We start from the raw sequence: 288,358 nt of genomic DNA on the forward strand, positions 1-288,358 counted from the left end.
AAAAGAACCATTTAAATTGTTAAAGTGTGGTGTTTATTTTTGCAGTTTGAAAAATGTTAGATGAAAGATGAATGTTAGATGAAAAATTCATAAACTTCTTTCCTTATTACAATTCGCCGACCATCATTTTTAAAGATATTTCTTGTTTCCAAGTACTCTGGTCTTATGGAACAACCTCCTATCTGAAGTTGTTCTCCTGCCTACACTCGAATCTTTCAAGCAGGTAGTATACCAACATACAATGATACATGCAATTAGTTGCAGCAAATTGCGTTGTTATTTTATATGAAATTTAGAACAATCGGATTTAGTGGTTTTCAGCCTATCCCACCAATATTTAGTAGTATTAAACCAAATATTTTCAGTCGCCTCCCCTGGAGGAGATACTCTTCAAATTGGAGGTACGTCATCAGGAAGAAAGTCGGACGTGTATGGGAAAAACATCATTCTTGGAAATAAACTGTTGTTCTTGCTCAGCGTCAACGTCGTAATAAGTCATGAAAACAACTTCATATTTATTACGTATTATTAATTGAACTCTTTATTAAATTTGTAAACATAAATATGACTTTATTTCGGATAAGCAGTTCCTGGTTTGGGAGTTTTATTTTTTTGTGCATATTTACTTTTATTCAGTGTGATCATTTCTTAAACAAATTTGCCGTACATATACCAGGTGGAGAAAGAGTAGCAAGAAACGTGGCAGAGCTGCATGGATACAGAAATCTAGGACAGGTAACAATGATTTTTTTGAAGAGTAAATTTTAAAAGGCAGTGGCTAGGGGTCTGGTAACAGGTCCAGTTACCAGACATTTTGACAACCCGTACAGGGCTGTCTAGAGGTACGGTAAACAATAATATGAAAGTAGGTGCTACCTAAAAGGCAGAGCTCCCATGAAAAATCACCAGTGCCCGTTAAAAATTAAAGGAGTGGTGCTGGAATTATGGATTCGTTTAGGAAGTTTATGTTCCTTAGATCTATTAAAATTATTAATGATAATTCATGATTTCTGAATGCATGTTTTAGACTGCATCAAGATTAATTCTCGACATGTGAAAACTCTACAAATATTCTGTATATAATCAAAAGAAAGTTTGGTATAGATTAACATCTGCACCAAGATGAAGAAAAAAATAACGTATTTGAATAATTTCTTTTATTCTTATTAAAACGCACTGCATCAACAATTTTACATAACTTATTATCATACTGGAAACCAGTCACAACATGATAACTGCTTCAAATTGAAAAGCTTTAACTTTGAAAATTTCAAACCTAACAGAATCTCATTAGGCCAATAGCTAAAGGAATTCTGTGTCTTTGCGTGTGAATGTTGGGCAATGACGACTTAATGTAAAAAGTTAATGTTCCAATTCCAATTTAATTACAATAGACTTTAGTTATACAATCTTTTCAAAACTCATAATAATACAAAAAAAAAATGAAATAAAAAATAAAAATTAAAAAAAAAATCTGGTTCAGGTGAGGTTTGAACTCACGACCTCTGGATTACAACGCGAACTAGCTAACCACTACACAATTATGGTGTTATGACGTCATGAGACAAACATAATTATATATAATAAAGTTCAGTAATGGCAGCGTGACAAAAGTCGTTTCAAACTGAAAATATTGTGTTTTATTTCTTTTTCTTCGTAGAAAATGTATTTAGCATTAATTTCTTATTATCAAACGCTCATTTGCATTTTTATTCAATATTCAAAGCAGTAAGCGAGAAGCTTTTGTCAACCGTAAACAATAAGCGTCTACTGACATCTTTACTGATTAATTACTATGTGCATAGTGTACTTGAAAAAATCCGAACAACACCGATTCCAAAAAGTACCATGAATTTTCAACTGGATAATATACACAGTTAAATCTCTCTATTCATTTTATTTTTCATATGTTTAACTGTAATGCGACAGCGGCGCCTGTAGCTCTGCTATGAATACTGGGAATGGTATTAACAAAGAGAAGACTATATTTTATTTTTTTAAAAACGGGAGATGATTCAAGTTGCAATTTAATAGCTGTAATCGGGAGCTTTTATCAAATTCTTGTCTTTTCTCAAGAATGATGAATTCAAATTATAATAAAATTCTTAATTTTTCTTTAGTATTTAAGACATGTTTTTAATTTTTCTTTAGTATTTAAGACATGGATTGTTCTCATGAATTGTTGGATTTGTTTTACTGCTTGAGTAAATAAATATTCTAACACTATCCGATTCATTTTCCTATTAAACAAAGAAGGCAGAAATCTGTGAATTATTATTTATAAAACAAATCACTGTTCTGACATCACAGTTATTACGTCATGGCCTCAAACGGCATAGCGGCGCGCTGGAAAAAGAAACCGATTGAAAACAGGCAAATTTTTAATGAATGTTTTCAAGGATGTACTTAAAAATCCTTGGTAACGTGTTAGAATCGAAATAATATATCTCATTTAGTGATTTGCTCTTGAATAAATCATTGTTTGTCGTTCAGATGCGTATTATTATATCACTCGGGCTGCGCCCTCGTGATATAATTCCTTCACATCTGAATTCCAAACAATGATTTATTCAACGACAAATCACTAAATGAGATATATTATTTCTTAAACGATGACTACCGGAAATCACTGTTAAAATTTCATATTCAATATGCCTCGAAACCGAGTGAAAGCTAATTATAAATGAAATGAAATATTTACCAAAAAAAATATGTAATAATAGCAACTTTATGACGGCTTATCATAACTTTTACGATCAAATACCTTTTACACTTGTAATACAGTACATAATAATACATGAACATTGATTACCAGACCTCAAGACTCCGGGTCTAGAGTGTTAGTTACCAGACATTTTAAAAAGGCAGTGGCTAGGAGTTCGGTAACTGGACCTATAAACCCAGAGTCTATGGATCAGCTTACCGCACCTCTAGACAACCAGTTTAGGGCTGTCTAGAGGTCTGGTTATCAATATGAATACCGATTATGATATTTTATGAGAGGATGCTATAATTTATCTCTAGAAAAACAGGAGATAACAGGGATTGAATTTAACTTTTTTTCCCACTAGCAAATTTTTGCTAGTGCCATTTTTTTCCACTAGCAAAATGGTGGGTTCCACTAGCAATTATTTAAAAGCTGTTCACATGCTAAATTATCAAGTTGTTTTGTTGTTTGGTTTCATATAAAAGTTCACGGTCCAGACAGGCCGGGACTTTCTGGTTTCATACCGAAGTATTCAATGATTCTTTGGACTTTTGGCTGGATTCAGAAGTTTAAGGGTTTTTTTCAGGTCACTGCCCCTAGTGTTGCTAGCGTTTTCGGTCTCCACGGTTCTTTTTTGCCCAAAGAAACTTGTTAGTTTCCTCTCCATTACCGCAGAACTTTGCAAATCACCAACCAAAACGAAAATAAATATTGTCTAGACGTTTACTTAGATATCCGATAATTACATTTGTATAAAGCGACAAGCATCTACAAGCGGTCACGTGATTATCTGTAAATTAACTACTGTACTGCAAATGAGTTTTTAAAGAGAAAAGGACAGTTTGAGCGAATTCCACGATTTTCGAATGTCGCGAAAATACTTGAGTGCCATGATTTTCTTCTCGCATTTTCTTATTCTTATTCGAATTTCGTGAGTTGGCGACTGCTAAATTCGATCCCAGGGTAATTAAAAATTTTGCTTATATTTTTTCATGGTTTTGAATTTATTGTAAGTGAAAGGAGACAGAAGTATTTATCTTTACTCCCTAAAAAGACACTTAGCGACTTTGATAAATAATAGTAATTAGCACTTTGTTTGCCCTAATGGAAGCTTTTATCAGATTTGTGTTTTTCTAGGTATTGAAGAACTTATGACATTGTTTTTCTTTTAGACTTGGAGCATTTAGTAGCGTTTAGTATTTTAGACTTGGAGCGTTTAGTATTTTAGACTTGGAGCTTGCTCATAAATTGTTAAATTTGTTTAAATGCTTGAATGAATAAAGGTGACTAATGGAATTTGCTGTTAAACTTTCATATTCAATATGCCTCCAACCTGAGTGATAGCTGTTTCTAAATAATTTACAAAAAAATACACATAATGGCAACTTTTTGACAGTAATCCTAACTTTTCCCCAGCAATTACTGTATACACTGGTAATAGGTACAGTATCTTGTACATATTGATTAGCTGATTACCGGATACACTACATATTAGTGAAAATACATGTATACAAACTTGTAAAATGAACAGTGAAATTTATGATGAGGTATACTCAAAATACACTGTTTAAATTGCAATTAACCGCACCCCACTCCCCACCCTAAATGCAGTCCTCATCAAATTTGATTCATGAGAGTTCTCTGCAGCACGATGCTTGGTTTTTTAAAATCACACAGACCATAAGGTGCTATACTGCCACCTACAGTAGAAAGGAATACTCAGTCATGCTATACTGCCACCTGCAGTAGTTCTGTAAGGTGCTATACTGCCACCTGCAGAAGTAAGGAGTACTCGGTCAAATTTGGAGGGTAAATAATGAACAGACATATTCGTTGGGTCATGATCTTAATATTCATTAGAAAATCAGTCAGTTTTTGAAGAAATCAGCATAAATGCTAAGCTAAACTGACTTACTTAAGGACATTTTACCTGTACATATCACTTTGAACAAACCTCATTGTCATGTCTCCCTACAGAGCTAGCCTATTTGTCAAATTTCTTATTAGAATTTTTAATTTGGGATTGTTTTAAAATTGTTTTTTTAGCTCATCTGATTTTTTGAAAAAAAATGATGAGTTATTGTCATCACTTGAGCGGTTGTCGGCGTCGGCGCTGCCTGGTTGAGTTTTATGTTTAGGTCAGCTTTTCTCCTAAACTATCAAAGCTATTGCTTTGAAACTTGGAATACTTGTTCACCATCATAAGCTGACCCTGTATAGCAAGAAACATAACTCCATCTTGCTTTTTGCAAGATTTATGGCCCCTTTTGTACTTAGAAAATATCAGATTTCTTGGTTAAGTTTTATGTTTAGGTCAGCTTTTATCCTAAACTATCAAAGCTATTGCTTTAAAACTTGCAACACTTGTTCACCATCATAAGTTGACCTTGTACAGCAAGAAACATAACTCCATCCTGCTTTTTGCAAGATTTATGGCCCCTTTTGGACTTAGAAAATAACAATTTCTTGGTTAAGTTTTATGTTTAGGTCAGCTTTTCTCCTAAACTGTCAAAGCTATTGCTTTGAAACTTGGAATACTTGTTCACCATCATAAGCTGACCCTGTATAGCAAGAAACATAACTCCATCTTGCTTTTTGCAAGATTTATGGCCCCTTTTGTACTTAGAAAATATCAGATTTCTTGGTTAAGTTTTATGTTTAGGTCAACTTTTCTCCTAAACTATCAAAGCTATTGCTTTGAAACTTGGAATACTTGTTCACCATCATAAGCAGACCCTGTACATCAAGAAACATAACTCCATATTGCTTTTTGCAAGATTTATTGCCCCTTTTGGACTTAGAAAATCAGTTTTCTTGGTTAAGTTTTATGTTTAGGTCAGCTTTTATCCTAAACTATCAAAGCTATTGCTTTGAAACTTGCAACACTTGTTGACCATCATAAGCTGACCCTGTACAGAAAGCAACATAACTCCATCCTGCTTTTTGCAATAATTATTGCCCCTTTTGGACTTAGAAAATCATTTTCTTGGTTGAGTATTATGTTTAAGTCAACTTTTCTCATAAACTATCAAAGCTATTGCTTAAAAACTTGCAACAGTTTTTCACCATCATAAGTGGACACTGAACATCAAGAAACATAACTCTATCCTGCTTTTTGCAAGAATGATGGCCCTTTTTAGACTTAGAAAATCATGGGTAGGACAATATTTCTATTACACAAAAAAAATCAGATGAGCGTCAGCACCCGCAAGGCGGTGCTCTTGTTTTTTATCTATTTCTTTAATTGTTTACAATAATTGCTAAAATTAAAACCTGAATACTGACCACGATGTTACAGCAAATACATGTGTTCCATTTATTAAACCAATGCAGTACTGGTATTTTCTACTCTAAATTAGTTTGCATTTGCTTGCAAAGGCATGAGGTTTGGATTTACTCATAAAATCTTGTCAGTGTATAAATGAAAATAAATATCCAATGAAAAAAAATGTGTTTCCTTAATTTGCATAATTTATTATGAGATGTCATGCTTGATGGCATGTGCCTTTGAAGTTTGTTTTCAAAACATACATCATAACGTGATATTGTGCATAGCACACAGTAAAATAGGCAATAGCTGTCACGATGATGGGAAAATGTTGCAACAATGTTCTTTGAGCATGGTTATAGTTTCAGTATTTTAAGGAGTATGGAGATGTTCAATACAATGTACCTGAATCTCACCAAGTATAATCTATTTTCATTCTAGATTAAACATGATTGTGAATTCATAATGATGTATTCTTGTTTTTTTTTCCTAAGTCATGATTTGTAATGATGCAAAAATATTTGAAAACATATATTACACTTACTACAATAGTGAAAGGCCTCTGTTTATTTATTTCAAATTTCGAGGTAAGTCGTGGTTCAGTTTGTGGATAATTGACCCAGAGTCACCCATTGGATTGGCTCATGGCTGACAGTCCATAGCCCTAACCTGTGCTGAGTTAAATTATCTCTTGGTTGTAATTAAATTTTTTTACAGTCACATGTCCAGTTGGTCAAAAACTTACAGATTTATAATTAAGACATATTGATTTACTCCTGTCTGTGTGTGTGACTGTCTGTCTGCCTGTCACAAAGCTTGTCTGCACTCTTAAGTCGAACATTTCTCATCCGATCTTCACCAAACTTGAACAAAGTGTGTTTGCCAATAAGTCCTCGGCCAAGTTTGATAACTAGCCAAATCGGCAAAGGCACTTCGGAATTATGGCCCTTGAAACTTGTTTTTAGCTTGACTATTCGAAGAATAGGGGAGCTATCCTACTCGCGTCGGCGTGAGTGTGAGTGTCACACAAATGTTAAAGTTTGCGTACCACCCTAAATATTTTCAAAGTCAATTGAGATATTGCTTTGATATTTTGCATACTTGTTTGCCATCATGAACCCAGTCTGTAAAAAGGAGGAGGCAACTCTTTCAAGCATTTTGACTGAATTATAGCCCCATTTTGACTTAGAATAAATGTTAAAGTATGTGTACCACCCCAAATAGTTCCAAAGTCCATTGAGACATTGCTTTCATATTTTGCATACTTGTTTACCATCATGACCCCAGTCTGTAAAAAGGAGGAAGCAACTCTATCAAGCATTTTGACTGAATTATGGCCCCTTTTCGACTTAGAATATGCTTATTGTAATGTTAAAGTTTTACTCACAGCTTATATTATACTATCAAGCACTGAGAATTGTCGAGCATGCTGTCAACTGACAGCTCGTGTTGATAATCAAAGCACGCAAAGTCTGATAAGGCAGTTGAGGTCTTGTGCATAGTTGACTCAATGACATATACTACTATTCAGATGATTAGGCAGTTGTGGGAGACATGTGCTTTTCTCAAAAGCAGCTGTAGTATTTATTGATTTCACTGTTTCTTTTATTCTGAACACATGCTTTAAAGCATACTTTGCATTATTACACCAGTAAAAGATTTTAAAAGCAGTTATAATCATAGATTTTCAGACATACACATTCCAACCCAAACATTTTGCATTATCCTAGTATTATTGTATTTACATCAGACCCCAAGGTCATGCTGAAGTTCTTGGTTAAGGACTCTGTATATTGTGTGGCAGTACTTCATTTGCTTGTTTTACTTGTCATTTACAAATAGTTTAATATCATATTTGTTAAATAAATTATAATCATAATTTGAATTAGCAATGATTTCTGAATACGGTACATAATAATTTCATCCTTTAAATGTCAAAATCCCATAGTGTGAAATCATAAACAAATGATGACATAGCACACAGTTTTTTATATGAATATATGCAGAAACTTTCATATGGACAGAAACGGAAATATGTCTTAAAAATCATAGGTACCGGGACTTGGTCTTGGTCTTGAATATCAAGGCAAGGAAACTGTGCATTTCAATTTATATTTCTGTTTCGGACTTCACTTGCAGTCAGTGTAGAAAGTTTAAAGAAATTTGGTCTATGGGAAAAACCAGGACTTCGCAGTATCATTTTGTCATGTTCATAGTTAAGGACATTTGCTACAGTGTCTATATATTGACATGGGGCAAGATTTTCTTACGGACAGAATTTCTTCTTTATAAACTGTGTTTACTGACAGAGAATCAAATCAAAAACAAATCATAGGTACCCAGCTTTGGTCATGAATGATCTCCCCTTTAAAGTCGGAAAATACTGAAAAATCTATTTTCAAGGGCAGATAATTCAAGATCAAGCCCTGGTACCTATGCTTTTTAATACATATTTCCGTTTTAAACTTGATTCTCTGTCAATACACAAAGTTTAAAGAAATTCTGTCCGTAGGAAATTTTTTGCCTATATACATGTAGAAAACTTTGCGATATGTCTTTAAGCTGAAGTTTCTTCAAGGGGCTGGTTTGTATTGATGCATTGTGTTTTTAACTACTTTTTCGAAGAATAGGTAGAGCTTTTGGACTCACTTGTGCGTCGAAGTCCGCATCCTGATTTGGTTAAGTTTTTTTATGTAACGAGTTGAAGCTGGTATCTCAGTAACAACTCGTGGGAATGGATTGAAACTTCACACACTTATTCATTGTGATAAACTAACATATTGCACAGGTTCCATTACTTTTTAACAAAATTATGCCCCTTCTTTATTTTTGTATGTAAGCTGGCATCTCATTATCCACTTGTAGGAATGGATTGAATCTTGTCCACTTAGATTAACTGACATGCATTGTGTAGGTTACATAACACTGTTTGTATTTTTACAAAATTTTGCCCCTTTTCCCACTTATATGTCGTCAGTCAGCTCTTGTTTTTATTAAACCTAGCTTCTTTCGAAAGCCTTCCCTGCAGTGTACATTTACATTGTGAAATAATTTTGAAAAACTTGCAGAACAAGTTCAGTTCTGATTGTATATCTGTCTTTCAGTCAAAGTGTTACTCTGGGGATAAGAAGTAATTTGGCGAAGAAAAGCTGAGCTTTTATTATCAGAATCTCGTCTGGTTTCTGAAAACATTTACAACAGTCATGTTGGAGCCATGCATATGTTATTAACACCAATTCTCATGATTTTAGGAAAAGTGTTGTAAGGCAGTGACCCTGATAAAATGCATAAATAAATATATTTTGAGATAATTTAACTTTTATCTGATGTTACATTGAGCCAGTCTCTGTAAAGTTGACGGAATCTTTGTACTTTTGCTTCTATGACTTGTTTTGAAATGCTTTGGCTTTTAGAACAACAATATTAAAGATTCAGTATTTGAAGAGAATACTTAAGAATATTTCTCTTCTATTCTCATAATTCTTGTTTAAGGAAATGACTTAGTTATCTTAACAAAAAATGCAGTTAAATGAAGAAAATAGCAGAAAATTAAAGGTATGTTAGACCTAAATTTCGTATCCAAAATCATGAACTCAACATATATGTAAATACAGAATTAACAATGTCTATTAACAACACTATGCATTAAAGGTGGTCAATCACATTTAAGCAAACTTTAGTGACATTTTTTACTTTTTGTATATTCTGTTAGAGATTTATTTAAGAAACAAAAATACCCATTACTTAGAGTTAGATCCCTGTTAGAAATGTATACTTTATTGATTTTCATAAAAATTTGTAATTACTCCCTTTTAATATGAAAATATTTAAAATGCTTGGTATTTCTTTTTATTTCCATATAATTCCGAGTTTTACATTCGCATTGGATAGATATACCAAATTATGAATATTTAACAATCTGAATCAAAAGGTGGGTTTTAAATGCATGTAGCTTCTGAATTTCATTTTTTTCCATTCTATCTTGGTTGCGCAACCAAGATAGGCAAAGGGAGGTAATAATAATTTTTCAAACTTGCATTTCTAATGAATTCAATCTATATATGTAATTGTTAATGCAATTATTTTACGAATATAATACAATATATCGGTTAGTTATACATTTTCTTAGGTAAAGTATGTTTATCACATTTATACTTATGATAAAATAACTCGATCTTGGTTGGGCAACTGCAATAGGAAAACCAATTATCAAAAATATCTCCAGTGAAAACCTAACTTGTATTAAGCGCTAACTGAACATAAATGAGTGTAAATGATCAGATGTTAAAGTTTAAAACAAATCCAGGGGTCACACGGGAAATTTTTTTCTCTGAGCCACTGCTTTTTCCGAAGATAAAATTATTAGGCCAACAACGGTGAAGCGCATAGCATTGACGTTCTTGTAGGACTACATTATATGTACCAACGTACTCATACTACTCAAGAAATTAATGTAGTTATTACATATTTCTTAGTAACCCTTTAAAAAGCTATTTAGAAAATCAAATTTGTATTAATTTCTAAAATTATCATTTTTATAAACATCTGCCATTTAATAAAAAAATTCTGAAAATCACATTTAAAATAAAAATGTTTAAAAAGAACAGTGTCTTATTTTGCACATTGCCTAGAAGTGGGTGGGGTTCGATGCCTTCGCATGTTTTATTCTCGAAAAATACTTCAAAATAAGAGCTCCTTTTGCAACAGTTGTCATATTTTTCTTAAATGTAGACTTTTTATTGGCTTTTTATTAAGATTGCACTAAAAAATCTCGTCAGAAATGACAGAAATATCCGAAAATCACGGTCGCGAAAACAGGTGACAAATTCGGAAAACGTAAGTTAGAATTAAATATTTGATAAAATACCTATGTTTTATTGCTTTTCTATCATCATAGCTATTCAATACTTACAATTTCTGCTTGTCTAAAGCATTTTTTATTTGTTTTTGCCCAAACTAACCCTCGGCAATCATAGAAAATTTGTCTAACAGCTGACTGCTCATAAAATCGTATCAAGTGCACAAAATGATTATAATTACCCAGTTTGTTATTCAATAATCTAATTATCCCCAATTAACTGCCTGATCAAATAAAAAATTTGCAAATTGGCTCCCTCCCTTTCAATAACGGATGTTGTGTCTACACAGATTATCGATTTTTCACACCTTTTGTTTGTAAAACTGGCAATATTCATAGTTTTGCAGACAGACATAGCTTCGGGCCATTTTCGCCAGTTAGAAAATTTCGGAGCCACATTTAATTTTTTGTCGCAAATGGCTCAAGTGGGGATCGACAGGTTGACCCCTGCAAATCCGTTACTTAGCCAAAATCTGATTATCCACCTTTAAGTTTAAAATGGTACACATTGTAGCCATGTATAGCTAAACACACTATAAATGTGTACAGTTGTTAAAAAGCTGGAAGTTTTTTGGGTTTTCTTAACTATTGACTGTTACTGTTTGACATTTAATTATAAATGAATGTAGCTTAACACTCACAATTAATATATATAGTTAATAAGTTAAATACATTTGAAGAGGATTTTCTACATCTGTTTAAAGTATTTTAGCAAACAATATCCATTGAATATCTTTAAAGAAAATGGCAAAACAGCATGAAAATGTGTAAAATTTATGCGACTCTTGAAGTGTAATGGATTTCTCATATTTCATTTCCTTTTTGTTTTCCTGAAATTACAACTAAGGGTTTTTTTTCTTTAATATGAAAACTAGAATTGACAATTTATATCTTGTATTTGTGGGACTTGTCTTTGCCTGTACCGGTCGCAGATTAAGGTCTAATAATTTTCAACATCAATTATTCAAACATTTCTTCTTTTAAAGGTGGTTAATCAGATATTGGTGAAATAATGGATTTGTTTGAAACTTTGAAGAATATTTCTCTTCTATTCTCATAATTCTTGTTTAAGGAAATGACTTAGTTATCTTAACAAAAAATGCAGTTAAATGAAGAAAATAGCAGAAAATTAAAGGTATGTTAGACCTAAATTTCGTATCCAAAATCATGAACTCAACATATATGTAAATACAGAATTAACAATGTCTATTAACAACACTATGCATTAAAGGTGGTCAATCACATTTAAGCAAACTTTAGTGACATTTTTTACTTTTTGTATATTCTGTTAGAGATTTATTTAAGAAACAAAAATACCCATTACTTAGAGTTAGATCCCTGTTAGAAATGTATACTTTATTGATTTTCATAAAAATTTGTAATTACTCCCTTTTAATATGAAAATATTTAAAATGCTTGGTATTTCTTTTTATTTCCATATAATTCCGAGTTTTACATTCGCATTGGATAGATATACCAAATTATGAATATTTAACAATCTGAATCAAAAGGTGGGTTTTAAAATGCATGTAGCTTCTGAATTTCATTTTTTTCCATTCTATCTTGGTTGCGCAACCAAGATAGGCAAAGGGAGGTAATAATAATTTTTCAAACTTGCATTTCTAATGAATTCAATCTATATATGTAATTGTTAATGCAATTATTTTACGAATATAATACAATATATCGGTTAGTTATACATTTTCTTAGGTAAAGTATGTTTATCACATTTATACTTATGATAAAATAACTCGATCTTGGTTGGGCAACTGCAATAGGAAAACCATTATCAAAAATATCTCCAGTGAAAACCTAACTTGTATTAAGCGCTAACTGAACATAAATGAGTGTAAATGATCAGATGTTAAAGTTTAAAACAAATCCAGGGGTCACACGGGAAATTTTTTTCTCTGAGCCACTGCTTTTTCCGAAGATAAAATTATTAGGCCAACAACGGTGAAGCGCATAGCATTGACGTTCTTGTAGGACTACATTATATGTACCAACGTACTCATACTACTCAAGAAATTAATGTAGTTATTACATATTTCTTAGTAACCCTTTAAAAAGCTATTTAGAAAATCAAATTTGTATTAATTTCTAAAATTATCATTTTTATAAACATCTGCCATTTAATAAAAAAATTCTGAAAATCACATTTAAAATAAAAATGTTTAAAAAGAACAGTGTCTTATTTTGCACATTGCCTAGAAGTGGGTGGGGTTCGATGCCTTCGCATGTTTTATTCTCGAAAAATACTTCAAAATAAGAGCTCCTTTTGCAACAGTTGTCATATTTTTCTTAAATGTAGACTTTTTATTGGCTCTTTATTAAGATTGCACTAAAAAATCTCGTCAGAAATGACAGAAATATCCGAAAATCACGGTCGCGAAAACAGGTGACAAATTCGGAAAACGTAAGTTAGAATTAAATATTTGATAAAATACCTATGTTTTATTGCTTTTCTATCATCATAGCTATTCAATACTTACAATTTCTGCTTGTCTAAAGCATTTTTTATTTGTTTTTGCCCAAACTAACCCTCGGCAATCATAGAAAATTTGTCTAACAGCTGACTGCTCATAAAATCGTATCAAGTGCACAAAATGATTATAATTACCCAGTTTGTTATTCAATAATCTAATTATCCCCAATTAACTGCCTGATCAAATAAAAAATTTGCAAATTGGCTCCCTCCCTTTCAATAACGGATGTTGTGTCTACACAGATTATCGATTTTTCACACCTTTTGTTTGTAAAACTGGCAATATTCATAGTTTTGCAGACAGACATAGCTTCGGGCCATTTTCGCCAGTTAGAAAATTTCGGAGCCACATTTAATTTTTTGTCGCAAATGGCTCAAGTGGGGATCGACAGGTTGACCCCTGCAAATCCGTTACTTAGCCAAAATCTGATTATCCACCTTTAAGTTTAAAATGGTACACATTGTAGCCATGTATAGCTAAACACACTATAAATGTGTACAGTTGTTAAAAAGCTGGAAGTTTTTTGGGTTTTCTTAACTATTGACTGTTACTGTTTGACATTTAATTATAAATGAATGTAGCTTAACACTCACAATTAATATATATAGTTAATAAGTTAAATACATTTGAAGAGGATTTTCTACATCTGTTTAAAGTATTTTAGCAAACAATATCCATTGAATATCTTTAAAGAAAATGGCAAAACAGCATGAAAATGTGTAAAATTTATGCGACTCTTGAAGTGTAATGGATTTCTCATATTTCATTTCCTTTTTGTTTTCCTGAAATTACAACTAAGGGTTTTTTTTCTTTAATATGAAAACTAGAATTGACAATTTATATCTTGTATTTGTGGGACTTGTCTTTGCCTGTACCGGTCGCAGATTAAGGTCTAATAATTTTCAACATCAATTATTCAAACATTTCTTCTTTTAAAGGTGGTTAATCAGATATTGGTGAAATAATGGATTTGTTTGAAACTTTGAGAGCTGATCATTTACACTGAAAAGTTCATTGAGTGTTTAATAAAAACACATTTTAAAATTTGATTTTCTTTTTTTGGTTACCAAGTTGAGATTACAAAAAAATGTAGGTTGTTTTAGCATATATTAAAGTTTGTAAAACATAGTAACCCTAAAGAATGATGTGAATATAAAAACTATAGTAGTGTATTTGTCAAAGATCTGCATTGACATTTAATATATACTCAAATTAATTAGAAATGCAAGTTTGTAAAATTATTATTACCGCCCACTGCTATCTTGGTAGCAAAATCAAGATAGATTGGAACTTGTTGTTGAATTATCCCAATATCTGTCAAATGCAATTAAAGGCACTCACTACAGTTTTTCTGGACGGGTCGATATTTACCCCAACACCATGCCAATTTGGTTTCGATGTAGCTCACTGCAGACTTGGTGCGGTCTTCTGCGCATGCCCGGAAGTGATTATCTAATGTTGCGTACGGCAAAAATTCGCAAATTACAGTATGTTCGCATGCATTTAATGTACAGAATGTATAATATACTGACTAAAGGTAAGGGTAAGTATCACCATGGTTACAAAATATATACATTTAGTTCAAATTGCGTCAATCCGACATATACTGGAGTCTGTTATTTATACCAGCGCTCAGACTCTGCATTGAGTCACAGCTGTTTCTAATCCCATACCGTACCCGTACCGTAGATTCGTAAACTATAGGTTTTGTTAAAAAATAAAGAACGGAAACTTTCATCGTTCTATGCCATCAAAATGCTTCAGAAACGCCTTAAAATCCGCTTATTAAGAAATCTGCCGCTTGATAATTTTATATATATATTTCTAAGTCATTTGCTCAAACACTGAATGAGTATTTCGTACCAACCTGCGTTGTATAAATGCCCGCCACACCCCACCTCGTTTTAATTTGATTTAAGCGAAATCTAATACGGTGACCTATCAATTTTCTTTTTGTTTTAGATTAGGTAGACATAACCAAAGGTATGTGCAGAGTTTGATTAAATTCTATTATGTGAAACTCGATAAAATAGCAGAAGTACCAACTTAAAATTGACAAAAATATGCAAAAATAGCCCTTGAGTCTGCCGAACAAGTATTCCTTTCTTTACAAAATCATGTTCGTTTGATTCCTCTGAGCATGTTTTAAATAGATATATTGTTTTTCGTTATAAAAATGCTTAGATAATCAAATTTATGCTGATTATTGTATTTTAAGGAAATATATTTTAGGATTACAGAAATTTTGAAAAATGTTTAAAATAGCACCATATCTAGGGGCAAATTAAATTGAAACAAAGTTGGTGACCTAGTATTTTTATTTCATTTTTCAGTACATCATAACAAGATTTTTTAATATAAAACATTTCATCAAAATCTATTATTGAGAAAAAAAATATGAAACTGTAGCGAGCGTCTTTAAAAGAAATACTCAAAAATCAGTTGCTCATGAGAGTCAGTGTGCAGATGTTGCGGTAATGCGCTGGTTAGGTAAAAAAAAAAATGGGTTCACGTATTTGCCATAAATGATAACTCAATTGAAGGGACAGTCAGAAAATAAATATAGTGTCTGTGAGTTGCATTATGATTGTCATATCTGGGTCCAGGTAAATAATTTAGTTCTTTAAGCTGTCAGAAGGGCATTTTAATGTTGTTGTGGCTACTTGCCCAAAAAAAAAAATCCGAACTATTAAAATCATTGGAAGGAAATCTTCAACAGACTTTATTATAAGTAGAACAATGTAACTAATAAAATAGGAAGAGCGTTAAATTGTTGAAGTAGTATTGATATGCACACATGTAGCATGAAAATAAAAAAAGTTCAAGACTGTCCTAAATCTGTATGGACATACTTTTGTTACTTTTGTTTTGTTGTTTGTGAACAAGAGAAACATTGCATAGATTTGCACACTATGAATGTACCAACTTATTCTTGGCTGTTATGTTTGAGTGTTCCTGGCTGTTTATATTTGAATTGTCTTCATTTTATGGCCTTGGACAAATTTATGATTTTTTGTGTTGATAGTGTGTGTTCATGGCTGTTAATATTAAAGTCTAGTTTGGATCTTTATGACTGGTATAGGCATTCCTGTCCATAAAATACAAAAATATCTCCAAGAAAACGCATGCTCAAGGCAAGAACAGGAAAAAGTATGACAGTGCTTCTTTGAGGCTGGTAGAATAAAATGTAACTGAAACATAGCAGCATGCAGTTCAATGTATTGATTTGGCAGTATCATTGTCAGTCAGTAATCATTTCTGAAAAGACATACAAATTGTTCAGCTGTCATAATGGCATTGCCTTAAACAGACTCTGCAATAGAAAGGACATTGTGTAGACAAATAATAGGATGTTTAGAGACAGTGTGATAACTTTCGATTGTTGCTGTCCTGTCCCGATAGAAGGATGACAACTATAAAATGTCATAAAACATGCCATCCTGATAAGCCGAATCTGTAAGGCAAAGCATTGTGATGAAGTAGTTGTCTGTAGTTTCAAGAATGACACCTGTCCAGTAGTCCATGCAGTATACTGTTATTGTTGACATAAAGTTTGGGGTCACAGTTTTTGAATTGAGAAAAGTATACTCTTCATTGTTTTACTAAATCTTCTCTCATCATCCCTACATAGTAATGATATACTAGCAGATCATTTAATTTTCACAGCATTTTTTATGGATTCGGGACTTTCTTATTGGGATTTATTTCATGGATTACTGCAACTATGAAACAATGTCCATGACAATGAACCCTCACTATTAATAATAATTTCACTGTTTAATATTATTTTGTATCTGTTCTATTTTTAGATTGGGTCATTAGAGGATCACTATTTATTTGAGCACCCACATGTTCATCGTAGGTCTGCTTCAAGGAATGAAGAACATCATGTGAAACTGTCATCACATCCACAGGTAAGACTATACTAAATATTCTGAATATGCACTGGATTTGAATTTTGTAATCAGCTGTGAGAAACAGAAAAAGACATTGTAAATTAACAACCAAATGTTTCATAAAGTTTAACTGAATTTTTGAAATATCTGGCTCATACTCAGTTTAGAGTCAAAGCACTTCTCAACTTCAGTGTACATGTGGGGACATGCTAGGATTATGTAAGTTATGACTGGCTTGGTTGTTGGGTAAAGAGATATGAAAGAGGTTTTAGAAACCTGTTTTCTGTGACTGTAATACTCTACATTTAATGGAATTAAAATAATTGTTCAGAATCAGATACAGATAAATCATAACACTAGGCTTTTTATTTTAGAGAATTTTGTCCGCTTGTGTCTTTTATAGTCATATGTCTTTTATATTTAAAGTCATATTTCACATTGTTGCTGGTAGCAGTGCCATGGAAAATTCCAGTTGTGATAGGGTCAGTCAGGGATTGTTGCTTTTCTCTTTGTCTAGGGAAAAAAAGTATCTCAAAATTTAGCATGATGTAATGTAATGTGACATTTATTAGTGTGTTTAATATCGGAGTTTGGTTTCCTTTTAATACTATATAATAGACATCATCTTAAGCAGTATATGGAACAAAGATTTTAGTTTTAGACTTCTTCTTTTCTGAGAGGATTTTAGCATATTTGACACACCGTAATAGCTTTATTTTATTTGTTGCCTCCCCAAGGAAGCACTGGGAACCAGTATTGAAAACTGATTTAAAAGCTCTTGTATTGCGAGTTTACAAATATATAAGTATATGTATTTCTTCTGACAGGAAGAGCAGATATTTAAATGGGTAGATTTGTGTTTTAAAATAGTTATTGGCTGTCACTGTAGTAGGTCAGTTAGCTAAATAAAGATCAAACCAAATTACTGCATGATAAAATGCTAAATGTGTACAGTGTGACGTAAACAAGTGTTTTCAGAGTGGTTCAATACTTCCTTGTTTATCACTGTCAAGTTAATTAATTATTAATTGATGTTATTGTCTAATATGTTCAAGGGTATATAACCTTTATGAAATATTCATAGAAGTATTTCACAATAGCTCCTCTCTTTGTGTTTTATTGCCAAGCTGTAATAGCCTTGGTGTTAGACAGATTGCAGTTTCACCCAGCTATATTTATTTTTTAGGGAAATTAAGGTCAAATATGTGACAAAACTTATCCAAACAAATCATTAATATATTTTCATGAAAGCTTTATTTCAGACATTTCAACCTTTGTAGTACAGTTGTTTGGTAATGGGCTGCTATCTATATTTGCATTGGTATCGACTATCAAGTAAAATTTAATGTAAACCATGGACTTTTTGTCTAGGAATGAATAAATGATTTTAGTCATTATAAATACTGATTAACAGTGAATACTAATGAACTTGCCTGATGCAGGGAGGTATTTAGTTTTTAGCTCACCTGTCACAAAGTGACAAGGTGAGCATTAGTGATCGCACGGCGTCCGGCGTCAGTGCGTCCGTGCGTAAACTTTTGCTTGTGACCACTCTAGAGGTTACATTTTTCATGGGATCTTTATGAAAGTTGGTCAGAATGTTCATCTTGATGATATCTGGGTTAAGTTCGAAACTGGGTCATGTGGGGTCCAAAACTAGGTCAGTAGGTCTAAAAATAGAAAATCCTTGTGACCTACTTGATGGTTTTCAATGAAACTTAGCCACAATGAACTGGGTTGCGTGTGGACAGGTGAGCGATTCAGGACACAGTTCTATAAATAGCGCACATACAAACTTCACTTAATTCCATTTTAATATTGATAAACATTGAAAATTTCGTTCAATAACAAAACAACAAACAAAAAGGTAGAGGTGTATAATAAAACTTTCATACAGTAGCTAGATCTGGGATTTTGTATTTGGCTCTCGTGGATTTTGTAAGGTCGGATCACACTTGGCGTTTGCGTGCCTCGTGAGATCTGATCTGGCAAAATCCACTAGAGTCAAATACAGCATCACAGATCGAGCTACTGTTATAACAACCCTATTATACCTATAATTTTCTAACCAGAAAATTGAAATTTGGACAAAGCTCGATGTCTTTGATCATCATTTGGCAGCTGCTAAAATGGCAAATATAAAGGATTTGGTGAGGATGTATTTCTCTTGTACTGCTAGTTTGTAAGTTCAGATTCTAAAAAACATGTAAGAGAAATTTGGGCAGTTTTGACCAAATTAAAGTGCTGAGAAAACTAAGTTACCGTAGATACCCATTTATAATGTGCAGTTTTTTTACCCCCGGGACCGCCCCGAATCGTGGGTGCGCATAATACACAGGTATAGACAATTTTCCAACTTCAAAACAAGTTTGTTACCGATGTGCGCCATTTTGTTAGCTCGACTATTCGAAGAATAGTCTAGCTATTCTACTCACCCTGGCGTCGGCGTCGGTGTCAGCGTCACACCTTGGTTAAGTTTTTGCATGCAAGTACATACAGCCATCAATTAAAGGCATATAGCTTTGAAACTTATTTTTTCTTTTTCTAGGTCAATTACCAACCTCTCTGGGTCAAGTCCCATAACTCTGACATGTATTTTGAGCAAACTATGCCCCCTTTTGGACTTTGAAAATTCTGGTTAAAGTTTTACATGCGAGTTTCTATCTCCAAAACTAATGCAGATATTGAATTGAAACTTCACATGTGCCTTAGGGGTTATAAAACTAGTTGATAGCAGCAAGTCCCATAACTGATATGCATTTTGGTCAAATTATTCCCCCTTTTGAACTTAAAACTCTTTTGATATTTAACCTTTTTTAGGTAATATTTTCCTGCCTCTGGGACAATATTTCGAATAGTCAAGCTTGGCTGTCTTATGGACAGCTCTTGTTAAAGGGATGCTACTCCCCGCGCTTACTTCAGCGCTAAAATCTAAGATTGCCGTTACGTTCCATAATAGATCGAATGGTTTATTTTTCTTTCAAACAAAATTAATTTCATATAAATTTAATAGTATTTTGATGAAAGAAATGTTAATAAATCACAAAAATTATGATACTAATTAAAGATCGAGAATTATCTTTAACCGAGATCAAACTGTGAACAACATAATTGACACAAGGTGACACGTTAATTGCCGGTAATTACTGGCTATTTGATCGTGACAAAAAGACTATCACACCTTTTGTTATTGGTTTGAATTAAGAAGCTCATGTCATTTTGAAAGATACCATTCCAAAATATTGAATCAGCTGCTGTTTATTTATTCAAAATTGTTAATTAAAAAGGTAAAACAACAAATAAAACAATATTTTACTGGTTTTATTTTCGAGAAAACAAAAATCGATAGTACCGTGAGACCGATGCTGCTCTCTGCCGCGGAGATAAAATTTATAACCGGTGTCAATGTAAACTCTACTTTCGTTTTCCATCCACCTCAAAATTGACCAAAAATGTTTTTTTCCCAGGATTTTGGGCCCAAATCAGGGGTGCGCATTATACACGGGTGCGCATTATACATGGGTATCTACAGTATAAAGTTTGTTAACACAAAATTGGCATTTTGATAAATAATGAATAAATCTATGATCTGGATTACTCTGCACATATAACTGTCACAAAATGGTTCCATAAGTGAGTACCTACACTGCCATGCCATAAAAGCTTTTGTTATAGCACAGTGTAGAGTGTCCGTATTACCTGTGTGTATCAGGTCATCATGGTTCAGTGGTATAAATATTTGATATCTGTTACATCATATTATTAACACAATTTTTTCATCATTATACCCTGACAAAATGAAGTTTGGGGGTATATAGGAGAGCTTGCCTGTCTGTCCATCAGTCTGTTGGTTTTCATGGTTTCCGGACAATAAGTCATGAAAGGCTTGACAGATTTGAATAATTTTTGTTACACAGGTGTAACATCATAAAATACAGGTCAAAATCGACTTTCAGGTCAGTTGTTCAAAGGTCAAGGTCACAATGACCCGGAACAGTTAAATGGTTTCCGGATGATAACTTGAGAATGCTTAGGCCTAGGATCATAAATTTTGGTACACATGTGTAACATCATAAAATACAGGTCAAGTTCGATTCTGAGGTCAGTAGGTCAAAGATCAAGGTTACAAGGACCTGGAACAGTTTAATGGTTTCCTGATGATAACTTCAGAACGCTTTGGCCTAGGATCATGAAAGTTGATAGGGAGGTTGATCATGACCAGCAGATGAGCCCTATTGATTTTGACATCAGTAGGTCAAAGGTCAAGTTCACAGTGACCCGGAACAGTTACTAGTAAACCGTTTATGGACGATAACTTGAGAACGCTTGGGTCTAGGATCATGAAAGTTGATAGAAAGGTTGGTCATGACCAGTAGATGACCCCTATTGATTTGGAGGGCAGTAGATCAAAGGTCTTTCATGTGAAAATTTCGAATGCTTATCTGAACACGGAGTGCTCATGATGAGCTATTGTGATCATGCTGTGGAATGGTGTGAAAAACAGCGAATTTAGCTTTGTCCTCTCTCTAAGTCGAACAATTTTCATCCGATCTTCACCAAACTTGCTGACAATGTTTGTGGGCATAATATCTCGGCTAAGCTCGATAACCAACCAAATCGCCCCAGGCACTCTTAGATTATGGCCCTTGAATGACTCGAAAAACTGCAAATTTAGCTTTGTCCGCTCTCTAAGTCGAACAGTTTTCATCCGATCTTCACCAAACTTGCTGACAATGTTTGCGGGCATAGTAATGTCTCGGCCAAGTTTGATAACCACCCAAATTGCCCCATGCACTTTTGGATTATGGCCCTTGAATTAGGCCAATTTCGATGATGGGCGTATTTTGTGACAGTCTGGCACTCTTGTTCACCTTGGAAAAATAAGGTAATTTTGTATAATATATCAATTACAGACTTTTGCCAACTTGACATTGGTTAGAGTCTCAATATTAGTGAAAATGGATATTCTAAAAAATAATATACCTTGGCATCCTTTTTTTAAAAACTATAAATTGATTCCTCCATCAACAAAAATAACTCATTTCTTGTATTAATCATCTTTTACATTCTTTAAATATTGAGATGACAATGTAACTAAGTGGTTTCCTAGTTATATCAGCAAAGTTACTTGTCTAAAGTCTGCCATATTAATTGGCAAAGAGAAGGCAGTTGTCAGTATATCAGAGTCCTACTGTTTTAAATAGAAAGAAAGTCAAGCATGATTGTACTGTCACTGATATATTCCAAACTTGATGGAAGGTTTAATTGCAATTAAAAGTACGTTACATTAGGCCTAAAAAAAATTCTTTGTTTCTGGTAACATGCTAAAAAAAATTAGGGTAGCTAGGTAGGTTGGCAATTTGTTGTTTTGGGGAATTTTTTTTTATTAGGTGAGACTTTTCGGAAATTATTTTTGTGTCAAAAAATGAAAACAATTCAAAGAAGGAGATAATGCCTTTAGAACATCAGTAAGTTGATTTCTGACATCACTGACCATGTTTAAAGCATAAAAAGGTCAGTTTTGCAACTTTTTGTTAAAAAAATATTCTCCAAGGCCATAAAAACATTTAGGGTCGGGCCAGTAATTTAGGGTAAGTCAGAATACCGGAAACAAACAACTTTTTTATACGCCTTACGCAAAATGATCAGGATATACTGAAGCATTAATACCAGGTGTAATATCTAATTTAGCCTGCTAAATTTCTAAAATGGACTGGTCTGTCATTCAATTTGGGCAGTACGACGGTGTTCACTGAAAATTTACTCAATACTGACTGAATAGCGAACAGTGCAGACCATGATCAGCAGGCTGATCTCGGTCTGCACAGCCGCTGGTCGCAAAGGCAGAGTTGCTGCGAGCAGGCTGATCTTGGTCTGCACAGCCACTGGTCGCAAAGACAGAGTTGCCGCCAGCAGGCTAAAGGTTAAACAACATCTTCACATGAACTATAACTATTTCCTAAAACATGACTCCTCTTTAGTTTGTTACAAGGGAGTGACTGATGGCTATATCAAAGTAAAATGCCCTCCACTTTATGGCACTGTAATTAAACACCACTTTAACAGTTTTGATTACAAAAAAGACTTTAATATTACTGTAACAGATAATAATTAAAATGGAATATTATGTGCATGCTTAACATGCTTAACATGTAATTTGTAAAAAACAATTAATAAAACAGGTGAGAGATGTTGTGTAAATTTTATTTAACAGCTGCTGTCTGTGATGTGGCAATGAATATGTCATTTTACTTAAAGATGTAAGTCATTTATTTCTGCTGACAAGAAAAATATTAGACAATATGTGGCATCAGCTGTCTTTAAATATATCTTTGCTAGACATTTATTTGTTTCTGAGTGAAAATGTCTCCTCCCAGTTATTCTGCTAAATGAGATAATATTGATGTGTCCTTGTTGGTTAAGCTGCGGAACATTTATTTTCACTGGAAGGAAAGTAATAAATTTTATGTCAATATAAATATCACTTTATCTACTGACTATATTATTGATGCACCCTTAAGCGTTAGTAATTCATGGTTAAACTTTGTTGATTTTTGCATCTGCATACAAATAAAAAAGGTTGGTGCAATACTCTTGTAAGTAACCATATTAAAACTTAGAAAAAGTAATGATATTGGGCAATATTTTTGCTTCCAAATCAGTGAATAATTATAAGCACTTACATTAAACACAGTGCAGTCATGCAGAAGTGTTATTTCTTGAAATTGCAGATCTGTGTGTTACAGTCTTAAAAAATATTAAGAAAATTGATTGGTTAATTTGAAATTTCAGGATGCATGCTCGGTAATTGATGTTCTAATTATATTTGCTCATTACAACTATTTAAACCATTCATAGAACAGTTTAAAGATTGATTTGTTCATAATTAATGATAAAATAAAACCATATTTTTATCTAGTCTTTACAAAGCTGTCAAAGAGCCTTGGTTAAAGTTTTGAAGCATCTCACTTTTATCTCAGTTATTACTAAAACTGGGAAATAATAAAAGTGACAAACACGTCAAACACTGAGTCAAGTTTAACTAAATTTAATCAGTTATTACTAGATAGATTTGCTTCCAACTTGAAATACATCATTACCTACATCTTATAATGACACAAGGGCCATAAATCATGCACATATTGATTCGTGTTTAAGATATGCCCCCTTTTTATGTTGAATTTTTTCAGGGATGGATGAAAAAATGGACACTTTCACCCCCCTCCCCCACCTCCTATCCACACCACCACCAGTTTTCTTTATATTGTTCATTTAGAAACCACAAACATGGAATTTGTTGTTTCCACTGACAAAGCAGTATTACAAGGGTATTAATCTTTCCAGTGATAGCTCTAGTTACCTCAGATTCACTGTCCAGCATCAGAATAATTGAGCATGTTGTCTTCTCAGACAGCTCTTGTATCTCTAGATTTAATTTTTCAAGAACAATTGAGAGAAACAGAAGTTGACTGATAAGTTTAATGTCATATATACATGGATCCATTCTGAACACTTTATTTGCATCAACAAAATAAGTATCGTATTGCAGCAGATGTTGACAGTTATTGTAATCATGTTTGAAGAAAAACACAAGCTTTTTTATATTAATGAACTTTAAGCATATGGCTATCAGTACAAAAATCATTTAGCCCATTATAACTTAAGAAAGGAAAAAAATAGCAGACAAGTTTCAAAAAAAATTATTATGATTAGAATGAAGTATGTTGTTTTGTCGGATGGGGGAGTGGGGGTGGGGGGTGGGAGTGCAGGTGTCGAACAGATTTCTACTGGAGAACTTTTTATGGACCTGTTGTAATTTAATTGGTGTGTAGGTAATTTTGATTGAGACAAAGTTGGGATTGCATTAAAATTGGGGTCACTCTGATCAAGGTCAAGGTCACCATCACTTAAAATAGAATACAGTTTCAGCTGAGTAACTTTATAGTTTGGAATGATATATAGTGGTGAAACTAAAGGTTAATAAGACTAAATAAACAGCTTAGGTGTACGTGAGAGTTGGGATTGCAATTGGGGATACTTGGGTCAAGGACACTAAAAAAAAAAAAGGTTGTTTCTGCTTAATATCTCTAGTTTGATCCAAAAACTTGATATGCATATTGCTCGTAGGCATTACATAACCCCTATCAATTTTGAGACTGCAGGGGACAAAGGTCAAGGTTACAGTGACTGTTAGTACATAAACTAGTTCTGCCAGCCTTAAGATGTACTTTCCTCAAACTTGGTTGTCACATGAGCCATGCATGGAAGTGCATTAATCCTATTGATGTTGTGGGCTTACGGTCAAAGATCAAGGTCACACAGACTGTTAAGATAAAAACTGTTTCCTTTCATATTTCTTAAAGCAATTTGATGTATGACTAGTAAACTTTGTAGTGTTAATTATTGCCAGTTGGCAGTAAAGAACTGTATTGATTTTGGTGCCAGTAGGTGAAAGGTTTTGAGCTGAACAATTCGACGCCCCAGAATAACAAGGGTATAAGTGTTAGTTACGCCCTTTTATGAATTATATATTTTTTGAAACTACATATACATACAAGGGGCATGATCCTATTAGAAATTCTTTTTTGTTACAAACTGCTGTGATGACCAAATTCACCAATAATAAAAGAGAGTAAATAAAAAGTTTTTCAGAATCATAGTAATAGAAGGGAGTATCTGCACTTAAATTTTGTACCCGAAGGGTCCACTTACGCCCTTCTGTTAATTCTATAGAATTAGAAGGGTGTATCTGTCATAGACAGTTTTTTTCATTTTGCCGAAAACTATGATTTTCCACTTACGCCCTTCTAATTCTTAGTCAGAGGTGTCAAATTCACTCTTTCGTGGCATTAAATTGCCTACCAGGCAAGCTGCAATATATTTAGAATTCTAACTAAATGTTTTGTATGAGATATAGTCAACCAATTAAAATACTGATAAATACGGTACTCAGTCCAATCAGCATACTTGACTCTAAATAACATCTAATGCCTGCACCCAGATAAAGAGTCTGGTGTGGATTGTTAATTAGTTGTAGAGTTTTGATGGAATGCAAAGTTTTGCATATCTTTTAGTCTGATCGCTGTGGTGAACAACAATATTCATGAAAAATCAAAATTGCAACATAATATTATAGGACTTTCCTTGAAAAATGGACAATTGTCATTAATGAGTAGTCCGTCTTAGGCGTTGTGTGCACATATCAGAATTGGCTACATGCATAACACAGCCTCAGTTAAATATTGATATTCCAATCAGTTAACATTTCCATAAAATTGATGTTTATCAAGCATAATGGTGATGATGATTGTGTTTGATGATATAAAAGGTTCATCAATAAAAAAATACTAATTTCAGTAACAATGGTGACAATTATTGGCACTGTAAAACAATTAAATATGTATAATAGGCCAATTTTTAAGTGTAATATATTTTATCAAATAGTTACGCCACCACATTTTAGATTGGGCTCCTAAATATTGGCAGTTCCGAGTCAAGCTGACTGTTAATTTATATCGCTGTGGTCACAGTGACTGGTAATGTAAAAATCTTTTCTGCTCAGTGTTGACCTTCAAACTTTGCAGGCACATCGCTTATGGGCAGTGAATGACCCCTACTAATTTTTAGTACTGTAGGTCAAAGGTTCTAGTTACAGTGACAGTTAGTTAAATAGAACATACCGTACACCATAGACAGCTCAGTTGATCTTGAGCTTTTTGTTAATAAGTGAGAGGTCATGGTCACTTATTATGTGAAGTGAATCAGATGGACATTTTATATGATGGTGCTGTCTATTTACAATTTACTTTCCTCCTAGTCTCCTAATAATTTCAGAATAATAATGCTTTGACCTTATGATCCTCAGAACTGACAGGCACATTTGCCTCAGCCAGTGGTTCTCACCTTGTTGACATTTGAGGATAAACACCATATTAGAAGTTGTAGCTTTTCATATTGGCTTCAGGCAAATAACCAATAATTTACAGAAGAAAAGGTGATTTGTATTACCAAACCTAGCAAAGACTAATCTTTGTTAAGATCTTTCCATTAGTGAGCAACAGTATTAAACCTACTTAACTATATTTACATAATGAAAGTCTCCAGGGTTTGACTTCTACTGTCACTGTTATCTAAAACTTCATTCATCAGTACATCACCAGGTTGCATCGGTTTTATGTACCGTTAACACTACAATTTTAAAGCAAAAGCGAAAATATGACAAATGAAAAGTGGTTGACTCTTGGCAGTAGATTTTATACAGCCACTGCAATGTGTCCTTAAAAGCTTTCAATAGACTAGAGCCCCTAATAGTATTTTCTTTGCTATAATTTTCATCTTTAATACAGAGTTATGTGAATTCATATATTCTTATGAGAGATAAAATGAAAATTTCTTGCTTATTGTAAAATTTTTCTTCAAAAGTTAGTAAAATATATAATAGAATACACAATCAATGTGTTTTATGCACATGCAAATATTATAAGTAATAATAAATGTATCTAATGCTGTGGTTTGACAGAGTAACAGGGGACTCTGTATGAAGGAATCTGCTGACAAAGCTGGCAAACCTGCAGATGAAGCATTTAATATAATTGAAGTGAAATTGACTTGTACATGGCATCAAAATGAAAAAGATACAATGAAAATGATATCAAAAAAACATTAAATGAATTAAAAATAAGATATCTCAACATTTTTCAATAGGAAAACATAACATCACTGTGTGGTATAACTATTGAGCCATAAAATTAATGCTGATTTTGTAATCAACAGACAAGTCAATAAATTTAACTCTGAAGTGACTAAATCAAATTGTACTTTTGTAGAAAACTTACAAAATTCTTCGTTAAAATATATGGGGGCTATATGGAATTCACGCATGTCCATCCCTTCGACAGTCCATCTGTAGGTCCATCCTTCAATGGTTTCGCTCCTGTCTGTTCTTAGCTAGTTTCATAAAACTAGCATCAAATGTTAACCTGATCTGAACTAATAGCTGAGTGTACAACACATGTCACTAGGTCCAAGGTCAGGGTCACACTTGATGGTCCAAGGTCAGGGTCACACTTGATGGTCCAAGGTCAGGGTCACACTTGATGATCAAAGGTCTTGATCACTACATTGTACTTTCCCTGTATCAAAGGGTAATCTGAGGGTATTAATCGCCTCTTGTTTTGATCTGTTTTGAAGGATGCTATAATGGTTTTCATTCTTTAAAATGATTTATCTCATAGCTATTAACTGAAATGAATTGTATGAGTATTCTGCCATTGGCTGCTATAAGGTGTATCCGGCTGTGATTCCTGAGAGCCCAGCTGTGACAAAATCGTGGAGAGAATTAACGCAGTATTTCTGGAACTGGCATATTCTTAGATCTAAACCTAATTTTAATCATGGGATGAAAACATGCATCCCAGTGAAACTGTATACAAACAAAATTGAAACTTCAGCATCTTTCATTAAAAACTGAAATAAGCTAGAAAACCAGAGAAAAATGCAGTCTTTTCTTACAAACTTTACGTCATTTCTAGAAAATCTTATTTGCTTCCCCTTTTTTAGGTTTGGTGTTTAAATATCATGCAGTTAATTCACCTGTAAATCCGTAGAAATTTAAGTAGAGAATCCATGTAGCAGACAGTACATTGCATGCTTCATGGTTAATTTAATGTTGGAACCTGTTTTAACTTTACTTTTGAAACAAGTCTGTTATCTTCTATGGTAATTTACTTTAGAATTTTAGTTATTTTTCAATTTAAGAATGAAACGAGGATTAAGCAATCCTTATGGTTACTATAGCAATATTTCTGTTTTATATGCCCTCACATCCAGCCAGACAGTCCAGGGTGTCTTGCAGGACAAGGTGTATCTAATTAGTACATGTACAGTGAAACATCCTTCACTCAAGGTCAAAAAGGGATTAGCAAAATGCTCCAGTTATCTTTAAGGATTTTAGCAACTCAACTGTGGAAAGCATAATGAAATCTGCTGTAGATCATATGAACTATAGGAGTTTGAGTCACTAATGATAGAGTGACTATTGCCTAAGATGGGAGCCGCACGGACTGGTTGTTTCTGAGAGCAAGGAAGCATTCTGATGCCAATCACCTGTTTTAAACAAAGCTTAATCATTCTTGGAGGCAGTCTGTCCTCAAACTCCCACTAGTAAGGCCGCAGTATTAGATCATTCTAAAGATAAGAACCACAAGCTTTTTGAAACAAATTAATATAAACAAAAACTAAGGTTAAGAATCTTTTACACACAGTTTTATGAACACATCCTGTTGTAACACTGACATGGCCAGTCTGATATCACAGACAATGTTGTTACCTGCCGTGTTACCTTTGTGGTTAACAAGCAATGGGGATGTTTGATAATAACAAACAAGTGACTAAACACGGATATGTAACAGTCTATTCTAAAGAGATAGCTTAAGTTAAAGTCTTTCATGTGCATGTACTAGAAATGTTACATTTCTCGATACCTTTTGTTTTCAGACTGCAGTGTTAATATTGTACAAGATAGTAGCTTGGTGATTACATAATCAATGCAACTTGCCCTGTTGAACGTTTGATAGTATCATATTTATGAAAAATGAGCCTTATGATACAATTTTGCCGTAACTGTTTAAAAGAATTATTATTTATAAATATTGTAAAGGAAAAACTTTTCTAAAAGCATTTACAAGATAAATTTAATTTGGGCTGTGTACCATATTTATCTGTAGGGAATTAAAATTGTGACTATAGTGTTTAAGGATTTGAGACTGAATGCTGACACTGATAAATGTTAAGTACTTCCTTAACCCTTATCATGCTGGATACGACTGGTTCTGCCTTTACGACCAGTGTAGATCATGATCAGACTGCACAGATCTGCACTGTTCGCTATTCAGCCAGTATCCTTTTGGTAAGCCCCCCTTTTAACAGTTAATGGTACTGTCCAAATTGAAAGATGGACAAGTTCATTATAGAAATTCAGCAGGGTAAGGGTTAAACTTAATATAATGAGCATTTGAGGAAAAAGACTGTTCTAAAGCAGTGTTTGACAAAATTTAATATCTTATATTTACAGGTGCAGTGGTTTGAACAACAGCAGATATTGACACGAAAGAAGAGAGATTTTGTTCCAGTTGAAGTAGATACAGCGCAACTCCTGAAATCCAACAGTATTTATAAGCGAGAATTATTGAATCACAAGCGAGAATTAATGAATCGGAAAAAAGATCTCCACTTCAATGATGAGCTGTTCAGCAAAATGTGGTATTATGTGAGTATACATTGTTACACTCACAACTTGTTGGCCACTGTCTTATAGCTGTATAACTTGTTGGCCACTGTCTTATAGCTGTTGGCCACTGTCTTATAGCTGTACAACTTGTTGGCCACTGTCTCATAGCTGTACAACTTGTTGGCCACTGTCTTATAGCTGTACAACTTGCTGGCCACTGTCTCATAGCTGTATAACTTGTTGGCCACTGTCTCATAGCTGTACAACTTGTTGGCCACTGTCTTATAGCTGTACAACTTGTTGGCCACTGTCTCATAGCTGTACAACTTGTTGGCCACTGTCTTATAGCTGTACAACTTGTTGGCCACTGTCTCATAGCTGTATAACTTGCTGGCCACTGTCTCATAGCTGTATAACTTGTTGGCCACTGTCTCATAGCTGTACAACTTGCTGGCCACTGTCTCATAGCTGTATAGCTGTACAACTTGTTGGCCACTGTCTCATAGCTGTATAACTTGCTGGCCACTGTCTTATAGCTGTATAACTTGTTGGCCACTGTCTCATAGCTGTACAACTTGCTGGCCACTGTCTCATAGCTGTATAACTTGCTGGCCACTATCTCATAGCTGTATAACTTGCTGGCCACTGTCTCATAGCTGTATAACTTGTTGGCCACTGTCTCATAGCTGTACAACTTGTTGGCCACTGTCTCATAGCTGTATAACTTGCTGGCCACTGTCTCATAGCTGTATAACTTGCTGGCCACTGTCTCATAGCTGTACAACTTGTTGGCCACTGTCTTATAGCTGTACAAGTTGCTGGCCACTGTCTCATAGCTGTATAACTTGCTGGCCACTGTCTCATAGCTGTATAACTTGCTGGCCACTGTCTCATAGCTGTATAACTTGCTGGCCACTGTCTCATAGCTGTATAACTTGTTGGCCACTGTCTTATAGCTGTACAAGTTGCTGGCCACTGTCTCATAGCTGTATAACTTGCTGGCCACTGTCTCATAGCTGTATAACTTGCTGGCCACTGTCTTATAGCTGTACAACTTGCTGGCCACTGTCTCATAGATGTACAACTTGCTGACCACTGTCTCATAGCTGTACAACTTGCTGGCCACAGTCTCATAGCTGTACAACTTGCTGGCCACTGTCTCATAGCTGTACAACTTGCTGGCCGCTGTCTTATAGCTGTACAACTTGCTGGCCACTGTCTCATAGATGTACAACTTGCTGGCCGCACTGTCTCATAGCTGTATAACTTGCTGGCGGCTGTCTCATAGCTGTACAACTTGCTGGCCATTGTCTCATAGCTGTATAACTTGCTGGCCGCTGTCTCATAGCTGTATAACTTGCTGGCCACTGTCTCATAGCTGTACAACTTGCTGGCCACTGTCTCATAGCTGTACAACTTGCTGGCCGCTGTCTCATAGCTGTACAACTTGCTGGCCACTGTCTCATAGATGTACAACTTGCTGGCCGCACTGTCTCATAGCTGTATAACTTGCTGGCCACTGTCTCATAGCTGTACAACTTGCTGGCCACTGTCTCATAGATGTATAACTTGCTGGCCACTGTCTTATAGCTGTACAACTTGCTGGCCACTGTCTTACAGCTGTACAACTTGCTGGCCGCTGTCTCATAGCTGTACAACTTGCTGGCCACTGTCTCATAGATGTACAACTTGCTGGCCGCACTGTCTCATAGCTGTACAACTTGCTGGCCACTGTCTCATAGCTGTACAACTTGTTGGCCACTGTCTTATAGCTGTACAACTTGCTGGCCACTGTCTTATAGCTGTACAACGTGCTGGCCACTGTCTCATAGCTGTATAACTTGCTGGCCACTGTCTCATAGCTGTATAACTTGCTGGCCACTGTGTCCCGTAGCTGAACTTGATTTTCATAGTGACCTTTGTCCAGTATATAAGTAAAAGAGCTGTAAATCTAATTGTAGCTTATTACTTAAAATAAAGTTTTAATATGATCAGAAATAAAATATCAGCAAAATGTGATTTAATACAATATTGGTGTTTGGATGGAATTTTATTGAAAACACAATAAAGATGCTGGGGGAAATACAATTTCAGTTGTTTTTAATGAGTTATTGATAAAATGCTTGGTAAACACAGGTCCTTATTGCCACTGGTAAATTGGTATAATAATTATTTTGTAACCTCAGCCAAAAAATATTGTAAATGTATATAAATGAAGAAACAGGTTACCATATCTTTGTGCAGAGGCATACATCATTTATGATTTAAATTTTATGATATTTCTTTATCATTTTATTATCTGATGCGTTGTCAGAAAGTAAAAAATTATAAAAAGTAATGAACACAGTAAATGATTATAATTTAGGTTGATATTTTTTGGTATAAGGCGAAAAGTAAAGCTTTACGGTTTTTCTTTAAGAGCATTCCCCATGAGTAATGGTGTATTCGCCTTTCCTAGATATTTCACTAAGTACACATTAGTGGCTTATGTACAAAAAACAAATGCTTGCATGCTGAGAAGTCAGAGAAATAAATTTGCTTGCAATTTCTAACATAGGAACTGGTTTCGCTATTGAGAAGAAAGAACATAAATCTAGAATTATGTCACTTTAAATTGAGAGTGCAAGAACTATGGGAGCTGTTTGTAGTTTCTGTTTCAGTACATCAGTTTTTTGCCCAGTCTTGTTGTACTTATAATGTACAGTCAGACCTGTTCAAAAGTGCACCTGATTGTACATACTGCTAGTGTCATTTATCATTTAAGCATTGGAAGTGCATTTTATTAACTTGTATGTTCAGAGTTATAAAACTGAATAAATACAGGTGGCTGACTTCGATTCACTTGCTCTTCACCAATGTGGGTTCAAGCTTCACTCTGGGCATTGAATTCTTTATGTAAGAAAGCCATCCCGCTGGCTTATAGATGGTTGGTGGTTCTATACAGGTGCCCACTTGAGATGAAATAGTTGACAGAGGGGCACTTGGTGTCTTCTGCTACCATCAAAGCTGAAAAGTCGCCATGTGACTTCAAATTGTGTCGGTGCAATGTTAAACACAACAAAATATTAAAACAAAAACAAACAAATACCATTGGCAGGTAAGGGCCACATTTTGGCTGTCCCAAACATGGTCCTTTTATGCAGGTCTGATACTAAGTTATTGTCCTTTCTCAGTGAAATGCCATTATGTTTTTTTTTCTTTTTAGAATGCAGGAGGGCTCAACCATACAGACATGAATGTAAAAGGGGCATGGGCTAAAGGTGTCACAGGCAAGGATGTTGTGATCACAATATTGGATGATGGGATAGAAAGGACTCATGATGACCTCAAAGATAATTACGTAAGATAACATTTAAATAGTGCTTCGAGAATGATTATATTTACATCTTGTTATAACCCCAAAAACAAAGTTTGAGTGGGTATATAGAAGTGAGCTTGTCGGTCAGTCGTAATTAAGTCCGTCAGTCAGTTGGCTTTCATAGTTTTCGGACAATAACTGATGAAAGGCTTGACAGATTTAAATAAATTTTGGTCCACAAGTGTAACATCATTAAATACAGGTCAAATTCGACTTTGAGGTCAGTATATCAAAGGTCAAGGTCAAGGTTAAACGGTTTCCTGATGACAACTTGAGAACACTTGGGCCTAGGATCACGAAAGTTGATAGGGAGGTTGGTCATGACCAGCAGATGACCCCTATTGGTTTTTGAGATCAGTAGTTCAGAGGTCATGGTCACGGTGACCCAGAACAGTTAAACTGTTTCCGGATGATAACTTGAGAAAGCTTGGGTCTAGGATCATGAATGTTGATAGGAAGGTTGGTCATGAGCAGCAGATGACCTCTATTGATTTTGAGGGTGTATTTGACATTGGCTTACTTCTGTGACAAGGCTGTATTATAGGGGGAATAATTTGTCACTCGTGTGACAGCTCTAGTTCTATTTGTATAGAACATTTTCAGACAACATGATATGATTATTGACACCTAAAATGAAGCCCTGGGGCCAGGGTTACTATACTGAATTTTCAGTCAAGTTTACTATTAAATCTTCGTTTCAGAAGCAAGCAGTCTGATGCAGTCATAGTTTTTAGGGCTTACCTATACTCTAATTTTGTCTCAAGCTATGTCAAGCACAAAACTAAAAAATTTTTATTCTTTTGAAAAATAATTTGACATAATTAAAGAGTCACTTAACTCGTAGCAGATGTTGTAGGTTGCACATTACAGGGTCAGCCATTTCAGTCATTTTGAACTTTAGTTGAATTATTTTTATTAAAAGTTTGTTTTTTGAAAAATCAAGACATCACTAATTCTTTTCTGTGATATTTGGATTACAATGTGCTGTACAATTGCAGTGATTCACCTACCTATTTTACTCACTTAACCCTTATCATGCTGGACATGATTGATTCTGCCTTTGTGACCAGTGTAGACCAAGATCAGCCTGTACATCCATGCAGTCTGATCATGGTCTGCACTGTTCGCTATTCAGTCAGTAAATTTTCAGTAAACACCCCTTCAAATGATAAATGGTACTGCCAAAATTGGAAGATGGACCAGTCCATTATAGAAATTTAGCATGGTAAGGGTTATTAGTCAGACTAACAGTTCCTGCTTTTAGTGGCATAAAACTGTAGTAGTATATTAGAAGAAAGATACTGCTTTAATGATTAACCCTTACCCTGCTAAATTTCTATAATGAACTTGGCCATCTTTCAGTTTAGACAGTACCATTATATGTTAAAAGGGGTGCTTACCAAAACGATAATGATTGAATGGCAAAACAGTGTAGATCATGATCAGACTGCTCGGATGTACAGGCTGATCATGATCTACACTGGTCACAAAGGCAGAATCAGTCATGTCCAGCGTGATAAGGGTTAATGATTAAAGTTCTCTTTAGTGTAGGGGCATACAGTGAACGCTTTAATCAGCCAGATAAGGGTATGAGCAACAGAGGTATTTACCAAATCACAGTCAAAAAGATCTACCTGCATTTGAATTCTGACAGTTTTTACAAACTTCATTGAATTTATATACAGATAAAGGGTGAAAAATTTTCTTTTGAGTTTTTCAGTAATTTGAGTGAGTAGTTTATACACCTAGAAACATTGTTTTGTTGTTATGATACATGCAACAGAAGCACCAAAATGATCTTCCCTTCATGTTATTATATTGCTTTATAATGGGAACAAATAAAAACAATTTATTTAACTCCCACTCCACCTTTCAGTTCTTAAACATACTGTAAGATTTTTTTTATAAATCTGATTACGGCCAAGCATTTGGGGTTGCCTTTTTAAAATTGTAGAATGTGAAAGTTTCAGACCGATAGTGAATATGATTTAAAGGGGTAAAGTGTTTGATGTTTTGATTTTGAAGTGTGGATGTAACCTGTGTGACAGTGTTACCTTGCCATTCAATATAATTGTATTTTCTGTGTAAATTTTGAAATCCATGAATTTGAGTCCCTGTGAATAGCTGTTTATATGGTCAAAACCACAGATCGCCCATAAAAAATGGTTTCTTTCTAGCAGAAACTTTAGTGAAATTATTTTTAATAATTAAGTAGATGTGATTTGAATGTAAAGTCTGCCATTTTGCTTAAATGATTTAGATATTCATAAATTTCTTATGTTCTGAAAGACTGAACATTGTCCTGATCTTTCCCAAACTTTTAAAGAAGACCATGGATTATATTACAAGGTTCAGCAGGCCCCAGTTCTCCTTAAATTCATGTGACAGCATTGGAGAAAAAAATGCCATAAAATAATTATACTGTCTTGTTAGATTAGAGCATTTTGATGCTGCTGAAATAGCTCTATGTATTGATGTAAAAAAAGTAAATCTACCATGCCCTTGACTTGTGTATAAGGAAGTCCCAACTGAGGTTGAGATTTCGTCCCCCAAAAAGAAAGGTTCTGCTGAGTTATATAAAGAACATATTATAGAGATGTATTCTGTTTTTGTGTCTGTCTTGAGCCATTTTTTTTAGACATGATTTGAAATATTTTAACAGAACATATAATAGCAATCTTCACTGCAGCCCTACAAGTTTCAGTGAGGTTACTTGAGGAAGACAAGATTTATGGCCTTTTGTACTCGTGTACATGTATAGTGTTTTTTTCCATGCCATGAGTTAGACATGATTTGAAGTATTTCAATAAAGCATGGTATTAATTCATTTTGAAAAGTATGAGACTTTGTCCAATTCATTGGGAGATAACAATTAATTTAAGTTACTTTTTTGTACCCATAAACAACCAAACAGATGCTGGAGACACTACCGGTAGTCTGATTCTCAGACTTAGATACATAACCTTGATGCCAAATTCCTAGATAACTTTAGTACCAACAGAATTTGCTATACCGGTAACCTCTGTCGACAAAGGATGACATCAGTTGAATAGTTATAGTGCCATATGCATATAAAGAAGTAAAGCTTGCTGTTTTAGACCTCAGTTACAGTAACTGTGAAATCATTAATATTCATCGGGGGCTAATTTTCATTGATTTTGTGGTTGAGTCAATCCACGAAATTTAATCCCATTTGTGACGAACAAGTAAAATTCCCATCCATTTTAAGTTCTGAAGTTGAAATCCACGAATTCATATCCCCACGAAATTGCCCATTGACCGAAACCACGAAATTTCATGCCCACGAAATTAAATTATTTTACCGTATTTCTCACTGCGTATTTTATTCCGCATGGCAGTCACAAAGTCTTTTCGGGGCAGCTCTAAAATATAATACAAAATGAAGATTTTGAATATTGTTATGTCTCCCACCACACAGTGGTGTGGTAGACATTGATTTACTCCTGTCTGTGTGTGTGTCTGTCTCTCTGTGTGTCTGTCACAAATCTTGTCCGCACTCTAATTTGCAGAAAAAAATAGCTGAATGCTTCTGTTTGCCAAGAAATTGCAGAAAAGCTTTGATCTAAGAAATAGTTTTAAATAGTGTTTAAGGTCAGTATCTTGTTTATTACAGAAAAGGTCTTGCTGTTGTATTATGCAAGGCATGCTGTGTATGTGGGCTTGTAATTGCAGTGTTTCAGGAATTTCTGGTAATGCAATGTCTGGGGATATAAGACTGTAATATTGGCTGTTTCCTGCACTTCCTCTACAATTATAGTATTTCCTTCAGCTTTGATTACAGCAGTGAGCTGCCTCTAGATTTATATACCCTAATGTGCTTAGCTAAATATATCACAATAGCTACAGAAGTCGCAATAAAAAGATTTTAAGCTATTTCTTTTTATTTGTTTTTGGTTTATTATTTTCATTGCCAGTTTTAATAGTTTGGTTTGTAGCACTTTATAAATTTTAAGTACCTTTTTCTTTAATCATCAATTTCAGAGGTATTGCCTTTTGTTTGTTTTTATTCAACAAAAACATATTTTATAGAGAATGACTAGATGATAGTTCTAGTTCTATGTGGTACTCTGATTGTATTGCAGAGCAGCAAGCTATGTAGTCTGGCTATAGACTAGATAATATTTTTAAATATTTAAAATAATTTCTCTTATATATTCTGACCAGTCTTTCTTGGCTCTGATTATCATAAAGTAGCCGCAGACCTGTATATAAGTTGAGGACATTTTGCTCAGAGTGGGGGAAAACTGGTAGTTTGTTGAATTTTTACACATTTCTAATTTACTAATAGATTTTAAGAAAGATTTGGTTTATATTTTTGCAAAGTTAATGTGTTAATTATACAGACAGCCCAGGGGTAATGTTTTATCTTTGATCAGTTTTAAAAATGTTTTTGTCAGCTGAACTTTAATTGTTAGTTTAGATGAAAAATGCCTGTATTGTTTAAATTTTCATTATCACATATTTGACAGTAAAGCCATAACATGAATTTGGTATTTAACTTACCTAGTAACATTTCATGTTGACATTGTTTTATGTAAGTTGACTTTGTCTATAATAATGTAAGGAAAGAAGAAATTTTGACAAGTCCAGCCAAAAAAACTAACATACGATCAAAAGATAATTATTACATTTGTGTCGTAAAATTCTATATTGAAGTTATTGTTTTATTATTTTATTAAACTTTATTAATAAGTTCAGTATGAAAGAGATATACTTACTTATCTTAATGGATAGTGGATTAAAGCCTCACTGTTTCAAAACTATTTCTAGGGTATTTAAGAGAAATTGAGACAACCCTATCAGGATTTTTTATATGCCGAAAAGTAAATAAAAATCTGGAAACATTATGTTAAAATGTTTTTGAACTGTCAGAATGTTAATGTATTTTGTGGGTTTGTTACTTTGTTTTTGTTCCTTTGCATTTGAACAACATAAAGGTGTCACTTTTTCAGCATTTTGTCACAGCTGAAACTTACTGTCCACCCAATTATGCTAATTAACCATTTATATCTTACAATGAGAGCAGCATTTCTTCCTGAAACCCTGAAAGGATCTTTGTGTATTATATTGTTTGTGCACAAAAACTAGGGAGTGGGGAATAAACTAATTAGAGGGAGAAAAAAAAGGTTGATTTTTTCCCCGGGGAAAGAATTAACTAGTGTTTTTTTCCCCCGGGAAGAAATCAGCCGGTTGGATTTTTCTCCACTGGGGACTCTTACACCAGTACCTTAAAAGCAGTCATTGTGTCAAATCTGCTCAAGAAGCCACCTCGGTTATTTAAATAGTCAAATTTCAAGATAAGCAATCACTTTCAGTATGAATCTTATGTTTCTTTATGCACTTTAAGTGGCTGCATTAGTGACACTGCGGTATTCTGTAATTGAAAGCTTAAAGGTCCATTACTAAGGGAAAGTGAGTTGGCAATTTTTTTCATAGCCAGTGCATAGACTTCTGCAAGACACTAAATAATGAAGATTGGCAGGTCAAAATTTACAGAAGGTCTTTAGAACTCAAAGAAATGTATGTGTATTATGTTGAAATTTCAATGAATCGACAGAATGACCCCCCAGGTCTTTTTAACTTTCTTCATACTTCATAGAAAAATAATTGTACATATACTGCGATTTATTTCGAATTTCTACATACCAACTTTCATTTTCCAATAAAATGAAATAGTTTCTGTGCTTTTTAAAAGAAATTAAAATGTTCACTTTCCTTAGTATTGGACCTTTAACAATAACAGCACAACATGTTATACAGTCATTTCCTTGACAGACCAGAAAAACTGAAAGTTCCATTGGTGTAAATGTTTCAGATGACATATATGATAATATTGTATTTCTACCAGAGTGTCGATGACCTACATGAACAGGAAAAAGTTATAGAGAAATATCACTTGTAAAACACTTGTCCAAGATTCATTCTAACAAGCTCCTTTAATAAGTTTGGCACTTTAAGTGACTGCATTAGTGACACTGTGATATTCTGTAATTGTAAGTTTTAACAATAACAGCCCAACATGTTATACAGTCATTTCCTTGACAGACCAGAAAAACTGAAAGTTCCATTGGTGTAAATGTTTCAGATGACATATATGATAATATTGTATTTCTACCAGAGTGTCGATGACCTACATGAACAGGAAATAGTTATAGAGAAATATCACTTGTAAAACACTTGTCCAAGATTTCGTTCTAACAAGCTCCTTTAATAAGTTCGGCTAATTTAGATCCATTGTCTTTATAATGCTGAGCAGAGTTAGTTTTACATGCATGAGAAACATAGTAATAAAACTATAAATGCTTTATGAGATAAGATATAACACTTTAATGGATTGTAACGTAAGGAGTTCCCTCTTAAAATGTTTTTGTTCTAGCAAAACACAGCATGTATAACAAGAATTATCAAACAACAAGATCTTTTATTTTTACATTTCAAAGTCATGTATATTGCTTCAGCATTTTTGGCAGTAGATCCAGTTTTATTGCGAAAGAAGAAAATGTTTTTGTGCTAAGATCAAGGACTGCTATGAAGTAATTAATGGAAACCTTAAAATATAACTGTATATCTCCGAAGTAGGTTATTGTTACCATTTTGTAACATTAGCAATTTGTCAGTCTCACAAATATGCCTCAAACAGATATTTTACATATGGGATAGTATGAGGAAATATTGTTAAGCTGTTGTCCCTGATTATAAGGATCTAAGATGCCTGTTTATGTAGAACAGGGTTTTCACAGCCTGCGCTAGACAGCAGGAACAAGAAACCTAGCATTAACAAGTCCCCTTTCTGTGCTGTCTGCAGGATTAGGAAAAGACTTGCATGGCGTAGGCATACATGTAAGATCATTTATAACTTAAATATTTGAAATTTTTCAAATAGAAGAGATTTTGTTGCAACCCTTCCATTGGTGTCTGGATCATTGATGTCCACTTCACAAATTTTTGAGTATAAGCCAGTTTCTCTGAAACATTATGTCTTAGGCCAAACATCATGTCTAGGCCAAATGCTCATATATTTTGCATCATGAAATGATCTCACAGGACAAGTTATATAACTCTAACTGTTATTTTGTCAAAGTTATGCCAATTCTTAACTTAGAAATTATGGTTAAAATTTGCATAATTGAAGCAGGTTTCTCAAAAACTATTTGGCCAAATGCTTTAAAATTTTACATCTTTGGCATCATGAGATGACCCTTGGGGCAAGTCACATAACTCTAGCTGTTTTTTTGTTTAAATTATGACTTCTTTTTTTTAACTTTGTAGAAGGTGGTAGAAAGTGTATACAAAATATTTCTATTTCAGGTTTAGTTCTTACAGTGACAGCAGAATTGAACAAAGTTAAGACACTGGTCATTTTTATGGCCCCCTTCGAAGAAGGAGGGGTATATTGTTTTGCAGGTGTCGGTCGGTCTGTAGACCAGTCCGCTTCCGGATGATAACTAAAGAACGTTTGGGCCTAGGATCATGAAAGTTGATAGGGAGGTTGGTCATAACCAGCAGATGACCCCTATTGATTTTGAGATCAGTAGGTCAGAGGTCAAGGTCATAGTGACCTGGAACAGTTTAATCGTTTTTGGACGATAACTTGAGAATGCTTGGGCCTAGGATCACGAAACTTTATTGATTTTGAGGTCAATAGGTCAAAGGTCAAGGTCACATTTGACCCAGAACAGTAGAACTTTTGTGCAAGTGACCAAATAATTTCTGTTCCTTGTGCAATTACTGAATGCATCAAGGGGGCATTTCGTGTTCTACAAGCTCTTGTTACATTTACAAGGTTATTGCTAGTAGTTTACATTTTAATCTATATTGAAATGTTTGATCTAATTTCAGGATCCTTATGCAAGTTATGATGTAAATGGGCATGACCCAGACCCTATGCCAAGATATGACTACACAAACGAGAATAGGTAAGAATTTCTAAATTCAGTCTTTATCAGCAATGATAATTCAATGATAATTCACAGATTCTGAAGTATAATTTAAAACTGTGAATACATTTAGCACCATGAAAAGGTGGTGAAGAAATGTACATACTTATTTGCTCATATATGAAAAAGAAACCAATATAGTCTCTATTCTAGTTTCAGTTTCACTCAAAGACAAGATGTTTGTGTACAATGTTTGCAAATTATATAATAAAATCTGTATTTTCTGATTATTGTTAATATTCACCAAAAGAGTAACAGTTAAATGCATTGACTTTTGTGTAGCTGTAACATGATATTTTGTTACATGTTGTCATTGCAACATATCTGTCACAAGTGCTTGAAGCCCAAAATTCTGATAGTTTAAATATTTGGATTATTTATGTATTAAATATTTATCACTTACATATAACATAATTGCTTCAAACAACAGATGTTTTTGTTGCTGTCATCATGAACAGCTATATATAAATCCCGCACGATAACTCAAACGATAACATGTTTGATAATTATGATTTTTCTTCATTAAAATGTTTCAATACAGAAAATATTTTTGTATAACATTACAGTATGCACCTAACTTCTATCATTGACAACCTTTTTGAGTTCAAAGATGCATGTGAACCATAACAATCAAACAATAATATAAACATGCTATGTTCATTTTATCATGCTGGAGTAGTACTGATGCAATGGAATATGTGTTAATTTGATATACTGTTACATGCAGTAAGCTAGAGGGAAATAAATATATTAAATGAATTATTAATCAGAGCCATGTTTCTATGACTCTAATTTCCTATTGTTGTTGGATGTTATACATTTATATAGAGAATATTTAGTGGAAAACTGATAGCAAAAACTATCCAGAAGTGCCTCATGAAAAATATACATGCTGAAAGTGGTTCAAATAGGTCAAGTGTTGACACTGTTTTTAGTTTCTTTTTTATGTTTGTTACATATCTGTTATGTCTAAAGTAGGTCACCATCGCTAAGACTTTAATTCTGAAAGTAAGGTCTCAGATAAAATCTAAAATTTTCTATAAAGATGCAAGAGTTTTTTGTAATTAGAAGTCACTGTAAATATGAAGCCTTCAGACTAAATTTTTATTATGTTGAATGACTGTGTTGCCTCTTTAAATAAAGTCTTTATTATTATTATTATTATTATTATTAATGAGCTTTTTGACTGTACTTACATTATGTTTAATATTGAAGATGATAACCTATTTTATCCGATTAAAGTGTATATTCTTGATGCCATCCTGAATTTAAGTACACAGGCTTTTTCTCCTCACAATGGAGGTGGTAGCTGTGTTCTGATCATACCATATATTGGCTCAGAGGTACTTTCTCATGTGACATGTATATGGCTCAATGGTACCATTGCATGTGATACATGGCTCAGAGGTACCTTCTCATGTGACACATGGCTCAGAGGTACCTCTGTGTGTTGACTCAAGGCTCAGAGGTACCTTCGCATACATGTGACATATGACTCAGAGGTACCTATGCATACATGTGACACATGACTAAAAGATACCTCCCCATGTGACACATGGCTCAGAAGTACCTCCTCATGTAACACATGACTCAGAGGTACCACCCCATGTGACACATGACTCAAACATTACCTCCCCATGTGACACATGACTCAGAAGTACCACCCCATATGACACAGGACTCAAAGGTATCGCCCGATTTGACACATGACTCAGAAGAACCTCCCCTTGTAACACATGACTCGGACTTTAACTCCCCATGTAACACGTGATTCAGACATTACCACCCCATGTGACTCATGGCTCAGAAGTACATCCCCATGTAACACATGACTCATAAGTACCTCCCTATGTAACACATGACTCAGAAGTACCTCCCTATGTGACACATGACTCATAAGTACCTCTCTATGTAACACATGACTTGGAAGTACCTCCCCATGTAACACATGACTCATAAGTACCTCCCCTTGTGACACATGACTCATAAGTACCTCCCTATGTAACACATGACTCAGAAGTACCTCCCCATGTAACACATGACTCATAAGTACCTCCCTATGTGACACATGACTCATAAGTACCTCCCTATGTAACACATGACTCAGAAGTGCCTCCCTATGTGACACATGACTCATAAGTACCTCCCTATGTAACACATGACTCAGAAGTGCCTCCCTATGTGACACATGACTAAGAAGTACCTTCTCAAAACTTGATCTGATTTGCTATCAAAATGAGGTTCAAACTTTCTTCACAAACAGTGTAAACTAGATCAGCATAAAGTTGGCAAATATGTTTTTCAGAGCGATATAGAATATTAATGCAATAGATATAATAAGTTTATTTTTTGTATTACAGACACGGGACCAGATGTGCTGGTGAGGTCTCTGCCAAAGCAAACAATACCAAATGTGTAGTGGGAGTGGCTTACAACTCTAAAATAGGAGGTAATTATATCATCATACTCAAAATATCTCTTTGAATACACCCTCTTCTACCCGCCCGCTTAGCTCAGTAGGTAAGAGCGATGGTCTATGGATCGCTGGGTCGTGACTTCGATCCTCGGGCGGGGCATATGTTTTCCGTGACTATTTGATAAACGACACTGTGTCGGAAATCATTAGTCCTCCACCTCTGATTCATGTGGGGAAGTTGGCAGTTACTTGCGGAGAACAGGTTTATACTGGTACAGAATCCAGGAACACTGGTTAGGTTAACTGCCCGCCGTTACATGACTGAAATACTGTTGAAAAACAGCGTTAAACCCAAAACAAACAAACAAACAAACACCCTCTTCTCCCTCTCCCTCGTGTTTAAATTGACCAGGATTTTATCCTGCATTTAGGAAAGTGCTATGTAATGTTACTGGCAGAAAGTATAAGGAAAACAATCTCAGTAGCAAATAGTTTCCTAATAGTTTGCAAATTAGAAGGAAGGTTCAAGTTTAGTATAACACCTTGATTTTTTTGTATTTTCAAAGTTGTTTCAGACTTGGAATATTTTGCTTCACTATAACATGAAGTCTGTATTCTGGTTACAACTGTTTCTCTTACTACTTGATAATGTAAAATAGAAGAAATTACTAGACATGGTATTTAAAGATTCAAATTTTATTCAACATGGTTTTCTGTTGGAAACTTGGTAGCAGACAACCTCAGTTTTATAATCTTTATTTGGATATGTTTTTATGCTGAAGGGCAATATTTACTCTGAAATTTTGGTGCTGAAGTCGGTGAAAGGTAACTCTTCTGTGACGTAAATAGTTCTAAACTGTATGAATTTTACATTATCAGATCCCACAACACTTGATAAAATTTGCCTTCGAAGAAAAACATCTGGGCTCAAAATGCTTGAGAATAGTCATGACAATATAGAAGATTTTTTTCTATTAGATTATAAGTCACCATAAATCATACCAGATATTATGCTGAAACAAGTTTTATTCCTCTTTTTATGGCACACACCTCGTGTTTGTCTCGTGTACCTAATTTAATACAATATTATTGACAGAGGCTTGTAAGTTCATTTACATTGCAGAAATGTAATTATAGAAACATCTTTTTTTCTAGTAGTATGAATAAAGTGTTAATTAGAAAGAACTACCATTGCCTTGCTTTACTAAATCAACATAATTTTCTGCACTTGATTTGTTGTTGTTTAAAATATAGCATTTAGTACCATAATTATGTAAAACACTAAAACTTTCATAGTTTTGCATTATTGTAATAGCATGTACTCTTATTTGAGATGCATTTAATGACAAAGGGAAATGAGGTTTTTCTCAATTTCTAAGCTCTTGTGCTTTAACAGTATATTCTGTCATAACACAATGGAATTATTGTTTTGTGAACAGTTGTGGAAACTATAGAATTATATTGTTGGTAAATGATGATATCCTTATTAAAACTGGGGAGTATATTGAGTATTCTATTGTGGTTTTGCAGAACAAGTTTATCATAGAGATTAAACTATGAAATTTTGCCTGAAGTTGTCAGTATTATTGACAAAATGGAGAGAAAAAATTTGTTATGCTTTATTATGTGGATGTAAAAACTGATAATACTGTAATACAGTTATACTTCCTTACGTGACAGTATAGTTTGCCTGTTTGCAGGCCAGTAATGAAAGATAACTGATTCAGCTTTTTAGTCTTGATCTTTTTTTGTCACAATTTCTCAAGAGCTTCCTTATATCACTTAAAGTTTTTATATATTTTTTTTTTTCACTTTTTCATTTTATTTTTTTGGTATGATTAAGTATGGTTTGGTTTATAGTTTTTTCAAGTATTTTCAGTTTTGTAACAGAGTTTAGAAAATTTAATGGAGTTCTTGATTTCTTACAAGTGCACTTCTTTTATTGTAACTGATAACTGCATGACATTTTCCTTACAAGAAACAGTGACAGCAGGAAAACCATGTGAAATGTAATTTCTTTTCAAAAAATTATTATTGAAATCAACCACTGCTTAGAGCAGGTAATAAGGTTGAAAAACTGAGTATCAGACCAACCTAAGATTTTGATGTTACCATTGGTCAATTTCAGAGTTGAGCATAGAGGCAGCCAATCAGATTGGTTAAGTTTCAAATTGATTTTAAAGCTGCTAAACGTAGACTTGGGACAGCATCATGTTATTGAATGCCTGAAGTAGTTTAAAGAAGTATTATGCTCAAATTTCACATTTGAAAATACAAACTGTATATATGTAAACAAAAAATTACCATGTTTGTTGGCACAACACAATACTGTGTGTTAGGCCTAAAACACTTCACTCTAAAATGTGTAACAAAACATAGTATGAGTATGTAATGCCAACTAAATTTTTTACTAGAAAACATACAATTGTGATGCACCTCTGTGTACACAGTGCTTTCATATATTAAGTCAAGCCTAATACATTAAATTAAGGATTCTAATACATTAAATTAAGGATTTTAATACATTAAATTAAGGATTCTGATACATTAAATTATTATAACATGATGAAATGTATTATATTGTGGATGAACATAGTACATTTTTAAACATTTTCTTCACAATCCTTTTAAGATTTAGCAAAAACTAAATAGACAGTTGATAAAACACTGTGTAATACAATTACATATTGCCTATTAGATTATACTATTATACTTATTATGAAGCACTATTTAAGGTAGTTCTGCACTTTTGATAAACCGGAAGTGATGGCCTAACGTCACTTATCCGGAAAACGTAGAATAAAGCCTGGATTTGGCGTACGAAAATAAAAATCATTTTATGAATAAATGGCAACATGTCAGTAAATTTATTACATTGGTACTGCTACTGTATTTCTAAAGTTAAAATATGATTTTAAAACATCTGACACGCTCAATAATTCAAAATAATGTCTTGATTTTAGCATGAAATGTGCAATTCCCTTTAATCATGGTCAAATATCTCGACAATAAGCACACGGACCTATACATTTTATTTCACCAATTCATAGGCTAATATGTTTACATCTGTGAGAAGTTTCATTAAAATCTACATGGTAGAAAAAATTCTATTCGTGAAAACGCTATGAAAGTTATGATTTTCCCATAGACTCCCATAGTGGCATTATGAAAAATTGCGTGAGGTCCAACTTTTTCAAATCAGTCTAGCAAAAAATCAAGCACACGACCCTTATATTCTTTTTTATTGCTGAATTTTTTAAGTACATTCTGAAGTTTTGAAAAATTAAGGTTTAATCAAATTCTACATTGTAGAAAAATATTTGATCCAAACGTGCAGAACTACCTTAACTGTAATTCTTTATTTACCTCAGTGGAAAGTAAACAAGGAAGTGAATGAATTGTACAAACAAGGAAAAAATGTCAGATCTGTATGATAGAGATAGAGAGAGATTTTCCAGATTGTAAATGATTGGATAATCTTTGTAATTTGTGTGTGATTTTTTTTTTGTATTAATGCGGAAGACCGAGAATATATTTTATCATCATTTTTGCATCAAATTTTGAAACAACATATATTTTGTAATTGTTACACCAAAGTAAATACAGGACTGTAACTCGACATAGGGGGCTGGGGTCAGTGGATTTTGGGTAGAGGAAGGTCGCATTTATTGAAAGGGGAATTTTATGTAATATATCTCCTACTCAACATTAATACAAATAATTACTTTTATTAGCTACTATTAGCAATGAGCAGGATTGTTGTTTTTTTTGTCCACCGGTCTGCTTGGCACGTCAGAACAGAAGATTTCTTGTACTTAACATACTTTCACATGTCCAAATGGTTAAATTTAGGTTGACATCATGTACTGTGACATTTGACATGACTGAGATTGTTACATATACAATAACAAAATATGTTAACATTGAGGGGAAAACATACCTTTTCTAAATTGTCACTGAAATGAGGGCATCGAAGTATTCCAAGTATCTGTTGCCTCTACTCACACAAAATTAAACCTTAAAGCAGCATGACCAAAAAGACAGAGAGTAACTGCCTATAAATTATCAAAAATCATAAGTTAAATTGATATGTTTGTTTGAACTAGAAAGTAAGCTTATATCCTTCTGTTTTATATGATGACAACACTGCTTGATTAACAGCTATATATTACAGAATACCAAACATTGTTTTTAAAGAATATACATGCAAATCAGGTATTTCAGTCAGAGTATTGCACTTTATAACTGCATTAACTAAGACATTATGAAAGTACTGTTTCAGTTTCAAAATAATTGAATAATTATGTCACCTATTAAGTTAGTCTGTAGTGCAGGAAAACAGCAAACTTCCAGACAGTAATTTATTATTTAACTGTATTTCAGGTGTGCGTATGTTAGATGGTGACGTTTACGATGCTGTTGAAGCCACATCTCTTAGTCACAATCGTAGTCATATAGATATCTACTCGGCAAGCTGGGGACCAGACGATGATGGTCGAGTTGTTGATGGTCCTGGTCAGCTCGCTAAGAAGGCTTTTCTAGACGGTGTCAGATTGGTATAAATATTTAAATGTTTTGGTCCCATCTTTGATTAATAAGGAAGTCAAGTTTTTCTTATTTGCATAAACAAAGAAAATCTTTACATATGCGAGATTTCTCTTCATTATTTGGCAACAAAATTTGCACTGTAAGGAGTACAAGGCTGTTTGTACAGTATATGGCACAAAATATACATGACAACCAGAGATAATATATCTGAAGTCATTCAACATCCAGTTCTGTTATATGTGGGGACAAATTTGGTTACTTCCAAACACAAATGAATTTACCCGTTTTCATGCTGGACATGATTGATTTTGCTTTTGCGACCAGTGCAGATCATGATCAGCCTGCACATCCGTCCAGTCTGATCATGACCTGCACTGTTCGCCATTTTGATATGCACCCCTTTTAACAGTTAATGGTACTGCCCAAATTGAAAGATGGACAAGTTCATTATATAAATTTAGCAGGGTAATGGTTAATAATATGATTGTAATAATATTATGATGCTTTGAGTGTACAAAAATTTTAGGGACGCAATGGCAAGGGATCAATATTTGTGTGGGCGTCGGGGAATGGTGGTAACCAGAAAGATAGTTGTAACTGTGATGGTTACACAAATAGCATATTTACCCTGTCAATTAGTAGTATTTCCCAGCATGGCAAGAAGCCTTGGTACCTGGAGGAGTGCTCGTCAACGCTCGCCACCACGTACAGTAGTGGAACCTACAGCGAGAAACAGATTGTAAGTGTAGAGGCGGCATGCTATAAGTGTTTTAATTTCATGCTTACTGACTTACTGGTGATTGGCAATTTAGAAATCACAGTATCTGATGGTCCTTGGAAGAAAGGATAAAAATCTTCTGAAAGACATTCACTATAATATAGTGTGTCTGCTGATTTTGATACATTTTTCTCTTTCTTCCAAAAAAAAAAAAGTTGGCATATTGCAATTGTTTGCTTTGCCAAAGAATAAAATTGGAAAAAAAACTGTGAATTCTTAAATGCTAAACCTCAGTAAGTCAGTAACTGTATTGTCTGAAAAGTATACTTGTCATAAATCATTGTACTCCTGTTTCATATCCAACAGGGTCGTAATGGCAAAGGTGCAATATTTGTTTGGGCAAGCGGCAATGGTGGGCGGCAACATGATAGCTGTAGTTGCGATGGTTATACAAATAGCATTTACACGCTGAGTATAAGCGGTGTCTCTCAGCGTATAACTAAACCATTTTATCTCGAAGAATGTGCCTCAACTCTCGCCACCACATTTTCAAGTGGTGGGGGTGCAGAAAAGAAGATCGTAAGTTGGAAACCCTGCACTATCGGCAGGTTGTGGGTCTCACAGTTGCTATAAATCTGCTCTCTAAACTGTTTCCTTTTGCTGTTTTATAATCTTTTATACAACGTAACATTCTCACAACAGTTACCTAACCTTTTCAAATCACTTTCCTAACACAAACCAAACTATTTTCACCTAACTCACAAAGCAGCAATTTACCTACCTTATCCAGTGGTATACGTTATAGAAAATAGCATATATTAATTTTGTTTTATAATTAGTGATTATGTAGAAATTTTTTTTCAGTTAGTTTAAATAGTAGAATTTAGTGCTTACATAATAGTGCAATGTCATCGAGTGTTGATTTTTTTTGTTTGAAAAGTAGTGTTTCGAATTTTTGTAAAAAAAAAATCAAATTTCAGGAAGCTTTGAGGTTAGTTGCAAAGTTCACTGAAATTCTGTTAGGAAAGAAACTTAAAGCGTATTAATGTAAATAAATGAATTTTCCAAATGTAAAGTTGCATTTTGATTTCTTAGCTATAAAACTTTCTGTGTTTCTTGACATGTAATCAGACATGATATCTGCTTGATGCATAATACTTGATATAATCAGTTTATAAACATTTCTAAAAACTGTAATCAAATTCTGCAGTTCATATACTTAATCTTTTAACAACACCTTTCAAATTGATGAGAAAATATCTGCTAACAAAGTCAGGTAAATATTAGGTTTGTGATTATTTAATTTCCCCTGAGAGCAACAGTGTTACAGTGATTTAGTGTTATATCAACAGGGCTAACTGTCTACTGCTTGACAACATTTTCTGAATACTGTATCCATCTCTACCAGGATTCTCAGTGCTGACAGATCTCTGTATCTTTCTGCCATCTGCATTGTAAATATGAATGTTTGATTGTTTTCTTGAAGTATGAGATATTATACTTCCAGGTTAGTTAAGGTGTAGATTCGCGATCTCTCATACAAAATTGTTGTTCTGCTTTAGAAGCTCTAAAGCAGTTACATCACATTTATAATAGACTTTTACAGTGTCTTAACCCGACTAAATTGTTCAAGAACCTTAAAAAGATAGCATTTGAAAGACGTGGTTGAGTAGGATACTTACCCAGTAATTAAGAAATTGACTCAGTATAATTGACATGAAAATAAACTCATTTTCTATTTGAAAAATTACTATTTAAAGTATGAAACTTTTTACACGATACAGACATAGTACTGCCTGTATATGGACAATGAGGTTAGAAATGACATGCCTGTCTATCTCTTAGCTCAGCAAGGTGAGCTCGAGAGCACCGCTACAAAGATTGCAAGTTTGTTGGCACAGTTCGCAGTGACCAATATGACTTAAGACATTCGGTGTCCTACGATAAATCGGGAGTGAAAGTTGTCAGGTACTTGTCCTGATGAAGAATTGATTCTGATACAAAATTCTGACAAACCTGATTATATATTAAACGAAATATTGTTAGAAAAAAAGAACATTACAGTTATATGAGACAAACAGAATATTGTAACATCTAAGTAACTGTTGTTTCATTTTCAACCTAATGAACAAGTTTAGCAGTCACTTACCTTTCACTACTGCTGATTTGACAGCACTTTCATGTTAGAATTTTATTTAGATTGCAAATTAATGATTAGCAGAGTAATTCCACTTGAGTGACTACCCTTTGCTTTATCTATAAGTAAATGAAAATAAAAAGGTTTTAATTCACTTTTGGAGAAAGTATAATATTATGCTAGAAACAGAGTCTTTGTTTACAAGTGCTGCAAGCTAGACAGTATTCACAAGTGCATTAACATAACATTGTGTCTTTTGACATGCCTGTATACATATTGACCAGTTACAACCTCCAGTTTCAGCAGCCAGTAAAGCTTTCAATAATTCTAAAAGATTTTCTTCTCTCTTTTTTTCTTACATTTTATGGTGGTTTGGTTTGAAACTGCTGATATTTGAAATTCTAGTGTGTGTGTTTTTCCCTTTTGTTTGGTATAAGCAAAGGTGTGAGACAGGGATAAGCACTCTGCTGCATGTTATTTATTCCATTTGAATGGAAAGTACGGACTTTTTCTCGAATAAGGGTGACTGTGTGTTTGCTGTGTTTGGCATTCTGAAGTGGAAAGGTGAAAGGAAATCTTAGTCTGTGTGTTATAAAGTATATAGGAAGAGTGGAATGGTTGTTTTTATTCTCTGATAATGGATTCAGTTTTATATGATAAATTGTGTTGTTGCTTTTTATCTTTAATTCAGAATGAAATAAAGCATGCAACTGATAACTGTTGAGGCATATTTTCCAAATATAGACTTCAGTTTCAAAAAAATTCAATGAACCGTGTAATTTTTAGCAAAGAATTAGTCAGTTATATATAAATTAGTACATAACTATTGTGTTTGTTGTAGTGCTGTTTAATTTGAAGAACTTTTCTGATTGTAGTGGTATTAATCGTTTTGTTTTACAGGTGATCCAATACCAGTTTAGTTCTTTGTTTAGTATCATTTAAATGTTTTAAGATAAAGCCTTTTCTGGAAAAATACCAGGTAGAGTGGTAAAGAGGACCAGATATATATGCAGTTTAAATCCACTGAAGCCAAATATATCCAAGATCAAATTACTGTTATGATAACCTCTTTATCATATAGCTGCATGTATATTTTTGTTTCTATCTGAACTAAATTGACAATAAACTCTTTTGAAACAAAGAACTATTTATGTGCTGGGTCATGAATATTAATGAAAGTAGTCCACACACAGGCTTGATACAGAATCAGATTTCCAACTAGTGCAATACAGATTTTGTTTTCTGTCAGTTCATATATATTTCTGATATAAAAGTTGTATTGTTTACACAATATTTATAGGACTAGTACATTTATAGGTATACAGTAATATTGCTTATTATTGTAATGCTATCATTTATAGCTAACTTAAAATATGCAGAAACTTATCCAGTTTGGACAGTAAGCAAAGAAACTGAGCTATCTAATTAAAGTCTTGCTTTAATATGCAACAGTCTTTAATTAGATTCTCATATATTGTAGTATATTTTATTGTATTTAGTGTGTAAGATTATATCAAAAGCATTGCTTTTCTTGTACCTGCAAATCAGAAATCTAGCTTTAGATGTAACAGCAAATCAGAAATACTGCAAAAAGCTATATGTATATAACCATAAGATTATTATTCCCCACCACGAAAGCAAGAGGGGGATACAGTAATGCTGTCTTTCTGTCTGTCTGTCCCCCTGTCTATCACACATTTTTGTCAGGACAATAACTTTAAAACTTCTGCAATGAAACTTGACATTACTGTAAAACCAATGAACACCTGATATAAATTTATATACCGCAATAAGACATAGTGCAAGAAACACACTTCTGTCCTGAATATTTTTTAATACTCTCCCTTTCTAGATGTAATTTTCTTTTGTCCAGATGATAACTTGAAGGTATACGATCCGCAAATAGGTAACATATTGATGCCTGGTGACCCCATGGTGTTTTGGTATCATTTGAAAGAGTTGTGTCTGCTGCACAAGAAATAGCAAATAAGATGACTATAAATAATATGCAAGAATTATTACAGTTGTGTTTTTATGCCCCCGAAGGGAGGCATATTAGTTTTCAACTGTCTGTCTGTTAGTTCATTCGTTCGTTACAACGTTAACTTCTTGCATGAAGGCACTTTACTCGCGAACCACTGCACCCAGGACCTTCAAACTTCACATGCTGATAGTACTTATTGAGTACACGACCCCTACTGACTTTGGGGTCACCAGGTCAAAGGTCAAGGCACTGCGGGGGCATTTGTCACCATTAGTGACAGCTCTTGTTTGACTGTGAAATGATAAACCTTACACTGTAATAACTGGATTTCTGTTAAAAGTATCACTGAAGACTATAAAGTAAAAAAATAAAAATTCTAGAGACATATTTTGTCATGTAATTTATATTTTCTTTTTCAGTAGTCAATACACTTACAAATGATACCAAAATAATATAAGCTTACCAGGCATCAATATTTGATATATTTTAATAGCACTGTTATATTATAGAACTTGCTTATTTGTGGAGCAGATACCTTAATAAAACTCGTAAAGGAAATGCAATGAAACTTGATAGCTGTACTGAAGGGAGTTGAGTTGACTGTTTTATTAATAGATGGTACCGATAATGACTTGATGTTCCTTATTTACTGATTTAACCCACGTTCCACTATAAAACACAGCAGTGATAGATATGGCTGTCTCTCCAACTGCTCTTGTTGCTTTATGAAATAAAGTTTGTAATTTGCAAAGCTAAGTCAGAAATTAATGCTTTAAAAATGGCTTCGTTCAGTTTGTTTGAACTTTCCATGATAATGTATAGAATCTGATCAAACTTCTGAGTGAAGTAGAATTTATTGTTGTTTGCCTTCAGCGTTTTGCAAATTTTCAGTATACTGAAGAAACTACATGTTAATAGCATATTATTGTTAGCAAAGAGTTTAAGGAGACAGCCTATAGCTATGACATTGTTGGAATAAATTTGAATCTAATTACTGCAAGGAAAGGTGATTTTTTTCTTAATCTAAAGTTGCTTAAGTGTGCAAATGTTCACGGTAATACAAACTTAAAGTATTACATGACTCCAGACTTATCAACAACAGTTGTATATACAAGTAATTGATTATGAAAATAATTTGACTTTGTGAGCCTCTACATAGTGTTTATTTTTTGAAAAGCCCCACTCTTATAGCTTGTTAAATATGTAGGACTCTCCATATTTCGTGATAGAAATAGTAAGACTTAGCTGTAATTTACAGTTTACATAAACTTTATAAAGTTTAGTAATAATTGATAAAAAGTAATTCATCCCTCAGTATAAAAAGTGGTTAACTGCTGTTTTATGTCAATGTAGTTAACTGGTTAACTGCTTCCTTATGGCAGTACAGTTAACTGCTTTCTTTTGTTAATACATTTAACCAATGTTCTGCTTCCTTATGTCAATGCAGTTAAGTAGATAACTACTTCCATGATGTAAATGCAATTAACCAGTTAACTGCTTCTGTATGTCAATGCAGTTAACTAGTAAACTGCTTCCATGATGTCAATGCAATTAACTAGTAAACTACTTCCATGATAACAATGCAATTAACTAGTAAACTGCTTCCATGATGTCAATGCAATTAACTAGTAAACTGCTTACATGATGTCAATGCAATTAACTAGTAAACTACTTCCATGATGTCAATACAATTAACTAGTAAACTACTTCCATGATGTCAATGCAATTAACTAGTAAACTGCTTCCATGATGTCAATGCAATTAACCAGTTAACTGCTTCCATGATAGTAAACTGCTTCCATGATGTCAATGCAATTAACTAGTAAACTGCTTCCATGATGTCAATGCAATTAACTAGTTAACTGCTTCCATGATGTCAATGCAATTAACTAGTAAACTGCTTCCATGATAGTAAACTGCTTCCATGATGTCAATGCAATTAACTAGTAAACTGCTTCCATGATGTCAATGCAATTAACTAGTAAACTGCTTCCATGATGTCAATGCAATTAACCAGTTAACTGCTTCCTTATGTTATTGTAGTTAACCACTTTTTACATTGAGATGACAATTAATATGTTATTTTATGAATTTTAATATCTACCTATTTCAGACATTTAATAATTTGATGTACAGGTCACCTGCTTAAAGTTGGCTAAAATTGTTGAATGAATATTATATTTTATTGTTGGTAAATGTGCTTTTGTTAAAACTTCAGATATTAACCAGGGCTAATGGGCTTAAAGATATATAGATTTTGAGGTGGACATTAACTTACTGCTGGGCTTAAGTGGCTACAAATGACAATTTTCAGTTAACAGGAAGTGAGTATATATGACTAACAGGTTTACCCTGTTTACAAGTTACGCATACTAAAAAAATTAATGTTTTTGAAATCATTTTTGAACAGGTGACTGTGGACCTTCACAATAAGTGTACAGAAACACACACGGGAACTTCTGCATCGGCTCCTCTAGCTGCTGGAATCGTGGCACTCATACTGGAAGTCAAGTAAGTCCTGAAAAGCAGCTAAGATTTAATTAAGTATTAATTCTGAAGGTGATGGTTGCGATGGAGTACAGCTCCCATACAGTATGATATAACATACATAATAGATTCATCACACAGGCACTGATATATAACTGTGGTACAATGTAGTTGATTTCTATCTCACCTGGTCATACGGACTAGAGATATGTATAGTCGTTGTGCATGGTGTTTTATACACCTGAAGGGATGTATTATGTTATACCCACCGGTGTCCGTCTGTCTGTCAGTTAGCAATATCAGTGTCCGCTCTGTAACTCTTGAACCTCTTGAAGGATTTCAGAGAAACTTGACACAAATGTTCACCACATCTAATCGATGTGCAGAGTGCATGTTCTGGATGGCTCGCTTTAAGGTCAAGGTCACACTTAGGGGTCAATAGTCATATGAGTGTGTTTCGTTTTCGCTCTGTAACTTGAACTGCTTGAAGGATTGTAAAGAAACTTGGCATAAATGTTTACCACATCAAGACGACGTGCAGAGTGCATGTTCTTTATGTCTCACTTCATGGTCAAGGTCACACTTAGGGGTCAAAGGTTATACCTTAGGTGTATATTGCAGTGCTGCTGTTATGTTTATGTATTAACAACACTTGAGATATAAGATTATTTTAGCCAAACTTTATTTAAACCATTTCCCAGTTGTTAATAAAAACATTTCTGGAACGTTGAAGTGAATGAGGTCATGGGCTGAGGCTAGAATTGACCAAAAATAAGTCTTAATTCGTAATATGTACATAGAAATAGTAAATTTTTAGCTCACCTGTCACAAAGTCCGTCGTCTGTCGTGCGTCCGTGCGTGCTTAAACTTTTGCTTGTGACCACTCTAGAGGTCACATTTTTCATGGGATCTTTATGAAAGTTGGTCAGAATGTTCATCTTGATGATATCTAGGTCAAGTTCGAAACTGGGTCACATGCGGTCAAAAACTAGGTCAGTAGGTCTAAAAATAGAAAAAAACCATTATGACCTCTCTAGAGGCCATATTTCTCATGAGATCTTCATGAAAATTGGTCAGAATGTTCACCTTGATGATATCTAGTTTAAGTTCAAAACTGGGTTACATGGGTTCAAAAACTAGGTCAGTAGATCTAAAAATAGAAAAACCTTGTGACCTCTCTAGAGGCCATATTTCTCAATGGATCTTCATGAAAATTGGTGAGATTGTTCAACTTGATGATATCTAGGTCAAGTTCGAAACTGGGTCACGTGCGATCTAAAACTAGGTCAGTAGGTCAAAAAATAGAAAAACCTTGTGACCTCTCTAGAGGCCATATTTTTCAAGAGATCTTCATGAACATTAGTCAGAATGTTCATCTTGATGATATCTAGGTCAGATTAGAAACTGGTTTACGTGCGGTCAAAAACTAGGTCAGTAGGTCTAAAAATAGAAAAACCTTGTGACCTCTCTAGAGGCCATATTTTTCAAGAGATCTTCATGAAAATTGGTGAGAGTGTTCAGCTTGATGATATCTAGGTCAGATTTGAAACTGGGTCACGTGCCTTCAAAAACTAGGTCATTAGGTCAAATAATAGAAAAACCTTGTGACCTCGCTAGAGGTCATATTTTTCAATGGATCTTCATGAAAATTGGTCAGAATTTTTTATCTTGATGATATCTAGGTCACATGTGCTCAAAAACTAGGTCACTGTGTCAAATAATAGAAATAACAACGTCATACTCAGTTCAAAACTGGGTCATGAGGGGATAGGTGAGCGATTCAGGACCATCATGGTCCTCTTGTTATGTTTTCAGTCCGTCATTAACCTGGAGGGATGTCCAGTATATCACACTGATGACTGCCAGACCATTACCAGATGGTCAGTGGGTGACCAATGGAGTCGGAAGACAAGGTTAGCTTAATTTTCATTATATTCTCAAATACACCTGAATATATCAGTTTATTTCTGTTGAGTAGGCATTTTGCAAAGCCAGGTCAGTTGTCTCTAAGGAAAGATCACACTGATCCAGGTGTTGTGAGTTTGATTCTGTTGTAGATTAGGTGTTACCCCCAATGATTTTGAGAGATGTCTAACCTCATAAAATTTTACTGTCCATCTATGAGTAATATGTGAATTTTATCAGTTAGTTTAAGCAAGTTAATGCCAATACAAGTCCAGAGGAACACATGGGTGTTCCCTATCTGACACATACACTCAGTTGAAATACTTGTACTCCTTGTATACTCTATGAACTAACAGAAAAATACCACAAAATATATGTAATGTAAGGTTTTTCATGAGATTTTCTTTCAAGGTCTAAGTGAGCTCATTATGAGAACAGGTATTTGTAGAAAGTGTCTTCTGAAAATTGGCAATAATTTTAATAAATGTCTCCCTTTAAATTTTCATAAAAGGTAATACAGTAATTTGAAACGTAATTTTTCAGTGAGTCTACGGTATGGCTATGGTTTAATGGATGCCACAGCTATGGTAGAACTGGCAGAGAAATGGACAAATGTACCAACTCAGCATATCTGTGAAGTACATTCGGAAAGGGTCAGTGTAAAGAAAGACAAACTGTAAGATTTTATCCTCTTTTTCCTGACTGCTTCATTATGTCTCCCACCACACAGTGGTGTGGGAGACATTTTGCTTTACTCCTCTGTGTGTGTGTGTGTACTTGCATACGTGTCTGTCTGTGTGTCCGTCTGTCACAAATCTTGTCTGCACTCAAAAGTGGAACATTTCTCATCCGATCTTCACCAAACTAGAACAAAATGTGTTTGCCAATAAGTCCTCGGCCAAGTTCAATAACTAGCCAAATCGCCCCAGGCACTTCGGAATGATGGCCCTTGAAACTTGTTTTGGATAATCAAAGCACTGAAAGTCTGATAAGGCAGTTGAGGTCTTTGTGCATGGTTGACTCGTATACTACTATTCAGGTGATTAGGCAGTTGTGGGAGACATGCGCTTTTCTCAAAAGCAGCTCTACTTTTTGAATTTTCCTCTATTGTTTGATGTTAATGAAGAATGATGTTTATCTATTTAAACAAACAGACAGAATTCAGTACAGTTAACAATAGTAACTTTTGCTTTCTTTTTTCGTGAGTCTGAAAATATATAAAAATACCAAGAATAGGAGCACTTGATAAAATCAGTTCAACTGCTTGTTCACAGGCAAGTTTAGCTGGCGATCTCTATACATGTGTTGAGCCTAAAAAAAAAAGTAATGCTGGTAAAATAAACAAATTCATTTTAGAATATTCTACAAAGACAGTGCCACATTATCAAAGGGCATGAATTATTTCTATGGAGGTAAATAAAAATGAAGATAATTAGTGGTTGTTAATCAGATAGCTAACCTTCTTACAAACAATTTACAGACAGATACCAGATTCCGGCTATGAGGAGATGTTAGATACAGATGCATGTGCTGGTAACACCAACGCTATAAACTTTCTGGAGCATGTGCAGGCCAAGATTACGTTGAAGAGTAAACGCCGTGGTGACCTTGTCATTCATCTGACATCACCTTCTGGTACCAGATCAACCATCTTGCCACAGAGACCGAATGATAGTGACAGGTCAGTGTATAGGAAACATTTCCTTACAGGGAATGGGGTTATACAATTATGTATTTATACTCACTGGAGATGGATATATATGTATTAATGAAACTGATATGATTATAATTTATTTTATAACACATTAGAGAAAAAATATTTTATTATACCCTCAGGTAAAAAGAATATATATTCCAATCAGACATGTCAATCAGTCCATGCTTTGGTTCGACCATTCCTAATTTGTGTCTTCTCCAGATCTACTTAACAGCTGGGTTGATCTTTATTAAACAGGCATCATTTATTTACCACTGGATTTAGGGTCAAGGTTACACTTTGTAGTCAAGTATTATAACTTCCGTGTCATCTCCTTAATGGTCTAAACCACTTGGAAGACTCATAAAACTGGCATCCATTGTTTACACCTTCCAGACAACAAGCAGAGCGCACAACCAAGGTCACTATGTCCAACGTCAATGATCAGATAGCTTAATTTTTGTCCACTCCATATCTCCTTCACCAATGAAAGGATTTTCAGACAGCTTTTCATAAGAGTTGGTTCATAGATAGATGACAATATGCAGAATTTGCTTGTCCTTTTATTTTCTTGTTATGGCAACAGATGTGGTTACTACAAATAGTCCAAAAATGTGACAAAAAGTGGATTCAGTGATATCCTAAAAAAGTTCAAGAAATTTTCAAGACATTTGCTAAATAGATAGAAGACAGTGTGGAGTACATACACATGATTTTATTTTTATGATGTGGTAATCCAGTTAAAAAACAAGATATTTTTACTTGAAATTATGGACATAGAAAGCGATATGTAAAATATACATAAAATTTTGTTTTGTCCCTTTATCTGTACATTTGTCCATACATCTGTTCATCTGTCAGTAACAGAAGATACATCCTTTATTAACTTTGAAAGCACAAAAATTTTTTTATGTAATCTGACTTACAGGTGGTAGGTTCTTTGGAGAATATGCCTTCCAGGTTATCTTGGCATAGAAATGTTGTTCCTGTGGCATCAGGTATGACAGATGCCTCTTCTGGTAGGGGACTTTGATTGCTGAAAAGTCTTGTTTTATTTGTGTGACCCCTAGTAAGCATGGATAAAAAAACCTCCCAAGCACTCAATTTTCTTTTCTGTGCTGGGCCTCGGGTTTGGGAAAATGCTGTCTGATAGGTAGGCATGTAAGATCCTTATAGTTGCTGTTCATTTTGATGGAAAGGAGTTGTAAGTGATTGATTTTGTCACTTCAGAATGTGATTTTTTTTCTGTTTACAGGGTGAAAGGATTCAATAACTGGCAGTTCTTATCTGTGCATTTCTGGGGTGAAAATCCAGTTGGTCGATGGAAACTTGAAATAGAGGTGCAGAAAAACAACCGTGGATATATTGGCGGCAGTAGCTATTCTGGTATGTATGAGAAATATAGGGTGTAAAACTGTAATTAATTTCTAACAGTAAATAGAGTAGTAGATTAAAAAGTGAGAGTACATTGATAACTTCTTTTCTATGTTTGAAAAATATAAGGTGATCAAACTTTAATATAGGTGGACAGTATTGTGTGTTTGATATCTGTAGGTGAAGGTGCTGAAAACAAACCAAGAACATTCTCCTGGCATTAGGTAGTAAGGTTTGGCATGCATTAGGTAGTAGGGTTTGGCATTAGGTAGTAAGGTTTGGCATGCATTAGGTAGTAAGTTTTGGCATTAGGTAGTAAGGTTTGGCATTAGGTAGTAGGGTTTGGCATGCATTAGGTAATAAGGTTTGGCATTAGGTGGTAAGGTTTGGCATTAGGTAGTAAGATTTGTATTATGAGAATCAGAATTACGATGGTCACATGAAGGAGGTACTTGAAACGAACTGCAGATAAATTAAAGGAAGTAGCTGTAAAATGTGTCAGTAAAATTAAATAGCAAACCTCGGGAAAGCCTCACAGGCACTCGGTTTTCTTTTCTACACTGTCCCTCCAGTTTGAGAAAATCCTGTCTCAAAGGCAGGCATTTAAGATCCTTATAATCGCTATTAATTTTGATGGAAAAGAGTAGTTAGAACTTAGAGAACCTAATCTGTCATCACAGGTTAGGATTATGGTTTTAATGTTAAAACAAATCATTAAAATGTCTTATATCTGCCAGAGTTATTGCTGCTATGAGTTGATTTATTACTGTTTAATTGTTACACATTATAAAACAAATCATAAACGTGTTTTATACCCATGTGTTGGTGCTCCTATAAAGTACATATTATACACATATTGTTGTCTAAATAAACATGAAATACAAAACTGAAATGCATTTATTATATTTTATGATTTTCCTTCAGAGGAAAGATTATGTTCATGATATGTCACTGAATCAAATGAATATATATTCTTTATTATATCTGATATGTCTTTATGTTAGACATGTTTTGTGAATAGATTGTATGAATAGACTTTATTCAAATTTATTTATTATTTAAATAGTTTGTCTAGACTGTTCATCTTTTGTTTACAAAATGAAAAAAGTTTAATTAACTTTCACTAAACCTTATTACAAAAAGAAGAGTAAAAGGGTAGAATCCCTTGAAGCAAGTGGAAAAGTTAACAGAACGCCTTAGTTTGTGACCATGACAATGTCAGTCATTTCTTAGATACAAATGTAAGCTCTCCAGCAGCTGGCTTTCTATAAAGTTAGCACACCCAGTTAGCTAGGAAGAGAAACTAAAGCTTGCATTTCAAGGGTTGAGTGTTTGTTCTTTGGGCAAGGTGATGGCTCTGTGATATTTTAACTGGAGGCATTAAATCTGAAGTAATTTTATTCTTTGTGTTTGATTTATGGTGAATATGAAGTCCATACACCACTGTTACATAGCTGGAAATGTTTCTAAAAGGTGACATAATAATCATATCAAACAACCAATTTGTCATTTTTTAAGAGAATAATTTCTTGTAATTAGAGACTGAGAGTAAAAGACTGAACTATTTGATACAGGTATGCAATCTACCAATGATCTGATAGACTGGAGTTTGAGCCTGTATGGTACTGAGGAGAACCCAGTGAACCTCGTAAACCCGACTCGTCCAGCTGGTCCATCCAAACCACCTCGGCCTTCTACAACCAAGGGGGTAAGTTCTTGTTTTACATAAAAATATTTCATAAATTATTTTCTCCTTTCTCTTAGAAAAAGCTTAAGGAGTAAAGGACTAGGTGGGTATTTGAGAGACACTGATACAAGTAAATATGCATTCTTACTCGTTCATTATGTAAATAGCACATATTCAAAAAGAAGTGTATGTGAAGCATAAATGTTTGTTTGGAACAATAGAGACAACTGTACAAAGGTGCAGTACAACATTTTACTTAAAATTTTGATGTCATAAAAATATAGTCCTTAGTTTTTTTCAACATCACAACTCTTCCATGTGTCAAATTAACAATGTTAATAGATTCCAATGGTTGAAGTGTAAACAGTAGCCAGGAGCTGAGTAGGTTTTTAAGTTATTGTAGGGAATAATGTAAAAATATGAATTGACGCTTTATGTGCTTCATAAATTTGTTAAGCTTCATAAAAGCAATATAGAAACTTTTTTTCAGACACAGAGCATATTACAATTTTTCAGACCTTGAAAGGGAATAAAAGAAATATTTCTGAGTTCCTTTGATAAGAACATAGTAAAAAAAAACATGCCCTGAAAGAGCATAAGAGAAGCATTTAAGAACTTATGATAGTATACTAAATGCATACAGGCCCTGTAAGGTTATGTAGGAAATAATTTATTGCCCTATGCCTGAAAGGGCTTATCCTTAACATTTCAGATACATTTGGACCTTATTATACACATTAAGATATAGAAAACATTTCACATTGTATGCAGCATATTTAAAACTCACAGGTCTTAAAAGAGCATTATAGGAAATATTTCTTAAGATCTTTTATGAGCATTTTTAAAACTTTCAGGCCCTTGAAGAACATACAGGAAGTATTTCTCAGAGCATTTTCAGATTGGAGTTTTATAAAATATATTTAGTCAGTCCTAAGTATTTTAACTTTTTCTTTCTTCAGGAGCCACTGGATGAACTTAACAAGGACAATACATACCTGGATAATATTTTTGATTTTTTTGTCCCAAAACTGTTTGGTAGACCAAAGAAGTAGGCTCTCTTGTGAAAAAAAAGCCTTGAAGCAAAAACTTTATAAAATACAGCTCATTTTTGAACAAACGCCCATAAATGATTGTGGTATAAAGGACATCACCCCGCCAGTATTCTAATATACATACCACCAAATTTGTGATTATCGGTGCATTTTTGTACTGTTTGTTACTTGAATATAAGAAAAGATTTTATGCAGTCAGTATTACATAAGTACCACCAAAGTTAAACAAGGAACATCTTTTTGTTTATGTCCATGGTTAATATTTATATGTGAGGCTTGTAATAAATTATCAGTGAGTCAATGTTTGTCAGTTTTATTGTCATGTGATATCAGCCAAGAAAAAATATTTATGATAGGGTATGATATCAGTCATGGGAAAAAGGGATTTAAGATAGTGTGTGATATCAGTCATGGGGACAAGTGATTTAAAATAGTGTGTGATATCAGTCATGGGGAAAAGGGATTTAAAATAGTGTGTGATATCAGTCATGGGGAAAAGGGATTTTAAATAGTGTGTGATATCAGTCGTGGGGAAAAGGGATTTAAAATAGTGTGTGATATCAGTCATGGGGAAAAGGGATTTAAAATAGTGTGTGATATCAGTCATGGGGAAAAGGGATTTAAAATAGTATGTGATATCTGTCATGGGAAAAAAGGGATTTAAAATAGTGTGTGATATCAGTCTTGGGAAAGGGATTTAATAGTATGTGATATCTGTCATGGGAAAAAAGGGATTTAAAATAGTGTGTGATATCAGTCTTGGGAAAGGGATATAATAGTATGTGATATCTGTCATGGGAAAAAAGGGATTTAAAATAGTGTGTGATATCAGTCTTGGGAAAGGGATATAATAGTATGTGATATCTGTCATGGGAAAAAAGGGATTTAAAATAGTGTGTGATATCAGTCTTGGGAAAGGGATATAATAGTATGTGATATCTGTCATGGGAAAAAAGGGATTTAAAATAGTGTGTGATATCAGTCTTGGGAAAGGGATATAATAGTATGCGACATCATTCATGAAAAATCAAAAAAGAAATGATAATAGTTTATGATATGAGGCATGGAAAACGGGAAATTTTGAATTTATGAGAAATGTTTAGTGAATAATTTAACAGGAAAATGCATCTATGGCAGCATATTACTGCATTATACAGTCAATTTAAATAGATATGATTATTTGATATATAAGTCGATAAGTCGTTGCCCAATGGAGATGTTTTGGATAAACAGGTAACAAGCTTATCCTAATATCCTGCATGAAGACCTAACACACACTTCAGTCTGTCAGTTCTTGAGGCAAGAATATCTTTGTATTGGGAGAGAGGGACTGTGATACTTTAATCCTCCAGTGGGCTTATATTGTGCATATTGCTTAAAATGTCATTGCTAGATAATAATTCTTCTATTTTTAATACTGCAGGTATGATTTCTTTAGTAACTGCTGTTATGGACTTTATAGCTTGTTTTACAGATTTCAGTTTTGTGTCCATATTCAATAACATTCACTGAAAGCAAGAAAAAGGCACAAACAAAACAAACCAAAATACATTAACTGCTAGTTTTCTTTCCTTTCTCATTAGAAACTCCTGTAAATCCTGTGAAATATGTTTGCTAGTTTAAGGCATTAGCCATAGGAAACCTTTCTGGTCGTGCATTGGAGGTTAGGAAACATATTTGCAGTTTTTTTTCTGTCATTGTTAAAAATGACTATTACAAGAACAGCTTTCCTAGTATTATTAAATAGACAGTGTAATTAACTTCACATGTCTGTTTAAAGATTGTCTTGACTTGGTAAAATAAAATTATAATACTTAATATGAACCCTGATTTCATATATAATATGCATATGTATATGTGATGCATTTTAATAAGGTGTGTCATTATCGGTATGGGACTATAGCTGTGGTATACATATAGTTATTTGACCGGTCAAAAGTGTTGCATGTGTGGTTTGGCAAAGAATAATAATAAACTGAAAAATTGAAATTGACTGCCCAGCTGTAATTGTCACAATATTCACCATCACCTTTTCATGTTGCATTAACTGCTATATAAAATAACAATTGAAGACATGTTTCAGTCAATATTACTTTCAGGCAGGTTAGCTGAACTACATATTGACCTCAACCTAAGACTGTAGTTGTATAGTATAATATCTTAATAAGATTAATATTTTTATGCCCCCGAAGGGAGGCATATTAGTTTTCAACTGTCTGTCCGTTAGTTCATTCGTCGCAACGTTAACTTTTTGCATGAAGGCACTTTACTCGCGAACCACTGCACCCAGGACCTTCAAACTTCACATGCTGATAGTACTTATTGAGTACACGACCCCTACTGACTTTGGGGTCACCAGGTCAAAGGTCAAGGCGCTGCGGGGGCATTTGTCACCATTAGTGACAGCTCAATCTGACTAAAGTACTTGATCTTCTAAACGAAGATCTGAGAACGACCCATTCACATTCGTCTTCTGTATATTTTGGATTTCCATTATTGCTATTTTATGTTATCCAATCAGGCGACTTGTTCGATTGTCAAAGAGTAAGAAAAATATGCAATTATTCCAGGACTCGAACCTGGGACCCCTCGCTTACAAAGCAAGTGGCCTACCGACTGAGCTAACCGGCTATCTGATACATTACGACATAAGAATTGTAAATATCAAAAGTCAATGCTAGAGGTAGATTTGCAAGATGTTGTAAGCTAGGCTCTGATTGGCTAGTGAAAGGGCCGTCAGAACGAGGCAATGAATAGGTCGTTTTCAGATCCTATGCGTAGCGTAATAGGAGATGTACTTTAGTCAGATTGAGTGACAGCTCTTGTTTATAAACATGTTGTATTTGTCATGAAAATTGTGTTACAAAAAATGTATACAGGAAGAAATCTAGGTATAATAAGACATCTTAAGAATTAAAACTACGGGTGCAACATGCCTACAAATGTCTAATTTTTGTTATTTTTTAAGCAAAGTATCAAAACCATAAAAACATCAGATCGTCATCATACTATCTTGATTCACGTAGTGTTTTCACTTATTTGTTTAGAATAAGTAAGCACAGGTTTGAAATGCAGGATCTCTAGGGAGACTAGCTTGCTACAATAACAGAATGGAGTGTTTATATTACTTTCTTGTGTATCTGTTTCAGCCATGTCACAGTCAGTGCTTGAATGGATGCTCAGGTCCAGGTGCTGAACAATGTACTGTTTGCAAAAACTACCAGATTCAGGACACTGGGTAAGTCCTTGCTTTTAGTCCCCTACCAGTTAAAAACCAGAGGGATGGGGGAGGGGGGACGGCTTATGTTCATCTGATGGATGTCCACAAAGTCATGATCCTGCATGTTTTTTTCCATTAAACAAGACATATTGTTACTTTATTTTGTTGTTTTCCAGCCTTTGCTTGTCTGTCTATCCATAAGTCACAAAAGGTGGATTCTGTCATTATGTTTAAAGTGCAAGAGATTTTTTCATGAAACCTTGGTTAGATTAAAAGAAAATATGCACAACTTTTTTGTATGTTTTTGAAGGAAATATGGAAAATATGTATGATTTGTTTGTCCATCTGTCTGTCAGTCAAAAATTTGGGTAAAGAAATAACAAAAATGAAAGAAAAAAGTATAAAAGCTTTTTTCCTGAAACCTGTTACATACTATTTACATTATACATACATACATACATACATACATAGAAGGAATTATAGAGAATATGCATTTTAATTCATTTTGTCCATTTGCCTGCTGGTCATCGTCGTCTGGCTGTCCTTAATTCACAAAAGTTTTATTCTGCTATAACTATAAAGTACAAGATATTTATTCATGAAACCTGGTTTATAGACAATGGGCATTTTTGAGAATATGCATGTCCATTTATTTGGGGCAGTGATTAAAATAGTGTGTTATATCAGTCATGGGGAAAAAAAGGGCAGTATCGAGAATCTGCACACTGTTTTATTTACTTGTCTTGTATTGTTGGTGCTATAGCAAGTTGTTTCATTAGAAAAAATATCACATTGTAAATGCTTTATTTGGCAATATGTTATAACAATTGTTGTCCAGTTAAACTTGCCACTGTAATTTGAGTTAGTGAGTTGTAAATATAAGGAAAGTCCAAAATAAAAAGAAGATTGGAAACAGTGTTATGAAAAATCCTGACCTGAGATATGCAAAATCATGTAAATAAAAGTGCCCTTATTATCTGAGTAAAATATTAGGGGGTTTCTAAAATATGCATTATCAGTAAAATATGAAAACAATAAGAGTTCTCTGATGATGCTAGTTGAAGGATATAAACCAGTCTCAGATTACAGCCTTTCCATTGGTCAATTTCAAGTTTGTGCCATGGAACAACCAATCAGATTCTGGACTTTCGAGACTGATCTTCATATTCAGTTTTATAACCATTGACACAGAAAGGATTCATATTTTATATGTTTGACAAATTTTTCATTAAGATCTACTATCATATACTCTAGGGAATGTGTTGAGTCCTGCCCAAATGAGTACTATGCAGATGTGTACCAGTGCAAGCACTGTAGTGAGACATGTGAGACATGCACATATGTGTCGACCAAGCAGGTCATGTGTCTGAAATGCAAACCTGGATATCTACTTGTGGAGGGCAAGGGGACATGTGAGAGAGCCTGTGATAAAGGATACTATAAAGGTTTTTTGTTTGTATTTCTGTGTTATTAATGGACTGGGTTGTAAGAATGATTACCAGTATATGATGGAATCGAGGATTGTTCTTTGATATTTAAAAAAAGGTAACAGAGTAAGGAAGTGATGTTTCTTAATGTAACATGTGGTTTGGGAAAGAAGATCATGCCTGAAAGTGTAGCATCATACCATCTTACTAGCAAGTTCTGTTGATTAATTGGTAGATTTCTAAGGAGTGAACAGAATAGAACAGGTTATTAACAGAGTTTTTCTTATGAAAAGGGTTATAAATTTGACATCCTGTTTTAATGATTGCTGTTATCACAAGATCAAGATATGAGCCGTGCCATGGGAAAACCAACATAGTGGGTGTGCGACCAGCATGGATCCAGACCAGCCTGCGCATCCGCGCAGTCTGGTCAGGATCCATGCTGTTCGCTAACAGTTTCTCCGATTCCAATAGGCTTTAAAAGCGAACAGCATGAGCCTGACCAACTGCGCGGATGCGCAGGCTGGTCTGAATCCATGCTGGTCACACACCCACTATGTTGGTTTTCCCATGGCATGGCTCATATGTGTTACTGTGTTCAAGCATTTCTGGTCAGATGTCATCAAATAATTGGATTGTGTTAGTTTTTTCTGCTTTACCTGTGAAATGTTTTGCTATTATGTATGCTTTTTCTATCACCTATGATTGGCCTTTTTAATTTTAATTTGTATAAATCGTATATTTTGTGAGATTTCTATAGTTCTTGTTTTGCCTGGCTGGGATATTCAGCTTAAATGCTATACCAAGTCCTGTTTTGCGGTTATTTTTGAAATGGTGAAAACAAACTGTCAAGGGAGGTATGAATTTAGGTTTTTCCCATATAATATCCATATTTCCGGCATGTAAAAATAGTTTTTGACCCGAAAAATTGAATATGTATGAAGGTGTCTGTTTTCCTTTTGTAAGTTGCTTAAAATGAAAACTGTAATATACTTTTTGTATCCCTCTAAAATCTTGCTCTTAAAACTTACTTTACCTCTTTCCTGTTTCACATTAACCTTTACCCAGCTATATTTCTGAAATGGACCAGTCTATCTTTCAATATGGGCAGTACCATTTATTATTCGAAGGGGTGTTCACTGAAAATTTACTGACTGAATCTTTGTCTACACTGGCCGCAAAGGCAGAATCACTTGCCCGCAGCTAAAGGTTAACAATTCTTGCATCACTTCTGGATTCTGTGTGATCCATGACACCAATTCAGAATTCATTTTAATGTATTTTTGATACTTTTGGAATATCAATTATAAGATATAATGAAAGAAGAGCACACATCAGTTTGTGTATTAACTCCCTTGATAGTTCCATCTCAAATTGCATGGGTCCTAAATTGATTTAATTGCTGGCTTCCAGTCACTTGACTGCTGCATATTTGGCATCTCCCAAGTGTCCAAGGTTATAAAGCTGTGTTTTAGAGAAAAGGTTCTAAACACTTACGTTTAATTGGTTTAAAAGTGACCAATGACAATCCGAGGGTTCAACGCAATAAGGGCATATCTTCATGTAGATACGCCCTTATTGCGTTGAACCCTTGAATCCTGCTTTCTAAGACAGATTTTTAAACTTTGTTTGGTAATTTTTACATGTGTACTGTTTCAGAGAAACAGCATCTATGTTTAAGGAAATGCTTTGAATACCATTTTCAAGTTGAAGCATGTATTTTATTTCTTGCTTTCCAAGTCTGCTTGCCTATGTGTATGTCTTCGCCTCTTGTAATAAGTTATATATTTTCCTCATACTCCATTGTGTAAGGTTAAAAAATACACATCCTTGTAACATTCTTCCAGTATTCAAACCAGAAGTCAAGTCACAAGTATACTGTATTGCCAAGTATATAGCAGCAGTATATTTCATTAATTACTTAATTCAAATTTTAAAAAAATGCAGAATTGTGCATACATTGTTTTTTAAAATGTGGTATTTCCTTTTGGATAGGAATGTATGGGTGAGCAATTCAATAGTAAATATAAAGTGTTGGGAATCAGTCAAAATATGCATGTTGATAAATTTGTACAAAAATACCGTGATATAAGAAAGAATGACCATTATGATCATTAAGTCCAGAACCAGTCAGTTTTTTACAGTTCCAATTTACATGCCAACTAATAGAGTGACCATTTTGCCAGTCTTAGATTTAGCTGACATTAGATTTGGAATGTACTGGAATGTTAGAACTCTTCAAAGATGAAAAGCTTTGTAAACAATCATGTCATAGACCATCAGCTCATGATTTGTTGATGTCCTTATTAAATATTTCTATGATTTAGTAGTCAGATTTATTTGAAAGCTCAATGCCATGTACATTTAGTAGCTTGACGAGATATCTATGGTAAGTAAAAAGTATTTACAGAAAAAGTGCTTTCTGCAACGTTAAGGACTTGTTAAAAGTATGAATTGCTTATTAAGTTTCAGAATTAGCAAACTTTTACTCAGAAGCAGATTAATATGTATATGAGTTTAGACATACTTTAATTTTCTGTTTGACAAAAATAGTAAATTATTTTTCAGATGATAATTTACATCATTGCCGTGTATGTAGTGGAGTCTGTGCAGAGTGTGTGGAGAACCAGAATAGGTGTACTGCTTGTAGAAGTGGACAGATGTTGGAGAAAGAGACGTGTGTTCCTGAGAGGGAGCCTTGTCCAGCAGGTAAACTCAAATACCATAGATTGGATAACAGTACCCTCACTTGGGGCATTGAATTCTTCATGTGAGGAAGCCATCCAGCTGGCTTACGGAAGGTCGGTGGTTCTACCCAGGTGCCCGCTCGTGATGAAATAATGCACGGAGAGGCATCTGGGGTCTTCCTCCACCATTAAAGCTGGAAAGTCGCCATATGACCTATCATGTGTCGGTGCAACGTTAAATCCAACAAAAAAAAAAAAAAAAAAAAAAAAAATTGGATAACAGTACAGTAGCTGTTACAGCAAGGCCTGAATTTAATTATTTTATTAGTACATGTACTTGAAGGATTTATATTACATATCATAAAAATCATCTGGGGTGTCAAACTTTATTGTAATTTTAGCAGAATATAGATTTATGTTAAAATTATTTGTAAAAGCTACATCTGAGGGGCCTCCGTGGCCGAGTGGTTAAGGTCGCCGACTTCAAATCACTTGCCCCTCATCGATGTGGGTTCGAGCCTCACTCGGGGCATTGAATTCTTCATGTGAGGAAGCGATCCAGCTGGCTTACGGAAGGTTGGTGGTTCTACCCAGGTGCCCGCTCGTGATGAAATAATGCACGGAGGGGCACCTGGGGTCTTCCTCCACCATTAAAAGCTGGAAAGTCGCCATATGACCTATCGTGTCGGTGCGACGTTAAATCAAAAAAAAAAAAAAAAAAAAAAGCTACATTTGAAGTTTAAAATCAGTAAATGTGCATGTATCAAGAAACTGGCTTTATGTGTAGGGTCAGTATATAGCACACCAATTAACTATATAACCGTAGATGGATTTTCTACTTACACATTATGAAAAGCAGAAAGCCTTTCAAACTTAATAATTTTCATGATCCTTCTATTGAAAAAAAAACAATGTTAAACTAAAGTTGCTTTAAGTTTGCTAAATCGGACATTGTGGTGTAATATCATTTATCCGAATAACTTAGATCATTTGGACCTCATGCAAGTTTTCATATTGGGAGTCATTGGGTTATCATATGTAAAGAAAAATCATCCTGTGTATAAATATCATCCCAAGTGTGCATTAATAAAAATGGAAACATTACTGTCTTTCTAAAGATAAGAAAGTGATAACAAAAATGTATAAATGTGAAATCATTCCAAAAGTTGTCTTCAGGTCCATTTTAATGTCTCCAGGTCCACTTGAAATTGATTACTTAAATCATGGGCAAACATCTCAAAAATAAGAGCACAGACCTATACATTTTATTTGACCATATGTTGGACAGTAATTAGTTATACAACTGTGAAAAATTGCATTAAAGTTTACACTGTAGAACAGTTTTGTGTTCGTGAAAATGTCATCAAAATTATGCTTTTCGCATGGACTCCCAATATGAAAACTTGCATGAGGTCCAAATTTTTCAGTACAGTCCATTGAAAAATCTAGAACGACCCCTATCTTTTTTATTTACCTGATTTTCTAAGTATATTCAGAACTTAGCAAAAATCGGGTCATAATCAAACTCTGTAGTGTACGATTTTTTATCTGAAAATGTAGAACTACCTGAAAACTGGTCGGTTTCTTTATGTCCTGATACTGTTCCTTTTACATGTGTTCACACTGTACACATAATGTTTCTGTATTATTCAGGAACATACCAGTCTTCAGGTGGATGTAAGTCATGTCCACAGGGGTGCTTCAGTTGTACTAGTGATACTAATTGTACCTGCTGTAATAAAGGGAGGTAAGTTGATACTAATTGTCAGATTCCAGCAGAGATTATCCCCCTAAACCCTATAAATTCTAGAATCCCAGTACTTTATCTCACATGACACTTAAAAGAATTAAGCTCAATGTCAATCAAGATTACAAAATCTATGTATAATATTTCAACGTAAATGTACAGGCTGTGATATAGGGAGGTAAGTAATTATTGTGTTATATTGGAGACACACCTTTCAACAATTGTCTACACCTGTGAAAAACAAAAAGTTTGTAATAAAAGATGATTTTTAAGTCACATACATTTGAATGGAAAAGAAAATGCAACATTGAGTTCAAAAGTTTTATTAGACTGTAAAATTATAAAATTGAGTTTTGAAAACCGCTCTCTGGATGTAGCATTTTCATTGATGCATCCAAATACAGTTTGTCAGATCCTTGAGGTTTGAGACTGGCCTCTTACTGTCATTTGAATTAACATTTGGTTTTATAATTGGATTTATATTTGAATTTATATGTAATTAGATCAGTAAGAAGATCCTTTGAAAGCATAGAACAAAACTATAAGGAAAATAATAGCAGACTTGATGGAGTCTGTTCATTAGAGGTAATGAAATATGCAACGCTCATCACACCACCTTGCACTGGCTTAAGCAAAATTGTATTAAATTAAAATTGAATTGACTGCATGATCCAGAAAGGACCAGAAAATAACACTGAGTCCAAGTACTAGGAGACGTCTGGAAACACCACCTCTTTCTTACGGTACACACAAGAATATTAACGTTACTTTAGGTTTTTATTTCTAATACTAATTTCTTGTTATATTACAGCTATTTGCAGAATGGGAGTTGTGTCAACAGCTGTGGTAGTGGTTTTCAACCTTTACATGTAAACTACAGCTCAAAATTTGTATTCCAACAGTGCCAGCAGTGTGGTAATGGTAAGTTACTTTTTTCAAACTAAAGCTGGTTTGACAGCAAAACTACATTGGCATATGACCAGGGTGATGGTGGGAATAGCCCACTTCAAGAATGGGCCTCCCCCTCCCTTAACATTTGGCCTCGAAGTCATTTAGTTTTTCCTGTATCAAGAGTGAATTAAGATATACACTGTTCTGTGGGACTTGAGCATACACGTATTTTAGTTTGCATGGCATTTCTGTGTGAATTTAGGTTATTTCAAAAGCGTGTATGTGACTTTAGAATGTCAAGCATGTCCAAATGAATTTAGGCCTATGAAGAATGTCCAAACCATTTCCATGAGTTTAGGTCAATCAACAATGTAAATATTTCAGATTTCAGTTGAAGAAATACATGATAAGATTTTTTTCCCGAAATTGTGATATTGCTCAATTTTACCTTGGGAAAAATACACTTTACACCATAAAGTTAACATTCTCAAAAATATTTGAAAAATTTAACAAGATCCAAGTAGCAATTTGCAAAAAAAAAAATATTATTATGTGATTATGTGCGTCATATTGAAGGTATAAGTAATAACAAAACATGTTTATATTTCAGAATGCAATGTATGTCCAGATGGGTTTAAGTATATCGCAGGTGTTTGTATACAGCAAAATAATTGCCGAGATGGAACATATTTCCAGTGGAACTCTATGGTAAGTCTTTTATATTGCTTTATTTCTCTGAATCTGGCTGCCGCTTATCCTTGTTTCACAAAATAAAGCAACATTTGCATAGAAATTTAACAAGTGTTTATTTAAGTTGCATATATAAAGAGTAACTGTATCTCAGATAATGAAGAAATTGTGCTATAAAGAAGAACCTGTGTTTAACCTCTCCAAATCTCAGTTAGCATTGGCTTAGCTTCAGCGGTGAGTGGACAGTGGTCCAGTGATAAAATACTTGGACTGTCAATCTAGAGGACACAGGGCTGATTCCTGGCCTGGTCACTGGAAATTCTGAAATTCCGTAAGAGCACTAGTTGCATTATACATAAAACCATTCAACTAATGTTTAGTATGTTTAAGTAAAAAAGAATTTATAACATTGTGTGTAATTATTGCACATTCTATATTTCAGTCATGTAAGAAATGTAATACAAGTTGTCGTGCATGTATAGGACCGAGTAACACGGATTGTTTATCATGCTACCCACCATCGGGATACAATAATTTATTACGTAAATGTATGAGATGCTGTGCTGAGGATGAGGCTCACGCTAAGGACTGCTGTCATTGTATTGAAGATGGTAAGGGGAAAAAAAGTTCTGTTCTTATCTGAACCAAAGGTTATAGGTGATCTGTTAGTATAGGTGGATGGTTCGGCATCAATCACCTGTCTTCAGGTGTACTGCATCAACATTTTTACTTAAACATTTATTTTCACCTCTGAAACTGCTGGTCAGAGTTACACCAAGTTTGTTCTGTATCATCTTGGCAAGGACCTCTGTCAAGTTTGTTCATGTGGTTCTTCTCAAGTCCATCCTCTCAGGAGGCTAAAAATAGAAAAATCTTTATACAACAACTCATCAACCACTTGAAGAATCTTCACCAAACTTTGTTTTTAGCATCCTTGTATAGATGTCTCCCAAGGTCATTCTTACGGTTTAACTTGACCACTTTTAGTGGCTGCCACACAGCTAAAAATAATAATACCTTTAAATGACTTTATTTAAAACAGCTTGAAGGATATGATTAAATTTGGTCCAAAGGTGTAGGTCAGGTGATCTACTAATGATCTAATGGCACTCTTGTTCTGCTTTCCACTAGTGGAATGCTAACTAATAACTTTGAGTAAACAGTACATATGTCAGAAGTTTTCCATGTGGAGGGGATGGGAAATCTTCAGTATGTTGTTTTTACACATGACATTTCAAAGAATGGTGGTTTTCCCCATATCAATCCTATTTAAAGATTTTATTTATGTAGGAAACATATTTCAAGGGTGTATGAGACTGGGTGACAGCTGTTTAAAACTAAAACATCCTTATATAATGTATTGCATTGTATTGACAGTTTGACCTGGGAATTTCACAAAAATCTTCCATTTCTCTAGTCACTATTGTGCAGGAAAACATACACTTTAGTAAAAAGAAGTGGAGAGGGGGAAAAAGCTGATTATTTATGTTAAACCTCTTATGTATCTTTACATTTGCCTTATACATTTCTACTCTATTTTTCACATGTTCTGATTTTCAGGTAAATGCGAGATCAAGGCACCTCCACCGACTCAGGCAGAACAACTATACAGTGTAGCTACAATAATCATTGTCCTATTAGTGATCGTTATATGTGCTCTAGCTACATTTGCAGTTGTAGCAATAGTAATAAGTTGTCGCAAACAAAACGACCACCCTGATGTTCAATATAAACAGTTAGTTGACAATGAGAGGGAGTTTGAAGACGATACTGAGGAAGCATGATCAATATCTTCTCTAGTTGAGCCGCGCCATGGGAAAATCAACATAGTGGCTTTGCGACCAGCATAGATCCAGACCAGCCTGCGCATCTGCGCAGTCTGGTCAGGATCCATGCTGTTCGCTTTCAAAGCCTATTGCTATTAGAGAAACTGTTAGCGAACAGCATGGATCCTGACCAGACTGCGCGGATGCGCAGGCTGGTCTGGATCCATGCTGGTCGCAAAGCCACTATGTTGGTTTTCCCATGGCACAGCTCAGGTTATAACCACACACCTTCAAGTCCTGAGATTTTAAAAATCTAAGACTTTAATCAAATTCATCGGCACTGATTGTCAGAAATTAAAGCCATTTTTTTTGTGTACTCTCAGTATATTTCTGTACAAAAACTTCTCATTTTACTGAAAATTTGTGAAAAAACATAGATGTAATCACTGTTACATTATCTTTTAAAGCCTAGTGGAGTTACTGAACTATATTCTTGGAACGAGAAATTTTGTGATTTTGAAGTTTTCAGTATAAATTTCTGACTTAGAGCATAAGCTAGAATTACCTGTCCTGTTGTTTGTATGACTGGGTCCAAGATTATGAAATGGGTTTGGAGACCAGTCACAACTCTTTAACGTCTGATTGGTGGTTTCTGACCTTAATTGGAAATTGACCAAATCTGCACTGTTAGACTGGTCTCCGGTCCCATTTCTGCAACCTTTGACCCTGGGCTTATAAAGCTGAGACTGAGTTTGAAATGGCAAAGTTTTCAAATGTCATTTTGACAGAATGGTTTAGTCCAGATTTTTGACTGAAATGAACCAAAGAACTGTCTCTCCTCATAATGATTCAGGAGCAAGAATTCAACTTAGATTTTAACAATTCTGCAGAAACTTGGCTGAAACAATAATCTTAAAGTTTATAACACCTGTATAAAGTTTCAGCATAATAGATGACTTTGAATAAAAGTATTGTAATCGAAGAAAAAAAAAGACACAGCTTTAAATCTAAAATCGCTAATTGGGAACAATTATGAAGATGGTACAGGGTTCATTTCAGATTCTTGTCCAAGCTAGTCTGGGATAAAAGTGTAGGATCATTTTTCTTATTCTCTACAGAAATATGTATGATGTGCGCTAATAAATACATATTGCTCAATACAAGATGAACATATTTTTGAGAGATGACAATTTCCTCTATTGTTTGATCTAGGCAGACAGGTTTTGCCAAGTTATTGTGATAATGATGATGATGATGATATGTCATGCATATGTTTTTGTTGTTGTTTTTTTTTTTTTTGCTGAAATTAAAGAAACATGCCTCCATATTTATGTCAAGTTTTTTTTTAGAGATTTGGTAAAGATGTCTTTTGTTTAAAAATGTGGATAAATAGTAAAATTCATGTGATCCAGTTAGACTGAAATAGAATCACATAAAATGTGATCTTGAACATTACTGATTTATATTTTTTTCAAATACTGTAAAGAATTTAGCTATACTGAAAAAACAAATATTTTGTATCAGATTGGCTGTTCTGAAAATAAAGTATTTAGCAGTACTAGTAAAAATGTCATCTTGAATATTCTGATTTATGATTTCTAATGCTAGAAAATAAGAAAATTATGTGTACTTTATACTGGAAAACAATGACATACTAATCTGGATCAGGGTTTCTTTAACTTTATAAAGTGCTGGTCATGTGTGTGCAAATATGTTAAGGTTAAGAAGTATTGCAGGTAAGCCTGCAGTTTCAAAAGTTTTCCTCGAGTAAATGTTGTCTGTACTCAATAATGCCACCATAGTTCTCTGTTATGTTAATATGCTGTCAAAGAAATTTAGCCATATATGTTATATAGAAGCTTTAGAAAATCATTTACTTACTGAGAATGCCTGTGTTAAAATCATGTCAAGTATAGAAATTGAGGATTTCTTGTCTTGTGTCTTCCTGACATGAAAACTTATTGTTACATTTTGTTGTCTGTCCTATCAATATACACACTGTATGAATATGATGTCATTTGTATCAAGCAATAAGTAATTTATAAGCATTATATGGAGCTTTGGTTTGCAGTTTTAATGAAGGAAGGCTTTTTGATGAACATGTGATGAAAATTTCTTTATCTTCCTTTTAGATTAAAAATATAATTGTTTGACATGAAATAAGATCTGTGAAATGAATCTTTATGGAAAATATACATTTGAATTAAGTTAAAGAGTTCTATTTTATGCTAACTAATGAAATACTGTATTCTATCAGTTAAATATTTTTATATCTCATCACTCACACTGAAAATATGAAATCTATATTTTCACACTGTGAGAGATATAGCTCTGCCCCCTCATACATTGTGTATGAGTTTTAAATTATTTGCTTAAAACAGGATGAAAATTGTAGTCGCACTTTGTTCTTTATAGTATATTTCTCGATTCAAATTATTTTACTTAATGAGAATTTCATAACGTCATGCAGCAAAAAATAAAATGAAACTTTTATGTTGTGTGCGTCATTCTAACATCACAACATGTCTGACATCATGTCTGTTTATGCGCGTCTGTTTCCCGTGCTGAGATTAAAAATTGTTGCAAAATGCACATCTCAACGTAATTGAGCATAATATAAAAAGAAAATTTGTTTGTTTTTTGTAAATATTGAATATATCTCACCTCGAAGTGAGAAAATGTTCACATTTTCACTCGCGCTACGTGCTCGTGAAAGTATTTGAAATGTTCTCACTTCTCAGTGAGATGTATTCCATATTCACTCAAAACAAACAAATATCCTCTTTGTATTTTTAGCTCACCTGAGCAATGCTTAGGCGAGTTTTTGTGATCGTTGGAAGTCCGGCGTCTGTCTGTCTGTCTGTCGTCTGTCAACATTTAGCTTGTGTATGCGATAGAGGCTGTATTTTTCACTTGATCTTCATGAAATTTGGTCAGAATGATTACCTTGATGAAATCTAGGCCAAGTTGGAAAATGGGTCATCTGGGATCAAAAACTAGGTCACTAGGTCAAATGAAAGAAAAACCTTGTGTATGCAATAAAGGCTGTATTTTTCATTTGATCTTCATGAATTTTAGTCAGAATGATTACCGTGATGAAATTTATAGGCCAAGTTCAAAAATGGGTCATCTGGGTTCAAAAACTAGGTCACAAGGTTAAATCAAAGAAAAACCTTGTGTATGCAATAGGGGCTGCATTTTATACTGGATCTTCATGAAATTTGATCAGAATGTTTGTCTTGATGAAATCTAGGTTGAGTTTGAATATGGGTCATCTAGGATCAAAAACTAGGTCACTCGGTCAAATTAAAGAACAACCTTGTGTACGCAATAGGGGATGCATTTTACACTGGATATTCATAAAATTTAGTCAGAATGATAGCCTTGATGAAATTAAGGTCAAGTTCGAATATTGGTCATCTGAGGTCAAAAACTAGGTCGCTAGAACAAATCAAAGAAAAATGTTTTGTATGTGATAGAGGCTGTATTTTTCAATTGAGGTTCATGAATTTTGGTCAGAATGATTGCCTTGATCAAATCTAGGTCAGGTTCGAATGTAGGTCATCTTGGCTCAAAAACTAGGTCAATAGGTCAAATGGAAGAAAATACTTGTTTACACTTAAGAGACCACATTTTTGGTCCGATCTAAATGAAAATTGGTCAGAATATTTGTTTCTATGAAATCACTAGGTGAAACATGTTTACACTGTTATGGTATGTTTCTCAGGTGAGCGACCTAGGGCCATCTTGGCCCTCTTGTTTTAATAAAGAAATGTCATGTTTTTCAGTATTAAAAGAATTGCTGTAGTTGTTACCAAACAAGTTGATTGATAAATGAGATTTGTATGTTTTTTTCTACTTCTGTAGTCCTCTGTATGTGAAGAGACAGGTCTTTATGTAAATGAAATAAGCAATTAAGGAACAAGTCTTATTGTATATACCTGTTAAACAAACTGTGATCTCATCTTGAACAAACCTTTATCATACTTTCGTTATAGCAGATTACATACTACTGGTGTTTCTCTGATTTGAAAAAAAGTTTAAGTTGAATCAGGACTTAGTGGGCATTCCCATTTGGTTGATGTGTACACACTACAAAGTGTAAACAGATAATCATAAAAATCCATTTTAGATGTTTTTTGAAAATGTTATTTAAGTGTTTTCCCCATGCTATTATATAAATATTCATTACATTGATACGCACGGGGGACTTCTTTAGGTGGGTGGTTAAGGTTGCTGACTTTGAAGCACCTACCCGTCACCTCTGTGTTTGAGCCCTTTATTGGTCATCGTGTTAGAAAGTCATCAAGCTAGCTTGCAGTGGTTCTAAATCATGTGTTGATGTGAGTTAAAACTCAACAAAACAACAAACATATAATTATGCAGACTATTATTAAAATGAAACTAGATTTTTGGAATAATGTCAGATATGATGCTGCATTAGTTGAGGAATAGATAAAGTTGTTATATACTACTTATTGCAGTTTAAAAAAAAAGGCATGCTTGTACACACATAATGTAGGAAGTGTGCATGGGAACATTAAACACTATACTTTGTTAGGGCAATACTTGAAAGCTTTATGCACAGTTCTTTGTTATATAAAAACGTGATACTGTGTTAAAACTGTAGCAATATGCAGAGGTATATCTCAGGCTGGTCTTAATAAGAATTAAACTCTCTCCATTCTGTTTCCATTCTGTATAAGGTATGTTACAATCAAATATTTGAAAGCAACATCAAAGCGGCTAAATCTCTATTTTTCTGTCTATATTATGATAGAAGATACATTTAAACTTTATCATTTTTTTTTTTCAAATAATTGTTTAGTGTAGTTTGAAGCTCTAATTTTTTTTATACTATTTATTACCTGTTTGTAATTTCCTAAGTTGTGTACAAGATTATGGTTGTGTATTTCAGTGTAGAAAACTGTCTATACACTTAATAAGGACTTTAAAAACGTCTCATCTATGCATGGCAATTACTTCTTTTTTTGCAACTTGTGTTAAAGTAATAAGATATTCATGTACATATATTATTATTATTCTTCAAACCTGATCCAGTTTGTGGTTTCTTATGTAATACTTGAAGGTGGTCATTGTCACCTGTGCCTGTGTAGCTTTTGCCTGTTTCGGATTTTGTTTGCTATGTGAAAATATATTTACTTAATGCCAAGGACAATAGAAAGGAAACACTATTATTGCAATGGAATGATACTAATTTTACTGGAACAATGTCTGTCCCTCATTTTTTTTCTGCAGTTGCAAGATTTTGTATAAAGCTAAGAAAGTTTATTTTTCATTTCAAGGTGTAAGAAATATTTCTGTTAAGTTAACCTGTACGTATTACAAAAATTGCAGCATTTTTCTAATATTTTGTTTTAATTGAGGGGCTTCTATGTTAGGATAGCAGACTTCGAACCACTTAAAACTTATAAAAGCCCATATTCAACCTTTAAGATAGGATTGTCATATGATCATAATTGTGTAGTTGTGACTTAAAATTAACAGCAAGAAGTCTGTTTTATTGGAGAAAGGTTAACGGTGTTTTTGTCTGGTACATATACATACACATAATTATGTTGAAGTCCTTCCGGTTTGTTCAGGTGATAAGACTATGATTGAGGAGATGATGGATTTGATTCCAGGTGAATGAATGTTCTCCATGGCAATTTGAGGCCTTTTCATCTGTCACCAGTTATCATGTTGGGGAAAATTTGATTTAATTGGAATCAAACACAATTACTGTAAATTGAGCAGTAGAAAATCAAAAGTCATTTTGTTAACAAAATCATTTGCAGTACATTGTTGTTGATATTTTGTAACCTAGAATCTATAGGAGAGATCGCCGTGACGTCACGCATTAACACCTGTTTATCTGGTGGTTGGCAAAACAAATGTTTTCACATCGTTTATGTATGGGATCGGAATTTTTAATTTTTAATAACTTTTTCGCTCATTTATGGATTTTAAAAATTCAAAAAGTTTTGAAATGCTTATGATTTTCATATTTTCTCATTTAAATATCTTTTTAAAATGAATAACCATTTGAAATGACATATGATTTTAGTAGCGGCGTAGCGATGCTCCAAACTTTTAGAAAAAACACTAAGTTAAGCATTCATAATAAATCAATTTTATTTCGAAATGATAATTAAAAGTAATCAATAAATTGCTTGTTTTGTATCCTTTCCATTGATCAAAAACTTATTGATATCATTTGTGTTTTAAGAAAGTTTAAGCTGTTAGAAAAACATCACTGTTTACAAAAAAACATGGACGCTCGGCGTCTGCCCACCCGATATTTGTCTTATCAGTTCTAAAAATAGTAAATACAAGGGATTTGTATACAAACACGATCTCTCCTATAGAGATTAGTTTTAATATTATAAATTGGCAGACTTCTTCTAATGTTTGTTTTCTCATTTGAAAGACAAGTCAGATTTTCTATTTATTTAGGGTGCTAAGGAACAAAATTTTTTAATATAGATCACTTTATAAAAACCAAAATTAACCAAATTAAGTAATATAAATAATTTCTCATAAACAATAATTGTGCACAGAGAGAAGCTATACCAAATTTCATTTTATCAAGTTATGAAGCTAAAAATAAAGATTTCTCTTACTCTTGAAAGTTGGTCACCTTATCCAGTTCAGGAAAAACATGATGTAAGAAGATGAAGTTGTGTCAAAGAAATTTTGATTCTAGAGATAGGAGGCATTCCAGTGTTAGTGATCACAGAATCTCTCACATTGAATCTGTATACTAGTATTTAATCGTTTATATCTGACCACACTAGCTACCCAAATTATACATAATTTTGATTTTCATTTTCTCTTAAGTTTTGACATTTGTCTTCATGTGCATGAACCAAACAACGCTGTCAGATATTGGTACAGATGTTCATCATTTATGTAGGATGCAAAATGGTTTGTTCGTCCACATGTTTTTAACCATTTGTTAAAAAATTATCTGTAAAATATTCACCAGCCAGTATTGCTTTGTGCATTTATTGACTCTTTTAGAATAGTAAAAGAATTTAGTTTTGATACATTTTCACAACAGTACAGAATTATTGAAGCAGAAATTTTATTTGCACAGATGCAGTAATGTAATATGAGAGAGAAATGGAAAACCGTCATAACTCATTGAATTTTAAGTTAACCATCATTGTAAAGGCACATGCTTCAAGTGCTGGAGGTAATGAGTTTGCTAATCCAGCAGGGTGTACCAAAGATATGAAAAATTGTACCAGTTGCTTCCTTGCTTAGCACTCTACATTGAAAAATAGAAATTGTCCTTTCTTATTTCATACCCTGATGATGTAGAATACCAAGAAGGTCTGATACAGGTTACAGAACTTATTTCACAGTTGATCTAAAATGAATTATTATTAACCTAAGAACAAAGTAGAAAGCTTTCTATTAAGCCATTGAGTAGTATGTAAGCAGTTTTGATAATAACTGTATCTATACCTTCATTTTATTTTCTTTACTTTACTCATTAGCTGGCTTTACACATTCAATATGTTTAATGCATTATTTGCCTATTTGATATTGTATACATATGTGTGATGTCAGTGTGAATATACATATTTGCTTACCTTGGCATGCATGTATGGTTTTTTATATATATATCTATATTTGTACAATTTTCAGGTTACATACACAATTATTGTGTTTGATAGGTTATGTTTTGGTTATGTATATATTGTTATTTTTCTGTTGAGAGATTGAACAGTTGATGTGCCATGGTATGGTAATATTATATATTAGAAGATATTGAAGGCATAGAGCAATAGGGTGTTATCTGTATATATAGGAAGATGGCAGATAGCACCTTTATACTGTACACCTTCAGTATGTGAGTAAGTGGAGTTTTTATGCCCCGGAAGGGAGGCATATCAGTTTTCAACTGTCCATCTGTTAGTTCGTTCGTACGTTTGTCACAACGTTAACTTTTTGCATGAAGGCACTTTACTTGCGAACCACTGCACCCAGGACCTTCAAACTAAACATGCTGATAGTACTTATTGAGTACATGACCCCTACTGACTTTGGGGTCACCAGGTCAAAGGTCAGGGTCACCAGGTCAAAGGTAAAGGCGCTGCTGGGGCATTTGTCACCATTAGTGACAGCTCTTGTTGTTTCTACAATATACTTGAGGGACCAGAATATCAACTGGTCAGGTTAAAGCTTAGTTTTCCATTGATGTGTAGATTGTGGCATGTGTTTTGATTTTCATAGTCTGTTTGCACTAAATAGCTTAATACACAGCACATTAAAGTATTGAGTTCCATAGCAACAGTTGTAGAATGCCTAAGCTTTTAAAAAAAATCTTGACGAAAGGTTGTTTTGTAATCTGTTGATACATTTATGCTATTTTTTGCAAGTGCAATGTTCTAGTCAAGTACTTACTATTTAAGTAATAATGGTGAAATTTCAGTTTTATATGCAGAATAGTTCTTGTTCATGCAAGGTGTTTTGATGCAGTTTCCAATTTTTCATAACTGAGGAAGTCTGTTTGAGTTGAAATTATACTTGTTTCTAACATAGTAAGTTTTATCTCTTGAGATAGTAATACTATGTGATTTTGTGATATACTGAACTTCTTGAAAACGCATTTGAAAAAATGTTAGTATATTGAACAGGTTGAATACCTATATCAGAATGTAATGATAAAAAATTCTGTTGATAGATTTTGATTGAAATTTGGAGCAGAATGTACTCAATGTTTTGTTGAAGATTTGAAATGCTATACTGCTCATCTTTTGTTTGCGGTATTTGCAGGTTTCAGAAATTTTAATGAGAACAAATATCATTGTTATCCATATCATTTCAGTGTGTTGCTTTGTTTCTTACTAGTTGTTGTACCCCCCGACAACAAAGTTGTTAGGGGGGGTATACTGGTTTCAGGTTGTCTGTCTGTCTGTCCGTCTGTCTGGTTGTCTGTCCGTAGACGCAATCTTGTGCGCTCCATCTCTCCTTATCCCCTTGACAGAATTTAATGAAACTTCACACAAGTGATCAGTACCAACAGTAGTTGTGCATGGGACATGTAAGGTTCTTTTAGAAAAAAAAATTGCAGAGTTATGGGACTTGTTTTTTTGTTACTATACTATATACATAGACACAATGTTGTGCGCACCATCTCTCCTCATCCCCTTGACACAATTTAATGAAACTTCACACAAGTGATCAGTACCAACAGTAGTTGTGCATGGGGCATGTTAGGTTCTTTTAGAAAAAAAATTTGCAGAGTTATGGGACTTTGTTTTTTTGTTACTGTACTATATACATAGACACAATGTTGTGCGCACCATCTCTCCTCATCCCCTTGACACAATTTAATGAAACTTCACACAAGTGATCAGTATCAACAGTAGTTGTGCATGGGGCATGTTAGGTTCTTTCAGCGACAAAAATTGCAGAGTTATGGGACTTTGTTTCTTGTTAACATACTATGTACATACAGTCTGCATCTTGTGCATGCCTAATCTACCAAACCCTTACACACAATTTAATGAAACTTCACACAAGTGATCAGTACCAACCCTAGTTGTGCATGGTGCATGTTACATTCTTTTAGATAAATATCCTGCATAGTTATGGGACTTTGTTTTCTGTTACTTTACTGTATACATACAGTCAATATACATACAGTCCACGTAATTATGCAATCTTGTGTGCGTCAAATTGCAATGTACTGTGTCAGTGCATGCAGGGGGTACATTCATCACCTTTAGTGATAGCTCTAGTTATGCCTGATTTCACATAATTTGTTACATCATTAACATTATGTCACAAGAAATCCACCTGCATTTAATCTTGTTTTATTAGCTCACCTGTCACATAGTGACAAGGTGAGCTTTTGTGATCACGCAGCGTCCGTCGTCCGTGCGTGCGTCTGTAAACTTTTGCTTGTGACCACTCTAGAGGTCACATTTTTTGTGGGATCTTTATGAAAGTTGGTCAGAATGTTCATCTTGATGATATCTAGGTCAAGTTCGAAACTTGATCACGTACCATCAAAAACTAGGTCAGTAGGTCTAAAAATAGAAAAAACTTGTGACCTCTCTAGAGGCCATATATTTCATAAGATCTTCATGAAAATTGGTCAGAATGTTCACCTTGATGATATCTAGGTCAAGTTTGAAACTGGGTCACGTGCCCTCAAAAACTAGGTCAGTAGGTCTAAAAATAGAAAAACCTTGTGACCTCTTTAGAGGCCATATATTTCACAAGACCTTCATGAAAATTGGTCAGAACGTTTACCTTGATGATATCTAGGTCAAGTTCGAAACTATGTCACGTGCCGTCAAAAACTAGGTCAGTAGGTCAAATAATAGAAAAACCTTGTGACCTCTCTAAAGGCCATATTTTTCATGGGATCTGTATGAAAGTTGGTCTGAATGTTCATCTTGATGATATCTAGGTCAACTTTGAAACTGTGTCACGTGCAGTCAAAAACTAGGTCAGTAGGTTTAAGAATAGAAAAACCTTGTGACCTCTCTAGAGGCCATATATTTCATGAGATCTTCATGAAAATTGGTCAGAATGTTCATCTTGATGATATCTAGGTCAGTTCGAAGTGGTCACGTGCCTCAAAACTAGGTCAGTAGGTAAATATAGAAAAACCTTGTGACCTCTCTAGGGCCATAATTTTTCATGGGATCTGTATGAAAGTTGGTTGAATGTTCATTTGATGATATCTAGGTCAAGTTCGAAAGTGGGTCACATGCCGTTAAAAACTAGGTCAGTAGGTCAAATAATAGAAAAACCTTGTGACCTCTCTAAAGGCCATATTTTTCATGGGATCTGTATGAAAGTTGGTCTGAATGTTCATCTTAATGATATCTAGGTCAAGTTTGAAAGTGGGTCACATGCCTTCAAAAACTAGGTCAGTAGGTCAAATAATAGAAAAACCTTGTGACCTCTCTAAAGGCCAATATTTTCATGGGATCTGTATGAATGTGGTCTGAATGTTCATCTTGATGATATCTAGGTCAAGTTCAAAACTGGGTCATGTGCGGTCAAAAACTAGGTCAGTAGGTCAAATAATAGAAAAACCTTGTGACCTCTTAGAGGCCATATATGTGAAAGATCTCCATAAAAATTGCTCAGAAGTTCATCTTGATGATATCTAGGTCAAGTTCGAAACTGGTCAGTGCCTCAAAAAGTAGGTCAGTAGGTCAAATAATGAAAAAACGTTGTGACCTCCCTAGAGGCCATATTTTTCATGGGATCTGTATGAAAGTTGGTCTGAATGTTTAACTTGATGATATATAGGTCAAGTTTAAAAGTGGTCAACTGCGATCAAAAACTAGGTCAGTAGGTCTTGAATAGAAAAACCTTGTGACCTCTCTAGAGGCCATACCTTATGGATCTTCATGAAAATTGGTCAGAATGTTCACCTTGATGATATCTAGGTCAAGTTTGAAACTGGGTCACGTCCCTTATAAAACTAGGTCAGTAGGTCTAAAATTATTAAAATGTTTTGACCTCTCTAGAGGCCATATTTTTCAATGGATCTTCATGAAAATTGATCTGAATGTTCACTTGATGATATCTAGGTCAGTTGGGAAATGGGTCACGTGCGGTCAAAAACTAGGCCAGTAGATAAAAAATAGAAAAACCTTGTGACCTCTTTAGAGGCCATATTTTTCATGAGATTTCATGAAAATTAGGTGAGAATGTTCACTTGATGATATCTAGGTAAGTTAAAAAGGGTCACGTACCTTCGAAAACTAGGTCAATAGGTCAAATAATAGAAAAACCTTGTGACCTCTCTAAAGGCCATATTTTTCATGGGATCTGTATGAATGTTGGTCTGAATGTTCATCTTGATGATATCTAGGTCAAGTTCAAAACTGGGTCATGTGCGGTCAAAAACTAGGTCAGTAGGTCAAATAATAGAAAAACCTTGTGACCTCTCTAGAGGCCATACTTGTGAATGGATCTCCATAAAAATTGCTCAGAATGTTCATCTTGATGATATCTAGGTCAAGTTCGAAACTGGGTCAAGTGCCCTCAAAAAGTAGGTCAGTAGGTCAAATAATGAAAAAACGTTGTGACCTCCCTAGAGGCCATATTTTTCATGGGATCTGTATGAAAGTTGGTCTGAATGTTTAACTTGATGATATATAGGTCAAGTTTAAAAGTGGGTCAACTGCGATCAAAAACTAGGTCAGTAGGTCTTGAAATAGAAAAACCTTGTGACCTCTCTAGAGGCCATACCCTTGAATGGATCTTCATGAAAATTGGTCAGAATGTTCACCTTGATGATATCTAGGTCAAGTTTGAAACTGGGTCACGTGCGGTCATAAACTAGGTCAGTAGGTCTAAAATTATTAAAATGTTTTGACCTCTCTAGAGGCCATATTTTTCAATGGATCTTCATGAAAATTGATCTGAATGTTCACCTTGATGATATCTAGGTCAGTTAGGAAACTGGGTCACGTGCGGTCAAAAACTAGGCCAGTAGATATAAAAATAGAAAAACCTTGTGACCTCTTTAGAGGCCATATTTTTCATGAGATTTTCATGAAAATTAGTGAGAATGTTCACCTTGATGATATCTAGGTAAAGTTCAAAACAGGGTCACGTACCTTCGAAAACTAGGTCAATAGGTCAAATAATAGAAAAACCTTGTGACCTCTCTAGAGACAATACTTTTCAATGGATCTTCATGAAAATTGGTCAGAATTTTTATCTTGATAATATCTAGGTCAAGTTCTAAACTGGGTCACATGAGCTCAAAAACTAGGTCACTATGTCAAATAATAGAAAAAACGACGTCATACTCAAAAATGGGTCATGTGGAAAGAGGTGAGCGATTCAGGACCATCTTGGTCCTCTTGTATGTATTTAACTTGTGTGTGTGTGTGTGTTTGTGTGTGTGTGTGTGTGGTTTAAGTGAAAAATGCATGTTAAATGCATTATCTTTCTAGTAAAAGATTAAAGTTTCAGATCTATTATGCAACTACATTAATATGTATAATATGTGACTAGGTCCTACTGTAAGCATACACTAGGACTTACATGAAAGCATTCAGTCTTGGATTAGGATATAGAACTCTAGGAAGGAGCCATCCAGATAGTATATGGAAGGTCATTGGTTCTACCCAGTGCTTGCCAGTGCCGGATATAGTACTTGGAGGAACACCTGGTGCCTTCATACATACAAAAAAGTTAGATAAATTGCAGAATGATTTTAACTGTTTCTTGTGTATCTTTAAACACAACAAAATAAGTATCCGTGGTTATGCTGGAGATCAGGGTTGTGGTCATATCTTACCATGATATGGTTAATTTAGAGAAACAGACCATGGAACTTTGTGTATGGCTGAAAGCATTGTTAATCCTTGCAGCTATGTGCATGTGATTTCTATAAGATAGTTAGTTATTTGTACATCAGGGTTGTATGATTGTAAAGTTATCACTTATTATATTTATATGAATATTGCTTACTCACCTGGACATTTAACATACAAGCTACTTAAAGCTGCACATGTTGAATATTTGGAACTTATGTGCACAGTAGTTGTTAACCAGGGTTTCATATTGACTGATCAGTGGATGTATATGATAAAGTCCTCCCAGAGTCATGGTATCTGATCTCTTTACATTCTATGTATTTCGGTTATGCTATAGCAGATTGAACCATGAAATATAAGAAATGATTAAGTATTTACTAAGTGATTAGAGTCAACATGGCCTATTTTGTTTATAGCAAGGTGAAATATTGAATATACTGAAACTGTTACTAAAAATAGAAAAACGATTTAGGCAAACATGCTTCAAAATTGACAAAAATAACTATTAGGTGACTTGTTCTCAGTTGGGATAAACCTGATGAGCTTGTATAAATTCCACAAATGTTTTACCATTATTGGTTGTTCTGTTGTTTCTTTGATCAGTAGATACTGTCTGTTTTTGTTTTTCCTTGTTTTGTTTTTGGTTTCCGCCATCTATCACAGTGAAGCTGTAAATAGTAAACACACAAACTATGCATGAGAACGTGATTTCTATGTGAAGTACAAAGGTTTTTTAGAAACTGTCTGGAATGGTCATGTGACATTTCCTCTGTTTCCTGGCTCAGTCAGAAGGAGAGGTACCAGGTGGGGTTTGAAAATAATACCAACCATGATACTCTACAAAACTTGTTTTCTGTTGTTTTCTCATTGTTTAATACATGCAAAAAAAAACAATAAATGATGTCTATTTCTGTAATTTTTATCTGAATGATATTTGTGGTTAATTATCCGCTTTGAAAAAAGAGCTATAAATTAAATAGAGGGAAATCTCAACCGGCAATAAAAATTATATATAGCCGAACCATGATTGTAAAAAAGGTGTTCCCATATCTAGTTTGACAATCTCACGTAGATACTATGATTATAGATACAGTGATTAATAAGATCCAAACAATACTGGCCATTCCATTAAGGTCTTGCATTAATGACTTTTAAGACTCCGACCTCATTCTAGTAGTGACTATAGGGGGAGCTATCCTACTCGCCCCGGCGTCGGCGTTAGCGTGAGCATCACACAAATGTTGAAGTTTGCGTACCACCCCAAATATTTTCAATGTTCATTGAGATATTGCTTTGATATTTTGCATACTTGTTTACCATCATGACCCCAGTCTGTAAAAAGGAGGAGGCAACTCTATCAAGCATTTTGACTGAATTACGGCCCCTTTTCAATTTTGAATAAATGTTAAAGTTTGTGTACCACCCCAAATATTTTCAAAGTTCATTGAGATATTGCTTTGATATTTTGCATACTTGTTTACCATCATGACCCCAGTCTGTAAAAAGGAGAAGGCAACTCTATCAAGCATTTTGACTGAATTATGGCCCCTTTTCGACTAAGAATAAATGTTAAAGTTTGCATACCTCCCCAAATATTTTCAAAGTCCATTGAGATATTTATGACCCTATCTTCATCAGACTTGGTCAGAATGTTTGTCTTGATGACCTTTAGACCAAGTTCGAATCTGGGTCATGTGGAATCGAAAACTAGGTCACTAGGCCAGATCAAAAGAAAATCTTGCTAACACTCTAGAGACCACATTTTAAGTTTGAATCATATGTGAATTGGTCAGAATGTTTGTCTTGATGAAATTTAGGTCAAGTTTGAATATGAGTCATCTGGGGTCAAAAGCTAGGTCACCCAGTCAAATCAAAGAAAAACTCTGTGTGTGTGGAATAGGGGCTGCATTTTTTTTTACTCGATATTCGTGAAATTTGATCAGAATGATCTTCTTGATAAAATCTAGGTCAAGTTCGAATATTGGTTATCTTGGGTCAAAAAACGAGGTCAACTGGACAAATCAAAGAAAAACCCTGTGTATGCAATAGGGAGTGCATCTTCATTTGATGTGCATGAAACTTGGTCAGAATGTTTGTCTCCATGAAATCTCGGATGAGTTTTTATCAATGTCACGTGGGGGTCAAATACTCAGGTGAGCGATCTGGGGCCATCTTGGACCTCTTGTTTTGTTATAAAGACTGTGTTTACGTATACCTCCGTACGGAAAGTTATTGTTTTGCATTAATTTTTGATAATTGTAGAATGTTCCTTAAAGTTGAAGATTTAATGAAATATTTTAAATGTTGTCTAAACATACAGGAAGTTCTCATATATGTATCTTTCATCCCCGTCGGAACAAGCTCCGATACATTATCATAGTTTTGCGAAAATACCCTAAATTAGTTATGTATCTGCATGTTTGAAAATAAAAAAAGGAATAGCCACTTCGTATTTCATAATCTGATACCAGATTTTGAAAAATGATCATCGTATTGTATTTTTGCGAGTTCCATACTAGTATCCAAAAATGTGTGCCGTACAGTAGCATTTTAGCGTCGCAAGTGCAATTATACGAAACTACAGTGACTCCACGTTTCCATATACACAACATACATTCTTTGATATCAAATATTCAATCAAGAAATAACTTGTAACATTATGTTGTTGCGATCCCCTACACATAGGGGTCTCCTTATCTAATATAGGTGAACCTCTTGCGTCGCAGGGGAAGAGTGTCTGTCTCCTCACCGGAAGGTCATTGGTTCATTTCCTGGATTATAGGGTATTTTGATCCATTTTCACTGCTAGCGAATACTGGCTAGAACCTCGCGGAATTTACAGGAAGCGTATAAATAAGTTGCAGCAAATCAAATAAAAAAAAGTACAAGTTAAATACAGTAGTCGAAATATTTGAATAGATACATTAACAAAAAGGCATTCTTACATGTTGATCGTCTACGAACAAGCTTCCTATCCACAACATCATAAGGTGCTGTCTGTACATACTGCTTACGGCTGGTGTATGTACAGCCGTGTGTCTGAGTTTTTGCCAACTCAAAGTTTGTGAAGTGTTATACGAATGTATAGGCTTGGAAGGTATCGGAAGTATGCTGTCTTCTAGAAAAAATAGTTCTCTCTTTCACTCACCATACATTCTACTGAACATTTTTAGCTCGACTATTCAAAGAATAGTCTAGCTATTCTACTCACCCTGGCGTCGGCGTCGGCGTCAAACCTTGGTTAAGTTTTTGCGTGCAAGTACATACAGCAATCATTTAAAGGCATATAGCTTTGAAACTTATTTATTCTTTTTCTAGGTCAATTACCAACCTCACTGGGTCAAGTTCCATAACTCTAACATGTATTTTGGGCAGATTATGCCCCCTTTTGGACTTAGAAAATTCTGGTTAAAGTTTTATATGCAAGTTACTATCTCCAAAACTAATGTAGATATTGAATTGAAACTTCACATGTGTCTTTGGGGTTATAAAACTAGTTGATAGCACCAAGTCCCATAACTCTGACCTTCATTTTGGCCAAATTATGCCCCCTTTTGGACTTAGAAAATTCTGGTTAAAGTTTTGCGTGCAAGTACATACAGCTATTACTAAAAGGCATATAGATTTGAAACTTATTTTTTCTTTTTCTAGATCAATTACCTACCTCACTGGGTCAAGTCCCATAACTCTGACATGTATTTTGGGCAAATTATGCCCCCTTTTGGACTTAGAAAATCCTGGTTAAAGTTTTACATGCAAGTTACTATCTTCAAAACTACTACAGATATTTAATTGAAACTTCACATGTGTCTTTGGGGTTATAAAACTAGTTGATAGAATCAAGTCCCATAACTCTGACATGTATTTTGGGCAAATTATGCCCCCTTTTGGACTTAGAAAATCCTGGTTAAAGTTTTGCGTGCAAGTACATACAGCTATTACCAAAAGGCATATAGCTTTGAAACTTATTTATTCTTTTTCTAGGTCAATTACCAACCTCACTGGGTCAAGTTCCATAACTCTTAACATGTATTTTGAGCAAATTATGCCCCCTTTCAGACTTAGAAAATTCTGGTTTAAGTTTTACATGCAAGTTACTATCCCCAGAACTAATGCAGATATTGAATTGAAACTTAACATGTTATTTATGCAGAACAGGTTGTGAGCAACAATCCCATAAATGTTTTATGTCAACTTTAAGATATCAACGAAGGTCCTGTTTACTTTACAATTCAGCTCTCTAAAAGTAGTAAAGTTGCGATCATTTTCGTGGACAATCCAGCAAAGATTCATGTCCATATTCCTGTGTTCTACCGGTTATGTTAGTTAACTGGGCAATGTCAACTTCTTTCATTAAATCATATATGTGCTAGGAATAGATTATTCTTGCAGACAGCGGTACAGTCCTACAAAAATGCATTGTAAATAAGTAGCGATAGAGATAGGAGCCACGAGTAAAAAGGCTTAGCAGCAAATGCGCATTGACAGTAAATTCGAATGATATTTTGTTGAGAAATGCTGTAAGCTGTTTCTGGGCCGAACAGATATAGTAACAAAACGTCACACGAACTCTGAATATCATAGTATTTCCACAAGAGGAAGAAACCACAGGCACTCACAAAGTGAAATTCGTTTTTTTTCTCAGAGTCCGTCTTCTTAGTAACATTAGTAACAAAAGGTAACATCCCTATATAACTCTTGTAACAAAAAAGGCACACACAGTCACAAATTCAAATGCATGAAGTTTTGACAGAACCTCTGATTTTATTTTCTTAGTAATATAAGTAACAAAAGGTAACATTCCTACATAACTCTAGTAACAAAAATGTCACAGACAGTCACAAAGTGAAATGGATTAATTTTTAGCCCACCATCTGATGATGGTGGGCTATTCAAATCACTCTGCGTCCGTGGTCCGTCGTCCTTCCGTCCGTCCGTCCGTCCGTCCTTCCGTCCGTTAACAATTTCTCGTTATCGCATCTCCTCAGAAACTACCTGGGGGATTTTGACCAAACTTTGTCAGAATGATGTATTGGTACCCTAGTTGTGTCCCCCTGAAAATCAGACTGGTTCAACAATTTTTAGTAAGTTATGGCCCTTTGTTTATTTCTATAATTTACATAGATTTATATAGGGAAAAACTTTGAAAATCTTCTTGTCCAAAACCACAGAGCCTAGGGCTTTGATATTTGGTATGAAGCATCATCTAGTGGTCCTCTACCAAGATGATTCAAAATATTTCCTTGGGGTCTAATATGGCCTCGCCCCGGGGGTCACATGGTTTATATAGACTTATATAGGGAAAAACTTTGAAAAACCTCTTGTTCAAAACCACAGGGCCTAGGGCTTTGATATTTTGTATATGACATCATCTAGTGGTCTTCTACTAAGATTGTTCAAATTATCCCCCCTAGGGTCAAATATGGCTCCGCCCCGGGGGTCACATGGTTAACATAGACTTACATAGGGAAAAACGTTGAAAATCTTCTTGTCCAAACCACAAAGCCTAGGGCTTCGGCATTTGTAATGTAGCATCATCTAGTGGTTCTCTACCAAGTTTGTTCAAATTATCCCCCTAGGGTCAAATATGGCCCCGCCCTGGGGGGTCACATGGTTCATATAGACTTATATAGGGAAAACATTTTAAAATCTTCTTGTCAATAACCTACAACATTCAAATTTGGACCACATGTATGGTTTTGAGTGGCAAGATGAACCTTGACATGAGTTGACCTTGATTTTGACCTAGTGACCTACTTTCACATTTCTGTAGCTACAGCCTTCAAATTTGGACCACTTGAATAGTTTTGTGCACTGAAAAAAACTTTGACCTTAACTTTGACCTAGTGACCTACTTTCACATTTTTGAAGGTACAGGCTTCATATTTGGACCACATGCATAGTTTTGTGTTCTGAATTGGAATTTGACCTTGATTTTGACCTACTGACCTACTTTCATATTTCTCAAACTACAGCCTTCAAATTTGGACCACATGCATAGTTTTGTGTATGGAAACAAACTTTGACCTTTACATTGACCTAGTGACCTACTTTCACACTTTTGAAGGTACAGGCTTCAAATTTGGAACACATGCATAGTTCTGTGTTCCGAAATAAAATTTGACCTTGATTTTGACCTAGTGACCTACTTTCACATTTCTCAAGCTACAGCCTTCAAATTTGGACCACATGCATAGTTTTGTGTACCGAAATGAACTTTGACCTTAAGATTGACCTAGTGACCTACTTTCACATTTCTGTAGCTACAGGCTTCAAATTTAGACCACATGCATAGGATTGTGTACCGAAACAAACTTTGACCTTGATTTTGACCTAGTGACCTACTTCCACATTTTTGAAGGTACAGGCTTTAAATTTGGACCACATGCATAAATTTGTGTTCTGAAGTGTAATTTGACCTTGATTTTGACCTAGTGACCTACTTTCACATTTCTCAAGCTACAGCTTTCGAATTTGGACCACATGCAAAGTGTTGTGTACGGAAATGAAATTTGACCTTGAGCTAGTCAGTAAGTCTTGAAATTTGGAACACTCAAAAATGGCACATTGGTGGGCGCCAAGATCACTCTGTGATCTCTTGTTTAAAGAATCTCAGAGTCCGTCTTCTTAGTAACATAAGTAACAAAGGTAACATTCCTATATAACTCTAGTAACAAAAATGTCACAGACAGTCACAAAGTGAAATGGATTAATTTTTTAAAGAATCTCAGAGTCCGTCTTCTTAGTAACATAAGTAACAATGGTAACATTCCTATATAACTCTAGTAACAAAAATGTCACAGACAGTCACAAAGTGAAATGGATTAATTTTAAAGAATCTCAGAGTCCGTCTTCTTAGTAACATAAGTAACAAAGGTAACATCCCTACAAACCCTAGTAACAAAAATGTCATAGACAGTAACAACGTGAAATGCATTAATTTTTTACAGAATCTCAGAGTCCGTCTTCTTAGTAACATAAGTAACAAAGGTAACATCCCTACATAACTCTAGTAACAAAAATGTCACAGACAGTAACAACGTGAAATGCATTAATTTTTTACAGAATCTCAGAGTCTGTCTTCTTAGTAACATAAGTAACAAAGGTAACATCCCTACATAACTCTAGTAACAAAAATGTCATAGACAGTCACAATTTGAAATTCATTAAGTTTTCACAGAACCTCTGTTTTTTTTTCTTAGTAATATAAGTAACAAAAGGTAACATTCCTATATAACTCTAGTAACAAAAATGTCACAGACAGTCACAATGTGAAATGCATTATTTTTTTACAGAATCTCAGAGTCCGTCTTCTTAGTAACATATGTAACAAAAGGTAACACCCCTATATAACTTTAGTAACAAAAATGTCACAGACAGTCACAATGTGAAATGCATTTATTTTTAAGAATCTCAAAGTCCGTCTTCTTAGTAACATAAGTAACAAAGGTAACATCCCTATATAACTCTAGTAACAAAAATGTCACAGATAGTCACAATGTGAAATGCATTTATTTTTAAGAATCTCAGAGTCCGTCTTCTTAGTAACATAAGTAACAAAGGTAACATCCCTACATAACTCTAGTAACAAAAATGTCACAGACAGTCACAAAGTGAAATGGATTAATTTTTAAGAATCTCAGAGTCCGTCTTCTTAGTAACATAAGTAACAAAGGTAACATTCCTACATAACTCTAGTAACAAAAATGTCATAGACAGTCACAATTTGAAATTCATTAAGTTTTCACAGAACCTTTGTTTTTTTTTCTTAGTAATATAAGTAACAAAAGGTAACATTCCTATATAACTCTAGTAACAAAAATGTCACAGACAGTCACAATGTGAAATGCATTGTTTTTTTACAGAATCTCAGAGTCCGTCTTCTTAGTAATATACAATGTAAGTAACAAAAGGTAACATTCCTACATAACTCTAGTAACAAAAATGTCATAGACAGTCACAAAGTGAAATGCATTATTTTTTTTACAGAATCTCGGATTCCTTCTTCTTAGTAGAGATTTTATCTCGATCGCATGACATCTTATATCGAGTGCAGGTCATCTTATTTCTAGAGCATGACATCTTATCTCTGGTGCACAGCATCTTACCTGAAGTGCACGACTTCTTACCTCGGGCAAACATCATCGTACATCTTACCTCGAGCGCACGACGTCTTATCTCGAGCAATCGAGACCTTATCTCGATTCTACGACATTTTATCTTTGGAGCACGACATATTATGTCCAGTATTCGAGATAATTTAATGTAAAAAATAAGTTCGTGTTTTAAATATATGCCACCGCAGAGGAAAGCGTTGACGCAGCTAGACAGATTACATCAATTCCTCTGGACAGTGTCATATAGATGAATACATATATACATGAAGCTAAATAACATATACACAGAAATATATCAAAAAGTTATCAAAATGTCAAGAACTGCAATGTAATAGCTGCAAAATAAATGAGTAAGAAATATATTGTTAAATGCAATACACAAAATAATTCAAAGCTTTTAAGCCTTGACATTATCAACCCTGCAAAATACACCGCAGAGAGTCACGAGTTGGGTCAGTCATCAAAGATTTATTACTCTCTGTCTAGTGTTTCGAGACAGATTAAAGACTGCTGTTTTCTGTAACAGCGGACTTGGACCATTTAGAATCGCCACTAGCCGTTACAGACTTCAGACTTTTGCGCAGGTATCTGATATTCCGAACGTTTACAACCGAACAAATTAATAAACTTAAGCCCTGCAGCCCATTGAGAACCAAATGCAAAATCCATAGCCACTCCTGTTTCACAAAAGCACCAATGAGACCTACAATCCACGTCAAGCCAAGAACCAGAGTCAGCTTCAGATAGACAACAAAGTATGATCTGTTCCTTGCAAATTTAGTTTGGTTTGCTTTAGAATATATTGCTTTTACAGTGAAGGCGAAAAAGCTGAAATTCAATAACAGGGATATAACAACCGGACCAATGACAAACAGGATTATACTTTTACCGTTGGACAGCCAGCAGACGTCATTATCGCCGTAATTAGGTTTGAATGTTGAATCTGTGAAGTCTAATGAAGCAGCAACAGAGACTATCAAGACTGGAAATACAAGTGATAAGAAACAGTATCCGAGATATCTTTTAAAGGGTGAGGACTGGGAAACAATCATGTCGCCTATGAATATACGTGTCATGTCGTAACCGATAATGCTCATCCAAGAAAAGATATTTAGAAGAACAAAATGGAGAAGAATAGAATATATTAAACAAGAAATCTTGCCAGTTATTGATGATTGGACAATCAGAAGAAGATGCATGAGCATTGTTAACAACGAAAGGGCTGACAAATTTAGACCGTGGATATTTTTAAGGCGTTTCAAACAACCATGCGCCACCACGACAACGGCGGCGGAGACCGCAGATACCAAAGACGTCACGAGGGATAGTACTCTATGATGAGCTGAAAATGCGAAAACATTTACAAAACCTTCTACTCTTGTTACTTTGTCTGCACAAATAAAAACCTGATTCTGAAAAATGATGAAGTCACCTTCGTCAAATGTCAAACTTGTGTTAATTATTTTCATAGATGTTTCAGAAATTGTTACTTCATTAAATCCGTAAGCTATCATTGAGCAATTCAAATTTGGTCTGTCATCATATATGGAGCAAGTTGCAGCCAGACTTGCTAACACTCCAGTTTTTTTGTCATATCCAATTTCCCAGCTGCAATTTTGTTCATACACTGTCATTGCTGACGAAGGAAGTGCAAAAGCTAAACTTGAAGTAACTGCAGACATTACACTTGAATTAGCCTTAATTATAGATGGGTTTTTTTCGACGACTAATTTCCCCGAAGAACATTCCAAAGAATTCAGTCGGTGGAAATTTCTGATTTTAATAAACACTGGAATAAGTGAATATCCACGTTTTTCTATTTCTTCCAATTTGTCAAAGATGATAACTAATTTCTGAAACAGTTCAGTAAAAATGTCAACTTCTCCTGCCGAAATTCTTATTTTCAGACAAAAGCATTCTATCATTTTGTATATTTTCATTTTCGGAAATCGTTCAAGTGCATCATATATGTGTTTTACAATAGTTTCCGGGGTTGTATGTAATGCGTAAAACACTAGGTTTGCATCGTCATTAGACTGCAATTCCAAAATAAAGGTATCTCCTCTATTCGTTAAATTATCAAATTTATCTACTGGTCTCACTGTTTCTATTATGGCATACCCACCAACAACTTGAGATGTCTCCGTGCATTCTCCTTCAAACGGCGTTTCACCTTTTTGGCAATAAAGTTGCCTGCATCGTTTTGAAGCACAGTCGTAAATTTCATAAGTTTTGCAAACTTCTTGCGGAACACAATAAACTTTTGACATGATTCCTTTGTCAAGAGAAAAGTCGAAAATAACTTGCAAATTTACAGGTCCGACGATATTCTCTGGTTTACTTGGTTTATACAGAGCATACAGTTGGTGGCAACGAAAATCACTTATGTTTAATGTATCATTTTTACAGGCAGCGCAGTGAGGATTTTTGTATATCTGTGATGGTTGAGAATTTCTGAAATTAACAAACGAGGGATTATGTGAATGTTCTGTATCGGGTACTTCAGCTAGTGGATACATGTATGCGTTACAGAGGTCTGCTATTTCAGCATTATCTGCTTTACCGCATATTTCCGGAGACCTGTCCCCTTTCATGCACTTTCTAAGAGAATTTGTAAACATTGAGTACGGTCGTAATACACATTCTTCCATCAATGCAATTTCATCTAATTCCATTTGGGCAATTCTTTCCACGTTTTCTATTTGACATGATATATTGATATTCCAAAATACTGTCTCATTTTGAGGAACAGCATTACATAGAGCACAGTATATGTTTTTGAAAGTTGCTAATACTTTACCATTAATGACGTGATCAACAGGGATATTCTGAAAACTGTACCACTCTGCTGATAATTCGCATTTCTCATAAATATCTTCAGAAGTCTTAATCATTTTATCACATCCGTTGATCATAATAAAGGCAGATTTATTGTTAACATCTCCAACGCATGCCGTGAGATCCTTTCTAAGCATTATTGTTTTGTTTTCTACTTCTCGAGTCTTTTCATGTAGTAAGTAAGCTAGTTGAGGTGTTCCGGCGTCTGCTGTCTGTACAAGTTTTTCTATCATTGGATAGCAGCAATCGGTATAGAAATAACACAAATCATCGCAAAAGCAATTCATTATTGAATCAACAAATTCGTCACAAAAACTTTTCTGACAGTATGGTGCAGTAACATTGAATAAAAGACTGACTGAGTCACTTTTCGGCACTGCTGTTTCCATTGGTTCTTCCCCGGGAGGTAACATTGAAGTTGGAACAATTGGCGACGTTTTCATAAATGTTTTATCTGTTGGTGAAGTAACTTTTGTGTCTGTTTCTATTCCTGCTGTTGGGGTAGTTGTTGATTGTTTAATAGTGTCTGCTAAAACTGTGTTGTCACCATAGCTGACGTTATTCGGGACTGAAATTGCAGGACCAGATTCCTTTTTATTACTTGCCTCAGTGGAAGATTTTGTATCAGCTGTTGTTTGAAGCAGGTTTGATGTCGTTATTTCTTTAGTTTGATGAAACGACTCCGCAGTTTTACTTTGCATTGACGTATAAGGTGAACTTTGTTCTTGTTCAGACACTGACATAGTTCGGCTTTGTTTGTTAGCTGATGTAGAAGGACTAGACACTTCTGATGTAGAAGGACTAGATACTCCTGATGTAGAAGGACTAGACACTTCTGATGTAGAAGGAGGACTAGACACTCCTGATGTAGAAGGACTAGACACTTCTGATGCAGAAGGACTAGACACTCCTGATGTAGAAGGACTAGACACTTCTGATGTAGAAGGACTAGACACTTCTGATGAAGTAATGCGGCTCTTTGAAGTTGATACAAAACTTTTGTCTACGCACGACTCTAGGGTGGTCCCTTGTGTATTTTCCGACTCTGTAGCACATGACGGTTTTGTTCTTGAAGTACCAGGAACGTCTGTTGTCGATGTATCGGCAGACGGCAGACAATAAGCCCGGTTCAATGCCAAAACAAACAGCAAAATTGCTAAAATAATAAAGGAGTAACTGTAATGTATGGCTATCTAAATAGAAATTACATAGAAACATTAATGTGTATAATGGTTTTTTTTCTAAATTCTTGACTGAATGAATAAACAAGTCGAGTTTTAGGGCGATTTGACACAAAAAGGTCATACTATCGCTGAGGAGAAATAAATTTAAAACATCGCTAAAAGTCTATTCATACGTGTACAGTGTTAAAATATCAGTTGACAGTTGATAAACATCGATCTCTTTTGATTTATGGTCAAAATAAATTTTGGTTATAATTCCTAAAATGTCTATAAACGTTTGGAAATGTAAACGAATAAGTTCACATGAGATATCTCTATTGTTAATGAAATGTTAGAACGTTGTAAAAGTCCAACTAAATATAATGCAAAGAAACGTTTCAATCTTGTTTTAAAATATTTACCAAAATATGTCCTCATCTTACTCGTGTCTCGGCACTCCGGACAACTAAGAAGTTATGATATAGATTTATACGCTGATTTAGATGTAACCAAACATGGTGGAGAAGGGTTGTTCCATTTGATATCAACTGTATGAAATTAGATACATGCGTCACACTAAAGTTATATAAATGAAAGTGCCGCCAATTCGATATTTGAGCCGCACCATGAGAAAACCAACATAGTGCGTTTGCGACCAGCATGGATCCAGACCAGCCTGCGCATCCGCGCATTCTGGTCGGGATCCATGCTGTTCGCTAACAGTTTCTCTAATTGTAATAGGCTTTGAAAGCGAACAGCATGGATCCTGACCAGACTGCGCGGATGCGCAAGCTGGTCTGGATCCATGCTGGTCGCAAACGCACTATGTTGGTTTTCTCATGGTACGGCTCATTTAAAATTTCACCTTAACCGCCTAAATGGTGTAAAATATAAATATACTTGTTTTTTTAAGTTTGAAAAAAAAACTCCATGTGATAGCAAGAGGATTTTTTTTCTTATTTAATAAGTTTCTACTTTCCGCGGCCGCGGTATTTACACACACTTGAATAGTATATGACTATTACAGATAACAAAATCTATAACAAACTCCTTTTGAAACAGGTGTTCGCGAACAGCTGATACTGTACATTATAACTTTAACCTTTCGTCCGTTTTCGTTTTGTTCAAACCAGTGTGAAGTTATTAACATGTTATTTAACACTGTAAAATGTTATTTATTAAAATATAATACAATATTTCAAGTTAAAAAGTACGTTTGTAATACTGTGTATATTATCTTGTAAATGTGATGTAGCCGTTTTCCATTATGCATTTTGTTTACTACTGCTATTGCGGGACTTATGCATTTATTGTAAATAAAATCTTGAAAATATTGAAGTATTTTTGCGTCGCATGGCTTTAAGCAAAGAACTGATTGGTCTTAATACATATTTGTTAATTCTTAGTTTGAAGTATATTTTAAGTTCTTGCAAACTGCAGATTTTTGGCAGATGTGGTAGAAAACATACTGAAAACCCAGAATGGTGTTGAACAACCCTCATTACTGATAAAAAATATCGATACTATAATTTCTGGATAAGTCACGTAACAACGATATAACAAAAGTTGTTTTAATTAAAGTAAACTCCTTTGGGACAGAAAAAATAACAGTACACTATAAATTCCAAATAAAACCGTAAATGAGACCCATTAAATCTACTAAGTGGTTCATCTTCCATTACCACAAACGAAAACGATAAAGTAATGATTAAATAATTGATAACGGACCAATATTTGAACATGTTGAGTGTATTTTACATTTAATAAAGCAATGTTTTCCCTTCTGACTGTACCGATATTACATGCTTTCAGATGGAGATCGAAAAAAGGAAATAGCAAATAAAATCTGTAAAAAGATCCTTTGGAAGCAAAGAATGCAACCAGGAAGAATAACAGCAGACTCGGTTTGATTGAGTCTGTCCACGAGAGGTAACCTCTAATGCCCCCCCTAGCTAGCACCGGCTTAAGCGGAACTTTGTTACAAACACATACGTTGAATGGACAAGGACCAGAAAATATAACAACACCGTACTTTAACAAATTTCTCCCTTCAATTGATACTTATAAACAGTTATATTTGTGATATTAATAACAGAATGACTATGTTTTAATAGGTTCTATTGCAAGGGGGGTATTCGATCTACTCCTTACCACCGAAACAAAATGGCGGTCAAAACTGAAAATGTGAGTTTTTCTTACTTTTTATCTTTTTCAAAGATTTCTAGACCATGACACATGGCTATCAACCTGCTCCACTGTTTTTTTCTATCTATCGGTACCTTTAACTTTAGAAACAGTGCTGTAATTTGTCTGGAATGCTGGTCATGGGATTTGAATCGATAGAAAATCCTCCTGAAAACACGGGATAAGGAACAGTGCGATTAGCAAAAATGGTATTTTTTTCCTAATATTCAAATAATTGTGAGCTATTTGTCTGATAAGAAGTAAAGTTTCAATATATATTTCTATCATGATTTGTCTGGAGCCGATTAAAAGTCGTAATTTTAAATTACACAGTTTTTTTTGTCTGATGGTAAGGAACAGTGTACGAAAATAAGAGGATAAGGTGCAGTTCACTTCTTCAAGCGACTTTTTTCTTCGCTCTTTTCAGAGACAATCAGGTAAAATTCTGTAACAATAATATTATGGTGATCATTTATAACTATCTCTTGCTCAATGTAGGAAGATTTAAAAGGTATCCGCCTGTCTATCAGACACGTGATGTACTGAAAGCCTAAAGTTTAGCAAGTACTTAATATAGTATCCCTCGCCAAAATTTAAGTATCCATAAATTTCAATTTAGTATAGCGCCCAAAGTCGTTAATAACAAGCAATTGCCTTACAAAAATGTTGAAATATTTTTGTCTTAAAAGGTTATACCTACTTAAAATACAATGTGTTCTACTAAAGATAGTGAAAAATCAGCAACACCACTTAACTTGTTTAGGCGTTATGCATTGTTGAAATATACCGCTCTTTGTAATTTTGCTTTTAGGTAAACATAGTTTGCTTTAGTCGTACTTAACATTTAGCGCACTAATTTACGATTTTATGGATACATACAGACAAGAAATTATTCGTGTTGAAGCTTTAACTATGTTAATACGACTTTTCATAATTATGGTTAATCTTACATTATAAGTTAACGTTGGCTTTGAGTTATTAAGGGAAATATACCCGCAAGCAGAGTAGTTTTTTCACGCCGAAATAGTGCATGCATTTTCAGTAAATCTATTTTGAAACAGAGGTCCATCTTAATTTAAATGGCATAAGAAATGACAAAATGATACATGATCGATACAAGCGTTACCAGTCTTATTTAAAATAACATAAACAAGAAAGTGTCACTCAGTTTTAATTGACAGTGTCATCAGTTTGTATAGTCTACGTCATAAGATGCAGATTTCACACATGTAAAGTCGCACATTTGACCTTGAAAACGTGTTTTCTTTTTCTGAAAATGTTCAACGGGCTCCGCTGGTAATGTTCGGTTTATATAGGAAGCTAATTTAATATTCCTTAAAGTAAAAACTATTTGTGATTATATTTTTTTTGTTTCAGTTAAATTTATGTTGTTATACATATTGAGTACGCCATAAATACAGTACAAACCATTGATACATACGTTACGTATGGTAACGTATGTATCCTTATATACTTGATATCTTACTGACAAACCATTTTATACAACATGAGGCTTCTTTTATATTTTAAGTTAAGGTTCCAAGATAAAACGCTCGGGCGTTTTAATTTGCTGAAAAGTTTTGTTTTTATCACTATTTTTGTTCAAAACGTCACGCGAATTCTATTTTTAAAATCTGATAATATATGCTTTAATATTAATTTCTTGTTAAAAAGGTTTTGTTTACAGAATTGGTCGTATGTCATGGCATTTTTATCATAAAGATAGATATTTGACATTTTTTTTAATACAAAATGAATGGAAACAGCATACCCGTGGTACCCATAGCACAGTGATCGGAAACGTATGTATCAATACATAGGTCACATAGGTTATTGGCGTATGTGTGCGTGTATCAGTAATAATAACTCATTGTTGACTTGGGGTTACTGTTAAGGTAAAATTCCTACAGTAAAAGTGCATGAAATTCTGTTCCAACCGTGATATGGCTTGAAATATTTTTTACAAGATTGTAAATATATTTGAAAAAGTCTTTACAGTAAAGACAGACTTAATAGAACTGTTAATTCTGAATGATTTTATATGTAGAATTGTCGGTTTGTGTTGATGCTTGGTTCATGAATGTGGTTGTACTCAAATAAAATGATCTTTTCTTCATTCTTTGGAAAAGTCCTGACATGGTGACTTTTGATTACATTTAATTTTTAATATTTGAATATAGTTCTTATATACAGTAAATGTTGTGTGATTCATGATTCAATGGCAAAAAGCACTTGTTATAAGGGCTGACCACCTTACAAATATACAATAGAACGAGATTATCAGCGCCGCCTTTGAAATTACGAATAATTAATTTGACAATCGTAAGAAATAATTATTTGAATTAATTAAGTATTTGTGCTTTTGATTTACAATGGTCGGTTCAGTTTGATGGCAATCTTGAACAGGAATTTTGGTGCCCGAAAATGAATTGATTCGTTATTCTTAATTTGGGATACATACGTTACCATAAGCATATTTCTGATCAGATGGTTACCAAGATTGTACAGTCATATTGTGCATAAGATTATGCTGCTTATATGTCAACGGTTTTACTACAAAGGAATAACCACAATATTTGTTGTTTAAAAGTACTATTGTAAAGTTGCATGTTTTATGTTTTGACAAGTTTATACATGTTTATATTGATTGACATAAATGTTTACAAGAAAAGCTTGATAATTAAATGAACTTAATTCGTGGTATAAGATGCATAATGTTGGTAAATAACAATCATATTTGCCACATATTAAGCCTTACTTGAATGTATTTTTTCTCATACCCATGTAATTCAGTGCACTTTGGTAGTGCAGCTTCAGATACAAGCAGGGCACAAACAATATTCAAATTGCTCTTCCAAATGTATACGTTAATGGCATCATAAGAGTATATAATGAATTTTATGAGCTAATTATGTTTGCGATTTGCCTTTGTCAATGTTTTTAAATATGTATTGTAACTGTTAAATGTTCGTTCAATAATCTACTAGTGAAACTTCCGAGGTATATTTCCCTTAATAACTCTAAGCCAACGTTAACTTATAATGTAAGAGTTAACCATAATTATGAAAAGTCGTATACATAGTTAAAGCTTCAACCACGAATAATTTCTTGTCTGTATGTATCCAGAAAACGTGAATTAGTGCGCCTAAATGTCGCATAACGTATGTATTTAAAGCAAAATACAAAGAAGAGCGGTATTTTCAACAATGCATAACGCCTAAACAAGTTAAGTGGTGCTGCTGATTTTCATTATCTTTAGTAAAACAATTGTATTTTAATTTGGTTAAACTTTTAAGACAAAAATATTTCAACATTTTTATAAGGCAATTGCTTGTTATTAACGACTTTGGGCGCTATATCAAATTGAAATTTAATAGATACTTAAATGTTGGCGAGGGATACTATATAAGTACTTGCTAAACTTTGGGCTTTCAGTACATCACGTGTCTGATAAAAGGGCGGATACCTTTTAAATCTTCCTACATTAGCAAGAGATAGTTATAAATGAGCCCCAAAATATTATTGTAAGAGAATTTTACTTGATTGACTCTGAAAAGAGCGAAGAAAAAGTCGCTTGAAGAAGTGAACTGCACCTTATCCTCTTATTTTCGTACACGGTTCCTTACCATCAGACAAAAAACTGTGTAATTTAAATTACGATTTTTAAACGGCTCCAGACTAGCCATGATGGAAATATATGAAATTTTACTTCTTATCAGAAAAAATAGCTCACAACTATTTGAATAATTAGGGAAAAAAGAGCATTTTTGCTAATCGCACTATTCCTTATCCCGTGTTTTCAGGAGGATTTCTATCGATTCAAATCCCATGACCACATTCCAGACAATTACAGCACTGTTTCCAAAGTTAAAGGTACCGATAGATAGAAAAAAACAGTGGAGCAGGTTGATAGCCATGTGTCATGGTCTAGAAATCTTTGAAAAAGATAAAAAGTAAGAAAAACTCACATTTTTCAGTTTTGGCCGCCATTTTGTTTCGGTGGTAAGGAGTAGATCGAATACCCCCCCCCCCCCCCCCCCTTGATTGGTTAGTTATCAAACAAACCATATTTTGATAGCGTATTTCCTTTGCATCTTGTCACTCAAAGTTTTGAATCATAGGAAGTTTTTATCAGATTGTCTTCAAATTATCTTTCTTAGTAGAAAAATAAAACAACAACAGAGTAATTGGACCCCACAGCCCACCTCTGAATCATGTGGGGAAATTGGCAGTTAGTTGTGGAGAAAAGGCTTGTACTGGTATAGAATCCAAGAACATTGTTAAGGTTAACTCCGCCGTACTGTTGAAAACGGCGTTAAACCCGATACAAACAAACAATTTCGTTTCAAAAATTCATCATATAAATTTTAATGTCACCAAAAATTTACAGTTCCCATTAAAATAATATATATACTGCAGAAGTATTGGAGACGAGAATAATGATGGCCCTAGGTCGCTCACATGACTTCCAAGGCATGCTCAGGAGGTTGAAATTTTGGTAAGTATTGCAAGGAAAACTAGTCCAGATTCACTTAACAAGGTGGCTTGAAAAAAGTTGTAAGAGGGTCACAGTTTAAAATTATAAAACAGTTTCTGACAGTTTCTTCTGTAAACGAAATTATAGTGACAAAAGATGTTTAAAAGCTCCCATTATTTATGTGTTACTTGCTTGTTGCTAGACTTATATAGGGATGTTACCGTTTGTTACTAATGTAACTAAAGAAATGAAACCTGAGAGAGTCTTTCATAAATTTATAATTTTGCCCTTTTTGTTACTAGAGATATACAGGACTGTTACCTTTCCCTAGAGTATTTACAACCATTCATCAACTGCAAGCTTGTTTGCCTGCATACAAGCTTGACATAATCAATTATTACACAAAATTCAATGATTTGTTACTTTCAAACGAGTATTATAAAAATTTGATATTAAGGCCCGCCGTCGGCGGAAAAGAATTTTTTTATCAGAAAGTCCATTCTTTTGTATTTTTACTGGCTATAAAACCAATGATTAAAGTTTCTTAAAGACGCGCCACAGAATAACAGTATCCTATTGCATTTCGATGATGGTAATTATACATGATTTGCATGAAAAAAAAGAGAGAAAAATAAAACCCAAACAAGTATCTAGTTACAAATATTATGCCAAGACAATGTGTTTAATATCTAAATATATTATTAAATGAATGTGGCAGTATGCACAGTACTTGATGTATTAAGCTGAATTTAAACCACACTTTGTTTCTACAGTGTATTTATCTGTGACGTAAAACTTTATTGAAAAGGGATTGAGTGAATAAGTTTGCAATCACATTATTTCAGGAGAGCTGAAATTGTCCGCCTGTCATCTTGTGGAATAGCTCTATTATTTCCGTATTATCAGAATGATTTTCACGAAGTTCATGTGGGAGGGAAAAGTAGCTCACTTAGGTTGCGGTGAGTCTTTAATTGAAACACGCACAACACACATTTCTCATACTTATAGATGGATTTACATCTGGCGCGATCCTTAGCAACAGAAGTCGAATTTCGCACATGCGCACTCTACGTAGGGCAGAAAGACATGACAGCACAATACAAACTACGTTAAAGTTATATCACATTTCAGTCTATTCGATCAACAGCAATCTGTATTATAATGAATTACCACTGCAGGACAAAGGAAAATATATCGAGGGCTGAACGCAATACTGTAGTAACTCCTGTTAAATAAAGAAGGACTTACGACAGTATTGCATTCAACCCTCGATATGTAAACCTTTGCACATCCACAACTAAGTTTAGTTTAATCATATTTTATTGTAATCATCACACAAGACATTATGGTAATGTACATCAAGACAATATTGTACAGATACATATGTAAATATATATATACAACACAAACTTACCATTATACAAGACATATATATTACTACTGTACATTTGGAAGTATTCAGTAACTTTGCGAATGTGTGATAATACAAAAGGGTTGGGCCACAATTTGCCAACATTTGAAATCGTTCCGTCCCCGGCTGTCAAATTAATTTTTAGATTAAACTAAATGGCGGATTTTTGTTTGGTCTAGAATGGAAAAAATATATATGCTTAACAAAATATAATTTTAAGATATCCACAACTGCCTTGCTCAAAATGAGATACTTCGACTATTGCGCATTATCGAACTGATAATGAACAGCAATAAACTATTTTCCAGCAATATTTATCTTTCATCTCGACAAATTTAGGTTAAAGAAAAATGAAAAATCGATATTTTGTATCAATCTAAAAACCTTATGTTTGTATGAACATTTTTAACATGATCTGACAGGACTTACAACCTGTCGCAATTAGCTTACATGATAATATGATTAAAAGTCGAACTTAAAAATTAAAGTTTGATTACGGGTAGTTGATATATGGATTTTAAAAATGTAAACAAGAGGGCCATGATGGCCCTATATCGCTCACCTGTTATCACTGCACTTAAGGACAAGTCTTCAAGGTCAAAAGATCATAACAGAAACCAATCAAAAGAATTATGAGAAAATATAGTTGAAATTTTCTTTAAGTAACTTTAAAAACAAGATTTGAAAACTTTTGTAGAGGTCCACTAGGCAATGCTACATGTCAAATACCTAAGCTCTTCTGGTTTATTTTTAGAAAATTTTGAAGATATTTCTATGTACAATCAAGTAACCCCATGGGGCAGGGTCAATTTGACCCCAGGGGTCATGATTTGAATAATTTTGTAAAAGTCTAATAGGCAATGCTTCATGTCAAATATCTAAGATCTAGGCCTTCTGGTTTATTTTTAGAATTTTTTTAAAGATTTTCCTATGTAAAATCAAGTGACCCCTAGGGCGGAGTCAATTTTGACCCCGGGGGACAAGATTTGAACAAATTTTGTAGAGATCCACTAGGCAATGCCACATGTCAAATATCTAGTCTCTAGGCCTTCTAGTTTATTTTTAGAAAATTTTTGAAGATTTTCCTATGTAAAGTCAAGTGACCCCTAGGGCGGGGTCAATTTTGACCCCCGGGTCATAATTTGAACAACTTTAGTAGAGGTCCACTAGGCAATGCTACATTCAAATATCTAAACTCTAGGGGTTCTGGTTTTGAGAAGAAGATTTTTAAATATTTTCCTATGTAAAATCAAGTGACCCCTGGGGCGGGGTCAATTTTGACCCCGGGGGCCATGATTTGAACAAATTTTGTAGAGGTTCACTAGGCAATGCTACATGTGAAATATCTAAGCTCTAGGCCTTCTGGTTTATTTTTAGAAATTTTTTGAAGATTTTCCTATGTAAAATCAAGTGACCCCTGGGGCGGGGTCAATTTTGACCCCGGGGTCATGATTTGAACAATTTTAGTAGAGGTCCACTAGGCAATGCTACATGTCAAATATCTATGCTCTAAGGCTTCTGGTTTTTGAGAAGAAGATTTTATAATATTTTCTTATGTAAAATCAAGTGACCCCTGGGGCGGGGTCAATTTTGATCCCGGGGTCATGATTTGAACAAACTTGGTAGAGGTCCAATAGGCAATGCTTCACATCAAATATCTAAGCTCTAGGCTTCTGGTTTTTGAGAAGAAGTTTTTCCTTTCGGTTGCCATGGCAACCAGTGTTCTGCATGGAATTCAATTCTTTGAACAATTTTGAAAGGGGGCCATCCTAGGAACATCCCTGTGAAGTTTCGTCAAAATTGGCCTGTTGGTTTAGGAGGAGATGTTGTTTAAAGGAAAGTGTGGACGGACGGACGGACGGACGGACACCGGACGGTGAGCGATCACAATACCTCACCCTGAGCACTTTGTGCTCAGATGAGCTAAAAACTAAAGATTTTCGACGGGGTTACAGATTTATTTCAACTGATGTACCACTCCCCTACCCCAACACCCACACCTATAAAGTCCTCCATACTAAATTTAGGCTAACAAAGACGGACACAATCCCTCCCAATTATACCGGTAGTATCAGGTCTGGATAAGAAGCATGCAATATATATAAGGCCTGCCCCTCATTACATCTTACACAGCACGGGTGGATTTGACATTCCGTTATTCCCCTCTGCAACGACTAAGTGAGTCGTGTATACTCTAACTCTTTAAGTAAATACAAAAATAATTACAAATCTGATATGTTCTTCCAAATATTACAACATTTTTGTTTCTGGTTCCCTGCCCTGTCATAAAGTAAGATGTAAACATAGAAAAGCATTACGGTACACCTTTTTTAAAACTGAATTTCAGTTAGATGACACTTTTGTGCATGAGTCACCGACAATGCTTGCAGCAGCTCGTAGTATTTAAAATTTAAAGTACTTCTCATCAATCAGAGGTGCGTTCAACCAGGAAACCATTTGGTATGCGAGAATGGGTAAATTTCTCTTAAGCGAGAATGACGAAACCCTGCGAACGACAAAAACATTTATTGTACTGACTAGATTGTTGTTTCTTGCTCAAACATCATTCAGCCAGTTATGCAGATGTCCAATAAATGATTTTGGTGTGCAAAAGAGATGTACCTACGTATTTTCTACCATTTTAAATGACCATTATGATGCTGAGTCTGTAATTGTTAGACTATAGGCTGTCGCGTATTTTCTGTTACTAGTATTATTTTGGGACTAAAACGTGTGTAGAGTTAATGATTTTATTCGTAATTAATTCTTTCGATTTTCTAAATCGCTAATTCACGGGTATGAAACGTTGCCTGCGGCACAAATGTGCCACACTGAAATGAAGGCATCGCGCTTCCGACGGCGCAGGCATTGCGCAGGAATTTACAGAAATAACGAGCAAGGTGAGTAAAATTGAATGTTTTTGGTTATTGTCTTTTTACAGTAAAAACTTTTTAGAAATCGGGGAATGCAGCGGGATGTAGTTGTGTCTTGCCAACAAATCCGTGCCCAGTTTGTGAAGAAATATGTAATATTGTTATTTTGCGCGTGTTTTTCATCGGATACAGTAACATGAAAATTACAAAAGCAGTGAATATTCCGAGTCATTTCATATCCTACTGAAAAAGGAATGATGTATTTCTGTAGTATATTATATAAAGACATGACATCTGATCGATTGAGATAAAATACATGTCATGGAAGAGATATAACCCCACGTTCTGCCGACTATTCAGTCCAGTGCCGCAGGCATCTCGATGGTGCCGCAGACATCGTGAGAGGCGCAGTCATCTTGAATACTATTGTAGTCGGTAGTACGTGTAATTTCGACCTTCTAACATGTATTGAAGTACAAAAATATCAATAACAATGTTGTTCCTCCAGTTATTGTGTAAGACTAATCTTCTCAATCCGAACTTTGTAATATTAATAGCTATTTTAAGAATTTCACAATATTTTTTCTTGCTCCTTTGGGGGATGGGACCAGGTGCTTCCCAGTTGAGAAAATCACGTCATTTTGTATCGAATTTGGATTATTTTCTCTTTAAAAAAACAATATTCAATTACCAAACATTCTTATTTTTAACAATTATTGATGCTTAGTTCAAAGCAAGGTATGAAAAGCAGCATTGGAGCACAAAAACTGTCATAACTTTTGTCATTTTTTAACCAATTTTGATGTTTTTGTTTCAGCATCAAGTTTTTTTTCTTTACAGTTCGGGCGTACTAGATCTATTTTGATAAATTTTTGAATTTCGTCCCCCTCCCCCAACCCCCGAAAAAAAAAAAATGGCGAAAAATCACTGTTTTGGCTTTCCGAAGAAAAGGAACGCAAAAAGACACACACAAAACCGTACAAACATGAAACTTCCCTTAAAACGATACCGTTCCCAAGTTTTGTGTGGAAAAGAAGCAATGAAGTTATCGGTAGTTAAATATCTTGTTTATATTATATTTTCAGATGGATGTACATGCATTCAGTGTATATTAAAAGGAAAAAGAAAATCATTTCTCTTTATGATCAGACGAAAACTTTATGTGTACAGTCAGTGCACACACGTAAATCATAGTTGAACGACAAAGAGTGAGTAAAATACGTTAATATTTTTGTAGAATTTCAGAAATAATTAGAACAAGTTAAGCCCCATTTTGGACAATTTTTTCAATGGTTCTTTTCTGCACAAAACTAGGGAACAGTATCGTTTTAAATATTCTTCGTTCGTATCTAAATATCTTGACTTAACAGTGAAATTTGTGCTGATATACTGTTAAGGAAAAACATGGCGCGAGATGAGCAAGAGAAATTTCATGTTTTTATGTGTGTGTGTGTGTTTTTTTTTGTGTGTGTTTTTTTTTATTTGTCTTCTTGCGTTCCTTTTTTTCGGAACGCCAAAACTGCGAATCTCACCATTTATTTATTTTTTTTTTATTTTTGGAGGGGGAGGGGGTGAAATTCAGCTCGCCGCTAATAAAAAAGTACGCTCAAACTGTAAAGAAATAACTCGATGCTGAAACAAAAACATTAAAATTGGTTGAAAAATGACAAAAGTTATGACAGTTTTTGTGCTCCGATGCTGGTTTTCATACCTTGCTTTGAACTATAAGCATCAATAATTGTTACAAATGGGATGTTTAGTATTTGAATATTGCTATTTTACGGGAAAAAATGAATCCCAAATCGATACAAAATGACGTGATTTTCCCTGGCCCCATTCCCCTAAACAGCGAGAAAAATAATGCAAACTTCTTGATATTGCTATTTATATTACAAAGTTCGGACTGAGAAGATTTGTCTTACTACTACAATAACTGGAGGAACAACATTGTTATTGATATTTTTGTACTTCAATGCATGTTAGAAGGTCGAAATTACACGTACTACCGACTACAATAGTATTCAAGATGACTGCGCCTCTCACGATGTCTGCGGCACCATCGAGATGCCTGCGGCACTGGACTGAAAAGTCGGCAGAACGAGGGGATATGCCTTTTCCTAGGCATGTATTTTATCTCAATCGATCAGATATCATGTCTTTATATGATATACTACAGAAATTTATCATTCCTTTTTCAGCAGGAGGTGAAATGACTCGGAATATTCACTGCTTTTGTAATTTTCACGTTACTGTATCCGATGAAAAACACGCGCAAAATAACAATATTACATATTTCTTCACAAACTGGGCATGGATTTGTTGGCAAGACACAACTACATCCCGCTGCATTCCCCGATTTCTAAAAAGTTTTTACTGTAAAAAGACAATAACCAAAAACATTCAATTTTACTCACCTTGCTCGTTATTTTTGTAAACATCCTGCGCAATGCCTGCGCCGTCGGATGCGCGATGCCTTCATTTCAGTGCGGCACATTTTGTGCCGCAGGCAACGTTTCATACCCGTTTAATTATACATTATATAGCTATCTCACTTCAAAATCACCTTTTCACTTATGTAAGTGTACATTCAATGCTTTATTACATAACGCAGTAGATATCTCGGCATTTCAACACATTGTGGGTGGTATTCGTCTCCACACAAATCGCAGTACACATATATAGTGCGCGTATGTGGCATAATGTACATACACGGAACAGAGGTACAGCAATATTTTTTTTTCATTGACGGTCATATTCGCTTGCTTTCAGGCATTAGAATTAGTATTGATCAGATGCTCCCTCGTCAATCTTGGAAAGTATATTTGTGTTGGAGGGTTTCTTTCGTAGGCCAGGACAGTAGAATTGGCTTCAGTCAAAACCACTGGTTTGCATAGCTAAATTTGAAAACTACATCAAATTTGTTCACATTTGTTTCAGCTAGAACTCTTTAGTATAACGCAAGTCGCTGTAAACCTAATCATAAACAGTTTATATAGTGCTGATAATAAGCCAGTGTAACCCTCCGCCGTTAGGACTCCTGTTTATTATTTGAATGAACAATTTCTTGTGTTGTTCGAAAATAAGCTGATGAGCTAAGGTGCATGACCGAAACCTTTGTCAGTCGAAGTAATTGAAATAAATTGTCGTTAAAATGTTTCTTTAAAACACTGTAGATCCATAGATTTCGAAGTTTTCTTTCATTGATATTTTAGTTGTTAAATAACCACACATTATTTCCCTGTATCGATACCTCTAAACTACACCATACATCTTTTTGGTGTTGATGAAGGACGTTTTCAAAAAGATATCATTATTCTGTTTCTAATATTTGGATAAAACGATTCTTTCTGTCTATATTAATTCAAGTATGTCGGATCACTGAGGATTTTTTCTTCTTCTCATCGGATGTAAAGATATATGAAGGTTAATAGCTCTAACAACAAGTCGGTATGTTGCCATTAGTTTATACAAAAAATTTATTTGAGAAATAATTTACAGCAAAAGAGTGTTTTAACACTGACTTTTATGCACGATAGGCGGTTATACGTCGGGCGTGAAAATTTCAAGAGGGCGCAGCCCGAGTACGACGTAATACCGTCCGAGTGTATACATAGTGTTAAAACACGGCTTTGCTATAAATTATTTCGATTCTAATATGCCCTTAATCTAAAACAGTAGATGAACTGATATAGTAGCTCTAGCGCTCTTTCTTGGTTATTGACGTCACCGCACGTTAACCTGACGTCATTGTAGCGTAAGAGTGTTTAACAGAGAAAAGCATATTAGAATTATTTTATAGCTCTTTGGTTCATACGGACTCAAGATAATTACGACGAGTTATTTTTTGGCCAAAATTTAGTAGTTTTAGGCCTCTGTGACAAATCATGTACATACATGACGAAACACAGTTTTCTCCCCTCCCCTAATTACTTTCCGGTAAATCCCGGAAATTTTGTCTGAAATTTTAAAAGAAAAATTGTATGACTTAACGATTAAATAAATCCCCAAACTCAAAGGAGTGTCTTTATCTGTAAGTAAAAATGGTTCTGTAATATATATTTAACATCTTTATAATGTAATAATTTAGTTTGTTGGGGAAATCCCTGAAGTGACGTCATCTTCGTTAGATGTTTAATATGGCGGCGCGAACCGTCCGTAAATCACGTGACCATTCAGCTATTGTAAGCGCAATATCCAGGTATGAATGTTTGTCGCAGAAAAACATAAATTTCTGGTTTGTTTTTCCGGAATCGTGATTTCATAATAAGCCACTAATGAAAATGATATTTTCGCCTTACAAAAAAACTGGGTAGATGGTATTATGCTGTCGCTTTCAGTTGAAAATTTGGTTTTTCCTTGAAGCAAAATCCAGCATGGCGTCACATGGGAACTGTAACAGGAATGTTATTGTTTTCAATAACGTGTAAATTACGTAGTGAAAATGTTGTAATATAGGTGACATTTTATACATTTCCACTTCCTTGGTTTACTGATTTATGGTTTGGCTTGACGGTGTTCCACGCAACCTTCTGTGTACTTTGAATAATTTAATATTACCCCACCCACAAAAACCGGTAGAAACAGAAACAAAAAATTCTAATTTTATATTAATTATTATAACACTAGGAATAACTGCTGCTTGAATCTATGATAACCATAAAAGTTACTGGTAATTTTGATAGAAGTGCACATTAAACGTTGATTAGTACAGGAGTGGTAAACCAGGATTCCAGATATATGTTTTGTTGCATTTGTAGCAGTGTGTAAATAATGTATATAATTAGTCTATCGTATCGATTGTCCGATTAGCTCAGTTGGTAGAGCATCTGGACTTGCAAGCAGAAGGTCGCAGGTTCGAGTCCTGTATCGGGCTGCACATTTTTCCGCTCCTATTACATTGGTGCCGTGAGTGTGGTGACTAGCCTTGGAATCCTAGAGCTAGGGTGAAGCAATGGCTGGGTTAGTCAAAAAGAATCTGAGTTTGTCTTTAAAAAAAAGGAGGGAGGAATGTAGCAGTGTGTATATAATGTATATAATTAGTCTATCGTATCGATTGTCCGATTAGCTCAGTTGGTAGAGCATCTGACTTGCAAGCAGAAGGTCGCAGGTTCGAGTCCTGTATCGGGCTGCACATTTTTCCGCTCCTATTACACATTTATACATACACAGTATAAGCTGTAACTTGAAGTTGTATGCTTTCTACATAATATGTTTGAAGTTAAACAGAATTTTTGAAAAACCTTTGCTTGTCTGTTGGTAAAATACCTGCTCTTCTAGTACACCAAACGGATTGTATGACTGCCAGTCTGATTTGTAGCACGATGTTCAGGTTTTCCTTGTGCACTTTCCATCATATGCACAGTTCACTTTAATGACTAGACTTACACTCCATTTAACCATTCATTTGAATGGCCAATATTTCTTGAAAATAAATAGAGTGGTAATACTCAGCAATGTTTTGCGGTGCTCTGCAAATCACTACCAAAATAGTAAAAAAAATATCTTCCTTGATATCTTTGTCAGTATCGATCCAGGCATCCCCTGTTACCACGTCTGTACTAAAGCAACAAAACCTTATTTTTGACATTGGGATTCCTTATTTCATAAAACACATTTTTTTTTTTAAAAAAGCAATGCAGGTGGATAACTACTGCAATACACTTTGGATTCAGAACCAGAAACAATTACATTGATAGATTTTAACCTTTAAAAACTCACTACTGAATTACTAATATAGTGGAGGTCTTTGTAGTTCACTTGTCTTCTGTTTTTCATAGGATAGAAATGTTATTTTTCACATTATTCTGGTCTGTCTTAACGGGAATGTATTATGATGGTATTTGTGTTTGAAAAGAAGGCAAAGGCTGAAGTTTTCAAATGCAGTGATTGGGAAAGGAGGACATGATGCACAATTTCGTACATTTAGTTTTAAAAAGACCCATTGAAATTCCCCTAAAATGCGCAAAAAATCTGGCAGAAAAAGCTTGAGGATGTGAAAATCAGTAAAAAAAATACCATTGAATTGAGACAGAGTAAATGACGTGCCGTTGTGGTACTTTCCGGGGATAGCTAAATAAATTGCTTTCCGCGGAATTTCCATTTACGATTGGATGCAGCTCCAATCAAGATGTTCGTTAGAAAAAATCTCTTTACGTCACAGGTCTGTAGGATTTTCTGCATTCCGTAGTTGCTGAGAAGTTATAAAAATAAGAAATGTATTGGCGATTTCAACCAGTAAAAATGTGAATTTTATTTTCGGCCTGGTATTGTTAGAAAGGTATTTCTATTAGTATTAGCCACAAGTAGCTTTTGTTTGATTCACATTTGAAATAAATAGCGCAAAGCATGGTGAAAAAGGCCACTGTCGAGACCACTTCCGATGTGTCTTCAACTAATGACAAAAATGGCTGATGTCTCCACAGTTTTTATGTTTGACATTTTATTTATCGTAACAGTACCAACGGAATGAATTAGATTTCGAATGTAATTCAGTAAATAAAAAAAGATTTGCATTGCATTACATTTTCATTCCTGTATTTCTTATAGAAAAGTACGGTAAGTTGAAATGTAACTATTTTGAAAGTGAAAGTGAAACTAGAGATGGAAAGAGTACGCGTTTTGGATGCATCAAATGCACTTTTTGTTGATATTTTTCATTAAAATTAAAAAGCCCCATTGAATTTGAAAATCCCCAATTAATTTCAGGGTCAAGGGGGGATGTTTCACATTGCAAAAATTTCTTTCCCCAACAACTGCAGTGAGATCATATTTAACTGATGAGAAGTAAACATTGTTAGTGTGACATATTTAATACTGTAAACCCAAAGTTTTGACATGTATAAATGGTTGAAAGATGGTTGTTCGACAGGACGGGTTACCTCTAAAAAATAAATAGCCCTATTTTGAATGAATTCATTGGTCAGTAATTTTATGCAGCCATTAGCTGGTAACCACTACAAAATGGCAATATGATATTTATGTGAGAAACAATTAAATTTGTTCTACCAGGGCTCCAGATCAGATGCGCATTAGAGTAAATTACACTTGGAAATAATGCATACAGGCATGTCTGATAATTTTTAAGCATATAAAAACGTAATATGAAATTACAGAAACGCACGCAATGACTTTTTACCAGCGTAAACAAAACCTGAATCGTTTGGATGCTTAACATAACAGAGCACGGTCAGCATTAATTCTCCCACATTGAACGTTTGTTATCCCCCGACGATAGTCGGAGGGATAAAGTTTTGGCGTTGTCCGTCCGTCTTTGCATCCGTCTGTCCGTCCGGAGCCATGTCTGGGAAATGGTTGGGAATATTTATTTAAAACTTCATATACATGTTCACCACTATGAGTTCTTGCGGCCCGTCAAGTTTTAGTCAGAATGCCCAAGTATCACCAGAGTTATGGCCCTTAAAAGTTTCTAGTGTTAACTATATAAGGTACTATAAATATGGCAATTTCTGCATCATAACTTTTGATATGTTTGACCTAGAACTATGAAACTTAAACAGAATTTAGATCACAATAATGTGGTTGTGTATACACAATTTCGTTTGGATTTATTTGTAAATTAAGAGTTATTGCCCTTTAATTGTATAAAAATCCACATATTTGTACATAACAAACTTACCATTTGGTAGAATTTCATTAAAATTCTTTCATTCTTTTCCATAAACATTTATTGTAAACATGTGAAGTTGTGCACCCACACCTGGTCACCCCCTTACCTTGATCACACCCCTCCCCCGACCCCCCCCCCCCACCCCCCCTCATTATTTTACATTTTTTTCAGACAAACTTCATAAACATGTTCACCACTATGAGGTTATGGGGCCCATCAAGTTTCGGACAGATTGCTCAAGTAACACCAGAGTTATGGCTCTTAGAAGTTTCTAGTGTTAACTATATAGGGTACTATAGATATGGCAATTTCTGCATTATAACTTTTGATATATTTGACCTTGAACTATGAAACTTTTACAGAATTTGGAGATTTAGAGCACTATAATGCGGTTGTGCACACAATTTTATACGGATTTCTTTTGTAACTTCAGAGTTATTGCCCTTTAATTGTCTAAAAATCCACATATTTGTACATAACAAACTTACCATTTGGCAGAATTTCATTAAATTTCTTTCATTCTTTTCTGTGAACATTTATTATAAACATGTGAAGTTACACACCCACACCTGGTCACCCACTTGCCTTGGTAACCTCCCCCCCCCCCCAAAAAAAAAATTTTTTTTTTTTTTCATTTATTTTAGTTTTTTTTTCAAACCTTCCATGATTATTTATGCAAGTTGTACCATTCCCCCACCTCACTCCTCCATACAGGCATGCCCACCACTGATCATGCATCCTCTGCCCCCCACCCCCCAAAAAAACAAAAATCCACATATTTGTACATAACAAACTTACCATTTGGCAGAATTTCATTAAATTTCTTTCTTTCTTTTCTGTGAACATTTATTATACACATGTAAAGTTGCGCACTCACACCTGGTCACCCACTTGCCTTGGTCACACCCCCTCCCAACCCCCATTCCCCCCAAAAAAAACAAATAATAATTTTTTTTTTCATTTCTTATTTTAGATTTTTTTTTCAAACCTTCCATGATTATTTATCAACATGCAAGTACCCCAACTTCACTCCTCCATACAGTCATGCCCACAACTGATCATTCATCCTCTGCCCACCCCAGGGTTTCCTCTGCGTCAATTTCACTTTGCACCAACAAATTCGCCAATCAGGAAAAGTTTGCGCCAGTGGCTCTCAAGTTGGAGCCAATAGTCTGTTGTGGGCAACATACCATTTTCTTTTTCAATCTCTTTTTACATTTGATTCTTTACAGTAACCATGCAATTTGCTCTTGAACCAGTCTATCCTAATATCACATTAAATCAAAAATAGTTTTGAATCTTCTCAACCATTTTCAAGAACATTTTCTAAACAAAAGTAATTACTCAATCTATAAAATTATCCCTTTATATAGTTTGCCATTTTTAATTATCTCCCTTTAAGGGTCATTTTCACTAAATAGATGTTTTTAAAACATGAATATTTATCCTAATATCACATAGAATCAAAAAAAAGATTTTAATCTTCTCAACCATTTTCAAGAACATTTTCTAAACAAAAGTAACTGCTCAATCTATAAAATTATCCCTTTATATAGTTTGCCATTTTTAATTATCTCCCTTTAATGGTCATTTTCACTAAATAGATGTTTTTAAAACATGAATATTTATCTCTTTATTCTTTTAACTTTTATTTCAAAATTAATTTAGGTCATTTATCAAAAAAACAGTGTTGTTTTATATTATTTTATAACTTTTGAAAAGCTTTTTAAAATGCTTAAGTTTCATTATATATATAACTAAATTTTCTATTTCCTTTCATACTAATGTATAGTGAAAATACCACCTACAGGTATTATTAGCACTTTGTTTTGAAGCTCTGGGGTTGAGCTTTTAAAAATTATCCCCGGTGTATCAATGCTTTACGTGGGGCACGTTATAGAACTGCTTTAGTTCATTTGTATCTCAAGATTTCTCCGACTGAAATTATATAACCGCGACTGAAATTTACGAACGCGTAGATTTATTTAACAACCCTTGTGCAAAATTTATCTATTTACGATCGGAGAATATGTGTATCTTTTGACCGCACTTTGACGTGTCATTATTTCCGGCATTTTCTCGGTCTCAATTACTTAGGCGAATCGGATCGTTATTAAAATAACCTGTAAATTTATCTCGCGTTTTTTTGCATCATAAAAAGGTGGTGCATTAGACGAAGCACGCAGCTAATATTTCGTTTCATTTGCTTTCGTGTAAGTAGGCGGGGCTAAATTTGGCGAATCAGATTGACTGATAATCGTTCTTGCGTGGAGGAACACACTAGTGACTCGGCGAAGTTTTAAGTTATGCCCCGAGGTGTAAATCGATATCGACACGTTGTTTATTGTCTTCGTGTAGTGTTAAATCTCGGATAATCCTTTATTGCTTCATTGAGAAAGATCAGAAGATCAGATCGACGATTATCTTGTAACTTTTAATTTTCCATCAATATTTATAATCAACATGTGAAATTTTGTTTCCTCTCCCGTTCCCCCGCACCCCCACCCCCTAAAAAAAATAAATATATACATATACCGTATTTTCCCAAATTAAGGCCCCCCCTCTAATTAACGCCCCCCCCCCCATTTTGGAGGGAAAAAAGTCAACAAGAACGGGAAAAAATCACCTACCTCATTTTTATTAGCTCACCTGTCACAAAGTGACAAGGTGAGCTTTTGTGATCGCGCGGTGTCCGTCGTCCGTGCGTGCGTGCGTGCGTGCGTGCGTCCGTAAACTTTTGCTTGTGACCACTCTAGAGGTCACATTTTTCATGGGATCTTTATGGAAGTTGGTCAGAATGTTCATCTTGATGATATCTAGGTCAAGTTCGAAACTGGGTCACGTGCCATCAAAAACTAGGTCAGTAGGTCTAAAAATAGAAAAACCTTGTGACCTCTCTAGAGGCCATATATTTCACAAGATCTTCATGAAACTTGGTCAGAATGTTCACCTTGGTGATATCTAGGTCAAGTTCGAAACTGGGTCACGTGCCTTCAAAAACTAGGTCAGTAGGTCTAAAAATAGAAAAACCTTGTGACCTCTCTAGAGGCCATATATTTCACAAGATCTTCATGAAAATTGGTCAGATTGTTCACCTTGATAATATCTAGGTCAAGTTCGAAACTGGGTCACGTGCCTTCAAAAACTAGGTCAGTAGGTCAAATAATAGGAAAACCTTGTGACCTCTCTAGAGGCCATATTTTTCATGGATCTGTATGAAAGTTGCTCTGAATGTTCATCTGATGATATCTAGGTCAAGTTCGAAACTGGGTCATGTGCGGTCAAAAACTAGGTCAGTAGGTCTAAAAATAGAAAAACCTGTGACCTCTCTAGAGGCCATATATTTCATGAGATCTTCATGAAAATTGGTCAGAATGTTCACCTTGATGATATCTAGGTCAAGTTCGAAAGTGGTCACACGCGTCAAAAACTAGGTCAGTAGGTCAAATAATAGAAAAACCTTGTGACCTCTCTAGAGGCCATATTTTTCAAGGGATCTGTATGAAAATTGGTCTGAATGATCATCTTGATGATATCTAGGTCAGATTTGAAAGTGGGTCAGGTGCCATCAAAAACTAGGTCAGTAGGTCAAATAAGAAAAAACCTTGTGACCTCTCTATAGGCCATATTTTTCATGGGATCTGTATGAAAATTGGTCTGAATGTTCATCTTGATGATATCTAGTCAAGTTCGAAACAGGTCATATGCGGTCAAAACTAGGTCATTAGGTCTAAAAATAGGAAAACCTGTGACCTCTCTAGAGACCATACTTGTGAATGGATCTCCATAAAAATTGGGTCAGAATGTTCACCTTGATGATTCTAGGTCAAGATTGAAACTGGGTCACGTGTCATAAAAAACTAGGTCAGTAGGTCAAATAATAAAAAAACCTTGTGACCTCTCTAGAGGCCATACTTTTCATGGGATCTGTATGAAAGTTGGTCTGAATGTTCATCTTGATGATATCTAGATCAAGTTTGAAACTGGGTCAACTGCGGTCAAAAACTAGGTCATTAGGTCTAAAATTATTAAAATCTTTTGACCTCTCTAGAGACCATATTTTTCAATGGATCTTCATGAAAATTGGTCAGAATTTTTATCTTGATAATATCTAGGTCAAGTTCAAAACTGGGTCACATGAGCTCAAAAACTAGGTCACTATGTCAAATAATAGAAAAAACAACATCATACTCAAAACTGGGTCATGTGGAAAGAGGTGAGCGATTCAGGACCATCATGGTCCTCTTGTTATAAGTCCACATAATAAGTAATTTACAGTACTAAAGTCCAATGTATTAAAAATTAAACACACTTTTAAACAGTCCATGTACCGTAAAGCCAAAACATTTGTACTAAGTACGGTACGTAACAGAAAATTAAACAGTAAATACATTTTTGATTTGTTTTTACACCACTCGCACACACGCTTCCTGCCGACTTTAAACAAACTTGCAGCAATGTGTTTACGATATACCCTTTTCTTCGGCAGTTTTAAGAACTTTTAATTTAAAAGCAGGCACAGCAGCGTGTCAAACCATTGACATTGTGTATTGCGCTATTAGCTACCCGCATGTACTAAGGAAAATGTTATCGGAGTACACAGCTGTTTGGGTCATGACGTAATGTGTAGTGTCGCGAGCGTGTCAAAAAGCCAGACATGGAATACACTAGGTACCGTATTAAAATGCATAAAAGACACACTGCATTAAATTGGATGCCAAATAATTACGTTTTAGGGGGATTAAACAACACAGAAACACTTTATAGCTAGTTTGAACGATGTTTTTAAGTTTTGTAAAAATTTTCATTTTTATTGTTTTACCTCAAATAAACGCCCCCTCTTTGGAAAATGTAACGCCCCTGGGGGCGTAATTACGGGAAAATACGGTATATATTTTCATTCCTTTTTTTTTTTTTTTATGCCCCCAAAGGGAGGCATATAGTTTTTGAACCGTCTGTCGGTCTGTCAGTCTGTCAGTCTGTCCGCAATTTTCGTGTCCGGTCCATATCTTTGTCATCGATGGATGGATTTTCAAATAACTTGGCATAAATGTGTACCACAGTAAGACGACGTGTCGCGCACAAGACCCAGGTCCGTAGCTCAAAGGTCAAGGTCACACTTAGACATTAAAGGACAGTGCATTGATGGGTGTGTCCGGTCCATATCTTTGTCAACCATGGATGGATTTTCAAATAACTTGGCATGAATGTGTACCACAGTAAGACGACGTGTCGCGCGCAAGACCCAGGTCTGTAGCTCAAAGGTCAAGGTCACACTTAGACGTTAAAGGTCATTTTTCATGATAGTGCATTGATAGGCGTGTCCGGTCCATATCTTTGTCATTCATGCATGGATTTTAAAATAACTACGCATGAATGAGTGGCACAGTAAGACGATGTGTCGCGCGCAAGACCCAGCTCCATAGGTCAAAGGTCCTAAACTCTAACATCGGCCATAACTACTCATTCAAAGTGCCATCGGGGGCATATGTCATCCTATGGAGACAGCTCTTGTTTAAAGTTCAAATCTTCAACATGTTAAGTTGTGACTGCACAAACCTTGCCCTCAGCCATGTTCAAGATATCTTACCTGTGTTCTCTTAAGGATATCAGATCTGTTCTTTTAAGTTCAAATGTACATGTTAATCAGCAACACCTGGTGCCAAACCACTCAAAGACAATATTTCGTTCCAGTTAAACTTCAAGCTCACATTTCAGTTAACTGCATTTAATTTTAAAAGCTAAGCTTATTACAGTAAGCATATCCCATTCAAAATAAATTCTTTAGTCAGGATCAAAGTATCATACATTTATTATGTACTCTTTAATTAAACATTTGTTTTCTGTTAAATTGATTTTGACTACTGAAATTATTTGCTTCTTATTAACATCCTTAACTTTTTGACGGATATATTTTTTTGCCATTCCTCACCACAAACCCTTTCGGCGGGGGATACCAATTCATCGAATTTGCTTGTTTGTTTTTGGTTTAACGCCGTATTTCAGTCATGTAACAGCGGGCAGTTAACCTAACCAGCGTTCCTGGATTCTGTACCAGTGCAGACCTGTTCTCCGCAAGTAACTGCCAACTTTCCCACATGAATCAGAGGTGGAGGACTTATAATTTCAGACACAATGTCGTTTATCAAATAGTCACAAAGAACATACGTCCCACCCAAGGATCGAACTAACAACCAGGGGTCTAGCTAGGTCCAAATTTTTGGGAGAAGTCACTTCTTCCTCAAGCTGTTTTAGGGAGAAGTGGGGAGACTTTAGGGAGAAGTGGGAAGACTCTACCGCAATGATGTTGAGTGATTCGAAAGGTGGCTGTAATTTTCTTGTTTCTTGATAAAAAACATTGATGTGACCGTTCATTTTCTTAGTTAGATCATTTCCCATACAATGGTTATCGTTTTCTTACAAAATTCCGAAAAAAGTCGTTTTCAAAATTCAAGTCGATGCTATAAATGTAACACGCTGAATTTTGGTTATATCTTGTACATGTATGAAGTGTTTATTATTAACATCGAGCAAAGAAGTAGAAGTGTATTTATTTTTTATAGCTCTTTGCACCGAGTCATTCACCAAAGAATGTCAGTATCTCACTCGAAATATAAAACTGAAAGTAAAATGTGTACAGTAATCTAGAAATCTTCAAATAAATTCATCGATGGAAGTCAATTTAATGTAGTTAATACATTACATGTCGTTCTTTTATCATAGATAACAACAGTGTACGAAATTCAGATTTGAATCCAATAGCCCGTTCGGGCTACCAGATTAAAAATTTTCCAAGCCCGACACCAATTTCACTAGCCCAAACTTTAACACCTTAAAATACATAATTTTTGCACCATATAACATTTTGTTTTACAGACATCTCTATGCATGTTTGAAGTAATAAAAAAGACATACAGTACATGTTTGCCATGTTTTTAAAAAAATCTAACTCGAAATACTCCAGTCCAGATCAGCATCGTCAGAGTCCAAAAGCATCGGACATGACACTCCTTGCCAAAACGAAATCTAAACTGTTATGCCCGATTTTTAGCTCACCTGAGCACGAAGTGCTCAAAGGTGAGCTTTAGTGATCACCCTGTGTCCGGCGTCCGTCGTCGTCCGTCGTCCGTCCGTCCGTCCGTCCGTCCGTCGTCAACAATTTGACTGTTAACACTCTAGAGGTCACATTTTTGACCCAATCTTAATGAAACTTGGTCAGAATGTTACCCTCAATAAAATCTTGGACGAGTTCGATATTGGGTCATCTGGGATCAAAAACTAGGTCATCAGGTCAAATCAAAGGAAAAGCTTGTTAACACTCTAGAGGTCACATTTTTGGCCCAATCTTAATGAAACTTGGTCAGAATGTTACCCTCAATAAAATCTTGGACGAGTTCGATATTGGGTCATCTGGGGTCAAAAACTAGGTCATCAGGTCAAATCAAAGGAAAAGCTTGTTAACACTCTAGAGGTCACAATTTTGGCCCAATCTTAATGAAACTTGGTCAGGATGTTACCCGCAATAAAATCTTGGACGAGTTCGATATTGGGTCATCTGGGGTCAAAAACTAGGTCACCAGGTCAAATCAAAGAAAAAGCTTGTTAACACTCTAGAGGTCACATTTTTGGCCCAATCTTAATGAAACTTGGTCAGAATGTTAATCTTGATGATCTTTAGGTCAAGTTTAAATCTGGGTCAGATGGAGTCAATAACTAGGTCACTAATTCATACCAAAGGAAAAGCTTGTTAACACTCTAGAGGCCACATTTATGACTATATCTTCATGAAACTTAGTCAGAATGTTAAACTTGATGGTCTTTAGGTCAAATTCGAATCTGGGTCATGTCAGGTCAAAAACTAGGTCACCGGGTCAAATCAAAGGAAAAGCTAATTAACACTGTAGAGGCCACGTTTATGACCATATCTTAATGAAACTTGGTCAGAATGTTAATCTTGATGATCTTTAGGTCAAGTTTAAATCTGGGTCAGATGGAGTCAAAAACTAGGTCACTAGGTCATACCAAAGGAAAAGCTTGTTAACACTCTAGAGGCCACATTTATGACTATATCTTCATGAAACTTAGTCAGAATGTTAAACTTGATGGTCTTTAGGTCAAGTTTGAATCTGGGTCATGTCGGGTCAAAAACTAGGTCACGGGGGTCAAATAAAAGGAATAGTTAGTTAACACTTCAGAGGCCACATTTATGACCATATCTTAATGAAACTTGGTCAGAATGTTAATCTTGATGATCTATAGGTCAAGTTTAAATCTGGGTCAGGTGTGTTAAAAAACTAGATCACTAGGTCAAATCAAAGGAAAAGCTTGTTAAGACTCTAGAGGCCAGATTTATGACTGTATCTTCATGAAACTTAATCAGAATGTTAATCTTGATGATCTTTAGGTCAAGTTCGAATCTGGGTCATGTGGGGGCAAAAACTAGGTCACCGGGTCAAATCAAAGGAAAAGCTAGTTAACACTTTAGAGGCTACATTTATGACCATATCTTAATGAAACTTGGTCAGAATGTTGATCTTGATGATCTTTAGGTCAATAGGTCAGGTGAGCGATACAGGGCCTTCATGGCCCTCTTGTTTAGGATCCGCACTCGCCAATTACTGCAACTCGGACTGTTGACAATTTGTAAGATGTAATACCGAGTGCTGAATACACATTACACACACGCTGATAGCATAATTTAAGCTCCACCTACTGCAGGTACTTGTGAGATTTTCGCGAGAAGTGTGAAAGCTAATCAAATTATCCATTACGCTAGAGGTGATTGTATTCAGCCAATAAGAGCTGCGGTTACGTCTTTGACACTGTGTTTGATTGTCAACACGTAAGAGTGCAAAAGCCAATAATTCCATAAGCGTTTCTCAGTCTGGAAAATCACGATGCAGTACTCGTTTAATTAGCATGTTTTTTTTAGCCCACCATCATCAGATGGTGGGCTGTTCAAATCACTCTGCGTTCGTGGTCTGTCGTCCTTCCGTCCGTCCATCCGTCCGTCCGTCATTCCATCCGTCCTTCCGTTAACAATTTCTCGTTATCGCATCTCCTCAGAAACTACCAAGGGGATTTTGACCAAACTTTGTCAGAATGATGTATTGGTACCCTAGTTGTGTCCCCCTGAAAATCAGACTGGTTCAACAATTTTTGAATGAGTTATGGCCCTTTGTTTATTTCTATAATTTACATAAATTTATATAGGGAAAAACTTTGGAAATATTCTTGTCCAAAACCACAGAGCCTAGGGCTTTGATATTTGGTATGAAGCATCATCTAGTGGTCCTCTACCAAGATGATTCAAATTTTTTCCCTTGGGTCTAATATGGCCCCGCCCTGGGGGTCACATGGTTTATAAAGACTTGTATAGGGAAAAACTTTGAAAAACCTCTTGTTCAAAACCACAGGGCCTAGGGCTTTGATATTTTGTTTGTGACATCATTTCGTGGTCTTCTGCTAAGATTGTTCAAATTATCCCCCTAGGGTCAAATATGACCCCGCCCCGGGGGTCACATGGTTTACATAGACTTATATAGGGAAAAACTTTGAAAATTTTCTGGTCCAAACCACAAAGACTAGGGCTTTGGCATTTTTAGCCCACCATCATCAGATGGTGGGCTATTAAAATCACTCTGCGTCCGTGGTCCGTCCGTCCGTCATTCAGTCCGTCCGTCCGTTAACAATTTCTCGTTATCGCATCTCCTCAGAAACTACTGGGGGGATTTTGACCAAACTTTGTCAGAATGATGTATTGGTACCCTAGTTGTGTCCCTCTGAAAATCAGACTGGTTCAACAATTTATGAGTGAGTTATGGCCCTTTGTTTATTTCTATATTTTACATAGATTTAAGGAAAAGCTTTGAAAACCTTCTTGTCCAAAACCACAGAGCCTAGGGCTTTGATATTAGGGTTTGAAGCATTATCTAGTGGTCCTCTACCAAGCTGATTCAAATTATTTCTCTAGGGTCAAATATGGCCCCGCCCTGGGGGTCACATGGTTTATATAGACTTATATAGGGAAAAACTTTGAATAACCTCTTGTCCAAATCCACAGGGCCTAGGGCTTTGATATTTTGTATGTGACATCATCTAGTGGTCTTCAACTAAGATTGTTCAAATTATACCCCTAGGGTCAAATATGGCCCCGCCCTGGGGGTCATATGGTTTACATAGACTTATATAAGGAAAAACTTCTTGTCCAAACCACAAAGCCTAGGGCTTTGATACTTGTAATGTAGCATCATCTAGTGGTTGTCTACCAAGTTTGTTATAATTATCCCCCTAGGGTCAAAAATAGCCCCGCCCCGGTGGTCACATGGTTCATATAGACTTATATAGGGAAAAGCTTTTAAAATGTTCTTGTCAATAACTACAACATTCAAATTTGGACCACATGTATATTTTTGAGTGGCAAGATGAACCTTGACATGAGTTGACCTTGATTTTGACATAGTGACCTACTTTCACATTTCTGTAGCTACAGCCTTCAAATTTGGACCACATGTATATTTTTGAGTGGCAAGGTGAACCTTGACATGAGTTGACCTTGATTTTGACCTAGTGACCTACTTTCACATTTCTCAAGCTACAGCCTTCAAATTTGGACCACATGCATAGTTTTGTGTACCGAAAAAAACTTTGACCTTCACATTGACCTAGTGACCTACTTTTACATTTCTCAAGCTACAGCCTTCAAATTTGGACCACATGCATAGTTTTGTGTACCGAAATGAACTTTGACCTTTACATTGACCTAGTGACCTACTTTCACATTTTTAAGGTACAGGCTTCAAATTTGGACCACATGCATAGTTTTGTATTCTGAAATAAAATTTGACCTTGATTTGACCTAGTGACCTACTTTTACATTTCTCAAGCTATAGCCTTCAAATTTGGACCACATGCATAGTTTTGTGTACCGAAATGAACTTTGACCTTTACATTGACCTAGTGACCTATTTTCACATTTTTGAAGGTACAGGCTTCAAATTTAGACCACATGCTTAGTTTTGTATTCCGAAATAGAATTTGACGTTGATTTTGACCAAGTGACCTACTTTTACATTTCTCAAGCTACAGCCTTCAAATTTGGACCACTTGCATGGTTTTGTGTACCGAAATTAACCTTGACCTTAAGATTGACCTAGTGACCTACTTTCACATTTCTCAAGCTACAGCTTTCGAATCTGGACCAAATGCACAGTGTTGTGTATGGAAATGAAATTTGACCTTGAGCTAGTCAGTAAGTCTTGAAATTTGGAACACTCAAAAATGGCACATTGGTGGGCGCCAAGATCACTCTGTGATCTCTTGTTTAAACAAATGAGGAAAATTCGGTAGCCCAGACGGGCTTGTACCTGTGGAAAATCGGTAGCCCGAGCTGAAATTTGGTAGCCACGGGCTGTCGGACTACCGTGAATTTCGAACACTGTAACAAATAATTGTGAACCATATTCCAATTAATCGCATGGTTAATCAGCAGTTTCTTTAATAAAACATTGTTTGTTTTGCACTCGAACATGTTGACAATTAACTTGAAGTGTCAAAGACGTAAACGCGGCGCTGATTGGCTTAACACAATAGACTCTGGTGTATCGGATAATTTGATTTGCTTTCACACTTCTCGGCATAATCTCGCAAGTACCTGAGGTAGGCGGAGCTTAAATTATGCTGCCGGCGTGTGTTTGTGTATTCGACACTCATTATGACACGGTGCAAATTGTCAATAGTCTGGGTAGCAGTAATTAGCGAGTGCGGAAATCAGTACTTAGCGAGTGCGGAAATCAAAGAAAATCGGGCGACTTGCATTTCGCTTTGAGGTGAAATTTGAGCGAAGTTTGAAGTTCAAGAGCGTCTATTTCGCTCAAGTCGCGAGAGCCCTGACAACCCTGGGATCCGTAGACTGACGCTCTACCTACTGAGCTAAGCGGGCAGGCTCACATTGAATGTACACATGCATTGAATGGTACTCTATAAACCTCAGGGTTTACTTTTGGCCGCGATTTCGCGATATTTTCACATTATTTTGGTGAAAATCGCATAAATTTTGCTCAAATGTGCTTAAAAATCACATCTGCGCGGTCATAGATCTTTTGCCGAAATTGCAACTTTTCGAGCAATGCGGTTTTGCCTTTACTTACTTTTTGTATGACGTTCATTTAGACGCTTGAATTTCGCTTTTATCTCCATAGAGCGTCCGATGATTATGACTACCAGACAAAAATAATCTGTTTTCGCGATGTTTCAAAATACCACTGAAACAGAAATTTAAGCATTTGGAAGGCAAAACTTTCTACCTCCATTCGCGCGGATGAATAGCGGTGAGAATAACAAGATGATGGAGAAACCCCCGGTGAAGTCCCTTCATAAAAATCGCTGAATGCCCAAATTTCCAAACGAAATGGTTGAGGGTAGGGTTATAAATAAGTTTGATTTAGAATTGTTTTGGCCTAATAGAAGTGTTTCAAGTCCAGACAGATTAAAACATAACTGAACTTCAACTTTGACAAAGCAGCTTTGAAGTAAAATCACTAGGGGAAAAATGCATGTGGACCCAAGACTTGGTTATAACTTTCATCTACCTATTCAGCAATTCCTGGCACTGAATTTTAGAGTTGTAAAAGGTGTCTCTGAAAGGAACTGTTTTGTTTATTTACAAGATAATAGTTCTTACAAATGAACAGATGTTTGCTTTTCTGTGTAATAAAAGCTGTCTGCCAATGTGTAATCTCATTATAAAAAGAAAAATTCCCTTTCATTTTGTCAAAAATCTCATTGATTCAAGGCAAATGGGAATTAATCTCATAATAGTATCTGCCAAAAGTGATCCCTGAAACTATAATATTATACACTCAGTGCATGCGTAAATGAAACAGTTGGGAATTAATAATGATGGTACAGTAGTGTATTTTAAAGCGGTGTCCATTTAAAATATCCACTTCTGGTGCGGAGTAAACAACAAAAATGTTTCTTTCGTAGAATGTAAAAAGTGAACAAACACTTTACACATTCTTTAAACCAACAAAAATTATCCCCAAAACAAAGGTATATTGAATATATTCTTTTGGATTTGGTAGTGAATGTGAAGCCAAAGCAAGCCAAGGGAGAAAAAGAATCAAAAACTTGAATACTTGAAATTGAACTGCAAACAAACCCATGGGTGTTACACCCGAGAAATATGTTATAAAACTGTTTTTTTTTATGCCCCCGAAGGGAGGCATATAGTTTTTGAACTGTCTGTCAGTCTGTCTGCAATTTTCGTGTCCGGTCCATATCTTTGTCATCGATGGATGGATTTTCAAATAACTTGGCATGAATGTGTACCGCAGTAAGACAACGTGTTGCGCGCAAGACCAAGGTCCGTAGCTCAAAGATCAAGGTCACACTTAGACGTTAAAGGTCATTTTTCATGATAGTACATTCGTGTCCGGTCCATATCTTTGTCATCCATGGATGGATTTTCAAATAACTTGGCATGAATGTGTACCACAGTAAGACGACGTGTCGCGCGCAAGACCCAGGTCCGTAGCTCAAAGGTCAAGGTCACACTTAGATGTTAAAGGTCATTTTTCATGATAGTGCATTCGTTTCCGGTCCATATCTTTGTCATCCATGGATGGATTTTCAAATAACTTGGCATGAATGTGAACCACAGTAAGACGACGTGTCGCACGCAAGACCCAGGTCCGTAGCTCAAAGGTCAAGGTCACACTTAGACATTAAAGGTCATATTTCATGATAGTGCATTGATTGGCGTGTCCGGTCCATATCTTTGTCATTCATGCATGGATTTTAAAATTATTGGGCATGAATGTGTATCACAGTAAGATGACGTGTCGCGCGCAAGACCCAGGTCCGTAGGTCAAAGGTCCTAAACTCTAACATAGGCCATAACTATTCATTCAAAGTGCCATGGGGGGCATGTGTCATCCTATGGAGACAGCTCTTGTTTTTTTTTAGCTCACATGTCACAAAGTGACAGTGTGAGCTTTTGTGATCACGCAACGTCCGTCGTCTGTGCGTCCGTGCGTAAACTTTTGCTTGTGACCACTCTAGAGGTCACATTTTTCATGGGATCTTTATGAAAGTTGGTCAGAATGTTCATCTTGATGATATCTAGGTCAAGTTTGAAACTGGGTCAACTGCAGTCAAAAACTAGGTCAGTAGGTCTAAAAATAGAAAAACCTTGTGACCTCTCTAGAGGCCATATTTTTCCATGGATCTTCATGAAAGTTGGTCTGAATGTTCACTTTGATGATATCTAGGTCAAGTTCGAAAGTGGGTCACGTGCGGTAAAAAACTTTTGCTTGTGACCACTCTAGAGGCCTTACTTTTCAATGGATCTTCATGAAAATTAGTCAGAATGTTCACCTTGATGATATCTAGGTCAAGTTCGAAACTGGGTCACGTGCCATCAAAAACTAGGTCGGTAGGTCAAATAATAGAAAAACCTTGTGACCTCTCTAGAGGCCATATTTTTCATGGGATCTGTATGAAAGTTGGTCTGAATGTTCATCTTGATGGTATCTAGGTCAGGTTTGAAACTGGGTCACGTGCTATCCAAAACTAGGTCAGTAGGTCTAAAAATAGAAAAACTTTGTGACCTCTCTAGAGGCCATATTTTTCAATGGATCTTCATAAAAATTGGTCAGAATGTTCATCTTGATGATATCTAGGCCGTGTTCGAAAGTGGATCACGTGCGGTAAAAAACTAGGTCAGTAGGTCTAAAAATAGAAAAAACCTTGTGACCTCCCTAGAGGCCATATTTTTCAATGGATCTTCATGAAAATTGGTCAGAGTGTTCGTCTTGATGATATCTAGGCCTTGTTCGAAAGTGGGTCACGTGCGGTCAAAAACTAGGTCATTAGGTCTAAAAATAGAAAAACCTTGTGACCTCCCTAGAGGCCATATTTTTCAATGGATCTTCATAAAAATTGGTCAGAATGTTCATCTTGATGATATCTAGGCCATGTTCGAAAGTGGGTCACGTGCAGTAAAAAACTAGGTCAGTAGGTCTAAAAATAGAAAAACCTTGTGACCTCCCTAGAGGCCATATTTTTCAATGGATCTTCATGAAAATTGGTCAGAGTGTTCGTCTTGATGATATCTAGGCCTTGTTCGAAAGTGGGTCACGTGAGGTCAAAAACTAGGTCAGTAGGTCTAAAAATAGAAAAACCTTGTGACCTCCCTAGAGGCCATATTTTTAAATGGATCTTCATAAAAATTGGTCAGAATGTTCATCTTGATGATATCTAGGCCATGTTCGAAAGTGGGTCACGTGCAGTAAAAAACTAGGTCAGTAGGTCTAAAAAAAGAAAAACCTTGTGACCTCCCTAGAGGCCATATTTTTCAATGGATCTTCATGAAAATTGTTCAGAGTGTTCGTCTTGATGATATCTAGGCCTTGTTCGAAAGTGGGTCACGTGCGGTCAAAAACTAGGTCAGTAGGTCTAAAAATAGAAAAACCTTGTGACCTCCCTAGAGGCCATATTTTTAAATGGATATTCATGAAAATTAGAATGTTAATCTTGATGATATCTAGGTCAAGTTCGAAACTGGGTCACATGCTTTAAAAAAATAGGTCAGTAGGTCTAAAAGTAGAAAAACCTTGTGACCTCTCTAGAGGCCATATTTTCAATGGATCTTCATGAAAATTGGTCAGAATGTTCACCTTGATGATATCTAGGTCAGGTTCGAAACTGGGTCATGTGCGATCAAAAACTAGGTCATTAGGTCTAAAAATAGAAAATCCTTGCAGGGCTTTTTCAGGGGGTTATGGGAAAAAGGCCCCTGGTCATATTGGGAATTTTTAACGCGGAAAATTGTCAAATTTGGGAAGATTTTGATAAATTACGTGAGTTTTTAATAAATATATATTAGTTTAAATCTTCAGTTTCAAATTTTACTGGTAGACAGTATCCCCTTGTAAATTTTGAGAATTTTTTTTTCAGGATTGTGTTCCAGTATTGCCTAAAAATACAGTAACTCTTTATTTGTCATGCTAAAATTTTCGTTTACAGTTTGTTTTCACCAAAGTTATAACTGAAATTATCCAAAAAGTAGAATGGCAAAGTGCCTGTATTTTCGAGCATAAAAACTGGGTCGCGAAAATGTGACAATTGATTTTAATGGTATAAGAACTACATGTAAACATGTTTTGGGTACTTTATTCAATTAATATTTGTGTTTTTATGCATTTTGAGAGGTTTTTGCATACAAATCATACATTTCTTCAGCAAAATCTTGTAATTATTTTTGCAGAGGTTGCAGACGGTCATGTTACTAAAAATAGAAATGTGTTGGTTTTTCCAACATTTTGTTTGATTTACTTCAAGGGGGTTATTCGATCTACTCCTTACCATGGAAAAAAAATGGCGGCCAAAACTGAAAATGTGAGTTTTTCTTACTTTTTTGCTTTTTCAAGGATATCTAGACAATAACACATGTCTATCAACCTGCTCCACTGTTTTCTCCATCTACCGGTACCTTTCACTTTGGAAACAGCACTTTAATTTGTCTGGAATGCTAGTCATGAAATTCGAATCGATGGAAAATTCTCCGGTAAACACGGGATAAGGAATAGTGCGACTTGCAAAAAATGGTCTTTTTACGTAATATACCGCAGGTTGTAACCTATTTTTCTGATTTGAAGGAATATTTCCACATAATTATCTAATACTGTTGGTTTTGAGCAGATCACAGTTCGTATTTTCAAAAAAACACAATTTTTGTCCGATGGTAAGGAACAGTGTGCGAAAATTAGAGGATAAGGTACAGTGCAATTTTTTCAAACGGATTTTACAGTTTTCTCTCATCGTTTCTGAGATAACCAATTGACATTTCTCTACCATGTAATAATTAAAGAGGTCTGAATCGTGACCCTGGCTGTTAAACTACACTAATATTGTAGCAGTACCATAGTGTAAACCCTCCTATCGTTAAAAGTCGTAAATGACGAACAATCGAGTGTTCCTTATCGTGATTGTTTAAAAGTAGGCTCCGGAAGCAAATTAAACATACAATAATTCCAGTGAATATGTGTTTATACTTGTTACCTAATGTCAATTGGATTTATCATATCCATAATCCAAAAAATGTACAAAAGACAATTTAAAATGATACATACGTTACTGGCGCCATGCGCAAGTTTTATACAAAAATTCACAACGCTTGACCGCTTTTATAGTTAATGACGAATTTTTTAGTAAATGCAAAGAATACGTGTTCCCTAATTATTAATAACTGCATCATAATATGTATGTTTGTGTTATTACGATTCCTAAACAATAAAACAGATATGACGCCGATGAAGGAATACTTTGGTTATGGATCTATCCTACTATGAATATATGAGCTTGACATATAAAGAATAGCGTTTCTATGTCTTTAAAGGTTATCTATAGTTTTGTTTCAACTACATGTTATAACATTTGATACAAGATATACTTAGTAGTGATATATTTTTCACTTAAACTTTCCTTATGTAAAGATTCCACTTTCTATGATACAAACGTTACTTTTATTCTAAGACACTGAAAATCACAGCAGTTCATGTTGAACTAAGAGTAGTTTTTTCATGCCAAAACAGTGTATGCATTTTCAATACATCTATCATTTGTCTATTATGAAGCAGAGGTCCTTCTTAATTTAAATGGCATAAGAAATGGCAAAATGATACGTGATCGATACAAACGTTACCAATCTTATTTAAAATAACATAAACATGACAGTGTCATCAGTTTGTATCGTCTACGTCGTAAGATGCAGATTTCACACAGGTTAAGTCGCACATTTGTCCTTGAAGACGTGTTTTCTTTTTCTGAAAATGTTCAATGGGCTCCGCTGGTAATGTTCGGTTTAGATAGGAAGCTTAAAGTAAAACCTATTTGTGATTATATGTCAATTATATTTTTTTGTTTCAATTAAATTTATGTTGTTGTACATATTGAGTACGCCATAAACACAGTACAAATTATTGATACATACGTTACGTATGGTAACGTATGTATCTGTATCCTTTCATGCCTGATATATTACTGACAGTCCTTTTTATACAACATGAGGCTTCTTCTATTTTTTGAAGTCAAGGTTCCAAGATAATACGCTCAGGCGTTTTAATTTGCTACAAAAGTTTTGTTTTTATCACTATTTTTGTTTAAAACACGTCATGCAAATTCTATTTTTAAAATCTGATAATATATGCTTTAATATTAATTTCTTGATAAAAAGGTTTTGTTTACAGAATTGGTCGTATGTCATAGTGTTTTTATCATAAAGATACATGTTTAACTTTTTTTTTGAATACAAAATGAATGGAAACAGCATACCCGTCGTACCCATAGCACAGTGATCGGTAACGTATGTATCAATACATAGGTTATTGGTGTGTGTGCGTATATCAGTAATAATAACTCACTGTTGCCTTGTGGTGGGTTGCACATCAGGTTAACATTATTGTAACATCAAGGTCTAAAATCTGAAAGGTGTATCGAGAATGTGAGAAGGCTAAAGACAGTGCGCTACTTTAAAAAGAGAGAATCAGACAGTGAAACTATTATCTCCCTGCTAATTAAATCCTTTGGCAAACAGAAAAGGGAGGAGAGAAAATAAGAAAAACAAAACGAGAAACGGACTTCGAGACTTCGAAAAAAAAAACAGTACTTTTTCACAAGAAATGTATAATATGACATTATACATTCCCTGTGAAAATGTACCGTGTTTCTTTCGGAGTATCGAGAGTCTGTTTCTTAGTTTGTTGAATAGGCTTTGGTTGTTCGGGCGCAGGCTTAACCGAAAAGATAGTGTTTGTAGTTTTTACTAAGAACGTATGCGACCTTATATTACTTTATTTTCGTTTCTATTAAAATCGATACCTTAAAACGAATCGCTGCCGTAGAACTGGTAGCTAAAAGGTAAAAGAGCTAGCTTTAATTACTGTTAAGGTAAAAATCTGCAAGTAAAAGGGCATAAAGTTTTGTTCCAACCGTGATATATCTTGAAATATTTTTGGGATACATACGTTACCATCAGCATATTTCTGATCAGTTTTGACAAGTTTAATATGTGTTATTGTTGATTGACATGAATGTTTCCAAGAAAAGCTTGATAATTAAATGTTCTTAAATTCGTGGTATAAGATACATAATGTTGGTAAATAACAATCATATTTGCCACGTTTTAAGCCTTACTTGAATGTATTTTTTTCTCATACCTATGTGCAATGATGCTTACATTACTTTTGTAATGCAGCTTAAGATACAAGCAGGACACATAAAATATTCAAATTGCTCTTCCAAATATATATGTTAATGGCATCGTAAGAGTATATCTATGATTTTATGAGCTTACTATGTTTGCGATTTGCGATTTGCCTTTTGTCAATGTTTTAAATATGTTTTGTTACAGTTAAATGTTCGTTCAATAATCTACTAGCGAACCCGCGAGGTAATATTCCTTAATAACTCTAAGCCAACGTTAACTTATAATGTAAGAGTTAACCATAATTATGAAAAGTCGTATACATAGTTATAGCTTCAACCACGAATAATTTCTGGTCTTTGTATCCATAAAATAGTGAATTAGTGCGCCTAAATGTCGCATAACGTATGTATTTTAACGCAAAATTACAAAGAATGCATAACACCTAAACAAGTTAAGTGGTGTTGCTGAGTTTTCACTATCTTTAGTAAAACACATTGTATTTTAAGTAGGTTTAACTTTTAATGGGTTTTTTAAGACAAAAAAAATAATATTTCAACATTTTTGTAAGGCAATTGTTTGTTATTAATGACTTTGGGCGCTATACCAAATAGAAAGTTATAAATACTTAAATGTTGGCGAGGGATTCTATATTAAATACTTGCTAAACTTTTGGCTTACAGTACATCACGTGTCTGATAGACAGGCGGATACCTTTTAAATCTTACTACATTTAGCAAGAGATAGTTATAAATGATCACCAAAATATTATTGTAACAGAATTTTACTTGATTGTCTCTGAAAAGAGCGAAGTAAAAAGTTGCTTGAAGAAGTGAACTGTTCATTATCCTCTTATTTTCGTACACTGTTCCTTACCATCAGACAAAAAACTATGTAATTTAAAATTACGACTTTTAATCGGCTCCAGACTAACCATGATGGAAATATATATTGATTCTTTTCTTCTAATCAGAAAAATAGCTCACAACTGTTTGAATTATAAGGAAAAAAGACCATTTTTGCTAATCGCACTATTCCTTATCCCGTGTTTACCGGAGGATTTTCCATCGATTCAAATCCCATGACCAACATTCCAGACAAACTACAGCACTGTTTCCAATGTTAAAGGTACCGATAGATAGAAAAAACAGTGGAGCAGGTTGATAGCCATGTGCCATGGTCTAGAAATCCTTAAAAAAGATAAAAAGTTAGAAAAACTCACATTTTCAGTTTTGGCCGCCATTTTGTTTTGGTGGTAAGGAGTAGATCGAATACCCCCCTTGTACTTGGCAAACAAAACTAATTGTGCAAGAATTATTATTGAAAAACAGAAAGTAACTGATTTCAGTTGGGAAATTTTTCATTGGATTGGGAATTTTTTACTCCAGATTGGGAAAAATAGAGCATATTTGGCATTGGGAATGGGGCCGAATATCGGCCCCGTGAGATAGGGTGAAAAAGCCCTGGAAACGTGTTGGTTTTTCCAAGATTTTGTTTGATTTACTTGGCAAACAAAACTAATTGTGCAAGAATTATTATTGAAAAACAGAAAGTAACTGATTTCAGTTGGGAAAGTTTCATTGGATTGGGAATTTTTTGCTCCAGATTGGGAAAAATAGAGCATATTTTAGCATTGGGAATGGGGCCGAATATCGGCCCCGTGAGATAGGGTGAAAAAGCCCTGCCTTGTGACCTCTCTAGAGGCCATATTTTTCCATGGATCTTCATGAAAGTTGGTCTGAATGTTCACTTTGATGATATCTAGGTCAAGTTCGAAAGTGGGTCACGTGCGGTAAAAAACTAGGTCATTAGGTCTAAAAATAGAAAAACCTTGTGACCTCTCTAGAGGCCTTACTTTTCAATGGATCTTCATGAAAATTAGTCAGAATGTTCACCTTGATGATATCTTGGTCAAGTTCGAAAGCGGATGACGTGTGCTCAAAAACTAGGTCATTAGGTCTAAAAATAGAAAAACCTTGTGACCTCTCTAGAGGCCATACTTTCCACGAGATCTTCATGAAAATTGGTAAGAATGTTCACCTTGATGATATCTAGGTCAAGTTCGAAACTGGGTCACGTGCCTTTAAAAACTAGGGCCTTAGGTCAATTAATAGAAAAACCTTGTGACCTCTCTAGAGGCCGTACTTTTTATGAGATCTTCATGAAAATTGGTGAGAATGTTCACCTTGATGGTATCTAGGTCAAGTTGGAAACTGGGTCAAGTGCCTTCAAAAACTAGTTCATTAGGTCAGATAATAGAAAAACCTTGTGACCTCTCTAGAGGCCATATTTTTCAATGGATCTTCATGAAACTTGGTCAGAATTTTTATCTCAGTATCTAGGTCAAGTTCAAAACTTGGTCACACGAGCTCAAATACTAGGTCACTATGTCAAATAATAGAAGAAAACGACGTCATACTTGGTTCAAAACTGGGTCATGTGGGGACAGGTGAGCGATTCAGGACCATCATGGTCCTCTTGTTTTTTTTTCGCATTTACAAATTTTCAGGAGTAAAATTACTCCTATTCAATTTCAGATTTTACCATTTTACTCTTTCACAAAAATGATGAGTAAATACTCGTAGGCCAAAAAAATTATCTGGAGCCCTGTTCTACTGGGCAGAAAATAAATGAATTGTATGGAAGAGAGAATGAAGAAATTATACTATGTTTAATTTTCAGATTGTTTGTATATAGAGTATTGTAAATACTGTAAAGAATGAAGAACACAGGTGGCTCCGGCCGGAGCAAGTCCGCTAAGGACAAAGGAAGCAGTAAATCCGCACAGACACAGATACAAAACACAGCAAAGTCAGAGGGACCTCCAGTGAAGACAGTGCAGGTATGTCGTTTGTGCTGGAGCTTCTTAAATGAAATGCGATCTACTCAGAGCTGCAGTTTTTAGCTCACCTGAGCACAGAGTGAATTAGTGATCGGGGTGTGTGCTAATGTGATCACTCACCGTCAGTCTGACCTTCCACACTTCAAAGGCCATCTCATCTCTCTGTAACAGTTAGGTGGAAGTTGATGAATTTTAGCCTGTATGTTCCTTGGGTGGTCTTCCAACTTGTTTAAACTGTTCTTGTACCTTCTACCATTTAGGATTTTACAGAATGCTCTTGGACTTGAAGATTTCTTGAAATGAGCATGAATAGATGCAGGCCTTATTTTCATCATTTTGGGAATGCCACCAACACCCGTGGAATTGGGAAAATGCTCTCGGAAATTGTCTTAATTGGGAAAACTTGCAAAATACCATAATCTGTGTAAAGATACTTTTTGTGTATAAAATTGATGGATTGCATTTCAGTAAATGTTCAACATTATAACTGTTGTTTTATTAGCCAAAATATACATACAAATTAGCAAAACTATTTTAAAACAGCAAAAACGCTAAAAGGTTACACTCATTTGGGAATTTAAAATTCAGAACTGGGAAAAAAACATTACATTACCTTCTTTTACCGGAGGTAGGTTTTAGGGCTGTAACGAGTATCCGAGTACTGGGATATCCACGAGTTTGACCAAAAGTTCGAGTACATATATTCGTCATTGTGAAGATCGTTGGATCGCGATCTTTTTCATTAATACATGCAAATATGTAAAATTCTATCAATAAAACAAAGCCACATTAAACGTCTTTAATGAATTTTCTTGCTCATCTAAGATGATTACGCGTTGTCAGATTCTAAACCTGATGTAAACAAATGTCTTAGGTAGAGTTAGCATCGGTCTTATATTCGAACTAAAATTAATGTGAAATCTGTCAAAACAGTGAATAAACATTTATCGTTTAAGTTATTAAATTCAATAAAAAGTTAGATACAAAATTTCTGTCCAACAAATAAAATTTTCTTATCAAAAAATACGGAACTGTTACTATTAATAACTTACTAAATATTGTGAAATTAATGACCAGCGTCATATTGTTCATCTGCAAGAATGGCCGAACTACCCGCGAAACCTGACTTTTTATTAATGGAAGTGTTTAGGGGTATGGATCCGTACCTCTAGAATCTGATTCTAGAGGTACGGATCCGTACCTCTAGAAAAGCCTGTTAGGGGTTTTCTAGGGGTACAGACCTCCTTTTTCTAGATATGTAGGGTTATATGTATCTTAAATTTTGTTGAAAATGAAATAAAAAATAAAGACTTAACCAGTATTCACTTAACACTTGGATCTAAATGGTTTACAGATACCAGCGTTCACCCGATTGTATACCTTCTCTTTCAAAACCTAAATAACCGAGGAACTCCAAATGAATACACTGTTTCGTGCCGATAAGTTTGTTGTAAAATGAACTGTTGATAACAGATAAATGAGTGCTTGTAACCCTTAAATGAATTCTATTTGAAATTCAGCAGAAAAAAATAGATTAAGCATAATAATATGCACCTATTTATTTTGTTATTTAACAAGATATAATGATAATCGGCGCGGAACTGATTGTTTAATAATCGATTAACCGACATTAAGTAAAAAAAAACTGTTTGTGAAAACGTCCCGTATATCTCGTAACGGCTACCAAATGTGTGGAAAACATAAATAACCTAAGGGTTAATTATCTTTAAAAATAGTTTTTTTCCCCAAGATATTTAACATTTTTTGGTTTAATCTTTATATCTTTTTTCTGCCAGTTCGAATCATCATGATTTATTCGGTGTTCCTCGGTTATTTACGTTTCGAAAGAAAATGTAACAAATCGGGTGAACGTTGTTATCTGTAAACCATTTAGACCCAAGTTTAAGGTGAATTCTGGTGAATTCTTATTTGTTATTTCATTTTCAACAAAATTTGAAATGTAAATGACCTTTAATCTCTAGAAAATCGGAGGTCCGTACTCCTAGAAAACCCCTAACAGGCTCGTCTAGAGGTACGGTTCCGTACCTCTAGAATCAGATTCTAGATGTACGGATCCGTACCCCTAGACACTTCATTAATTAATGAGCAAAACATTAAACATAGGTCAAAACTGTTAAACTGAGCACTATGAGAACTGCAAAGCTTAGATTCCATAAAGAAAAAAGTACAAAAATAACAGGCTTTCATTTTTGTATCATAATAAGTTGTTGCTGGTGAACCGTGGTTCGATCTGTGAATCGTCAGCCCCGACTCGCGGATCGGATCGGATCGCCACTTGTCTGACGATCCACAGCCCTAGTAGGTTTGTAGCGGAAGAAAGTCCTAAGATGTTTTCTCTAGACAGTTTGCAAGTTTTTTTTAGCAGAATAGATAAACTGACTGTATGATGTGCCAGTCTGTTGAAGCTTATTCATCAACATATACCCACTTCTTGTCAGTACTTAACAGTTGGAATATTGATAAAATACCAAATTTGCAGTCAGTGACTGACAGTCCTGGTGGAAAGAATTCATAAAATGATATCACACTCAAGAATTGTCAAAAATAATTAAGTCATAAATATTTCAGAAAAGAAATGTTCTTAACTATAGATAAAAAAAAGTGAAAGACTCACATTGTGTTAATCAATTTGTTTTCTCTTGAAAGAAACTCTGAACACCCATTTATTTTACTATCATTTTTAGCCCACAGCAGAACAGTTAGCATTGAACAATTTGATTCACAGCAAAGACTCTGTCGCTGAGGATGCAGATCTCAAGGACAAAATCAAACAGGTAGGTGTATTTGCTAGGAAAAGGTCTTTTTACATTATCTCTACTGTTCAAAGAGTAAAGAGGCCTTGAAGTCCTCGTTGCCTTCAGGTTTAAATTTTATGGCAAGCTTTTCAATTTCTTTTATAGCTACAGCTTCTATTATCATCATTTCCTTTAAAATTGGTGTTTGTAATGGGTAAATATCTATCAGAATTTTTATTCACTAACAAAGATTTACTGTGAAGTCACATATCAGGGGTGTGGAAATCCCAGTATTTTTCACTTGTCCACAGACAATAGGCTATTTGATTGGTATGATTTTTCATGGTTTCAGCCAGAATAACTGCTTCATTTGGATATGAATTCAGTGATTTCAACTTCTGAAGTTAAATGTCAGAATTGGAATTTTACTGTTCCTTGAAATTTAATTTTGTTGATTGAGGCAACTGCGAAAAGTAGTCTCCCAAAATAGTAACAATTTCACATTATTTAAGAAATTAATCTCTGATTTTGCAGATTATGGAATTGACAGGCTGTTCCCAAGACAAGGCAGAGATTGTTCTGTATGACTGTAAAAATGACATGGATAAAGCTGTCAACACAGTACTAGAGGGGGCAACAGACGAGGTATGTTCTTATAGTGACATCTGATCTACAGAAGACCCACTTACATTTGCTTTAGTCCGTGTGTGTTCTGAATGCAACATGTTGTGAAATCATTTAATTAACCTTCACCATTCTATATTTCTAAAATGGACTGGTCCATCATTCAATTTGGGCAGTATTATTCAATTTCAAAGGGTGTTCACTGAAAATATACTGACTGAATAGCGAATAGTGTAGACCATGATCAGCCTGCATAGATGCAGGTTGATCTTGGTCTGCACTGGTCTGGAAGGCAAAATCACTTTGTCAGCAGGCTAAAGGTCAATATCTAGGGCACACAATTTCTTGTTTATGGCAAACAACGATTTTGTGTGGGACATAAATGGAAAGTTTGCTTATTTGTTGAGTTTTGATTTTGTGGATTGTCGCTGTTTTGATTTTGCAGTAATTATGTTTTTGTATAAAAGCCACAAAATTAATAAGTCACTAGTCTGTGTTTTATCCAAATGGTGGATTCTGCTGTAACTTCAAAAGTGCAAGAAATGTTTTCATGAAACATTAGGCTGGTTCTGGAAAGTTGTTGGTCTTGACCAGAAAATTTTGATGTGGTCGGCCGTTTCTTAATCCTTGGGACTGGAGCTCGGTGAAAATTAAACTCGAAAGATCTCTACATAAATGACAGGGTAATTTTTCATGCTATTAAATTTAAATGATTTTTTGCCGAGTTAGAATATAACTATTTCATCATGATCAGAATTCTTGATTTGTTATAACCAGAGTGAATGGCGGGAGTCTGGAAAGAAGAAAAAGAAACAAAAGCCGGAACCAGCTCCTGCACCAGTGGAGAATAACACTGACAGTAAACCTGATAGACGAGACAACCGAGACCGAAATGATAGAGATAATAGAGACAGAAATAAAGAGGAGAAAGAAAATGGCGACAGAAGCTATCGTGAACAATCAGACAACTACCGGCAACGAGCACGGCGAAACGACAACAGACCACCAAGATTGTCACGGGGTCGTGGCCGACCAGACAGAGCTGGAGACAGACCTGAACGAGAAGATGATACTGAAAAAGATGATAATCGCGACAGGGGATTTGAGCGCGGCAGGGGCCGAGGGCGAGGGTTTGGACCTCGACGTGGTAGGGGTGGTGGTGGAGGGTAAGTGATAAAATGTCTGTGTTATAGTTGGATATAGGTTCTTAGTTCTGTTTAATTAATAAGATGTCAGTACATGACTTAAAGGTATGAATGAGCTCTAACAAACTTTTCATTTCAACCATTGATCCAGCAAATTTATATATGAAAGTCAGCATTAATTTTTTTAGCCTCAGTTCTGGAGCATCTCCTTTAAAGTAGTGTCACTTACATAAAATCTTATGTTCCCACTATACCATGTATTAGACAGTGCTGATGCAAATTGTCTGTAAAAATTATTAGATTGATTTAAGAAAACATCTTTTTGAATGTTGTCTAGGAATTTTGATTTATACCGTATAACCCCGTATTAACGCCCCCCCCCCCCCCCCCCCCCACGTTTTTTGGGGAAAATAAAAAAAATCTTTCCTTCAAAAATTGGTCCTAGATCCAACACAATAATATCCAGATAATAACAATTCCATAACAATACAAATGAATTTCAAAAAAAACCCCCACATTTTATTAACACAAACTTTTAAACACGTCAACAGGCATGGCACAAATAAATCTACTGTGTGTAAGTACTGAATATGCTACGTGCAGGTAAATCCACATAAACATCTGGGTTCATAAAAGCTATAGTATTGATCGAATTTAACTCGGATCACGTCACTCAGTGCGCGACTTTACACAGTTTCCCAGTACGATGACGTGTCGGGTTAATATGTCAGTGCATGAATTGGGATGAATAGGGGGGCGTTTATACGAGTTACTGACATTGTTTGGATCAAATTTTTCGTAAAATGCATCGCCCCCGGGGGCGTTTAAACGGGGTTATACAGTATATTTTCATATTTTAATGTCCAACGAAAGGTAAGAGAGAATTGTAAACTGATGCAGTATATTTTGCTTGCAGGTCTTTCCGAACAAATCGTGGAGGGTTTGAAAATAAGAATTCCCAGTTTGACAATGGTCCTCAGATTGACACTTGGACAAACGAAACAGCTGTGATAGGAGAAAAGGAACCAAAAAGTGAGTTTTTAAGTAGACATATTAAATTTCTAGTTTAAATATTTCCTTGAAAGTTCTTTCAGCCTGTACTTTAAGCGATTCTCCCTCATAAGAAGGGACAATTTTGAACACGGTCAAGTTCAGCTCTCTCATATTTGAACCTGCCACCTGTTCATTGAAAATAAAATCTGTTGATCCTTAGAAGGAGAATAGAACACAACCAACAAAAAAATAGACTCACTTTGTTGAAAGATCTTCATGATACTTGGTCAGAATGTTGGACTGTTTGAAGATACGGTACCTTGGTCACTTTGGGTGAAAAGAAGTAGGTCAAATTATTGAAAAACACTTGTTAATGATCTGCCTAATTCATATAAAACATGGGCATAAGGTTTGTCTATGAAATTTAAATAATATCCCAGAAATGTTTCTTTGGTGACGCTATACGAAAGTTCAAATTATTTCAGTTTATTGAAAACAAAGCCACCTGAGGCGGTAGTCACTTTCTCATATATGTATACAGAATTTCCTATATGCATCAGGGCTCTCGCGAGTGGGCGACTTGAGCGAAATAGGCGCTCTAGAACTTCAAACTTCGCTCAAATCTAACCTCAAAGGGAAATGCAAGTCGCCTGATTTTCTTTGATTTCTGCACTCGCTAATTACTGCTACCTGGACTGTTGACAATTTGCACGGTGTCATAAATGAGTGTCGAATACACAAACACACGCCGGTAGCATAATTTAAGCTCCGCCTACCTCAGGTACTTGTGAGATTTTCCCGAGAAGTGTGAAAGCAAATCAGATTATCCGGTACACCAGAGTCTGTTGTGTTAAGCCAATCAGTGCCGCGTTTATCTTTGACACTTTGGGTTAATTGTCAACATGTTCGAGTGCAAAAAAAACAAACAACACAATGTTTTATTAAAGAAACTGCTGATTAACCATGCGATTAATTGGAATATGGTACACAAATATTTGTTATCTATGATAAAAGAACGACATGTACAGGGTGTTCGGTAGGTTCTGAAACTCAAGAGTCATTGACTCTTCAGCCTAAATTTTCAAGGGTCAAAATCAGATTTTCAAGAGTCAAGATCAGCTTTTCAGCGGTCAAGATATACTGTTATTAATGAAACTCCCACATACTTTATCTAAAACAAGTACAATAGTCATTACAGATTGTCTTAAGCAATTCATATTTTAGTTGTCTTATTTTGCACATTGCCTTAAGTGGGTGGGGTTTGGTGCCTTTGCATGACTTTATTCTCGGCAAATTCTTCGAAATAAGAGTTGCTTTTGCAACAGTGATCATATTTTTCTTAAATACAGACTTTTATTGGCTTTTTATTTAGATTGTACCAGAAAAATCTTGTAAGAAATGATAAAAATGTCCGAAAATGCGCGTCCCGAAAACGAGGGACAAATATGGAAAACGGAAGTACAAATTTAAAATTCTTAATAAAACACCGTTTTAAATTTCATTTTTTCACCATACCACTTATAATTTCTGCTTTTATTAAATATTTATTTGTTTTGGCCCAAACAAAGCCTCGGCAATGATAATAATTTTGCTATAGACCGTAACGGCCGGTCAGCTCATGCAATCGTATCAAGCACACAAAATAATTAACAAGTGGTACAAACACGATAATCTAAGGCTGCATTGTTTATCAATTAACTTTTACACATTGATCACAACAAACACCTTTGATAATGACATGGCATTATTGTTCTAAATACACACCGCGTGATGACCACGTGTCAGTCGGCGCGTGGCGTGATTGACATCTGTCTATAGCTAATTAACATACGACGCTCCGCCTACTGCCATACTTCCGCTTGTGCTGGCGAACAATATTGAAATTCGCTAGGATTTTGATTGACAAGGGGCGGGACTTTCGAACTCGAGACGCATCGAGGTAAATTTCCGCGAGTCAAGCCGACGCACGGGGGATATTCTGTGCGGGTCAAATATGAGTTTTGCTCGATTTTCGCGGGTCAAAACCCGGGACCTCCGGTCAACCGAACGCCCTGATGTAATGTATTAACTACGTTAAATTGACTTCCATTGATGAATTTATTTGAATATGTATTTCTAGTTTACACATTTTACTTTCAGTTTTATAATTCGAGTGAGATACTGACATTCCTTGGTGAATGACTCGGTGCAATGAGCTATGAAAATAAATACACTTCTACTTCTTTGTTGGTGTTAATAATAAACACTTCATATAAGATATAACCAAAATTCGGCAGGTTACATTTACAGCATCAGCTTGAATTTTGAAAACTACTTTTTTCAGAATTTTGTAACGAAAGGATTACCATTGTATGGGAAATGATCTAACTAAGAAAATGAATGATCACATCAATGTTTTTTATCAAGAAACAAGAAAATTTACAGCCACCTTTCAAATCACTCAACATCATATTGCGGTAGAAAAAGTCTTCCCACTTCTCCCTAAAGTCTCCCCACTTCTCCCTAAATCAGCTTGAGGGAGAAGTGACTTCTCCCAAAAATTTGGACCTAGCTAGACCCCTGTGCATATAATGGATACTTAAAAAACTTTCTTGTCAGAAAACACTGGCCCAATTTCAAAATAATTTCACATATATTTTCCATGCCAAAATTGTTCAATCAGGTGAGTGATCTTAGGCCATGATGACTCTCTTGTTTATCCGAACAGTATCATGCATAGTTTATATTTTAAACTAATCAATAATTCTGTGTTTTGTGTTTTTGTTGAATCAGTAGTTCATTTCATGAAAGAGTATTTTATAAGAAATTCAATAGAACAGTTGGAGTTTGAATATATGTTGTATGAAATCCAATACAGTTTCAGGTAATACTTTTGCTGCTTTTCACTAAAAAGCAGTTGTATTTCAGCAAGCATTGTGAGTATTTTTATTGAAATAGCCCACTGTTAGCAGGAGACTAAAAATGGTTCCAGCAATAAGTAAAGAACATTTTAGCTGTTAGCCTTCTTTGGATGGTTGCCTGTAGTCGGTAAATGACCGGTGGTCATTTTGATTATCTGATATGTAGTATTTGAATGGATTGTGGTTTACATTTCAGTATCTAATTGGGGTGATTCAAAAGAAGATTGGAACGAGGACATTGACAGCTGGACTGGAAGTGTATGTTATTTATAGCAGTAAACTTTAATATACGGCAGTGTATGGGTCAAAGTGGTAAAAGTATCCTCTAATAGGAACTCGATAAAAACAAAATTCAACATTATGTAAAGCATTAAAATTTGTGTTAGCAGCATAATAAGAAATATCTTCAGGATTTAACATAAATCAGGTGATGTGTCATCAACAAACTTGTTTAGCATTAGAAAATTCTGAAACAAGACAGCAGTTTAGGGCCAGAGTTCAGCATCAATCCCTTTATGTAAGGATCCCAAAAGAATAAATAAGCTGGCTTATGGAAGGTCGGTGGTTCTACCCAGGTGCCCGCTTGTGATGAAGTAATGCACGGAGGGGCACCTGGGGTCTTCTTCTACCATCAAAGCTGGAAAGTCACCATATGACCTGAATTGTGTCGGAGTGACGTAAACCCAACTAAATCAATCAAAAGAATAAAAGCTCTATACTTAATTTTTCATCCAAGATTGTTACTTTCAATGACTTTGAAACGCTTGCCAATTTGCTAACTTAAAATATTTATTAACCAATTTCTTAACCAAAGTTTTGATAAGAAATACCACTCTTAGCGATTTTGGAGTTTTACAATACATTTTTCCAAATTTTGAACAATGTTAACAACTCTAAAATCAGATACAATACCACATTGTGATATGTACTGCATTGTGATAAAGTACCAGTTTCTGTGGACATTATAAAGTAGAGACTGTTCATAAATGTCTCTGGAAATATGTCACACTGTGATGTAAGAAATGCAGGCTGAAGGGTACTAGGGTTATTTAGTGGATTGCAGGATAGATACAAATTGTTGCAGGATGTGTGACATTACAAATCAGCGCATGACAGGAGTACTTGCTTATAAGAATTCAAGCCCTTATGTTAAGTAAAAAAAGAAAAGAAAAATTTGGATATTTTTAGATGTTAAACGTTTTAGAAAGGAAAATTCTGATATTTTCTTGTTTTAATGTTTCAGTTAGCAGAGACCAAAGTTTTTACAGCCAGTGGTTCAACAGCACCTGAACCAACAAATCAAGTGCAGATTGAGACGAACACACTTGCAAACACGAACACGCTTGCAAACACGAACACACTTGCAAACACGAACACACTTGCAAACACGTAAGTTCATTACTCTTTCTGATATAACATGTGAAGAAATACTTTTATGGTATTCACACTGCAGTCACGGTTGTGTTTTTCCAGTTTTGTTGGTGGAAAACTAGCTGACCTTGTGGAGTATATGGGTAGAACCTGAAACTGGTTGTGTTTTCTTCACATTCATCAGTTTTTCTGTACCAAAGAGAATTCGCTAGTGACTGTCTTAATGCTACAGTTTTTATGGACTGTTTTAACATAGTCGTTATGCAAATTCTTTGTTGGCAGAAAACTTGGTATTTTTTACAGGAGTACAAAATTGTGTATTTAGATGATTTAAATTTAAATTTGAAAATGTAAGAAACATTTGAGACAGATATACTGTCAAAAATAAACTTCTTAACACACACACACACACACACCAGAGCTCCAGATAAGCTTTTGGTGCAATTGGGTATTTACCCATCACTTATTGTCTGAATTGGGTATTGGAAATTTGAATTGGGTAAAAATGATATCATTATCCAGCCTTTTCAGAAGTAATTGGGTATTTGCTAAAACCAATTGGGCATTTTACCAGTCTCGCACTAACAATTGAGTATTTTTTGCTTACAGTATACATGGTGTATATCATTAAACAGGACTGACTAAGTATTTTAATGGCGCCCTTCAATGTTTAATACAAAAATGTATTTAAAATTGTAATGAATGTTTTATACTGTTGTTTTCTTTTTCAATTTTAATGCAGTCTGAGATCAGTTCGTCCACAACATCCCGAACGATGTGGTCACCGCAATATGCATTCTCCCAAAAGATGTCATCCAGTATTGGTGACACTACATCGTCACAGACAGATAACTGTCTTTGTTGAACAGCAAAATATTCCACTAATTGTTTGTTTGTGCTGCAACAATGTTTTTTCTTGCAACCTCTTTACATTTTATCAGCGTAAAATTGTTTACAAAGCGTCCAAATAACACCGATCAGCCGACTGAATGGTCCTGTGATTTTTCCGATAAATTGCAACCTGTTCTGCGGTAACGTATAACGAGTCAGTCAAATCTAGCGTTAAAGTCTCGTACCCGTTCTAGTTATAAGGAAAATGCGATACGCAAGCTATTTTTTACGAATTGGGTATTAGGAATTTTACTTGCGTTTCAGTACGCACACTGTATGAATTCAATTGGGTTTTCTGCAATTTTAATTGCGTAAATACACAAATACACAGCTTATCTGGAGCTCTGACACACACACACACACACAGTCTACCTAGCAATTTTTAAGTGTCGCAAAATATTATATTTAAGGTCATAAACGAGTTTAAAGGTGCAGATGTATACATAAATTTAGTTGTGATGCAAGTACAAATTTCAGTACTTTCAGCAAAAATAGAAGAATATAATTTACAAGGATGTAAATTAGCAGGGGCCCAGTAGCCCATGGCCCCTAGATTTTGGGCTGGGCCCCTAAATTGTTGGAGAAAATACCCATATACCTAATGTTAAACATTTATTTTTGATAGTCTGGGCCCCTAAATAAAAGTTGCTAGATTATATCCCTACATGAAGTATATTGATGTAATTGCAGGTTTGATCTCGGAGGCTTGTACCCAAAACACCTACAGAATGACATGAGTGCGGAGGCAAGTTATATCAGCCAGTTCAATCAGCAGGCGACAGAGTCAATCAAGAATTCTATAGGGGTTTGATACATTTTCATATTTGTTACTACCTTACTCTTGCATGTGAATAGGGAATTAACTCAAGCAGATATGATAAAAGATTTACTTATTTCCAAGTGCTTTAAAGTTTGTGTTTGATATGTCTTAAGATATTTCACCTAGTCATGAAACTTCGTACAGTGACCAGAGTGGGGGACACCTGTGTCCTAAGGACAAAATCTAGTTCCCCTTCATATACAAACTTACACAGTTTATTACACTGTGAAATCATCAATTTTCGTGGGGGATATTTCGTGCCCAAAGAAATCAAATTCACTAAAAGTTATCAGCTTGTTAAACAATGGTACTAGAACATCATTGTTACTGCAAGAGAACTTTTGGAAATAAGTAAATCTTGTATCATATATGTTTGAGTTTCTTCCCTATTCACATGCAGAAGTGCTAGTTATTATAATTCATGTCATAGTACAATTTAAATCAAGGTTTTTGAATTTACTGATTGGTAAAATCCACATAGTGGAAATAAAAGCTCTGTGATTAAAAACCCGTGTACAATAGTTGAACCTAAATAAAAGTTTTTCTTTTCCTTTCAGATTGGGTCTGGTCAGAGTTCCTCTCTTCAGAATTCTATGACTTCACAGACTGCTTCCAATGTTAGTGCTCTTGTATCACTTCAACAGAATGCCTTGCATGAAAATTTGGGATCCAGTCTAACAGAATTGACTGGTAATAACTTGACAGGTTCAGGACTGGCTGGAAATAGTTTAGTGGGAACCAGTCTTGGAAATTCACTATCTACCAGTCTACCTGTGAATAGTCTGACTGGAAGTGCTTTACATAGCTCCAGTCTGAGTGGCAATGATTTAACAGGGAACAGTCTCACTAGTCTTTCAGGAACCAGTTTAGCTGGTAATAGTTTAACAGGAACAAGTGTCACAGGAAGTGGTTTGTCATCTTTGACTGGAAATAGTTTATCAGCAGGATCACAGTCTGTTGCAGGTCCCTCAAATGTCATTCCAGCATCAACTGTATCACAGAATGCAATGTTACAACAGAGACAGAAGCCACAAAGATCGAAGTTGCCACCACCATCAAAGGTAACGTAATCATTTATAATCTGTACTAAAAGAAAAAATTATTGGATGTCTTATCTGCAGGGGTGTGGAATTCTTATGTCCGACTCAGGACTTTTTGCTGGCAGACAAGTGCATTTTATCCTTCCGCTTTTAGCTCACCTGTCACGTAGTGACAAGGGTGAGCTTTTGTGATCGCATTTTGTCCGTCGTCCGTCAGTCCACAATTTCTTGTGGACACGATAGAGACCCCATTTTGTAATCAATTTTAATCAAACTTGCACACAACTTGTATAGGCATAATATCTCGGTTCCTTTCGAAAACTGGCCAGATCCCATCATGGGTTCCAGAGTTATGGCCCCTTAAAGGGCCAAAATTTGCTATTTTTGGCTTGTGAACATGATAGAGACCACATTTTGCAATCAGCTTTTATCAAACTTGCAGAAAACCTGTATTGGCATAATACCTCGGTTCCTTTTGAAAACTGGCCAGATCACATCATGGGTTCCAGAGTTATGGTCCCTTAAAGGGTCAGAATTTGCTATTTTTGGCTTGTGAACACCATAAGAGACTACATTTTGCAACCAACTTTTATCAGACTTGCACACAACTTGTATTGGCATAATTATAGTACTTAATTGAATCTATAAAAAAATCAAATATATCTTAGTTGCTTTATTTATCAGCTGAAAAACATGCATCGGCAATTCAGGTTCTAGTAAGGTTTAATAAAATTCCCTGACTACCATAGGTGTCAGTGTTTTACAAAAATTTAAAAGTTTAAAAGCCTCTAAGAAAGAAATAACCTGTTTTGAAAGCAGCATGTTTCACAGTAACCCAAGGGCCCTTGTGTCAAATGTGGGACCATAATAGGGGTATTGTACATAGAGATACATTTTATAAGGAAGATTTTAAATACCTTATTCTCAGAATGTTAAATATTTTGCCACAACCTTAAATGTATTTGCATGTAGCTCTGGGTACTGCTGTACTAGCACCCTGATCTTAAGACTTAACTTTAGGCCACCAAAACTATGTCCTGCTACCAAAACTTGTCAAAGCCAGGTCATTTCTGAGAATGTCGCATGCAAGAAAACTTGTAGAAATATTTGACGGGTTTCATCACATAACCTTTTCCATCCCTTCTCAGTGTAACAGAAGGCCAGTTAGGGTGTCTTTTCAAAATTGTAACCCCAAAATTGGTCCTAAAAATCTTAATTTCGGTTCTAGTCAGCGACCATTGGAAAGCCTGGTAAATTAAAACAGGGTTCCCACGCTATCAGGGAAAACAGGAAAAGTCCGTGAATTTCAAAAATTGACTCCCGGCCGTGAAAATACCGGGAATTTGGCGAAAGAACGGTAAAGGTACGGGAAAATACCGGGAATTATCCCAATTTGCTAAGGGAAGTGACTCATGATTCAAAATGGCGGACATGGATGTCATTTCAATTTACTTTTTCGAAAATAACGATGTTTTTGTGGTTGAGCCTATATAGGTAGCTATGCTTGAATTTTTAAACAGTAATTTTAGGCTATTGGTCATTTTTGTGTTGATTTTTAAGAAGCCCTGTGAAATTCCGATTATTTTTCGAGAACAATTGTGAAAATCGTGATTAGTGACACGCTTGAATTCAGTGATCAAACATCAACTTGACTGAAAATAATTTAATTGCTAGAAGTGTATCAAAAATTATATAAATAATGTAGGTGGCACCAGAGGTGTAGTTATTATGAAGGAGTTGATTAATTCTTCACAACACGCTAGACAAGTAAATGATTCATAGTTTCCTTGAGAAACAAAAGTTTGAGGACAGTAAGGAAACAAAATGAAAAAAAAAAAAAGAAAATTTGCAGAGCCTGTATTTATTTAGTAGAAATTTTTAAGCAATATCGGGCCATCATGGCCCTCTTTTTAGCCCACCATCATGATGATGGTGGGCTATTAAAATCACTCTGCGTCCGTGGTCCGTCCGTCCGTCCGTTAACAATTTCTCGTTATCGCATCTCCTCAGAAACTACTGGGGGGATTTTGACCAAACTTTGTCAGAATGATGTATTGGTACCCTAGTTGTGTCCCCCTGAAAATCAGACTGGTTCAACAATTTTTGAATGAGTTATGGCCCTTTGTTTATTTCTATAATTTATATAGATTTATATAGGGAAAAACTTTGAAAACCTTCTTGTCCAAAACCACAGAGCCTAGGGCTTTGATATTTGGTATGAAGCATCATCTAGTGGACCTCTACCAAGATGATTCAAATTATTTCTCTGGGGTCAAATATGGCCCTGCCCTGGGGGTCACATGGTTTATATAGACTTATATAGGGAAAAACTTTGAATAACCTCTTGTCCAAAACCACAGGGCCTAGGGCTTTGATATTTTGTATGTGACATCATCTAGTGGTCTTCAACTTAGATTGTTCAAATTATACCCCTAGGGTCAAATATGGCCCCGCCCTGGGGGTCATATGGTTTACATAGACTTATATAGGGAAAAACTTTGAAAATCTTCTTGTCCAAACCACAAAGCCTAGGGCTTTGATACTTGTAATGTAGCATCATCTAGTGGTTCTCTACCAAGTTTGTTCAAATTATCCTCCTAGGGTTAAATATGGCCCCGCCCCGGGAGTCACATGGTTCATATAGACTTATATAGGGAAAAGCTTTTAAAATGTTCTTGTCAGTAACTACAACATTCAAACTTGGACCACATGTATATTTTTGAGTGGCAAGATGAACCTTGACATGAGTTGACCTTGATTTTGACCTAGTGACCTACTTTCACATTTCTGTAGCTACAGCCTTCAAATTTGGACCACATGCATAATTTTGTGCACTGGAAAAAACTTTGACCTTTATTTTGACCTAGTGACCTACTTTCACATTTTTGAAGGTACAGGCATCAAATTTGGACCATATGCATAGTTCCGTGTTTCAAAATGAAATTTGACATTGATTTTGACCTAGTGACCTACTTTCACATTTCTCAAGCTACAGCCTTCAAATTTGGACTACATGCATAGTTTTGTGTACCGAAAAAAACTTTGACCTTGACATTGACCTAGTGACCTACCCTCACATTTTTGAAGGTACAGGTTCAAATTTGGACCACATGCATAGTTTCGTATTCTGAAATAAAATTTGACCTTGATTTTGACCTAGTGACCTACTTTTACATTTCTCAAGCTACAGCCTTCAAATTTGGACCACTTGCATAGTTTTGTGTACTGAAATGACCTTTGACCTTTACATTGACCTAGTGACCTACTTTCACATTTTTAAGGTACAGGCTTCAAATTTGGACCACATGCATAGTTTTGTATTCCGAAATAAAATTTGACCTTGATTTTGACCTAGTGACCTACTTTTACATTTCTCAAGCTACAGCCTTCAGATTTGGACCACATGCATAGTTTTGTGTACCGAAACAAACTTTGACCTTTACATTGACCTAGTGACCTACTTTCACATTTTTGAAGGTACAGGCTTCAAATTTGGACCACATGCATAGTTTTGTATTCCGAAGTAAAATTTGACCTGGATTTTGACCTAGTGACCTACTTTTACATTTCTCAAGCTACAGCCTTCAAATTTGGACCACTTGCATAGATTTGTGTTGTGTACGGAAATGAAATTTGACCTTGAGCTAGTCAGTAAGTCTTGAAATTTGGAACACTCAAAAATGGCACATTGGTGGGCGCTAGAAAAATTGACGGGAACGTACAACCCGATATGTCGTACAGAGGTCCTTGAAAATCACAACAAGGTCCTGGAAAAGTCCTTAAATTTCATAGACGAAAAAGTGTGGGAACCCTGTTAAAAACAACAACAATTAATTAATGCCGTCATTTGATGAAATGATGTTTTAAACATAGTAGTACTAAAAAGGAAACGAAGACGAAATGAGAATAAATAATCTCCAAGCTTTAAATAAGTAAATATAACTGAATGACTTTAATTGTATTCAGGGTCCGTACAGATATTGAAAAGGCTTATAGTACTGATCAATTTTAAAACAACTCAAACCTTTAAATTAAAAAACCTGAAAATTTTGAAAAAGCTGCTTAAATTTTACCCTAAAACTCCTGAAAAACATTTGTTGGCACCTTGCTTTTGGAAAAGAATAAATTTAAAAATAAATTAGAAAAAAACAAAACAAAGTTAAGTTGAAAAAACAAATGTTTTTATTGAGCACCAGTAGCAGTTATCAGTAGTAGTTTATGACCACATTTTATTGCAGTTTACACCAACAGCAGTTTCCACTATAACACTGTTTATGGATGTAGCTGATGGAAGTTGTCTGTAAAAATTAAAAAGGTACTTCAGTCTTATAAGTACTTGAATTTTATCTGTCATGTATTAACCATGTAATGTTTTACAGATCCCAGCATCTGCTGTAGAGATGCCAGGCAATATGATGACCACCCTTGATGTGCAGTTTGGCAACCTCGAGTTTGGTTCAGACAGCGCAGCATTCTCATTTGGAGGAAATGAATCTGTAACAAGTTCTTTCACTAGTGCTGAATCCAACAGGTAAGTTTCACATGGTTTCAGATTTCGTACTGGTAATATAAGGGCTATTCTAGTTCATGTATTGAAATATATTTGAGATACTGCCTGTATTTGTTTGACTTACCTTCGTTTATTTTTATGTTCCCAGAGTAAGAAAGATTATGATGTCAGTAAGTACATTTACAGTTCAAAAGCTGTTCATAGCTTATGTTCGTAATATTCTATGATTACGGACAATAAATATTGATGTGATTCGAGTTTATTAATCCAGCAGAAACATTGCATGAGGGATAAAATCATAACTTTGATTGTTACTTGCAGCACATCAACAATCAACGACCATGTTGGTGCTACAGTGGGCCAGGTGCAAGTACAGAATCATAATAAAACGAGCGAAACTTTGATATCAGGAGGACTGGAACAGAATTCTCCGAGAAGCAGTTCGCTGTATCAACAATCGCCGTACACAACACCAACTAAACAAAACCCTGTAGATAGTGCAAATACGGTAAGTGGCATTTAACATAGTGTGAATGTAGGCATGGTAAATAACTGGTATTCAACACCGAGAAATGCTAGAAAGAAACTGAGCCAGTTGATAAAATAGGGTTATTATAGCAGTAGCTGGATCTGGGATGCTGTATTCGGCTTGAGTGGATTTTGCCAGATCGGATCTCACGAGGCGCACATGCGCCAAGTGTGATCTGTCCTTGCAAAATCCATGAGAGCCGAAGATAAAATCCCAGATCTAGCTAATGTTGTAATGACCCTTTTATATGCCTCCACCTTTTTGTTTTTTTTTTTTTGTAATTGAACGAAATCTTAAATGTTTGTTGATGTTAAAATGAAATGAGTGATGTTTTTGTGTACGCTATTTATTAGCTCACCTGTCACATAGTGACAAGGTGAGCTTTTGTGATCACCCGTCGTCCGTCGTCAGTCCGTGCGTCCGTCAACAATTTCTTGTCTGCACGATAGTGGTTTCATTAATGATTTTATTTTAACCAAACTTGCACACAACTTGTATCACCATAAGATCTCGGTTCCTTTCTTGAACTGGCCAGATCCCATTATGGGTTCCAGAGTTATGGCCCCTGCAAGGGCCAGAATTAGCTATTTTGACCTTGTCTGCACAATAGCAGCTTTATTATGTCTCCCCCAGGAGACATATTGTTTTTGCCCTGTCCGTCCGTCCGTCCGTACGTCACACTTCATTTCCGAGCAATAACTGGAGAACCATTTGACCTAGAACCTTTAAACTTCATAGGGTTGTAGGGCTGCTGGAGTAGACGACCCCTATTGTTTTTGGGGTCACTCTGTCAAAGGTCAAGGTCACAGGGGCCTGAACATTGAAAACCATTTCCGATCTATAACTAGAGAACCACTTGACCCAGAATGTTGAAACTTCATAGGATGATTGGTCATGAAGAGTAGATGACCCCTATTGATTTTGGGGTCACTCCATCAAAGGTCAAGGTCACAGGGGCCTGAACATTGAAAACCATTTCCGATCAATAACTAGAGAACCACTTGACCCAGAATGTTGAAACTTCATAGGATGATTGGTCATGAAGAGTAGATGACCCCTATTGATTTTGGGGTCACTCTGTCAAAGGTCAAGGTCACAGGGGCCTGAACATGGAAAACCATTTCCGATCAATAACTAGAGAACCACTTGACCCAGAAAGTTGAAACTTCTTAGGATGATTGGTCATGAAAAGTAGATGACCCCTATTGATTTTGGGGTCACTCCGTCAAAGGTCAAGGTCACAGGGGCCTGAACATTGAAAACCATTTCCGATCAATAACTAGAGAACCACTTGACCCAGAATGTTGAAACTTCATAGGATGATTGGTCATGAAGAGTAGATGACCCCTATTGATTTTGGGGTCACTCTGTCAAAGGTCAAGGTCACAGGGGCCTGAACATGGAAAACCATTTCCGATCAATAACTAGAGAACCACTTGACCCAGAATGTTGAAACTTCATAGGATGATTGATCATGAAGAGTAGATGACCCCTATTGATTTTGGGGTCACTCCGTCAAAGGTCAAGGTCACAGGGGCCTGAACATGGAAAACCATTTCCGATCAATAACTAGAGAACCACTTGACCCAGAATGTTGAAACTTCATAGGATGATTGTACATACAAAGTAGATGACCCCTATCGATTTTGGGGTCACTCCATTAAAGGTCAAGGTCACAGGGGCCTGAACATTGAAAACCATTTCCGGTCATTAACTTGAGAATCACTTGACCCAGAGACCCAGAATGTTGAAACATAATAGGATGATTGTTCATGCAGAGTAGATGACCCCTAACGATTAGCGGGTCACTCTGTGAAAGGTCAAGGTCACAGGGGCCCGAACATTGAAAACCATTTCCGGTCAATAACTTTAGAACAACTTGACCCAGAATGATGAAACTTCATAGGATGATTGGTCTTGCAGAGTAGATGACCCCTAACGATTTTAGGGTCACTCTGTTAAAGGTCAAGGCCACAGGGGCCTGAACATGGAAAACCATTTCCAATCAGTAACTTGAGAACCTCTCGACCCAGAATGTTGAATTTTCATAGGATGATTGTTCATGCAGAGTAAATGACCCCTATTGTTTTTGGGGCCACTCCGTTCAAGGTCAAGGTCACAGGGGCCTGAACATTGATAACCAGTTCTGATCAATAACTTGAGAACCACTTGACCCAGAATGTTGAAACTTCATATGATGATTGAACATGCAGAGTAGATGACCCCTATTGATTTTGGGGTCAGTCTGTTAAAGGTCAAGGTCACAGCGGCCTGTTCATGTAAAATCATCTTTTGGAAATAACTTGAGAACCACTTGACCTACAATGTTGAAACTTAATAGGATGATTGGACATGCGGAGTAGATGACCCCTATTTATTTTGAGGTCACTTGATCAAAGGTCAAGGTCACAGGAGCCTGAACAGTGACTGGAGAACCACTAGGCCAAGAGTGTTGAAATTTAGCGGGATGACTGGACATGCCAAGTAGATGATCCCTATTGCAGCCAACCATCAGTGTCTCTTTGATTTTTGCTCCTGACCCCTATTGACTTCTTGCCTATAGGACTTTGCATTGGGGGAGACATGCGCTTTTTTACAAAAGCATTTTCTAGTTTATGATTTGATTTTTTACCAAACTGGCACACAACTTGTATCACCATAAGATCTTGGTTCCTTTCTTGAACTGGCCAGATTCCATTATAGGTTCCAGAGTTATGGCCCCTGAAAGGGCCAGAATCAGCTATTTTGACCTTGTCTGCACAATAGCAGCTTCATTTATGATTTTATTTTAACCAAACTTGCACACAACTTGTATCACTATAAGATCTTGGTTCCATTCTTGAATTGGCGAGATTCCGTTATGGATTCCAGAGTTATGGCCCCTGAAAGGGCCAGAATCAGCTATTTTGACCTTGTCTGCACAATAGCAGCTTCATTTATGATTTTGTTTTAACCAAACTTGCACACAACTTGTATTACTATAAGATCTTGGTTCCTTTCTTAAACTGGCGAGATTCCATTATGGGTTCCAGAGTTATGGCCCCTTAAAGGGCCAGAATTAACTATTTTGACCTTGTCTGCACAATAGCAGCTTCATTTATGATTTGAATTTAATCAAACTTGCACAAAACTTGTGTCGCCATAAGATCTCATTTCCTTTGTTGAACTGGCCAGACCCCTTAATGGGTTCCAGAGTTATGGCCCCTGAAAGGGCCAGAATCAGCTATTTTGACCTTGTCTGCACAATAGCAGCTTCATTTATGATTTTGTTTTAACCAAACTTGCACATAACTTGTATCACTATAAGATCTTGGTTCCTTTCTTCAACTGGCGAGATTCCATTATGGGTTCCAGAGTTATGGCCCCTTAAAGGTCCAAAATTGGGTATTTTGGCTTTTGCAGCCATATAGAGACTTCATTTATGGTTTTATTTGATACAAACTTCCAAAATACAAAAATGTATCTTCAACAACAATAAATCTTGGATTCCATGACAAATCAGAGCCAATCGAAGGTTATTTTATATCTGATTACCTCCCCTGATTGTAATCAAACTGGATTTATATCAGTAAGTCCTTATAGGACTTATTTGAAATTTCATTATTGTCATTAGTTAGACTGAGCCAATCAGGGTAGATAACTATGGACTGATTTTGTGTCAAATTACCTCCCTTTATTTAAAATTAAAATTGGTATATCTTCGTAACTAATGAAGATACTGATCTGAAATTTCATTTATGTCAACAGATTCCTTCTTTTGTTCACTTACAATAATTTTCTTTTTAATTACTTCCCTTTTACGTTACTATAAATAGCTTATTTTTAGGAACTTTTTTATTATTGGCTAAAACCGAGACCACTTTTCTGTGGTACCTCCAATTTTTAGGTGTATTTTGACATATCTGTACCTTTTAAGAATTTTTTTTTCTTTTTGGTTAACTTTCTTCCCTTTGATGTTCCTATCCTTTGGACTTAGATATTTTTTCTGAGGACAAGAAGTGCAATGATAACAGGTGAGTGATATAGGGCCATCATGGCCCTCTTGTATAATTGTGTCAGCTCTTGCATATTTATGAAAGTAGTCCGGCAACATACAATATGGGAGGTACAATACGGGACTTTTTTCAGCCTGTTTGTGTTTCCTTGTGAAATGCAAGCTGTATTTTTAACAAAATTTATATAGGTATATAATAAAACTTACTCTGTAAACTCTGTGCATAAGATTAAGACTTGAAAACATTTTAAATGTTAACAATAAAATGATGTTTTATTACAGTAGTACTTAACTATAAGTTATGAATAAAATATAATTTACTATAAAATTATACGTTGGGAATAGGGTTGGATATCGTTAAGGACGAAGCGGTCCGATACCGATACCGATATCAACGAAACGATACGGTATTTTTAACGATACCGATACCGATACCAAGCTTTGAAGTGATCACATAAGCAATGATTTGGTTAGTATTAAATACACCGTTTTAAGTAGTTATACAGGAAAATTTGCTTTGATATATAAACATTTTAAGTCTGTTAATTTGATGTTGTACTAAAATTATGAAAGAGTAAATAAAATAAACATATTTTACAAACTAGAGTTTTCCAAAATAAAAAAAGAGTAGATACGTCGCTCACTGTGCAATTTAAATCTAGGACTCACTGACTGTGTTAATGCTTGCTCTGCACTGACGAGAACTGTGAAATTCAATACTTACTAGCTTTCAAATTAACCCATTTTACAAGTCAGACTCGTTGTCACTCATGATAAATCTTCAACCAGGTTAACTAGTAATGTACTTAAATTGCAACATTTTTTCCAACACAATTTTCATTGAAAAATAACCCTCAAAACGCTTGAAACAACCAGCAATAACGTATTTCTATTAGTTCGCGAAAACCGATGACTTGTTTACGTAGGTTACAGCTTAGTTTCGTAACTTTTTATTAAAATAGTTTTTTTTTCATTTGTTTTGATAGAATATGACAAAGAGCAAAAAAATGTCGTATATTTTGCAATTAAGTATGATTCACGTAGTTTAAAACGACGGGAAAAGAAGTTTTTTATAATAATATTTAGCATACGAAATTATTCGCAAGGCCAGCTCTCCATGTTACTCGGAGCGGTGTCACAGTAAACAATGTCGATCGCGTTATAACTGTGTTTCAAATACTATTTGCTTATTTTCTGCTTTCTTTTGCCGCGGATTTGGTAATTATTTTGTTTATTTACTTTTATGGAAATACCGGAATCGGAACCGGTTCTTTACGAAACGGTATATACCGGTACTTTACGAAGTGATTATTCGGTACGGTACCGATACCGGGAACCGGTATCCAACCCTAGTTGGGAAAAATAATAATAAAGTCCTGTAATTGAATTGGAAATGTAATGCAATGATGAGAGTGCAGGGGTCCAGAATTTAGCCAAGCTATGTGGGCTATTGTTGGTTACATGTAACTGCTGTATCGTACATGTGGTACGTCAGTGGTGTATGTTCCTAACAGAATCTGACTGCAAATCTGAAGCATAACAAAATCGTACAAAATATAAAGGAATGATCTGATGAAAGGTATGGTCGGCATTATATAAACAGAAATTTTATTACCCAACTTTGCCAGATAATGTGATTTTACCATGTCAGTTGATATGAAAGTTTGGTGACTGTCGCATAATAAGCACTTCCCTAAGTTGAATAAGCACCTCCCTAAGTTGCTGCTGCAAATGTCAAGTCATGGGCAAAATTGGTGTATAAAATAATATTTACAATTTCCCGGAAAGTCTTTCTGTTAGAATGTAATTATACAGGTCAGACTATGTTAGACTGTCAGAATGTCTTCTAGTTGCCTAACTTTGTAATGATTTTGTCATAGACAGATTTTGATAAAAGTATTGTATGATCAGATTCTAACACCAGTTAATTATATTTGAATTCTAGATAAATTCTCCCAGTGAGCCTCTACAATTGCAGGGAACTACATCTGATCTGAAATCCAATCAGCTCATAGCTGGACAAACACAGCCAGGTACCAGTGTAACTTGTTCATTAAGTTTGACTGTAAAATAACTTCAAAAAGTAAAAAGGGATCTAATTGGCTGAGCGATTAAGGATGCTGACTTCAGATCGCTTGCCCCAGACAGATGCAGGTTGAAAACCTTGCTTAGGGGATGTATAATTCTTCATATGATGAAAGTGAATGAGCTGCCTTATGGAAGCTTGATGGTTCTATCCTTGTGTCTGCTTGTGATGAAACAATGCTGGGAGAGACACCTGGGGTCTTCTGCTACCATCAAAAGCTGGAAAAGTTGATATACTACCTTTATTGTAGCAGTTTGACTCGAAATGCAGTACTCTTGCTGCTGCTGCAAAGTGGCAAAATTTTGTTGTGGTATAAATTTATCTTGTTCTTTTGTCAAAACTAAATTAGATTTGCAATCATTGATGATTAAATATGATTATTTGAAAATACCTTTTTTCGTAGTTTTTTGTTTGTAATGAAAATTGGATGTAAGAGATGCTCTGGTATTCATTGAAATTTTCACACTATTTCAGTGTCACTGCCATCCACAAAGATAGATTCTAATCTTGGTTCTTACTCGTCTGGTTCTTCGTACCAATCCACTGGGTATCAATCACAAAAATCTTCAGCTGGGTACCAGTCTTCAAGTAAACCTGGATCTTACTCTGGAACTCAGTACCAGTCTACTCCAAGTCAGAACCAATCAAATTCAAGCCAATTTTCTAGTCAATACAGACAGTCTAATCAGAATCAGTACCAGTCTGGTAGTAGCCAGTTCCCGTCTGGTTCTCAGTATCAGTCTCCTCCAAGTGGGTACCAGCCATCACAGTCTGGGTTCCAGTCAGCCCAGTCTGGCTTCCAGTCAAATCAGCAACAGTACCAGTCTGGGCAAGGTCAATTCCAGAACTTCCAGTCTGGTTCGACATTCCAGAATCAGTCTAATTATTCCTCAAACCAATCGAATCCAAGTGTTTTGTATCCAAATACTACATCGTCGTCATATTCAAGTCAGTCTCCGCAAAATTCTCTGTATTCTCAAAGTTCGCGACCAAGCTCTTACTCAAACCAGTCTTATTTAAATGAGCATGCCACAGGTGCAGGTTCATCATTTCAGACATCAGTGACACAGTCTAGCTCTGGGTTTAAGGAAAACCAATCAGGTGCAAGTTCGTTCAGAGACAATGTCCCTTCATCAAGTAAAACGAGAGACAGTCAGTCGGATAGTTCGACATATAACAGGGATACTCAATCAGCATCAAGCTTTAGTGATAGCCAGACTATGGCATATAATCGTGACAGTCAGTCAGTGGGTAGTTCGTATAACAGAGACCCTAGTAATTCGTTTAAACGTGACTCAAAGTCTGCTAGCGGATCTTATCCTAGGGACACTCCCGCAACTGACAGTGGTGCATATAGTCGCGATTCCCAATCAGCCAGTGCCTCTTATTCTGGTCGGGATAGTCAGTCGTCCTCGACTGGTTTTCGTGATACTCAAACTGGTGCCTCTGGGTATGGAAGCCAGGCAGGCTCATATCCTAGAGATGCCAGTCAGTCTCAGTCCCAAGCTGGATATAGTGCTAAAAACTATCGTAACTCAACGGAGGTAACCTTACAGTCATCCTTTACAGGAAGTAAATTAGCGGATAATTTTTCAAAAATTGGAGTTAAAGATGGACCATTGGATACAATCCAGTCATCAAGTTCACAGGTAAAGTTGTTACAATATTTACTGGATATCTCATTCATTAGAAAACCTGATCATGATTTATGTAGCTCCAAGACTGCAGCCATGTCAATGCTGAAGTGCATATTTAGATGCTTGGTTAGATGCTTGGGTCTTTAGACATCCTTGATATAAAAATACCAATAGAAATTTGCAAATTTTTATCTTTGACACCTGAACTATTAGGATCATTCAGTGTATGTTATCAACATCTGTTCAGTGGAACTTGATGAAACTTAGTTTGGATATTCCTTGGATGGTCCTTTTCCAAGGCTGTTTAAGCGAAAGAAACTGCGAGTGAAACATGAAAAATGGGGGTGACAAAATTAAAGTGGTCAAATAAAAGAACTGAACTATTTTCTAAGTATATTATTTGTTGTTTATTCCAATAATATGTAATAAGAAGTGTTTGACATCACTGACAGATTTCAGTTGAAAGAGAGGTCATTTCAAGTGTTTCAAACTTTGTTAGCAGACATGCTCTTGCAATGACCTCTTTCATTGGAGTTATGTCTGTTGGCTTGTCCAACTAATCCTAGGAAACATTGAGTTATTTTTATTATCCATGGGTAGTATATCTTAACGCGCGTCGAAAGACCAAAATGGTTGAGGAAATTTCCGATGAATTTGTCATCTTTGCCGATTTGGGTTTAAATGCTGATTTTGTTGCGAATACGAGATAGATTTAAATAAAACTTACATGTATCAAAAGGGGATTCAATTCCTCATTGATTTACTTAAAAAATATTGAATTATTTCCAAAATTATGAATTTTCTGGTGATTTAAACCTGTTTGTACTGTAGATGATTAGAATGTTTACCGAGCATAACCTTTACAAGCGATAAAACCAGTAACTTTACATGACTGTGTATTATAATTCAGGGCTCCAGATAAGATGCGTATTAGCGTAAATTCAATCTGACTTAAGTACTTGATCTTCTAAACGAAGATCTGAGAACGACCCATTCACATTCGTCTTCTGTATATTTTGGATTTCAAGTATTGCTATTTTTATTTTATCCAATCAGACGACTTGTTCGAATGTCAAAGAGTAAGAAAAATGTGCAGTCATTCCAGGGCTCGAACCCTGGACCCCTCGCTTACAAAGCAAGTGACCTACCGACTGAGCTAATCGGCTATCTGATACATTACGACATAAGGATTGTAAATATCAAAAGTCAAGGCTACAGGTAGATTTGCAAGATGTTGTAAGTTAGGCTCTGATTGGCTAGCGAAAGGGTCGTCAGAACGAGGCAATGAATAGGTCGTTCTCAGATCCTATGCATAGCGTAATAGGAGATGTACTTTAGTCAGATTAGCATAAATTACGCTTTGAAATAATGCATATACGCATGTATGATAATTTTTAAGCATATAAAAATGTTATGAAATTACAGAAACGCATACAATCACTTTTTACTAGCGTAAACAAAATCTGAATCGTCTGGATGCTTTATCATTTTATGTAACAATGCATGGTCGGCATTAATTCTCCCACATTGAACGTACACACGCATTGAATGGTACTCTGCAAACCTAGGTTAAACTATATTATACATTCAATCAATGCATGCGTAAATCAAATAGTTGGGAATTAATATTGATGGTACGGTAGTGTATTTTAAAATTACTCCTACAGGCTAGTCAATTTCAGATTTTACCATTTCACTTATTCGCAAAAAATATGATAAGTAAATACTCATAGGCCAAAAAAATTATCTGGAGCTCTGATAATTTATCCTCCATTATTTTGATCCTTTGAAGTTTTGATGGTTTGATTGCCTGTCAAAAATATAAAACAATCTGACCATCAAATTAAGTCTGTTAGCATGTCAGAAATTTTTCGGTTCTCCATTTTGTTGCAGACAAACATGTGACGTTGGAATTGCGTGGTTGACTGTGAACTGCACAAGTGAATAATTTCTGTACATTACCAATACTGCATTATCGAATATTAGTACAAGTCCACGGGTTTCCAAAATGAATAGAAAAAGAAAGTAAACAACTTGCGTCAGAATTGAATAAATATTTTAATTAGTGCCCACAACAAAGGTATACGACGGCGATATTATTGGATTCCATGATGAATCCTTTAGATCCAATGATTGACCCTGAAAGTCAAAATTTGTTAATTTTTACCTTGTGAACATGATAGAAGTGACATTTTACATTCAGTTTTAACCACACTTACACACAACTTAAGTCACAATAAGATCTTGGTTCCTTTCGAAAATTGGCTAGATTTCATCATTCGTTCTAGAGTTACTGCCCTTGAATGGGGCAGAACTTTCTATTTTGGCCCTTTCAGCCATATAGAGGTTTCATTTATGCTTTGATTTGATACAAACTTGTGTACAGAATGTTTATCTTGATGATCTCTAAGCCAATTTTGAAATGGGGTCATGTGGGGTAAAAAACTAGGGTCACCCACTCAAATAAGGAAAAGCTTGTTAAAACTCTATGGGCCTTATTTATGATGCTATCTTATGAAACTTGTTAAGAATGTTTTTCTTGATGATTCCCATGTGAAGTTCGGAACTGGATCATGTGGGGTCAAAAACTAGGTCACTGCTCAAATCGGAGGAAAAGCTTGTTTACACCTTAGAGGCCACATTTCTGACTCTATCTTCATGAAATTTGGTCAGAATGTTTATCTTGACGATTCAAAGGCTAAGTTTAACAGCGATATAATGACCCTCTTGTTATGATTAGCACCAGTAGTGACTGTTGTAGTCGGGGGTGGGGAGGTGAAGGAAGCATATCCAACACATCCTATTTGCTAATTTCAAGGAGCTGCCAGGATGTTGCCCTGGCCCCCAGTAAAACTTTCATAGTTTTCGACTTCCTCCAATATATCTGGGATCTGATTATTTTAATATTTATATAATATTAAAGTGCAGGGCTTTTTTCCCCTATAAATCTACCTCCGGTAAAAGGAGGTAATCCCAATGCAAAAAAGTATGTTTTTTTCCCATAGTTGAATTTAAAATTCCCAAATGATTATACCTTTTAGGGTTTTTGCTGTTTTAAGGTAGTTTTGCTAATTTGTATGTATATTTAGGTAAATTATAATACTGTATAACAATTACTGAAATGCAATTCATTAATATTTCACACAAAAACACATTTATGTAGATTTTGGTAATTTGCAAATTGTCCCTATTAAGACAGTTTCCAAGAGCATTTTCCCAATTCCACGGGTGTCGATGGCATTCCCAAATTGATGAAAAATAGGCCAGAAGTGAATGATGAAATGTTTTATTTTCATAATAATAGTAAGATAAGATTTAAGATTCATGGAAAGTAATCCTCATGCCTTTATTTCTTAACCAGTTTGATAGTGTATCGAGTTCATCAAAAGCGACTACGAACACGACATCATTGACGTCAAGTACAACCTCATCCACAATATCATCCACTGGAACTACTGTGATAAGCAGCACGACAACTAAAATCTCAACGTTGCCGTCTGCGTCAGCTACTTGTAAGTCTCTCTTTTGATTTAATATTTATAATCATACGGATTTGGTATAATCAAGATATTTAGAAGTTTGCTGTAGATGTTATATCTTGGGGTATAATTAAAAATTGATAAACTTATACATACATGGGGCCTCCGTGGCCGAGTGGTTAAGGTCGCTGACTTCAAATCACTTGCCCCTCATCGATGTGGGTTCAAGCCTCACTCGGGGCGTTGAATTCTTCATGTGAGGAAGCCATCCAGATGGCTTACGGAAGGTCGGTGGTTCTACCCAGGTGCCCACTCGTGACGAAATAATGCACGGAGGGACACCTGGGGTCTTCCTCCACCATTAAAGCTGGAAAGTCGCCATATGACCTATCATGTGTCGGTGCGACGTTAAATCCAACCAAAAAGAAAAAGAAAAGATGTACATACATGATAGCTTTGAGGAAATACTTTTTGTTCACTGACAACAGTGAGAACAGTTTACCGGATTCTGAGCTATAATTTTGTAAAGTATTTACTATAGTTTTATAGTTATCCACTGATTTGTAATGAGTACAGTGTTCATCAGGCTGCTCATCTCAGATGCACGCGAGAAATCATTATATGTAATTAGTAGTGTACCGAATGATTGAAGAATCCTCTGTAAACAGTTAATGCAAGTAGAAGTTAGAACCTTAAAAGTTACACTACTTGTATGCTCACATAACATAGAAATTTTACTGTCAGTGCTTAAATACTTTTGCAGAATAAAAGATTGTTGAATAACTGTGCCTTGTGTATTTTCAGCTTCGAAAGCGCCGCCCAACTTGCCACCAGGTGTACCATTGATGGCACAACAGTACATTATGGGACAAGCTGGAACTTTGCCTTTCTACGTAAGCTTACATTTGACATCTATACTAGGGCTGTCCTGGAACTTAATTATTGGTGTCCTAACTGTGAATTGATTTTCCGTCTTCATAGGTGATAACAGTTTTTTTTGTTATCAGAAATACTCCCAGTAACCCATTAATTCCTACATTTTTTTAGCCAAAGGTAAATTCCCGATACATTTGATGATATACAAGTATATTTCTGTCAGGAGAATGCGAAATGTAGAGCAATTAGTGGTTTAGTATGTATTTTCTGTTGCAACGAGCACTTACGCTTCTCAAAATGATTTTTATCCATTTAGATATTGTCATAAAATTTAAGTATTCTAAAATAACTGATGTCAGTTATTGCAGATCTGCTGTTCAGATATATTACAAAATAATGAAATTGTCAAGTAGATACATCCAGTATTTGTATCATTATTTTTTAGTAAGCCAGTGTAGGCAGTTTCGGTACTGGAATTGATTAGATAAATGGAGATTAATACTGTTTCTGTCAGTAATGGCCCAAGGTTATTTTAATTCACAGATCTACATGTATACTTAAGTAGTAATGGCATTCAGCAGAAGGGACCTTCATAAAGAGCGTTTAAGTCCAGCCATATGTCTCTCAACGATGCAGGTTTGAAACTGCACTTTGGATGTAAAATTCTTCATGTGTCTTAGAAAGCCATGCAACTTCCATTTGGTTCTTACCAGGTCCCGGCCCATTCCAGAAATAATGCCCTGTGTGCCCGAAGAGGCTCCAGGAATCTTCCTTCACCATCACCAGCTGGCTTAAATTAAGTTGGTGTGGCACTGAATGAACAAGCACAAAACAGAATTGTTTGAGTATGGTGATATTATCTGACTGTTTATTCTTGCAGGGTTTACAGGGTCTGCAGGGATTACAGCAGCCCCAGCTTTATGCTAACTTGGAAGAATTCCAGTATCTTCAACAGAGAATGCCACCTCTTGTAAGTACTTGCTTGTGTTGTCACTTTTATACTCTCAGTTGTTTATAGGTTTTAGAAAGCTTAAGTTTTAAAATTGATGATGTTGTTGAACACTTTCTAGCTCAACTACCCCTCCTTCACTTCTACTTTATGCAGGGGACTTGAAATAGGTATATTGCACGCTTATGGAAAATTTTGGCTTGTTTTGAGGTGGCAATGAGGAAAATCTTTCATTCACTGACACAGAGTGATTACATTTACCGGATTCTGAGCCATTTGTTGACTATTTTCAGAACATATGCAATAAGTGACATTACTATTGGAAAATGAGTACTCATTTTCTATATTTGGCAATGAGAAAGTCTTTAATTTACTGATGTCTTTTGAAGACATTTTACCGGATTCTGAGCCAAAACATTTTGTGACCTTCACTGTTAGTTAGAAATACCATTTACGTTATCAATATTCAACAGTAAGATTTGTCAGTTAGGAAATACTGAATGTATCTGTGTTTGTATTAAAGATATTCAACCAGGTTTGGAGTGATGTTTTACCTTCCTTATTTTGTTTATACTTTCACATTACTGTTGTTGTTACTTATATTAACTGAACACATGTATATTTTTGGCAATGAGGAAAACTTGATTTGACTGACACTTGTATTGAAGACATTTTACCGGATTCTGAGCCAAATTTTTTTCAGTAGTTTAAGAAATAATATATCCCAAATAGTGATTTGTCATTGAATAAAATCATTGTTTGGAGTTTAGATGCGAAGGTATTATATGTGCCCTCGTGATATAATAATACGCATCTAAAGGACAAACAACGATTTTATTCATGAGATATATTATTTCGATTCTAACACAATATCAAGGATTATTCTGTACGTCCTTGACGATATCCATCAAATATGTGCCTGATTTCTTGACCAGCGCACCATTATGCCGTCTAACGCTATGACGTAATAATTGTGACGTCAGAAAAATGAATTGTTGAATAATAACACACAGCTTTCAGCCTTCTCTGTTTAATAGGAAAACAAATCTGGTCGTGTTAGAATTAAACATAAGGTAAGGAGGCTGTTTCTTGATAAATATAGTACACTCCACTTGCCCCTCACCGATGTCGGTTCGAGCCTCCCTGGGGGCGTTCAATTCTTCATGTGAGGAATCCATCCAGCTGGCTTATGGAAGGTTGGTGGTTCTACCCAGGTGCCCTCCTGTGATGAAATATTGCATAGAGGGTCACCTGGGGTCTTCTTCCACCAGCAAAGCTGGAAAGTTGCCATATAGCCTATAATTGTCGGTGCAACATTTAATCCAAGAAAAAAACACAGTGTTAATTGCGTACATTCTGTTGTCTACCAGTTGTATTTTCAAATTGCCTGATAATGACAGTAATGCCTTTAGGGGCACATGGAGTTTTCCAAAACGTTTGAAAACTGGAGAAATGGTAATCAAAAACATTTGCATACAGGGGAAGTAAAAGAAAAAAGAGGCATATTAGTGTTTATTTAACACGTGACAAATTTTGAACCACTTACAGGGTAATATGATGCTAGCGGAGCATGAGGTGAGATAAGTACTGATGTGTAATTTAGGAGTTGAATTATGTATTGTATATTTCAGGCTACAAGTAATATGTATGATTTACAAGCTACGGCAGCTGCAGCAGGGCTACAAATCCCTCCAACAACGCTGAACTCAAACAGCACACAACAGACAATTCCCACTGTGCCATACTCTGGTATATACCTGTTATGTTCTTTCTTTTATGCATGTTGAGAAGTCAAAATACTTGCCAAAATAGTTATTTGGTAGTAGTGAGAGATTTCAAATTATGTAACATTTGTATCAAACTCACACACTGCATGTTGATACAACACTAGATAAAGCCAACCCTGATGAAATCCATACTTTATGCAGGGAACTTATATGTATATGTTGAAAAACACATTGCACACTTATGGAATATTTCGGCTTGTTTTGAGGTGGCAATGAGGAAAATCTTTCATTCACTGACACAGAGTGATTACATTTACCGGATTCTGAGCCATTTCTTGACTATTTTCTGAACATATGCAATAAGTGACATTACTATTGGTACTCATTTTCTGTATTTGGCAATGAGGAAATCTTTAATTTACTGATGTCTTTTGAAGACATTTTACCGGATTCCGAGCCATAACATTTTGTGACCTTCACTCTTAGCTAGAAATACTGTTTAATTTAGGAATAAAATGGTATATAATTTATTGATTACAGTCATCATTACACAATTTTAAGCAAACAATATTGAAATCTTAATTTCAGATATTTGGTGAAAAAAAAAGATATATTTGATTTGTATTTTTTTTCTGCTTTAATATGGGAGTCAAAAACATTGCAAATTACAGGTTCTAATGACAGCAGTAAGTTGCCTAGAGTAGATGCGCAATCACCTACAGGGTCAGTCCCGGCAAACTCTCAGCCCTCTGGTACAGGCCAGTCGGCGGCACACCAGCAGCCATACATACATCTCAACTACAGTTACTACTATCCACCATCACTGATTCCGGGAGCTGGCTTCCAGTATCCAATGATTCCAGTATGTCTGTTTTCTTTCTGCTAGATAAATGTATTCCTGTACAATAGAGAGAATACAAAGTAGCATTTGAGCTTATAGTTATTGAACAATTTGCAAGGTCAAAGGTCACATGTAAGAGCCCTAACCTAACTTTAAACCCTTACCAAAAGGCAAGGGCACTGCACTTTCAGGGCATTTGACACTTACTATTGTATGTTTCAGTATATTGTATTTATCAGCTTCCTTTTAAACTCTTTGAGCCTTCAATAAATATTTCACCTGGTCATGTAATTTTAGAAAATTGATGTGAATGTTTTAAATTGGAATGATACTATATGAATAATGCAATGATCTTGTTATAGATGCCCCAGGTAACAAACGCTGCCCATGCTGGCACTCCAGCTAACACACAGTACCAACAGAAAAATTACGGCTCACATGTACAATATGGAACAAATAAAAGTAAGTGCTTTAAATATTACCAGCAGAAATTAGTTTATCTTTGTCTCAATTTCGATTGAAGAATATTGCAACTTGTGAAATAGGATAAGTTTGTTTTGCCTAAATTTCCTGGATGTCATTTCTGTGTATATGTTATGTTGTTCAAATTTTTGCCTCTTTGGTCTTCTTTTAAGTGCTAAATATTCATGCCACAGTTGTTGAAATATTGCATGGCAGGTCTTAAAGTGGAATTATGTGCATTTTTCAAGTAAAAATCCAGCTGAAATAGATGTGTGTTTAAAAAGGGTGGATGAATTTATAGCTTTTAACACAATATACCAATCTCTTCCTGTTACCATTACAAAATAATAAGTTTCCAAATATGACTTTTCTTATTTTGACTGGGGCAGTCCTTTTAGCTCACCTGAGCCAAAGGCTCATGGTGAGGTTTTGTGACCGCTCAATGTCCGTCGTGTGTCCGTCAACATTTTCTTCTTGAAAACCACTGGGCAGAATTACACCAAACTTCACAGGAATGATCCTTGGGTGGCCCCCTTCCAAATTGTTCAAAGAATTGAATTCTATGGAGAACTCTGGTTACCATGGTAACCGAAAAGAAAAACTTCAAAAATCTTCTTGTGCAAAACCACAGTGCTTAGGGCTTTGACATCTGTTATGTAGCATCATCTAGTGGTGCTCTACCAAGATTGTTCAAATTATCCCCCAAGGGTTAAATATGGCCCTGCCCTGGGGGTCATATGGTTTATGTAGACTTATAAAGGGAAAACTTTGAAAATCTTCTTGTACAAAACCACATGGCCTAGGGCTTTGATATTTGGTATGTAGCATCATCTAGTGGTCCTCTACCAAGGTTGTTCAGATTATCCCCCGAGGGTCAAATATGGCCCGGCCCCAGGGTCCCAAGTTTTACATAAACTTATGTAGGAAAAGACTTTAAAGATCTTCTTGTCTGTAACCACAAGACCTAGGCCTTTGATATTTGGTTTGTAGCATTGTCTTATGGTCTTTTGCCAAAACTGTTCAAATTATACCCCTGGGGTGAAAAGAGGCCCTGCCCAGGGGTCCCAAGTTTTACATAAACTGATACAGGAAAAAACTTTAAAAATCCTCTTGTCTGAAACCACAAGACCTAGGCCTTGATATTTAGTATGTAGCATTACCTTGTGGTCCTCTACCAAGATTGTTCAAATTAACCCTGGGATGAAAAGAGGCCCTGCCCTGGGGTCACTTAGTTATTATATGGGTTATATAGGAAAAATACTTAAAAATCTTCTTGCCTGAAACTGCAAAGCCTAGGCTTTTGATATTTGGTATGGTGCATTGCCTAGTAGTTATATATATGAGTTATATAGGAAAAAATACTTTAAAAATTATCTGATCCTATTTCCTAGACAGTTTAATTATAATTACCTGATGACCCCAAGTAATATGATGTCACTTTACTGTGATCTTGACCTGCTAACCTACTTTCTTGTTTTTTAAGATACAGCCTTGAAATTTGGATGACATGCACAGTTTTGCACACGGATCTTAAAACTGACTTTCATTGACCATGAATATGACCTACTGACTAACATTTGAAACATTTAGCTGATATTACTCAGGTGAGCGGTCCAGGGTCATCATGACCCTCTTGTTAAGAAAAGTAAAACTGCATGCAGGAGTTGCTTCCCTTAATCTTCAGAAATCTCTACCTATAGGTAAGGGAGATCACTGCGTAGAAGATTGAAGAAAAGAAATATTTTATTAGTCCGATTTCTTTATTTCTAAAGCATCATTGTCAAGTACTTATGCGGCATTATCATTAATCTTAACACATTTAAATGCACAGCATCTGAAAATTACTTTTATAAAATATTTACCAAAAACACACTATATGCAGTAAGATAATGTCACTTCAACAAAAGGTAACTGACAAAAAGGTTTAAAAAAAAATTTTTTAAGACATTTTTGAACACTGTTAAAGGGAAAGAACTTTTACATTAATATTTCAGTGTATGATGATCTGACAGCTCAAACAGGTGGTGATTTCTCCAAGAGTCCTTACGTAACCTCCCAGACACAGCCCAAGGCTAATATCAATTGTAAGTAAAATATTTTCCCACTAGCTACTTTTTCTTTGCATCTACATATCACAGTAAAATTAATGCAAGTACCTTTTGACAGGAAAGTTTTAAAGACAAAATAGTGCATGTAAATAAAAACACTGCTGGTATTGTAAAATTGTGAAAAAGCTTTTAGCGATAGTCACAAATAATAACTAAGGCAATGTTTGAACTGAAGTCTTGATGACAAGACGTTTACTAGACAACACTTTATCCTGGCTCCCAAAAGTTCCTAGCATGTCACACAACTTTCAAGCACGTGTTGTAACTTCGTAAATGATTTGACTGGATGTAGGACAGTTACAGTAACTACCATGCATTATGAATTTGGTGAAGAACAGTTTCCATTAACAAAAAATGTAACAGATATTTTGATATGTGTCAGTTACTGTTCAGCATCCAGTCTGAAGCTGTGTTTATCTGCCTGTTATGGAAAAATGCGGATGTATTTTTTTCACGCCGTATGGGCAGGAAAGCAGAAGAAATAAGTACCAGCTTGATTACTACAGTCAGAACTTAATTATACCCCCACCAAACATGTTTGAGGGGGGTATATAGGAGTCAGTTTTGTCGCGTCCCGTCCCGTCGCGTCCCGAAATCTATTATCTCAGTTATTACCAAATGGATTTGATTCAAACTTTTTTTTTTTTTTTTTTTTTGACTTTTATTTTATTTTATTTACAACAACAGGTAACATAACATGACATGCAAATTATGAAGGGTTTTACGTTCAGCAATGCATCATATATCATATATAGATTACAATGAAATGTCTTACTACCCGTACATATGGATAACATTATATTGTGTATTGTTTTTGAAAAACACACAAAAAAATCAACAACAAAAAATCCTTTCCCTAACATAGAGTTCAAACAAGTTCGAAACAGATCTCTGTGTTTAGGATAGTTTTAAAAAAGTATATTGACCTGGTGCGTTTTAAAGTACCGATCTTACAAATACATATACTCGAAAGAATGCAAGATCAACATAAAATACGGATCTTACAAGATAGATACATGTGTATATATACCCGAAAGAATGCAAGATCAACATAGCACGCACTCGTCAAGCTGTTTGGGTTGTTCCCCTTTAATCATATCAACTTGATTCTACTGAGAACTTTTATATCTTCTTTGTTTAAAGTCTGAAATTTAAATAAATCTTTTACATTTGATATGATTTTTTTTTCCATCACAGCACTTCCATGCTTAACATTTGAAAATTTTAATTCGTTTCTGTGTTTCCAGATAGTAAATTTCGTTTCAAAAATGAAAGTATTTAAAACGTTAGAGTTTTTCGAATAAATTGTACTTATACCTAGTGCTATCTTGGAATAATCGAGAGTAATGTGCTCCTCGGGCAGAATTAAATGGAATATTTCGTTTACAAAAATCCATAATCGTTTAATATCACAGCATTCCCAAAAAAGATGTTTTAATGTTTCCATCTTCGTTTTACATATGTTGCATAACCCGTTAGATGTGTTCATTAAGAATAATCTGTGTTCCGTGAAAATAACATTGTGAACAAATCTCCATTGAAAATATTTCGTGCTCGAAGGGCAATATGATTTGTAAATGTTCATCCAAATTTTGTCCCAACTGTGAGAGGAAAGACTTAAATTTTGTTCCCATTTCAATTCAACTTTTGATGGTGATTTATTATCACAGTATACTAACTGTTTCATTATATCACGTACATGCAAGTTCGAGTAATGTACCAATTTACACCCATTTGTCAAAAGTTCAAGATTTTTAAACTTAAAAAAGGGCTTATTTGCTGTTTTTGAGTCTTCATTTGACTTTAAAATAGATAAATACTTTGCTGGAATACTACTTCTTACAACTGACCATTCAGATATCCAATTTACCCTTCTTTTTAGCTTTTGAAAAATCTGATTACTTGATATAAATTGCTTTTTTTCCAGATCCCATATATGTCTAATGCTTGTAATACCGCTTTCTAAAAAGGATTTAATGAGAATAGGATTCATATGAAAAGTATATCTCTATTATTAAACAAGGAAGTATCTAAAATATCTTCTACTGTCACTGGTGTTATTTTTTTGAAGTAGTTTACTCCAGTGCTTTATTGCCAGTGCATAATACGAAGACATTCTTCTTTCATAATCGATATTACTTAAATATGAACATCTGCAAAGAAAGAATGTCTGTGAATAGATGTTATCTAACGACTGTAAATAATATTTGCCAATTGAGTTCCAGTTATCTAACTTTGAGTGTATGATTTTATAAATCATTTTAATGTTAAGTGATTCTCGTATATCTGAAATATTATATAAATTTATTCCCCCTTGCCATTTCTCTTTTTTCAACGTCAGTTTAGCAACAAGCGACTTTTTTCCGTTCCATAAAAAATTCGAAATCAAATCTTCAAGTTCTTTTTCATATTTTTCCGGAATACCTCTACTTTCAATTTCAAAATTCAATACAGAAAAAACATACGTTTTTATCAATAAAGATTTACCCTGTATGGTCAGATTTCTTGATTTCCAGACTTGTAAAGAGCTCTTTATTTTATTTATTTTAGCCCGCCATATTGCATCATTGTCGAAATTGTAACCGTGGTGAACGCCAAGTGTTTTTACATACGATTTCGTCCATTTGATTTCCTTGAAAGACAGCGTTTATCCTTTTAGTTTGCCAATAAAAAGTCAAAACGTTTTATCTTTATTGAGTTTAGCACCGGATGCTTTTTCGTAATATGTCAAATCTTTGAATATGTATTTCAGCGACGTTTCATTTTTAGCAAAAAATTGTGTATCATCAACAAACTGATTTATTTTCGCCGTTAATATAAGATCTGTTGACGGTAGCGCTATGCCTTGAATATTTTCATTTTGTCTTATGCAGCATGCCATTGGCTCTGCTTGAATAATATATAAAATTGGGGCGCACGGACAGCCCTGCTTTATAGACCTTGAAATAGGGAAGAACCCAGACAAAAAACCGTTTGTAATAATTGCTGTTTTTGAGAATTTAAGTAGTGTTGTTATCCAGTTCCGAAATTTTAAACCAAAACCAAATTGTTTAAGGCACATGTCGATCCACTGCCATTCACATCTATCAAAAGCTTTAGTTTGATCTAGAAATACGATAAGCCCCTCCTGATTTTCACGATCTGTATATTCTATCAAATCTTGTATAAATCTGTTTGCTTCATTAATGTTTCTTCCTTCAACGTAACCTTTTTGATCAGAATTTATTATAGTCGGAAGCAATGGTTTTATTCTATCCGATAGGCATTTAGCAATTATTTTATAGTCGACGTTTAAAAGGGTGATTGGCCTCCAGTTTTTTAATGTTTCGCGTTCTCCGTTTTTATACATGAGTGACAAAATACCTTTATATTGCGAATTCGTCAGAGTGTTATTATCTTGGATCAGTTTTGAAAGCGCGTGAAATTCATGTTTGACTAAGTACCAAAATTGTTTATACCATTCCGCAGGTAGACCATCTTCTCCGGGAGATTTTGATTGTTTAAATTTGAAAACAGAGTTTTCTAGTTCTGAGAGTGAAATATACTCATCGAGTTTATCTGCATCTACCTGTGAAATTTTTGTTGAGACCTTCGACAGTAAATAGTTTGCAGCTTGTTCATTCACCCCTTCCGACGTAAATAACTTTTTATAGAATTGACATTGTTCTTTTAATATATTATCTATTCCATATTTTATTTGACCGGAATCTGATCGAATTTTCGACCATAATTTTTGTTTTCCCCGTTTCTTTTCTAAATTGAAAAAGTAGGATGTTGATTTTTCATTTTCTTGTATATACTTCTCTTTTGAACGAATTTTTGCGGCTTCTGCTTGCTTTTCGTAATATTCACTTATTTCCGTTTTCAAAGAATCTATTTCAGCTTCATCTGAAGTCGAATTGTCTTGAAGTTTTTGAAGTTTATTTTCTAAAACACCTATATTTATTTGCGAATTTCTTTTTGTTTTACAATAATCAATTGTTATGTTTTTTTACATTATGTTTGAACATATCCCACCAGTCCTGTATTGAATTAAATGTTTCCTTCCTTATTAGCCAAATATCCCAAAACTGTTCTATTAGTTCTATATAATCATTATCATTAAGTATACTGACATTTAATTTCCATATCCCCGGGCCCCTTTGAACATTCTCTGTATTTATTTTCATCGAGATAGAGTCATGGTCTGAGAACGGGAAATATGTAATACCGGTGTATTCTATTTCATTATCTATGCTTTTTGAAGTTAAAAAATAATCAATTCTCGACTTGGAATTGTTGCGTGAAAATGTGAATTCTTTTTTGGTCGGATTTCGTCTGCGCCAGACATCTTCTAAATCCAACAGTGATTGAAAGTCAAGGAGCTCACGTGTGGTGTAATCTTCATGTATCACGTGATTTTTTGCCGCGCGGTCATATTTATTATGTTGTGTACAGTTAAAATCGCCTCCCACAACTTGGTATGTAGACTGTGACTCGCATAAATATTCGCTTACTTTTTGAAAGAAAGACTTCCTATCAGAGCTATTATTAGGTGCATACAAACTAGATATTCTATACAACTTTTCATGATTCAAAACAAGATCTACCGTTATTAACCTGCCCTCCGTATTAAATTTACGTGATGGTTTATTCGCTGTTATGTCTAGATTTGGTTTAATTAGAATAGCGACCCCTTTCGTCGCGCTGTTGCTACTTTCCCAAAAACTTGTCCCGCCCCATTGATTGCCCCATTGAATTTCTTCCGTATTATTTTTGCAGTGTGTTTCTTGTAACAGTGCTATGTCAAATTTCTTTTCCTTTAACCATAAAAAAACCTTATTTCTTTTCCTATTATCTCGAATGCCATTTACATTTAGAGAACATATGTGAAACATACAAAGAATATAAACAGAAGTACAGTAAAAATCTAAAGCATAACAAAATTACACTTCATTTCTACCTTGTTTGGATTTGATTCAAACTTAAAATACATGTTCCACCTTATCACCCACATCATGTGACACAAGGTGCATAACTCTTGACACCAAGTTTTCATGAATTATGTCCCCTTTTACTTAGAATTTAAGGTTAATTTTGTTGTATTTTCACTATATCTCAGTTATTACTAAATGGATTTAATTCAAACTTAAAATAGATGTTCCACCTCATCACCCACATCATGTGACATAAGGTGCATAACTCTGACACCATTTTTTTTATGAATTATGCCCCTTTTTACTTTGAATTTAAGGTTGATTTTGATGTATTTTCACTTTATCTCAGTTACTACTGAATGGATTTGATTCAAACTTAAAATAGATGTTCCACCTCATCACCCACATCATGTGCCCAAGTCATGTGACACAAGGTGCATAACTCTTACACCAAGTTTTCATGAATTATGTCCCCTTTTACTTAGAATTTAAGGTTAATTTTGTTGTATTTTCACTATATCTCAGTTATTACTAAATGGATTTGATTCAAACTTAAAATAGTTGTTCCACCTCATCACCCAGATGATGTGACATAAGGTGCTTAACTCTGACATAAATTTTTTATGAATTATGTCCCCTTATACTTTAAATTTAAGGTTGATTTTGATGTATTTTCACTATATCTCAATTATTACAAAATGGATTTGATTCAAACTTAAAATAGATGTTCCACCTCATCACCCACATCATGTGACACAAGGTGCATAACTCTGACACCAATTTTTCATGAATTATGCCCCTTTTTACTTAGAATTTAAGGTAAATTTTGATGTATTTTCACTATATCTCAATTACTACTGAATGGATTTGATGCAGACTTAAAATAGATGTTCCACCTCATCACCAACATCATGTGACACAAGGTGCATAACTCTGACACTATTTTTCTTGAATTGTGTCCCCTTTTACCTAGAATTTAAGGTTAATTTTGATGTATTTTTACTATATCTCATTCTGATTGGCTTAGAGCCAAAGGGAAGTAACCTTTTTTTAACCTTTGTACTGAGTTTCTTCCCCTTAAATTCCAGGAATTAGTCTATTTTTAGAAATCCTATTTTTAGATTTTCAATATTTTAGGTATTTTTCTAACTTTTTTATTATAAGTCCTATGTAAAAAATAAAAACATTTTTCCGTGGTAACATGGGTCGGTAAGACACTTTTTTGTATTCACTTTTAGTGTATCTCTAATATTAGAGATTTAATATATTTACTAGTATTACTATACTAGTATTATACTAGTATTACTTATATGTGGTAAGCCCAGGATGAAGTACTCCAAAGTATTTTTAAGATTCCGTATGGTTGCCATTCTTCTGTGACAAGACCGTATGGTGGGGGTATGAGTCACTCCTGGGACAGTTCTAGTTAAACTTGCACAATATATGTATCTCTGTAAAATCTAGGCCAGGTGAGAAAGCCAGTTAATTAGGACCAGTATCTCCAGAGTTATGGCCCTTGAATCTGTAAAAATTGCAAACTTGACCGTGTCTGCTTAATAACTAGTTATTTTTCTTTTATGTTAGCCATATTTACACAAGATATGTATTACTGTAAAATCTAGGTCAGGTTTGATAACCCAGTCGGTATTAGAATATTATCCCAAAAATTATGGCCCTTGAATTGAATAAAATTAGGCAACTACTGATGCAGTGCCAACATTATATTTTCTCAGAACCAAACCAAGATTATGTAGAGTGCATATCTTAGCTGAATAGATAAAATCTAAGGTGAAGATAAATAACCAATCAGATCAGATTAGTACAGTTGAAGGTGTCTGCTCAGTTACCATGGTTACTGTAGTCTTATTATTTGAGGTCAGCCATACCTATGCAGAAGATGTATTACTATTAAGTCTAGATCAGTTTTGATAACAAGCCAGTTTGTAATATCTTCAGGTTATAATCCTTGAATTCGTCAAAATTGGGAAAATTTACATAGTCACTCGAGAAGTAGAGTATTTTAAAATGAAAATTTATTTGCTGTAAAAGGCATATATTGTGACAGGTTGGCACTCCTGTTTATATAACAGTTGGGATACCTTTCTTGAATTTTGAAAATGTCAGTCAGATGCTTTTTGAAATTTTCAAATTGGACAATAATTATAAGTTTCTCTGACTGAATATTAAGCAATCTGTTAAGCAGTTTTGCGGAGCCTGTGTGTCTTTTTAATGGATCTTTTTACAGATTTTATTATTAAACACCTGTTCAGTCAACAGGACTACCACTTTGAGAACATAAGAGTTACTATTTTTATGCCCCCAGCATCTACTGATGTGGGAGGCATATAGTGATTGTCCTGTCCGTCCGTACGAGGTTAACCAAATGGGACCGTTTCGTCTAGCATCAATACCACTTACTAGAATGACTTGATACTAATGCAGATGTAACCTGTGACCATTCCTCATCTTCAGACATCACCTGACCTCAGTTTGACCTTGAACTTGACCTCATTTTGGACTTTGGTTTCTTTGTATTGACAAGGATTATCGGGGGCATCAAGCGTTTATTTAACGCAGCTTCTTGTTTTTGTTTGGAAATGAAATGTTTGGCACAGAATTTACTTTGTTGAATTTGGATTTCAGCATCAGCGACTGTAGGTTCTGGATCCAGTGACATACAGATTCCCGGATATGGAGGAAAAACACATGCTCAGGTATATACAAATAATGATGTAGCATTTCTCGTTACAAAGATCAGGATAATGTGTAATATTAAGCTACATGTTTGTCGTAATTTTTTCATATCAGAATGTTACTGATAGATTCAAAATGTCCATTTTGTAAGCTAAGTAGAGAGAGCTCGCTTCTTCTTTTGAATTTTTGTTTGTGATGCGATGACAGAAAGTTCTGAGTCATCCACTTCCAATTTATATGGAACAGTTGTCTCCCATTTGATGGAATGAAGGAATGATAGGATAACGGAATGTTCACTGTTTACAGTAATGTGTTGAAAACATGAAATCCTTAAAATATTTACTTGTGATAAAAGTTCAGTCGAACCTCTTAAGCTGCCAGTCAAGGGAGTAACACATTCTGGCTGCAAAATGCAGGTGGTTGCTCAAGACAGGTTTAAATTAGAAGTTTGGGAGTTAGGTGAATGGCTGTTTGATGCAAGTGGCAGATCAATACAGATGCTTGCTAAGGCAGATTCAATTGTTTATTGAAAAGATATGAATTAAAGAGAAGATAAATGTTTGTAGGCATTTGACAAGCAGGGATTTCATGCTGGTACTCCTCCTCCCTTCAATCTACAGATGGCAGCTGGTCAACTTGCTACTGGTACCCAGGCTGGACCCCTTGGAGCCCCTACAGCAGCGTATGGTGCACCATTTGTCCCGATGATGACTCACCAGCCACACTCTCAGATGCTACACCATCCTTTACAGGTATCTATTGTTTACTGATTCTAGCTTCTCTGTTATAATACATCCTTTCTGCTTGAAAGCTGTAATCATTGCAGTCATAAGAATTGAATTTATAATGAATTGAGGTAAAATATCTCTATTACATAAGTCTTGCCAAGTTATGGCCCATGTTGGACTTGAAAGTTGTTGAATCATCAAGCATGCTGTCTGTGGACAGCTTGCTTTTTTCTGGGATGGCTAAAGGTTGGGGGTGCCAGTAGGTGAGACACCTACCAAGTTGGTGGTGTTGAGCTACTACCACAGTTTTAATCGGACCACAGCGGATCTTAATATATTTTTACATGTACTTTGTTGGGCAGATGTTGGAGTTAATAATCACATTTAATGATAGCTATAACTTTTTTTTAGCTCCACTGTTAGTCTATTCGGAGAATAGGGGGGGCTATTCTACTCGCCCCGGCGTCAGCATGAGCTTTCTTGGTTAAAGTTTTTCGGCAACCTTTGGTTTTCTGTAATATCTTTGTTACTATTGCTTATATCTTACTGTAAGTTCACATAAACATTGTCCAGCATACAAACAAAGTATGTGCAGGGGCTGGGCCCATTATACCCAAGGTCAAGGTCATCAAGGTGTTACACTTGGGTTATTTTTAGCTCGCCTGTCACAAAGTGACAAGGTGAGCTTTTGTGATCGCGCAGTGTCCGTTCGTGCGTGCGTAAACTTTTGCTTGTGACCACTCTAGAGGTCACATTTTTTATGGGATCTTTTTGAAAGTTGGTCAGAATGTTCATCTTGATGTTATCTAGGTTAAATTCGAAACTGGGTCACGTGCGGTCCAAAACTAGGTCAGTAGGTCTAAAAATAGAAAAACCTTGTGACCTCTTTGGAGGCCATATGTTTGTATGGATCTTCATTAAAATTGGTCAGAATGTTCACCTTGATGATATCTAGGTCAAGTTCGAAACTGGACACGTGCCATCAAAAACTAGGTCAGTAGGTCAAATAATGAAAAAACCTTGAGGCCATATTTTTCATGGGATCTGTATGACAGTTAGTCTGAATGTTCATCTTGATGATATCTAGGTCCATTTTGAAACTGGGTCAACTGCGGTCAAAAACTAGGTCAGTAGGTCTAATAATAGAAAAACCTTGTGACCTCTCTAGAGGCCATACTTTTGAATGGATCTTCATGAAAATTGGTCAGAATATTCACCTTGATGATATCTAGGTCAAGTTCGAAACTGGGTCACATGCCTTCAAAAACTAAGTCAGTATGTCAAATAATAAAAAAACCTTGTGACCTCTCTAGAGGCCATATTTTTCATGAGATCTTCATGAAAATTAGTAAGAATGTTCACCTTGATGATATCTAGGTCAAGTTCAAAACTGGATCACGTACCTTCAAAAACTAGGTCAATAGGTCAATAAATAGAAAAACCTTGTGACCTCTAGAGGCCATATTTTTCAATGGATCTTCATGAGAATTGGTCAGAATTTTTATCTTGATGATATCTAGGTCAAGTTCAAAACTGGGTCACATGAGCCCAAAAACTAGGTCACTATGTTAAATAATAGAAAAAACGACATACTCAAAACTGGATCATGTGGGAACAGGTGAGCGATTCAGGACCATCATGGTCCTCTTGTTAAGGTTAAAGTTTTTCAGCAACCTTTGTTTTTCTGTCATATTTTTAGCTCACCTGTCACAAAGTGACAAGGTGAGCTTTTGTGATCGCGCGGTGTCCGTCGTCCGTCGTCCGTCCGTGCGTCCGTAAACTTTTGCTTGTGACCACTCTAGAGGTCACATTTTTCATTGGATCTTTATGAAAGTTGGTCAGAATGTTCATCTTGATGATATCTAGGTCAAGTTCGAAACTGGGTCACGTGCCTTCAAAAACTAGGTCAGTAGGTCTAAAAATAGAAAAACCTTGTGACCTCTCTAGAGGCCATATATTTCACAAGATCTTCATGAAAATTGGTCAGAATGTTCACCTTGATGATATCTAGATCAAGTTCGAAACTGGGTCACGTGCCGTCAAAAACTAGGTCAGTAGGTCTAAAAATAGAAAAACCTTGTGACCTCTCTAGAGGCTATATATTTCAAAAGATCTTCATGAAAATTAATCAGAACGTTCACCTTGATGATATCTAGGTCAAGTTCGAAAGTGGGTCACGTGCCGTCAAAAACTAGGTCAGTAGGTCAAATAATAGAAAAACCTTGTGACCTCTCTAAAGGCCATATTTTTCATGGGATCTGTATGAAAGTTGGTCTGAATGTTCATCTTGATGATATCTAGGTCAAGTTCAAAACTGGGTCACGTGCGGTCAAAAACTAGGTCATAGGTCTAAAAATAGAAAAACCTTGTGACCTCTCTAGAGGCCATATATTTCACAAGATCTTCATGAAAATTGGTCAGAACGTTCACCTTGATGATATCTAGGTCAAGTTCGAAACTGGGTCATGTGCCATCAAAAACTAGGTCAGTAGTTCAAATAATAGAAAGACCTTGTGACCTCTCTAGAGGCCATATTTTTCATGGGATCTGTATGAAAGTTGGTCAGAATGTTTATCTTGATGATATCTATGTCAAGTTCGAAACTGGGTCACGTGCCATCAAAAACTAGGTCAGTAGGTCTAAAAATAGAAAAACCTTGTGACCTCTCTAGAGGCCATATATTTCAAGAGATCTTCATGAAAATTTGCCAGAATGTTCACCTTGATGATATCTAGGTCAAGTTCGAAAGTGGGTCACGTGTCTTCAAAAACTAGGTCAGTAGGTCAAATAATAGAAAAACGTTGTGACCTCTCTAGAGGCCATATTTTTCATGGGATCTGTATGAAAGTTGGTCTGAATGTTCATCTTTATTATATCTAGGTCAAGTTCGAAAGTGGATCACGTGTCTTCAAAAACTAGGTCAGTAGGTCAAATAATAGAAAAACGTTGTGACCTCTCTAGAGGCCATATTTTTCATGGGATCTGTATGAAAGTTGGTCTGAATGTTCATCTTGATGATATCTAGGTCCATTTTGAAACTGGGTCAACTGCGGTCAAAAACTAGGTCAGTAGGTCTAATAATAGAAAAACCTTGTGACCTCTCTAGAGGCCATACTTTTGAATGGATCTTCATGAAAATTGGTCAGAATATTCACCTTGATGATATCTAGGTCAAGTTCGAAACTGGGTCACATGCCTTCAAAAACTAAGTCAGTATGTCAAATAATAAAAAAACCTTGTGACCTCTCTAGAGGCCATATTTTTCATGAGATCTTCATGAAAATTAGTAAGAATGTTCACCTTGATGATATCTAGGTCAAGTTCAAAACTGGATCACGTACCTTCAAAAACTAGGTCAATAGGTCAATAAATAGAAAAACCTTGTGACCTCTAGAGGCCATATTTTTCAATGGATCTTCATGAGAATTGGTCAGAATTTTTATCTTGATGATATCTAGGTCAAGTTCAAAACTGGGTCACATGAGCCCAAAAACTAGGTCACTATGTTAAATAATAGAAAAAACGACATACTCAAAACTGGATCATGTGGGAACAGGTGAGCGATTCAGACCATCATGGTCCTCTTGTTAAGGTTAAAGTTTTTCAGCAACCTTTGTTTTTCTGTCATATTTTTAGCTCACCTGTCCAAAGTGACAAGGTGAGCTTTTGTGATCGCGCGGTGTCCGTCGTCCGTCGTCCGTCCGTGCGTCCGTAAACTTTTGCTTGTGACCACTCTAGAGGTCACATTTTTTCATTGGATCTTTATGAAAGTTGGTCAGAATGTTCATCTTGATGATATCTAGGTCAAGTTCGAAACTGGGTCACGTGCCTTCAAAAACTAGGTCAGTAGGTCTAAAAATAGAAAAACCTTGTGACCTCTCTAGAGGCCATATATTTCACAAGATCTTCATGAAAATTGGTCAGAATGTTCACCTTGATGATATCTAGATCAAGTTCGAAACTGGGTCACGTGCCGTCAAAAACTAGGTCAGTAGGTCTAAAAATAGAAAAACCTTGTGACCTCTCTAGAGGCCATATATTTCAAAAGATCTTCATGAAAATTAATCAGAACGTTCACCTTGATGATATCTAGGTCAAGTTCGAAAGTGGGTCACGTGCCGTCAAAAACTAGGTCAGTAGGTCAAATAATAGAAAAACCTTGTGACCTCTCTAAAGGCCATATTTTTCATGGGATCTGTATGAAAGTTGGTCTGAATGTTCATCTTGATGATATCTAGGTCAAGTTCAAAACTGGGTCACGTGCGGTCAAAAACTAGGTCATAGGTCTAAAAATAGAAAAACCTTGTGACCTCTCTAGAGGCCATATATTTCACAAGATCTTCATGAAAATTGGTCAGAACGTTCACCTTGATGATATCTAGGTCAAGTTCGAAACTGGGTCATGTGCCATCAAAAACTAGGTCAGTAGTTCAAATAATAGAAAGACCTTGTGACCTCTCTAGAGGCCATATTTTTCATGGGATCTGTATGAAAGTTGGTCAGAATGTTTATCTTGATGATATCTATGTCAAGTTCGAAACTGGGTCACGTGCCATCAAAAACTAGGTCAGTAGGTCTAAAAAATAGAAAAACCTTGTGACCTCTCTAGAGGCCATATATTTCAAGAGATCTTCATGAAAATTTGCCAGAATGTTCACCTTGATGATATCTAGGTCAAGTTCGAAAGTGGGTCACGTGTCTTCAAAAACTAGGTCAGTAGGTCAAATAATAGAAAAACGTTGTGACCTCTCTAGAGGCCATATTTTTCATGGGATCTGTATGAAAGTTGGTCTGAATGTTCATCTTTATTATATCTAGGTCAAGTTCGAAAGTGGATCACGTGTCTTCAAAAACTAGGTCAGTAGGTCAAATAATAGAAAAACGTTGTGACCTCTCTAGAGGCCATATTTTTCATGGGATTTGTATGAAAGTTGGTCTGAATATTCATCTTGATGATATCTAGGTCAAGTTTGAAACAGGGTCATGTGCGGACAAAAACTAGGTCAGCAGGTCTAAAAATAGGAAAACCTTGTGACCTCTCTAGAGGCCATACTTGTGAATGGATCTCCATTAAAATTGGTCAGAATGTTCACCTTGATGATATCTAGGTCAAGTTTGAAACTGGGTCACGTGCCTTAAAAAACTAGGTCACTAGGTCAAATAATAAAAAAACCTTGTGACCTCTCTAGAGGCCATACTTTTCATGGGATCTGTATGAAAGTTGGTCTGAATGTTCATCTTGATGATATCTAGGTCAAGTTCAAAACTGGGTCAACTGCGGTCAAAAACTAGGTCAGTAGGTCTAAAATTATTAATATCTTTTGACCTCTCTAGAGGCCATATTTTTCAATGGATCTTCATGAAAATTGATCTGAATGTTCACCTTGATGATATCTAGGTCAGTTTCGAAACTGGGTCACATGCGGTCAAAAACTGGGCCAGTAGGTATAAAAATAGAAAAACCTTGTGACCTCTCTAGAGGCTATGTTTTTGATGAGATCTTCATGAAAATTAGTGAGAATGTTCACCTTGATGATATCTAGGTAAAGTTCAAAACAGGGTCACGTACCTTCGAAAACTAGGTCAATAGGTCAAATAATAGAAAACCTTGTGACCTCTGTAGAGATCATATTTTTCAATGGATCTTTATGAAAATTGGTCAGAATTTTTATCTTGATAATATCTAGGTCAAGTTCAAAACTGGGTCACATGAGCTCAAAAACTAGGTCACTATGTCAAATAATGACGTCATACTCAAAACCGGGTCATGTGGGAAGAGGTGAGCGATTCAGGACCATTAGGTCCTCTTGTTGTTACTATTGCTTATATCTTACTGTAACTTCACATAAACATTGTCCAGCATACAAACAAAGAATGTGCAGGGGCTGGGCCCATTATACCCAAGGTCAAGGTCACAAAGTTGTTATACTTGGAACTATTTTCATGTTAATATTTTTGGAAAGCTTTGTTTATAGACATATCTTTGGTTCTTTAAAAGATAATGACTTGAAATTAAAAATATCTCTTTATAATGTGTGTTACAATCCCCATAACTCTGATTGTATTTTTGACAGAATTATACCCCTTTCATAATTAAATTTTTTTGGCAATCTTCGCTTTCTTGATATTACTTTAGTACAATATAAGATAAGGACTTGAAACCTGAAATGTATCTTTATCCTCATCATCTGCATGAGTGGTAACAATCCCAATAACTCTGATTTGTATTTTTGACCAAATTATGCCCCTTTCATACTTCGATTTTTTGACAATCTTTTTTCTGGACATAACTTTGATACTATATAAGGTTATGACTTTAAAAGTTAAAATATATTTTTACCGTCATGTGTGAAAACAATCCCAATAACTCTTGTTTGTGTTCTTGACAGAATTATGCCCCTTGATGTATCTTCCTTTTAATGTAGAGGTCTCTTATTGAGACATACTGGTATATTCATTTTACTGTCCAATCGTCGAATAGTGGAGCGTGCTGTCTTACGGACAGCTCTTGTTTGTTATAAAACCACATCGGTAGATTCATTATGTTTTAGTCATCTCTTGAGGAAAATTTGCTTTTTGGGTTGAAAGTTAACATACATGTTTCTTGCAGGACACATCTTCATCCAGTCGTGGGAGTCAACAGACTGGTAGCCACACACAGTCGAAAACTGCCAGCAAGACATACACTGGCGGCTCAAACTGGGGTTCCTACTAAATCCACCGAACACCAAGGCATATAGAGACGGACGTTAACATGACAGTTCAGTTGTGAATACTCTTGGCTAAATTTTATTGCACTGATGATCAAGAATTTCTCATAGGTGTTATATTAACACGAAGATTTTACTGCTATCTTGTAGTTAATTTGTTGAATATTGCAGTGTCTGAAATTTAGCAAAAAGTATTAGCAAGTTGATGTTTGTTTTCATTCAAGATCAGAGAAAGTGTATGTGTCTGTTGATGGTTTACTGCTTAAAGAAGACGTTAATGCTGAATAAATCTGGATACTTCATGTAACAGTAGCTGAATGGTGATAACACATGGTTGTTATTATAGATAATATATTTTTTTCAAGGTTAATGGAAATTGTTCATTAGAAGTATATAGGATATCTGTCATCACCAAAAAAAAAAAATTGAACAAAATATCAGAATGCTTTAAACATCCAACTAGGTTTATATTTTTAAAAATTATGTTTGTGACTATATTGTGTGTAAATATTTCTCTTTCTTTCTTTCTTTTGATGCTTAATAAATTCCCTACCAGCTTTGTTTTTTATTTGCAGAGTATTTGAAGTAAGTCAAAATTTAAGTTCACTTGAACAGTGGAAGCAGCATACCTAGGACTTGCTGCAAAACTGTTTTACCTCCTGTCTTTATGAGTTATGACAATTTTGCGCTGATTCTGGGAAATTGAAGTTAGTTATTTTGTTTGCTATATATGTTTTCTCCCTCCCCTTCTCCCCTCGGTTTCTCCCTCCCCTTCTCCCCTCGGTTTCTCCCTCCCCTTCTCCCCTCGGTTTTTGTTGATGTAGTATTGCGCTTACAATAACTGTTATGTGTACTTCATATTGTTACAATTTACTGTAAAAGAGAATTAATTATTGCTCTTTGATTGGGCTTTTTTCATTCTTAATTTAAGCTTTGAGAAGTTTTCCCTTTCGATGTTTCCAGTAACTGAAGGTAAAATGACGGTTTCTACAGCACACAGGCTTTTGATTGATGAACTTCTATTTGTTTGGAATGTTTGTCTATCTTTGTTAGTCACAGATTGTTTAAAAGGCCTGGACTAAACGATACAATGAAAATATGCATTGAAATCACACAATCACTACCGCGCATCCTTTGAACGCAGTTAATATGCTACAGCCGTAAAAATTTCATTACAAAAAAATTGTAAAGTAAAAGTAAAGTAAACTAGATGTTTTTTATATAGAATAAATATTGATCTTTTATTAAGTTGGATTGCTTTCAAGAGATCTTTCAAGATTTTTTTTTACATGTTGATATGACAAGAAACCAGATGATTAAGCAAAAAAAAAATTGAACTTTTAGACTGAATAGAACTTACCATGTGCATTGCAGCAAGATTTTGTATAGTCATATTACCTTCAGTATACTGGAGTTTTTCTCTGATTTACTCTATTTCATCCAATTTAATAGTATTATACCCAAGTGTAAATAGTATTGTATAGCTATATAGAGTATATTATAAATATATATATATATTTGATGCGATGTCAGTGTTTTCTCTGGTTATAGTACATTTATTATGGTGTGATCATTGTGTATTTACTTAGTGAAGTTTTTGCTGATTTTATCTTTTTTCTGCTGTATATTTGTGGACCAAGTTGTTTCTCATATAATATCACTGTGTGTTTTCTGAGGTTATTCAACTACCATTTTTACTGAATGCTTCACGGTATTTTGATAGTTAGATCGCACATGGATATCTAATAAATAAGAAAGACTTGATGTGATGGTGAATTATTTGCTAACATCCTTTTTATTTTGACAGTGTAGAGATTTTACTTTGTTGTAAACAAAAATCATAACATTGAAAAATATTTTGTTTTGTTTTTTAGACGAGCCAGATGTAGAAGTTAATGATCATTTTACCTTGGAGCGGTCAGTAAAATCATGAGGTTTCTTTTTTGTACTAGAAAAGCGCAGTTTGTCACAAACTAGAACAAAATCTGTCTGATTACTTATTGGTGCATAGATCTTTTTATGTTTCTCTTATGTGATATAGTATATGTAGAATATGTGTTGTTAACTGATAGGTACAGATGTTCAATACAAGGACTGAGTAATATTTACTAAATGTTAAGTGTTAAAGCAACACCACACTTTTTAATGTAAAATTGAAATCCTCTAAATTAAAGTTGTTAGAATTTGGATTTTGTAGAAGTGGTCTTTTGTTAAAATTATTGTCTTGGCTTTTTTGCAGTTTCACTTTTCATTTAAAAAAACAATATTCAGAATACTGAGAAATTACCAACAAAGTCAACACTTTACAGTTGGTTTACAAATAGTTAATGGTGGTTTTCTTTTACTTCCGTATTTCTTAATTTATGTATACATGTTGTTCATGTCAGACCCTATTTAAATGTTTTTTCCAAATTTTGAGCAACTAGCTTTAAAATGAGTGATACTCTAGCATTCTGTGAAGTCTGTCGTGGAGTTAGAGACAGCAAACATGTAGATTTCCTTCTGCATAAAACAATTTGTTTACCTGGGAAAACTTACTGAAATATTGAAAATGTGCTTGTGTTTTTCCAACAAGTAATAGGGCAGACTACTGGTGTGTAGATACAGAATATTTGTTTCTTTGTTACCTCCCTTCCACTGTATAACCAGAACCGGATGTTTCGATGGAGTTTTTTTAACATTTTCTTCTGTGTTTCTCCCAACCAATTACAGCATTATTATAAATATAAGGAACACTCGAGTATGATGATGTATTTATATATTAAAACATAGAAACTTAATTGGCTTTTTCGATGTAAATGAGATGTGAAACCAAAACTGGTAGTCCTGTTTGGCGCCATATAACCTATACTGTGTTGGTGCGCCGTAAAACCCAAATAAATAAAGAAATTCCCCAAGCTACCTGCATAACAATGTTTTGGTATCAATTAAGCTGCTATCACATACAAGGCATTAGCAATTTTATAGTTCGACACATACTGTGGGAAAAAAATCCCATGATCACACTGTACACAAGATCTGAGTAGGATTCACTGGTTAATAGCATTGACTGAATATGTGTCATGTATTATTTAAATCATTATATAAGTAGTCCTATTTGTTACATTTTAGGATTGAATGGAATCAGAAACATGTTTTCACAGTTGTAAATTCATTGTCTCTTGTATATCATTATTTTTATGTATTTGAAACATATATTTAGTGCATGTGAATACTGCATTACAACTTAGGACAAGTTATAAATGAGGCTGACAAAATTGTATATTTGTCTTGTATTATAGTCTTTGTTAACAGAATTTTTTTCTTTGCTTTTTAAATGAATGCTAAAATTAATACAAAAAAATGAACATTGTGTCTGTAATAAATTTCTAATGTGGAACTGAGTTGTATTCTTATGTTTAAACACAGTCCATTTACCTTTTACAGCTTTTAGAATGTGAGCCCCTTACCCCTCGCTACTGTGCATCTTGGTCCCCTCACCACACTCACTGTGCTTCTTAGGCTCGAATCACTTCCAGCTGGCTTACGGAAGGCTGGTGGTTCTACCCAAGTGCTCGCTCGTGATGAAATAATGCCCGCGCGGGCACCTGAGGTCTTCATCATCAAAGCTGGAAAGTCGCCATATGACATAATTGTGTTGGTGCGACGTTAATCCCAACAAAAAGAACCCTTTCCCCTCACCACTTACTGTGCATCGTAGCCTCGAATCAATTTCCACTTGCTGTGCATCATAGTCTCGAATTACTTGGCACTCACCACTTACTGTGCATCGTAGCCTCGAATCAATTTCCCCTCGTAACACATTGTGCATCGTAGCCTCGAATCAATTTCCCCTCGTAACACATTGTGCATCGTAGCCTCGAATCAATTTCCACTTGCTGTGCATCATAGTCTCGAATTACTTGGCCCTCGCCGCTTACTGTGCATCGTAGGGTCGAATCGCTTCCCCTCAACACTTTCTGTGCGTTGTAGGCTCGAATCAATTTCCCCTCGCCACTTGCTGTGCATCGTAGGCTCGAATCGATTTCCCTTCACCACTTGCTTTGCATCGTAGCCTCTAATCAATTTCCCCTCGCCACTTCTGTGCATCGTAGCCTCAAATCAATTTCCCCTCGCCACTTCTGTGCATCGTAGCCTCGAATCAATTTCCCCTCGCCACTTCTGTGCATCGTAGCCTCGAATCACTTGGCCCTCACCATTTACTATGCATCGTAGCCTCGAATCAATTTCCCCTCACCACTTACTGTGCATCGTAGCCTCGAATCAATTTCCACTCACTGCAACGTAGCCTCGAATCAATTTCCCCTCGCCACTTACTGTGCATCGTAGCCTCGAATCACATGGCACTCGCTGTGCATCGTAGCTTCAAATCAATTTCCCCTTGCCACTTAGAGTGCATCGTAGCCTCGAATCACATGGCTCTCACCACTCACTGTGCATCCTAGCCTCAAATCAATTTCCCCTTGCCACATACTGTGCATCGTAGCCTCGAATCACTTGGCCCTCATCACTCGCGGTGCATCGTAGCCTCGAATCACTTGGCCCTAATTACTTACTGTGCATCGTAGGCTCGAATCAATTTCCCCTAACAACTTACTGTGTATCGTAGGCTCGAATCAATTTCCTCTCACCACTTACTGTGCATCGTAGGCTCGAATCAATTTCCACTCGTTGTGCATCATAGCTTCGAGTCAATTTCCCCTCGCCACTTACTGTGCTTCGTAGCCTCGAATCACTTGGCCCTCACCACTCGGATCAATTTCCCCTCACCACTTAATTGTGCATCATAGCCTCGAATCAATTTCCCCTCACTAGCTGCATCGTAGCCTCGAATCACATGGCCCTCGCCACTCAATGTGCATCGTAGCCTCAAATCAATTTCCCCTTACCACTTACTGTGCATCGTAGCCTCTTGGCCCTAATTACTTACTGTGCATCGTAGGATCGAATCAATTTCCCCTCGCCACTAACTGCATCGTAGCCTCGAATCACATGGCCCTCACCACTCTCTGTGCATCATAGCCTCGAATCAATTTCCCCTCACTAGCTGCATCGTAGCCTCGAATCACATGGCCCTCGCCACTCAATGTGCATCGTAGCCTCAAATCATTTCCCCTTACCACTTACTGTGCATCGTACCTCTTGCCCAATTACTTACTGTGCATCGTAGGCTCGAATCAATTTCCCTCGCCACTAACTGCATCGTAGCCTCGAATCACATGGCCCTCACCACTCTCTGTGCATCTAGCCTCGAATCAATTTCCCCTCACTAGCTGCATCGTAGCCTCGAATCACATGGCCCTCACCACTCAATGTGCATCGTAGCCTCAAATCAATTTCCCCTTACCACTTACTGTGCATCGTAGCCTCTTGGCCCTAATTACTTACTGTGCATCGTAGGATCGAATCAATTTCCACTCGTTGTGCATCATAGCTTCGAGTCAATTTCCCTCGCCACTACGTGCATCGTAGCCTCGATCACTTGCCCTCACCCATCGATCAATTTCCCCTCACCACTTAATTGTGCATCGTAGCCTCGAATCAATTTCCCCTCACCACTTAACTGTGCATCGTAGCCTCGAATCACATGGCCCTCACCACTCACTGTGCATCGTAGCCTCAAAACAATTTCCCCTTACCACTTATTGTGCATCGTAGCCTCGAATCACTTGGCCGTCACCACTCGCTGTGCGTCGTAGCCTCGAATCACTTGGCCCTAATTACTTACTGTGCATCGTAGGCTCGAATCAATTTCCCCTCACCACAGGGTTTTAAGAGTCTAATAACTTTCCTCTCACCACTAATAACTTGCTTCTCACCACTGGGCCATAGTCAAGAATCATTTCCCTCGTCGCTGAGTCGTAGAATGGGATCACACTTTGCTCGCTGCTGGGTCGTAGCCTCGAATCGAATGCACCTCACTACTTGATCGTCGTCTCGAATTACTTGTAAATCTCCGCTGCATCGTAGTCTCTAATCACTTGCTTCTTACCCCTGTTGGTCGTAGCTCCAAAGTACTTGCCGTCGCCGCGGTGGGTCGTAGCCTTGAACCACTCCCCCTTCGGCTCGACAGACACTTGACGAAATTTGTATGCATCCTATTGACGGCATATAATAATCACTCTGCCCTAATGTCCCTTCTTGCCCTGAGTAGTTCTGAGAAACTACGCAAGGTACTACCTTCAGAATTGGAGTATTGGTAGGTGGCGATGAAGAAAAAAGCGGTGCAAAAACCCATAACTTACTTTTGAGTTACTCCCATTTTCATTTTGAATTGTTTCTTGTCCAGAGCAAGGTTATGCAAGAGATAGGCTTGAAACTTTGAATAAAGAGGAAGATTACTTCTGTAATTGTTATTTGACCGTTGACGTTTTTCGCCCTTCGCGGGCAGATAGATGAAACCTATGTTCGCTTAATAATTGTAGTATCTTTTTCTTTGATCTCAACTATACTTATACAGAAGATGTTTCACTATAAAAGCTAGATCATGTTAGATAATCAGTTCGGATAATTGCATCCGATATTATGTCCCTTGAATAAGTTAGAATTAGAAAAAATATTGTCTCTCCAGTAACCTGGAACTAAACCAAACTTACATAAAGTTTATCTGTAAAATGAAGGCCGATTTCTATAACCAGCCAGTCAGTTATGGCCCTTGGATCAATCAAAATTGACCGTATCCGCTCGATAACCAGAGTATTTTTTGTTTGATCTTAACTGTATGATGTGTCTCTATACGATCTAAGTCAAACTTATTTACAAAACTTGTGTATCTTCTAGATAACTGACTAATATGTACTTGCAAGTCTACGGAAAGCTGATGCGCCATACCAATTTGCAAATGCTAAATGCCAAATACTTAAAGCTAAGTGCAAAATATTTGTATCAAATGTATGTATGGGGACTGCGCTGCTAAAATGTTAAACATAAGAAATAGTAAAAGCAGAATAAGAACTATTACATCTAATCAGTGGTTAAGCTTTGGTACTTAGTGTAAGGCAGTATTACAATAGCATGGGGTAACCTATTCAACAGGACTGCTGTAGTGATGTGAAGGGAGTAAATGAAGTAGTCTCAATTGACATGGATTTAATGGAGACTAAATGCGTGCATATGGCAAGTGGCTACTATATATTCTGGAAAAAGATCTTACAAAACATGAGAAAGTTTGCAATTTAGACATCACTTTTACAATGTTGTGACCCTTTGATACTCATATTTAAAGCGTACATATATATTCTTGTCTGAGCGGCATCTCAGTAACCCCTGTTTAAATTTCAATGAAAGTAAACAGGGGTTCTTTTTGCATGATATTTTTGAAGGTATTGCCATTTAATGACATAACACCCTGTGATATTGATATTTACTGCTCAGGGATTCAGAAATAACCTTCTAGTTATTCAAGATATAGTTATGTTTCTTGCACTCTATAGTGTCTCACATTGCCACTTATCATGTTTACAAATTCGCGTTATAGGTAGTTGCGGACAAAATTGCAAAAAAGAATGTGATCACATTAGACAATTAGTCAAATAAAATTGTAGTACTTGTGCTTTGTACTCTCTCCTTAATAAGAACAAGTTTTTCTAAATTTCCTCTGGTAATGGCTAAGTTATTGTCCGGACAAAGATTAGGAAATCAGGAGCCAAAAGGGAGATAATTAAACACATTTAAGTCAGAGCTATGTTTCTGTTCCTCTACACTTTCCCTTACTGCTTACCTATCACAATGACAAATGTCTTTGAATTCCCTTCAGTAGTTGTCTGAGTAAAATTGTATGAATACTTGATTACAAAAGGGGAAATATCTCAACAAGTATTCTAGACAGAGTAATGGTTCTTGCGCCATGCACTTCCTCGCACTACCAACTAATTATCCCTCTTTCAAGTTTTCCATCAGACGGACGGAATTTACTGCAATATGTCTTCCATTTTTGAAGCAAGTGATACAAAATGAAAGTAATTGCATAAGCTAGACGAAAAGATTCATTTAGAAAAATAAAATGTTCAATGTTCTTATTTGTACGTTTTTACCAAGTATGCAGGGATCAGAATATTCATAAGAATGAACTTACAAATTAAAAAAAAATGGTAATTTTATTTCTATTATTTTAATTCCTCAAATATTCGAATAGTACTTTACAAATAAGAAGGCTAATCAAGGTAGATTTCTTGTTCATTTAATGGATAACTGTTCTCAGTTAAAGAATAAAAAATCCTGAGATGCCTCTTTCGTCACATTTTTCTTTTAATTGCAAATCATGTATTCTTTCTTTTGCAAAAATATCAATGTACAAAAAGATCTAACCAACAACAAAACTTATGAGATGACCTATCCCAACAGTCTTCAAGAAGATTCAGTGGAAAAATCAAAATCATTCTGGCTATAAAAACGCTATTTGTTCACCTTCTATAGGCATGAACATATTTTATTTCCAACTAAACTGAAGTGCGCATGCGTAATTTGCATGCTTTGACAATTTAGTAAACGTTTGCCAGGAAAGAACATTACCAAACTAGTAAAGAATCAAATATACCACTTTTAAATGATTTTGCCAACAATAACCTGAGAATTGTCAGATTTTATGTTGTTAACTTGTCACTTAAAAATCATATAAAATGTAATGACTTCACTGGACAATGTCAAGATGTTATGGGTAGTTGACAGACGTTTCTTGAATATTATACCCTAAAGTAAAAGGAAAACTTGATGGAAATATTTGTTGGGACACAATATGTGCACCTGAATATTTAGAGTCCGCCTGTAAGAGTAAAGTTATAGGGAAAAGAGATGTCAATTTCCCTTTAAAGCAAGGGAGCTACCTACTACCATTTTTCACGTCTTTGGTATGACGAGGCAGTGGATCGAACCTGCGACTTCCCGAACTCGAAGCGGGCACTACCACTAGGCTGTCGAGGCGGTAGTCACCTTTACAGATGTTAAAAATACAAAAAACGCTTGTTCTAAATTGAAACCTTCATAAAGACAAAATTATCAAACATAGTGTGAACATGAATACATTTAAATGAATTTCATCACCCGAATAAGCAACGAACTTGAAAATAGTCACGCTGAACATGCAAAGTGTACTGATCTTTACTATATAAAGAGAATATTTAGGAATTTGCTTGGGATACACCCATACCATTCCAGTTGTGAAAAGGTAGAATCAAAAAAAGCTTTGAGAGTTTAAAAGCAGAAATGAAATTAGTGATAAACTGTTATATCATAACACTGCCAGTATACTGAATTTATTGTGAACTAGTGCGCTAAAAGGAAAACTAACTTTAAATTGCTGAACGCGCACTTACTAATTTCGAGTACAATTTATGTTTAGACATATTTCTTTAAGCTATCTTTGCCATTGATCGCCTACTAAGAATACAGTAAAAAGAGAAAAAATAACCAGAATGAAAGAATTGCGTTTAGACATAGTACTTGCGAAATCGGGTGTAGACTATGTAAAGCATCCAAGACTTTCATGTGATGTAACTGACACTTGTTAAGATTTATCATTAGAATGCATGTCTAAAGAGGACGACTTTTGTAGAACAGCAAGAATTTCTAAGTGTAAACAAGATGAGGTACATGTTTCATATATAGGGAACATACGTGAAGACAGTTTCGAACAAATGGACACAGAGCCTGTAGTTACCACTGCCCAGACAGCCACAGAAGGCAACACTGACAGCGTACTAAAAGACGATGATAAACTAAAGGGGAAAGCAAATGAAAGTTTTTTGCTTGACGAAGATGATGTAGCTGCACAAACAATTAAGCCAAAGGCAAGTATCCTACATCATTTGCATTCTGTCTTTATCACGAAAACACTATTGTACTATGTACATGCTTCACTCTTTCTTTGTAGTTGATAAATGCCAATATTATGAGGATACATGTTTTGCTTAAATACAGGAACGATTTTGAAAAGATTCTTTAGATATTCCTTTGTACGCGATGACATCCAGTTAGTCCGTTCATTTCCTACATGTTTTACTGCCTAACTTACAGTGGTGCATATACCGAATTATAGTACAGCGGTGCATTTATCGAATTATAGTATAGCGATGTATATACCGAATAACAGTATAGCGGTACATATACCGAACAACAGTACATTAGTGCATTTACATAATAATAGTACAGTGGTGCATATACAGAATAATAGTACAGAAGTGCGTTTACAGAATAATAGTACAGTAGTGCGTATACAGAATAATTTTTCGGTAGTACATATAAAGAATTTTAGTACAGTAGTGCATAGAACGCATTCTAGTATACCGAATAATAGAACAGCGGTGCATATATCGAATAAGAGTATAGTGATGCATATACCGAATTAATACAGTATTGTTTATACCATATCACAGTAAAGCAGTACCTGTACAGAATAATAGTACACCAGCGCATATAAAATATAACAGTACAGTAGTGCATATACCGAATAATAGTACAGCCGTGCATATACCGAATGATAGTGCAGTAGGGCATATACCGAATAATAGTACAGTAGTGCATGTACCGAATGATAGTGCAGTGGTGCATATACAGAATGCAGTAGTGCATATACCGAATGATAGTGCAGTAGTGCATTATACCGTACCGAATGATAGTACAGTAGTGCATTTACCGAATGATAGTACAGTAGGGCATATACCGAATGTTAGTACAGCAGTACATAAACCGAATGATAGTGCAGTAGCGCATATACCGAATGATAGTGTTTTAGTGCGTATACCGAATGATAGTGCAGTAGTGCATATAACGAATGATAGTGCAGTAGTGCATATAACGAATGATAGTGCAGTAGTGCACATACCGAATGATAGTGCAGTAGTGCATACACCGAATGATAGTGCAGTAGTGCATATACCGAATGATAGTGCAGTAGTGCATATAACGAATGATAGTGCAGCAGTGCATGTACCGAATGATAGTGCAGTAGGGCATATAACGAATGATAGTGCAGCAGTGCATATACCGAATGATAGTGCAGTAGTGCATATAACGAATGATAGTGCAGTAGTGCATGTACCGAATGATAGTGCAGTAGTGCATATAACGAATGATAGTGCAGTAGTGCGAATGATAGTGCAGTAGTGCATACACCGAATGATAGTGCAGTAGTGCATACACCGAATGATAGTGCAGTAGTGCATATACCGAATGATAGTGCAGTAGTGCATATAACGAATGATAGTGCAGTAGTGCACATACCGCATATTAGTAAAAATGTTGATATACCGAATAAGAGTTCAGCGGTGCATTTATCGAATAAGTGTAAAGTGGTGCATATATCCAATAACAGTATATGGTGCATATAACGAATAAGATTAAAAAAAACAGTGATGCATATACCGAATAATAATAGTGGTGCATAAACCGAATATTAATACAGTTGTGCATATACCGAGGTTATATAGCAGTAATTCGGCCAAAAATATGCTTCCGTGGTGTAAAAAGAAGTTTCTAATAAATAGATCCTAATTTTTCCTTTTTTCGCGCATTTGCGCGTAAACCGGTGGCCAAATGGGCATTATTTCACTCGTGGAATGAATTTTATATAAAATAAGACACTTTTCATGCTAATATTCGAGTAAACAACTCGAAAACGAAAGTAGGGTGTTTATTCTGCGGACCGCTTTCTGAAATGCGGCAATATGAGGGTACCTGGCTTCAGTTGACTTGCATTTCACTGCATACTATTCAACAGCCCGTTTTCTTTTCGTTTTCTTGAAGCAAATGAATGGATATCTTGTGGAAAATAGGTCTACGACGGAGTGAAAATCTAGAAACTGTATCAAAATTGTTCTGAAGTAGCTGAATTTTATATGAAACAAAGAACAATTTCTTTTATTGGTATATAGCCTTTACCGAATAAGAGGTCAGCGGTGCATATACCGAATCATAGTGTAGACTAGTGGTGTATACTGAATAATATTACAGCCTGGTGCGTATAACAGTGCCAGGATTTTCAGTTTATTGATATAACTACAATACCAGATATGTTAATTTAAGATAGATCGAAATCTGCCATTTTTAATTAAAATGACTGAATATGCGAAGCTCTTTAGAGACAGCCGAACCTAAAATACTAACAACAGGAACTGTCAGTTTTCCATTAAGATTCAGTTAACCTACCGAAACATAAACGTATATCAGATAATTTTCTTACATCTAACTTCATGCTATAAAATATACTTCGAATTAAAGACTTTTTACAGTTAAATAATTGGACAATTTAGGTCCTGTTTATCCCAAAATGTAGAATTTAATTCGTTTGCAACGAATTAGCGACTGAAATTGAAAATTTGAAATGTCAGCGATAAAGTGATATATGTATGTAAAATACTTTCATCCTATTCTTAATTAGTTTCTTTTTATTTTTTCTCGCACTGATTTCAACGCTTTTTATGGACATTTCAATTTTGGGTTCCCTATCCACCATAAGCATTTCTTCCTTATGAAACTACTAAATTTGTTTAAGATATGGCAACCCTAATTATTAGACCATCAACTTTTTTTTAAAGCATCATTCATTCAATTATTTTAGGTGTAAGGACGCTATTTTGTAAGATAAAAGATAATTAATTTTGTCGTAGGTATAAGTTGACGAAAGTTTCTCAGGTATGAGGCATCAAATGTTTTAAGTTTGTTCATCATGCTGTGTGTATTAAGTAACATCGACAGAATTTGAGCGCATTTAAATTTACACCCCAAGGTGCAAAAGAGCTAAATATGATGTGCAGGCCACTTAAATTTGACTCTGATTTACGAGATCAGCAGGTACTGTCAGCACATCCTACTGCTGTTTGTTAAAGGAATGAGAGTCTATCTAGATGTCAGGAACTTTTCAAATTGTTTTGGAAAAGATGTTATTAGGTTATTTAACATTGTTCTGTACAATACGAAGATATATTTGGACTCGTACCCAGCTGAGAAAACCATATTGGACGAGCCGCTAGGCGAGTTCAATATGGTTTTCTCAGCTGGGTACGAGTCCAAATATATCTCATATTGTACAGTACAATGTTAAATAACCTTTTTATTCTATATCAATTTTATCTTACTATAATAATAGTTGAAATTAAAACTGGTTCACTGAATATTGTATTCCTGCCTTTTCTAGTTTTTCCCAGCTTGGTATGAGTGCAAATATATATTATATAGAACAATGTTAGACCTTAAATAACCCTTTTATCCTATATTTATTTCACTTCATACGTAATATACGTAATTCATTGAATGTTGTTTTTTTTCTGCGTATCATCATTAAAAAAAGTATATGGTGCAACCTCCCTACAACAACCATTTGGTGATTTTGGTGGTAATAATACTTGGCTGAGATATTATGCCCACAAACATTGTCAACAAGTTTGGTGAAGATCAGATGAAAACTGTTCGACTTAAAAGAGTGGACAACGCTAAATTCCCCGTTTTTCGAGTAATTCAAGGACTATAATCAAAGAGTGCCTGGTACAATTTGGCTGGTTATCTAAATTGGCCAAGATGTAATGCCCACAAACATTGTCAGGAAGTTTGGTGAAGATCCGAAGAAAACTGAATTATAGAGCAGACATGTTTTGGATGCGACTTTTCAAATATTATAACATCTGATGATCCTTTTTACTGTATTTTAAAGTTTTTGATTATTAACGAACGTTTTAATATCTAAATCAGATAGCATTGTTATCTACGGAATCCTGTTCGTGCCACTTAAATTGTCGCCTCGCCAACACGCGACAACGCGATAATTATCGCGTTGTCGCCTTTTCATATTTCTGGACAAATATAAATCTTCTTGGGTATTATTTATCAATACACCGAAACAAATTTCTAATGACAGTCTCTGCTGGCTGAACACCACTAAATCCGACTGTACTTCATTTCACATAAAATAAAGTTTTCGACATTTTCTAGCATATCAGATTTTCAGAGACTTATCGCTATTATAATATCTGAACGTTTGTGACAAAAAAGACAACATCTGTTCGTCCGTATGTACGTAATTTAGGGTAAAAGCTGTATTTCTGTACTTTCCATACGGAAAAAGTTCGTGTTTTTCATTAACTTCAAATAATTGTAGAATGTTCCAAGCACAAGATATTTTAATGAATATCTTTTATAAAATAAATCTAAACATGGTCTAAATAGATATGTAATTTATAGTTTTTTTACCGCCAAAGGTTTCGTCGGTGGACCATCTAAAAGTGTACCATTTTTGGTGAAAATATGCATATTTCTTCATATACTAAATAGAGGGGTGGGCCTTGTCAGAGAAGCTATATCTTCATAACTTGATGTCTGATTTTAATAAATGCAAAGAGCAAGCCAGTACCTCGAGGAAACAGGTCAAGTCAGGTTCGAACCCGGTCGGCTAGGGGTCAAAGTCATAGTCAAAGTTCGGTAATATTCTCAAAATATGAAGTTTAAGGCCCACTGACAGCGTACTAAAAGACGATGATAAACTAAAGGGGAAAGTAAATGAAAGTTTCATGCTTGACCAAGATGATGTAGCTGCACAAGCAATTAAGCCACAGGTAAATATCATACAACAATTGCATTATGTCCTTTTACATTAAAACTCTCACGAAAACACTACTGTAAATGTACATGCTTCATTCTTTCTTTGTCGTTGATAAATACTATGCCAATATTATGAAGATGCACATTTTTTGCTTGTACAGAAACGATTTTGAAAAGATTCTTTAGATATTCCTTTGTCGCCGATAACCTTCAGTTGGTCCGCTCATTTCCTACATGTTTTACTGCCTAACTTTCAGTGGTACATATACCGAATTATTGTACAGCGGTGCATTTATCGGATTATAGTATTTATAGCGAGGTATATACATTAGTGCATATACCAAATAACAGTACAGTAGCGCATATAACTAATAATAGTACAGTAGTGCATATACAGAATAATTTTTCGGTAGTGCATTTACAGAATTTTAGTACAGTAGTGCATAGAACGCATAATAGTAAAACAGTACATAAACCGAATAATAGAACAGTGGTGCATATACCGAATTATAGTACAGTATTGCATATACCATATCATAGTAAAGCAGTGCCTATACAGAATAACAGTACACAGCGCATATACAAAATAAAAGTACAGCAGCAAATATACCAAATAAAAGTACAGCAGCGCATATACCGAATAAAAATACAGCAGCGCATATACCGAATAATAATACAGCAGCGCATATACCAAATGATAGTACATCAGCGCATATACCAAATAATAGTAGAGCAGCATATACATGTATACCGAATAATAGTACAGTATGGCATATACCAAATAATAGTACAGCAGCATATACATGTATACCGAATACTAGTACAGTAGGACATACACCGAATAATAGTACAGTAGTGCATATACCGAATGAAAGTGCAGTGGTGCATATACAGAATGCAGTAGTGCATATACCGAATGATAGTGCAGTAGTGCATATACAGAATGCGGAAGTGCATATTCCGAACAATAGTACAGTAGGACATATACCGGATAATAGTACAGCAGTGCATATACCAAAAATAGTCAGCAGCGCATAAACCGAATAATAGTACAATAGGACATGTACCGAATAATAGCACAGTAGGGCACATACCGAATAATAGTACAGTAGTGCATATACCGAATAACAGTACAGTAGTGCATATACCGAATGATAGTGCAGTAGTGCATATACCGAATGATAGTGCAATAGGATATATAACGAATGATAGTGCAATAGTGCATAAACCGAATGATAGTACAGTAGTGCATATACCGAATAATAATACGGTAGTGCATACACCGAAAAATAGTACAGTGGTGCATATACCGAATAATAGTACAGTAGTGCATACACTAAATAATAGTAGAGTGGTGCATATACCAAATAATAGTACAGTAGTGCATACACCGAATAATAATATAGTTTTGCATATACCGAATAATAGTACAGTAGTGCATACACCGAATAGTAGTACAGTAGTGCATATACCGAATAATAGTACAGTAGTGCATACACCGAATAATAGTACAAAGGTACATATACCGAATAATAGTACAGTAGTGCATATACGGAATAATAGTACAGTAGGGCATACACCGCATAATAATAATAAAAAATATATACCGAATAAGAATTTAGCGTTGCATTTATCGAATAAACTTACGGTGATGCATAAATCAAATAATAGTACAGTGGTGCATATAAGGAATAGTAGTACATGGTGCATGTAACGAATAAAAATAAAACAAACAGTGACGCATATACCGAATAATGATACTGGCGCATAAACCAAATATTAATACAGTTTTGCATATACCAAATAATAGTGTATAGTACAGCGGTGCGTATAACGGTGCTAGGATTTTCAGTTTATTAATACAACTACAATACTAGATTTAAATTAAAATTACTGAATATGCGAATCGATTTTCCTAGCTCTTTAGAGACAACCGAATCTGAATTCTAACAAAATTTGGTCAAAAACAGGAACTGTCAGGTTTTCATCAAGATTCAATTAAAATTCCCAAAAAATAAACGTATTACAGATAATTGTCTTACATCTAACTTCATGCTATGAAATATATTTCGAATTAAAGACTTTTTATAGTTAAATAGTTGGATAATTTAGGTCCTGTTTATCCAAATATGTAGAATCCTGAAACAGGTATTTAATCCGTTTAATACGTATTAGCCTCTGAAATTGCATATTCGAAATGCGAGCGATAAAATGATATATGTATTTATTATATACCTATATAAATTATGTTAAAACATCGGCTTGTACTTCACAATTAAATATTAATAGGCAGAAACAAATTCCGTATTGTACCTTTTAAATTCTGTATAGTACCTTCCGTATTGCATGCTGCCGGACTACTTTCATTGATATGCATGACCTGACACAGTTCTATATATAGGATCGGGTTACCCGAAACAAACATTTTGTTGGCCTTATTTACGATGATCCACGCTTTAAACAAATGAATACGTTGTGTATATGCCAATCACTTAATAAGAACTTAAAGCTTCCATTAAAACTAACCGAATATTCGAATATATTCGAATATGGCAAACCGAATATTCGAATATTGATTTCAGTATTCGTTCCCATCCCTAATAATAATCAATATTAAAATGGAACTAAGTGAAGTTGAACATATTTAACTAATTCAGTGTGTTAGCTTCAAAATGATACAAAAAATCAAAACGATTATAATTTAGACCGTCGCAATTGTATCTAAAAATAGCAGGTCGTTCCATTTAAACACGTGACGCGCTGTTGTATTACCGCTGCCATTTTGAAATTTCAATCGGCGTGTAAAAAGCAAGTAAGGCAGACTTAAACCTCCTTCAACATGAACTTATGCATCAATCATATGTTTTTCTTATTTTATTATAAACTACTTCAAAATTTAATTCGAATACGGCCGATTGCGGATGAAAACCGATTCTGCGGATGGTCTGAAACGTCGTACAAAATATTGTGAAAAGATCGACAATATCTACAAGTTTGGTATTGTTTTCGAAAAAAAAATCTACAACTTGTTACATAGAACATGCGCCAATTAAAATGAACAAAAGATAAAAAGATATCACAGTTACGCCTAATACAAACTGTTAATCCGTAGCGATGACCCCAGGTAATTATGCATTGCAATTTTCTTGTTAATTGGACATCTTTTGACATGCATCTGACACATTGACACCTGTTGCAAACTGTTAAACCGTTACGATGGCCCCTGCCAATTATGCATTGCTATTTTCTTGTTAATTGGACATATTTTGATACGCGATAAACTAACATGGGGATCTGGACATTTGCCCCCCAGGACATTTGCCCCCCAATGAAAAAGTGGACTGCTGGACATTTGCCCCCCAGTTGAAATGGTAGATAGGACATTTGCCCCCCAGTGCATATTTCTGAAACGGACATTTGCCCCCCAATATTTTTGTCCCCCAGTGATTTTTTAGGAACTTGGTACAAGATATTCATCATATTTTAGTCGACAATGTCTTTGTTTTACACAATCTGGTAGTAGATAGTAGCCAAATAAACAAGTTTGAGTGTTAAAAACATTGCACTAATTAAGAAATTATAACACTGTTATGAGCACTTTTATTACTCAATAATATGCTATTATTTACCTTAACACCTGAAAGTAATTAACATATTTATCAAATTATTATCAATGAAACAGGTTTCTTTTTACTGAAAATTGCCGTTTAGAGTAATTTTGATAAGAAAACAACAAAAAACACTGTAATATATACTGGCATACAGGACAAATATATTGGGGGGGGGGGGGGGGGGGGGGGGGGGCAAATGTCTATTCCAAAAATAAGCAATGGGGGGCAAATGTCCTATCTGCCATTTCAACTGGGGGGCAAATGTCCAGCAGTTCATTTTTTCATTGGGGGGCAAATGTCCTGGGGGGCAAATGTCCTACAACCACTAACATGACATGGTTTTATTCTGCAGAATTAGCATACTCATATTGCCAAAAATCAATGATACTTATTTTGAAAAAAAATATAATTTACGAATATTCGAATTTGATTTTCATATTAGAATATTCGACCGATTTTCGAATATTCGTTCCCATCCCTAAAACTTATTATTATTATTATTATTATTATTATTATACCAGATTTATATAGCGCCCTTTTCATGATCAATTTCACGTTCAAAGGCGCTTTACATAGTTCAAATGCAGCCACACAGGGCGCATAATTCATCCACTACTAGTATAGACACAGAGCGATCTGACCAGAGGGACAGAGTGAGACAAAGCCCCCACGACAGAGAGGCCAGATATCAGATACAGGCTTGTCCGGCTAACTTAGCCTAGCTCGTTGCGAATAGACAGCCTGGTTCTTTAACGTGCCCAGTGTATAGCACTGATACACGCAAGCATTGCCTGGGTTCCTGACCAGTACACCTCTAGTTGGGTGGGAAACACTGAAAAGCGTTTATGAAAATTCCCGAGTAGCTGCCAGGGATCGAACCCCCGACCTCAGGATTGGAAGGCCAGTGTGATAAACAACGAAGATCTCGTCCAATAACAAAACAACAAACAAAAAGGTAGAGGTATATAATAAAAGGGTCATTATAACAGTAGCTAGATCTGGGATTTTTTATTCGGCTCGAGTGGATTTTTGCCAGATCGGATCTCACGAGGCGCGCAAGCTGCTGTTATAATAACCCTATTGTATAATTCTGTCGCCTATTCTTAATTAGTTTGTTTTTATTTTTTCTCGCACAGATTTCAACGCTTTTGAGGACATTTCAATTTTGGGTTCCCTATCCACCATAAACAGTTCTTCTTTATGAGACTACTCAATTTGTTTAAGGCATGGCAGCACTAATTATTAGACCATCAACTAAGGCACCAAGTTCTAAGTTTGTTCACTATGCTGTGTTTTAAGTAACATCAACAGAATCTGAACGCACTTAAATTTACATCCCATGGTGCAAAAGAGCTAAATATCATGTGCAGGCCACTTAAATATTTGGTTCTGATTTACGAAATCAGCAGGTACTCTCAGCACATCCTTCTGCTGTTTGTTAAAGGAATGAGAGTCTATCTAGATGCCTGTCCGAAAAAGGAACTTTTCAAATTGTTTTGGAAAAGATGTTTAATGATATGATATACATGCAAAACGTACATATAGATATTCCATTTATCACATTTATGGACAGTTATGTTTCTTCGTTTTCAGAGTGGTGATTCTGATCCCAAAATTGAGGTTGAAGATCAGCGTTCAGTCAGTCTAAATGGTGCCGCGACCAGGAGAAACGATTCAGTCAAATCATCCGGTAGCAGCAAGAAGACAAGGACAATACCATGTAGTGACCCTGTTTTCAGAATCAAATTGTTAAAGACTGCGTTTTTGCTTTGGAATATGACCATTTTGGTGACTGTTTTTTAATTTTATTATTTGTATTGATAATTCTGGTTTCGGATAGAATGCCAAAAACACGTTTTTAACTGAGAAATTTTTACTTTGATTTCTGCATTCTGATAAAACAATTATATTCAATTAGATATTCAATAATAATTGCCTTACCCTTAAAGTTGTTATTTGAACCTTACACAACTTATATACATGTCTTTAAACTGTTCAACATGGAATCTGATGTACAATATAAACATTAACGGAATTTTTGATGTGTAAATACCTCTCTATTAAGGCAAGTACCTTATTGAACAACGGACATATGTCGTGAGAATGATATATATTTACTGGGTTCCTCCTGCCAACTATTGTTTGAGTGAACTGATCCCCAAAGAGCAATATCGAAAATCAAGCTTCATAAGGTTGTTTGCTTGAACAGTGGTCTATCTTAGTTGGTTCCAAAAATAATATATAATGTAGAATTAATTTTTTTGACAGGGCTGGGAATATGGTCAGATGGGACCAGTATTTCCTGATCTACGAGACATAGCGGGGGTATCACTGAAACAAGGATCTTGGTTGTTTACAGGATTTGCTGTAGGATACCTTGCTGGCTGTTTAATCGCCGGATTTAGTAAGACATAGTACCGTTGTTGTCCAGACATAGTACCGCTACTGTCCAGCCGTACCTACTTGCTTTTAATTTATTATTTTACTAACGTTGATAATATATCTAGATAGCATGGAAGCCATCAAAGAGATTACAAAACATAGGAATAAATCAAACAGTTGAGCAGACAAATCGCAAATTGTCATACGAAACATAAAACATTGCCCTGCTCTATTAACTATTTAACAGACTGTCAGAACTACGTGTAAACACTGTAAGATAATAAAACAATTAACGCTGGTCTATTCTATTGCTGTTGTTAATTTTATTCAGCCCAGACAAGGTTCAGTTCCAATCTACTGTTGTTTTTCTACACTATTGTTTCGGCTGGTGCATATACCGTTACACCGTGGATACCGGTATTTGAAGTTATGGTGTTTCTACTTGCCCTGAGTGGTTTAGGTATTGGAGGACAGGACACATGTATGATATATATTTTTGTGCTGTTTATTCATTTGTAGATATGCAAAATAAGCGAACACTGAATATGCATTATGTTGGAGGGATTTAAGTTCCGAATAAGCCCTGAGGTACCTACGTTAGAAATAACACAAGGTCAGGTAGAAAGTTTTCTTATTTATAACGTGTGTAACAGAACTTCTATAGTGACTTTCAACTTGCAGTTTTCTGGCTTTAAGCCATACCGGCTAAGTAGAAGAGGACTCCAGATGAACCTCCGGTCATTTTGTTCGTTCAAGTAAACGGGCTTTAAATTTTGTACTGCAATCATTAGAGTAGTAGCTTTGTTTGTTTGTTTTGGATTTAAATCCATTTTATCACCAGTATTTCAGTTATGTAACGGCGGGCAGTAAACGTAACCAGTGTTCCTGGATTCTGTACCAATACAAACATGTTCTCCGCAAGTAACTGAATCAGAGGTGGAGGACGAAAGATTTCAGACAGAATCGTTACGGAGAACATACGCCCCGCCCAGTGATCGAACTCTCGACCCCGCGATCCGCAGATTTGCGCACCCCCCATTGAGCTAAGCAGGCGGGCTTAGAGTGGTGGTGATTTCAATACGTGTACACATACGAGTAGTAGATCAAATTTGAAATATATGGAGTTTCGTGCAAATGCGCAGTTTGGCGGCCATCTTGGATTTCTCGGATTTCTTGGATCTTATTTTCTCTTCTGACATTTACGTGTTAGGGTCAGGTCTAGTAGTTTTTGTCAGACGCTTATTATCTTAAGGGATTTACTAAACCGTACGCACATGCTAACACGCTTAGTATTGAATCGCAACGTCAATTATCTAATGAATCACCGTTGTTTATTTCAGGTGTCCATACAATGCTTTTTGAAACGTGGGATTCTAAAGTTGGACCGTACTTTCAGATGTTGCATGTACTCTACGCTGTTGGAGGAATTATTTCACCGTTAGCCACGAAACCTTTCCTTCGGAAAAGTAAGATGCTATTTTCCGACAATGTCTTTCTTTTTCTTTTTGTTAAATATTATTATCATTTTCAGAATATGTTTGAAACACGACAGACTCTTCGAAACGCACTACTGTTTGTATATAATGTATCAGTAATGTTATTACAAATGTATGTATAAATATGACATATCAATATTGGACGCTATATTTTCAGCAGCTTAGGAAGGACTGTTAGAGCTATCCATACTAACCACTTCGGTACCATTCACCACCCCTACTGTTGTTTAAAAAAATAAAATGTGTGAATATCAACGAACATATTTTTGCACGCATCCATCGTTTTGGTAATGAACAAAAGTTTTATAATTGCTATACATGTATATCAAATATTTCATGTTTGTTTGAAACAATGTTTATTAACGGAAATTTGCTGCGATAATAGCACATTCTGCGATAACTCTTTTTTTCTGTTCTTAGATATCCAGGAGGGACATCCAGATATTGTAAATTCCACACAGGCGATTTCCATACAGAACGCAACCCAGTCATCTGTTTCTATAGTCAGCACAAACAGGAGTAACAGCCTGGATGACGTCATCATGACGGATACCGACGTGCACTACGCTCTTCTTGTTTCCGGTTTATTGTCAGTCTCAGCTGCAGTTCCCTTCCTTGCTATTTTCTTTAAGGACCAACGTGCAAAGAAATCACAACATCAAAATAACGCTGTGAAAGTGATCACGGCAGATAAACAGACACGTTTGCCTTCACGTATAGAAAGAATTGTCCTGTGCATCTTTTTGTTAAATTCTTTCGTAGCTACAGCATTTCTCGACCTTTTTCCTAGTTTTTTGACCACATTTGTAATAAAACAAGCAGGCATGACACAGCAAGTCGGGTCAAACCTTACTTCGGCATACTTCGCCATGTACGCTGTTGGAAATTTTTTAAATATTTTTGCTTCAGTTTACATTAAGATTACAAAAATTATAATATTTTCCTACATCAGTACAGTGGCAATGTTAACTGGTGTTTTATTGAGCGTTGTATTCCCAAATGAAGTGTTGCTCTCGGTTTTTGTTTCTTTAAGCGGACTCAGTTCTGCGACTATAATAGCCACGATATACACGTGGATACAGGAACACGTGACACCTGTCACAGGAAAGCTGGCTTCCGGTCTGCTTATTAGCGGTTCATTAGGAATATCTCTGAATCCTTTGTTAACAGGATATTTGATGGATGTGTACTCGCCACTGTGGTTTATATATTTGAGTTTAGGAAACACTCTCTTTTGCGCAGTTTTGTTCATAACTGCGATGCTTCTTACAAAAACATATTCAAATGATATGAATGTGACGGAAGAAACTATTAGAGCAAATCAAACCACGGCAGACGAAATAAAAGACGGGAATACAGATATACATGTAAATGGAAAATTACAAAATGTCTATGAGATTACCCATTTTTAAAGTATCCAGCTCAATTTGCAGTGTATGCTCAATTACTAACATTCATAATATTTGAATCCAATTTGATGTTAATAACAAGATATTAACGAAGCAGAAGTATTAATTGATTGATATGACCTTTAACTACATGTACTGGCTTTGTTTTCTGTTTCTCGACAGATATATTACGACTTAATGCTATGAGTACACTTATTAAATGGCTTGCCGGTCAATAGTCAAACCTATTTGCCCGTTGTCCAAAGGACCGATTGCTAAGAGTTTTTTTTTCAAACCGGTGGCAAATAGTTTTGACTATGACCGACAAGCCATTCAATAAGAGTTTTATAACATGCCATCATCAATAAATTTCAAATTTTTTTTATTAAGGTTTGACTTTAGCATAGCAAATCTGTGACCGAGCAATAGCGAAAACACTGGACCATATGGGAAAATAAGACCCATCGATTTTTCGCATGAGTGAAAATATTTTATATAGCGCAAAGAAGGAGCCCTTTACTTTATTTAAATTTATGGAAAAAGTAGTATAGGTATTTTAGCTTTGCAAACGATGTGATAATATTCAATGCATTGTCTTTCTAATGAATATTTTATTTTTAAAATGAATTTAAAAGAAAATGGTCTTTTTTGCGTATACTTTATATCTGTCTATCTACAATTAGACACATAGTAAAATATGGATAATTTGCTGAAATTTCTTCTGTTTAACAAGGAATAAATAGATTCTTATTTGTGCTTGAAGACCATTGCAAACGACTAAGTAACCTGTATTCATTTAGCTATTGTTTCATATTAACTTCAGTTTTCTAGGTGAAGAAGAAAATGGTCTTTTTTAAGCATTTTGAAGATGAGTATAGGTTTTTTATTCGTTATCGGAAAGACTCGAACATTTTCGTATGCTTCGGTCAATTGTTACGGAATTTAAGCTCCTTAACGTTAAAGACTGATTTCTTCTCACCCGCTAAACTGCACACATGTACGGATTTATAAATTACGGGACGCTCCATGATATGATTTTGTTTACAGTAATAGTCAATTTTAAATAGCTTTAGTAACGATTTATATAAAATTGAATTGTTGCTTAGATCCTCAAACGACGTCACTCTATCCCGCTTATCAAGTGTGTAATCGACGTTTTTTTAATTTTTGCAAATTAATTAAGTTTAGAAAAAAACAACAGTTCTGGGGTTGTTTTTCGGAAATTCATTATTTATTTCAACAAGACGCGATTTTTTCCATGTTAAAGACGCTCGTGGAAGTTTCGTCATTTTTTTTCACAATAATAGATTTTGATGAAATGTTCTGTATTAGAAGATCATGTTATGATGTATTGAAAAGTAAAATAAAAATACTAGGTCACCAGCACTGTTTCAGTTTTATTTGTCCTCAGATATGATGCTATTTTGAACATTTTTCAAAATTTCCATACTCCTACCATGTATTTCAGTAAAGTACAATAACTAGTATAACTTTGAAATCTAAGCAATTTTTATAACAGAAAACTATATTTCTAGTGGAGACATGCTCAGAAAAATCAAAAGAAATTAATTTGGTAAAAACAGAACAATAGTTGTTCAGCAGACCGATGGTTAATTTTTCATATTTTTGTCAAGCTTATGATAGTAACTCTGCTATTTTATCGAGTTTCACATAAAAGAACTAAATCAAACTCTGTACATGTATTTGCTTATGTCTATCTAATCTTAAACAAAAAGAAAATTTGTAGGTCACTATATTAGATTTGGTTTAAATTAAATTACAACGAGGTAGGGTGTGGCGGGCATTTATAGAACGCAGGTTGGTACGAAATACGCAATCAATTTTTGTTTCAAACAAGTGCATATATTCAGCCCAAATCTTTGACAGTATTCTGTTTTTGTCCACAGCTTCAGGCAAAGATAGTTAACAAGAGGATCAAATCGCCCTATGTCGCTCACCTGAGGAACATCTGGACTAAACTCGCTGAAAGTGTGGCTGAAGAAACTGGTTTTTCTGTATTTTTAAAGGAAGAAACAGAGAGGAATCAAACCGGCTGCTGCATCCTTAACCTTTAACATATTGATCTTAAAAGCAATAGGGGTTATCTACTCCATTTGGCCAATCACCCCACTAAGTTTGGAGGGTGCAGGTTAATGCTACGGAAACTCTTTTCAGTGTTTAGACGTCAAGGATTTGAACATGTGACATAGAAGTTCTTGAGGCGTGAGACTGTATCATAGTTAGAAAATCTGAAGGCTTGAGACTGTATCATAGAAGTTCTTGAGGCGTGAGACTGTATCATAGTTAGAAAATCTGAAGGCTTCAGACTGTATCATAGAAATTCTTGGGGCGTGAGACTGTATCATAGTTAGAAGTTCTTGAGGCGTGAGACTGTATCATAGTTTGAAGATCTGAAGGCTTGAGACTGTATCATAGAAGTTCTTGAGGCGTGAGACTGTATCATAGTTAGAAAATCTGAAGGCTTCAGACTGTATCACAGAAGTTCTTGGGGCGTGAGACTGTATCATAGTTAGAAGTTCTTGAGGCGTGAGACTGTATCATAGTTAGAAGTTCTTGAGGCGTGAGACTGTATCATAGTTTGAAGATCTGAAGGCTTCAGACTGTATCATAGAAGTTCTTGAGGCGTGAGACTGTATCATAGTTAGAAAATCTGAAGGCTTCAGACTGTATCATAGAAGTTCTTGGGGCGTGAGACTGTATCATAGTTAGAAGTTCTTGAGGCGTGAGACTGTATCATTCTTAGAAGTTCTTGAGGCGGCGTGAGACTGTATCATAGTTAGAAGTTCGTTCCATTTTTATAAATAGATAATGATACCTTTGTATTTGATCACTATCATAAAACTCATTAATTTCAAACACATAGTACTTTTTGTCGCTGTGATGTTATCGCTTATAGAAAATGGTCATAATGTACAATTTATTTTGAAATATTACAGGGGTCTATTAATAATTTAACCTAGTTATATATCTTTGTGTAAATGCTGAAACACAAAAGCCTTAGAATTTATATTTAAATGAACCACTTGATACATGTTCACTAAAATTAGAATTAGTCAGAAGCAATTTTGCAGTGATTTCTCTCGTGTTATAAAAACCGCGTTGCTTCACTGCACTTAGGTGTGGGAAGCGGGGGTGTGGGGTAGGTGGCAGAGCTAAATCAGAAATAAAATTTTCAAGTACGTCTTTCTCGTTAATCGCTCAAAAGATCTTCACTAAACGTAGTCAGAAATTTCATAGACATCAGTTTTATTCAAAATGGTTCTTGGGGCAGCTAGAGCTTATAATAGGACAGTCTTTGATTATACAAATATTATCGCGAATCGTTTGATCGATTTTATCACACTTGGTCAAAAGTGCAAATTCTTTTTCTTGACTGTTCAGATTATTTTGCTTGACTTTATTAAAATGTTTTTTTGACTGCTCCTAAGAGGCAATACAGAGCTAATACAGAACCATCTTTAAATGTTTTGTTTTTGCACCCCCACTAAATAGAGGATACATGTACGAAAATAAGTAAATCTTTGGGACAAACGTCTTTAAAAAATGTTGTAATTCTTAAGTAAACTTGGTTTAATTTCAATCATCTGTCTCCATATGAGTTCGATAGAAAGATTTTTGGCTGGGTTGTCGAAGAAAAATCTGGCTTGTAGATTAGGTCTGTCCGGGCGGATGGGCGGACGGATGGATGGATGGAATAATGAGTCTTATGTAAACCTTTCTGTTCATTCATTTTTCTCAAAAACTAGTTATCCAAACTTCAAGAAACTTGGTCAGAATGATCCCCTATTATCCTAGTTGGTCCAAAGTAAGAATGGGGTTACTGAGTCAAAGGTCAAGGTCACAGGGACCTGAACATTGAAAATGGTCTCCGCTCAATATATGGACAAGTATTTCACCTAGGACCTTGAAACTTCATGCGTATGTTGGTCTTGATGTGTACATGACCCCTATTGATTTCGGGGTCAAAAGTCGAAGTCACATGGATATAAACATTGAAAACGGTGTTTTTCTTACTTTGGTTTTATACACCAATTTATTTCTTTAATTTCATTTTCTACCTGTCCATTTCTTTTTTCCCTTTTTCCTTCAATAGTGCTTATTAATTTTGGGTTTATTTAGGCCTATTGTATGCCTTTATTAGAATATTAACTCATTATCACCTAATTCGGAAAACCCGGTCAAAATGCCGTCAGGCGTTAGCTGCTTGTACTATCTCTTGACCAGCACATTTCCTGACACTGTTATAGCACATTGAAGGTCAGATTGCTTCTGGTATTGATATATACATGTAACATATACACTGTTTTAAAATTATATAATACATATTAGTACTCGAATATGTAATTTGTTAACAAAAAATATCCTGTAAATTATACCCCATTGTGCAACGTTATACTCTTTACATGGGACTGATACTCGGATTGTTTTCATGCTACATGTAATTGATATATCTCATTAGTCCGGATCTCATGTCAAATGGATGCTTAAAATCAAAAAGTTCTTGTTCTACATTTAGACCACAACTACAAACGATATTAAAAACAGTGTGACATGAACGCATTTGGAGTTATTTTATCTTTCATATAGACAGATGATATGAATATTTGAATGTTTTTATGTTTTAAATGATGAATTATAAAATGGATTAATGAAAATGGGATAAACTGCGTCATTACATCACTACAAGTTTACTTAAGTTCTAGTGATATATTCCCCCGCTGACGAGAGTTCAGTGCGGTACTTACTCGTTGCTTGTATAATCTATATTTTTGGATTATTTTCGTTTAACATTGATCAAAACCTACTGAAAACAGTTTAATTCTCCAAAATGCAAACAATCAGAATGAAAACTTTTATTTAGACATAGTTTTCGAAACTTAAAGCGACCAAGTCTTTCAGGTGATATAACTACCATTAATAGTTATATTTCATTAGAATTCAATTTCGAAATAGGACAGTGTTGTTGAATCAGTAGAATAGGTGTATGTAAACAAGATGCAGTACTCATACTTAGGGAATACCGTTCAAACAGCTTTAAACAATTGGACTCAAAGCTCGGAGTTAGTATTGCCCAGTTAGGTAAAGAAGGGAAATCTGACAGCGTTTTTAAAGACGATGATAAACATAGGTTAAAGATTTCTGCAAGAAAGGGTAAATAATGTTGTATTTATTTTATGCTATATTACTAAAATACTGGAATATATCATTGAAAAAAAAAAAATATTTTCACAGTCTCAAAAAATGAAAATGTAATTTTTATTTTTCATTGGCTTGAATGCGAAACAATATGAATTATAAACAATCGACATTTCTTTCGAAAATATACCTAACAAAGTATGTATACAAGAATATAAAGATGCTCAGCCGTATTAAAATGTAGGCCGAAAAGAAACCTGGAAACTGCATAGAACTATTAAGGTCAGGGTCCATCAGTTGAAGAAAGTACGAAATATGATTACCGTATACCTGGGTTTAAGGTACACGCCATAATGTAATAAAGGAAGTGTATGGGAATCAGTTGGTGTTCTCTAACATTCAGCTAAAATATGGCTTTAAGTTGGAGGATATCACAGCTAGTGTTCATGGTAACAAATTATTGCAAATTATGTAACAAGACGTTTTCGTGCTAAAATAATAGAAATTTTAATATTTTTAAGGTAATATGCGCCACCTAACGATTTTCAACGGACTGTTATGAAATTTTGCCAAATTAAAGTTGACGATATTTCCGATTGACTAGTATTTTTTCCAGTTTTCTGTTATCCTACATTTTGCAGCTGTAAATCTTCAAACATGACCACTAATGTCGTTTTTTTAGCAGAGCGCAAAATGACGTACTTGACAGTTTTTTTAAGTTGCGTTTTCATATACAACAAAAATACGGCAAAAATTCTTTATCCTCAAGTTTGTATTAAAATTATCTCTCCAATGATATATAACTTGTCAAGTTTATTTCGACGTCACATCGGAGGCAAACGATTTATGAACACAAAACACGTAAAACAGACGTCGAGCTTCATCCAAAATTGTGCATAAAGAAGCCAATATTTAAGAAACTGCCAGATAGTTTTTTTGAATAAATTTGAACAAGCGTGTAAAATTTCAATCGCTATCGATTCCATAAAAGAAAAATGGGGTTCACTGTTTTAGATTTCGCTCTATTTACCGTGGCGCTTCCCCTATCCCAAGTAAAAACAACGACGTTTTCATACTTATTTCGTAAATTTCCATTAGATTAAATTCAATTTCTGTTTCTGTTGGTGGATATAATGAAATAATATCACAATAATGATAAAATGAAGACGTTATTTCATGATACTCTTCAAACAGATGAATGTTTTCGAAAAATATTCTATACATGACAAACAGACAAATTTTATTATAGAGAGCAACTTTGCCTAAGTGTCTGTGCAAAGTGTATTAACAGTTCTTTCTGAAATGAAAGAATGTTACGTTGTTTTTTGGAGTACTTAATAAACACCAGTTTTGCCTATTTTGTTTATTCGCCGTGTTAATTTTTGAAATGCATGTGTATAAAATTCAATGGAACACCAGCGCGTGAATACAAAACTACAATAATAAAAAAAAATGGTGAGTTCGGACTCTAGTATTTTGAAGAGTGCGCAGTTACTGATTCCATCCTTACATAGAAACAGTAAACAGTAATTCATATTACGCATACAGTAAGCTAATGATGAGAGAAAGGGGTTTGTCCCATAAGTTTATTTAACACGTTTAACGTGTTATGAATCAAATGTACCCCCAGCACGTTCACACTGCATGGTTTCACTCGTGGTACTTGACGCGAAGATATATTGATCCCAATCTGACTAAAGTACATCTCCAATTAACGCTACGCTTTGGATCTGAAGACGTGCTATTGATAGACTCATTCTGACGACCATTCTGCTAGCCAGTCAGAGCCTTGCTTTCAATATTTTGAAAGTGAAAGTAGAAGTTTAAAAAATCTATATTAAGTCTGGGTTTTTCATGTTTATAATAATAATTATGACGACCACATCATGACTGCACCCTTGTGTTTTGACAGGTATGTGTCATGGTACGGACTTGGTCATGTAAGGGGAGAACATGTGTCAGGCAGCCGGTTAGCTCAGTCGGTAGAGCACTCACCCTGTAAGCGAGGGGTCCCGGGTTTTCTCACGGTGACATTCTATGCTATTTTGATGGTTCAGCCAAATGCTTGTTGAGACGAGTCGTCTGATTGGGTCAAATAAAAATAGATTTGCGAAAATAAAAATAGTAATATGGGAAATCCAAATATACAGAAAGATGAATGTGGATAGGTCATTCTCAGATCTATGTTTAGAAGATCAAGTACTTTAGTCAGAATGCATTGATCCGTGACTATCAGCGGAAGTGTCAACAGTACAGTTTGCAAGACGTTTAAAAATGCATGTTAGAAGAAAATAAAAAGGTTTTTAAACTTTTGATTAATACTGAGTACTTTAACCAAATACTTCTTTTGCTTATATATCCCGACAAAATAAATGTTACAAACTACACCGAGAAGAGTTTGCGCCTGATATCAGAAGACGTAGGTTCGTACATGTGCTATATATCCCGACAAAAATGATAAACGTCTGCTGGAACTTATGCAGTAAATTAATAAATTACTCACAAAACGTGAGCACGGCTTTATATATAAATAAATTTATTAATTTAATTTTATACTACAGTCATGTTTTACAAAGTCTCCATTCTATTTTCCGGCCACATTTGCTTAATTAAACTATTTACTGTGCACATGCATTCAATACCTTTAAAAACTGTGGTACTTGTATGGTTTGAACCTACGTCTCCTGATATCAGACGCAAACTTCCATCGGTGTAGTCTGTAACTATTTAGAAGACGATCTTAACTTTTATGGTTTGACAGGTTTAAGTGACAGATATTGAACTGTAGAAGTATGAATGACATAAGGAAATAATATATATAAAAAAAAAGAATAGAAAATTAATGTGTGTAAGAAAAAAGAATCAGTCTTTATATTTACAAACTGCACTTTTAGCCCCGATAATCTATTGTTTTAATAGGACCTATATACAAACTGTACTCATTTATCGAAATAACTGCATTTTTTATTAAGAACACACCGTCTTCCGCGTTTTCTTATATACAATTGCATCTGGTCTTCGTCACACGAACTGGCCAACTGCACTTCCGGCGAGGAAGTTCGAACTTTTGCCTTTTTCCTCTCCAGCTACCGGCTTGTGCACATAAATCACGTGCAGTATTATTTTCTATAACGGTTCCTTTTGTTCCTATCATGCGTTCGACATAATACCAAAGGAAGATATAAATACATTGACCTGGGAATATCCAATACCGGAAGTCTCAGATGAATACCAAAATACCGGTATCAAGTAATAGAATCACTTAAAGATTGACTATAAACATTTTGTATAGAACTATAACATTTGATTTGTGTATTAAATGGTGCTTGTTTGTTAGCCTTTCTCATTTGGCTTATCGAGATGACTTATTTTATGATCTGATATTTAATAGTTATAATCCCTCTAAGCCTTACCCGTATCTGCATTTTACTGTTAGGAAAACGAAGACTTTAAAAAATCCAAAAATGTCATAATATACTGGTCAGACTTACTTGCTTTAATAAATTAAACATTAATATTCCTGTAGAAACTTCTTATGGGTTGAATTTAATCCATAATTTTAAATAAGAGAGTTAAATCTTCGAAAATATGATGTGACAGGTGCGAGGAGATATCTACCCTGACACCGGTTTCAATAACATTACAGAAATAAAACACAAAATATACATTCATAAAATGTCAACGAGGCAAATTTATGTTTTAATGTCAGCATTAATTCATTATCAGAGATGTAATCATTACAAATACTTTGTACATGTACCAGTAAACGTTCCCAACGGATTTTAATTGGGGATTTCCTAACAGAAATATGCAGAATAAGTTTGGACGTGACCGAGACAGCGACAGTCAAAAGTTATCACGCTGTCCCGAAACGTCCTATTTTTTCGACTACTTGTTTGTAACATTATATTAACTTTTCTGCTAATGTTTTAGCATTTCGACAAATATTGTTAATGTTCTCAAATTTAGATAAAGTTTGTTTAAGAATTGAAGCTGTAACTACAAATGAAAAATCAGCGTAAGCCCGGTGAATACGACTTTTGGCTAGAACGCACTTGACCGATTCACATTTCCTGTTTCAAGAAAAGAACTGTTTGTATTTCTGTGTCATGTATAGGAGAGCATTTTCTCGAAATCATTCATCTATTTCAAGAATTTCATGAAATAATATCTTCGTTTTATCATTATTTGAATTTAATATTATTATATCCACCAATATAAACAGAAACTGAATTTAAATTAATGGAAATTTACGAAATAAGTATAAAAACGTCTTTATTTTTACTGGGGGTAGGGGAAGCGCCACGGTAAATATTAGTAGAGCGAAATCTAAAACGGTGAACCCCATTTATCTTTTACGGAATTGATAGCGATTGAAATTTTGCACACTTGTTCAAATCTATTCAAAAAACCATCTGGCAGTTTCTTAAATATGGGCGTCTTTACGCAAAATTTTGGATGAAACTCGACGTCAGTTTTGCGTGTTTTGCATTGCATAAATCGTTTGCCTCCGAGGTGACGTCGAAATAAACTTCACAAATTATATATCATTGCAGAGATGATTTTAATACAAACTTGAAAACAAACAATTCCCCCAAGTTGCTTCCTACCGCTTTCTTCTACATGTACTAAACCTATATCTACTGAACATTATTACTTCTCCAATTCTTTAGTCTCCATTTCCATTACTTTACATTTAAAGTTATACATAAGATAAAATAGCTTCATCATACAGTCTTATTTTGTCCAATTATCTTTTTTAGATCGCCATATCTTATACCAAAATTAAGTATGCAGTGGAGAGAATTTCTATAAGCTTAAGCTTTCAATTCAATCCACTTGTCTATACTATGTGTAAAACTGTATAATTGTTATTTGCTATGCGATACAATATAGATGAATAAATATGTATAAATAAGTCGGTTGAAAATCGTTAGGTGGCGCATATTACCTTAAAATGTTGGTTTATTTTTTAACAGGTGTGTCTATTTTTGGTTGTGTTTTTGACCGAAACGGCTCATTCTATCTCTTTTATGTCGGAAAATATAAAAACAAGACTTTGTTTTAATTTGTTAAGGAATGAGTAATATTTCAGCGTCTAAGCAAACCCAGTGCAAACGACGATAGGGTCTGAATCTAGGCATGTCATTGATGGGGTCTACATGAGTAAAATCTTTGTAAAGACTGTATATTTCTTTATGAAACTTTGTAATCTGATTGGTATCGGATCATGCTGGACAATATAAATGTAATCAAAGTACTGATAGCACAGTATTGATGGGAGGTGATTTATGTTAGTACTTGTTTGAAAAGAATCCATTCCAAAAAATAACAGCTCTTTGATAGTTAGAAACCCAATACATATAGGATTTGATTCGGCTAACCAAATCATCAATATGATAATGCGCTTTGGTGATATATACAGTTATACCTTCAAACCCCATGTAAAGTAAAAAGATGTGACATAAAGGCATGTAGCTGATAGTTATTCGTAGTAAATTACTGCGCCATTCGTATATATTCAAAGTGTGTTGAACTATTTTTTTTACTGGACATGAGTATTTGTAAGTTTGTGAAAAAGTCCAGGGCTGCTTAAAAGGTGGTGATAGAGTAGGCCAAATTTTCCAGTCTGTACGATAATGACGTCAGAGGTGGTAAATTGTTCCACATTGAACTACATTGTACAGCGGATAGATACAAAATAGTTGTGAGACAGTATATTCCTGATTAAATTCTGCGCAGTTACAGAGAGAAGTCACCTTCCAAAAAATAAATATATGATGAGAAAATTTTTATAGGTCGGAGACCACCTAATAAAACATTGCAGTGAACTTACTGTGAATAACGTAATAGTATGCCTGGTAATAAGGTAATATTTAGTCCGTTCTGACTGGTCAGTGATGTAAAAAAACAACAAGAAATGTTTTTCGTAATTGTACCGTTTTAGTGCACATAGAGAATTTTTATTATACATGTTGACAATATTTTCCACATTTAGTGTTTACTGAAAACGGTTTCATGAATCGTTTTTCTCCCGCCATGCCAACGATGCAAACTGAGTGTCATGTCATTCATTAAATACTGAAATAAAGTATCACTATTCATATGTTTTCGTTGGTTATACTGGTGGAACTAAGCTAGCTCATGAAAAAAAAAACCTAATTGTATATACAAATTTCGATTTATGGACGGTGGCAATGCCATAATATTGGGAACATTGGTGTTCTCTAACTTTTTAACAAAGAATGTCGTGAGGTCAAGGCATTGTGACGTCATGACGAAATTCACCTGACGTTGCGCGGGTAAATGGGTAAAAGTTGGATTAAAACAATTGAAGGTACATTAAATAATAACAAATCTGTTTATTTTACATACATAAAAAAAAAACAAACAAAAACAAATCTGTTTATTTTACATGTAACATGTCTTGTACTTGCAAACAAAGGAATTTACATTTTCACTCGTGGCTGGGAGTGTACATCCGGTGAAATATATTTCGATTTACTATGAAGCAAAGACCTATCCTCTTTGTATGATTGCTGATTTAGGACATTTTATTATTTTCCATTGGGATGCGCGCGCTCTTGTAGCACATTTCATTGTGTCATCCTGGCGCGTGCACCATCGTGCGATTACTACATTTTTCTGTTTGTGTGTGCACGAAAGGGTGAAGAAATGGAACTACTTCGCGAGAATGAAACATAAAATGCGGCAGAATGAAACATTTTATTTCGCGTTAGCATGCATGCCATTAACAAAGATTTCGTTTTGGCATATTGACGTGCCCACCAATACGAAATAAGAAGTTTCGTTATGTTGCGTTGGCGTGCGTACGGCTATGAAGCAGATTTCGTTGTGTCGTTCTTGCACGCGAATGCCAGCGTAAAACAAAGAAATATTTCATTTAGTCTTGGCGTCCGTGCCAACGCACCAACACAATATTTTTATTGATGACACGCGCGACTGCACGAAATAAAATATTACGTTCTGTGCGTTATATGTTTCGATTTGCCGCGTTGTTAGTTTCGTTTTGCCGTATTAATGCGCGCTCCAAAACGGCACCACACAAATGTTGTAGTCAGTGGATTTAGATGCTTATTTGCCTACGTATGTTTAGGCATCAACAGGAATGCTGTCAAAATCAGCGGGTTTCTGAGCTTTGGGAGTTGGCCATATACTATTTGATGAGAGGAATTTTCTGTTGTAGAATAGATTGATTGGTTGGATGAAAATGTCACACTGTATAAGACATCAATTCAGATGTTGCAATTCTTGTTAATATATGGCGTCAGTCTTTCAGCTTATGTTTTGTGTGTTCGTTCCCCTAAACAGTTATGAATGAAACTTGGTGTAAATTCCTGTGAAATACATAGCTGTTGACAGATCTCAGACATGAAGTTTGAAGTAAATTCTGTTCCCAAGTCCGATATAAGAGAGTTTGAGATTTCAAACTTCGCATTCCCCTTCAACGTCTCTCATATATATTTTGGGTAAAACGTCACCGACATGCGTGCATTTTATTTATATCACACGTTGCTACTAAAGTTTTCCATGTAATATCACGTAAGCCTAAGACTTCTCTTTATTACTATGCGAAATAAAAAGCTTAGTTTCAGGATTTCTGCTTATTAAGTTAGTTGATTATCCATATATATAATTAGACTAAATTTGATGCGAAACACTATCAATAGGTATAAGAATAATGAAGTTTTGTATGGCTAATGATTTTAACTAAATACATTGAATTGAACCTGGAAGTATGAAGTTATCAACTGATTTTGAGAAACTTTGAGATTTTGTTCAAACTTTAACTTCTACGGCATATTTGTGTCCCCAGGCGGTATCGATTATACCAGATGGGCCTTTTTGTCGTATGAAGTGAAGTTTTGAACGTCCGAAGATGTGATATCACGAAAGTCGAAACTTCATTCTTTTTACATCTACTCTTTCCACATACTCGGCATCAAAGACTGAAATCTGGATGGAGGCACATGGCATGACAGTCATTTTACTTGAAAAATAAATAATTACGCGCGATTATCATTTGGTGGAACATTTTATTTTCACATCCAAATAAAATCAATCTGTTTCTGTCGGACACTTAATACGACAATTCGTTTTAATTATAAACATAAAATGGTACTAGTAAGACGGAAAATTCTTTTGAAGTATCAGACAATTTTAGATTTATGATATCATGATTAGAGACGTTTCCTGTTAGCCGTATGGGAACCAGAGCCTGGCAGAGAGACATTGTGGGTTAATTCCCTCTTTGATTCTTACATTTTACAAAGAAAGTCGGTCTTGAAACTCGGTGTGACCCTACCCTACCCCCCCCCTACCCCCTGAAATTGAGGGCCCCCTCTTTAATGTTGGTGTCCCTCTAACAAAAAGTCCTGGATCCGTAGATGCTTTACTTATAAAATAGTATATTAATTTAAATTCATATTGTACTGTCTGAGAGTTTGGCATTATACAGAGTCATACAGAGTGTCATTATCACTTTGATATGATCATAATAGGTTATTAACTTTGTATGTGGATATATGCACGAATTCTGCAGCGGTAATATTGCGCGACTTTAGGAGCGCAATACTGTCCGCGAAAGAATGAGTGCGTATATCCATATACAAAGTTGATAACCTTTTTATTACATACCCACTATCAAATGATTAATTTATATCTAAATTATCGTTCTGTCACGAAAGACAGGAAAAAATACGGAAAAAAATCTCGGAATAAATAAATCAAACTGACGCGCATTAATATTTTCCGCGAAAATGACGTCAACTTGTTGTCGCAACGTGCGCGTTGACGCCATGGACGTCACGCGATTCTTTCCATTACAACGTTAAGAAAACATTCCACGTCCTATATTAGTCCAACTCATGACGCAATTATAAAAACAAAGAAAAATATCAAACAGGGAATGCCACGCACCAAAAGCGCAGCCTCCTCAAAACGAACCTCCCAGCACGCAAACGCGTTCACCACACACACACACACACACACACACACACACACACACACACACACACACACTCAAAGCTTACACATCAGGACAAAACGAACAACACACACACACACACTCAAAGCCAACACATAAGGACAAGACGAACCATAAGCATACACACACGCGCGCACACAAAGTCAACACACAAAGACAAAACGAACAAACAAAGGAACACAGTGGGGCACCGCCTTGGAACGGTCAGTGGCAAAAACACCACTGGGGAGCTTAAACCGGTTTATGGTGGGCACCCAACCTCACTCTTACCCCCACCATGTTCCAAAGACATGGGACAGTGTAAATAAAAGTAATCCCCTCCAGGTGAATCTCTAACACACGTAATGGAAACAAAAAGGCATGGCATGTAAAACACAAAAATGCTCGTGTATAAATATATAAAAAGCAAACCTTAAGAACCAAAACGTATGTACTCAATGCCTCTTCAGAAGACAGAGCAACAAGAGAAACACACTTAAGGGCCCGACGAAACAGGCCAGAAGACAAATATCAAAATAGTTCAGTCCTGGTAGGATTTAAAAACTGCTCATCATAGAGTCCTCCCCCTCTTCCGTCATATAACTTTCATTTAATTTCAGTCTGATAAATTACTACGTGCCAGTATCTAATAGGTCAGATTAATCAAAGTGTAAAAGTAAACAAAATGTTGCATAAATTACAAATTGAACAAATACACAATAGCAGCAAAAATCTAAAGAAACGAGATTCACAATGGACGGACCGTCAGGGGAGGTAACTAGAGTCACGGATTGGGACTTGTCCGATATGAAAGCGTTCAACGTCATGATATGGAAAAATATTGCACGATCGCGGTCCATTGAACCCCAATGGAAAATAATTTTAGGTATGTAATAATCATTTTTATTTCCTCTCGTGTATGATTTACAATCGTGCATTGTATACTGACTATATTGACATAATCTTATATAAAACCTAAATGTTTGGAGCAACACTAACGAGTTTTTACATTGTTCACATTGTTTTATCGTTTTTTTTTTTAGGTAATCGCTCTAATATCCATGCGATGATTATATTAATTGAAATGTTTATTTATTTAATTTTCATTTTTTTTCATTTTTAAAACCTCTTGTAAAATTCCTGCCCTTTCGGAAAATTGGTATCAAAATGCACGAAAAAAATGGGCGGATTAAAAGAAGTAAGGTTCATTCTAATGTTTGAAATCTCAAGGAATTTTAATCGAACTTCAACTTCATACGTTAACTTCGCAAGAGACGTTGAAGGGGAAGGCGAAGGTTGAAATCTCAAACTCTCTATTATTGTGTCACAGACTCCATATGTGGTAAACATCTTCATCATACCAAACGCAACAGATAATGTGTCCTTGTTAGCTATCAGAACTGTGACGACATACTTACTGAACATATCCAAAGCTGTCAAGACATAGGTAAAACCCTGTGGTGTAACAGGTAGTGGCCCATAGAGGTCAATCTTCTTGACTTGGAATGGTGAGCTCGGTGTTCCATATACAGTTACACTCGATTTTGTTTTGTCTTGAGTTTGTTTTCGTTTCTGACAGGCTGAGCAAGTTCTCACATAATTTGTTATTATTGGTCCCATTCTATGAAAGTAGTAATGTTCATTGACTCTGTCAAGTGTGTCTTGAATACCAGCATGTCCGCTCATAGCTGAATCATGGTAGAGAGAATGACTGTTTTGATCATTGTATAAGGTAGTACAAGTTGATAACGATTAAGCTGAAATAAAACTTTAAAAACAGCTCAACTTTTTTAACCTCGTCTTCAGAAAAACACAACTCTGACGTGTAATGGATTCTGTTGATAAAGCTGAGGAATTCGACTCACTGTGGCTAGTTTCTGAATGCCCTTGATGCCTTATCTAGTCAGTATTTTCCTTATGTCTTTTAGTCCTACTGACCTGTCGTGGGAACCTGTCTATCTCAGTGTCTGCATCATACTCTGAGCGGGTATCATCTTTCACAACAGTCTCAGGCTGGTCACATGCTAATGAAATATGATTGATGGTTTGAGCTTTGGATTCCTTGCATAACAGCTTTGGATTCCTTACATAACACTTCCTGAAGTGTATTTCCATTAGGTAAATTAATTTGACCTGCGGCTTTCTCCGGAACATATGGGAAAAGGGATTACTTTCATCTGTACTAGAATATTGAGTTTCAAAGGTGGGATTGAGAAAACACCTTGATAATGCATCCGGTACTACCATTTGATTTGTAATGGATTTCAAAGTACAATTCCTATAATATAGCTAACCAACGCTCATAAAGTGCTTCTGAAATATCGGCTTTAAAGCTTGATGATCACATTCGACAAAAAAGTGTCAACCTCGTAGATATAATGCACAATACAGGATGCTAGGAACCATACCAAGAAAATCAAGCTTTATGGGACCATATGATTGTTGCCATTTAGGAAGTTATTTTGAACCAAATTTAACCACTCGTATTGAATCTGTACCATCTCGATTGATATGTTTTTGTTGTAGCATACAGGCAATTACCCTCCTACAACTATCCACTGATAACACAAATGGCAAATAATACCTTGGGAAAGCCAAAGCTTCGGAATTTAGCAAGGATTTCGAAGGGTCTCATATTCAGCCTGGTGTTCATTGTGCCAAACAAACTTGACACCTTTACGTAATAGTTTATACAGACAATTTGCTACTGCACTATAATTTCGAATGAACTTTTTGAACCATTTCATCATTCCCAAGTACCTCTTTAAAGCTTTGCTTTTGTGTTTGTAGGCGGAAGGTATTTTGCTACTGCTTTTAGTCTTTCAGATTTTTATATACCTTCTTTTGAAATTTCGTGTCCTAAAAATACACATTTTCTTTGTGTAAATTTACTTTTTCCTGGGGATAAATTAAACCTGCTTTTCCTTACCTATTAAATACCTCTTGAAGATCAGACATTTGCTGCTCGAATGTATCTGATATTATGACAACATCGTCTAACATAGTGTTGATTTGGAAGCTAGTCCATTTAAATCTGTGTCCATAAAATGTTGGAATGAATTTGGACTTGTTTTAAGGCCCTGTGGTAGCCTCTGGAAGGTAAATGAACCAAAACAGGTATTAAAAGCAGTGTATGTTTTGGATTCTTGCGAACTTTTCATTTGGAAAAACCCTGAGTTTAGATCAATAGAGGAGCTATAGTTTGGGGAACATGAATTGGGGTTAACATCTTTCGCATTTTCCCTCTTGGAAGAATGTCGTACGTCTCGTCAAGAATATGAAATTGTCGAAGAAGTTTGTTTCTATGAATAACAACAGTCTCCCGTGTGGGATTGAGGACTTTTATGGATATCGTAGAATTTGATGAAACAACTGCCAGTGGCTTGGCTACTAATAACTGTTTTTATGAATATAACTACCGCCAGCATGACATAAACGAGCATGTTGCAGGCTCGATTTGATTGAGCCTGTTCATAGACGGTAATGGAATTGCATGCTACCATCCAGCCCCGGGTTGAGCAGAACTCAACATTTACTAGTACATATACGTACATATAAGTACCGGAATATAATTTAGAGACATCCGCAGAAGTATTCATACGGCGGTGCACATGGAACCTTCAATGATGCACAGAGTGCAATTCAATGAGAAGCGGCGTATGGTCCCAATACAAAAGTAATAGCTTTGCCCTAAACGAGAAAACAATGGGCAGAACTAATCAAACTGGAGTATAGAGAGGGGATCGGTGGCTTTGGAGCCTGCATATCACAGAAACGGCCTAAAGACAAAATTACAGTACCCAAAGCTTTTTAAGCTGGAGTACTGGAACCACCCAAGCCAAAATGGTCAAGCTGAAAAATCAAACAGTACACTAACACAACATAAATATCGTGCTGAACGATCTGAAGAGATCGAAATATAACATGATGTCCCAGAATTCAACTTGCCAAAATCTAGCTTTACTCTGTGTGCCCTCATATAACCTGTACCTATAATAAGGGGATAAGAAGTAGCTTCTATTACATAAACACAAAGATTGTGTTCCTGACCTTGAATAACACATTTGATTTGGGAAATACCATTGATACATATTTCCTGGTTATTTGCAAACAAAAGTGTATCTTCTGTATGTGGAGATAAAGGGGCCTAATCTTAATCTAAGTAAGGTGTCATATAATGTTTTTGACATAAGATGTATGGAGCTACCAGATGACAGTACAGCTTGAAAATTGTGTTTGCATAAATAAAAATTCCGGTACTTAACATCATCCTGCATATCATAACACTCAGCACAAAATGTTCGTTCACTTTTGTTATCAAAATATGGAACATGATAGTTTGGTCTTTGTTTTTCTGTGTTTGAATTCTGGTTCTCATCGGTGGTGGACTTCTGGAACGGTTAATTAGCGATGCAATCCGAAGGGACCTTGCCTGGTGTCCCTTGGGCGTGAGGAATGTCCCGAATTTAGGTAATTTCGTCAGTCTTGCTATATTGCTTTTGGCCACACAGTTGGCATTTCGTGTCTAAGTGTTATTTAATTTGTCACTTTACATGTCCACTTTCTTATTACGATCATTGAAACATTCATTGCCATTGCTGAAAGCGTTAACAGAGGCTTGAGTTGGAGAATGTCAGTAGCCGTAGCCCTCACCCAGTTTTGCGGACCGCAATGCTTGCTGAAAATTTGTTGAGGTGTTCCAAAGTTAAACACATGTCCTTGAATTGGGTTAGTGTAGCGGTCCAGTTCTGCTTATCTTCATGGTCTAAACACATGAACCACATAAGAGATGGTCCCTCTAAATGTAGTTGGAATGTTGCAATCCTCCTTTCATTATCCGCTAAATTGTTGAACACACAATATGTATCAAACGCATTTAAAAAGGGATTGGATTCACTAGTCGCATGCGTAATTAAGCAACTAATTAACGAAGTGACTTATACCTAGAACCTTGTTTAAAAGAGGAGGCACAATGTTTTTTCTAACAGAATGGAATGGATCTGTCATATTAGGGGACTTTCAAGACATTCAGATGCTTTTAATTCAATGTTTAAAAGCGATTATGACAATATAAATGACAATATTCTATGTTTAGAATGAAATTCCAGTTTGTTTAGTTCTGTCCATTGTTTTCTCGGGACTATACGCCGCTTTTCATTATTTTAACTGGGGACTAGACGCCGCTTTTCATGAAATTACACCTTGAATGGCCCATGTGTACCCCGTATGGACACATTGCCCGATGCATCAATTGTTTTTGGTACTTGTAACATTATTAAATGTTGAGTTCTGCTCAACCCTGGGCTATTAGGAATGGACGGTATCTTTCATTTCCACTACTGACCATGAACAGGCTCAATCAAACCGAACCTGCAACATTTTTATTTTTTGTTGTGTTGAGCGACCTGTGGAAGTTTCACTTTTTCTATTTTGACACTGGAATCCGCGCTGCAATAAACGACTGCTGCACGAATTAATATTAATAGTGATTTGACTAATCATGATTATCTCCTGGTAGTGCAGTTGTGAATGTTTATAGAAGTACAGTCTATGTGAACTAATATAGGGACCTGGCCGCCGAGAATGTGAACTGTATTACTAAGCTTGTTTGTGTAAATGTTGTCCCCTGTAACATACATGTTTAATTTGTCATTTCTATTGAGTCAAATTAGATATATAGAAGTTTTGTGCTAACCGTATAGTACATTATGCCAAATGTTACAGTAAGGAATGGTGCATTTCATATATTCAAATATTTGGAATAATTTAGGTATCGATGAAATGACGGAAAATACAATATGACATCTGTTCACTGTCCCTTTAAAGTGTAAACATTTACATAGACTTTTAAAGCTCCAGTTATGTCAGTTGTTAAGAGAACTGACATTTCCTGATCCAGTCATCATTCTCGACATCTCACTCCTGATGGAATCTGTCGCCACAGGAATATGGGAGATAAGAAGTCAGTTTCCCTTTAAAGGCAGGGAGCTTACTACTACTAATTACTTTACATCTCCGTGGATCGAGCCTGCGACTTCCCGAACTCGAAGCCGACACTCTTCCGCTAGGCTGTCGAGGTTGTCACTTCTTTACAGTTGTTGAAAATACAAAATCGCTTTTTCTAAATTGAAACCTTCATAAAGATACAGTATCAAACATAGTGTGAGCATGAATATATTTAAATGAATTTCATCACAAGCCTGAACCCGTATATGCAGCGAACATAAAAAAGAGTCACGCTGAACATACAAAGTGTACTAATTTTCTTACTATATAAAGAGGATATTTAGGAATGTGTTTGGGATACATACCTGTTTCCAGTTTTGAAAAAGTAGAACCAAAGAAGGCTTTGACAGTTTTTTAAAGAATGAAATTAGGTATAAACTGTTATATCATAACACTACCAGTATACTGAATTTGTTGTGAACTATTGCGCTAAAACCTCGCAACGGTCCGGAAAACTAGCTTTAAATTACTGAATGCGCACTTACTAATTTCGAGTACAATTTATATTTAGACATATTTGATCAAGCTATTTTTGCCATTGATCACCTAATAAGAGAAAAAATGACCACAACGAAAGAGTTGTATTTAGACTTAGAACGTAGACTATGTAAATATTCAAGACTCTCATGTGATGTAACTGACACTTGTAAATATTTATCATTAGAATGCATGTCTAAAGAGGACGGCCTTGATGGACCAGCAAGAATTTCTAAGTGTGAAGAAGATGAGTTACATGATTCATATAAAGGTAACTCACGTGAAGACAGTTTCGAACAAATGGACACAGAACCTGTAATTACCATTGCCCAGACAGCCACAGAAGGCAACACTGACAACGTACTAAAAGACGATGATAAACTAAAGGGGAAAGTAAATGAAATAAAAGTTTCATGCTTGACCAAGATGATGTAACTGCACAAACAGTTAAGCCAAAGGTAAATATCATACAACATTTGCATTTTGTCCTTTAACATTAAAACTTTCACGAAAACACTATTGTACTATATACATGCTTCACTCTTTCTTTGTAGTTGATAAATACGCAACCAATATTATGAGGATACATTTTTCTGGTTTATACAAAAACGATTTTGAAAAGATTCTGTAGATATTCTTTTGCACGCGATGTCATTCTGTTGGTCCGTTCATTTCCTATATATTTTACTGCCTAACTTACAGTGGTGCATATACCGAGTTATAGTACAGCGGTGCATTTATCTAAGTATTGCAAGTAATTGGCATTGAATTTAAACGTATAATAATTATGAGCAGTGTGAGGCCGATATTAGTGTCCGTGTGAGATGGTGTGCCTGATATCGATCATAGTTATTACATTATCTGTTAACTAAGTGTTGCAAAACTCGATTAAGTTTCTTGTCCTATAAAAAATCAAATTGACTTAGATTTTCGCGATGACGCAGAAATTTGAAATTCAAAGCATATATATATACACGTGTTTGAACATATTATGCTCTTGCATACACTAAACAGCCATTTAACGATTATTTCAAGGTCAATACAGATGTATTCGACAAACATTTCAGTAAGTTTAAACATATTTATTCCCAAATAGTTAACATATACATTGATACATAGTCATACAGTGAATATTGTAACTTAGGAAAGGATAAGAATGGAAGACTAGTCTTATAGAATTCTTCTCCTTCGCGGACAATTAACTTGTAGACATACTATAAATTTGTAGCTAAAATGGGACTTGAAAGAAAAAAAAATGTTGTCGTTATGTTATCTGAAAACAAATGTACAAAGATTGTCAGTTCAGTATTTTTTGTTAAAGAAAAATAAAGACGAAAAAGGGTTAGTAAAAGAAGATAGAGTTGTTATAAAGTGAAGTAATAATAATGAAATGATATCTATTGCGTTATAGTCTTACTATAAATATAAAGATAGAAGTGTTGAAGTCTGTCTTAAAGAAAGGGGTCATTTGTCTTATAAGAATCTCTTGCTGTCCGATATGAAGGACTGTACGTAGAAGAATATAGTCATGTTATCCTGATCAGAAAGGGATGGGTTACCAAAAAGAACAGTATCCAAGTCAATATCAAAATTCCGCAGATTATTAAGAAAATCGTTCCGGCAATCATTGTAAAGTGTACATTCAAAGAAAAAGTGATGATTAGTTTCAATATTGCCACATTGGCATAATGGTGTAGGAGAAATATTTCTAAGGAACAAGTGATAATTCAGTGCACTGCATTTAGTACGGAGATGTGTATGGAGAACCTGAGACTTCCTGTCCCCAGCGTAATAGTACAGTGGTGTACGTCGCTTGTTTAAGTTTAAGTTTCGTTTAAATGAAGACAGTGTTTGGGAGTTGCGAGTATCAGGGTTAAGCAGGTTCCAATCACGTATAGTTGAAGGCAAAAATGAATTGAAATACAGTGTTGTTCTTGCGGGTATACCGTGGATGTTGTCTGAGTTTCTTAAATTGTAGCGTGTGTCACCTGAGTCAGGAACGAGAGAAGACAGATATGTGGGGGTCAAATTCGACTTCATTTTGAAGAACAAGATGAGTCTATGTTTATAGCGTCTTTCTGAGAGAGTTTCCCAATGTATTTCTCTTTGTAGATTTTCTATTGAGATGAGCTTAGTCGCACCAGATGCAATGCGTGCACATTCATTTTGAATTTTATCAAGTTGGTCCAGTTCATATTTGGTACAATTGCTCCACACCACATCAGCATATTCAAGTAAAGGTCTTATGAAAGAGAGATATACAATTTCAAGGGATCTGCGATCAAGCGAGAATTTCAATTTGCGCATAATGTTAACCCTCTTCCACGCTTTTTTCTAAGATGTAGTTGATTTTAGGATGCCAGGAGCAATCACTTGACAAGAATACACCCAGGTGTTTGTGGACAGTTACTTCGGGTATGTATTGATTATACATTTGAAGAGGAGGGTGTGGTTGACCATTTCGTTTTCTTGATACCAACAAAGTTTCGGATTTGGAAGGATTAAATGTGACGAGCCATTTATCTGCCCACGAAGATATTGTTTGAATGTCAGACTGAAGAAGACCTGCCGCTGTATCTGGTTGTTCAACTATAACGTAGAGACTTGTGTCGTCAGCAAAAAGGTTAACACATGATCTTATTTCATCAACAATATCATTTATGAAGATAAGGAATAGTAAGGGACCAAGGACTGATCCTTTGGGAACGCCAGCTTCTACATAAGCCCAGTTTGATTTAACTCCAGGAAGGACAACTCGTTGACGTCTGTTAGAAAGATAATTTTCAAACCAATTAAGGAGAGGACCCGTAATTCCAGCATGTTTAAGTTTACAAAGTAGTCCTCTGTGCCAGACTTTGTCAAAGGCTTTGCTGATATCGAAGAACACCACACGTACCTCAAGACCGTTATCGAGGGCTTTGCAGAGAGTGTCATATATGAAAACATTTCAGTTGAGTATGGGAAGAACTAAAACCCGGGTAGAGCATTTCCTGTGAAATCAGTTCCTATGGAAATATCATCGTGGGGACGCTAATGGGAAGTGGGGATTTCCTTTTTAAAAGATACTGAAGCTGATAAAAGTGACTGTTGATTCTTATAAAGTATTTGTTAACGCAATAAAGATTGCATATAGTTTTGAACGAATTCCCATAATAATTCTTTTATAACATCTTACTTCTTGATCAATAAATGTCTGTATAACACTGATATATCAACGCTGTTAACCTTCGCTATTATTACATTTCTTTCTCACTACGTAAATTTCTAGAAATATCTTTAAAATTTGTTTTAATGTAGAGGAAATCAAATTATTGTTCATTGCTTATAAATAATGAGGTGAAACGACTATGTTGCTAAAACATGCGTGAACTTTTCCCAGTTACCAATTATCTCCCTTTTATCTATGTGAAGTCATTTAAAAAAAAAGAAGATATATGTGATCCTTTTCAGATATTGTCATAATATGTGAGCAATATGTCTTAATGTCTTTTTGTTTTTAGAAAATTAATAACATTTCATATCGTACATATTTTGCGTTATTGAGGATCTCTGTCTGTATATAAAACACGATCTTTTTGTTTTGTTATTTTTCTTTTGCTTTTATCATTGCTTTAGTTCTGCATCGGTATAAAGATACATTCTATGATGAAGTTATTAAGATATAAGAAAAAGACAGAGAGCTTTTTAATGAAAATAACGGAAGTCTTTGCAAATTGGTAAGCATGACAATAAACATGTTATGTTTATTTTAAATAGAAAGATATGTAAACAAAAGTAAAAAAGTCTTAAATTATGATATTATATCAAATTCAGCGAAATATGACGGTTTGAAGATAAAATTTTGCCACTGACAGAAGGAGGTGCAAAAGTATTTTCATATATCCATATCAAGATTTCTATTTGACCGTGATACTGGTAACCTTAGATGATTGATGTCTATGGTTTGTCTCTGGCTAAGATCTGAGTTGCGTGAATCAGATGATAATGTACTTACTAATACTGTACTTACGAACTACTGATAGTTATATGCAAATTTTGGATGTCATGTGCTGAGAGTGGCATTTAACGACTATTGAAATATGTCTTTGTTGAAATGAACACTTGCAATTAATAAAATAAGCGCCATAAACACTTCTTTTTTAAACAATGGTCCAATTAAAAAAAATTCTTAAAGTGTTATAAAAGGTTGAACGATACCTTTTTTTTTTTTTTATAAAAATCAACTTATTGTTGGGCATTCATGCCGTTTTAACAAAGGGAGATGAATAAAAAAATAAGCAATGTAGAGGTGTGGTTCTTGGTTGTAAATTGCGCATTTTAGAGAGAGAGAGAGAGAGAGAGAGAGAGAGAGAGAGAGAGGACTACCGTCAAAAGACGTGGTTCTTAAAACTGTCTAATGGCTTGCAGGTCAATAGTTAAAATTATTGCCTGAGGTCAGAAGGGCAATAGTTCTGACTATCGACTGGCAAGCCATTCTCTTAGCGTTTTATAACATGATATCAGAAATTAATTTTCACAGTATTGTTTATGATATATTAGCACGAATACAGACAGTACAATAGCACAGACTACGGACCTGCGCTTTATTTAAGGAGCTATGTAATAATATAAAGTGGTTTTATAAGTATGATTTACAGTAGTGACCTTCTTTCGGAGATGTCAGGTTGACTATAATGTAGAAACACTAAGTATAAATACAAAATGTACAGTGGTTCTACAGTCTACCTGTGCTAAAACCATCTCCGAATAAAGGTCACTACTATAAGCCACTTTAACTTTGTTGTCTTTCTCCGTTTAACCATAGGCAAAAAAGATACTTGTAATTACAGATCTCCTATCAATAAAGATCTTTTTGGCATTCTCCACTCTTTTCTACTAAAACGAGATTCACTGGATAAGTTGGCAGATGAAGTTCCTAAAACACTTTTATTTAGGTGTGGCCTAATTAAGTATTCACCTGTCATCATGTAGTATAGATGTATTATACCTGTTTTATCAGAATGATTGACATGAAGTAGTTTATTTGAGGGGTAAAAGTAGATAAGTAGGTTGTGGGGGCATTCAGATAACACGTATAGTTGCTCATTGTCTAATGTGCATTATGTATAACGTGTTTTCTGCATACTTTTAACGGGAGTCAAATTTAACCTTAGGTTTTTAACTGCACATCCGTTGTATATTAGACAATGCATTGTTAAATCAAACCACAGAATTATTTGATAACATGGCTACAGGGCATTCCGCAGATGATGTTTCATCAAGGATAATGCATGATTTAGATTCTGGACCAGAGTTCGAAATATCGGACAATGTATGTAACTGTTACTAGATTTATATTTTCTTAATTTTGTAATTGCTATTACGTTTCATTCAAACCTTTTAAGGCTGTAAAATATCTATAAATTATCTATATGAACGTTAGTCTTATCATTATAACATATTTTTAAAGTTATAATCCTGTTCAAAATCCCCATTAAAAGAAAGCAAATAACTTAGTAGATTTGTAGAAAACAATCTAATGAATACATTCGCCCTTTAGTCTGACGTGTATGGCCAAATATTGTTGAGATACGAATGGATATAAAACATAAAATATTTAATGACCCGCGGGTCCCTAGTTAACCCGCAAGGCTTCACCGATTTCCGTAAATCAACGAAGACAGGGTCACGTGACGAAAATTTAAATACGTCGAAAACAACAATGGCTGATTGGACGTGATAGGATTTTGTGTAAAGACGGGGGATTAATGTAGAAATTAACAAATATTTTGCTTTTCTCTGCCATTTCTACAAAAAAGTACATTTATGTTATCAAATTACGCCTGTTGTTCAATAAAAGTACATGCAGTTTACCAGGTAATGCGATACGAATGTGCTAGACATGTTGTTGTTGTGTTTCTTAAAATAGATTTAGCTTGGCTCTTTGTACGGTCCCGTACAAACAACCCCACAGTCAATGACTGGGAGACGACTGTCTGGTCGACACTGATGATTAAGCCACTAATGAAAACACATATTAGTGTGAAATGTTAAAATCAGTTTACTATATTACAAGTTAAAGGTTAAAGATGATAAAAACATAATTAAAATAGCTTGTAGACTAAAATTAATTAATTAATTAATATAAGTAATGGAAATTATACGTACCCCAAATATTGACAGATTTTATATATACTGTAGTAGGTTCTTGATTTTTTGAAAGACGTATGAGGTATTCGGCTACGAAAACGACTTCGGACGAGAGACATGTAAATCTACATATTCCAGTGTCAAATACTGTAGATCTCGAAAGAGCGTGTGTTAAAATTTGTATTAAGATACGATAATCATTAGATACTAATGCCTTATGGAGAACAATATTGTCTATATTTCAGAGTGCTGATTCTGATGCCAGCATCAAGATCGAACGTCAGCGTTCAGTCAGTCTAGATGGTGCCGTGACCAGGAAAAAAAATTCAGTTAAATTATCCGGTAGCAGCAAGAAGACAAGAACAACACCATTTAGTGACCCTGTTTTCAGAATCAAATTATTAAAGACCGGCTTTCTTCTGTGGAATATGACCATTCTGGTGATCGATTTTAATCATATTATTTCTATGATAATTACAGTTTACCTACGGATAGTATGTCACAACCACCTTTTATTCCCCTAGTGGTTGGAAACCACATTTATAAAGCTTTATGTATGTGTAAAGTACTCCAAAATGCAAAAGAAACGAAACTGTGTCACATAGAATACGTTTATATACCATCAATGAACAGTTCAGTTTATTGAATTAGCGCATTGTACATAAATACATTATGGTAAAATTTCATCAAAATCAAGCAGCAATTAAAAAAGAATTCAAAATTCACAAATGTCATTTTTTATGTACCCACCGTGCGGTTCTGCTCAATGGAGAAAATCTTGGTGGAACTGAAGCCGCCAGAGTATGGACGCCAAAAGTAGGCAAACAACTTACAGGAGTTAGGCACTAACATAGGGGTGGAATAGTATCTTCGAAAGCCATATCGTGAGTGTCATTAGCTCTGGAGATATATTGCTTGTGTACAAGGGCACAGTGATACAAAATATTGACATTTTGAGCTTTGATCAACTTGGGATGTTTAGGTTTGGCGTATGTATTTATAAACTTCATACTATTCGTAAATTAGTCTTGAAGAAATATTTTCAGAATGTAGTTATGATACAGAAATAAAATACAAGTGTGACATTTCTTTTGCATCTAGGCGTAGTTTACACAAGCGTTTATCGTAGTAAGACAATGTATCGTGTGAATGACCAAGACATCTAGCTCAAAGGTGGTAGTCAAATTAAGAGGTAAAATACATAAGCTCATATTTCCTGACAGGTCTTTAACGTTTTATGCATGAATGGAGACACACTTTGTTTTGCTGGTTTAGAGTCGCACGGACGCAATTTTGGTCATGTCGCTACTTTTGTAGCGTTGGATAGTGAAGGAATATCCCACGTGCTCCTTCGAGCATAATTTCAGGAACGGGCGGGAACCTCAGTAGAGCCGCTTCCGTAGGCCAACTGGATACCTTTTTCATATGAATGAATTGTAAACCCAAACTAGTGGCCGAGAGCTCGCGGACTTCTATTGCAACAATTGAGGTTAAAAGACGTATATACTTTTTTGAAAACAATATTTCATATCCTCCATAAAAAACCCATTTCTTAAGTGTCAAAACCGTGCCTATCTATATTTTGTTCACTTATGTTTGTGATAGGCGAGGTAAAATTCGTTTGTAAAATATTAGGGGGCAGGGTATAGTTTACATCTATCAGTTTTTTAACTGTTTGATTACAGTGACTATCTAATTGTCAGTTTATGTATACATGTCAAAAAATGTCAGCAATAAGAAGTTCATCAAAAAGGAATTAAGGTCAAACTTGATATTCAAGGTCAAAGATCAAATTTATGTAAAATTCACAAAAATTGGCACATTTAAATTTTATTTAAAAAAAAAATAGTTTGTTATCATTAGTCACTCATCTTTAATTATGTAATGTGTATATATCAGCCAAAGCCAGCAATGCAAATCTTCCCGCAAAAAGTCAATGTCAACCCTAATAATGGAAGGTCAAAGTTCAATTTCATGCAAAAATGTGAAAAATGTTACCTTTACTTTTTTGTTTGTATGTCAGGCGAAGTCAGCAGTGCAATGTAACCCTACAAGAGACAAGAGTAAAGCTAATATCAAATGTCAAAGGTCAAATTTTAGTGAAAAATCGCATGAATAGTTTCCTGTTTGAAATATTACGGATATTTTTTATCATTATTAGTAATTGCTCGTAATTTATTTTAATGTATATATATTTGTCCCATAATGTCAGAAATAAAGATATCGTCTGAAATGAGTCAAGGTCAAAATGTGATATTAAGGGTCGAAGGTCATTTTCAAGTAAAGGAATGAAATAAATAGCTCTTTAAAATGTTTCTTTGATAATAATATCTTGTCGATATTAGCCAATGCTATCAATTCATTTTAATGTAAAAATGTTAGGCGATGTCTGGTATCCACATCTTAAAACATTCAAGATCAATCATAATATCAAAGGTCAAAGGTCAAAAAGTGTGTAAAATGTTGCAATAAAATCACTTTTTTTTGCAATACTCTTTATTGTTTAAAAGTTTTTGTTTTGTCATTTTAGTAACGGACCGATTTTCATTGATTAAAGGTATTTTTGTCATTATTAGGAACTTACAGTTATTCCTTTAAGTTTCGTATATATGGGTCAATGTCAACAATGAAGATATAATCAGACATGAGTCTAGATCAGCCGTGATGTTAAAAGTTAATATTCAGTTTTGAGTAAAAATTCAAAAGATGGCAGTTATTTTATTTCTTTGTTTAAAAATTTCTTTTCGTTAGTGCTCATTTATGTTATTTCATTTTAATGTTAACATGTTAAGAAATTAAATGTCAGCAATGAAGGTCATATACCAAACAATTGTTAACGTAATAACAATGGTGAAAGAACAAATTTGTGTTAGAAAATCGCAAAAAAAAATGTTTTGTTATAAATCATATTGTTCAATACTATTTTTGTCGTTATAAAAGTCTAATCGTCTGACATATATACAGTAAAATGATCAGTTACTAAAATGACAAAACAAATACTTTTAAACAATAAAAATTTTCACAAAAAGGTGATATTATTTACTCAGTTTTTTTACCTTTAATATAATGGTTGACCCTGAATGTTTTTAGATTAGATGTGCATACCAGACATCGCCTAACATTTATGCATTAAAAAGGAACTGATATCATTGATTAATATCGACAAGATAATATTAACAAAGAGAAAAGTTTAAGAGCTATTGTTTTCATTCTTTTACTTGAAAATTACCCTTAATATCACATTTGACCTTGACTCATTTCAGACGATATCTTTATCACCGACATTGAGTGACACAAATACATTAAAATAAATTACGAGCAATTACTTATAACGATAAAAATATTTGTTATATTGCATTCAGGAAGCTATTCATGCGATTTTTCAAAAACAATTTGACCTTTGATATTAGCTTTATCATTGGCAGTTTTGTGGTTACATCTGCACTGCTGACTTTGTCTGACATACAAACATTAAAATGAATTAACTTCAGCGACTAATAATTTAAGACATACCAAACAGATTGGAAAGAGTAAACGTTATTTATTCACATTTTTGCATGAAAATGAACTTTGACCTTCAATTATCAGGGTTGACTTTTTTGCGGTAAGATTTGAATTGTTGACTTTGGCTAGTATATACACATTACATAAATAAAGATGAGTGACTCTTGATAACAAACTATTTTTGAAAAATAAAAATAAATTTCAAAAATGCCAATATTTGTGATTTTACATAAATTTGAACTTTGACCTTGAATATCAAGTTTGACCTTCATTCCTTTTTAATGAATTCTTATTGCTGGCATTGTTTGACATATATACATTAAAAGATAATCAGACACTTACAGTAATCTGACAGTGAAAAAACTGGCAGATGTAAATTTTCCCCTCCCCCCTAATATTTTACAAACCAATTTTACCTCCCCTATCACAAGCATAAGTGAATAAAATATAGACAGGCACTGCTTTGGCACTTAAGAAATAGGTTTTTTTTCATGGAGGATATGAAATACTGTTCCCAAAAATGTATAAACTTCTTTTGCCTCAGTTGTTGCAATAAAAGTCCGTGAGCTCTCGGACCACCAAAACCTGACAGGTGTTAAGTCTATATTTTGACTTTAGAGCAAGACACAGAAATGATTTACATGTACTTCATTATTAATATGATTTTTTCTCTTCAAATGGGCCCGAAATCTTTTCCTAAAGTGCACAAAAGAAGTTCAGGAACACCAGTGAGAATATGGTCCATGCAGTGAAAAATAAATGCAACGAAAACGTATTTCATCAGACTGTATATAATATAATGTATTTGATTTTGAATTTTCTCCAAAATCTGTTGTTTGGTCATTTAGAGACTTAATAGGGTAGGTGCTCTGCTTCGGAATTTAGGACAATTTAAATATGTCTTTGGAACACCTCAACGTCACGCCATACACTATCAAATTGGTTGAATCGCGAATAACTGGTACAAAGGAGTTTACTATACAAAAACCTTTCAAGAGCTAGCAAGTATATGTTTAGTACGGATTACAGGGAAGGAATGTTGCCTAGAAAAAGGTGTTATAGCACACATGAAAACACCTTCATCTGTGTGAAAAACATTTTTTTCTCAAAATTGTCAAGTGGGGTTATAAAAATTGTCATGATATATAAGAAAACGACGTAAACGGAGTACAAGTGAAGGTGTATCAAATATTTACAATCAGAAAACGTTTTTTTTTTTGTTAGTTTTAGTGAACACTCATTTATTTTCAAATCAAAGAAAGAGCCTAATAAGAACTGTAGTGTAATTGCTTCGATTTATATAGGACTGTGTATGTGACGCGGGAGACAACTCAGCCCTTTTAACAGTGAATGGTATTGTTCAAATTGAAAGATAGACAAGGTCATTATAGAAATTAAGAAGGGTAAGGGATAAGGGGAGATCAATCGGAGCATTTGCATTTTTCGAATAAAACTGACCATTTTAAAGACACATGAGCAAATATAATCATGCTATAAAGTACATTTGTATTCAGAAATGTAAATAATCAGGTCAAACACCATTTATCGGTAACAACATGAATATGTAAGTACTCACTAACAAAACTAATGATCAGAGCAAAAGAAAAAATGGAAGTGCAACCTTTGTAGTAAAATACTTTTTCAGTACACCCAGGTCTAATGTTTATCAATCCAGGCATTGTCATGTTTATCGAACATTCAAGCATCAAAACTCTGACTCTTCAATTTTGCACAGGAAGTCAGCCATTTTAATTGAAACAATTGTGAACAATGGCGCATTTTCTGGTGATTTCTTTATTATGTACTTTTTCAAATTGGATACCACGATGAAAAAAACATAGGTAATATATACTCATTATGTCACTATTTACCTCAGACTGTCAGTGTGTTATTAGGTTTGAGTGTACTTTCGTTAGTCTACAGTTCTGTGTCATAACACAATTGTTTTAAGTTTACAAATTCAAAAGATGTATGATATGTAGTAAAGAATGTGCAAAAATCTTTTGTTTCTGAAATATATTTGATCTGGGTCTCAGGTTATTTTAAAACATTGCATTGTACGATTATAAGAATAATGGCATCCGCGTCATTGAAGTTTCCACCGTCCAATAGCATTTGAACCGCGCCACGAGAAAACCAACATAATGCGTTTGCGACCAGCATGGATCCAGACCAGCCTGCGCATCCGCATCAAAGCCTGCTGCAATTAGAGAAACCGTTAGCGAACAGCATGGATCCTGACTAGACTGCGCGGATGCGCAGGCTTGTCTTGATCCATGCTGGCCGCAAAGCCACTATGTTTGTTTTCACATGGCGTGGCTCATTTATCGTTTTCTTATTTTTCACCCAAAATTCATATGTACTTGTGTGTATATATAATCTTTCTTTTTTGTCAGGGCTGGGAATATCGTCTGCTGGGACCGATATTTCCTGATCTGCAAGACATAGCTGGTGTGTCACTGAAACAGGGATCATGGTTTTTTACAGGAAATGCTATAGGTTATCTTGCTGGCTGCCTGCTCGCCGGACTAAGTAAGACATAGTACTATTTAACTGCACCTACGTAATTATCTTTGTTTTTTTAGTTAATATTTTTACGTTCAGAACGTTTTGCTGGGAAACTATCAAGGAAATTTAGAATCTTGGAGTAAAACTTATTATATACAGTATACAGTATGGTATTAATATTAATTACTAATTTTGCTAGTGCCACCCGCCACGGAAATACGCGGGGGCAGGGGGGGGGGGGGGGGGGGGGGGGGGTGTTAGCCGAGTCACCATATTTATCATACTGATCCCACATATTTCCGTGGAGGGTCACCAACAAACACTATGATGGATATGTTTTATACGACCTCTTATTTTAGCCCAAAACGACATGAAATTCTACTATTCTACTGACTCTATAATATAGGGGGTCACTATCTTCTATCCATTGAATTGCTTGAATCTTGTGGGTGGTAAACAAAACATGACAAAACACTTTATTATAAAGTTTGTAAAACAATGAATTAATAAGCCTTATATATTTCTATTTCTATTGTTTTATTTTCAGCCCAAAAAAGGTTCAGTACTAATTTGATGTTGTTTTTCTACACTATGGTTTCGGCAAGAGCATTTCCTTTATTGCCATGGATACCAAGTTTTGAGGTCATAGTATTTCTATTTGCACTTACTGGTCTAGGCTATGGGTATGCATTATTATGTGCATTATATTATTGAACTAAATACTGCTGTTGGTGAGTGTACATATGCCTCAAAAACACATACTGGATATGACTGTGTATTCAATGTATGCGATATAAGTAATGTAAGCAATGCGTTTGTCACTGATTTACTACCGCTGTCATTTCCACTTTCTTCTTTGCTTTCCATTTCTACACCGCAAACACACACTTTTATCTGGAAAAGGCAAAAACAGAAACATTTCGAAAATTTTGATTCCAAACCGTACGTATTATGAGTCAAAAAGTAACTCAGTCAAATAAAGATGGGAATCCTTGGGCCATACAAATTTCTGTTTAAAGTTTGGCTTTGAAATGTGAGGGATGAAAATATGAAAATGAAACATAAAATCTAGTGTATTATATTGACTTTAAAATGGCTTTTCAGTTATCAAGTGTACTGAACACTGAACTAAAATCCAATGTCTGTGATACAGTTTTATCTGTTATAAATGTAGTGATTGTATAACGTGATTGTGAATTTGTGTTAATTATTTTAGCAAAAACATTAGAGATGTGCATACATGCAGTAAATTTATATGCCTGCTACAGGTTGTCCGATTGTTAACTTAAAAACTACAAGTTTTGGCTACTGATATTGAGAATAACTTGCATTGTTGTAAATGCCTATTTAAGGGGAGATCAACTGTGGGTATTTAAGAAATAATAAGTTCCCGAGTGTGGTTTATCATAGAATAACCCGTGTTTTGAGTTCTTATGCGTAAGAATATATCAAGAATTTATACATGAAGTCGGCCATTTTTATCAAACAATCGCGAGCAGTGGCACAAAGTCTAGTGATTTCTTTTGCCGTGTGTTTGTCTGTTATTTTGTGTTATAATTGATTATGAAATTGACAAGTTCAAAAGATACCCATGTAATTTGACATTATATTGGGAATATGAAACACAACTGAAATGTGTGATATAGCTGATTTTCTCAATAGAGCCCTGTTCAGAAGCGGGAACTATATTTACAAGGGAGATAAGCCATTAAATAATGAATGGACTCTATGCGAGTAGAAACCGATACTAGAGAGGTTACGATTTTCAACGTTTCTACATTCAAACGAAACCCAACCTTATTTATTCCATGTTTATTTTAGGTGTTCATGGAATAATTTTTGAAATCTGGGATGACAAAGTTGGACCATACTTCCAGATGATGCATGTAGTCCAGGCTTTGGGAGGAATTCTCTCTCCACTGGCTACAAAACCATTTCTACGGAAAGGTAAGACATGTAGTTTTGTTGCTTTTCTTTAAAGAATTTTGCTATTGTTTCAATATCAGTTTTAAACCTGGCGGACGTAATTTTCTAACATCCAAACATATGTAGAGAAATGTTTAAATATGACAATATAAGAATATCGTGTGTTCTTTGTTTATCTTTATTTAAATTTAGCACTTTATATATGTTTTAAACAGATGGAACAAAGTAATTATTAAATTCATGCAAACTTTTTTTTATATTCACTACCTTTGTATTTCTTATTTTGAAAGCTACTTAATGTCATTATACTGTTGTACGGCTTTGCAATATATCTTTGAATTTTATCTCTTTGACAGAACAGGACGAACATTTAGACAAAATCAACTCCACAGAGACGATATGCCTACAGAACGCAAGGCCGTCTTCAATTACTACAGTCAGCACAAACAACAGTAACAACCCGGATGACGTCATGATGACGGATACCGACTTGCACTACGCTCTTTTTATTTCCGGTTTATTGCTTGTCTCAGCTGCAGTTCCTTTCCTTGCTATTTTCTTCAAGAACCAGCATTCAAAGAAATCGCAACGTCAGAAGTATGCTAAAAATGTGAGTTCAGTAGATGAACAGAAACTGTTACCAACACATATTGAAAGGACGGTTTTGTGTATTTTTATATTAAATTCGTTTGTAGCTACAGCGTTTCTAGATCTATTTCCTACTTTTCTGACCACATTTGTAATAGAACGAGCAAGCATGACACAGCAAAATGGAGCAAATCTTAGTTCGGCATACTTCGCCATGTACGGTGTAGGCAATTTTTTGAACATATTTGCTTCAATTTACATCAAAACTACTAAAATAATTATATTTTCCTATATAACCACAGGAATTATGCTTACATGTGTTATATTTAGTGTTCTTTTTCCAAATAAAGATACGCTTTCGGTTTTTATACCTTTGTGTGGAGCTAGTGAGGCTATTATTTTACCCACGATCTTCACATGGATACAGGAACACGTGACGCCCGTCACGGGAAAGCTGGCTTCCGGTCTACTTATTTCCGGTTCATTAGGAGTAACTCTAAACCCTTTGTTAGTAGGATATCTAATGGAGGTGCACTCTCCAATGTGGTTCTTATATTTGTCCTTAGTCTATACTATCTTTTGTGCAGTGTTGTTCGTTATGGCTGTGATTCTTACAGAAACGTATTCGAACAAAAGGAAATTGACAGAGGAGTCAGGTATTGCAGACAAAAGCAATTAAAACGAAATCGAAGATGGCAATATGTATTAATAGCGAGCTCGAGAATCGAGCTTTACGGTAACGCAAGTATACTTCCACACTTGATGATGGATTTGAAAAGTTTCGTCGGAAGATCTTAAAAAGCGCACCCTAACGGATAGGTGCTCACAGGAAGTACTTCTTTCCGTAGTGAATACAGAGCTTCATTCAATTGCTAAAAATATTCATCACTCAACAATAATGAAAAAATGCTATCCAGTTGTTTGAAAAAATATTATTTTCATTTAAAAGATCAAGCATCGGCCATAAAATGGAAAAAATGTCATTAATAAGCAGAAAGAAACGGGAACGCGGTAATGACGTCACCGTGACACCGGCTTCCCATAATTTTTGCAACGTATGATATTCCCTGTTACAGGTATGGTGACACTAAATGTAGACTTTTTCAAGTGAATGGGTTCTCCTGAATTCTTGTGAGTAGGGAATAGTTTCTTTGTGACAAATAAATGATGCATAATATTTTTAGCTAAATCCGATTTCTTTGAGCTCGCTTTGAGGCTTTGCCTTATTTCATATTATATTTAAAATGAAAACGACAGACGTGTTCATTATTACTCTTCTGCAGTATATGCGTAAGTTTCAATATACATAACTTACTTATGAATCATATAATGGTAACAGACATCGGAGAACAGAGGTAGGCATCAGGATGCGTTTTATTTCAAAACATTAACAAAATTTGGATAGTTAAAAATACAGGATTGCTCACGTAGGATTGCCTTTGTCGGATTGATTGTGGACAGTGTGGAAGATTTGTCTAATGTCCACATTTATCGCTATTAAAAGATTTGCTTATGTAGTGTAATGGAAATTAGTCCATTGTAAATATATCCTAATTTTCCATTTTTGCTACATTTTCATGTAGAACGTATATTTTAACCATACGTTTTCGTTGACAGAATGCATTCCACATGAAGTAAGATGTTTTCGTTTTTATACTCCATCGACACTAAATTTTGCAGATCAAACCTGAAGAAGATTTTTTTTGATTTTGCGGACAAGAGTAAATATGTCATCTTTTCATGTTTTTCACATAATACTGCCTTAATTGGTAAATAATTGAGTCATGAAAAAACATGTAATTTCATGTAATAAGGGGAGGACAGTCGTAAGCTAATATAGCTTTCTGTCCAATTCCTGAAATGTTATATTGTAAATATTTCATGATTTTCTGAATAAAAATATGTTTAAACTAGAGCAAATATGCATCTTTTTTAGGGAAGCAAACCACCCCAGACTGGCAATTCACTACGAACTATTTGACCGTGTATTTTCTATCATTAGGCAGGAGTTACTTTAATTAAGTGTCTATTTCCTTATAAAAACTTCAAATGTCTCGATGACCCCTGGTAAAATGTTTAGTACTGCATCGTTCTTGAAAAATAAGCTGACATAGGTATGAATGTTTAATAGAGTTCCGCTTAAGCCGGTGCTAGGGAGCGTGGGAGATGTTGCACATTTCATTACCCATCCCCAGCTTTTATTATATTTGACTGGCTTATCATAGTAGGTTGTCCCCCTTGAAAACTATCCGCTAATCAATATTGGTTTCCCTACTGATATTAGTTTGAGCAATAAATTATATAGGAAATTAATTGTCGATGATTAATTTCAAATATGTCTGTTGGTTTGTGAATATTTTACCAGATATGACAGTAAACTTCAATTTCTGCTCTTCAATTTAATGTGAAAATATTTATTCTAACTGAACATCTTCTTGCTTCCAATTTTGTTTTAAAAGTATCACCATCGCTTATATTGAACATATAGTGAAAAACACTAAACTTTTCAATTTCTGTTACTTTAAGATGCAAATAAATTATGATTATCAAAGCATGACAATTTATTATCACATATGTAGGTATTCTTGACTTTATAAACAATACAATAATATAATTATTAGTGTAATAGGGTAAAGGCTTCTTGCTTCCATTTTACTTCGAAGTGTATCAAGAAATGAAAAACTTATGGATTTCTTAAAGTTCTGATGTAACTTAAACCGTGTTAATTTACGGAACTGCATATACCAACAAATGACGTACGATTCAATATAGTCTTTTGAAATAATAACGTTCATAATTGTCCAGTTAGTCAAACAAATAGAAAAAAATGAAAAGAACAGAATAGAACATAGCTTTGATTTTTCACCAAACTGTTTATGAGAACAATACGAATCAACATAAATTACATAATTTCCGTCTGAAAACTAAATATCTTTGGAATATTGAAACATTCGACGACAGGAGAAAAACTACTTCAAAGAATAATTTTCTTATGAAATAGTGTAATTTGCAAGTTAGGCGCTCATTGAAAGCTGGTTTAGTGTGGCGGGGGGGGGGGGGGGGGGGGGGGGGAAAGAGAATGTGTACATTTATTTAAACAAAAGACACAGCATGGTTTCCACGATATGCAAAGAAAGGGTAAATTAACAGACGCGCAATATCATGTCTAGTTTGGAAATGAAATCCAAGATTAAAAAAAAAAAAAATGGCATGCTTTCCATGAGTTTGCGCGGTAGGATTATCTCTTTAGTACGACCTACATTTTTGTCACGGTTTTGTTCGTGGAAAGCATGCAAAATAGCCACCTTTACAGCTAAAGACTTTAGTTTACACGATAAATTTGATTTCATGATTGAATTGTATAGTATGTTACTATGTACAAACACATATCTGAATGTCATATTTGATTGATGTATATCATTGATTATACAAGTAACTTAGACACTATAAATAAGCAGACAGGGTGAATCAGAGCTAATTGTTTAAAAAAATGAGTTCGGATCTCTATGATACACATACACCAATGCTGATAAGAAAAATCAGAAATATGATTCATAATTAAATAGATTCTTTCTTTCTTTGATTTCTATGGAAAACCTTCGATCAAGGCCAGTTAATAAAACATGTGTGTGCGTGTTTTAGCAACATGTATGTTTTATAAGTTTGTGAAATTGCTCGGGTTTTTCTTTGCCATTGCCTGTCAAATACAGTATTGCTTAGTTTATTACTTTATTTTATCATGTTTTAGAGTAAACTTGTAGGCATGAAAGTTAAACAAAAGTACTGTTATATGGACAAGAACAATCAGACAAAATGGGAATACATGTATCATCACACAAGTTTCGTTTTTCTCGAGGAAAACTATTATACATGTTTTTGTGGGAAAGCTCGTTTATGAATTATCGGATTTCAATGTTTAGGGGGATTCAAAGTTTCAAAAGAAAAGAAAAGAAAAGAAAAGAAATTTATTTAAATGTTTTCATTTTCTGTTACATGGCAACACGAATTTCGTAATATCATAAGCTAGCATAATGATTTTTTAGAGAAATGTTTTATATCTTTACAAGAATAACATTTCTATATGAATCTATAAATTAACATGATTTATATCAAAAACTTGCTACTTGTTGCTTTCTGTGGAGTAACTTGTGAGCTTAATTTCCGTGTATTACCTAAAGCAAAAATTTAGATCAATGCAAAATCCATGACAAAGAATATGAATGACACGAGTTTAGCTAATGTAAGTGAGGCAGTCCAGTTTGAAGGGAATTGCTTTAACACAGTCAATAATTAAAAGAGATAATTCTTGCAAATTCTCGTTAAAAGCTGACCATGTCTCATGATTTGTATTTTTTGTTGTTGTTTTGTTTTGGGTTTAACGCCGTTTTTCAACAGTATTTCAGTCATGTAATGGCGGGCAGTAAACCTAACCAGTGTTCCTGGATTCTGTACCAGTACAAACCTGTTCTCCGCAAGTAACTGCCTACGTCCGCACATGATTCAGAGGTGGAGGACTAATGATTTCAGACACAATGTCGTTTATCAAATAGTCACGGAGAACATACGCCCCGCCCGAGGATCGAACTCACGACTCATGAGTGGTCACAAGCAAACGTTTACGCACGGACGCACGAACGACGGACGACGGACGCCGCACGATCACAAAAGCTCACCTTGTGGCTTGCCAGTCAATAGTCGAAACTATTGGTCCTTCGGACCTCGGGCAACAGTATACACTTATTTAATGGCTTGTAAACCACAGGGTCAATAGTTTTGACTGGCAAAAAATTCAGTAAGTGTTTCCCGTTTATAAAAACACGGAAAAGTCGCTTTTTTGAAAGTATTCTCAATATCTGAAATGAATTAGCAGCTAAGCCGTCTATCGTGCATAAAGACACAGAGGAGCTACATGCGGAACAGAGGTTCAGGTGTTCCGTGTATAGCTGCGAGCTATATAGTTACTGAGAATATAGTCCCAATCTGCGACTCTCGTCATGTCCACTGAAGGTCCGTCCACAGAATAGTATCAGACTGAAATGATTATTGAAAGTGATAATTACTTTACCAGTTGGACTGTGAATAATACGGCATCACATGAGCTAAATACGAATACAGCTCCCAGGTGCGTTTTGTCCGAAGGGTGCCATCGACGGTGTTACAAGGCCAACCTTGCGAAACAGCTTTTCTTTGTTTCTAAGAAACATGGCGGCTGTACACCTGGTAGGAAAAAAGGATTTGAGCAACATAACATTCAAGGCAGAATGTCTTGATGATGGCCAGATACCGGCTGAAGTGGAAAGCTTGAAATGTGATATAAAATTAAATATATAAAATAATATTTCAGCAAAAACAACACAGTTTTCACTCCAAAACTGAAGGTTATTCCATTTTATGTAATTTTATACGTGTTGTTGTTGAAATACCTACCGCATGTAATGGCCTGTAATACAGCCAATGTTCTGTAAGTTTAAAGAAACAATTATCATACATTACTCCTGCTGACAAATGCTCCCAGCATACTGGTAAGCAATGTCCTTCAACGTCAAAATGTACATAGAACGTAGAATTAGAAAATGATCTTTGGAAAATTGTTTCTGATATTCCCATCATACACAGGGTGTTGAACATTTCTGCACATATATATCATAGTTTATTCACGTGATAAATGTGATGCCTTTTGGCTGACTGGAACATCAAAGTCTCAACATAATGAATGGTTCGAGGTCTATACTCGGCAAAAAGTGGGTTTCTTGGATCTGTAACGAAACTGACCGTAGCCTAATTCATTTATTTAACAGGTGCACGATGGATGTTCGTCATTTTCATATAAGGCACTGTTCATCTGCAGTTTGTTACGGCTCTTTTTAAAAGGTTCGTTCATCCTAAAAATCTATGTTAGTTTCTCTAAGATAACCAAATTAAAGTGCTTTACTTCAATCATCTGTTGTTTAAAAAACAAACAAAAAAAAACATAATAAAATTAGACATTCATCAACCCAGAAAACATCCTTTGAGACACTGATTTATATAGATATCAGCTATAAGTGTGGGAGAAGCTTTAGGTAGAAGAAATATTTCACTTTAAAAGATTTTCCATTTAGGGGCCGGCGCGGTATCGTATGCCCTTCTTTTAATGTATAGAAGAACAAGTTTTGTTTTTTGTACACAAAATATGAATTTCAAATCAAAAGTCTGTATTTCTAAAGTTTAAAACTATCCAAGTCAATAAAGACAAAAAATGACATCAACAATGAACTCTTTTACTATCCATTAAAGTTTTCATTGTCCCAATATTCACACACATCTGTCAAGGCAGACTGGTCTGGAGTACTTTTAATGCACCCACACAGAACTATAGTCCTGCAGAAAACAAACAAAAAACTCTAAAAGACTAGAGAAATGACACAAATATTACAATGTCAATAAGTACATTTGGGATTTCACCAGTCAGCATAGTAGTCATGACGTCATACCGGGAACTTCGCAATATTCAAAGAACACTTCCTAGGATACAACGACCACAGGCAATTCAATACCTGGGTAACAGCATATAAATTAGCACTATTATGCGTTGTTTTGCCTCACACAAGAGTACAGCATTATCACTGGACAAAAGGTGGTCACGTTGTGATCCCCTATATTTCTGTGGCGGGTCAGTAGATTTTCATGTCGCTCTAGGCTAAATATATAAGTGGTCGATAAAACAAATCAATTATAGCGTTCGTTAATATCCCTCCATGAGATACATATAAGGACTCGGCGTTCATTTAATAATTTTTAATGTTATTTTGAAACTACTTTTTCATTGTTATTGTCCTTTACGCATAATAAACAAAATATGTGAAAAGATCCTTTGGAATCATAAAACAAAACCAAGCAACATAATAGAGGACTCGGTTTGAATGAGTCTGTTCACGACAGGTATGAAATGTGCAACACCCCGTACGCCACCTAGCAGCTGCATAAACCGCAATTCTATTATAGTAAAAATGAATGTCCTCCATGGGTCCAAATGCCTAGAAACTTTAACAACGCCGAGTACAAGAAAAGGAAGACATTTTACAGCCGCCACACGGCATTTAAACACTATTGTCGTGATTGTTAATTTATACAAATTTTGAAAAGACCCTTTGGATGCACAGAACGCAATAAAGGAACTGAAATATCATTTCAATGCAAGCTATCATTCAAAAGCTTCATCTGCGGTATCTGGAAGATTTTTGTTGCCAGCTATATCAGTTGATTCCTTGAGTCAGCGTCCACAGTTACAACGTCGAGTTTTTCGAGCATTAAATACAATCATAAGATATTTTATGTAAGAAATGAATGTTATTTTGTGCGTTTATAGGGTATAAACCACATTGAGACTTCTTGCAAATCCATGAATCGCGCAAGCGATTCTTGGATGATCAACATAGCAAGAATGAATTCAGTACAGGGTTATAAGAATATTGCTGCGAAATTATTTTGAATTCCGTCCAGGGATTTCTAAGGGCATATTTTGATGTTTTCCTTTTGATTGCCATAGCAAACAAAATTTTGCATAGATGAATGATTTGCATACATTGAAGAAATTTGAAAGAGACCCATACAAGAGACATTCCTGTGAAGTTTGTTGATAATTGTCCGTGTGTTTTACGAGAATATGATCGTTTTGACAACAGGCGGAAGGCCAATGGACAGTCAACCATCTTAAAGTTCACCACAAGCACTTCCATCTCAGATGATCTAAAAGCACTTATCCATTACCTTTATCACACAGATCTTGCTACAGTTCTATGTGATTAACGTCCATCCTCGAAACCTGGTCATTCCTGAAGTGACGCCGCTCAATTATTTCGATGTGGTACTCAATGCAGAGGTGGAGCGGTCTTCTGCGCATGTCAGGAAGTGATCATTAATTGGAGCACACGGCAAAAATACGCAAATTATTGTGTGTCCGTACGCATTTAGTGTATAATATGTATAATATACTGACTAAATGTAAGAGTTAGTATTTCCATGGTTACAAAATATATACATTAAAGATACTTTTCATTCAAATTGCCTGAATCCGGTATATACCGGAGTCTGTAATTTATACAGGCGCTCCAGGTCTGCAGTGAGTCAAAGTCAAAACTTTTTTTATTTACCTCACGTCGTCTTATGATGTATACACGTACTTTTACCGGACTTTGTCCTTGGGTAGCGGGCGATCCATTCCTGAAAATACATTTTTGCAATAATATAAATATAAAAATTAATGTAACCTGTCTAGATTCTAAGAGAAATATAGCATGTCTCTTGTTATAGATAAATAAGGAGTTCCAGTTTTTCTATTCATTTTTTTTTCATATGTGTTTTGGAACAATTAAAATATTGTCCTTCGGACTTAGGCACCAGTTTCTAGATCATTCCCGCCACTCGAGTAGTCTTCGCTATTTCCCAAACAGTAATTAAATATCTATAAACAAATAAAACAAGCAAATGCATGGACATTAGCGTCCAACGTTATTTAGATAGGGCGTATAGTTAATCTAAAACGTACAGGCCAGAAAGGTGGTTAATCAGATTCAGTTCGTCCGGAACTTTAGCAACTGATCATTTACACTTATTTGTATTCAGCGAATTATTAAAAACGACGAAAGTGTTTGAGTTTCACTGGAGGTAAAGTTAAAGTTTAATTTTCATATCCTGCTTTGACAACCAAGGTGGGGTTATTTCAGCATTAGTATAAATCTATTAAACACATTTTGCCGAAGAAATTACATTAATATAAAAGATGTTGTATTCAAATTGTCAAAGATATTTGCATTAACTATTAAACATTTAGCCAGCATTCATTTAGAAATGTATATTTGCAAAGTTATTATTATCTCCCTTTACCTATCTCGGTTGCAAAACGATCTAATCCTACGTAATTTGTCTTTGTTCCTTAAATAAATCTCTAACAGCATATAAGGAAACAAAATGTCATAAAATGTTGCTTAATTCTGACTGACCAACTTTAAAACCCTATACTTAAAGTATAGCTAGCTGTAAAAGAATCATCGTTGAAAGCTGCGAACGTCTGTCAGTTTAATTTAATTTTCTTAAACGTTACGACGAAGTGCTAGTAATAACAGACTGAAGAAGAAACAATTAATTTTATTAGTATTTGATATAGACGGTTCAATTCAATTTGGCTTTCTCCCTAGCAGGAGATATAATTGGCGTGATGCATATAGGATATTGAAGATGTTCGTCAATTGTACACGTATGTTTAAAACATCATTTTAGATTGGAGCGGAAGTCTCTAATGATCACTAAATTTTGTTAACTGATCTGAAATAATTTTATTTCTCCTCAGTGGGAAAGTAATAAACGCTTGAAATAGAAACTTGGTTACTGCTCGCTCATTTAATAGTTTCTTCATTTTCTATTAATGAATATCCACGCGAGTGTGAGCTCACGAGGCAGCTTACAAGTTTTATATAGACAAGACGTTCCCATGGACCACTGGATTTATACTGCAAACAATTTTGTAGCTTCAAGTTAAGATGTTAAACAGTCTTTTGTTATATTTGTGTATTTATATCCGAGACTGTCCCTATTTATTGTACTTGTTTTACTTTTTACAATCTGGTATTTTGTCACTAATGTTAGAGCCTTTCTCAGCGGGCAGTTATTTTATTAGTCCCCCACAGGTTTAAGACCAGTTTCGGGGACTACAGGATTGCGCTTTTCCGTCCGTCATTCCATCCGCCCGTCCGCAATTTCGTGTCCGGTCCATAACTCTGCCTTCCATGAAAGGATTTTTATATTACTTAGCACAAACGTACCCCAAAATAAGACGCTGTGTCATGCTCAACTTTTAGACCCAAAGCTTAAAGGTCTAGGTTACACTTGGCAGTCAAATGTTAAGATATCATGAACAGTGTCCGGTCCAGAACTCAAGGGATTATAATATCACTTGGCATAAATGTTTTCCATAATCAGATGACGTGTCTTGTGCAATACCCAGAACCCTAGCTTAAATGTCAATGTCAAACTTGGAGATCAAAGGCCAATTGTTTGCTTTCCTCACTGGTCTATAACTTTGTCAAGCAAAACAAGAGTTAAATATCAGTTGGCACAAACATTCCCCTGGATGAGACAACATGTCATGCGCATAACCCGGACCCTTAGCTGAAAGGTCAAGGTCACACTTGGAAGTCAAAGGTCAACAAGGCTTTTTACCTATCCAGTCTGCAACTCAACGATACTTATAGAGATTTTTATATTACTCGGGTACAAATATACCCTATGATAAGACAATGTGCCATGCGCAAGACCTCTAAATAAAAGGTCAAATACACTTCTAGGTCAAAGGTCGATACGTTGTTTTCCTGAATGATCAACAACTCTGTCATCCATGAAGGGATTTTAACATTATTTAGCACAAATGTTTTCCATAATGAGACAACTTGGCTTACGCAACCTCTTATCCCTAACCAAAAGGTCAAGGTCACTGTCACAGGTCAAAGTTCAGGGGTTTCATTTCCTTTCTTCTCCATAACTCTGTCATCAATTAAGGGATTTTAATATAACTTGACACAAGTGTTTCCCATAATGAAACAATGTGTCATGTGCAACACCAAGACCCCTAGTGAAAAGGTCAAAGTCACACCTGAAAGTCAAAAAAAAAAAAAAGAAAAAAAAAGAAGAGATATTTTTCCTGTCCAGTCTGCAAAATATATTTATACGATTATAAGCTCATGTGTCATATGGACCCAATTAAAAATGTTTGGTTATTTTCTTCAGAATTACTTTAAAATGATGGTTTCTTATATTATTTTCTCATTTTCCCATCAATTTCATAATGAAATGTTATCAGAATTGAAATTAAATACTTTTTTATATTTATAGATGTTATGAAACGGTCAACAACTAGATTTTTGTATATGCAATTTTTAATCCAAGTGATTGTATATATAGTACAATATGGTTCATACATCATTCATAGATATCAGATCAATATGTTATATTGCAATAGAGAAAATTATGTGACTTCCAGTACTTTGCATTGCACAACAATACTGCATTCACTTGTCTACACCCCCTTGCCTAACTTGTTGCCAGTAGGGTAAGTGTGAGGTTGGCATGCTCTAAGAGCGTTTAACCATGTAGTTTCCTTTTTATAGGTTACTTACCGCTCACAGATCGTTTTAAATGTTACATACATTTTCTTCTTTGTTGGTGGTGTTTCTTTCCTTATATCCCCCGTCCCTTTAACTTTACGCCCCCTCTCCCTTTACTGTGAGTGAGGTTATGTACTCACCATATACTGACCGGAGCTCTAAACTTCTTTTGTTTTGCCACTGGTCGTTCCTGAGTTGTGCCCCATTATGCATTTTTTCCAACTTCACTGTTTGTCTGTTCGTGTACGCGTCAATGTTAACACTGCTTTGGTTTGCAGTCTTTGGAGACTGTGACTTTCCCTGTTGAATATTCATTCTTGCTTTTTGCCACTTTTCAAACATTTCCAATCCTTTCTCTACTCCATACCTATTTTTGCATCTTGAATATAGTTAAGGTGTACTTGTTGTACTTTTAGCAACCCGCTGGTTATATTTCTATTTGTTGCGGCCCTACTTTGCAAATGCATGGTTCTCGCTGTGTTTGCTGAGCTTTGCGATTCCGGAATTTAAATTTTTACAGTCGAGCCTACAGCAGGGGTCATATTTACCTGTCCAGCATCCAGTCTAGGTCAATACCGTTTGAAACAGTACCAATGTAAGTAATCCACCCAGTACTGAACTCTAATCGGGATATGAGCTTCGACCGAGAATTGAACCAGGATCGCTGTCGTTGGAGTCCAATTTTCCAAACACTGCGTCATGGGCTCCTACGTTTAATCGTAATGAAGGACTGATTTAATGATAATACGATTTCTTAAATCATAGCAGTGACGTATCTAATATGTATGGAATAAAGCAAAATTTAAAGACCCACTACAACCCAATGACCTACTCATTTCACCCCACCCCACCCCTACCACCACACACACACGTAAAAGTTATGAAAAACATTCTCATAATACAGGTATAATAAAGTTACACTTACAAAATGACAAGTAGATAAGATAGGGCATTCCTGAGTTAATGTGTTTTCACAACTTCATCTGCTAATTTATCCTGTAATTTTCTTTTCACTATAGTTTCAAAAACATAGATAAATAACAATCTGTAGAAACAAAGAGTGGTCTTAACTGATCTAAATACATCAAGTACTGTACATACTGCAGCATTTATTTAATAATATAATATGTAGACATCAAACGCTATGTCTTGGTCTAATATATGCCAATTTGCATCTAGATACTTACATTTCTGTTTTTTATGCAAATCATGTATAAATACCATCATGGAAACACAAAATAACACTGTTATATTGTGGTGGGTCGGTAAAGGTAATTGTCTTGTTGCTGGTTCGTTAATATCTAGAGAAATTTATATTTGTTAATATTAAAAAGAAAAAAAAAACAAACGGAAACTCCACAGGTCGCTCAACACGACAAAAATGAAAATGTTGCAGGCTCGGTTTGATTGAGCCTGTTCGTGGACGGTAGTGGAAATGCATGCTACCGTCCACGCTCACTAGCCCCGTATTGAGCAGAACTCAACATGTTACAAAAAAGTACAAAAAAGCAATTTAGAGACACCCGCAGGTGTGTTCATACGGCGGTGCAAATGAAACTTTTCAGTTATACACTAGTGTGTAATACCATGAAAAGCGGCACCGCAGTTAAAATAACGGGCTTGTCCTAAACGAGAAAAGCATTAGTGCAAATAAGTAAAAATTGAAATTAAAATAATTTATAAGCTATATCATATTATACCAGCTTTATATTGCATATGTCCAAAAGTGCTTTATACACAGCTGGCCATCAAGGGCTACACAGGGCGCAAATTTATTACCTTCCAGTACTCATAACATGGGATCCACTACGCGGACAGAGCGAGAGAACCACCACCCTCACCGACCTCTAGTATCGTTAAAGACATATATCCCGCTACATATATTATGTTTTAGAATTACAAAAAAATGTATTTAAACTGCACGATACTGGGTTGCAGTGATGGAGCGCCCAACTAGAAATCTCGACCAGGGCAAGAACATATAGATTATTTTCACGTTTTAGATATCAACCTTATTTAGATATTGTTAATATTTAAAAGTTTGAAATGCTTTTACAAGATTGAGAGTATCTGCAGATTATTTAGATTTAGAATCAGACAGATGGCATAAGCCAAATAAAATAGTGTTTGACCAGAGAAAATATAAGTTATGCAATACTCTAGAGGACGAATTCCATTTCTTATTTGAATGGCCTTGTATCAAGATATTCGACATATGCATATGAAAACATACTACTGGAAAAATCCAAATACCCTAAAAATAGAAGAATTGTTACAATCTGATAACATGCATGGATAGTCAAAAATCTAGCAATGCATATATATTTAAAAGTTTTAAAAAAGATGTGCTATACTTTACCAACAGTGACGATGTCGTCTCACTATTTCGTAAATTTGTTATAACCATGTATTTTGATCTGTTTTTATAATATGTATATGATATGCCATTGTCATGTTTTCAAATTTATAACTGTATATATATATATAGTGTGCTGATAGGCATAGTGCCTTTGTTCGTATAAAATCTATCTAACTATTTAGTTCTTTTTGAATAGAAAACCCAGTCACGGGAATAGTTTCATATATACGTTTTACAAAGTCATAGTCCAGAATATGTACATTTTTACACTATACACAGAAAAGGAGAACTGAGCGAAAGTCCGGATGTGTGTGCGTGCGTGCGTGCGTGTATTTGTCATTAAAAAACAAAGACAAATATCAAACAGGGTATGCCACGTACCAAAAACGCAGCCTCCCCAAAACGAAACCCACAGCACGCAGACGCGCACACTACAAACACACACACACATACATATACATGAGCTCACACACAAAGCCAACACATTAGGACAAAACGAACAAACAAATGAACACAGTGGGGCATCGCCTTGGAACGGTCAGTGGCAAAAACACCACTGGGGAGCTTAAACCTGTTTATGGTGCGCACCCAACCTCACTCTTACCCCCACCATGTTCCAAAGACACGGGATAGTGTAAATAAAAGTAATCCCCTCCAGGTGAATCTCTAACACACTTAATGCAAACAAAAAGGCATGTCATGTAAAAACCACATTAAAGCCACATTTCCTTCCAAAGACCTGTACAAGTGCAAAACCCTTTGTCTATTTCTGTATGGGTCCCACATAAGCGCATCACCCTATATGGTCAGCCTAAATGAGATGTGGAACCAAAATTTGTAGTCCTGTTTGGTGCCATATAACCTGTACTGTGTTGGTGCGCCCTAAAACCCAAATAAATAAATAAATGTACGGGTTCCCATATGGGCACATCACACCCATATGGTCAGACTGTTTTGGGCCAATACGGTCAATCTGTATGGGACCGAAATGGTTCTTGGATCTGGGATATATATGGGTACCTTACGGGGAGTCAATACATTTTAGGCTATAGCACGCGCAAATTGTGCATTGTGGCGATGGACGTATATTTATTTCAAAAAATATTATTTTGGACATATATTGTACCTGTCAGTATGTTTCAAATGTTTGATATTATGACAAAAAATGTTTTTTATGAGAAATAGAAAATGGTTGTAAAAGCTACGGCTAATGAATTGACAGAAGTTCTCATGGTCCATCGTTGGAAAAAGGAAATTCTTGAACTTCTAAAATTCGTTGTTCTAAAATGGGTACAATGTCTTGCTAAATTGAAAACAAAAGTACATTTAAGATACCGCATGAAGTACCTGTCTGGGCACAAAGTCTCAAAAGAGACGCATATAGGACCCATATATGCTTGTGAACTTGTTCGTTACCATAAATTAACTAGAACGATATATTATTTTTTACAAGTTATGATGACATCATAAATCAGTGACTTATATAATATAACAATGAGGCAATCAAGTGTGAATGGGTGATTCTAATTAAATACCACAGCTATCTGTCAGTGTGAATGATATATTTAGTGAACTTCAACATATTAATGCATACAAAATGCAGTAAAACTATAAAGCTGAAGTATAAATGTCTAGCAGAACAAAAGGAACCAACGCGGGACCCATCTGGTCTATTCGCGTAATGGCGAACAGGTCATTGAACACTATTTTGTTTTCACTCTGGGCGGCCATAGAGGTCTAAACTGAGGCTATGTTTTGTTTAAATTCCATTGTGGATGTATCTCTGGTAGAGAGACTTGTATTTAGTTGAGTAAAACACAGTTTTAGTCTGAGTGGTCATACCATGGCACAACAGTGATTTTGATGAGATTTCGTCATAAGAAAATGTGACAGGAAGAATCTATCTGTAGTCATTAGGTGCCTGACCCCTACTTTGTTTCGTTCTAGGATAATTCTCCAAAATGAGGCATGGATTTTTACATTGTAATGGGTCTAGCTACGTGTGGCAGTTTCGTGAAAATTGTCCATTTCGGGAGTAATGGTTTAGATCCATATAACCTATAATAATGAGGTCTGTAGATTATCCCAAGGTGGTATTTCATTCGGAATATTGTCTTAAAGGAGAGACAAATGTCCTTAATGGACTACCAGGAAACTTTCCAGACGAGAGTTATGCGCAACCAAAGGGAGTTCCATTATATTCGCAGTTACTCGATAAAATGATGGCCAAAATAAATGCACAGTGTATCTTCCTGTAATAGAAAGACATAATCAGGCATCATTATGAATATTGTTACGTGTCTGGTGCATCAATACGACCGTGATAGACTTCTGAAAACTCAGTTAATTCGTAAAATGAACTAACTAAAACATACATGTCCCAGAAGCTTCCGTTGCAAACCATTATATCAGTATTCAAGAGTTTCCGTCGGCTTTATGTTTTAAGTAAATTGACTATAATTCTATAAAGCGCATTTTCTAACTATCACAGAACAGAATAAAACATGACAAATTTTGCTATATTTGCGTTTGAATTAAGATAGATCAGTGATAAATGTGCACGTGCTAGTGGCTACACCTCCAGCTGATCTTTTTGTTTCGATGCCATTATATCAAAATGCATAGTAATTTATCTTGATTATAGCATCAAAGAGTAATATGCATTAAACAAAAAGCTACAGTTGCTCTTCAGGCATTGAATCATCCCTTCAAGTGAAATTTTAAAGTTATAGGTAACTATGCCTCCAAACAGTGTGTTTGATAAACCTTGATTTTCCGAAATGACCACTTACCGGTGCAAATGAGACACATATATATATACAATTTAGTCAAAGAAGGCTAGCCAAATGAAGATATATTTTGCTTATTCTATAAATTCGTATAACTTCAGAAGCACTACTCAATTATACTCCATATATTGAGTCTTGGACAGAATATACCACAAAAGTAAATGCATTTTGCAATAAGCAAATAAGACTGGAACTTCTTTTTTATCATGGAGAAATTATGTTTCATAACTATGATAAAAGAGTGTCTAGTGCATTTTCGTTAAAATTGAAATTATCTAATCCGCTGCATAAAAGACGGATATACTTCCCAAAGCCTTTCAGATAAATCCTAAACAATTGTATTTTGCACACTGCTTATTAAATAACATAATGACAACGTCCATTTTGTAACAGTTAAGAAATCATGCAAAGTGCCCACTTGACAGCTCGCCAGACACGTAAACAACGTGAACAATTCTGTCCATGATAAGATCGAAAAGGGATATGAATCATATTTCAGTTATATTATCATTACATAGGAATAGGTGTGTTGCTATTCCTGTGTAATGTCTATACGATGGGACATTGTAGAAGACAAGTTCAGAAACAGAGTGGTGAATAACCAGGATGACGGGAGGGATTTCGAACATTTCGAACATTTTATAGTTACACTGTAGTAATTCGCACACAAATGAATAAGAATAAGAAAATACCACAATTGCTTTTTGATGGGGACAATACATCTTTTCATACATATTGTCGCATCTATTACCAAACGTATTTCCTAATGGAAACAAGATCACGTCTCCTGCGATAGCTTATGAATGTAAGGAGCGGTACTCACAAAAAATAGTCCGAACTCGAGAGAAGTATCGCTTTAATTTGGTTTAAGCTAGGTTTTGTATCTTTTGCATAGGGTTGAATAAAGTATCTAAATGTGTGGCTATATTGAGCTCCAAACATGACTTATTGTTGATCAACTATGTTTTTGTTATATTTATGAGACTCTTTACCATTTAATTTTATTTCAGAAACTGCCTGAGAATTGCACGAGAACATTTATCAGTTAATCAAAAGGTAGTTATTTTAAACGAATGAAAGCAGTTAAAATTACTCAGTCATAAAGCGACATTTTAGTATTTGCAGAAATATGATGGTGCACGCAACTTGACAACATATTTAATCTGGATTCAAGATTTTGGATCAAGTCTTAAACAAACTTTGTAATGTTTCCATGAAAAAAATCACAGTTACTTAATGTGCTTAGTATGGATATTCATACACACTAAACGGCATTAGATCAATTGTGACAGATAGTTTAAACACGCTATGACAACGTCCATTTTGAAACGGTTAAGACATCACAGCTCACCAGACGTAAACAGCTTGAACAATCAGCTCAAAAAATGATACAATATTTCATTTACATTAATTTTATAATTACACAGGAGTATGTGATGCCTGTTGGGGGAAGGTGGCTCAGGTGTGTTTAAAGTAAAGAAACCTTGAAAATACAGTGCGGATATTGTATTTTATCTTGCCTCCTACAAGTTTCTTGCATTTCTATTGGTCAATAGACGTCACGTGGAGACAGGATATATTCCATATCCTGCTAGTATATTTCAGATATGAATTTTGATTAAAACAAAATGGCTGCCACACTTCCGAGAGTAAATTTAGTGTTTTCTTGCCGATTCTATTCTACTTAAGTTGAGGCTCGTGAAGTTTGACAAAAGTTAGCCGTAAAAGCGGAATAACTCTGTATGGAATACACGGACGTTGAAATCTTGTTTTGGAAGTTAAATAGTAAATCATCGTGAAATAAAGGAATTGACATATTTGTTACTCAGCAGTTTGTTGTAGGATCATTTAATCTACGTGCAAAACGGGATGAAAGCCGAAGTATCAAGATATTTATGACATCGTGATATCCGGTAACTTCCGGAGGGATGGAACAAGAAGTTTTTTAGTGTTTCTAATCTAAACCAGTTCATAACCTGTGTAAATGAGCTTTTGTTTTTTTTGTGATTTAACCAAAACACAGGTCATTGTGCATTTTATGGCTGGTGTAAATCAACTGGTGATGACCAAACAAATGATTTGTAGGATTCCAGTCTGCACTGTAAGTAGCTTTGTTAATTTACAAAATGTGTTGATTATAGCATGTAAGTAAAGGGTAGTCGGCAAGATAAAATCGTTACACTGTTTGTTGGTGACAGGATACGGGATATACGCTGTCTCGAAAATCCATGTCAGGCTCGAGCTTTGCTGTCGCCTGATATGGATTTCCTCGACAGCGTATATCCCGTATCCTGTCACTAACAAGCAGTGTAACTAATAATACTTACATACTTGGGGAAAGTATGCCGAATTCTAACATTTCAATAGACCTGTACCTCTGTCTTGAATACACATTCTATATATAACTGCATATCATTAGAATGTAGGAAAACAAAGCAACAATGATAAATTAAAGAGGTTGCATAATGTGTATGATCTTTCTGATCTCTTGTTGCTATTCGAAGCTCTCCACAAGAGAACAACAATTTTCTGTTTGTAACACTTTATGAATGATTCATTGTTTGTTTAATGACATATTCTTGCCTTTATATTAACTATCCGTACTACAGATCTCAATGAAATAAAAAAGATATGCCTTCCTTAGTGCGTCGTTCCGAGTTAAATCCTATCTAACAATGATCTGAGTCTGAATCTTTAGACACAATATATCTACATTATACTGCTGAATTATTCTAAGCTATGCAAATTTGTGGAAGACACATATTCATGGCAATCTATGTTCATTTTACAATTACGAAAGAATAACATATATGACTTAAGTTTAGAAACAGACTAGGGAATAACCAGGATGATAAGACGGGAGGAAATTCGAACATTTTATAGTTTCACTGTAGTAATTCGCACATGGAATATACAAATATTTGTTTGTTTGAGATACAAATTAATAAGAAAACACCACAATTGCTTTTTGATGGGAACAATACATTTTTTCATACATATTGTCCCATCTATTACCAAACGTAAATTACTGTCTGGTTTTCCTAATGCTCATGGAACAACATCATGTCTCCTACGATAGCTTAAGAAGCTAAGGAGTGGTACTAGGTAACACGAGGAATGGTTCAAACGCGAGTGATATCAGTTTTATTATAAAACTCGGTTTTGTATATCTTATATAAGTTGGAATAAAGCTTCTAATGCTATGGCCATCTTGGGCACCAACATGATCAACTTTGTTTATTTTAATTTTCTGAGACTTATTATTAGAAACTGCCTGATAATTGGACTTGAGTATTTGAAACGAATGAAAGCAGCCGCTTAGCAGAGAATATTAGGTTACTGTCTTACAAATTTCAATTTATTAAGTGAGTCGAAGAAAGGTATTTTTATTTTTTCGTAGACGAACTTAATAAATTTAAATTTATAAGACAGTAACCTAATGTTCTATTTTATCCTACCTTCTGATCTAAAACCGTTTTTTAATTTAAATTCAAAATTTACCAACAACTAGATCTGTGTCTGCCTTGCATTTAAAAATTAATACGCCCTCCAAATTACAAACAAACTGCATTGAAATAGGTATTTAAAATCCCAAATATTATAAAATAAAGGCGGAAAAACAAAGACTAACCCTGTGTTTTGTACCCGACCTCTCTGTTCTGCTGAACATGAATGAATAATTTTAATTTGCTGCCGAGTTTTATCCGAAGTTCAGTTGCAAGTCAGATACCCATTCTCACCAAGCAAACGTTAGACGTGACTTAAATGTACACACGCCATAACGCCGCTTGACCGAAAACAAAGGCAAACGTTTCCTCGATGATTTTATTTAACATTCTAACACGATCCGATTTATTTTCCTATTAAACAAAAAAGGCTTAAAACAGTGAATTATTATACAACAATTCATTTTTCTGACGTCACAATTATTACGTCATAGCGTCAAACGGCATAGCGGTGTGCTGGAAAAGAAACCAATTGAAAACGGACAAATATTTAATGAATGTCGTTAAGGATGTACTTTAAAAGCTATGGTAACGTATGTGTGGGAATTTGGCAAGAGCAACCAGAACAGCCAGAGCAGCCAGAAACCAACCCTAACCCTAACACTAACCCTAACCCTGGCTACTCTGGCTAAGTTGATGCAAGTTGGTAAAATCGAAATAATATATAGCTATTCCATTTAGTGATTTGCTCATTAATAAAATCATTGTCGTTCAGATGCATATTATTATATCACTCGGGTTGCGCCCTCGTGATATAATTCATTCGCATCTGAACTCCAAACAATGATTTATTCAGCTACAAGTCACTACATGAGATATATTATTTCTGAAACATTACATTCCAGATGCAATATTCCTTGATTTAAGTGCAGAAAGCTAAAATCCTGAACAAACGCTATAGTTGAGTCATTTTCCGTTTCTCCGAGCGTTTTCCATTATAAAAACATTTTGTGATAAGTGCAAATACGGTATGCATTCGCTATACATTAGTGACATGGTCCCACGTACATAATAAAAGCGAGTTTATATAAATAATTACATAAATATGTATTTTAGCAGTTATTCTCAAAAACAAGATGGTGGTCGTTTTGAAAAATAATCAAAAAAGTAGTTCGGCAAAAGTTTTATTTAGTCACTGACCTAATAAAGCAAAATTTATTCTACCCCTACGTTTTGCCCTTTATTTCGCATGAAGGTAGGATAAAATTAACAAGTAGCTTATAAAACTACATGACGTTAGTTTTCTGTAGAACAACTTGTCAACGTATTTCATCTGGATTCGAGATTTTAGATCAAGATTTAAACAGACTTTGTAAAGTTTCCACGTACAAAAAAAAAAAAAAAAAAAAAAAAAAAAAGAAATTACAAATATTTAACATGCTTATCTTGGAAATTCATATATACTGAATGACATTACCTTTTTAGCAAATATCATATATCCTACTCAGATTTCTGCAAGCTCAGTAGGTAAGAGCGTTGGTCTACGGATCGCGGGGTCGTGAGTTCGATCCTCGGGCGGGGCGTATGTTCTCCGTGACTATTTGATAAACGACATTGTGTCTGAAATCATTAGTCCTCCACCTCTGATTCATGTGGGGAAGTTGGCAGTTACTTGCGGAGACAGGTTTGTACTGGTACAGAATCTAGGAACACTGGTTAGGTTAACTGGCCGCCGTTAAATGACTGAAATACTTTTGAAAAACGGCGTTAAACCCAAAACAAACAAAACAAACAAACAAAGATTTCTGCAAAAATATACAAGAAAGACAGTTATTTTGAAATATTGACGAATGTGAACACATTTGTGTTAAATGACATCGGTGCTCTTCAAAGACGGCTGCACCAGAAATGGCTGTAAACTTTAAATACAGTTGATGTCTGTGTTTTGTTCCTTCTTAACAATAAGTACCAATTACCAAACTGATAGACTCACCTTCAGCTCTCACAACCTTTATAAAATGTACAAAACCGAGACTTTAATTGTCATTAAACCGTTACTTTACTCGTCATCTAACCATTCCCTGTGTTACATAGTACAGCCTCTTTGAAAAGATCTGTTTTTATATTATTACACTTACATGTATTACCTTGCACAAGTTGAAAGAACATTTAGAAGAGAGTTATTTAAATCAGTAGCATAACCAATACCGCAACACTCATACACATACTATAAATTCCGCATATTTTCCAGTGTCGTTTTCCTAAAATGCATCACTTTATTCATTTTAATTTTTGGCGTACAATTTTAATTGTGAGCTCTTTTCTTTAGAAAATTGGAAACCACTTAATCCGTTGAACCTGATTTTCATAAAAATTATGAATACTTCGTAGAAAGCAAGGAAAGGAAATTCAAAGGAGCAGATTATAACAACGGTGGAGCAGAAGTTTACTTATTATGGGAAATCAGCTCTAAAGACAGGCCTTGAAATAACAGTATTTCCATGATTAGGCCAAGGCAATGTGTTTAATGTCTAAATGTCTAAACAATTTATTGAATGAATGTAGACGTACGCATAATATTTAATATATAATGTTTAAACCGTACTTTGTATCTACAGGGTAAGACAGTTATGTATATATGTTTGTACACCTAGATTGCTAAGACAGATTGACTGAATAAGTTTGTAGATGAAACTGTGAAAACACATAAATTCAGGGACGGCCTAAATAGTCCACCTGTCATCTTGTAGTACAGCTGTATTATACCAATACTTTCAGACTGATTTTCACTAAGTTCATGTGGTAGGTAGAAGTAGGTCACTAGGTTTAGTGGATCTTTAACCAAGCCAAACGTGAAACAACAATATCAAAGAAACAAGAAGCAAAACTTGTAAATATCGTTCCATGAAAATCATATCTAATACTTCACAAAAAAAAAACTAGAAAACTTAAGAGTAAGGTGCACAGTTACATAATTCAAAATTATAAGATATGTTGGAGTTGACAGTCAGCCAGTGAGAAACTAAAGTTTTTAGAAATACGGAATCTTTTTTTTTCCACTTGGTTGTAAAATTTTCGATGTAAAAAGTTGTATTTTTGTCTGTGACAGGAAAGGCCGTACCGGCGACAGTAACCATCAGAACAAATCAACACCCTTTACAATATTTACAAATTTATTTACATAAGATGATTATTTACAATGAATAGATGATATGAAGAAAAAACTGATTATAAGAAAAAAAAAGTTCAGTATCACCAGATACAAAGTTCGTATAGTTCCATTCTAATATGACGTGGTACAGTTCTTTAATTTAATTGCGAACTTTAAGTAGCACAAACAAAACGTATCTCTAAATTCAGTCCCTTTAAACCGTCAATACGTTGATTCCGTTTTGGCTCCCTATGGTGGTAGGTGATTGCATCCCTGAGCTGACTTCAGAGGATAACAAAAATCATCGTCTTTGCGGTTTACGGCACAACCATGGGACGAAAGCTCTGCGCTGGGAATATCACATCCAGGCGAGTGAAAACAAGTGAACCTCGGGCATTGTACTTCCGGGTTATGACATCACCAGGTAAAATCGTCTGGCAGAAGAAGCTAAAATATATAACATATGGTAAGCACCATAGCAAAACAAATAAGTCAGGGCATAAAACTGCTCCTTTGGGTACACCATACCTCCGTAGGCTCCCATAAATAATACGTGCTACTTATACAAAACATATGTGCTACTAAGTTCAAACGTCACATGATTAAAATACGTCACTTATTACTTCCATTATTACAAAGATTGCTTACTTAAAAGACTAAAGTTAAAGTATGAAAAAGATATGAAAAGTATATGATGAAACATTAAAGATACGGACATGATAAACTGCAGCTATTATTTACAACTACAAATTAACAAAATTCAATATAAATCAAACGTTATATCATAGTTGGTATCGATATAATATCTAATGCCATACACTACAACGGACATTATTTAGATGTGCTATAGACTGGCACACAATTACAAATTACAATAATATATACATACATGGTACTAGACTTGCCATATAGATTTATACATAACAATACAATGCGGTAATGGCGTTCCATAATTAACAAAATGTTTGACATAAGTTTTTGAAACAGTGCTTTACAATTATCACGATACAAATTTCAGTATAAATCTAACATCTTATATAAACGAAACGTTTAGACTCCTCTTTCTAAATAATTTACAAAAGTCTGAAAAATTTAATAAATTATCCTGACATACCGAAACTAGCCAAAATCATGTGCCGAAAAGTAAATGTTACAGAATTCTGTAGAATGAACAAAAATTTACCAAATAAAAATCGTAATGCAAAAATCATACAAAAATCTAACAAATAAATTTCTTACCTCGATCGAGCATAAATTTCTAGCAAGAAAATAATTCAGACATAGATTCGTCTATAATGTCGGAAGGTGGTGTGCGCAAGGCATATCTAGTCTAGTCTATTTAAAGGATAATGTCCCGCCAAATACTAAATTTTATGGGATTCACGGATAATCCGTATGCTATGACTATTGTCATTTTCACGGGATTCACGATATAGCCGGGAAATCTGACTACTTTTGCGCGGATTTAAATTGACAATTTGAGGCCCATTATAGTGGTTTTGGGGATAAAAACATAAATTACTGAAGTTTATAAAATATCAACTTTCTTATTACTGAACCGAATTTAATGAAATTTACATGGAAATTTAAGTTATGAAATACAGAAAAACATGAGAGGTATTTTATGCGTGAAATCTGACATTTACCTCAATAACTCAAAAATTTACAAAAAGATGATGCAATACCTGCATTTACACTACAGATAAAATAAGGCCCGTATGTCAATTTGTGACATTGTCAACGATATTATTATTTATATGTATACCTTCAAAGATTATTTCTCATTTTCTTACTTATGTGTGTACATTTAAAAGCAATGACGGCGGCTGGTACACGTCTTATTTTCCATGAAATTGGATGCAATGGAAACTTACATTATACAAATGAAAATAAATCAGAATTGCCGTTCAGACATTTCCTTAGTTTAAATCTCAATCGTTTAGGAAGTGTAGTTGTTCATTTGATTGTCAAAGGTCATTTCACAGGATAATAATAGTGATATTAAAAAGATTTAAGCCGATTGACATTGAGAGGAAAGTTTCAGGTACTAAATAGTGTTTGGATTTAAAGTATTGGCATTATTAAATTACAAGTCTATTTCTTTCTATACTAACTTGCATTTTGATTATCTTTTAGTACTTTGTCAATACTAATTTTAATAAAAAAAAAAAAAAATTCCAGATACCAAGAAACTACTTTCTTTTACACTATAATGAAACAGAGTATGATTATACATTTGATGTAGATGTAAAAATTGACCTAATTGGCTTTAATTCCACGAGGCAACTCGTTACAGCTGTTTGTTGCATAACTTAATGCATTATACATAGTTTTACTTTCTTATCACGAAAGAAAGACAGTCTAAAATAGTTTCTCGGGAATATTTTTAAGTTGTAGCAAATAGCAGAAAACTTGCAAATTAAAAGTTCGGCTATATACGGAATTATTTTAGGGTAATTTTAGTGTCATGTTGCTCAGGGGACTGTTGCTTGTTGCGGTATCTAAGGTTTTCGTCCACAGGAAAAAGATTTTATCCGACGGTCGGTCAGTCGGGATAAAGTTCAGACTTTTTAAATACTGTTACAATTTTATAAGAAAAGTCTAGCCTCAAGATAAGGAAACACTTACATGGTATTTATTTTTTATCAATGATATATATAAACATTTTTTCCGTACAAAAGGATACATGTATATTACAAACTTTCTTAATGAATTAAACGTCTGTCCATACATAGATGTTTTCGCCGTCGGAAATATACTAACTTGTTAAATCATCAGCTTGTTTGAAACAGTCATATCTTCATTATCTTATGTCCAGTTGTCACTAATGATACCTTGCTGAAAATAAAAGTACATTCCTGTCATTAAGTCCCAAGATCATGCGAGGTTTGAACACCCCGACCGGCCGGTTTCGAACATGTAAAGGAGTGTATATAATGCGGGGAATACGGAGCGCTCCGCTTATGTCCTGTTCACAACATGGTTCCAGTACACAATGGTATATTTTACTCCCCCCTCCCCCAAGACTCGGAACCAGACTGAGATAGTGTTATTTTTCTGGACATTTAGATCATTGCTCAGTAATCCGAAAAATAAATGTTCTTTGAAATGTCAGGCAAATAAATAAAGGCATTCGATACATGTCCCTTTGAATTGTCTGCTTTCCAAGAAATATAATCTTTCTTCTGATTATTTAAACAACGACTGCTAGTAACTATGCTGGTTTATATGTTTTTGTGAAATATACGGACATTTTCAAACTTTTATTTCATAGTGTTTTAATTGTAAGGCTTATTCGTAAAGAATAAGACACTATCTCTAGGTTATGAGAGGAATATGTCAATTTGATTGATTGCTGCGGCAATAGATTAGAAATGAATTCTCAGATGGTTACTTAATTTGCTGAAGGTCTGAAATGATTTATGTCTCCTAAATTCACGCACAAAATGGAACCTCGATAACGGTTCAATTATGTAATATTTTCTAAAACTTCAATCCATAATAAATAACGTACGGTCGCAATGCAGATAAAAGTTTTTTTGCTCTGTATTTATTTGATACAAGACATAAATCGTTTACTTTGTTTTTATGTTCATCCATTCCAACATAGTTCACCAAGACATGAGACAAAACTAATGTTATTATTTATATATTTTATTAATTTATAAAACAGTGCGAATGCCTTTGAAATTAACCATTACAATTATTTGTTGATAAATACATCAAGGGTGATATCTGATTTTTTTAAACTATTCCTTAATTGCACAGTAGTGCCCATATTACTAGTCAGATTCTTAATACCTCATTTTGGTCTTAAGACTTTTTTAACTTTCAATTAGCGAATGCTCTTCAGTTTTTATCATATAAATATGGTTCATGTAAAAAGATGTGTATATGTGCAAATCAACAATGATAATAAGTCTCCTGTAATTCAGTATTGATATAAATACTAGTTTTGCATAGGAACTACTTTAGTTATCGACGGAGGTAATACTTTATTGTAGACAAATACAGGCTCGCACACACACATACATGCATGCACAACACAACAAAATCACAACACAGCACACACAGTACACACAATTTAAGCACGCACGCACGCACGCACGCACCCCCCCACACACACACACACATCAATTGAAATGAACACAACACAGAACACAACACAATACACTTACAACAGCTTTACTGTGATTTTAATATTTTAGTTTATTTTTTAGATAGTCTCTTGTAATTCTATATAGAATGGCCATTTACTTGTATGATATGTGTGATTTTTATTGTTTGTATATGTGTATAAAATATAAATGGATGAGACTCAAATAACTACCTAACTAACTAACTAAATAAATAAATACTGTACACTCCCATCAGCAGTCAGCAAATGTAGAAGCACACCATGCAACCCCGCCCCCCCCCCCCCCCCACCCACCCACACAAAAAAACAAAACAACATCAACAACAAAAAATATGCATAGAATAACATTATTACCTTTTTCCAGAGCAATATCTGCAACACGTCAAATAATAATAATTTGTCCGTATTTGGACCATTCATAAAGATGTATAGGTTGATTTTACGAAACAGTTAAACTTGAAAGCAATGTTAGATTTACAGGTCTGCGTTGACAAAAACAAGATATCACTGTTTTATCCAAATGTTTTTCTTGATTTCTCTTTAAAGGACAAGGAAAGCCTGACAATAAGTTACTTTCATATGAAAGCCATGCTCAAGCCTTTCATAATGCTGAAAGAATTTTAAGTTCGGACCACTATTGAAAAAGATATGGCAGTTTGAAATTTAAGAAAATTACTGATCATGCAGGCAGCCATTTTGTGTGTTTATGTCGTCATTTACACGCTGCTGAATTCTTTTTCTTAGCAAATAACCTTTTTAATAGATTAATTTTATATGTTTTTTTTGAATGCAAGATGTAAAACATGGTAATTTCGTTCATTATAGCTGGAAAAAGTAGAGAAATTATTTTACAGAAATCAGTAAATACAATTCAAATATGTGTCTAGAAATTTAATAAATCCGCCATGTTTTTTCGTTGCCATGGAAACAAAATGGCCGCCATTTTGATCAAATATTTAGATGTTCATAACTTCCTCATTTTTAAGTCGATTATGAAAATTCTTTCACTTCTTTAAATGATTACAATAATCCTAGCAGATGGAATTAACATCAAAACACCATTGCCTTTCCATTTAAACATAAGACAATAACATTGATGTTATACATAATTCTAAGGATCTCCGAGGGAAGCAATAGGAACTTTTTAAATTTTCAAAATACTCTGATCAATTTTGAAGTTTTCATCAAGCGCAATTTGGATTGGGTACCTTGTACAAAAATGTTACAACAACAACAACAACATTACCTTTATTAAACTCAAATCACAAAGTGACACAAGAGTATACAGTAATACATTGTATATATCTGAAAAATGTGACATGGTGTAGAAGCTACAAAAAAAAGACAAAATTTACATTGACTTGAGATATAAGATACAATATATTATAGATCTACACAAATAGAAGAAAAAAAAACTGAAAAAGAACTAAAAAGCGGATTTCATTCAAGGAAATGAAATGAGGGGGAATGTATACTTTGACCTATTTTTTTTTTAAACATATTTAATGCACACGCGATCTAGAGAAACAGACTATAATTTTGGATTTCCAAACAATTCTATTTAAATAAATCTATTTTGATTGGTCGTTATGTCACGCGCTGTGTCAATTGAAACTGTGTCAGTTGTGTATTAAACCCAGATACGGGTCAGAAGCGTGCAATTTATTCATAGACAAGAAATTCTCGTTTAAGTAAATTCAAAAGGAATAAAAAAGTAATTTAAATCTATATGACGCGGTGTGAGAGTGTATATTCGTATTGATTAACATTGGAATAAATTGTACATCTCTCAACATGCTCAATATGTGGTCAAAACAGAAAAAATCAAGGCATGATGTAACAGTACAATTCATGACCTGTGAGTAATGCTTTAGAAATTTTGTTACACATTATTATTTTTCATTACAAAGCAGAGCAGAATCTAACATAGGGTTACTGTATGCTTATTATGAAAACCTACACTTATTACAAGACTTTTCATACCTTATATAAATATAAAATAAACTTTTTAATGGGGGATCAGAACAGAATTTCTTGTATAGTGTACATTCAAAGCTCATATAGAATTATGCTTCTATGAGATAGTAACACAGTTCAAAACAAAAACAAACAAACAAACAAAAATATACAAAAAAAAAGGAAATTGTACAGGTAAATACAATGCGGTATGGAATGTTTTGTCATATATCTTATAGATTATTTTTATTTTAAATATTTTCACTATTTATTCATTCGGTTGCGGCAGCTTATATATAATAATTGTGTGTACAAATTTTATCGTTTAAGTGTCTGAAATAGAATTTTTATGAATTTACAGAGGTTTTTTAATTCCTTTATTGACCTGGATGTAAGCAGTTCTTTATATTTCAGTATATTTGTTCTAGTATAATAATATCTTTTAATAAACAGTTTTCTTTGTTCATGGAAAAACTGGCATTTTAGTAGATAATGAAACTCATCCGCCACATCTCTACTTAAACACAGTGGACATGTTCTTTGATTAATATCTTGGCCTGCCCATCTTCCTGTTTCGTTTGGAAAGAAGTGGTTACCTGTTCTAAATTTAATAAGCAGGGATGACTCATATTTAGTCAATGTTATTAAGTACTTCTCCAATTCAATTGTTTCTTTATAAATTGAAAAGTTAAGACCCTTTGTTGAATTCTGTAAAGATGCTTGCCAATTTTGTAGATTTTGGTCAAGCAAGGTACGTTTTATAATGTACTTTATATTTTTATTTGGAGTTCATGCTGATTTAACCAGATATCGATTCTGCCAGTTTGTCTAAAAATGTTTTTTATATAGTTTATCCATTTTGATTCAAAATTTGGAAGATTTAACATGTAATTATATATACGGTAAGATAATTTATCTTGTTTGCCTGTCATTAACCTATTCCAAAATGCAATCATTCTGCACTTTATAGTTATTTCTAATGGATATCTTCCTAGTTCGGCATAAAGCATATACAATGGTGTGCTTTTTCTTAATTTAAAAATTTTCCTTAGGAATTCAGTATGTATTCTTTCTAATATAATAGTACTTTCATAACCCCATATTTCAGATGAGTATGTAAGTATTGGCAAAATTGTGTTATCAAAGAGCTTTAAGATTAAGTCTAGTGGTAAATTCAGGTTATTGATTCTTGCATAAAGAAGATGCATTGCTTTCCTTGCTTGTTGTGCAAGATGTTTTCTTGCAGTTAGGAAACTTCCAGATTTTGCGAAGTATACTCCTAGATATTTGTATGTATTGACAATATCCAATGTTGTATCTTCAATTTTAAAAGAAAAATTTCTATCTACTCTTGATCCAAAAATCATGACTTTGGTTTTTTCTTTATTTATTATTAAATTCCAAGTTTTACAGTACTCAACAAAGTCGTTAAGGCAACTTTGAAGGGTATTAGCATTTTCAGTTATTATAACTGTGTCATCAGCATATAATAACACAATTATTTTGAGGAAAGTGGCAATGTCGTTTTCAGGATTATTAAGCTCTACCCCGTGATGACCTTTTGCTTCCAGAAAGTTCTCAAGGTCATTAAGGAAAAGGGAAAAGAGGACAGGTGACAAATTCTCTCCCTGTCGCACACCACAATTACATGTGAAAAATGGAGAGTTTACTACCCCATTAGAGACGCAGGATTTTATATTAGAGTACATGTTTCTTATTAATCTAAAAAATTACCATTTATGTTGCAATTAATAATTTTTCTCCACAGGCCGACACGCCAGACTGAGTCGAAAGCTTTTGAAAAATCTATATAACATACAAAAATCTGTTTTTTATAGTATCTTAAAATTTCTACTATTGAGTTCAAAGTAAAAATATGGTCACTGGTAGAATAGTTTTTCCTGAATCCGGCTTGATTTTCTGAGAGTACTTGATTTACATCAAGGAATTTGCCTAATCTCTCATTTAAAATTGATGTAAATAGTTTGCTGACACAACTTAGCAGTGTAATTGGGCGATAATTTTCTGGGGCCCCAGAGTCACCTTTATTTTTATAGATTGGTATTATGACACCTTCGGTCCAATGTTGAGGGATAATACCTGTTTCTAATAAGATGTTAAATAGGGAAATATATAGAGGTAACATTTTGTCTTTTGAATTTTTTATGTATTCATTTACAATACCATCCAGGCCTGGGGATTTGCTATTCTGTAGATTGTTTATACACCGAAGTATTTCGTCGGCTGTTATTCTACCATTTAATATATTATCATTGTTTTCTAAGTCAATATTATTTATTATTTCTGTTTCGTCAGTATCATGAGCTTGGTTACTGGCATTTTTAAAATAGTCATACAATAATTCGATTGGAGGCATTCCATCATTAGCTTTCTTTGGCTTGACCTTATTTAGATATTTCCAATAATCTTTTGGCTTATTTCTCTGCATTTTCCTAAGTACACTTTCATGATTTTTATTGTAAATATTGATATATTTATTCATAGTTTTTTTATACTTTTTACATGCAGATATTGAACAGACTTTATTATATTCTGAAGGGTATTTATCATATTTTTTTCTTGCTTTTGCATAGTTTTTCTTGCTTTCTCACAATCTGTGCCAAACCATGGTTTATTCTTATTATAATTTTGTCTTATTCTTATATGTCTCTCAGGAAAGCTTTGTTTGGCACTCTGTAATAGGATATTTGACATTTTATCTGTTATACTATTAATATTATTTTGACTTGTTGTGAAATGGTGGACTCAATATCAGCAACTAAGCTATTTATAGCATTTATGTCTACATTTACTGTAAAAGTTTCACTGTGCGTTTCATTCCATTTTGGTCTGAAATTTCGTATTTCCTCATGTCCAGTGTTACATTTTGCCTTCACTTGTACTTTATAATTAAGAAGTGTGTGTCCATCTGAACTTAAGCCATCTACTTCTATAACTTCAAAATCCTTAAGAAGTGAGTAAGCTGGTATAGAGGATATTACATAATCAATTATAGATACGTTTCTGAAAGTCATTTTACCTATATACTTATCTTTACCGAGCCTACCATTAATTATATTGAGATTATTATTTTTACAGAGTTCTATAAGCTTATAACCATGATTATTTTTCTTTTTGTCTTGAGATACTCTTTTAAGTGGTATATTAGAAGCTTCCATTTGCGCTTTCTGGTCAAAAAACCTAATAGTCTCATTATCAAGATTGAAAAAATCTGCTAAAAAATCATCATTTTCTGTATAGTCTAACAAGTCTGCTGTTTGAGCATTCATGTCGCCACAAATATATACATGTTCAAAATTACCACATTTAGCAGCTACCTCGGTTTCAAAGATTTCATATTCGTCATCATTGTAAAATCTAGAATGTAACGGTGGTATATAAACAACACCTATAACAATATCGCAGCCTATATGTGTATAATCATTTCTAATTTTCAGCCAAAGTACATATTCTGACTGACTTTCTATAACGTCAATATGTTTTATAATACTATCTTTGATGAAGGCACCAATACCACCTGATTTTCTTAAATACTTCTGCTTTCTTGTTTTACTTATAAATGAATAATTGTCAATTTCATTATATCATTATCATCGAGTTTGGTCTCCGTAACAAAAAATAAATCATACTTATTTACGATTGAAATAAATTCAGGATACATATACGCCTTTTCAGGCCACAAACGTTAAGTACTGCAATGTTCATATGATTCGTATTTCCGGTTAAAGAACTGTCAACTGTTTTATTGTTCTGCACATACTTATATTTGTTAGCATTCCCCCTCTTGTCCTAACGATTAGGGGGTACAACAACATCCGCAGGACCGCCTGTTGCAGCAGCGGCATATTCCGATGTAGAATGTCCGCGGTTTACACGGGCTTCCATTTGGATCATAGACTGGCTATACTGGTCTATTTCCTGTGTGTCGTCTGTGGAATCGCTGTCATCGCTAGTATCTGTTCTAATTGTGTCCATAGAAAGTGCGGCGAACATGTTACTAGTTGGGACTGAGTCGGGACGTGGTTTTACTGATTGTTCTGCTTTTCTTGGACTCAATGTTTTAGGGTTTTTTGTTCTTGACGATTTCATAATGTCTTTCCAGTCAGGAAATTCGTCCTGAACTACCTTTTTCTTTACAATTAACTTGGCTGGGTAACCAATATGAACACTGCCCTTCGGATTGGTTGCTTTTTCTTTCTTAAACCGAGGCCATAATTTTGCACGTGCCTCAACAATTTCCCTAGGGTAATCTCGGTTAATGCCGTACTCAGTTCCTCTCAGTTTATATGCACTATCCAATATCAGTTCAATATCGCGCTCATCTTGGAAACGGACTATAATTGGCCGCATTCCTTTATCGTTGGGAATTCCGATACGGTGTATTTTGTCAACATACATGTCAGTTGTTTCAATATCGAGGTAGTCAACTATGAAAGTCGAGATAATGTCTTCTAGATTTTCCCATTTACGTTCCGGGAATCCTCGAAAAATAAGATTATTTTTCCGGTTTTTGGCTTCATTATCTATACTTTTATACTCTAATATTTTGAGCCTACTACACGTGCTTTCGTTTTCTTCTGTAAGTGAGTTCATAACGTGTTCAATGTTTTCCACCTTGTTCGTTATAGAGTTCGCTTTGTGCAGCATTTCAAAAATTGTAATCAATTTATCGTCAGTGTTCAGTTGTTTAAATTCATCTTTAGTTATTACATGTGTGTCAATATTAGTTTCAAATGTCCCACCTGTAGACCTCCTTTTCCTTTTAGAATTTTGGTTCACCTGCCACGTTTGACCAATATGGCCGCCGTTGCTGTTACCGAGGCCTCCATTGTCATGCATATCTTTGCTAGTTTGACCCTTTCTCCGCTGGTTTCTCCTCATTGTTTATTAAGCACTACCAATAACAATCCCTAAAATAGGGTTTTTAATAGTTTTAGTCTCTGTAATATCCGGAGAAATATAAAAAAAATAGCGAAATGCGGGAGCTAGTTATTCCGTGCCCAACCACACCATGTCACGTGTTTGTTAAAAAATCTCTTTTGACTTTATTTGTGAATGGGTATCTTAGCTAGCGTTAATGCAACATTTCTATGTCGCAGTTCACAGAAATTCCTGTTATTGATAAGACAATAAATCTATTAGAAAAACACAATAATAATGCAACACAATGCTGTTTTTGTATTAAAAGATATTTATGGCAAATGATCTATATTTAAATGTTACATGTTTTCACACTGTTTGTTCATCATGTATTATTGTATGTTATTATCCACATGTATTTAAAAATGCAATGGATTTAAAAAAAGTATCTATCCTGTCAAAATCTTGATACCACATGGACAATAAATTGTTTACATGAGAATAATAAAATATTGATGCAATTAATATATACTGATAATATTATAAAAAAAACTTATTAAGGAAAGTCTATGAACTAGGCGTATCTGATTGTTATATAGGTAAAACTAACTGGGTATCAAATGTTAAAAACATATTAGATATATACGGTTTATCTGAATATTTCAATAATACTGGTTTTACTAAATTGTAAAATGTTTACAAAACTGTTTAAACAAAGACGAAGAGTGGCATGCAACTGTTGAAAATAGTGTCGCGTTAGATCTTTATAAAAATCGTAAAACAACACTCGCATATGCATGTTACTTAGATTTATTACAAAAAAGGTAGAGTTTTTGTTACACGAATAAGATAATCTGCACATACTCGTAGGATTCAAACAGGCCAACACGAGCAAAACAGAACTGTAACACTGTTTATATTGAAGAATATCATTTTATTTTAATATGTCCATGTTATTTAGATATTAGAAAAAATATATTTAGAAGTCCTATTATAATAGACCATCGATGTACACATTTCTTGAACTTATTACTACAAAGCAGAAAATTTCATTATTAAATCTTGCAAAGTATATCAATGACTCTATTAGTTTATACATAATTTATTTTTGATCGATTGTGAAGCAAGTTCTACAACGTATATTAATCACTCTCGACACCTTATTCCTGATGGAATTCATCGCCTCGAGGGTATGAGAGAAGAGAAGCTAGTTTTCATTTTAATGCTGAGCGTAAAGCAAGAGAGCCAATAAACCATTTTTCACGTCTTTGGTATAACGCGGCCAGGGATCGAACCCACGACCTCCTGCACTAGGCTATCGAATCTATTATAACAAGAAATATAATTGTGAATTCAAACAATTACTATTCACATTTGAGTCTTCTATTAACAACTTTAACGACATATTTAAGCCTAATTGTTAATAGAATTATTATAAATATTTATCTATGGTATATCATAACTGTTCATCCACCATCATTAAACAGTACTATTTGTTAAATAATCATGTTAATTTGTTTAAAAATCATGTTAACGTGGCATTATATTATGATAATATGTTGTTGATTTGACATGACGATGAACCATGTACAAATCTTTTATGAAACTCTGTTCTGTTCTATTCTGCAAATAAGACCTGTCAAGATCATTTTGAATATAAACGAATGTGGAGACTCTAAACTCATCTTTATAAAGGATTAGAGATTTTCAGATTTAAGGTAGCCCTGCACTTTACGGCAACGGGGTTACTACAATGTAGAATTTCTCTCAAACCTGATTTTTCAAAATTCAGATTTCACTTAGCACTTTGCCGATAATCATATCTGGTATTTTAGTATCCTTATATTTTAATATCGAACACATGTCACCTCAAATCATGCAATAGTAAAGGATTTATCAATGATGTAATTTAAGTCAAAAGGTATCATTGACTTTTCATAGAATCCTGTTTATGTTAATTGCACAACTTTCTAAGCTTCAAAAGTAGAATTGGCTGCAGTTTGGAACATTGAAATCTTGTTAGTGTAGTATTACCGTTGTATAAGTAACATAAGTATCTGATGCAAGGTTGCGGCTTATATTTATTTTAGGGAACAAATGCTTAATGCATATAAAAGTATTATTATACCAATATGTGTTAGGTGCAAGTCATGTATACATATAGTATTGTCGCTTGTCCAAAGTCAATGTTGAGATCGTCATGAAAATTAACTGCCGTTTGCTCTTATGTTGGATGCAAAGCAATCTGTTTTTAGTTGCTCCTTTGGAATGTAGTCAAATATATATAATATAGTCAAATATCATAAAAGGCGGACAGATGTTAGTGCACTTGTCACTGCACTTAAGCCCAATAAATATAAAATGTGACTATTGCATTAGTTATCATGAAATATATTCGACGTTAATGGTATTTTGAACTTTCGCAGCATTTGTGTAAATGAGGAGTTCATGTCTAACTGGAGAATGTTTGTAATAATTTGGATCAAATTGTTGCTATTTAATTATTTTATAAGATGATAACATTATTGCAGCTTCTGAACATTTCCATAGAGTATCTATACATTTTGTATTTCACGCTTTTCAATATTAATTTTCAAACCTGAAATCCCGTAGCGGACCGTCTTTTAACACTATAAAATTTTTATGTATCTTTGACAGAACAATTTATTCGTGTGATTTCTGTCACAAAAGTGTGATTTACATTTTGAATGGAATTCTGACGCGGTCGAGACAAATGTAGGACGTTCCTTTATCCTTTGTGATGTGCCTGACAATTCCAGATATAGT

General features: G+C 35.0%; 4 protein-coding genes and 1 long non-coding RNA gene across 6 annotated transcripts; all 5 read left to right on the forward strand.

Moving 5' to 3' along the window:
* Nucleotides 1–382: 382 nt before the first annotated feature.
* On the forward strand, nucleotides 383–85,604 carry LOC123565983 (furin-like protease kpc-1). 2 transcript variants are annotated; one of them, XM_045359742.2, is made up of 22 exons: nucleotides 383–735; nucleotides 17,129–17,233; nucleotides 30,288–30,482; nucleotides 33,649–33,783; nucleotides 41,662–41,738; nucleotides 44,120–44,208; nucleotides 48,559–48,731; nucleotides 49,250–49,462; nucleotides 55,973–56,073; nucleotides 57,865–57,962; nucleotides 58,498–58,630; nucleotides 59,435–59,635; nucleotides 60,906–61,036; nucleotides 62,599–62,732; nucleotides 66,913–67,001; nucleotides 68,238–68,428; nucleotides 70,979–71,119; nucleotides 72,751–72,844; nucleotides 73,656–73,765; nucleotides 74,346–74,443; nucleotides 74,868–75,036; nucleotides 75,986–85,604. In XM_045359742.2, exons 1-22 carry the CDS (start codon nucleotides 565–567, stop codon nucleotides 76,207–76,209), a joined length of 3,072 nt encoding a protein of 1,023 aa, XP_045215677.2. In that variant the 5' UTR covers nucleotides 383–564; the 3' UTR covers nucleotides 76,210–85,604. The 2 variants fall into 2 exon arrangements, with proteins under 2 accessions (XP_045215677.2, XP_045215678.2); XM_045359743.2 differs by lacking the exon at nucleotides 49,250–49,462 and adding an exon at nucleotides 49,808–50,020.
* Nucleotides 85,605–86,895: 1,291 nt separating this feature from the next.
* On the forward strand, nucleotides 86,896–90,420 carry LOC128559123 (uncharacterized). The gene is made up of 2 exons (XR_008372203.1): nucleotides 86,896–87,096; nucleotides 87,948–90,420. It is a non-coding gene; the product is annotated as an uncharacterized LOC128559123 (long non-coding RNA).
* Nucleotides 90,421–116,655: 26,235 nt separating this feature from the next.
* LOC123565981 (protein lingerer-like) lies at nucleotides 116,656–196,408 on the forward strand. The gene is made up of 24 exons (XM_045359740.2): nucleotides 116,656–116,765; nucleotides 142,084–142,243; nucleotides 144,949–145,038; nucleotides 145,534–145,644; nucleotides 146,401–146,789; nucleotides 147,685–147,800; nucleotides 150,858–150,919; nucleotides 151,905–152,050; nucleotides 153,614–153,728; nucleotides 154,301–154,804; nucleotides 159,163–159,314; nucleotides 159,615–159,801; nucleotides 165,762–165,849; nucleotides 166,377–167,551; nucleotides 170,901–171,051; nucleotides 171,823–171,911; nucleotides 172,775–172,864; nucleotides 174,475–174,592; nucleotides 175,242–175,432; nucleotides 175,774–175,873; nucleotides 177,868–177,957; nucleotides 185,541–185,611; nucleotides 186,158–186,343; nucleotides 192,930–196,408. Exons 2-24 carry the CDS (start codon nucleotides 142,121–142,123, stop codon nucleotides 193,032–193,034), a joined length of 4,449 nt encoding a protein of 1,482 aa, XP_045215675.1. The 5' UTR covers nucleotides 116,656–116,765; nucleotides 142,084–142,120; the 3' UTR covers nucleotides 193,035–196,408.
* A 16,355-nt stretch (nucleotides 196,409–212,763) lies between these two features.
* On the forward strand, nucleotides 212,764–219,882 carry LOC123565979 (sodium-dependent glucose transporter 1-like). Its single transcript, XM_045359734.2, has 5 exons — nucleotides 212,764–212,954; nucleotides 213,435–213,570; nucleotides 213,880–214,029; nucleotides 214,889–215,014; nucleotides 215,465–219,882. Exons 1-5 carry the CDS (start codon nucleotides 212,943–212,945, stop codon nucleotides 216,454–216,456), a joined length of 1,416 nt encoding a protein of 471 aa, XP_045215669.2. The 5' UTR covers nucleotides 212,764–212,942; the 3' UTR covers nucleotides 216,457–219,882.
* Nucleotides 219,883–242,176: 22,294 nt separating this feature from the next.
* Nucleotides 242,177–254,744, forward strand: LOC123565980 (sodium-dependent glucose transporter 1A-like). Its single transcript, XM_053549209.1, has 7 exons — nucleotides 242,177–242,369; nucleotides 243,433–243,627; nucleotides 249,088–249,223; nucleotides 249,747–249,882; nucleotides 250,416–250,444; nucleotides 251,021–251,146; nucleotides 251,482–254,744. The coding sequence occupies exons 1-7, from the start codon at nucleotides 242,283–242,285 to the stop codon at nucleotides 252,390–252,392; spliced, it is 1,620 nt and encodes a 539-aa protein (XP_053405184.1). The 5' UTR covers nucleotides 242,177–242,282; the 3' UTR covers nucleotides 252,393–254,744.
* Nucleotides 254,745–288,358: the final 33,614 nt, after the last annotated feature.

Source organism: Mercenaria mercenaria, chromosome 8, assembly GCF_021730395.1.
Source record: "Mercenaria mercenaria strain notata chromosome 8, MADL_Memer_1, whole genome shotgun sequence".
Taxonomy (NCBI): domain Eukaryota; kingdom Metazoa; phylum Mollusca; class Bivalvia; order Venerida; family Veneridae; genus Mercenaria; species Mercenaria mercenaria.

Bases quoted from the DNA above. Each gene is read 5' to 3' on its own strand.
- LOC123565983 (XM_045359742.2), top strand. From the start codon at position 565: ATGACTTTATTTCGGATAAGCAGTTCCTGGTTTGGGAGTTTTATTTTT. The intron at 17,234-30,287 runs GTAAGACTATAC...TTATATTTACAG, and splicing joins AACTGTCATCACATCCACAG to GTGCAGTGGTTTGAACAACA. The intron at 75,037-75,985 runs GTAAGGGGAAAA...TCTGATTTTCAG, and splicing joins CTGTCATTGTATTGAAGATG to GTAAATGCGAGATCAAGGCA.
- LOC123565981 (XM_045359740.2), top strand. From the start codon at position 142,121: ATGAAGAACACAGGTGGCTCCGGCCGGAGCAAGTCCGCTAAGGACAAA. The intron at 153,729-154,300 runs GTTTGATACATT...TTTTCCTTTCAG, and splicing joins CAATCAAGAATTCTATAGGG to ATTGGGTCTGGTCAGAGTTC. The intron at 186,344-192,929 runs GTATCTATTGTT...TGTTTCTTGCAG, and splicing joins TGCTACACCATCCTTTACAG to GACACATCTTCATCCAGTCG.
- LOC123565979 (XM_045359734.2), top strand. The intron at 214,030-214,888 runs GTATGATATATA...TGTTTATTTCAG, and splicing joins TATTGGAGGACAGGACACAT to GTGTCCATACAATGCTTTTT. The intron at 215,015-215,464 runs GTAAGATGCTAT...TTCTGTTCTTAG, and splicing joins GAAACCTTTCCTTCGGAAAA to ATATCCAGGAGGGACATCCA.
- LOC123565980 (XM_053549209.1), top strand. From the start codon at position 242,283: ATGGCTACAGGGCATTCCGCAGATGATGTTTCATCAAGGATAATGCAT. The intron at 242,370-243,432 runs GTATGTAACTGT...TCTATATTTCAG, and splicing joins AGTTCGAAATATCGGACAAT to AGTGCTGATTCTGATGCCAG. The intron at 251,147-251,481 runs GTAAGACATGTA...TCTCTTTGACAG, and splicing joins AAAACCATTTCTACGGAAAG to AACAGGACGAACATTTAGAC.